The 234,563-nt window shown below is 37.6% G+C and overlaps 2 protein-coding genes across 6 annotated transcripts; both read left to right on the top strand.

Moving 5' to 3' along the window:
* The first annotated feature begins 412 nt into the window (after nt 1-412).
* ADGB (androglobin) lies at nt 413-120,840 on the top strand. Of its 2 annotated transcripts, XM_080585377.1 has the most exons (35): nt 413-641; nt 15,862-15,997; nt 17,637-17,729; nt 25,788-25,859; nt 26,427-26,615; nt 27,098-27,237; nt 29,578-29,664; nt 31,232-31,434; nt 33,680-33,808; nt 41,551-41,645; nt 44,693-44,867; nt 45,684-45,774; nt 49,670-49,814; nt 55,284-55,314; nt 63,156-63,324; nt 65,373-65,436; nt 67,093-67,192; nt 68,258-68,399; nt 70,699-70,813; nt 73,303-73,470; nt 75,552-75,690; nt 80,594-80,788; nt 84,024-84,117; nt 86,226-86,360; nt 86,522-86,675; nt 93,652-93,839; nt 94,835-95,019; nt 100,658-100,857; nt 102,023-102,134; nt 110,375-110,562; nt 112,254-112,409; nt 114,614-114,722; nt 116,959-117,067; nt 118,462-118,645; nt 120,383-120,840. In XM_080585377.1, the coding sequence occupies exons 1-35, from the start codon at nt 457-459 to the stop codon at nt 120,572-120,574; spliced, it is 4,869 nt and encodes a 1,622-aa protein (XP_080441503.1). In that variant the 5' UTR covers nt 413-456; the 3' UTR covers nt 120,575-120,840. The 2 variants fall into 2 exon arrangements, with proteins under 2 accessions (XP_080441503.1, XP_080441504.1); XM_080585378.1 differs by lacking the exons at nt 413-641; nt 15,862-15,997; nt 17,637-17,729; ... (1 more) ...; nt 26,427-26,615; nt 27,098-27,237 and adding an exon at nt 28,911-29,049.
* Nucleotides 120,841-152,890: 32,050 nt separating this feature from the next.
* LOC308192335 (uncharacterized protein) lies at nt 152,891-230,434 on the top strand. Of its 4 annotated transcripts, XR_013948730.1 has the most exons (4): nt 152,891-153,192; nt 207,313-207,464; nt 221,176-221,524; nt 226,011-230,434. XR_013948730.1 is itself a non-coding variant. In XM_080585787.1 (3 exons), exons 1-3 carry the CDS (start codon nt 153,115-153,117, stop codon nt 221,285-221,287), a joined length of 342 nt encoding a protein of 113 aa, XP_080441913.1. In that variant the 5' UTR covers nt 152,891-153,114; the 3' UTR covers nt 221,288-221,950. The 4 variants fall into 4 exon arrangements, 1 of the variants encoding a protein (XP_080441913.1); XR_013948731.1 differs by lacking the exons at nt 207,313-207,464; nt 221,176-221,524; nt 226,011-230,434 and adding exons at nt 189,198-189,253; nt 200,897-200,999; XM_080585787.1 differs by lacking the exon at nt 226,011-230,434 and having other exon boundaries at nt 221,176-221,950.
* The last annotated feature ends 4,129 nt before the right edge of the window (nt 230,435-234,563 follow it).

The raw sequence follows: 234,563 nt of genomic DNA on the forward strand, positions 1-234,563 counted from the left end.
TTTCCCTTTCCATTTTTCCTTCCCTTTCCATTTCCCTTTCCTTTCCCCTTTCCTTTCCCTACCATTTCAAATGGGTACTTTTTGCTCTCAGTCTTTGTATGTTCTCCATAAGCTGATTCATGTGATTTGAACATTTATGACAAAATGCACTTTATTTCCCATCTTTATTTTATTATTTTTTTTCTTTTTCTTTTTTTTTTTTTTTTTCAAATTAATGTCTTCAGAAAGTCCCCGGAAGCTACCTCGCAGCTTCAGAAAAGACCGCTCCACCACCGCCGAAGTTCAGCCTTTTCCTTTTTGCCACCCTTTGGGTCGCATCACGGCCTCTATTCCCAGCGGGCTTCCTTTGCTTGCGCCCCCCCCCCCCGCCCCGTGCCTCCCCCGTTTCTCCGCCGCGCGCCCCGCCGCTGGCGGCGGCCGCCGGGACTCCGCCGGTGCGGTCGCCGAGGGGTCGCTATGCCGGGGGTCGGCTGGCCGCAGGGGCCCTGGGCCGCGGGGCGGCGCTGGACCCGCTACCTCCGCGGGTCCAGGTCGCCCGGCAACGCGGTGGACGCGGCGGCAGCCGCCGCGATGGGCTCCAAGGGTGGCAAGAAGAAAGAGGTCGGGAGCCGCAGCAGTTCCGGGCTCCTGGGCCCCAAAGAGTAAGGGCCCGGGGTGGGGGGGAGCCGGGGGGGCTGGGAGGGGAGCGGGGACCCCGCCGACACCGGGGACGGGCGGGCGGTAACGGGCCGGGGGCGTTCTGCCCCGCGGGGACGGGAGGGGGCGCGCCCCGAGCCGCCCCGTGCGCCCCCCGAGAGACCCCGTGCGCCCCCCGGGCCACCCCCGCTGCTCGGATGGGACGGGACCGTGCCGTGGAGGGGGCGCGCAAACTGGAGGGGCGATGGAAGTTTGCTTGCTCGAGAGGATGCTTGGTTGAAAGCAGGGTCAACGGGAAAGGTGGGGGGGGAGGGGGGCGAGTTTTTTGCTGTGGGTTTAGTTTGTTTGTTTGTTTGTTTGTTTTTGTTCTTTGGAGGCTCAGCTTTGTCACTGAGATGCAGAACCGCAGAGTGGTTGTGGTTGGCAGGGACCTCTCGAGGTCACCTACTCCCAAACCCCTGTGCAAGCAGGGACACCCAGAGCAGGCTGCCCAGCACCACGTCCAGGCAGCTTCTGGAGACCCCACAGCCTCTCTGGGCAACTTGTGCCAGCGCTTGGTCACCCACGAAACACAGAAGTGCTCCCTCATGTTCAGAGGAAACCTCCTGTGTCCCAACTTGTGCCCATTGCCTCTTCATGTGGAAGTTGTGCTTTCTTCCTCCTATAGTACTTTTTATGGCCCTGTCAAGTAATGATATCCTGCCAGAAAGATTTTGCATGTCAGAATGTATGTCTTAGGCCTTAAAGAGAGTAGCAGAAATGAGATCACACATGCACATGATAGGTCGTGTTGTGATATGGTTAGGTTTCTACACGTGAGGAGCACTATGCTGGCCACAGCTCAGAGTATGAATCATAGAACCACAGGATGGTTCAGGCTGGAAGGGACCCTGAAGATCATCTTGTTCCAGATGCATTAGGCTTATGGGTACAAAGCATTAGATTTACGTTAAGCAGCAGACAGCAGTGAGTTTTCACTGAAAAGTTTTTTGGGGCTTAAAAAAACTCAGAGTTTTTAATCAGGAGGATAATTTGGGGATCACACGCAGCCATTCATTTTCATCGTCTAGAGGAACTAAGCTAGCTGAAGTTTTCAGGGCAAAACGGCTAATGACCCTTACAGCACATCAATTTCATTTACAGGAAGGGAACATAATTCCCAGTCCCTTGAATGTTTGTTTTATGTTATAACGAATCTCAGGAAATTAAGTGTATATATAATATATATATATATATATAAACATTCTCCCTGTTCATTTCTTAAATATTTCTGTGTAAATAGCATCTCTTGAGATATTTAAAAACTAGTCCCTGTTTGTTAGGTATTTAGTGCAAATTTTCCTCTGTGAAAATGTGTATTTCTCCCTGCAAAGACAAATAACTAAATAGAAAACATTGAATTTCTTTCATTGTTGCTATTTTGATCTATGAATTCTACATTTCTATCTTTTGAGCAACTTTCTCAACCTAAACTATGTAAATATGCGCACATGACACTGTCTGGATTCAGACAAAAAACAAACAAACACTAGTGACACAAAGTATGTGCTCATGCCCTTTTCTTCATTTTCCTGCCATAAATAAAGGTGTTGGTCCTATCACTTACTCCTCTCTTGAAATCAATCTTAAAATGCTCCTTTCTTCTTACTTCATATCCAGTCACCCAGCCTTTGCAACAAAATATTTTGTTTCAAATTTTCATACTTCTGTTTCACATTTCACATCTTGATTCACATTTTATCTTTCCTGTTGCTGTGGTCAGCCAGCATCTCTAGTTCCTCTCTTTTCCTCTCTGATTCCCTTTGCTCAGTAACTTATTTTTTTCTTGTCTTAGCCACAGCCGTGCTGCCCCTCATATTTACTTCAAGCAGTATATCAAAATTTTTCTGACAATATCTAAGCTGTCAGGGACAGCTGAATTTTCTAGCACAGGTAAAGTACTATTTTCCTACTTTGCACTGTATGTAAAATTGATTGGGCTGTCATCCAAAAGATTTTTTTCCCATAATAGACATTTTTACAGTGTAAGATTTTTTTTTTTTGAGATGATAAAGATATGTACTTTTATGTAGTAAAATTGTTCATTCTCTCCCATATCATAGAAAACTTGTAAGAGAATCATTCATATGAAATGAATTATTTGTATCAGAATATCTAGAACAGAATCTTTTTCTTTAGCACGCAATTGCTTTAGGCTTTATTAAATGAGACCACGATGGATAAATAAGATTAGAAAATCATTTTCCCTGTCAAGTTGAGACTAGAGAATATCTAATTACAACTGTTTTGAATGATATTAAGTTTTACTGGAATGCCTCTGGAGTGTGAATAGGAGATATGGTTGCTATATATTTGAAATCTCTTGATGGACCTAAAAGGCAAGAGACATGATGTATCTCCCAATATGCAATTATCATCTAATTGTAAGGGAACAAATGTCCAGTATATGCTAGTGTTAATTCAGTGTTAGCATAGGAATATTTACTCATTTCACTAGGGCTGTTTTACATAAGCAATAGTAGCTTGAGTGTGTCCTAATGGTGGTTTAGTGACAGGTTACTAGACTACAGAAGATATTGTTACAATCACTTGATTGTAATGCTGAATCTTTGTAACCCAGAATATATAAGTTGCATTACTTTTGTTTTCACCAAACCAATAACTTCTATTTAAACTGTAACATGTTTTTTGTGTTTATTTGGTCGCTGTTGTGCCCTTTCCTGCTAGAGTAAGACTCATCAGTAAACTGCTAGATGTTATAGCAGTTCTGATACTGCTTTTCTGATTAACCTGTCCCTGCTATTATTTTTTTTTTTGTCATCCTGAAATATTACTAAGGAATTTTGGATGGATGGATGGATGGATGGATTAAAGGAAGGAAGATAAAGTGGCCGGTTTAGGACAACGCATGTCATGCCAAGTTCAGCAAACTACCTGATAAATCTTCTTGTTCAAGCTGTTGGGAAAAAATTATTTCAGTATCTGTTGAGCTGTAGATAATAAGTGAAATCAAGAAAAGCTAGTGACAGGTTATTCTAAACTTCAGCCTAGATGTTTTGTCTTAAACATTTTACCAGAAAGGTTGCCCATAATTTTCTCATGAAACTGTAGAGCACAGTGCTGTAAAGCACTGGAAAATTAAATCTGAATTCAGCACTTGCTACCTTTTCAGTCGTATTGTTTTGCATGCTCTGTAAGTTGTCGGTGCATTTTGAGTTGCTTACAGGCCATATTCTGTAACAGTGTTTATTTTCAGTAAGAAATTATGGGGAAAACATCTTAGTACTCTGTTCAAAGTTCTGGGTGAAAGTCTGGTTTTGCTGAAATCAGTGAAAGCTGTTGATAGTTGGGAGCTGAACATACTGGGGCTAAAAAATTGCCCTTGAGAACATTTTTGACAACTTGAATAGTCTTTCTTCTTGCTTTTAGCACAAGATAGGGACCCTTATTTTCCAGATTGTTGGGAATTTGTACCCCAAACCCAACAACAAAAAGATATTTTGGCATTCCTAGTCCCTTTGAAAGGTTAAACATTGAAATGTATTTCTTTTTTTTAGTTGTGCTGTAAGCCAGTGGTCTACAAGCTTTTTTGATTGTACACCACTATCAATAAAAATTGTGAGCACACTCCCCCAGTACACTTATATTTATTTATTTGTAAATTATATGCATGCAATACTGAAGCTGTAATATTTTCTTTCTTTTTCTTCCACACCCTACTTTGGAAAGCACTACTATAGACCACAAAGTATCTATGGTGAGAGCGAGCGACCGGGCAGATTCAAATGCTGAACTACAGTCTGTTAAAGTCTACAGGGAGCTTTTTATTTTGATCAGGCTTATGGTCAAAACTTAGAACTGTAGACTGTGATTTATGCAAAATGGAAGCAATGTTTCACTTACAACATTCAGCATTGCTTCTAGAGTGCTTTCCCCTTTGTCATAGGATTTGTGATGTGCATACCAGAATAATAGGAATGCTATTATTAGCAGACAGGTTGACAGATCCATGCTATTTCTTTATTTGGAAATAGATTCTGTATAACAAGGAACATCTGCATCATAGTAAAGTTATTCTGTAGATCTGTATCATTGTTGTCAACAAAAATCATCAGAGTACTGAGTTGATTCTGCAGGAGTCTACCCTGGAACAAAATATTAATACTGCTGCTTCTATTATTTATATTTTTTATTAAAATTGCTGAACACAGTGATAGGAAAAATTTGCTATGTAACCCTATGATTTAGTCTTCACTTTGATTGCCAGTTCTGTGTTGGAGGGATTAATCTATGTTTCCTCATTTAGTGATTTTCTGCTAATAGTAAATTAATGATAGTAATGATTGTGAATATTTTATTAAAGACAGTTTACCAAGTCTTTTTAGTGGGTTGTGGATGTTAGAAGTAAATATTCTTATGTGCATACTATTAGGTTGAAGCTGTGTTCTTTGTATGTATGACAATTACTTAAAAAGATGACAAGGAAATAGCTATTATGTTCATTCTGTTACTGAGCTCGTTCAGTAAATTTGTGTACACCTTCTAGTGTCCAAATTTTGCATACGCCTGTCTATGGGAACTTCAGTAATGTTGCTGTTCATGTACCAGAAAAAAAAAGAAATGGAAGTTTGCAAGCTGCCTTAGAAAATATTGTCCCATTAGTTTAGTATTCCTTGCAATTGCAAAGTAGGTTTTTATCTTTCTCTCTCTCTCTCTCTCTTTTTTTTTTTTTTTCTTTTTTTTGTTTTCTGAACAGAGCTTGCAGTTGCAGGGACAAAATACATTTTGTCTTTTGTGTAATACTGTCTTCTTACTAGTAAATGGTATTTGTTTTCATGTGTCTCCAATGGTTGAAATACTGAATAGAACTATCAGTAGTATAAAAAAGGAAAAAAGGTTAATAGTTTTTAAATATAATTTAAAAACAAATCCTCAGAACAGTCAAGGCTTACCATAAAGAATTACGGTGCTATAATTTTAACAACTATAGGTAAAACTAATGCAGAAGCCCTCTGAGAGTAATGTGTACAAATATCTGGACAATATATTTTGATCACCTTAAAATTATTTTCATAGATTTCTAGTCAGACCAACCTCTTCTCCCCCCCTCCCCCCAAATGCTGACAGTAGTCAGCAGAGTGCGTATGTAATATGGAAAATCAATGGGGATTGTTGGTGGATTATACTGCAGTACTGGAACAGGACTTTGTAAGCATACAGAGAGGGCAGGAAATTTCCTTTGTACTCTCTAAGCCAGACTTCACATAGGTCAATCTGCAGGATGCTCCATTGGGTCTTTCTTCATTACTGCTTTCTAATTAGGTGGCTGTTCCCTTCAGGAGCTATGCAGTTGTTAGAGATGACAGACTGAAGAGCTCAAAAGAACAGCTGTCCTTAAAGCTTTTCTTAATTGCACCATTAGAGGCTACTGAGAATCTGATCTTTTCCAGGTTTCAACAGCTACAGTGAATTGCAGGAATTGATGCTTTTGTCACCGCTGAAGATTCTGGCTAGTAACAATGATAATGAATCGAAATGCTTTGTAAATTAATTTGATGAAACTCTATGCCATTGAGCCCGGTTCTCTGAATTAAACTGAAGTCATCAGCATCTGCCAGCACAAAGAAAAATCTGAATTAGTGTTTGGGTTATTAGGGACAAAAGTGAGGAGTTAATGGTCAGTGCCAAGAGAGGCAAGTGGTGTAGGGATAATTGTAGCATAGGCACAACTTCCCAATGTACAGGGGAAGGTCAGCGTGCTGTCTGAGATCTTATTAGGGAGAGCAGTAGCTAAGAGCAATATTTACTGCTGATGGATCCTTCAGCACCTGCAGAGACAGGCTGGAGCCTGGACTGGCTGGAAGCAATGATTGAAGTTCAGCTGTGTGCCTGATTGCACTGAGTAGCAGGTTGCTGCATTGCTGTTGTGCAGTGGGATGCTGCACCAAAGCCTGGGATTACCTCATGTTTGCTATTAGGATTAAAGGTTGAGACAGTAAGAACAGGAAAAAAAAAAAAAAAAGTGCTCCTTTGCTAATTCATACTTGCACTCCCAGAGACCTAGGGGAAGGAGTCAGCAAGTGTATGATTGCTGTTTTATCTACTTCCAGTGTGTTTCTCAGGTAAATATCCTGAAGGTTTAGATTACAGCAGTGGTTTAGAGAATAGGGTCTGAATAGATGAACTTTTTGATGTTTTTGGGGCCCCACTAGATTGACTGAAGTTTAAGAGTGGGAAACCTCATGTCTTATGGATAACTGCACAGTGGTTGAACTTGAAGCTGCTTTCAGTGTTGTGCTGGATTACTACTGCTGGTTACTGTAAATTGTAATGTGTGCTAAAAATTTACATAGAAAAGGTCTGTGGAAAAGATTGTCTCTGAGCATCATTGTGGCCTTCCTCTGGGCCTGCTCTAACAGCTCCACATCCTTCTTGTGCTGGGTGCCCCAGCCCTGGACACAGAACTCCAGGGGGGGCCTCACAAGGGCAGAGCAGAGAGGCACAATCCCCTCCCTCGACCTGCTGGCCACTCCTCTGTTGATGCAGCCCAGGACACGGTTGGCCTTCTGGGCTGCAAGAGCACACCGCTGGCTTGTGTTGAGCTTTTTGTCCACTAGACCCCTCTGCTGCTCTCAACGAGTTCTTCTCCCAGTCTGTGCTCATGTCTGGGATTACCCCAACATAGGTGCAGCACCTCGCAGCTGGACGTGTTCAACCTCATAAGGTTAATGTGGGCTCACTTCTCAAGCTTGTCCAGGTCCCTTTGGATGACATCCCTTCCTTCTGTTGTATTGACTGCACCACTCTGCTTGGTGTCATCTGCAAACTTGCTGAGGGTGCACTCAATCCCACCGTCTATGTCACTGGTAAAGATTTTAAACAGAGATAAGTGTGGTTTGGTGGGTTCTGATTAAGTTCCACTAGAGGCTTGAAGCAGATTTAAATTTTTGGACAAAAGACATTGAGGGTACTAGTCCAGTTTATCACTGATGCCATACATTTGCAATTTTTGGATTAGCCATATCCATTTTATGGTTAATTCTTCTGTATTTATTGGAAACTGGGCTAGAAAGGGTTTATTGACTGTTTGTGGTACCATTATGACAAGGCACTCCCTGTTCTCTCAAATAATTCAGAAGCAACATAAATCTGTAATGGCCCGGGATTCCAATGCTTCCAGCTGCAGAAACAAAGAGTAGAAATGTCTCTGTAGCTTAAAGCTTAACCAAACAGTGGGCAAAAGATATCATCATGCAATTGCTTACTTTCCCTAGACATAGGAATGTTAGTAAGTAAATACATAATGATTTAGGTTCAATTTGGATGAAATTCCCTGGTTTATGATTTTTCTTGAGAAGCTATTTACTGCATCAACGTGCATCTGCAAATGCTTATTGTTCTAATATTAAATTGTAATCCAACAAAAAATAGAATCATTACTGGAGAGTTTGTGTTGTCTTGCCTGAACATAAAACATCCACTTCTGATTTATTGTCTTTTCTTGTCTATTTACTTTGTACATGACTCATATTTCTGAGGCTGGTGTTTTTGTTAGTCTCAGAAACAAAGTTAAGCAGACCTAGAATTTTCTGTGTAAGCATTTTCTGGCCTAAAAGATGAAGAGCTTGCTTTCAGCACCTGTGCTTCATTGGTTGAAATGTTTCAGTGTACACTCTGTGTAATAAAGCTCCATATAATTTTATCTTTATAGTCAATTAATTAATACTGTTTTTTTTCCTCTTCTGCCTTTAGCTTTTTTGAGTTTCATTCTTTGAGGTGAATGGGTTCTTCCCAAAGTAAATATGGTAAACATATTGTAAGTTTAAAAACATATTATATATTAGCCTACCAGTATGTTGAATTTGTGGTTAACCACATTTCATTCCAGCTAGAAAATTATGCATTCAAATTTTTTTTTTCTTGCTAATTTTAATTAAAAAAATAAACCCCTTAAGAACTCAGCCTATTGTGATCTGTAGCCTTCAAACTTCATGGACTTATGGGCATGAAAAGACTAAGTCATATATCAGTGGCAATATCACGATAAATGCTATACTCCCTGTTGGTCCTGATTTTAGGTTATTCTTTCCCTGTAACTCTAAGCACTGTCAGAAGATCTTGCAGGCAAGCATTGTCCATGAGCCATTAATTGAACTATGCAATCAGATATATGTCTAGACTTCTGTTACAATGAACTGTGCAATAAAGAAAAACAGCTTCCAGCAGGAGAACTATATAGCAATAATAGTGCTGCCAAAAGAAAAAAACAGAAAAAAAAGAATTGTGCTTCAAAACTGGAAAGCATTCCTAAAATAACACGTTAGATACTCTGTTTGCTATGGATTATTCATCTACTTAAACAGAATTGTCTTTAGCTTTTGAGAGCTCTGTGTAACAACACTGAAGAAATGGGGTTTCCTGGTGTTCTTGTCAAGGCACGCTAAGTGCTTTGTAAATGAGTTGACCTAAATCCACAGAAGTACTAAGGTGCTCTGTCATGCAGAGATTTTCAGTTCTTAGTTAATTACCCATGTGCCATACAGAAGGCACAAAAGTATTTTACAGAAGCCAACAAGGAAGAAATGCCAAGGAAAGGAGCAAAGCTCAAGTCATATTAAAACAAAACAAAACAAAACAAAACAAAAACATTGGAGTACCAAACTAGTCTGGAAAGAGGTGCGACAATCTTCCCAGCATTCCTATAGCTGAGTCTAAGGTCAGGTTAATCTTTTCAGCAGGAAACAGTGGGAGAAGCAAACTCAGAATAACTAGTTTCATAATTTCTAGGGTGCTATACAAGTATTTGGAGAAACATGACCTCAGATTGCTTCTTAGAGTCAGGAGCAGTAAAGAAGGATTTAAAAAGAGATACTCAATTTCCTGCCTCAGAGAACAACCAGAACCAGTGGATGCTCTGTGACCAAACTGTTAGTGGTTTTTCACACAGAGCTCTGATGGAAAGGGACTAAGGAACATTTTTCCTTTGTTGTCTTGAGTTTGACAGAGGTATGTGCTATGTGAGATAGTCTGTTCCAGTAACCGTACATCATTATTCTCTCCTGAGTTGCATCTGATGCAAAGGAGTTCTGAAGGCTAAATATTTTGAGTGGTCAGGTGTTTTCCTTTTATTGATATTAAATTTTCTGTGTTTTATGTTAGATACATTATTTTTCTTGTGTCATGAGAACAGATAAATAATTCACTATTGTCTATACTATTCATTATTTTGTACATTTACACTTTGTTATTCCTCCATGCTCTGAACTGTTGCCTGTCACTGAATTTCCAAAGTTTTGGTTACATTGTTAGGGCAGCTGGAACCAATCAATATGTCATGCAAAAGCCATAATATCCTAAGTGGCATTATACTGTTCTCACATACTGGGCATCCTGCTCCTAATGTCTTCTAATATTTGGTTTGCCTTCCTTGACTATACTTGAACAGAGATCCTTATAGATCTATCATAATGACAGGCAGCTCATGACTCTGAAGCGTTATCATTAACAGAATTATATACGCTGTAATCAATTGCTGCTAGTTGGAAGGACAGTGCATTGATCAAACAGAAATTTTATCTGCAAAGTGGATGTAGATGTTGACAGACTACAAGATGCAGCTACAACCTCTTGGTGCCCATGTTAGTCTGTACTCGTTTCACTTGGCCTGTCACCTCCACTGTTTGAAACCAGGTATTTATTTCAGCTGACATCATTCACATCTGCAGCACATTCCAGAGTCAACAACTTTGGAAAAATCAGTCAGAGATCAACTCTCTTGACTGGAATTGTCACCTGAAACAGGCACTCTTCTTACCAGGACTTGCTATGACTCTAACTTGGTCTTGGTATATCATATTTTCATCTCTAAAAGTGAGTATGATAAAGCCATTCTCAGTAAAATACTTTTGTCTCTCTTCATTAAAAATGCTTGTTTAAGAGCTAGATATTACAAGGTTTCTGCTTTGGCAGGCAACTCTTGATTTTAATCTTCAGTGTTCTGCTCTTGGAATGTAAATTTATATATATATATATACATATATATATATATGTATATATTATTGAAGTTTGTATATATTATTGAATGTTTTTAAAAGTTTATCTGACCTCTAGTGTGGGCAGCGTATGAAAGGCTGGCAGATGAATGACTTCCAGGCCATCTAATACCTTTCATTATCAAGTGCATCTTTCAAATATGCTAAATAGGGTTTTTTTGCTTTTTTTTTTTTCATTTTATATAAAAAGTCTTTTGACAGCTCTGTAGAATCAAGAGCAGAAATTCTTTACTGCAGCTAGCTCTTACCACTGAAAATGGCAAGATGAGCTTTTCTAGCCTTGCTCTCACATGCTACAGATTCTTGATTTTTTCTGACATTCAAAGCAGCAGTGTCCACGCTTTTTTGCCCTGAAGCTCACCTGGTTTTGCTTCTTTCTTTGAGCTGTTTACTAATGGTAGTTTATGCAATAAAAAAAATATTATTCTTCTTCCTGGAATGAAAAAAAAAAGGCTAAAACAGTCCAAAATTAATAACACTCTGTATGAACATAACACAAGCTGTGAACTTGAAGGTTGAATGGCACATAAATTCTTCACCAGAAATATGTGAAAACTTTACTTAGTTTTAGCTTTGCTAAGATTTCATCATGATCTGTATGAAATATTCAGTTGCCTTCTCACTGCATTTGTCATCATTTTTATGAATGTATCTTCATCTGTTTTTCTCTAGCATATGGCACAAGTCTTGTACTCTGGCTATTGTGATTTTTATATTCAATTTCTGACTTTTTTTTTTCTGTTAAAATTTGTATATAGAAAAAAAAAGTATAGTTGACATAAATTGATCAAAATACCAAAAGTCTAAATTTTGTTGATAAGAACTGATCCAGACTTTGTAAGAAATTCAGCTGATATTTTAAAATGTTAAAGACCAAAATTTGGACAATATTTATAGGGCAACAAATGGAATTAGGCTGAAAATAAGGACAGCAAACTCAAAAATAAGTTTTAAAAAACATAATGCTTCTACACTAATACTTTCTACCTTTCCACCATGCTTCTTTGAAAAAATCGCAAGGAAACACCTGTACAACTGGAGCAAGAGACTTGGCACATAGCATTTTTCCCCCCTCTATAGCCTGGAAAGCAAACCAAGAATTACCATCTCAACTCCCATTAACATGCAGGCAAATGAAAATAAGAAAAAATCTGGACTTCTCTCTCACAAGGTTGAATGTGAGGCTTCATGAACACTCTCTTAGCAAATGTGCAGAAGTGTTTGAAATAGTCTCATTCTTGGTAAGTTACTTAAGTCTACTTTGTCATCTGACACCTACAAGGATGTTGGCTACATTTAGAAATGAGCATATTACACTTCAAAGTAGTGACACACATTAAAAACTCCTTTAAAAATGACATGCCTATAAAATATAATCACTTGGTATTCATCTTTTCTTTTTAGTATCACTTTAATCTTCTACAGTTTGATCTAGCTTCACACAGAACACTGTGCTTTTTGAGGAAAAAATCCTAGACAAGGCTTACCTCAGCAGACAAAAATGAAGTGATACAAAACCTGTTGTCATAGGTTTTGCAAGCAACTGTCATTACAACTTAGATGCCTTACAATTATTTATTCTGCTCCTTGTACCTGAACTGTGTCCATGCCTTGATTCTCTCCCCCATCCATGAGAGCTCTGAACTTTCAGGCTAGTGTAATTTTTTCTACAAAGTACTTTAAGTCTTGCCCCCCCGTCTGATGTAAGAATAAAGTTACCATAAATAACACATGCATATTTTGGTTTTATTTTGTAATTACTGCTTACTGTATTAATAGTAATAACTGTATTTTCCTTGGTGCTTATTAGATCATCTGATCATGACTAATTCTATTCATTCCTCTTCTGAAGAATGGCACTATGTATGATTAAAAAGAGCAAATCATTTTGCAGTGGAGTTACTGATACTTGGTTAAATGTTCTCATATGCTTTCCAGATCCTTGTGAACTTGGGTGTTGTCATAGTTTCCATGCTAAAGGATGCTACCTTTGAAGAACCATTTCAGTGATTAGACTTTAAAACCACTTATTACCATAATTAAAGTTTTCAGAGTTTTATTATTATTATTATTATTTATTTATTCTTTTTCCTTTGGGTTTTGAAGAGATTAGGAAAAAAGTTCAGTAGCTTTCCTCCCAGGGGACTTTTGGAGGAGAATTTGAACCATCTTTTTGTTCTCTGCCCTTTTTTCTAATTAATTTTTTTACTGAGGCCAGAAATTGTTCTTTCCAGCTGCTCAAGCAATTCAAGGGAAGGGACTCTTATTTTCTTTACCTTTTCCTGGAAAGAGTCCAAAATTCTCATCTCTTTGTGTCTTAACATTAGTTCCCAACTGGGAATATGAGATGTGAGATTCCTCATCTCCATCTCTTCCTTCACATTGTTCTTACTTCTGTACGTATTGAGGAGTTCAGAGCATCCAGAAGAGCGATAAATGATAAAAGGGTAAAAGTTTCAGCTCTGAGTCTCATTCACTGTCCTACCAAGTATTAGTTACCTAAATATCATGTCATGTTACTGAATCATTTATATTAATTATTGGCCATCCCAAGAAGTGAGGTCAAGGTGATATCAGGTATATGGTTAATAGCGTATTTTCTGGGATCTGATTGAAACTATGCTCTACAGTATGATGGTTATTAACATTTCATGAAAATAGTAGACAGTATTTAATGAAAGTTAAAAGATTTGCAGCTTTAACTCTAGGCTAGCAACAGTCTCCAAGAGACAAAATGAAAATGATGAGAATCAAATTGATTTGGTCTTCCTTTGGGGTACTGTTATGATCTAATCTGTGGGTTATTTTTTAATCTTTAGGACATGCTATCAGAAATGTTGGTGACCGTCTACCTTATCACTTAAATGCATCATACTACAGATACAATGGCTGGTTTGTTTAACAGTTTAACAGTTGCTGTTCAGATGCAAATGCTCAGTCTTCTAGTTCTCCAAAACATGCTTTAAGCACACACACACATCAATGCACAACTGAAGTTAGCAGATGCGTAGACAGTAACTGTAGCATGGCTGCTGAGTAGTAATTAAGCCAATCAAAATTTAGGTTCAATTTTGCATCTCAATCCCCAGCTAGAGATCCCAATACTATGTACTATGTCCATCAAGACGTCTGTATTTCTTTCTTAGGATGACAATACAAAGCAGATCTTAACAGACCTGGAAATCTAGGAAGAAGGTTTAATAGGTATAAACCAATGAAGCCTAAGAGCAAATAAAACCTAAACAAGCTTTAGATGCAAAAAGTGTCACCTTTGCTAACTTTCTCTTAAGAAATGACAGCAATCTCTGAAAGAACAACAACAACAACAAAACCCTCAATATATCCATATGCAAATAACTAACCAAAAAACCTGAAGAAGTCATTGATATGGTGGAATCTCTGTTTTTGTTTGTTTGTTTGTTTCTGAACTTCCAAAGTACAGTCATGGAGACAGTGAGAGCTGATGCATTTTTATCTAATGCCAAGCAAGATTATATGTGACATAACTTTTGCAGGGGGAGGTTGGTAAAGAGAGTATTTTTTTCTAATTTTATGCACCAATGTAGAAATGGAAAATATTTGAGGAATGTATGAAATAGGAAGAATGGTGCATTACCAGATTACAAAACAATCAATCAGTCAAACAAACAAAAAATTCTTCTTTAACAGAGGAGAAACAGAATTCTTCTGTTTCGGAGAGGAGAGGAGAGGAGAGGAGAGGAGAGGAGAGGAGAGGAGAGGAGAAGAGAGGAGAGGAGAGGGAAAGGAAAGGAAAGGAAAGGAAAGGAAAGGAAAGGAAAGGAAAGGAAAGGAAAGGAAAGGAAAGGAAAGGAAAGGAAAGGAAAGGAAAGGAAAGGAAAGGAAAGGAAAGGAAAGGAAAGGAAAGGAAAGGAAAGGAAAGGAAAGGAAAGGAAAGGAAAGGAAAGGAAAGGAAAGGAAAGGAAAGGAAAGGAAAGGAAAGGAAAGGAAAGGAAAGGAAAGGAAAGGAAAGGAAAGGAAAGGAAAGGAAAGGAAAGGAAAGGAAAGGAAAGGAAAGGAAAGGAAAGGAAAAAAAGAAGTGTTTGGTATAAGAAAAGAGAAAATTGCAATATCTTTAGCTTTTTATAGCTGATGTACATAATGAAATGGAAGTGTCATGCAAGTGTATTTTTAGGGCTCCAGTTGTACAAAAGTCTCATTATAGTATTGCATTTCTGCTGTAGGATACTGCTAAATAGCAAAGAGAGATTTTGACTTAAGTTCTTTTGATCCAAATAGTTGAAGTAGATGTGCTTTTTCTGCTGTAAGTTTTATTTAAACCCTTTAGTGTTGTGTTTTCCTTTTGTTCTGTTTTCAGTGTCATGTTGCTTCTCAGGTCCCTGCAGCTTCTTCCTTTGTTCTTTTGAGTGGACAACATGTGCAGTTTGTTCCCTGTGGCTGTTGGAGAATATAATTTAGATGTGACCTGTGCATACTTTATCTGCTTTCAAGTTAGGTAGTTAAGGGGAAGGAGCTGCTATATTCTCAATCTAACTAGTTCCGTTTTTCAGCCCTTCGTATGCACTGGAAAAACAATGTGCACAGATACTACAAGTGTTAGCTGGTAGCTATGTACCCTTTGTGTATTAGTCCTGGTGAAAATCACTGCAGTCTCAGCAGACTTTTTTTGCCAGAGCTGTGAATCCAAGAAAGAGTGTAGTGAGTGTGCTAGAGGTGGGAATCCTATTCCCCAAATACATTCTGCCGTATCTCTTTTATCCATAGCAAACTCCTTTGGGTTGGTTAAAGTGAGTGAGACTGCAAAACAAAAACAAAATCACTTAAAAAGTTGAAAGGCTTCTGTTAGATGAGTTGAATTAGGCTATGAAGTCTAAGACTTGTATTGGAAAGGAAGGAGAATGATATGGCTTGAAGCAGTAGAAAAGGAAGAGGGAGGAAACTGTGCCCTAGGATTCTGTTTTTGTGCTTCAGCTGTCCCATTTACTTCTGCAGAATTCCTCATATAAAATATTTGTGTCGGTTTATACCCAATAAAGCCATTTTGCTTATCTTAGTGACAAAAAGTATTGTAATTACTAACACTAGTTTTATTACATTATATTAAAAAAATGAATATTTTATTTGATAAAAGTCTTTCTACTGTGTTAGCATTATATACTGTTCATTTTTATTCATTTCTCTGGTTGTTTCCCAGGACATCTACGTATCAAGTAGGTAATTCAAGATTTCCTATTTGGCCAGAATGGAATGAAGCTGACATCAATGCAGAAAAATGGGATGCTGGAAAAGTTGGAAAAGAGAAAGAAAAATCTGGAAAAAGTCCTATTTCAGTAAGTGTGACACAAATGCATTTTTTTTGTCCCATGTTAGTTTTTGTACCTCTTTAATTTCTCAATAATTCAAAATAATTGTCATTGATAAGAATATAATTTTCCAACTCTATATTTTTATTAAATTTAAATAGTTCCCTACCGAATTAAATGCATAAACTAAATACATTGTGAATTGTTTCACTGTTGCATCTGTTAACATAAATGGGCGCTATTAGCACATTAATGGTTTAAAAAGCCCCAAACCCCCAGATCTATTTCATAACATAATTAAAACTGGGGATTTGGGAAGAAGCCAAACTGTCCTAACAGGCTGGAGCAATCTCTTTGCAGTTTCTGGGGGCAAAAAAGCTTGATGCATCGATCTTTGCAACGTTTTTATGGGGAAAAAATGCAAGTTGATCTCTTTTCTTCTGCATGCCTCAGTTTGTGGACGTGTGAAACGCTGTCTGCAGTTCCAGAGTGCAGAGAACAGTTTGAGGTGATACAGTTATATTGTATAAAGTAAAGCACCTACCATATGCAGAAAAAAAAAAAATCCTCAGTCTTTCCAGCTTTGGAACCATGTTTGAGTCTCATCTGGATTTTTAATTCTTCAAACTGATTTTGCTTCCTTTGTGTACTTAGAATAGTTTGTTGCAGATTGGTATGTTGAAGGAACTTACGCAATGAAGCAAGCAAGAAAAAATGTGGGAAAATACTGTTTGGGGGACTTTGGTTTGGGTTTATATTGCTTGTTTGTTTTTTTTTATGGTTTTGAGGTATATTTTCTTTCACCTTCCTTTAATCAGTTAGTACTTAAAACATCACAGTTTTTCCACCCCAGAAACTCTTTCTCAGTTGGTCTGTAGAAGATCAATAGTACATACTATGGGCTATGAAACACACAGAAAAGGATAATATGCCTAAAACTTATTTAAAAATCCAGACACAAGTAGAATGCACTAACCATGTAAATAATTAGTTTCTCAGTCAATACAAGCAGTATCAGAGCCTCATCCTATACTGTGCTATTACGTAAACAGGTATTGTATATCCTGATGCCTTCTGTTTACACAGAGAAGTATCACTTTAGAAATGGAAATTTGAAAAGTATATGAAGCCCTTCCTTTAACGGGCTAATTCTTGATGCTGTATAATTATATCTCTCTTTGATTTCTATGGCAGTTTTAAATGCTTGGAGTCTGCTTTGTTGGTGTGTAAATATTGCTTTAGGAATTTAATTTCAGTCTTCAATTTAAAAAAAAACAAAACAAAAAACTTGAGAAATAGTGAGTTAGAAAAGTACTTAGAAATAACTTGGTAGGAAAGTGTCTGAATTAAAACCTTATAAAGGTTTTGTGGAAATTTTTCTCAATGGTGGGAAAGACAGGAAACATTTCATATAGACCTGATTAGACAGTGCAGACTACATAGCTGTTCCTGAACAATATAATCAGCTTTTTTTGCTGAATTCTCAGTTTGAACTTCACACTGTTTTAGTTCAGAGTTATAGAAACTATTAGTACCTTTTTATGTTATTCTTACCCTTAAGTGAATTATCATGTGAACAATGAATTATTTTAAATATTGCGAAAGATACAACAGTACAATTAGTTTTAAAAAGTGTTCCTTCTCTGTTTATGCATATTTTATATAGCATGTCTTTGATGATCCTGAAGGAAAAATAGAATTGCCAGCATCCTTAAAAGTGCATTCATGGAAACGGCCACAAGAGTTTTTAACAAATAAGGTAAGAAAAAAGCAAGATCAGAGTGGACCATTGTGCACCCAGGAGATGGTGATCTGTACAGTGGTTAACCTGCATGGGCCCTGGACTCTGCTGCACTGTGTTGCAGGCACAGCATGACTGTAGGACAAGCTCAGCCAGCACATCGAAACAGAGGAGTTGGCGGGCATCTCCCGCTTGATATTGGCCACCTGCATGTTCTTGCCTTTATGTAAAAGGACAGCAAGAAGTTCTAATGTGGATATCCTTTCTGTTTGACTGTAGAAGTGATGAACAGAGCTTGTAAGAAAGTCCTATAACAGCTAAAATGCTATAACAGGTCAATAACACCAAAATGGAGTAACCCGTTCTACAGGGGGGTCTGCACAGTGTGCTGTGCGTGGAGAAGAGGCCTGTTTGCTGCTGCACACCTTCTCAGCATAGAATCATAGAACGGCTTGGGTTGGGAGGGACCTTAAAGATCATCTTAATCACTTCCTTTATAGTGTTAACTCTAATAAATAGAAGGTTAAATGAAACTTTACAGAGTCTGAGTGCACCAGCACCTCCTGGTGCAAGACATCACGGTAGCATACCCTTCCAACTCTGCTCTGCTTTTTTTCCCTCCATGTTCATTTAGAAGACACCTGGTGAGAGAGATGTCTTCCTGTTTTTCTTCGTGTTCCTGTTTTCTCACTTTTAAAAATCAGTGTTATGGCAAATCAAGTTCCCTTTGTTCCAGCTAAGGCATCTTGAGCAGACATATGAAGTAAATATCTATCCTGAAACTATGGACTAGCTTTACCAGAACTACAGTACTTTTTCTCACTCTCCCACCTTAAATATTGCATTTCTCCAGTATGCATTCAGAACATGTCCACATCTTTGACAGTACTTGTCTGGAAGGTAAACATAACATTTTAAAATTGTGCAAAGCTCTTCTTCACTTTCTTTTTAAAATGAATTGCAAAGTAAATAAGCAGCCTACCATTTTAAAGGTTGGAGTGTTCTTCAGTGCTGTTGCTAATCTTAAGTTTTAAACATTTTTTTTCTTTAGATTAAATGCTGAAGTTTTTAAGCACTGTGACCACCATTAAAACTTTTTTTTAGTCTTGTCAGTTTTCCTTTTGTCAGCTTGTCAGTTTTATTTCTTATTAGCTAAACACTAAGCAGCTCCAAGATTCATTTTTAATGGAAGAATGGGAGGAGAAGTCAGGGGAGTAATTGACAAGACCAAAAGATTGGATGAGAAATGCTGCCAACATACATAAACAGAGTAGAGGGATCTGAAAGATGAGGGCAGGAGAGCTGGCAGCCCAGAAAGCCATGGAAACATGTATCTGTATTAAAAATAGCTTTTAGACTATCTTTAGAGCACTGTGAAGAAAGCAATTACTTTCTTTAAGACCTGATTAAAACTTTGGTGCTTGTTGTTTTAGTACAACATATTTTGGATCAAGTAGTTATGATTACTAGGAATATTGTAAGTTATTCAATATTAATGCTAACCTCAAGTGATGAAAAACTATTAAGATGATATATGTTACTGCCTAATCTATAAGTAACTAGAAATAAAGAGTAAACGAGGCTATTTAGTGTGTTAAGGAAAGAATCAAGCTGTAACCACCACTAAGTGATGAGAGGCACAGAGATATTTAGTTTGATAAATTACAATCCTATTACTTCTAAACTGCTTGCGAAAATAAAATGGACTCTGTATGCAAGTGACAGTCATCAAAACTATGTAATGTAGTTAATCATAAAATCATAGAATGGCTCGGGTTGAAAGGGACCTTAAAGGTCATCTAACTCCAAACCCCCTGCCATAGGCAGGGATGCCGCCCACTAGATCAGGTTGGCCAAGGCCCCATCCAACGTGGCCTTGAACACCTCCAGGGATGGGGCATCCACAGCTTCTCTGGGCAACCTGTGCCAGGGCCTCACTACCATTACAGTGAAGAATTTCCTCCTAATGTCTAAAGGTTTAATAAGGTCAGTGATCATACTGACTGATGCTTATATTTCTACTGGTGTTACCAAGACTGAATTCAGACATGAATATCGTTGCTTAAAAAATATCTGTAATTATATTTTGAGTTGAACTCTTGAAAACATGTGTTACTATTAGGAGAAAAAAACAACTAAGATTTGGTAAAGTGGTCCTCTGTCTAATGTTCATCCAGTTCTGATGAGCCAGTCAGCTTGCTATAGAAGAAGCAGAAAACTCAGTCATTATCTCCCCCCTCCCCCCCAACATACACACAAAAGGGGAAGAGTGGGGGCAGAAAGAAATGTATTATTGTCTGTTGGTTTAACGGACTGAAACAACTAATTGGGGGTCAAAAGTCCAGCTCTAAACAAGGAAAAAGAAGGGACAACATAGGACAACTCCTTTTAACAACAGCAAATCGTTGAATTGGTTTAGACATCTTGTTCTAACCCTTGCTCTTTAATTTAAATTGAAGTTCTTCTTGCACACTGCTTTTAGGTAAATTATCCTAAAGATAACTGTGACCACGTAATGAGTGATGACTATGGAAACCTGATATATTTTAATTTCCTGCCTTAATTGCACACAATAATTTCATACTTGGAAACACACCATAAATATCTTGTGATTAATAAATGAAGACAATTTATTTAGTTATTTAGTGTTAAGTATACAAAATGTATGAAGTATTGTTGTGGTTTAACCCGGCTGGCAGCTAAACACCACACAGCCGTTCGCTCACCCTCCCCCCTCCCTCTCTGGGATGGGGGAGAGAAACGGGAAAGTGAAGCCTGTGAGTTGAGATAAAGACAGTTTATTAAGACAGGAAAATAATAATAACAATAATAATAATAATAGTGATAATGGTAATAGTATTAACAATAATAATGTGTAAGAAAACAAGTGATGCACAATGCAATTGCTCACCACCCGCTGACCGATGCCCAGCCTATTCCCGAGCAGCCGGCCCCCCCACCCCGGCCAGCCACCCCTATATATTGTTTAGCATGACGTCAGATGGTATGGAATACCCCTTTGGCCAGTTTGGGTCAGCTGTCCTGGGTCTGTCCCCTCCCAGCTCCTGCTGCACCCCCAGCCTGCTCGCTGGCAGGACAGAGCAAGAAGCCGAAAAGTCCTTGGCCTGGTGTAAACACTGCTCTGCAACAATTAAAACATCAGCATGTTATCAGCGCTCTTCTCATCCTAATCCAAAACATAGCACCCTACCAGCTACTATGAGCTACTTAACTCTGTCCTAACTGGAACCAGGACAGATATCCACCCCTTATTCCATACCATTTATGTCATGCTCAGGTTACACTCTGTCCAATACATTCTAATTAATCACCATTTTCATCTATGATATATAGCAATCATGGTAGTGATGACATACATTATTATATAATAATTAACATACTACAATTCAACTCATGGGCTATTCTCACCCAGTATCAAATCCCCTTGAGGTACACACCGGACCTCCCCATTCTTTTGCATTACCCACCAAGTGCATCCAGGTCCCTGAGCAAAAGCAATTCCACGAATGGGTTTGCCTTTTCCTGAGGCAGGAGTAGCCCAGACTGTTTTACCCAGCATGTTTCTTACGTGCACTACAGGAACTTTATCCCCTTCTACAGTGCGTAACAGGTTTGATTGGGCAGGTCCAGCTCGGTTGGCAGATCCCCTGGTATTGACTAACCAGGTGGCCTTTGCCAAATGTGTATCCCAATTTTTGAATGTCCCAGCACCCATTGCTTTCAGTGTAGTCTTCAACAGTCCATTGTATCGTTCAACTTTTCCAGAGGCTGGTGCATGATAGGGGATGTGATACACCCACTCAATACCATGTTCTTTGGCCCAAGTGTCTATAAGGTTGTTTCGGAAATGAGTCCCGTTGTCTGACTCAATTCTCTCTGGGGTGCCATGTCGCCATAAGACTTGCTTTTCAAGGCCCAGGATAGTGTTCCGGGCGGTGGCATGGGGCACAGGATATGTTTCCAGCCATCCGGTGGTTGCTTCCACCATTGTAAGTACGTGGCGCTTGCCGTTGCGGGTTTGAGGGAGTGTGATGTAATCAATCTGCCAGGCCTCTCCATATTTATATTTCAGCCATCGTCCTCCATACCAAAGAGGTTTTGACCGTTTGGCTTGCTTGATTGCAGCACATGTTTCACAGTCATGAATAACCTGTGCTATAGTGTCCATGGTCAGGTCCACCCCTCGATCACGAGCCCATCTGTAGGTTGCATCTCTACCTTGATGGCCTGAGGTGTCATGGGCCCATCGGGCTATAAATAATTCACCTTTATGTTGCCAGTCCAGGTCCACCTGAGCCACTTCAATCTTAGCAGCCTGATCCACCTGCTGGTTGTTTTGGTGTTCTTCAGTAGCCCGATTCTTGGGCACATGAGCATCTACATGGCGTACCTTTACAACCAGGTTCTCTACCCGGGCAGCAATATCTTGCCACAATGCCGCAGCCCAGATGGGCTTGCCCCTGCGCTGCCAGTTGTTCTGCTTCCATTGCTGTAACCACCCCCACAGGGCATTTGCTACCATCCATGAATCAGTATAGAGATAGAGAACTGGCCACTTTTCTCGTTCAGCAATATCTAAAGCCAGCTGAATGGCTTTTACTTCTGCAAACTGACTCGATTCACCTTCTCCCTCAGCAGCTTCTGCAACTCGTCGTGTAGGACTCCATACAGCAGCTTTCCATCTCCGATGCTTTCCCACAATACGACAGGACCCGTCAGTGAACAAGGCATATTTCTTCTCATTTTCCGGTAGCTTGTTGTACAGGGGGGCTTCTTCAGCACGAACCACCTCCTCCTCTGGTGATATCCCAAAGTATTTGCCTTCTGGCCAGTCCATAATCACCTCCAAGATTCCTGGGCGACTGGGGTTTCCTATTCGAGCCCGCTGAGTAATCAGTGCAACCCACTTGCTCCATGTAGCATCAGTTGCATGATGCGTAGAGGGGACCCTTCCTTTGAACATCCAGCCTAGTACCGGCAGTCGGGGTGCCAGGAGGAGCTGCGCTTCAGTACCGACCACTTCCGAAGCAGATCGAACTCCTTCATATGCTGCCAATATCTCCTTTTCAGTTGGAGTATAGCGGGCTTCAGATCCTCTGTATCCCCGACTCCAAAACCCCAGGGGTCGACCTCGAGTTTCCCCAGGTTCTTTCTGCCAGAGGCTCCAGGTGGGACCATTCTCTCCGGCTGCGGTGTAGAGCACATTCTTTACATCTGGTCCTGTTCGGACTGGCCCGAGGGCTACTGCATGAACTATTTCCTGCTTAATTTGTTCAAAGGCTTGTCGTTGCTCAGGGCCCCATTCAAAAGCATTCTTCTTACGGGTTACTTGGTAGAGCGGGTTTACAATCAGACTGTAATTTGGAATATGCATTCTCCAAAACCCCACGACACCTAGGAAAGTTTGTGTTTCTTTTTTGCTAGTTGGTGGAGACATAGCTGTTATTTTGTTGATCACATCCATTGGGATTTGACGGCGTCCATCTTGCCATTTTATTCCTAAAAACTGGATCTCTCGTGCAGGTCCTTTAACTTTATTCTGTTTTATGGCAAAACCGGCCTTCAGAAGGATTTGGACTATTTTCTTCCCTTTCTCGAAAACTTCTTCTGCAGTGTCACCCCACACAATGATGTCATCGATGTACTGCAGGTGTTCAGGAGCTTCCCCCTGCTCCAGCGCAGACTGGATCAGTCCATGGCAAATGGTAGGGCTGTGTTTCCACCCCTGGGGCAGCCGATTCCAAGTATATTGGACTCCCCTCCAAGTGAAAGCAAACTGTGGCCTGCACTGTGCTGCTAGAGGGATGGAGAAAAATGCATTAGCGATATCAATTGTGGCATACCACTTGGCTGCCTTTGATTCCAGTTCATACTGGAGTTCTAGCATGTCCGGCACTGCAGCACTCAGTGGTGGCGTGACTTCGTTCAGGCCACGATAGTCCACTGTTAGTCTCCACTCACCATTAGACTTTCGCACTGGCCATAACAATCTTAAACCAGGGCCCGGAAAGGATAAACAGTGCAACAGGGAGCACATACAGAAAGTAACGCACCATAAAACTCAATTTGGAATACAGGTACAGCAGACTGGAGATTAAGGCAATCAACATCGTGACTAGCAACTATTAAGCAGGTCCAATACTTATACCAATTTTAGTTTAACACATTCTGGTCAGATTTGTCGATATCTCAACCCTTCGGGCCCCACGTTGGGCGCCAAAAAGACTGTTGTGGTTTAACCCGGCTGGCAGCTAAACACCACACAGCCGTTCGCTCACCCTCCCCCCTCCCTCTCTGGGATGGGGGAGAGAAACGGGAAAGTGAAGCCTGTGAGTTGAGATAAAGACAGTTTATTAAGACAGGAAAATAATAATAACAATAATAATAATAATAGTGATAATGGTAATAGTATTAACAATAATAATGTGTAAGAAAACAAGTGATGCACAATGCAATTGCTCACCACCCGCTGACCGATGCCCAGCCTATTCCCGAGCAGCCGGCCCCCCCACCCCGGCCAGCCACCCCTATATATTGTTTAGCATGACGTCAGATGGTATGGAATACCCCTTTGGCCAGTTTGGGTCAGCTGTCCTGGGTCTGTCCCCTCCCAGCTCCTGCTGCACCCCCAGCCTGCTCGCTGGCAGGACAGAGCAAGAAGCCGAAAAGTCCTTGGCCTGGTGTAAACACTGCTCTGCAACAATTAAAACATCAGCATGTTATCAGCGCTCTTCTCATCCTAATCCAAAACATAGCACCCTACCAGCTACTATGAGCTACTTAACTCTGTCCTAACTGGAACCAGGACAAGTATAAAATTTTTCATTAACCATTTTCTTTATAATGTCTTGACAGTAGAGAAAAGAGAAAGTAAATAAAGATCAATAATGTCTGTTTGCAAAGTAAATCATTAAGTTGATAACTTGGGTCTGTGAATTATCTTTCTAAACTCTTGTGAGTCTTTGCAATTAAAGAGCTGGGAGCATAGATGGTCCTTCAGGTTGTTCTTTTATAGAACTTAAGCATATTTCAAAAATATATTGCATTTTGTATGTTTAAAATACATTTGAAAATTATTTTTAATGACTTTTAATAACATTGACATGAAAATAATTATGTTGCACTTTCTCCTTGATAATATATTTGAAATCATTCTGTTAAATATGAATGCAAATTTTTCTTATGGAGTTCCTTTATCATAGAATGTAAGACCAGAAAAGGGTGTTAAATTATGTAGTCTAGGCTATTGCATGTCACAGGGAGTTAAGATTCATCCTTGTATTGCTCTAATGAACTAATGAATTTGGTTAGCCTAAAATATTTCCATTCTCAAATTGCTAAACTATTGTGTGTCGCAGGCACAGAGAGTAATGGATAAAGCGGCACAGGAAATTGAGTGAGTTGTGATCCTAGGCCAAATGCATTCTGTAGGGGAATCAGAAAAGAAAGATGCCAGACACCTGTCAGCCTGGCTAGAGGGAAAATCCTTTTGGAACTTTAATCTAATTAATTCGAGCCTGCACCTATAAAGAAAAGTAATCTTAGACAAATTTGTTTTCTACTCTTTGATGGTACTGTATTGCCCATTGCAGTATCAAAGTTGGACAAACTTTTAGCATTCAGTAAGACATTATGAAAACAAGCAAACCATATTTCTAAACGATCCTTTGAACCCTGGTGGAGGGCCAAGGAAATCACAACATATGAAACAATGTTATGATCACTATTTAAGTGCAGAACTGCTAATACTATGAAAAATTTGAGGAAATCTCAATTTATATAGTTACGTATTTATTTCATTTGGTATTTTCTAAATCTTCTGGTAAGAATAATGATTCCTTTGAATTCTGAACATCTGTATTTTGACACTTTTAAGAAATACCAAGTCAGGTAAAAGATTTGTAAACTGACAACCTTGAGTTTGCAAATATCTAACAAATGCTTACAAAACATCTAGTTTTTGTAGGTCACTACCATTAAATACTACTCTTCATTTCATTTTTTTTTTTCCTGATAATTTATCTGTGGACTTTTAACTAATTTACTTTCTCCTAGATTCCTGTGGTGGTCAAAAATGAAAACTCATGTGATCTTTTTTTAGGAAATGAACATTTATTTTGTAGTGAGGTAGGTAGAAATGCGCAAATGTCTGTTTCTTTATTTATTTCTTCTTCTCATCTCTTTTTAATCTTTGCTGTCCACAGAACCACCAATTTATTTTAGTTCAAGTTTGTTGTGTAAAAAGTTATCCTTATTCTTGTTCATATAAACCACTGTAAGAAAGCCTGGTAATACTTTTAGAACTGTAGCATACATCTATAACCTGTATATTAGAAAAGGACACACTCTGAAGCATTATTAGTTAAAACTTGTATTTCACGTGTTAAAAATTTGTTATAATTTGAAATCACATGTACCCATTTTTCTTTGGTAAATAATGAACAGCATAATTTCTATTGTGTTTTTACCTATTTTCAGCAAGTTTTTTTTATTGTAGATAGATATGATTTTAAGAAAAATTGTGCTGGTGATTTTTTTTTCCTTTTCTTTTGAATGAACCATAGCTTTTATGTCACTCCTTCCTTTAAAACAGGAGCTATTTTATTCTTTCATCATTGTAATATAACTTGATTTTATTTTCTTAGAAGATGTAAGTAAACATTTTTTTTTTTACATAGTTCTGTTTGTTTTCAGATGATGAGATGGATTATAAGTGAAATTTGTGCAGTCTGGAGGATGTATAATGGAAAGGACTTAACTAATGGAACATCCATGGTATTTTGGAAACCGTGGGAACATATTTATGCCTTATGTAAAGCTACTAAGGGACACATGCCTCTATACAATAGCTATGGCAAATACATAGTGAAACTTTATTGGATGGTGAGTATTTACCTTCAGCAATCTAAAATTTTGTGCAGCTAGCGTGCCAAATTTTAATGGTTAGGAGAAGTATTTATAATTATTGAAAAGACATACAAACAAAATTGTGTTGACAAATTGTTGATGCATGTTAATGAAAATTCATTCTACAGTGTATGTGATTTTTGTACAGCATAGAACCTAATAAAACACAGTTGTCATTTGATAAGACAAAATTATTTTTGCTGATTAAGTAGAATAGCTGCAATTAGATTAATCTCTGAAAAAAAAAAGAATAAAATGATATGACTACTGTTTCAGTGTTTCTTAGATATTATATGAATACTTGTTTTAAAGCTATCTGTAATGTAAATCAAAGTGCAGTAGAATTGGATTATTGGGAAAACATACAAAGTACTCTTACATATGTGTTCCATTGCCAGCCCACAAAATCCTTTTTTTTTTTTTTTTATTCTTTTTTTTTTTCTCCCCTTCCACCATAGGGGTGCTGGAGAAAGATCACTGTGGATGATACTATGCCTTTCAATGAAGAAGATAATTTGTTACTACCAGCTACAACCTGTCAAATTGAACTTTGGCCAATGTTGCTGTCCAAAGCTATCATTAAGCTGGCAAATACTAGGTATGTTTAGTTATCTCACTTTGAGTTTATTTTGTGAAGTCATGTGGAATTTGAAAAAAGAAATGTTTTAGTATATGTGGAAAATGTATTTTGCTAAAAGTTTTATAATGAGAAATATACACTTTTAGGAATGCTGACACAGTAAATCAGTAAAACAAGGGCCTCTGTGGATAAGGAAGGCAGAATTTTTCCTTTTTAAATGTGTCTGTGTATTCATGCACCTAAAACTTTTTTTTGGAAAAAAAAAAAAAAGTTACCTCCCTATCTGCTTTATTTCTTTGCCATTATTCCCAAAGGCTTCTTCACTTGTGGTTTTCTGCCAAATGGCAATATCCAAGACATTTTAACAAAGTAGTGCTTCAAATGGTATGGACGGTTAATACATTGCATATTTATAAGAAATACAGTAGAAACAAAATATGTTTTTGATACATCCAGCTACTAGTTAACTTTAGAATTAAAATAAGTTGCTAGAAAATGCCTTTACAAATTGGAAGAGAACAGAATATAATGGAGTCTGATCCAAGAGGACTGAAGATGGTAATCTTTAGTGTCCTTGATGGTTGTCCTATTGGGACTGTCACATAAATTCAAAGTGAAAGAGATAAAGGACTGCAGAGACAGAATATTTGCCCCCCTCCGGGACAAGCAAAAGGGGATCCTGTTTTCAAAGACAGGAAAGAAAATCTCATTTCCCCAGTTGAAGAGGAGCCGCAATGCATTCTGATGGGCTTTCTGCTCCAGCTCACCTTTAAAAGAGAATAGACTCACAGTGGAAACAGAATGTAGAAGAGGAAAGAGGCACTCAAGGTCATTGTTATAAGACAGGAAAATATGCTTTGGAAAAATAAAGGTGTTTAGAAGTACTTCAGTGTAATTTAAAATTCTTAAAATTATACTCTTTTTAATTCAACATGATCCTTACAAATATTAATACTTTTGACTAGAATAAAGAGGGAAAGCAGTGGAGTGATGTTTTTCATCATGAAGTACTGTATAAATTACAGTCTTTATTTTTGTGCATTTTTATGAAGAGTATGTTTAGAGGGCTAGGTCTTGTGTATTATACCTTATGTTTAAGATTTATCAGACCCCTAAGTGTTATAGGAGTTCAATTACTTACTGTGTGTACCAGGTTATTTTCTGTTCTTTGCTAGGTATTTCTTTTGGTTAGGTATATTTTTAATACATTAATGTTACATAATCTTTCAAATGACAAAATGTACAAGTTCAAATGTGAGACACATAAGAGCTTTTATTTTAAATGGTAACAAAAGTAAACATTATAGATATGACTATATGATATAGTTATATATATATATATATATATATATATATAAAGCTTGCAGAATGTTTTGCAGCATTTATTAGAAAAGCAACATATTATTTAGAGATGCTTGACCTAAAAGAAATAAAGCTTTTAAAATGCAGTATGGAAAATAGAGTATTATAAGCTACTTCTGACACTTTTGCCTTTAGTGCTGCTGTTGTGGGCAGTGTGGTGATCCACTTGCAAAAAAGTGACCTGGAAATTGGCCCATGGTACAACCAATTGGCAATTAGGGCCACAGGTTCCTATGAGATGAGCAACGACCACCAGGTGTTTAAATGATTAAACTTCAGAAAAGAATTCAAATAATGAGCTGGATAGTCAAGCCTTCCTGTTCTGGTTATATCAACAGTCACTTTTGTCAAAAGAGTGATCTGAAGTGTTTCCACGTTGACCAGGGAGTTGCATATAGCTGCCTGTAAGCTCTGTTTGCAGGAGAGTGTTTGAAATCCAACATTTCTCCAGAGCACAAGAATGACCAGGTGCTTGCACTTTTAGCCTTGGTCCTCTCAGGATCTTCTTACAGAATTGTTTCCAGAGAGTAGGAAACTATATCCATTTGAGAGAGTTGACTGTGGTACACTGGAAATACAGCCAACTGTTAATAATAATCTGGGAGTCGGAGCAGCTCTTCAGGGAAGGGAAGTTCTAGATTCAAATCCCTCATGGGTCTGGTGGGATTTCAAACCCACATCTCCAACCCTGCAAAAAGAGATTCTACTGCATACAAGTATACCTAGTATGCTTGCTAACCATACTGAAACTGCTTTTGTACAAGTGGGAATGCTAATATGATGGGCATGATGCAAAGGCACAGCAGCAAACTTGAATTTTTAGGCTAGTAGTCAGCTATGGATTGGAAAACTAAAATTGCCATTAAAAACTTGTTTTTCAGCAGTCTTATTTTCTGTTTGGGCCTTGTACTGCTTCTGCAGAAAGCAATATAGACTACAGAATTCGGAGAGCTGGTTATATTATATTTCTGTGTAATGGTTGTTTTTGTCTTACAGTATACATGAAAATGGAAAAAGAGAGCTGGAGGAATTTACAGTTCTACATGCACTGACTGGATGGATACCAGAAGTTATTCCTCTCCAGTAAGTTCATCTATTAAACATTTTGCATAATGTTAAATATTTACTTCTGTAAAGCATTATGTAAAATAAAGCTGAGCCATACAAGTCCTTCAGCATCAGTTTTGCGGAATGTAAGGTTTTAATTCTAGAACTTGCCTTCAAGAAAAGCAATTTTTTTTGTGTTTTTATTTGTAGGTCATGCAGTTGATTGTAAAGCTATTTATCATGTTAGGCTGCTGATGATTGTTCTTCAAATTAATTTATTTTGAATTAATATTGAACCCTGTGGTGAAATCAGGGTTAGAGAAGTCTGTTTTGTTCTAGAATACAGATATAAAATGTCTGGCAGTAATACTAATAACTGTATGTATATTAGTATGATTAGTATTATTATATTAGAATGTACTATAGAAAATACATTACATGAATTTGGAAGTAATCAACTTCAGCTGGTGAGGTGTTTTCACATTTTAAATTGGAACAGTTGTTATGCTTTTATTCCTCCAAATAAAATTCCAACCTATAATATTTTTTCTTGTTTCCTATGTGTTAAGTCCATTCCATTGTTTAAAAATTATATATATATATTTTTTTTTCTACTTGACATTATTTTTGTTGAATGAATGACTGAGGTACACATTCTAAATATATATATTTTTTTTTTTAATGGCACTTTTTTGCTTTTTGATGAACACGCTAATGAATAAATAGATACAAACTTGATTTATATATAATTTATTCAGGTTTAATTGTTTATTTATAACAGCATTTCAATATTAAATAAGTTCATTCATGCTTTATTTTAGCTCTTATTTCCACAATCATAATTTTATGTCCCAAGTTATGCTTGCAACTTAAGTTTTTGATATATTTGGGTCTTACAGTAGTGTGTCTGTAGCCCATGGACTTAGAAATCTCAGCAACCCTAATTTTGTTTATTTATGTAGTTCATTTTTAGAATAGCAGCAACAAAAAACAGTATCAACAAATCTGGCAGTTATTGCAAAATTTAACTTGCTTGCACTAAGAAATGTGAGTGCCACAGAATCTTTGGAATAGAGATATAAAGATGACTTTAGCTTGCTGTACAATTAATAATTTTATTGTAAAAAGAATGTTTCATGCAATTGGCTTGCATTAAACTTATTCATGTCTATGAATGATTCATTCAGTTTTAGATTATTTCAGGAATCCCTGACTTTCTGTGAAGAAACAGCACAGCAGCAACTGTCAAGTCCTATGAAAACTCTGTTGTAGCTGGTGGAATCAGGGGCAGAGGCATAGAACTCCTGGCGTTGAAACAGCTAGGGAAATCCTGTTTGAAACTACCTTCAAGAAGAGATTTTTAGTGTACAGAGCTAGAATCAATTAATTATACAGGGTAGTTGCAAAGTGGTCGACAAATTTTCCTGCCACAGCTTTTATCTACAAAGTCAAGCAAGTGTTTTATTTACTAAAATAACCCAGTCACTTTTCCAGAGAGTTGGACAGTCAGTTGTATTATAGCGTTGTCTAAATGAAGATCACACGTTCTTATCTTATTACAAATATCATTATCATTGATATGTACATGTGTTTGTTTTTTAAGGCCTGGATACTTGAACAAAGTCTGGGACTTTTTGAAAGAGATTTTGCCAGAATTCAAGTTGACAAATGAGGAAACTTCAGAACTTGATAATCCTCGGACAGATACAAAATGTAAAGAGATGAAAGTGTCAGAGTTAAAAAATGAAGTTTCATCTTTGAATAAACAGCCAGATAAACCTGGGAAAGCAGAGAAATTTGGCAAAGGTCTGTAGTTGTAGGTAGTGTTATCTTTGTAGGTCAAGCATAAGTAAAGTTAGCATAACCTCTGCCTTCGAATTCATCTATCTTTATTATACCTCATGCAAGTCTGCAGGTTTCTTGCTTCACTGTGTATTTTGCAATGCTATAAAATCAAAGAAATTTTATTTTAACTGTGGACCTCATTAGAAGCAGTATTAGACTCTTCTTTCATGAAAACCAGGCTTCATTTTCTGGCAGCGAGTTCTTCAGCTCTGTTAGTCATTCCTCTGAAGAGTGGTTCCCTGCAGAGGGATAACAATGAGAGAGTTTAGATTGCCCAAAGGCAAATGGGTCGGCACTGTTCTGACCATCCAGAAAGTATACAACTCATAACGGATGTTACCAAGAGTGATTACCTCTAGAGTGTACTGACAAGTACGTAGTATGTCTGTCTGCAATTTTATTTGCAGTAACTTTTCTGTTTATGCTACTAGGTATTAATTTTCTTCAAGAACTGCTAATCTTATTTACATTTAAATGAAGAAAGCTAAGCTTAGAAACATATTCGTTCCAGTATATTATTCTGCAATGTTTATATTTGAGTCTTAGTTTTCTTAGCTGCTGTTTTAAACTTGGAGGCATGGATGCAATTTCACAACACTTTTAATGTAATTGGAAGGTACAAATCATAGAACCACAAAATCATAGAATATCCCAAGTTGGAAGGGACCCACAAAGATCATCGAGTCCAACTCCTGGCTCCACACAGGACCACCCTAAAATCAAACCCTATGTCTGAGAGCATTGTCCAAACACTTCTTGACTCCAGCTGGCTTGGTGCTGTGACAAATTTCCTGGGCAGCCTGTCCCAGTGCCTGACCGACCTTTGGGTGCAGAACCTTTTTCTAACACCCAGCCTGACCCTCCCCTGTCCCAGCTCTACGTCGTTCCCTTGGGTCCTGTCGCTGTCCCCAGAGAGCAGAGATCAGAGCCTGCCCCTCCAGCCCCTTGTGAAGAATCATACACTGAAATTTCTTTTTCTTCACTGACTTTGAAAACAAAATAAAAATGCATTCCTCAACTTTGAAGCTCAAATAATAATCCTAATGTCAAAAGTGTTATAAAAATGTTTGAAGAGACTTAGCTGAGCGACTAGTCAGGGACTCACAGGCACTCTTTCTATCATCTTATGACTTGCTCACCAGTGTAGAAGATACTTCAGAATTAGGAATGGACATGCACAAGGGTACAGCCACTGGAAACAGCACTGTTACTCATCCAACAGGGTTCTGTAATTTATTCCCAGAAAATGGTGTAAATTTAATTCTGCCTAAGCTTTAGGATTTGTTAGTAACTGAAACAACTAAGAATCAGGGAAGCATGGTATTACAGTGAAGTTCTATAATCTTCCAACTCTGAGGCTCCAAGTTGTGTTCTGAAGCTCCACTAAATTTTTTTTTTTTTTTTGGTTATAAATGTATTTTTCTGTAATGTAAGTTTTAAGGCTGGAGAGAAGGTTCTGGCTCTGGAAGATGTTTTTTCTTCCATGTGATTTTGTAAGTGATGCTGACAGTATCCTCTTTTATATTGCTCTATGCTTCCAATAAAATTTTGTTTTCTATCACAAAAAAAACTTGCTAATATTCCTTCCTAAAACTTGTATTTTCTTTCCTGGTTATGTTTTTTTTTTTTTTCCTTTTAATTATTCAATTTATTTATTTATTTATTTATTTATTGCCTAGAACAATTTAATATCTGAGGAAAAAAAAAGTGATAGAAGGGGTTTCTTTTTTAATAAAAAAATAAAAATAAAAGCTTTTATTGAAATGGTTCTTGCTCCCATATGTCGTAGCAGCAAATGTTGCTGCTGGGAACTTAGGACAAGTCTGTTAGATTGTTTTGGAAACTACTGATACATGGGATCAGGGATGTGAAGAAAATATTTGACACAGTGCCAGGACTTCAGGAATTCCAAACAATATAGTGGGGAAGTGAGAGTTGTGCACTAACTGGAAGGTGTAATTGAAGCCTTCCTTGCAGTTTCAATAAGTCTACATTTAAATCTTAAGAAAGTCTTTTTTTTTCTTTTTTTTTCTTTCTAACTGAATGACATATCTCTTTATCATACATCAATTCCTCTTCAGTTTTGAATAGTTTTTTTTTTTTTAATTTAACTAAAATGTTATTAAAGCATTTACACAGTATTAGACTTTAAGACTGAAAAATTTTATCAGAAAAAAAAAAATCTCATCTTTGTTTTACTTAACAGATAAAGCAGAACAGAAAGAAACTGGGAAGAAGAAAAACAAAGATGGAGAAAAGGAAAAAAACAAGTCAGCAATTCAGTCTTCACAAATGCTGGCAGAAGTCCAAGGTTCTCCTCAAGCCTTAGCTGAGAGTAAGTGCTATTAAAGCTTAAAAACCAAATGGAAGATATATGTAAATAAAAGGCTTTTTTTTTTTTTCTTCATTCTCTAACTTACTTGGGGAAAGAGTAAATATGCTTATTAAATAAAAAAAAAAAAAGTGATTCTTTACAGGCTGTATTAAATACTGAAGTCCTTCCAACATATTAAAATCCTATAAATTATATTAAGAATAATATTGCAGTAATTTGTATTTGATGTTGAAATATAAAGCAAATCTACATTGAACATTTGGAAGTTGCTGGCCAGTCATGTAGGACCAAGATTTGTTCTAGATGTAAATAGTATATTTTTATTAAAAATAATAATAATAATATTCTTCTGTAGTAACTTATTTGCAATATCTACTTTATTCAGTATATTGAAATTGGAAGAAGGAGGAATGTTCCTTGTTGAAGAGCAGGGTGGCCAGAAATAGTCATTTGAATTTCCTGCATGACTTATTTGTTTAATAAATTTGTTTCCTTTTTCCTGGAAATATATTTTGATTGATGGATTTTTTTTTTATATCAATACATCTGTGATAGCTTAAAAATTGAGAAAGTTCTTGCTTTGTGCATTCAAATTTAAATATTTTTAACAAAATATAGTTTAGACAAACCACAGGTAAATTTTAATTTGTCAATAAGAAGTGTCATGTTTATCTACATAAAATATAAAATTCTTCATAAATCATAGAATCATAGAATATCCTGAGTTGGAAGGGACCCATAAGGTTCATCAAGTCCAACTCCTGGCACCGCACAGGTCTGCCCAAAGGTTTAGACCATGTGACTAAGTGCACAGTCGAATCTCTTCTTAAATTCAGACAGGCTTGGTGCAGTGACTACTTCACTGGGGAGCCTGTTCCAGTGTGCAACCACCCTTTCGGTGAAGAACCTCTTCCTGATGTCTAGCCTAAACTTCCTGTGCCTCAGCTTGACACCATTCCCATGGGTCCTGTCACTGGTGATAATGGAGAATAGGTCACCTGCCTCTCCACTCCCCCTCACGAGGAAGTTGTAGACTGTGATGAGGTCCCCCCTCAGCCTCCTCTTCTCCAGGCTGAACAGGCCAAGTGACCTGAGCCGCTCCTCATATATCTTCCCCTCTAGGCCCTTCACCATCTTCGTCGCCCTCCTCTGGACACTCTCCAACAGTTTAATGTCCTTTTTGTACTGTGGTGCCCAGAACTGCACACAGTACTCCAGGTGAGGCCGCGCCAGCGCAGAGTAGAGCAGGACAATCACTTCCCTCGACTGACTAGCAATGCTGTGCTTGATGCATACCAGGATACGGTTGGCCCTCCTGGCTGCCAGGGCACACTGCTGGCTCATATTCAACTTGCTGTCAACCATAACCCCCAGATCTCTCTCTGCGGGCCTGCTCTCCAGCATCTCGTTGCCCAGTCTGTACGTATAGCCAGGGTTGCCCCATCCCAGGTGTAGGACCTGGCACTTGCTTTTGTTAAACTTCTTGTGGTTGGTGATCGCCCAGCTCTCCAATCTGTCCAGATCTCTCTGCAAGGCTTTTCCACCCTCATCCGAGTCCACAACTCCTCCAAGTTTGGTGTCGTTGGCAAATTTGCTCAAAACACCTTCTAGTCCTACATCCAAATCATTTATAAAAACATTGAAGAGGACTGGCCCTAAAATGGAGCCTTGAGGGACCCCACTAGTGACCATCCGCCAGCCAGATGTGGCCCTATTTACCACAACCCTTTGAGCCCTGCCCGTGAGAATTGCTCACCCATCGCATGATGTTTTTGTTTAGCTGTATGCTGGACATTTTGTCCAGTAGGATCCTGTGGGAAACCGCGTCAAAAGCTTTGCTGAAGTCCAAAAAGATCACATCAGCTGGTTTCCCATGATCGACTAGATGGATGATTTTATCATAAAAAGAAATCAAATTTGTTAGGCAGGACCTACCCCTCATGAACCCATGTTGGCTGGGACCAATGACTGCATTGTCCCCCAGGTGCGCTTCAATAACTTCAAGGATCATCCTCTCCATAATTTTACCAGGCACTGACGTGAGACTGACAGGCCTGTAACTGCTAGGGTCTTCTTTCTTACCCGTCTTGAAAATTGGCAGAACATTTGCCAGCTTCCAGTCCAATGGGACCTCTCCAGATTCCCAAGATCGCTGAAAAATAATTGAGAGAGGTCCCGCGATTACGGCAGCCAGCTCTTTAAGCACCCTGGGATGAATCCCGTCTGGACCCATGGACTTGTATGGATCCAGGTGGAGCAGCAATTCCCACACATGTTCAGGGTCAGTTGGGAGTTTGTCATTTCCACTGTCATGGTCCTCCAGCTCAGGGTACCCTGGGTCCCGAAGCCCATCATCAGTGTTGAAGACAGAGGCAAAGAAGGCATTAAACGTCTCTGTTTTGCCTGTGTCATTGTCTGTGAAGAGACCCTCTCCATCTAGTAGCGGACCTATGTTTTCTTTGTTTCTCCGTTTTCTGTACATTAAATGTACATTATGTACATTAAATGTACATTAAGCTGATTTTTGTCATTGTTTATATCTGTAAATATATAGCATATCCATACAGCTAGCAGAAGGAAACATATTTATTAACTGGAATATTATCTAGTTGAAAATCAGCAGGTGAGTGTCAGTGGAACAACTTTCTTTAAGGTTATAACTACAAAGTAAAAATGTATAAAAAGAATGAAAATCAGTTTCTTATTATGTGAATCAGTTTCTTGCTTCCTGATTTAAATCCCAGTTAAAATTGTTCATTTAAATCATTTTCACTTGTATCAATCCAATGTTATTTTTCATCAATGAGTATGTACCTTATTCATTTGAATTCCTACATTATATACTAGTAAAGGAGTTAAAGGGAAATTCTGAAATTAATTACCAACAATTAATAAGTTTGCAAACAAAACTTGGACTAAAGCCTTTTTTTAAATTGTAGTTGTTGTGGAATAGTAGATTAGGCATTTCACTCATCCATGTTGTGGGAAAATAAAACAAAGGAGAAGCAGAAGTAACGAATTCTGGAAATTGTACCAAATCTGTGAAAGGGCATCAAAAATTATCATATTTTGTATTTACATATGAGGAAACCACATGACATTTTGGTCTTTCTTCTGCCATTTAAAGCACAATGTATTCTGTTTTCTTAAAGACCCTTAGTGACGTGCAAAGAAGTTATTTAGACAGATTACTAGCTTGGGGCTAAAATGTGGCAGATCAAAGAACTCTTTTATCCTAGATCTCTTTCATAAACAGAAGATGAAATGCATGCATTCTAAAGCCATGAAATATTCTTAACCTTTATTAACCTATGTTAAAGTTAGCAAAATGTTATTTTCCTGAATGAAGTTGTTTAATCAACATCAATGGGATTAAGAGATGGGTAACATAACTTTATTAAAACTTTTGAATCCTGTCAACTTTCACGTATCTTTTAAAAGCAGTATTATTATTTTTTTTCAGACATTACCAAAGCAAAAAAAAAAAAAAAGTATCAGAAAAGAGTTCTGGAAAAGAATCAAAAGTATATACTTCACTACTGAACTTACTAAGAATTTGAATAGAATTATATGTGCAGATTGTAAAGTCAGAAGGCTTAAAATAGGGATAAAACTTGAGATTAAGACTGAAAAAAAAAAAAGGCAAAATGTAATTTGAAATAGTACAGGACTGAATTATAGTCCCTATGAGGTTGTAGCCACAAGAGAAAAAAACTTGTAGGCCATATGAAACAGATAGCCTGCAAAGAGTGGCACAGGACAGTAGAACTATTTTTGTGCATGAAGTAACATCTGTAACTAAGTCTAGGCTTAAAGTCAAGACTCTAGAGGCAACAGCTACAAAATGTTTCTGAATTGTTCTTGTAAATCAGTGTCTTTACTCAATGCAGCAGGCCTTTTAATTATTATTTTATTTTATTTCATTTTTTTTAAGGTCAGTGTCTTGAACAGTACTTAATTTCCAGCACCATAAACGTGCTCATTTCCCATGTACAAGTTTTCACTGTACATAATGAGTATGAGGACTTTAAAGGAATTGTTTTTTGTTTGTTTTTTCCTGTGAAATATTGGAATTATTTCTCAAAAAGCATTGGCACACCAGTTGCTTCTAAGCGTTTAGAAACTTCTCTTACAGGCTTATGATTTAGCAGGGGTTATAATATGGTGGTGGGTTGACACCATCTGGCAGCAAAGTGCCCACCCATTTGCTCACTCACTGTCCACTAGCAGGATAGGAGGAGAGGATCAGAAGAGCAAAAGCAAGAAAAAAACTCATGGGTCGAGGTAAAGATACTTTTCAATAACTTTTAATACATGGAAAAAATAATTAAGGAGAGAAAAAAGCAAGTGATGGAAAAGCAATCACTCACCACACACAGCCTGATACCAAGCCAGGCTCTGAGCAACAGCTACTTTAGGAAAACACCATCCCCTGTTATTGCAGTGTGTGACATTGTACGGGATGGAATATCTCCTTCATCTATTTGGGTCAGCTCTCTGACTTATGTCACCTTCCAGATTCTTTCCCACATCCAGCTTTTTCTCTGGGGCAGCAGAGTGAGAAGGACTTGACGAAAGCACTGTTCTGTGGCAGCTAAAACACTGGTGTGTTATCAACATGTTTTTGTTGCAAATCTGAAGCACAGCACCATATGGGTGGTTCTGAAGAAAATCAGCTCCATCCCTGCTAGACATACTACAAATATACAAATACAATTCTGAAGCACCTGTGCACTCAAACCAATGCCTTCTGCATCTTTCCAAATACTATATGCATTGGAGGAAGCATAGTGCCTACTTTTTTTTCTCTATTTATCCTGTTCTGTGCAACCAGAAGAATAACCAATCCTCCACCTGATCAGTCAGGGCTCTTCCTGCGAGCAACCAGCTCTTTGGTCCTGTGGCCAGCCAGTCCCTGGGATGCTTTTGCAGGCAATTCATTTCTCCACTCATCAGCCTCTTCTTCTATGAACAATTTCTACTTTCATACCTGGGGAGTCCATTCATTCCATAAAGAGGTTTTGTGATGGTAAGGTGTGAGCTATGTAGGCCTCTTGCTCCTATAATGAGCCACCACTCCAATTTCTATTTCTGTTTCTAGACTAATGATTTTTCTAATGATTTTGGAACTGCTGGAAAAGGAATACTATTCTACTTTAAAAGGCACTGGCCAGGTATTTGGGAATTTGTTCTACAAACTAGCTCTTTGTGTCTGCTGTCTCATTGTGCCTTGATATTAGTTCTGTGATTAGAGATAATATTTTCTGTGTCACTTTCTATGTCACAGAAGTGCTGGGAGATTATAATAATGTTTAAAAAATGTTAGTTATACAAGTAAACCCACAATGTTAATCATCAGAGTAAATGAGATCCATACCGCACATTAAAATATCCATAAAGTTTTTTTGCGTTTCCCTTTTGCCGGTTCAAAAGAGTTTTTACTTATAAGTGGGGACCAGAGCCTAATATTTTGTTCTGTTTTTTCAAATGCATGCCATCATTCTGAAATATTTATGTAATATTTGAATTATGAAAAACACCTATATCACCTTTCTGAAGGCTAAAGAAGAACTCTCCAATAGGCAAAGTTAATTCATGCCCAACTCAGCAGCAGGGGTTAGTGTATGAGCTGCACACCTCAACAGAAAGATATTGAAAGCCAACCAAACTGTTTTGGAAAGTTAAAACTCAGCATCAGCTCCTGAATGATACAAAAAAATATTTAAGAGAAATCTAGGGATATAGCGAGAAAATTATTTGCAAGTCTTCAAAACCTATGTTTTTGTTTGTTTGTTTGTTTTTTATAAAAACAAGAATGATTATAAAGCATAACAATATTCATTCTTGGCATTTCTTTTTAACTGACTGGATGTGTATGTTACGTGGATTGATTCCATTGATACTCTCCCTTTTTCCAGGGACTGAAATATTTGTTCAGATGGTGTAGCAATCACCCTCTGTAAATGAATTTGCAATGCTGCAGATGTAAAATATAAGCACCTACAACGATTCAGAAATCTTTAACAACACAATGCAAAATCTTTAAATCTACACTGGTGGATATAAATAATAGGCTTTGCTGAACATAACTTTTTGTTGTACTATATGTTATGACATTTTTCATCTGATAGTGTAATTTTATCAAGGCTATCAGTTTGAAATAGATTCTCCAGATGATGAATACCTGGTATTCATGAAATACCTGTGTGTGAGAAATGCTTCTCATGTGCAATGAGATTGATATGGCTTGTGGCATATACTGTTCGGTAATGTGTGGTACATCATAGATACTACTGCTGTTTTTTTAACAGATCAGATATGTCAGTAAGGACAGAGACTCAACCTAGATTATATTCTTGCTTTTGAATAAATTGAAACCTACAGCTAACACAAGCTGTGGTTAATACAGTTATCGAAAGCATACAGAGAGAAATACTAAGAATCCAGTAGAAAGTAATCGTAACTTACCATAAGCTTATGTTTTATTGAGAAGGTGAATTCCTAAAAGAATATTCAAGATGCAGATATGTCTTACTACTTCAAGAAAAAGACATTGCGTACCTTCATACCTTGTAAATAAATGGATTTTTAAAAGCCTGATAAACTATGTTTTTGAGACACTTGCCTAACTTTTGTTTTCCTTTCTTCTTATTTCCATTTTCTGTTTTTTCATTTTATTTTCCTTTGTATTTCCATTTCACAGATAATGTCTATTTTTAATGCAACTTCCAGTTGAATACTCAGTAAACATAGGTAAAAATAGGAAGTAATTATCCTATGTTTGAGGTGGAACTGAAACGAACAAAGACAAAACATTCTGATGAAAGAAAAATGTCACAACCATGCTACTGAAATCCTGTCTGCACATGCTTACTTAGATGTTTAAAGAAAAATGCAGAGATGCTTCTTCCTGAGCTGACTTTTAGGTCAAACCACAGACCCATATTTCTAATATTGTATTTTTTAGACTTTTAATTTTCCTTTGGCATTTGTGTACTGTCTGTCAGCCAAACAGCTTTGGATTCTCTAACTTTCAGGATTTACCAATGGCTTCTTTCACAGATGAGATTGAACAGTTGCTTAGTGCAAGGGATTTCTAGGGGTAATGAAGTGTGGGGAGTCACCCCTGCACACTTTCTGAAGCAGCTATTGTTACCTCATTTTTTCCATCTCCTTGACAGAGTTAGGAGCAGCAACCCTGGTTTTTGACCACTGTTTCTCAAACTACCTATTTCAGTCTTTATACCCATTGGTAGAAGTAGTGAGTGCTCTGACTTTTCATCATTTTGCCAGCAAAACCATTTTTTGCTTTCACTTTTGAGAAGCCTTTAGCTAGTACTTGCCAATCGGTATGCTTTCACTTCAGCTGTCTAGATGTGTACTGGGACCTTCATGCTAGTATCTAGTATTTTTAAAACTTGAAGAAAAATAAAAGAACAAGTGCAAGAGCTACTTCTGCATTTCTAAGTTGTAGCTGTTGTTATTCATTTGTGTGAAAACAGTAAAATATGTAAAAGTTGTTGATAATCTAAATACACAAGGACTAAAACAATGTACTTTTTACATCCATGGCTCCTCTTCTGAATACTTTACAATAAGCTCTTGTTTTGAATGGAATAAGAGTCAGACAAAGAAAAGAATAATAGAAGCAAGCCAGAGAAAGTGAATAGTTTAGGGGAAGGAACCACAATGTTTGTTTATGGCTTACCCTGTTCCAAGACCTGTTAATGTTTTCTACCTAGGTTCTTCCGTACGAACCCAGCCAGATATGGCAGTATATGCTGGCTTTATTCCGTTACATTTGTTTGAAGCGGAGGTGTTTTCATTAGATCAAATGGTAAGATTCTGTACTCTCAGGAAAATAATGAATTATATTTTGTATTATCTGAATGTTTATTTTTGTAACAACTACATTGTAAATAATAATAATAATAGTGTAGTAAAACAATCACCAGGTAATGATTATCAGTTAAATTGGTATTTCAGTCCTAGATTATGGACATGCTTTTTCCTACCATAACCATGCTCAATTTTTAGTTTTACTTCACTTTCCTCTGGATTTCAAGTGCTGATGTCTCTGAGTAACAAGGCATGGATGAGAAAATGCATCATGATGAGACACTTCTGAATGGAAAGAATAATTATTTTAAGGATTACTTGAAAAACATGAATTTTAGTTGTTTTTTTTTTTTTCAGGCCACAAATAATTATCTCATATACATTTTTTGTTATGATGTTCTGTATGAAATAGTATGTTTATATTCATTTTTATCAGTGGTGTTGAAAGTGGTGGAAGCAGCTGGAGAAAGTTTAGCACTTCAAGAAGCTGGAGTAAAAGCAATGCTTAAATTTCCACTTAGCTACTCATAATCTGCGGAAAACTATTTTAAATACCAAAGTGGGCTTTCTTGAGATAATTATTAGCTAAATTTATTTTAGCTAATAATCTAATCTAATCACGTTCTAATCATATTTTACATAAGTAGAATATTAAAGTGTAATCTTCTTTCTCAGAAAACCAGCAAGCTTCACAGGATGAGGACAAGAAATTTCAAAAAAATAGTTTGCATGTGTTATGCTTTAATACTCTGAATGTCTCCTTCTCCTTCTCCTTCTCCTTCTCCTTCTCCTTCTCCTTCTCCTTCTCCTTCTCCTTCTCCTTCTCCTTCTCCTTCTCCTTCTCCTTCTCCTTCTCCTTCTCCTTCTCCTTCTCCTTCTCCTTCTCCTTCTCCTTCTCCTTCTCCTTCTCCTTCTCCTTCTCCTTCTCCTTCTCCTTCTCCTTCTCCTTCTCCTTCTCCTTCTCCTTCTCCTTCTCCTTCTCCTTCTCCTTCTCCTTCTCCTTCTCCTTCTCCTTCTCCTTCTCCTTCTCCTTCTCCTTCTCCTTCTCCTTCTCCTTCTCCTTCTCCTTCTCCTCCTCCTCCTCCTCCTCCTCCTCCTCCTTCTCCTTCTCCTTCTCCTTCTCCTTCTCCTTCTCCTTCTCCTTCTCCTTCTCCTTCTCCTTCTCCTTCTCCTTCTCCTTCTCCTTCTCCTTCTCCTTCTCCTTCTCCTTCTCCTTCTCCTTCTCCTTCTCCTTCTCCTCAGTGCAGCTCATTTTGTGTTATTTCGAAGATTACGTTGTTCTCTGTGATTTTAATTTATTTTAATTCAAGGTCTCAGACAATACTGTCTCTTTTCTAGTAGGAAGTAATATTAGTCATCCAAAAACAAATTGAACACAGTGACACAGGGGCTACATCCTTCCTGACACCTAAGGCCTTGAGTCTCAGACTTGGCCACAGTCTGTTAGGATGCAGAGATTACAGAAAAAGAGGCATGACAGACCACATACGATGAGGCAGGTGAATCTATATGTCTAAACCAGCAAAGACTGATAGGAAAATGGAAGCTGACAGAAATTAAATATTGAAGTGTAGTGGATTTCTTGTGGGCCCTAGTTTAAAAAAAAAAAAAAAAAAAAAAAGAAGCCCATTTTCAAGCTTTCTTTGGGGGTCTGGTAAGCACTACATCAATGGAAATAATTATAATTTGGAGAATGGAGTAATTGTTTGGGATAAGAGTTGATCCCCAAACTCAGTAGAAGGTTTGTCATTGATTGTACTTGTGCCAGAATTTTCCTCCAGATTTTTTTCTGTTTCCATTTTAGCTGTGTCTTTTAGTGTGTATGTCCTTGGATTTATGTAGTAAATGTAATTGTCTTAAGTTTGTTCAAACAAGATGGAAAAAAAATCAATAGTTTCTGTTATGCAGCTGTGCTTCCTGCTCAGCACCTGATGAATTCTCCTTTACAGCACCTAACTGGCCCTCTTCAAAATCCATCCAATCTCAGATGGTTTAGCTTGCATTTTTAAGTTATTAGAATGTGTGCGTAACCAGTCACCGCTCCTGTAAAATATCTTTATAAATTCAGAGATCATATGAGGCCAATATATTACTTATGTACCTTAAAGAATTTAATTTGATCCTCTCCCTTTAAATAACTCTGACAATCACAACCACAGTCTTCTCTGCACTGCTTGCAATTATGCCACCTTGGGACCATTTGATGATGAAGAGGTACAATCAGAATCTGAGCTGATGAAAGGGTTAAAGAAATATGTTATAGGCAATTTATCTAGCAGTGGAAAGAAGGTGTATTTTTAAAAACAAAGTAAGGATGTACAAATCTTGAAACAGAACATTCAGCAGAGAAAAAATAACAGACTTACATATGAGACCATTATTGTTTTAATGGGAAGAGCACCACTCAATGTCCGCGTCTAAAATTGCTCTTAAGTCCTTTGCTAAGGGCTTTGGTATATATGGGTCAACTGTAGTGCCTTCAATGTGTTGTCTAATTAGCCATAACATAGAAAGCTTAACTTTAATGATGTTGTTGAAAGTGTTAAGAAGATTAAGAAGATATCAGAAGTTATCTAAAACACCAGTTACTTTTAGAATTCCACTAATTTATAAATTTAGCATGAAGGACTATTATTTCAAAAAAGAAAAAAAAAAAGTACTTTTAAATATGTTTATTTGAAGCAAAATTTTGTCAGTGTTGTTTCCTTACTTGTACACGTTGCTTCACTTACGTTTTTTGTAACACCCAAAGAATATGGTTGTACAAATATGTTTAAAGAAGTGATCAATCTTTACTGAAAATTAAAATATAGGTAGACACTTCTAAGTATTCAATTATGCTTTTTATGGTGAATATTGATCCTATATAGAATGCTTTTGGATAATGTTGTCAGGTGAACTGTTCTCGCTTCTTTTGTTATCTAAACCATTAGATGCTTCTGTGTGCATACTGTTTTTTTTTTGTTTGTTTTTTGTTTTTTTAAAGAAAGGGGCAGTGAGAAAGGAGAGCTGTGCCCAGTCAGATTGTCTTTTCATGTTTCATAGGCTGGTTCTTCAGAGAATCTGAGGCAATATGGGCTTTTGCAAGTATATAGCCATCCTGTCCTGGTTACTAGAACAAGGTCCTGCCCTCTGGTAGCACCACCACAGCCACCACCAGTTCCTCGCTGGAAACGTTTCCGTCAGAAAAAGGAAACTGTTGTGACATCTGAACCTCAAGGTTTGTCTACTCAAACCTCTGAAATAAATTTGTAATTACATTTTAATCATTATAAATGTTCTCAAGCACATACTTATCATCTGTTAGTATAATTTCAGTAGAACTGCATTATGGATTACTTTTTCTCTCTCTCTTTTCTCTCTCTCTCTTTTTTTTTTCAATTTCTGTAATACTTTGCTTTAGCTCTATTACTCTATTATTTCTTAAACACCTTGAGAAATGTCTTAATGTGTTGCTAAAAAATACTTTACTGTATTGGAGAAAATTCAGAGGGAGTAACATTAGAGCAGTGCAGAAGCTCTGAGGCAGAGCCATGAAAGCTTCTAAACACCTTTTGAACATTTAAAGTATCTGACTAGCCCTTCTGCAATTATTCACAGTTTTAAGAGCAAACTTATTCTGGGCCTAGTCTAGACTGCATAATGAAATTAAGTATATAACATGAGATAGCTTGAATATGAAAGATTTACAGGCATGCTAGCAAAATATACTGGCATAGAAAACAGGAAATCATCAAAGGTAGAATTGTAGAATTGCCACAGTTCTGAGCTATTTTGTATTACTTTACATATAGGTTAAATACACTTTTAATACCTTGCAAGCTAAGAGTCAGAGAGTTATGCATTTAATTTGCTCATGATACATCACTTAAAGCCACCCCAGTTGTTCTCTTTTATTCAAGTGCATATCATGGTGTTTGGAGATTCTTTCCTGAAGTCTTTGTATAATTATTTAGAGATGAGTAATCCCCTGTGGAAATCATCTGTCAATTAAGTATTAAATATTTTTTATGAATATATATTTATTTTTTTCCAGAGCCTGTGATAAAGAAACCTGAACAATACATCGAGATTGCTAGCCCATTTTTGAACTACAAATTGAATCCTATCACAATACCAAAAGACGTGTAAGTATGCAGTATAGTTTCAGCAGTAACATCCATTTTTTTAGTCATTTTCACTATAAAAACACAATGGTTTATACTTATTTGGGTCACAGGAAAAAACTGTTTAGTTCATGTAGTCTAAAGCACATCAGGATCAAAGCACTCTATTGATGTCACATAATAATTTGGCAATCAGCGAACTGTACATTTAGGATCAATATCAGCATTACAATAGACAAGCCACTTACAAAATGTTAATAAACTCAAAAAAAAAAAAATCTGAAGCCTTTCCTGCAACTAGTCCCAAAACTTCTAATAACACACAGAGACATACACGTGCTCTTATATGCACCTTCCTGGCATCACAGATTACAAGCACACCCCCTCCTGTGGGAGTGCAGGGTTCCCTATGTGCACACACCTCAGGTTGGGGTTCACCTCTGTGCGCACAGCTCCTTTAGGAGTTGGGGTGCTCTAGGCTTTGTATGCTGCTCCTTACAATCTGCTAATCTACATGCTGGTGAGAAAGGCTACTCTGTTGGTCCCTGTTGGTCACACCCTGTACTGACAATCCCCTAGCTGGATGCACAAAGCTGAGTGCATTCGACATCCATGGGCAGCGAGCTGTCTGGCCTAGGCACAGGTTGTCATGCCAGTGGGGTAGCTACAGGCATTGACAAACCAGAGTTTGTCTGTTGCTGTTTCCAGTTCAAGGTCTCTCCCCTCTATTGCACATTTTCATCATCCTTTTGTCTTTTCAAGCTGTCTTCTCATGTTTCAAAAGTTTTCCTGAATATAATTCCCCATTTTTTATTTTATTTTATTTTATTTTATTTTATTTTATTTTATTTTATTTATTTTATTTTATTTTATTTTATTTTATTATTTTATTTTATTTTATTTATTTCATTTCATTTCATTATTTTTTAACTCTGGCTGATTCACATCTTTCTCTTTAACAAGAACAGTTTGGGGCAAGCCCCTCTCAGAGAGTTTTGTTTGGTCCCATTACATGATCTGTAATACACACATTTATTCTCCATCATTGCTCAATGACCTGTGTTAATTTCATCTGATTTATGTCACAGAAGAATATATTGTCATTTACCTTTTTCTACAATGTTGTCTTTTTTGTGTGAAAATTTCATATCTCTTTTCTCCTGCTTTCTTGGAGGTTACTTTTTAGACACAAATCATTGAAAATTATATTTCTGAATATTAATGAGCATTTAAAAAGCCTGATGAAACGGTGACAGTTTTCATCTGGCCTTGCAACAAATTATATAGAATAATTTCATAACATTAGCAACTCCCCATGCAAAATTTGGGTGTATTTTTTCTAATTCTATTTTTTTGTTGTAAAGTTCATAATCTGCATATGCCAAAGATAGCCAGTGTAACGCCTAACTGTGAACAGTTACTTAATGTTAATCTCTTGCTCATTTCTGGCTCCATTATTACATCATACATATGATTGTCTCTGAAAAATAATTGGCCTTGTTGACTCAGTCGTATCCAATTATCAGAGGAAACTGATGTGGCTGAATCTCTCTCTTCAGTTTTTACTTCTTCCATAATTCAGGAAGAATATATGGGGAACTTCCATCTTGCTAAAGTAGAGTATAAAATTTGGCATAAAATTATATGGAGAAAAAAAAATCTAATCCCCATTTTCTTTTGTTTCTTCATATGAGATGTATCAGCCAGGTAGTAGATCGGGTATCTTTAATGAAAGTATGATTATACATTGAAAAATACCCATCAAAATCTAATTTATTACTTAATTCAGAGATTTTATGTTAACCTCAAAATATTTTGTAATATTCTGTAATTAGGGGGCCAAAAAAAGTAAAATATTTAATAGGTCACTTTCACCACAAATAGGAATATTCTTTAGCATCTTTAAAGTTTTGCCTAAAACTACAGATATTTTTTAATTTCTTGCACATAACAAGGAAATTATTGAATGGCATGTCAGTACTTTTATTGACTTCACATAATTGGAACAATTACTGCTATTTTTTTACTATAGTTGTTACAAGCAGCCTGAAAGTGTAGCTGAATCTGTTCATGCTCAAAACACAACTTTTTATAAACATCCTGTATTAAAGACAGTATGGAAGTTGTATAATCCTTTGAAAACCAGGGTCTTTAAACAAGGAGTCTTAGAGAAGAAGTTTCAGAAATTGATGTGTGCACGACTTCTAGTCAATATTCAATGTTAACACTTTCTTGCTGACAGGAAAAGAACAATTTCCATTAAGGTTATAAGGTCCTTTTTTTTTTTTTTTTTCCTTTGACTCACTGCTTAATGTTATGATATGAGCATTCATTAGGCAACTGCTAAAATTATTAGCAGTTAATCCCTCTTTTATAATCTCTCTTTTATTCTGACTGAACTCCTGACAAAGGACACACTGAATGTATGACATACTAAGTGAGTACAAAAAGGTTTATGTTATTTTGATATTTTTCTTGAGCCTGAGCCCAATTTGTATATTGCTGGGAACCTATGTATATTTAAGGTGTATGCAACTTTTTTTAAATGCATCTCTAAGTAAGCAGAATAAACTGCATATTTGACAGGTACTGCGTTTTGATCACAGCGATTGGTTGGGCTGATAATAAGCCAGTAAAATATTTTTGGAAGAACAGCATTCGTACATGGAAAAAAAGCCCTTGGATTATTTTGGAATACTCGGGGAAAGTCATTGTTTTACTGATTTATTTGCTTTTTCCTGATTAAAATACGGTAAATTACTTGTTTTCAAATTGTAGGATTAGAAACACGTAAAAATGCTTAAAGCAATATGCATAAATACATTATTGAAAGAATGATAGAATAATAATTAAGCATAATTTTATTTATTTTATTTATTTTTGTGTTAACATACATTACATTACAAACATATTTGTATGTTATTTTATATATTTCTTTTCATATTTAATAGATTCCTTCATGGTCAACCTACCCCATTTTGTCAAGAATGGTTTATTTAATGTTCTAAGTTTCCATGAGAATTGGCTAATTTAGTTTCCTGTGAGAATTTAATTAACAGGTAGAAAAGAATATATAGCAAGAGTTAACATTTTGTTAAAGTAATATAGCTGCCTAAATAAGGTGAAGGACTTAGATAAACAACTGGGACTGAAATTGTTTTTAATGTCTTGCTTTTATTCTAATAAAATTTTTTTGAAGGTCTCAAGGGAAAGATAATTGTGACAAGTTACTGCTAAAGATCTTGATGTTTCATTATATCAGTCCTTAAGAAAAGAGTTAGGTAACACATGCTTACATTTTTCTCTGTTCTTTATTGCTGCCATAACACAATTACTCACATCTAATTGTCATGTTTGCAGCATTGTTTTGATCTCATTCTCCTAGTTTGCTTGACAAAGAAAGAATTGTTTGTATGTCTGTATTTCATTCTTCTGCCTTCACTGAAGTCAGAGGCAGAGCTTCCGTCTACCACAGCAAGAGTTGGCCTTACTTAATTATCATGTGTTTTATCTGTCTGGTACATTTGTAGACTGATTTTTGAGGGGAAAAAAACACTATTCTGACACACACAAATATATATATGTGTGTGTGTGTATATATATATATATATTTTTTCCTGTCTATGGGCCATAGAAATTTATTCACTTCTGGTATTACCATCTAGTTTTCCTCAACTGGCTTGGGTTTTGTATTTTAAGATTAGTTAGTTAGTCAAGCATAGATATATGTGTGGTGCCAAGCCACTAATTATAAGGTATATATGTGTATGTACTTTCTGTGCTACTCTGTTGTCAAAATAAAGGAGGTGCAAATTATTTTGACAGAATTCTGTTAAAATTCTGTTAAAAATAGTAGTTATGAAGACCAAGAGCAAATATGTGTATTAAAGTGTTTGAGTTTTCTTCTATTATTTAGCTGCTTCCCACAGTCTACCATCAAAAAAGGATTTCATTCACTGACCCATCTCCCTTCTGTCACTGAACATGCTGAAAATGTAAATGACAGTAATGTGGATATGAATCAAAGTGAGAGACACTCAAATGCAGAAGATTATTCTCAGGTAATAATTTTTTTTTGACCTAATTTTATATTGCAAAGGATAGTCAAAGATGAAATAGAAAATACTTGATTCTTAAATATAGGTTTTATAGCATATATTTTTTTTTAGCTTAGTAAGCTATCTGCCCCTTCCCCCAATATTTAAGCGAATTCACTGTTCATTCCACTTTATAGCTACATTGATGTATGGGAAACCTTTACTAACATTTTTCATTTTAAACTTACATTTATGCTTTTTTTTCTGTTGTTGTTTGTTTTTTTCTTTCTTTAGATTATCAAAGTAATATTGCTAACACTATAAATTCATGCAAATGAGGATTTCTCAGGGCTTGTTCAGGTTGCCTCTAAATTCCTCCAAACAGATTCACTAGGGATAGCACACTGAGCGCAGTTTGCCAAGCTGGCCAAGGAAACGCCTCCACAAAAGGAAATGGTGATCACTAGAGATTACTAGGTAGATGTTGCCACTGTAGTTTTCCATGATAAATAAGGTTAATCTTACCCCAGATCAGTAAAATATTACTAGGATGACTTCTGGCAGATCTAACCACTGTTTGTTGTTGTTGTCATTTAAAAAAAAAAAAAAAAAAAAAAAAAGGATTGTACCTTGTTCTTTATATACAGCCAAAGTCTGCTTTTAGATATGGCTCTAAAAGAACACTACTTGTAGTATTTAAACCTTATATTTTGAATGGAGAAAGGAGACTTACAAAAAGAGACTTTCTGGAAACTACACTATTTCATGCAAAATATTTTGTACAGGAAAATTATTTGCAGCATAGAGAAATAGAAACAGAAACATTCAAGTGATTGAACAAACAGAGCTCCACAGATGTCATTTTATTAGCACAACACCTACAAAAGAATCCAAATTGTCAGTGCCATTATCTCTTCAATTTCATACTTAGTTCAGCAAACACCACTCATAAGAGCATGTGATAGCTTTTCTGTCTTTGACTTTCTGAAAATTGAGAGAGAAATCAGCCTAACATATATACAAATGCCTTTCTTAAAATCTTAAAATCTGGATCCAACTCAGTAAACCAACTATATCTGGGCTAAGATGGGGAAGAAGCACTCCCAACTTCTAAATGTTTACTACAGTTCTCCCCTTCACATTCATTATCTGTCCCAAGTAAAGAATAAGTGCCTCTTCTATAGTTGTTTTTTTTTTTTTAACTTTCAATATGATTACATTATAAAAAATAATTTAAGAGTCTCTATAAAATATATTTATCCATAGTGCTGCATAAAGGAAAAACAGCATCAAAGTGCTGATCCTTACAATCTTTTGATAAAGATGATCCAATTTTAAAATTTCTACAGTACCTTTCTGGGACAAATTGATAAATACACATGGGGATAATATTAGCTTCCAGTTCTAGAAAGTTTTCAGAATTTTAGTTTTTTTCTTTCGTTTTTATTCCCTATCCACCTTTGTGGATAAAACAAAATAGAAAAACAACAACAACAAAAAAAGGCCCTCATACATAATTTGCAGAGTATGCATTGCAGTTTTCTGCAACAGTAATTTTGGCAAGCTCTTTTGAGAAAAAGATTATCCTGGAACAGTGTTTCCTTGCAGCTCACTCATTCAGAATCCTACTTAAATATTGTTCATTGAGATTAATTATTTAATACGAGTTATCTCCAAATTCATTAGAAATAAATATTTTTACCTTCTCTTTGAGGAAATGTTGAACACTAACAAAGCAATAAAAGCCTAGTCCAAATACATTTTACATCAGAATTTGCAATGGCTACTAAATAATTTAATGGACATGCCTGATTGCTATACCCAGAAATCCTAAGCAGAACACTCTGACTTTTTTTCATGGCTTCCTCAGTATAAAGCTCTCTGGCAATGCTATTTACTAGAACAGAACTATTAGAATTGCCACTCTTTTCCACTAATTTAAACACAGTACACTTGTTCTTTGATGTTCATACTTTATTTTTCAGTGTCATCCCTATGTATACAAGCTCCAACTTTTGCTTCACAACTGATGTCAGTCTATTTAGTTAGCTTGTTCAGTTTTGTGCTTTTTTCGTGTTACCAATAAACTTCCCAGTTCTTTTTTCCCAAACTTTTTTGTCTCCTCATTCTGATCCTTCTTAGCACATACTTCTTTAAGGTCTATTAGGCTCAGTGAATTGGTGTTGAGTTACAGGATGGCTAGGTAGAAACAAAAAAATCAATTTTCTTTAAGAATGTTTGGAAATTAATTTCAGTCTGCACAAAATGAAAATTCACATTTCAGGAAAAATAAAGTATACATGGGATGTTACACACCTGAATTAGAAGAGGGACTTGAACACTCAGTTTGAACATTTGTGGTATAGCAAATCTTCCTGACAGGCCCATAAATATCTACTTGCTTATAAAGATTGGGGACAGTTCCAATATCAGAGATTGAAGAAAATAATACTGCATATTAGTAATTCAGTATGTTTAAGCCATTTCTGTACCTCAGTCTGTGCACATCTATCAACTTTGCAGTTGTTCTTACATTTGTACCACTGCCTTCTTTCGAAAGTCATCTCTGTTACCTTCTTCCACAACACAGCTAAAAATAGACTAACACATTTAAAGAAAACAGTAACTTAGGAACAGGCAAAAAAAATAAATATGTGTCCAAGTGACTATATTTTTAAACCGATTTAGTGATTTTGTTGGCTCTCAGGCCAACATCAAACCTAAAAATGTAACACAGGGCAAGATCTTAAGAAATATTTTCTTTTTTTTTTTTTAGTCTTAAAAATGATGTTTTTGAAGCTTTATTGATTCACCTGCAATTATATCCAAATAACTTATTTTTGGAAGAAGATTATTTCCAGAAAAAATGGTTTGAAAGGTTTTTTTATATGTCATTTCTAAAATAGAAAAAGATAGTGGTTTTATAAAAATATCAGATAGCTTTTAAAACATTTTGTTTTGTGCATTTGAGTAAAATAACAACGTATCTAATGTTAGGAGGTTAAACAATGCAAATTAATCTTTGAAATGAACAAGATAGATATAAATCTATGAATTACAATTATTTTTACAATTGTGTGTGAACAATTATAAAACCTAAAAGATGACTAATTAGATTTTTAAGTTAACTGGCAAATTTGCCCCACATTTTGCATTTAGATTTCCTATTGATACGAACAATAAGTAACTAAACTCTCCCTGAATCTCTGTACATCCTTTCATATTTCACAGCAGGATCCAAGTCTTTCTTTAAATTCCTTCTTTATCAGATACTGTGGCAGAGCAGATTTGGCCCTTCAGATAATGTGTACTCATTAAGAAAGAAAAATGACTTTTTCTCCTTCTATGCCAGTATTTTAGATGCTATAGCTGAGGCTATAGCATACGAGCATGAGAACTTCCTTAACAATCCCAGTCATCTCAGTACCACTGAGATTTAGGTAGAATACATCCCATACCATTACAGAAGCAGGCACCTTATGTCTACACTATGTCTGTACTCCAGAAAAGGAAGTTGACCCTGTGACTCCTACAGGAAACTTGGCAATTCTGGAACTATGCAGGTTGTAGACTACCGTGCAGAATAAAAGACAGCTGTATGCACAGGTACTTCTGAAGTCACAGTGTAAAGAGGATATATAGCCCATGTATAATTAGACGTTTTTAGACCCAAATGTTGAGTTGTGAATGCACTGTGACAGGTGATCACAGCTTGTCTTCTGTTTTGTACAGTTGTACGTACAGAAATTTGTACACAGGCCCTTAGATGCAAAATCCTATTGTCTCCTCTTCATTTGCTTTAGAAAAGCTAGAAATGCATCTAAAAAGGACATGTAAGATGTAATATATTTCAATTACCAGATTGTTCAACAGTTAAAAATTTCAACAATCTATGTATTTTACTCTTAATTGCTGTTTATGTTAGATCTCTTTTGAGCTTTGACTCCTGAACATTCTTTAAAAATATATGTCAGATTTAAAGTAAAGTTTAGAATCTGTACTGTGCAAAAATAGGCCTTTCAAGTTCTCTTAATAAAGAAAATACTGCAGTTACATTGTACATGCTAAATTATTTTGTACTATTTTGGAACAGAGACTCTTAAATCTGTAGTCTATTCACTCAGCTCATTCCTTTAATTAGTTCAGAGAAAATAAAGCACCTAGAATTTTGACAGTGGTGAGATTCCAGAGCTTATTCTGGGACTGTGGAGGTGCTGTAAAATGCTGCAGGAAGAATTTTATTGCAGCTAGGAATTAAAGTTGAAAGCCCTGTCTTTCCTCTAAGGATGCATTCACAGGTTCCTGCATATTGTGTGGGCAAGGTAAGTCTGTAATGGGAGAATCAAGGCACACCTGAAGCTACTGCACAATGACAATGTGCAAAGTTTAGGTATAAGGTATAATTGTAACCTACCATCCAGTCTAACTTACTCAGACTCCCTGAATTTTGTCAGCCTGCCCTCGAACTACCCTTCTAGATTTTATTGAAAAAAGCATAAAAGCAACTCCAAGTCAGTCCAGCTGCCACAATCCCTTTTTGAAATGCAGAACAGGAAATCACTGCGTGTGTCCAGATGTTGGTCAGCTCAGTGCTATCGACATCAACATCAACACCTATGTCCCTTGTAAAAATGGGTATATATCAGGAGTTTGGGCAGGGGGAAGGTAACACTTTGTGTTAAAGGGAGAGGTGGAAAGAAAAGAAGCTTGCAAAGTTGTTTGCAATAGTGTTATTAGGCTTCAGTGTTTACAAAGGTAAAGCGAGTGCAGTTAACCCATTAATAGTGTAGTGGAAAATGGAGTTTCCAAAAGGCTGGCTAACTGGATTTTAACTTTAATGCACATGGATATTACATTCATGTTAGTCCAGCTCCTTGAGCTTGAAAATGGGTTGACCGGAACAAAGTTGTTTGTCAAAAAAAAAAAAAAAAGAGAGCGCGAGAAAAAGAAGAAAAAAAAAAGAAAAACAAAAACAGCAGGCAACTTTGTATTGTGCAGCTGATACAAAACTGAAGATGCTGTAACAATCAGGCATGCTGTCTCCATTGACAGTTGTGTACACTTGTGCAGCAAGAAACATTTGTTAGAAAAAGGAGCTCTCTATATACTCTCCAAGAATGGAAAATTAGAATAGAATAGAATCAGGTCTAGAATAGAACTAATTAGTTCTTAGAATAGAACTTATAGTCAAAGAAAAGTGGTAACAGAGAACATTTTTAATAGTATAGGAGTAGGCAAATAGAACATCTTTTATCTGAAACTCCAGATCACATGTACTTCCCTAGAAAAACATTCCCTCTCCCTACTTCTCCCTTTTCCTCTCCCTCTCCCTTTCCTTCTTTTTCCTTCTCCCTCTCCTCTCCTCTCCTTCAGAGATAACTTACTAGCTTGTTTATTACAGCTCAGGGAGGACTGCCCAAAAAGCTAAAAAAAAAAAAAACAAAAAACATTTGCCCAAAAAACATTTTAAACATTTTTTTTTCTTTCATATAGGATCAGCATAATGCAGAGACAGCAACTGAAAGTAAGTATGTTTGAAATTTATATTCAGACTTCTGCCAGTCTCATATCATTTGGCTTTGGTGTTAACCCTCATGTTAAGAATATGAACCATCTTATGTTTTTATGGGTGTTGGTTTTACAGAGAAAGACTTCAAAGAATGGGTATAATTGCATAGAGTGAAATCTTCAGGTTGGTATTTTAAAAAATCCCTGACTTGCAAGAATATTTTGAAAAAAATACACTTTACACACTGCAAAGTTATTCTGCAGTAAAATATACTGGATTTTGTACACAGAGCTGTTTTTCTGATCACTGTTTTATATTTCTACTGAACTGTACTTCTTTTTTTTTTTTTTCTTTTTTCCCTGAAATAAAAGAAAAGGATAAGAAAAAAGGACAACTTCCATTTTAATAAATGCTATGGTTTTAGATTAGTGTTTGAAGAGTGTGCAGATGGAAAATACTGAGTCATTTTTCAAAATAAGTAGCTTTTTTTAAGCGAACATTTTAGCAGTGTTGTCGGGAGAAGTTATGTTCCTTCTTTGTCAGTGAAGTGACCAGATAAGCTTCATGTACAACAAACCTTTTCAAAACTTTCTGATAGGGTTCTTCCTTCTACCAGAGTCCTGAAAGTGAATCCCAGAGCAGAATAACATGTGAAATGTGAATAAGCTTCATGCTTTACTTACAGTAGGATTCATACATGTGATACTAATACTTATTTTGTTTTCAGCAATTTATTCCCCGTTGAAGCCTGTCCAATTCACCTTTGCTTTTGAACCATTTCTGAATGTTGATTCTCATGGGGGAAAAAGACATAGTGTTTTAAAAATGTTCGATTTTGTTCTCTGTAAAATAATGTGATCCCTTCTTCCAATAATTGAGAAATGTGATAAATAACCTCTTAGTTATTAAAGGATGTACACAGTTTTGTAGCTTCTACAGTAATTAAACACAGTAATTTCATGCAACATGAATGTTCATGCCTTTTTAAACTTTACTCATTTTCTGGAAAATTGTGCAACCAATCAACCAGCTCTAGTAACTCCAAAATAGGATACAAAATAAGCTTATAAAGAAAGAAAACCAAACAAAAAAACACTGGGCCATACTTAAAGTATAATGAAGACTGAAAATACATTTATGATTTTTAAATATCTTGAAGCGAATGTGAGTCATTCCTGCAAAACCAATACTAATAAATATGTTTTACTAATAAATAGCTTTTAATCAGTATGTTCAGTACAGGAAAAAGACATAATTTTTATATTATACTTTTAAGAACTGTAAATGATTTCAAGTACTGTAGTGCTTGAATATCTTTTCTTTTGACTTCTATATGGTATTTTTATTAATATCTTTCCAGTAAATAGAACCAAAATCTCACTGTATCAAAATTCTATAAGTTAATGAGCTGGAAATATAATTCTCCAGCTATTGTCTCACAGCTTTGTACCTCTTTTAGTTCTATTCCAAAATCCAATAGAAAAGTAGTAGTTTGCAGTAGATGTCTCCTTAAAGCCTGACATGAATATGTTGGGATGTTGGATTATTTTTGTAGCTGTCACTATTAATTGATTCTGAAGTTAGTGCATCTCAGTAGCCAGATAGCTGTCTTTTCTGCTTATTCAAAATCTACTCAAGAATGGTAGAAATTGGTGCTAGAGTAATAACATGATAAAGTTTTTAACAGTTATCATTCAAAATTTGTAAAAATCAGACTGTTGGCTGTTAAAGTGGATAAAATCCTAAAAAGTGAGGTATCTTCATCAACGCTCAACAACATATCCTGAATGAGCGAGACACTCCTTAAATGTTTCAAAAGTAAGAAACTGAAACTGAAAGAACAAGAAAATGCAGGGTTATCTCAAAAAAAAATATCTTTTTAATTCCATTGGGGAAGAAATTCCTTCAGTCTTTATAACAATCTTTGCATGCTGCATTCTGAAAAACTCTTCTTGTAGCCAAAATAGCCAGAAGAGAGAAAGCTGATGGCTTAGGTAAGCTGGAGATGACTCCCATTCTTGCTCTTCTTTTGTATAAATCAATCAACTTTGCATCTATCAACTACTGGAAGAACTTTTTGCTTTGTTGTGAATTTGTATCAGCAAATATCATGAGAAGAGGTGAGAAATCTGTATGATACCTATACTGCTATGTTGTGTATGTCCACAAAATATCACATGATAGTCTTGTGTTTTGTTTTATAACAAATTTTCACATTGTGCTACAGGGAGCTGTGGACAGCTTCCTCCATGAGGTTCATGCTGTCATAGCATAACAGAGGAAAATGTGGAGGTGGACATGTTTACATCCTCTGACCTATAATACTAATAATTCACATTACTACTGTAACAAAATCCTCTGTGCTGAGGTTAGGGTTTTTCTCACAGTCTCCAGGTGATCTCAACTTGTGTGTTGTCATTTCTCTATGTAAAATCCATTTATTACATCTTTATGTAGTTAACAATCATTACTGGATTCAAAGACTGGAGCTCTATGCTCATATTAGGTGGTATGATTGCTTATCTTTAAATAATACACTTCCTTTTAAAGTCTTAATTATTAACAAACCCCATTTCAAAAATTCATTTTAAAATAAAAAAATATTGGGAAAGAAGGCTTACTAATAAATCTTGGTTTAATGCTTTGCACTGTGTCATGCACTGTAGGTTGTGAGGGTTACTTCCTATTATTCCAAAATGATTCACTGAGACTTTCAATTCCACATAATGTCTGAGAACATGAATCATGAACCAAGACTGAGAGAAACAGAGAAATCTTATTTAAAATATTTTATTTATCAGTATAGGATTTTTAATGCACATTTTATCATTCCTAAAAATTTCTCAAAGTGTACGAAGTATGTGAATGAGGATTCAATAAGTTTATGTCTTCAGAGCTTGGTTACAGGTCATCAGACAGCTGAATACATGGACAGTCTGATGTCAGGAAAGTTCCTTCTCTTCACTTACAGCAGATTTGACAAGCATTCCTATTGAGGGCAGTGCTATTTTACAAGCAAATTTAAACATATAAATGAATCCTTTTCTTGCTCTTCACTACCATTTTTTTTTTAGGAAACTTTGTCCTCTTATATTTGTTATAAAATAAAACAAAATAGGTTCAATATTCACAAAAAACTTCTTAGCCTCATCAAGTCCATTGAAAACTTGTACTGTCGAGGTTCACCAAATCCAATGCAATTTTTCTTTTTGTAAAAATGTGGTGCATCATTGTCTTTCTCTAGAATGTCCTGAGTAGAAAATCATAGCTTTACAAATCTCCCAGGAAAACAACAATGTCCTAAAACATATAATTACACTTAATTGTGCTCTGTAATAAAATTAATGTTCACAAATTTACACTTGCTCTGTCTGCTCTGTTTTTACCATAAAGCAGCTATATACAAGATTAAGTGCTTTCCTATGATTCCTAATTGCTGTTGGTGCAGATGTTGGTAAATGTTGGTCAATCTGATGTAACTCATTCATGGTATCACATTATTCTCATGATTATATGTTATCTCACAGAAATCTTGCTGTTCCAGTATGTTTACCCAGAAACCTGATGACACTAAAATACAGTCTAGAAATGACAAGATCAGAAGGTGAAATTTCAAATAAGCATGCTGGAATTATTCAGTGTGATGTTATTGTTATACATATGGGATATATTGAAGTAGTACACTTCAGATGTAGAATATTTTCTAGATATTTTCTCTGATTGTGTGGAGAATCTTTAAATTTTCCATAAAAGTGGCTAGAATTTGATGTTCTATTGAAGTTGATAGCTGGAGTTACTTTCAGCTTTGCAGTATTATATAATGCTTTTTTCATAATGAAAATGTAATTTGGTTTAAGGCAGCTCAGATTTGATATTTCAATTTCTTTGCACGCATGAAGGGGAATAATGCACATTGTCCCAGCAGAGTTTTTCATTAATAGTCGGGTCCTTTCAAACTTGGCCTTCTGTGATTTTGTGAGAATCTATGGCAAAGCAAAAAAAAAAAAAAAAAAAAAAAAAAAATTTTTAGTTGAAAGAATATCAGTATTTGTTTCCTCATATTATTTTCATGATCATTGTAAAAAACCCTCTACTCACATTTCTTTATGGTTGGAATGCATTTGCAATTTATGTACTTCTACATTGCTTTCTGTGTTTTGTTGTAGACCTCTGTGTATTGTTGTTACTTTCAGCATGTTTAACTAGTGTTCTCTCTCATTTTACAATCATCAGCAAAATAGCTTATTGTGCAAAATAATAGCTAAAATGGTGTAATAGATACACATGTTCTGTTCATGATGGTAGAGTAATATTTTTGGTTATTTTTTTTTCAGACCTCTGTACTATTCTATCTATACATATCTACATACATCTAGGTCACTATCGAACACATGGCCTTAATAATTTAAAATACACATGGTAATTTAGAGTATTTACAAGACAAGAAGTGCAATGACTTTTTGCCACATTTTGTGTCTGTACAATATAAAATACTTTCAGAGGATTACTTACCATATAATTTTCCCCATATAGGAATACAAGGAGCAGAGATGAACATAACTCTTCAGCTATCAGCACAGCACTGTAGGAAATTCATTCTTTTGCTGTCGTATTTATTTAACTCAAATAGTTCTTTTCATTACCCTTTGTACAACAAACTGATGAGTTTGCCCCCACACCACTTTGTGCTGCTGAATAGCATGGTTTTAGAATAGAAATTGCTCAGTACTCATAATTCAATTGTATTGCAGACTGTCCACCACTGAAAGGGGCTGACTATCCTCCTTTCCCCAATCTTATATCCTTTCCTTGCATCAGAACCAGTGATCACATGGGTCTTTGAGGACCCTTTGAAATTTCTGCTTTAAATGGGAAATTTCCATTTTTGTACATCTATTCCCATAAACCAGCTTGTCTGTCACTTTTTACAAAAAATGAAGCAGGAGAATATTTTTCAGTTTTGAAAAATTTTGAACACTTTCTTTACAGGGTAGTGTTATCTTGCCCTTTTCCATGTATTTGGCTAGCAGTCCATTTAATTCATAATTTGTGTGTTCTTCTAAAGAGCTAGTTCATGACTACAAATAGCCAGATAAAAAGTATCCAGATACTGAATGTGTCAGCAGCCAAAATGTAGTCAGTTTGATGAGGGAGCTTGATTTACATTTAAGCATCTCAGTAAAAAGCCAGAGCTTGAAAAATAATGAGCACTTATCAAAACCAATGACAGCTTTTGATGTTAACTGTCTTAGAAATGTCTTCTCGCTTTCTTAAGAACTTTACTCTTTCTAATAATTCTGGGATTGTCATGCAGTACAATTTTTTCTTACCGTAAAAATAGGGATTCGTGTAATAAACTCTGCTAATCTGTGTTTGTATGCTGCTCTTTCTTTTTTTTCCTTTTTAGATTTATTATTTGAGTTTTTATGTTGCTTTACTCTTAATTGTTCATCTGCTTTTATTTGTTGTCTTTTGTTGTTGTTGTTGCAGTGGATGTTTTAGTATTACTTCTATACTTGAGTGTTTTAACTTACTCATCAAGTTACTTTTTTTCCTCTTGGTCTTGATTGCAGCATTAATCTTTGTTGTTTGAGTTCTAGGTAGTATCAAGTTCTTGAATTTCAATGTGCTCTGCCTTTTTCTAAAGATCTTTGCCATGTTTAACTTTATAATATGCTTACATTATATCCCTGTGTATTTGATTAGTATTTGCATTTGTTCAAGGAATAAATTATATGATAATTATGGGCAATTATTTTCTGAAATTATCTTCCATATGTCAGTCTTAAAATACTAATTTATACTGAGCAGCTCTTAAGATTTGCTTCAAATTTATTTATAGTTTTATTTCATAAATTATATCTCCACTATAACACCCAGTGTTAGCAGTTTCTCATAGCTGGCAGTGTCACTTCTTGCATACAAGGTATGTAAGCAGCTTGTTTTATTTTTTTCTTATATTTCTTTATGGAGCCAGGAAGCTCTGAACAGAATATTCTTTAGAGCACATGGATAAAAAAGGATAAAATATGACATTTTGATGTCATATGACATTTTTCTAGTGGGGAAAATTCAGCCATTTTGTTGACACTGCTTTTGCTTTCCTTTAGTTGTACTGGGAGGGCTAAGGTTTCCTGTGGTCCCAGTCTGCATACATAATCAACAGAAAGGTTTATGTATTGACTTTTAAATAATGTGGAACATATCTTCTCTTTGAAGGCAGCAGAGATCTATTGACCCAATTGATTCTGAACAGGGTCTATTGATAGTATTCTAGCATTGGTGTTCAAAATGAAGAGAAACATTGAGCTGCAGGAAGATGACAATGGCATAAGACATAGTTCAGCTCTGGTGACCCTTTCTGTGATAGGCAGATTTGTAAGCCACTGTGGTTATTTCACTAGAGGCCTGAAAGCCGTATTAACTTATATCTAAGAAAAAGCCTAGGTTTCCCAGCTTTCAAGAAGTTTTTCCATACTGTAAGGGAGAGAAAAAGGTCTTTGGCACATTTCATACAATCATAGAATCATCTAGGTTGGAAAAGACCTTCAATATCATCAAGTCCAACCATCAAGCTGACCTACCAAGTCCCATCACTAAACCATGTCCCTTAGTGTCGTGTTCACACATCTCTTAAATACCTTCAGGAATGGGGACTTCACTGCTTCCATGGGCAGCCTGTTCCAATGCTTCACCACCCTCTCTGAGAAGAAACTCTTCCTAATATCCAATCTGAATCCCCCCCCCGGCACAACTTGTGGCTGTTTCCTTGTATCCTATCACTTGTCACCTAAGAGACTGACACCTTCTTCGCTGCAACCTCCTTTGAGGTAGTCATAGAGAACGATGAGGTCTGCCCTCAACCTCCACTTCTCAAGACTGAATCTCAAGTCCCTCAGTCACTCCTCAGAAATCTTATTTTCTGACATCTCCTTACATTACACTACTTATCATTCTTGAAAAACAGTTGCAAAAATAATTTAGAGCCATCTATATCCGGTAAACTCATTATTCAGCAGATCGCTATATGTTTCACTGATCATGAAATATTACAAAGCATATTTAAATATAAATTATGCATTTTTCTAATTAGCTTTCTCATTTGTAAAAACATGTTTGGATATTACCTCATGTTTTTCCTTAGGAAACATTCTGATTTAATAGCTGTTAATGTTTGAACTGTTCTATTAATCTCAGCTATTCTGAGCTCTCCTCAAAACTTCTTTTTGGAGAAGACTAAACATCTCCTACAACAATTTAGATGAATCTCACAGAGTAAAGGCAGAGAAAGGTGATATTTCAATGCAAATTAAAATGTTATTAAATGATTACAAAATGTTTCTACATGACAATTCTGTGTTAATATTTTGGTATGCATATGACAATAGTTCCGATTTTTCTACAAGAAAATAAATGTAATATTGTTCAAATTAACTTCTGTTAACAAGTAGTTAGACAGACTTGTGTGTGTAGTATCAAAGGAGCACTACCTAAGTACCAGCAGCAAAACTAGGTCTTTATGTCCTCACTGTCATATATTTTTTGTCTTCTGGGGGTGATAAAAAATTATGTCATACTGCCACACCAGATTTTCACTGAACAGAAGCTTTGGACAAATTGTTGTATATTTCTTACATGCGCACTTCAGATGGAGGTAACAAGAACCCATACAGAATTGTTTCAGTCATCTTTTCAACTTTTTAGTTTAGTGGTTTTTTTGTTGTTGTTTTTTAAACTCTTAAGATGTGTGGAAAATACCCTGATAATTTTAGGATAATTTTTCAAAATAAATATAATTTTACTTTGATGTACATATTATTAGTGTATTGAATCTGTGTGTCTTCTTATCTCTGCAGAAGAATTGCATGAAAATATTAGTTCTGATGCAAAACAAATGTCAGAAACAGCTGCTACTGATATGAACAGCCAGAGAGAGGATAAATCAAAGGAAGAAATCAAGTCAGAAATTACTTCTGTTTCCAAGGAAACCTGGATTAGCTTTGAAGACTTCTGTGTTTGTTTCCAGTAAGAAACAGAGGTTTTGTGTTGTATTCCTTAAAATGTATGGTATAATAATGATAAAATGTGAAATGTGACTATATAAAACCTGTTTCTTCTCAACAGATCTTTTATGTATAACTATCCTTCCTTTCAGGGTAGTCCCAAGGCTTCAGATTTACTGTCCCTATTGGCAGTGAATCTGTAGGTGCAGCCCCAGGCTGTCTTGGGTGTGCCCTCCAGAGTACTGCAGAGAACACAGCCATTGGCTTCATGAAGTGTATTACACACTGTATGTAATGTGGATAGAACATGGTAGGTCATGGATCACATAGCAATTCGGGTGCTCTCATCTGACACATCAGCCACTGGTTGGCCCCAGTCTGTGAACGTTACAATTCTATAGCAATAAAAATTGTTGAAATCTTCCATATTTGAAAGGGAAAAAATTCTCAATATCACATTTTTACTCACACTTAGCACTTGGCATTATGCATGTGTAGCATATAAAGCATAGACGAGACGGATCAAGATGAGTGCAACATTTATGTTGCACATCAGCCCTTAGGTAAGATTTTGTTTTCCCACTACTTCAGAACTTACTGCAGAAAAGAAACTTTGTATTCTCCCACCAATTTTAAAATTTCTTCTTTTAAAAATTGTGTAGTTTACTTAATATTTATACATATATATCAGACCTGATCTGTATATTAAAAATAAACACCCTTTTCTGATGTTCTTTAAAATCATTCCGCTATTTGTAATTGTCACGTTACTTGCATGCTGTCTTTGCTGTCATTTTTCCTTTCTGCCTTCCCCTGGTCCCCACCTTCCCTTCTGGGGTATCCCTTTAACTTCTGTCTTCTGTATTTAAGGAGCCTGGAAAAATACAGCTCCTTTGGACAACCTCACATTGCTGACGGGAGTAATTTTCTCAGAGAAAGCTCACACTTTCTTTTTTTTTTTTCTCATTTTAGTTTGTAATTGGGATTTTTTTGTGTGAAGCTTTTGTTTTCATAGAGTGTAAAATATGGACTCTTAAACTTGTTAGCCAAATGTTAAAATAGTGTTGACATTTTGTAGACTACAGCAATATTAAGAAATACCAAGCATTTGTCAGTTTCTTAAATTCCTGTCCTAAGTGCATTTGAGTTATTAATTTGAGTTATTATTTTTACAGTGAACTGGTAAAGCGTTTTTTACCAAAAGCATCTCAATTCACCTTTGAAGAATTTATCACTTGAAGAATTTAGGTGCCTAACTTTTTAATTTTTACTGGTCACTTCTGTTGGAAGCATTTCCTTATCTGACTAGTCTATATCTCCGATACCATCAAAACAAGATGAATGTTCAGAGTTTGTATCACCTTTGGGAAATCAGAAAAACTCTGGTCATTGTAGGAATTGATATGTCAGCAAAAAATCTGAGTAATCAAAAAAAAAAAAATAAATATCTGAGTAAAAAAAAAATCTGAGTAATCAAAACATTTATTTTATGTAAGACATTGGACTTCACATTCAATGTCATCCATCCTAAATTAACACTGAAGCCAAAATATTGTCCTTGGTTAAATCAAGGTCAGAATATATATTTTTTTTTTAATCAGGAATTGTGATAAAGTTTCTGAAAGTAAGCAGTCACCAGATAATTGAAAGAGGTATGAATAAACTTTACAAAAGAGTTCTACCTTACTGTGAAATACTTCATAGAAAACTTCATTACAGTAATTTTTAGGCATGGAAATTATTAAGTAATATTAGCTTATTACAATTCATAGATTACAGATTAATAGGACAAATTAGTGGCTTGACCTCCAGTGGACAGCACTTTATAAGTACAGCAAAAGTATAAATTAATATCAGCTGCTTTCTCCAGAGGTGAATTGTACTGACCCTTTATGAAGCAAAAAATACTGAATCATTTATGAGAAATAGCTGTGAGTGATTTATGGAAGATTATAATGCATTTACTAAGAAAAATTAGTATCTTATGCAATGAAAAATCATCTACCTGAAATATGTCATTTATACTAAAATTATTTTCCCCCTTTTTGTTTTGTGTTGTTTTCTTCCTAGGAACCTGTATGTATTCCATAAGCCACACACATATGCTTATAATTACCAGAAGACAGATTTTAAGGTATATGACTATATTGAGTTTGTATGTACTTTTAAAATTTTTTGTCAAAACTTTACATAATTCGATAGTACATATTTCCTAAATTTCATTGGTACACCAAATAGAACTGCTATTACTGAAAAAATAATAACACCTTAGAATTATTACAGTCAATATAATGATGTTTGCTAGAAAATACCCAGAAGTGATTCATTGTGTTTAAGACAAGGGGAAAAAATGTTGTGGATTGCCATTGCAGAATAATTCAAAACATATTGAATAAGTAAATCATAAAAGTTGGTAGTGAGAGTATATTTTAGAGTGAAACACATCTCCATCCATTCATCTTGAATGAAATCTACTTCATAGCAATTTAGAGACTTTTCTAAATTAATTTCAATAATGATTCAGCTTCAGAATCCCCTCTTCAGTTCTCATTCATCTTCACCTGTCACCTAGTACCCAAATCAGGGGTCTGTTCAGCTTAACCCTCCATTTTCTCTTTACATACTAAGTCCTATGATCAGGTTCTGATGCAGAACTAACCCTCAGTTACACTGAAATAATGATAGCTTTTTAAACCTGCCATTAGTTCTTATTATCAGAATGCTATTCAACATGTCTGAATATCCTGTTCCAGCTCTAGTTGCATGCTGTAACTGTAGTGTAATTACATAGTACTTTGTTAAGTATAAACTCCAGGTATGAATTTAATATAAAATTCTGTACTGAGAAAGTTAACTACATGGATTGTGCTTCATAATTGTAGTGCCTCTACACCTCTCTGTATTTATAATCAAATCATAACAAATTTTATCAAAAATTACACGATATAATTCCACAAGCCGTAATCAAATGCAGACTATATAACCTTCTGTGCTGTTGTGCTAAAAACGTATCTAATCACCCTTTGCTATAACATCATTCTATTTTTTACATTGATAAGCATGAGATGTTAACACTATTAGGCAAATTCTGTATCAGCATTATAAAAACACTTTTATATTATGCTACAAAGCTAACAGGAATTGTATTCCAGGATCAAACACCAAAAATGTATTGATATGTCTTCAGGAAAAAGCTGACATATTAAAAGAGTTCTGAAGCAAAGAAGCTTATTCACCTTCAGATTTTGAAGAATATCTAGGAACAGCAGAGTCATTCTACTGTTTTTGATATTTGAACAAGAATTATGTATTAAAGTTGAGAATGAAAAATGCTGCCTCCATACATAATGAGGCAGAATCAGTTATGTTTACCAATTAAAAGAGCCTTTATTTATTATAAGCTACTGTGTCTAACTAGAGTCCGGAAGTTGCAACACAAAGCAAACATTTTGTTCTTCTGTTAAATGCTGTTTGTCAAGGGGAACTACTGAAGTACTACATATAAAGAAAATCATGTAAAAGTAGATGAATTCTCATTCAAGAAACTTTTACATTTTCTTTTATCTCCTAACTGAACAATATGGTTTATACATGCAGCATGAGGCTCTGGGCTCGAATGATATCTGCTATTTGGAGGAAATAAGGACGACTAATTTCTTCTTTTTCATACTGTATCTATGGTCATAATATCAAAAATCTAATGCTTTTTATAAGTCTGAGCAGGCAATATTCAACAAAAATGAGAGAGAGTAAAAAATGAGAGATATTAAAATGTCTTTTTTCTATACAGTCTACTGACGATCGAGTCCTCTATTATTTACTTGTGGACAGTCTGAAATCCACTGAAATACTGGTTAGTTTCTCTGCATTAGTACGCTGGGACATTGGAGGTAAGGCCAATGCAGAAAAGTGTATGTTAATGTTTAATATGTTTATGCAGTTGAGTTTAGCTATGGAGTATTTTGGCATAGTTTAGCATTAAATAGTAAAGTTGATTCTTGGTAATACACTAAAAGTCCAAGGAATGTTTTCTTGTTACTTCATATTGAAAATGAATATTTTCTTGAAAGGATCCCTTTACTGTATATTATGTTTTGATGCATGCTTTTCATCAATATCTTTCTGATATGGATTTCTTTGTGTTTCTTAGTCTTTTTTTTTTTTTTTAATCTACATAATTTTCGTTCTTGAAAGCCACTTTATGCCTGAGCTGATAAAAATGCAGTAAAGTTAGTAATATGACTAGAGATGAATTTTGAATTGATTTTTAAACCAATGCACAGTAAGCTCATTTAAAGGTGTATTATTTCAAAATCCAAAAGTTTGGATGGTTTAAATAAAAATTGTTTGAATTCTATTGGAATCATAGAATAGCATACAGTAAAGCTAATGAATATTATGACGATCAGCTTAAGTTAAAAAGACATTTGAACATCAGGTATAGACATAATTTTAGTGCTTCAGGAGTACAGCAGCTAGAACCAAAAGAAATCTTAAAACCAAACCAAAACAACAACAACAAAAACAATACCAAAACCTAATCAACCTGTTAAAATAACTAAACTATAGTATGAATATAAGCTTTGTATATGTGTTCACTTTCTTTGCAAGATAACAGAATATGCATTCTAAAACTTTTAAGAAGTTTTAGAGCATCTTTAAGTGACTTGGAAGATATCAAATTTACACATTCTTTCAATGCCTTGTTTTAGCTGTGGTTTTCTGGTAAATAGTACAAATTAGCCATATTCTGTATCACCTGAGTATTTTTAATGGCTACGTCTTTTCTGTTCATTATCAAAGCCTATATACAGATCTCAATGACTGTAAGGTAGATATATATTCACATAAATGTTTACATAATTATTCACATAATTTTTACTGTTATTCCTTCCCCTTAATTGTGTTTTGTTTGTTTGTTTGGTGTTTCTGTTTGGTTTTCTCTCTTATCATAGCTACTAAACAAGAAGCTTCTAGTACTTCAAAGGCAATGCTGATGGTTGAATATTTCTCTTGGAAATGTGCAACTCCTGGGGAGCATGTGCTGAAGATGCATACATATGCAACCAAAGCTACTGTGTTAAATCTTCCTGTTGGGTATGTATGAGCCTTCATTTCTGAAAGCTTCTTTATGCTTAGGGATTGAGATGATTTTTTACTTTATATAGTAACTAAGGTTTTATTTTCTAAAACGTAAGTTTTTGAAATATCAAACTGTTTGATAGCTAAGATTTGGTAAGACTACAAAATTGCTAGGAATTTAAAAAAATTAACCAAGCCCTTATAAAGATTTTGAACTTTTTGATCTTGTTTAAGAGTACTTAGCAAGACAAATCATGTTTGTTAGTTTATACGTTTTAATACAAAAATATTATGAACTAGAATACAAATTTTACTTAACATTATTTCTAACTAGAATGATTTTGAGATATTTCTCAAAATGCCAACAAAAATAAAAAGATTAGGAATTTTAGTGGAACTATGAAAGAATAATGCAGGAGGTTCATAGCTTTTTTTGAAATAGGATTTATGAACCATGAAAGGAGAAATTCTGATGGCATCCAAGAAGCCTTGCATAGCTTATCTCACATTCTAAAGTTGTTCCAAAACTGTATTACTAGTGCTTAATGTAATAATGTGCTTAATGTAATATCTTCATATGTAACTCCATATATGTAGTGTAGAGCATTGCCTGATTATTAAAATAAATAGATAAAAGGCAAAAGCCTTTGATATTTGTTAGTTTCTGAAAATGTTTTCAGTGAAAGAAGATGACATCACTGTATCTTGCCTTAAGCAGGAGGTTGCTGACTAATTCATTGAGGCCTTTTACATTTCCAAAAATAGAAACACACCAGTTTTATCTCAAAAAGATGACACAAACTGTATTTGAAAAGTAATGATCTGAATTTTCAGCTTGCTTTTTTTTCTGTTCTCCTAAGATAATTTATCTTTCTTAAAATATAAATCAGTATCATGCTGCATACTTAGAGTACAACAAAATGTACTTTAGAGAATTGAGTATATATCAAATATGTGTCATATATTTTAAATCCCTTAAAACAACAAACAAATAAATACGCATAGAGAAAAAACCACACAACACTAGCATGTTGATATTAAAATTAGATCTTTAATATAGCTCTCTAATTGTCTGGATTTGGATTAATATCGAAAAGATACTATTCTGATTGTAGGTTAGTTCTTTGGCACGTGCATTTCCTAAGCATAGTTTCCAAATTTGCATACCCCTGTCCTCTGCGAAGCCAAAATAAATTCTTCTTCTTGCACCTGCAAACTTCAAAGCTACTAGAGATACAGGCAATTCTAAAAGTTAAGCATCCCACTTTTGAATCTCTCTCCTCTATTCAGGCTTTCAGTAAGCCTTAATTTACAGCAGGTGTGGGAAACAAATGGGTTTATTGACTGCTGCCCCCTTTTCATTCTAAATGAGAAATGACTTGCTCAGCCTGGAAGGCAGTTTCTTCCCTCTGCCTCTTGGTTGCCAGGGGACACCTCACATTTCACTCCAAACAAGATACGGTTAAAAAAAATCTTTTGGGATGTGGTTAGCAATATAACTCTCCTTTCTTATTCTCACTGCTCTATCTCTGTTTAAAACAAAGTTGCAGCTTTTACAAACCTACTGAGCTAAATGCTATTCTGACAATGATATAAGACCATGAAACTTCGCTATTTAATGGCAATAGATTTCCCAAGTATTTCAGAGGGACTGTAGGAAATTACTCACTGGAGAGAGGAGCTTGAGACCCCAGTGTTGTATAACCATAGTTGGGAATATTTTGACTTATGATTGGAACCTGTTGTAGAGTATGGTGAGCTAAACAAGAATAAGATGGGCATATGCCAATAACACATACTGAATTTCTGTTGTTTGCCACCTGAGTAGATAACAGTTGGATGGTTTGGCCCACAGTTGCTACACATAGCCACCAATCTGAAAGGTTCATCTACCAAGCGTCTGTTAAATTTTTCTGTTTTTTACCGCTGCAAACATGGAAATTATGGTCTAATTTATTTTTATGACCTGAACATTTATCTTCCTATCAAAGTTTTCTAAAGCAAATGTGTTTTTAAGTGTAGCTACCTGACTGAAGGATTTTGGGTATATCCACCTGAAATATTGAAATCATGTATTTTGATATAGAAAAGAGAGTAAAATCTAATAAATAAACAAATAAAATAGTGACTTTTCTGATTTTACCTACAGCGTATACCTGGAAGTTCTTGCAAAGCAAGAAATTAGGAATTCAGGATTTGAAGAGCTAGAAAAATCTAGGAAAGGATTTCACTTTTGCCAAATGTTTGTATGAAAAGAAAAATCTAAGATTTACTATGACTTTAAAACAAAACTTTTTTTTTTTCTTTAATGTAGGCGACACATACTGCTGTTCACAGTAAGTTCTCCCATAGGATACCATATTCATCTCTGTAGCATGGTGCCATGTGTTTTTGGAGAAGAGGATGCTGTGATTCCAAGTCTAGAAAAGGTATGCATAGCAAGAACCAGTCAAACATCATGCTAAAGCTGTTTCTGACTGCTATTTAGTTTTAAAGTGAAGTACTGTTGGATCTTCATTTAGTTATTATGTTTCAGTATGAAATGGATGAATAGATAGAAGAAATATATTTTATAACAAGTACCAAGTTGGATTTTGCAACAGTTGTCTTGTATAAATGTGGAAGTAAGCATCAGATAGTATAGTAGTTCACAGAGAACAGCAGTGTGGAATGGAATACTCAAAATACTCTTGCTGAAATACATATGTCAGAGATTGTGTATAAGTTCTCTGTTGGAGGCATGTGGTAAAATACATGTACAAATATAATTCCATATTCAAACGTACCTGTCTAGTAAAAATAAATTGTCACATCAATAACATTTGTTTTGTCCCATGAGATCACATATTACTCACTGAGTCGCAGAGTAGCTTTTATCCCTAAAATAAACAATTGATTCAAACAATTTTTCATTACTGAGATAAGAGGCCACGGGGAGTAATCACTACTGCTTTTGGTCTTTGTTGCATACATTCCAGACAGATATCACTGACATTTATATTTTCAAGATTTCTTTGGCAAGTGCTATGCCCAAATACTTGGCATGGACAGATGGGGAGGGAGTGTAGCTTCTAGATCTCAGTAGTGCAGTAAAATAAAATTAAAAGATGAGTATAACAACAAATTTATATAGCAATGTAGATCCTCCTGGGCAAGCTCTGGAAGTGTGGGATCGATGAGTGGACAGTGGGGTGGACTGGGAACTGGCTGGATGGCAGAGCTCAGAGGTTTGTGCTCAATGGTGCTGAGTCTAGTTGGAGGCCTGTGGCTAGTGGTGTCCCCCAGCGGTCAGTACTGGGTCCAGAGCTATTCAACTTATTCATCAATGATCTGGATGAAGGGACACAATGCACCCTCAGCAAATTTGCTGATTATACAAAGCTTGGCGGAATGGCCGACATACCGGAAGACTGTGTGGCCATTCAGAGGGACCTGGACAGGCTAGAGAGTTGGGTGGAGAGGAACCTCGTGAGGTTCAACAAGGGCAAGTGCAGCATGCTGCACCTGGGGAGGAATGTCCCCCGGCACCAATACAGGTTGAGGGCTGACCTGCTGGAGAGCAGCTCTGCAGAAAGGGACATGGGGGTTGTGGTGGACAACAAGTTAACCATGAGCCAGCAGTGTGCCCTTGTGGCCAAGAAGGCCAATGTGATCCTAGCCTGAATCAGGAGGAGTGTGGACATCAGGTCGAGAGAGGTGATCCTCCCCCTCTACTTAGCCCTGGTGAGGCCACACCTGGAGTATTGTGTCCAGTTCTGGGCTCCCCAGTACAAGACAGACATAGAACTTCTAGAGATGGACCAACGTAGAGCCACGAAGATGATTAAGGGATTGGAGCATCTGTCTTATGAGGAAAGACTAGGCGAGTTGGGCCTACTTAGCCTAGAGAAGAGGAGACTGAGAGGGGAACTTATCGACCTCTACAAATAGCTGAGGGGACAATGTAAAGAGGATGGGGCCAAACTTTTCTCAGTGGTGACCAGTGATAGGACAAGGGTTAATGGGTATAAATTGAACCACAGGATGTTTCATCGCCATATGAGGAAGAACTTCTTTACAGTTCGGGTGACAGAGCACTGGAACAGGCTGCCCAGAGAGTTTGTAAGGTCTCCTTCTTTGTAGATATTCAAAATCTGCCTGGATGCAATTCTGTGTAACATGCTCTAGGTGAGACCCTGCTTGAGCAGAGGGGTTGGACTAGATGATCTCTGGAGGTCCCTTCTAACCTCAAACGTTCTGTGATGCTGTGAATCAGGGTCCTAATAATTGGACATTAAAACAGCTTAGGTAAATTTACAATGTTTATTGCAGCAAAGAGGTTTAAATGTGAGAAGCTGTGGCATTAAAAAATGACTTTTGGCTAGACTATACCCTTTACTTCAGAGTATCATTAGCAGGAAAGTGTCCACATTTTTGCACAGAAATCCTGATGAAGATTAATGATGACTTAGGCAGCATGTATTTGGACTTTTATTCAGGAAGACACAAATACTCATCTATACCCTTTTATAATATAAAAGATGCTGTGCATTTCAGATGACAGCAGTTATCTTAACACCGCAGTAGAAAGTTTATATATGCATCTTATTTTTGAATAAATGTTCTAGAACTAAAGATATAGGAAAAATAAAATCCGTAATAGATATGCATTATGCTACCTGTTATAATGTTGTAATATTTTCATTTCAATAGCTAAAGTCAGTAAAATTTTGCATGTTTTGAATTTTGATTAAATTTAAATTTTGAATACATAATTGATTTTGTTTATAAAATTAACAACAATCAGTTGATTTAAGAAAAAATTAATACTTCAGCACAGGAAAAAAGTCCTTGTATACTATCACAGCCTACAAATGAAACAAAAGAAAATCTTAGAACAATCTTGCTAACAATGGTTGGTTTTCTGCTCTTTCCCCAGGAGAGCTTCAGATTTATAGAACAAGCTACAGCTATCCTGAAAGCTATTGGTAATGTGATAAATAATTTCAGCAATAAGCCTGAACTTTCTGAAGCCTTGAAGGAGCTGAAACTAGCTCACTGTCCTCCTGGTCTCCATGGTACTGGAATGGCTGAAGAACACTTCAAGGTGAACAAACAATTTTAATGAACATGTATCTAAAGGCTACAGAAGTCAGATAACGGCTTAACATTGTTGTCTACTTCAAACCAATGACTATACTTTTAAAAAGGACATCACAACAGTTTCAAATGTGGCATTCATTATTAAGTGAATGCATAAATGAAACTTGCAATGGTGTACCATAATTATCTTCTCTTAGTATGAACACATTTTAATATGTGCGCTACGTGCTCTAAATTTTAGCCTCTGGTTTTGTCAGTTTCATTAAGCACTTTTTGGGGCACGAAACATCAGCAATTTAATTTTATGACTTAAGTTTAGATTTAAAAAACACTACCTGAAATGGAAAAAAAAAAATCCAACATGATTCATTTCTGTGCCTAATATTGATGGTACAGGAAAACATTGATACAACATATGTTCCTGTAGACAGCAATGAATTTTTGTTTCAGGCATGCCATTTCCAAGTTTATTTTGTGTTGTTTTGAAACTGCCACATTCTTATTTCACTTTTATGCTGTGTATGTGTGATGAATTCAATGGTCTTTGTATACATGATAAAAAAGTTACACTTTCTGTGTAGACCTCTGTACTGTAACTTTTCATTATTATGAAGAGTGCAACAAAAACATGATATAAGAAAGTATGGTCATTTTAATGTCTATGTAAACGTTGACAGTACTGATAGAGCTTTTTTTTTGTTTACAGTCAATGCTTTATATATTCCAGTTTCACTTTCATCAAAGTACTGGAAAGTTCACACAGTTCAGATTGTTTATTTTAGAAGACTGAGTAGAAGAAAGGGCACCATATTCTTAAAATCGATTATATTAAAACAATAGAGCACCTAAGTCTTTTTTTTCATGTAAAGGCTTGATACCAGGCTCAAAATCAGCAAAACAGGAGAACTATAAGCGGTTCCAGGTGCATCTCTTATGAAAGAGCCAATTTTCATGCCAAGTCCAACATGGACTCTCTGCATTTGGACTTGCATTTGGACAATGCATTGCTTTGGACTCTCTCCCAAGTCCAAAAAGTCCCCTCTGAAAAAGAAAATACAAATTTTAAATGTATTTTCTACTATGAAATGTGTAAAACTTAGGGACCTGAAGAAAAATTCAGGAGGCATCTCTCTTCTCCCCTCACAAAACCAGTATATATATTTGTAAAGGAATAAGAAAAACAAACAAACAAAAATAAAATAGAATAAATGAGAGGCACTGAATTAGCCAACAGTGATTCATGAATGAAAATATGGAAATAATCTATCTTTAATATAGACAATGAAAAATGATTCTGAATATAAACATGTATTAAAGTAATTTCTCTCTTCACCAGTGTTAATTTTTTCAAAGGAAGTTTTTATTAATATTACTATACATAACTGGAGATAAAATGTTTCCAGAAAGCAGAACAATTTGGAAATAAGGTCAATGAAAGAGAAAAATTATCAGATAAATATTTTTCCATTGAGTTATTACCCTGTTCTTTAGTTCAAATTGTGAGACAGGCTCTGAAAAACACACTTTAAAATATCTGATCTAGCTAGGGATGGAAAAAGCGACTACATTTCTGCTTGTTAAAGAGCATCAAGGTGTTGAGAATGAAAACATCACTTTAGTCCTATAAATAAGACACTAAGTTTTCCCCTTTCATCCATCAGTATATTCTTACTTTTAATAGTGGTACCATCGATTAATTCAGTATGCCCATTTAGTTGCTTGTCTCTGTTCTAATAAGAATGTCATTTGTCATGATGGCAATTGTGTGTTCTTACATCCTCTGGTCTGAGACAATCAGCTCACTTTACATAGACTGATAAACTATTTTGGGATGATAAAAACATGCTTTACATTCTGTCCTGTATTTAACAAGTCAGATACGAAACAGGTTTTCTCTTGATTGCTGGCATGAAGCACTGTAGTTCCACAGTGAAGACTAATTTTCAGTTACTGTATGAGAGGAACTTAAACATGTAATGAAAAATAAAATTAAACAGTTTTTGCAACTTTAATGAGGAACAATATAAATCAGCTTTTAAAAATGAATAATTCTCTGATAAATGTTTTTCTTCTTTTTGATTTTAGGTTTTCAATAGTGCATTTTGGTATTTGATTAAATATGTGTTGGGCAAGAAGGTTCCTTACAGATATAAATTTGCCTTCAGGTCCTTCACTTTGGATTTTAAAGATACTGAGATTTTTGAGGATGACAGTGTGTCTTCAGGTACTGGACCAGTATTGTTAATCACTTCAAACATATCTGCCATTCTTATTTTGGAGGGAATTAACTCTTCACTAATCTTGTGTTTTCTCTCCTGGTTCATTAAGAATGAGAAATGGTTTGTTTCCTATGAGATGCCCAAGATTTCTGACAGATCTGATAATAGAACTAATCCTTGTCTTTGTTCCAGAAAGTATGTTTATGTTTTATTAATTTATAAAATCGCTCTTTGTCTTCTTTGAATTGCATTTGTCAGTATTAATGAGCACTTACAGATACTTTATTTTACCTGGTATACTGCAGTTCATGGATCTCTTTCAAATTATCATCTGAAATGAATTCAAATAGCTACAGTGTACATGAAATGAGAACAAGGGAAGGCTCAAGTTACTACCTTTACTGCAAGTTCTATTTCTTGGTGGTGGATTGATTACCAGCTCTCCCTCCCCCTTTCCACCCCCCCCCCCCCTTTTTTTTTTTTGAAGCCTATTAGTTGCCAAATCATTGTGTTTGCTGGCTAGTATTCTGGCTAGTCACACGTGTAGTGTGGGAACTAGCTACAGCACTGTCCACCTCATCTCCAGTCTGTGATTAGGGTATGTTAGCTATCTGAAGGTACTGTGGGAGGGATCATGATATTATAGGGAATGTGACAGGAAGTTTGGTGACACTGAATGGGGCAATAACGTGTGCAGGCTTTGCTGGTTCCCCTTCCCAGAATAATTCTCTCATTGCAGGTTCTTTTCCTCATTTTATATGCAGGCTGGAGGCATAAGGAGTTAGAATTAAGTTCACCTGGCAGCCAGATACATGGCTCTTTTCCATTTCCATAGACTTGTTTTACTATCTGTGTAACTTTTTAATCTATTAATATTTATTTTATTAATGTAAGCTTTATGTTTATGGCTTCATAACAAGACAAAAAGAATTAATCTGAAAAATTGGCATGAAGATGCATTTTCACCATTTAAAGATCATTCTTTCAGGGTTACTTATCTTCCCCTTCTGCAGTTATGAACTTACAATATGAAGTCTTTGCTCTTGGTCAACAAAAAAATGATATTACTTTCCTTTCATTAGTCAATTTATTTTGGAAAGTCGGTATAAAAAAACTTCATTAAAATTTACATGAATATATTTACTGACAAAATAATGTAATAAATTTTGAGAAAGCACCTATATTTGTCTCTGTTGTTGCTTTAATGGGGATTTTCCTCCAAATCTCTCTTCTGAAGGTTATTGTTTTTGATATACAAAAGATGAAGAGTCGGACAGAATGACTGCATAACTCAATGTGTTTTTCAGACTTATATTCTAAGACAAGAGTAAAAGTTATAAGGGCCCGTCTGTTGACATTTGTAACAATACTTGAAGTCAACACCTGTCACATTTTTCAAGATGATTGTGCAACTAATTTCTGTATTCCAAAAAAAAATCCAATATTAAGTACTTGTCAACAATAAACAAGAAGGTATTTTTACATTAGATTTGAATAATCAACACAGCTAGAATATATGAAGTTTTCATATAGCAAAGACGTCATACATGTTACTGAATTATAAGGTATAGTGTGGCAGATTATTTTTGTTTGTTTGTTTTGATTCTCCACCTAAATCACAAAAAGTGGAAGAAATATATGGCAAAGAAAATTTTTATTTCAGTTTGCTTTCCTACAGTGTAAAATTTATCTTTTTAATTTTGTTGCTTTTCCAGACCTAAATCACAAGAGGTTGGAAAGTGAATTGTTTCACTTTGCCTTTATTTACCTTTGGATGTATATATTTTGCCCTGCTTGATAAAGATTGCATTAGAGTAAGTGCATGCTTTTGTTCAGGTTCCATCCCAGAATGCTAAAGTAATGGAGACAGCTACATTTGAAAAAGCATAAAGCAAGCCAAATGGTGGGGGAAAAAATAGGTAGATAGTAGGAAAGCACAAGTGACAAATGCATTATAGGAATGCCTAGAAGGACCTGGTTTATCTGGCCTGCAACAACACTGCTGCATTGTCAGGTTAGTTGCACAGATCGTATAACAACTTGAATTATAATCCTTTGAAAACTAACAGTTATCACTGTAAAGTACCGTAATAGATGAGTAAAATCTTTTTGTTGTCTGTGTCTGAGGGTAGATCTATGCAAGTCTGAACTTTAAATGCCACCTCCATTTTGTATTAGCATATTCATTTTGCACAGTGTGCTAAATACACCGCAAGACTTGCCCAGGGCAAGGTATGTCACAATGTACTGCAGTTAGTAGCCCTTTCTGGCAAAGTTTCTGAGAAGTCACCCTGAAAACAACTTAGTGACATTGATCTGTCTGCCAAATACCATCCACCCCTATGGAACAGCTAGCACAGGAGCCACAGGAGATGTGAAAGTCCATGCAGTATGACAAAAAGATAGAAGGTTCTGAAGCTGATTGCTTCTCCATGTCATGGCTGTTCTATGGTTTTCTGGAGAGAGAGAGTAGATAAGAGACTGCAGAATTTCAGGGAATCATGAGATATTGAATTTACGGAGGTGTGTGATGCTTCTTAGAAAAGAAAGCCTATCAGGATGACGTTACATGGGACAAGGTGAGACGGTCTTAACAGTTCAATGCTGCTTGGCTGCTCTCTGTTGCACGCTCCCTCTGCTTACTCTTTACTGGTTTTCTTGGACTCTGTAATGAGCCAACCCAGTTCACTAACTCAGTCTCTGGCACTGATTTCTAAGTCTAGAGCCTTGGTCACTTGACAATCATTTAGGCACAATTCAAAGGTTACATTTCTTTCTTGTGGATAAATTCCAGCTATAAAGTTGTAGAGTACCTTTTGAGTGCAGTTCTGTAAGAATCTTCTGGTCTAAAACTTTATCTTGTCTAGAAGTCAAGCTGTTAGCTATAAGGTTATCTGTGTAAACCATTTTTGAGAAATCCTATACCGGCCCTGTTCTCTCCTGGAACAAGCTTTTCTTTCTTGAAATAGTGGTTAAGAGGGTGATCACACAGTTATGTGGTGGGACTGAAGGGATAACTGTAGACATTTGTTTCCTCTTCCACTCTGTTTGGATTCGAACTTGAGTTCCAATACAGGGGAGGGAAGGTTTGCCACTAATTGACTGAATATGTAAAGTGTCTCTCTAGTACTATATGCAAAATGGACCTAATCAATAAAAGCATTATATTGCATTGCCTACAGTATCCACACTATCCACACTATCAGGAGAAAATTGCAACTGATTTCACTGTTGAAGTTTTGTTAGGCTGCTTGGAGAACTTCAGTTTTATTAATAGCAGTGTATCTTGTAATTAACAAATAAAACAGGTCAGAAATTCCTGATGAATCAGTTTAATTGTAATGTCAAATGCTGATCATTTGAAGCATCCCCTAGTGAATATTTTTTGATTTAAAGCATTTCACAATACCACACATCTCTGTTTAAAAGACAAAATACTGAGAAATGTGAAGTCAAAACAAAGCTTATAGATCAGAATATTTAATTTTGTCTAGCATTACTTTGACTCATGTTACAAATCAAAATATTTTTGTTCTTATGAAAATGTATTTGAAAAATAAATAAAAAAATACATATTTAAGAACATGTAATTTTACAAAACATTCAGTGTTTCACAATCAGTGTTTCCAGTTTTCACCCTGATTTGGTGTAACTTTTGACAGTTCACATGAATAAGTAGTAAGGTTTTGTCATTTCTGTGCACGACTGCATCCAAGTTACCGTATTTGTATATTTAGAAACAACTCAACATTTAATTGACTGTATGCCCATGTATTCTTTAGCCTCACAGATTAGACCAGATGACCTCCAATGGTCCCCTCCAGTCTATATTATTCTGTGCTTATAAGCTTCTATCTTATAAAGGTGGCTGTACCGTGAATCTTGTTGAGTTCTGATCTGTTCTCTGTTGAAGTGGTGTTGTGTAACACCACTACACAGAGTGTTTCAGAACCACTAGATATTAAAAAAGCTTTCTGGGTTTTGGAAATAAGACAATAATGAGGATTGATGGTTGGAAGCAATCAATCTTATCAATGTTTGATACAAGAGATTAGATTGAAATGTGTGATCTTCTAGTTGATGACAGCATTATCTTTTCTTAAGCTAGTGTGTCCCACATTTCAAGCAGCGCTCTCTCCTCCTTTTTGTTTGTTGGTATTTCATTTCGGAGCACAGTTTCCTTCCCCTCTCTCTGTCTCACCCTCCTCACTGTACATTGTTGCAGTTCCAAACTGGCCTCCTGGCACTGCTTCCTTGTAGTGCTGCTCCCCATACCCTTTCCCTAAATCCTGATACTGATGGCTTCAAGGATGCTAATTCTAGGTAAGGATTCCTTCAGAGAGTTCATTAGTAATTTTTCAGATCCTACTGATTTCTGTTCCACTCAAAAACTCCTTGATAACAGAAAGTCGAGTCAGATAAATGAGCTTCCACTTTATCATAGATCCTACCCTTAATCTACAGCTCCTTAGCAAAGGCTGAATATAATATTTTGAATAATGTTAATGTTTAAATTATTACTTCATAAAATGATCAGATTGAGAGATAGAATCACTTAAAATGTTACGAGGCTCTTAAGCTATATGGAGATTTAGGCTTTGATGCATCAAATTCTATTGGCTTATGTTTGGAAGGTTATTTTGAAATTATATTAAAAGATTTGTTTTTTAAAAATACACTGAAATAGCTGTCTGTAAAAAGAAGTAAGGACTTGATGATTTGGTATTTGGCAGTAGCATAGTAGCTGCATGCTAACTTTATAATTACACAGTATGTGGTGTCTATTTTTATCATTATAGGAGGAAAATTTTAGGAGACACATTTTTGTCATATATGGAAGTCATGCATAAACCACTGTGTTTCTCTAATATAGCTCTCAAATCATTTGTTTATTTTTTCACTTCATAGCAAGCAGCTACAGGACTTCCAGCTTTAACGATGTTGCTCATTCTCTCACCCTTACTTCGGAGAGTTCTGAGGTTAATTCCCTTGGTAGCTGGCAGAAAAGAATTCCCACTTTTGAAGAAGAAGCAGCGGCTCTTAAACTCCAAGCCATTTGGAGGGGGGCTTATGTGAGGAAAGTACTGAACAGCAGAAAACCAGGTGTGTCCTTTAAAAGTAGCTTTTTAAAAAAAAATATTTCATGCTTCATCTTGTTCAAATATTTAAAGATTTGGTTCCTAATTATACCTGGTTAAAGTGAACCAAAATGCAGTAGAACATTATAGTTCAATGAATAATCTCATATAAATCTATGAAGTGTTCAACCTAGCCACTTAGCACATATGATTCTAAAAAGTAATGTAAGACAACTGCCATTGATTTCCATAAATATTAAAGCAGAATCTACATTAAGATAGTTTTAGCTTAGAGCTGGGTTAAATGTTTATTTTCTACAAAAGCAAGTAAAGGTTTTAAATATGTATGTGTCCTTCTTTTACATCATTGCAACAAGTAGGTTTGTCTGTGTTTTTCTAAACTATATTTTAACACTGTCATGTTGATTTGTGATGAGACATACAGTAGAAATTACAGGAAAATGTGTATGGACACCTGTGATGACAGAATCCTAAGGAAATTAATAAAGTAATACATTTGGAGAGTTTCTCAGTCTGTACATTCATGTGTATTTGTGTTTTATTTTCTTGGTCTTTTTTTGTTTGTTTGTTTTGTTTTGTTTTTTATTTTAATGTGTATAGCAAATAACAATTTGAACTTAGGCTTTAAGAAACCTAAATGTCATTGGCAGAGTTTAGTATTTCCAATGATTTTAAACTGGTTTAAAGAAATGTTCTGATAAAGGTAGTAGGAAAAGGTGGTGTGAGTGTACAAGTGAAAAAGTGAGAAAAGGTGATCGGAGATGGGGAGAGAGAAAGATCTTAAACAACAAATCCAACTAAGCTTTGGCCTAAAATCCTTTCTTTGTGTGCTTCTGAGGATCATTATGGTTTGTTTTTCATAGATTTGAATTCAGAGCACACTTAGGGGAGGCAGAAAAGCTCTCTTCAAGAGGACCTCCACAAACCATGACCATTTCAGCTCAGAGAACATAAAGAAAAACTCTTATTAATCATGTATCATGTATAATTCTATAAAAGCTGGCATAACCATTTCAAACAGCATTATGATATTGATGAAGTATTTGGAGCATTCATAGTCTAGCCAATCTAAATTTAGTCTTTCTACGGTCATAACTCTGTATTTTCATTCTATTTGAAGCCAGAGATCATCATTAAAAAACCTAGTCAGATACCCAGTTTATGACAGGCTGTTACAGTTCTGCTGGAAACTCTTTTGTGAGTCACATTACCTACATTTCAGTGTCCTGTGGGCAATGTGTAGGAGAGACTGATAGTGAATAAATACAATTCCTCTCCCAACAAGTCCATACAAGCACCTGAGGAATGTAATGGATAATCAGCAGAACACAGCATCAAAGGCTGATCCTGTGTTCAAAAGATGTTATGCTGATGCTATGCTTCATTCTTAGGTATGTAAATAGAGGTATCTTACATAGCAGTTGAAGACTTGTGTTACATTTCTTAGCCAGCAATTCTATCATCTTAGTTGGACTACTGTGTCCAGCTGCAGTGTCTGCAATCCAAGAAGAAAGATAGGTGACCGGATCTGGGTAGAGTTGTAAGGATCATGATTAAAGAAGGGTCTTGTACTTGTATACTGTTAGTTTTGAATTTGACAAAATGGAAGATTAAGAATTACATCATTATAATCTGTAAGTATCCACATGAGAAAAGGAATTTGATAGCAAACAGGTCTTTAGTCTGAGATCTGAAGGGTTAATGAGGTCTTTAGTCTGAGATTCAAAGATTACAAGTTGAATCCAGACACATTCAAACTAGAAAAAGAGGTACTTGTTTTAAAAAGTATAAGGTATTTACCGGAATAAAACAAGAGTTGTATTGGGTTTTCATCACTGAAAATTGTAAAATCAAAAATACACATCCAATTCAAAAAAGGCTTAATTCTTTACATGTGATGAAACAGCATTTAACATGTTAACCAGGCAGTTATATGGAAAGTCAGATCACAAAGATACCTTCTAGCCTTACAGTATATGAATGTCTGAGGATCTTGACAAAGAAAACTGCTCTGTTTTGAGATACATGGTCACCTTTTACTAAGTCATCCCCGTCTGCTAGAAATTCCTTCCTGACCTAGCATCATTGCTAGGGTTCTCTCTCTTGTATATTTACCTGCACCTGTTGATCTACTCGAGTTATCTTCCAAACTTTCAACTCCTCATCAGTAAATCTAGTGCCAGCTTTCTCCCAGATTATCACCTGCACCCAGTCTTACTTAAGCTTTTCCACCAAGTAGTCTAGTGTCCTCTTAATTTATAAAAAAGTGCCATTTGTAAATTAGGAGTTCTTGTAAGCTTTCACTTGTATTAACTCCTACAAATCCCAGAGCCTGGAATCTGCTCTTTTGATGATTCAGATTCTAGAGTTTTATCTTTTTAACTATATATGAGTACCTCAACTCCTTTCTTTAATTTTCCATAATGTCTTAGCTTCCCCTGATTAACCTCTACACTGCTACTTTTAATTGAGGTATTTTCTTTACAGTGCTTTGCTGTTTGGCCTTTTTTTTTTTTTTTTTTTTTGTCATACTATTCTTCTCTTTTTTGCCACTATCTATTTTTTTTTCTCCCTTACTTGTCATTGTGGTAAAGTGTAACTTTTTCCCCATCTTCTTACTGTTTTGTTTATTTTTTCATTAATTGTTTATGCAATAAAGGAGGATTTCACATAACTTTAGTCTTAGAAAGTTAAATGTTAGAGGTCTAAAACAGTTGCCTAGTCTTCATCTTCATTCTCCAGATGGAAGTAGACATCCTCAGATGGAAAGACAGGCTGTCATCTGGGAGGTATCAGGCATGGGTGGGGTGAATTATCCCCTAGAGCTGTTTGATTCTCTTCTTTTTAGCTTCACAGATTGCCTAGGTACCTGCCTCTTAGTATTATAATTGCTACTGAGAGCTAAACAGTGTGTTCTCTGAGGACAGAAATCATCTCATATCAATGCAACATGTTATGGTGAAGGTCTGTAAATCAGAAAATATTAGTCACATCATTTTTGATGTTGTAGGAGTACTAAAAGTACAAAGGTGATGATAAAGAAGTTTTCCTCTATCAAAGGAAAAAGTAGTTATCAGCTCTGTGAAACCTCTGTAAAATTCCAAATAAGGTTCTAATGATATGTAAGAAAATTAATTTGTGCAAGTAAGGTTTTTCATGAGTATTTGGCAGGTGTATATTAAAAACAATAAAAATGTAGGTGCTACATACATTTTTCTAACTTATTTCATTATTTCTAGGTACTAAAGAAAACACTATTGTCAAAGAAACCTTGCAAAAATTGTGGACTGCAATTGAGTTAAATTTTGAACAGTGTGCTGTAATACTGTTAAGGTAATGAAGTTATCAATTCAACTATTTTATTGGTGCCAGTTCCATAGAATTGCCATAAATTGCTGTTTCACAAAATAAATGTACTAAACTTTGTTGAAAAGGATGAGATGCTTTCCATGAAGACATGCTCTGCTTTATTCTGTGTGCTTTATTTACTTGAATAAAACTATATCACTTCTAATCACTAGGTAAGGATGTTACTAGAGGGTTTTTTTCCTACAGCTTGAACTAGAATATTATCTGTATTCTTCTGTACTTTTTTTTTTTTTAATATCCAGTAGGCTGTTTCATATGTATAAATCTGATGCTGATTCTTTGATTAAACATCTATCCAGATGATTTAAAGAAACCTTTTGATTCATGCTTCTGATTCATTTTAAGGAATCATGACTGACATTAGAAAGGCTAATTCTAGCATAATTTATATCACTGGGGGCTCTGTTTGCAGCACTTGCTTGAAAGAAAGTGTTTGTGTTCCCTGATATTTAATAACAGCTTTTGCAAAGATAGCTGCAGTAATTTCAACAGTGTTTCTTAAATCATTTTCAAGCATGACTGCCTTTGGGGATCATGTATTTTTACAAAGTCCTTAAAAATTATCTCTGCAAGTGTTCACACGACCAATCCAGCAGTAGACCAGCTCTGCTAAGGTTGAGGAGTGAAAACTAGCAATAATTACTGGCGGTGGATACAAATCCTCACTCCATATAACCCAGCAATTTGAGGAACACTCACATGGGGGTATATCTTTTTAAAACATATGGGACTGATTCTCAGGCATCATCTCAGGGGATGTATTTGACTGTTAAAATCATGTTACTATGATTTTATTATTATTATTTTTTGAAATACATATATATAAACAACTGATCTGAACAACTGAATTTAATATAATAATCTAGCACCTTGGCCAGTAAAGTTACATGCAGGAATTTCAGGAGTTCAGTGTTAGGGTAAAAGTTTTCCCCATACTCGAACCCCAGACATACCACAGGGCAGAAGCAGTACCATTTTACAATACAAACAACTGGTCTAAAATGTCCTAAACTAGATTAAGCTAGAGTTACCATCTGTTTGTCATTATACATCTCACATTCTTGGTGAGAAGCTCACTATATTTGTCCATACTGTAATTTTCAAGGAGTTCACAAATCTGGGGCTGTCCAAGCGTGGTGTTTATCAGTAGCAGAAGGAACCTTTGCAAAACTTTGTGGACTAAGATTTCAAAGCATCCTGCTTTAAACTACTTCTGGCAATATTTGGATCCAGTCTGTGGCTCATCTTAATTAAATGTCAAGGTTGACTGTTATCATTGCTAAAAGCATGGTTGTGAGGATAGTTTGTGTAATTTTAATTGCTGTCTAGGGATAACAAAACATCAAAGTACCATTGTCCAGGTTTGGCTGATAATATTTTAGCAATTGAAAGAGTTGGACATGTTTTGGGAACATTAACTTTTGATATTACAAATGATAAATAGAACTTCGTGGTGTCAGTTAGGTGCCGGTCAGGTTGGCTCTAATTTCATAGAACTTAATAACATCTAAAAGATTATTGGCCTAAAGAATAACTTTTGAAGTTACTCTTTTAGGTTCCTTCCTATATGTAAGGAACAATTTTAATCACATTTAAATTTGTTTGGTTTTATTTTTATTGCTGTCTTGTTCCCCACCCAAAAAAAAAAAACCACCAGAAAGATGTTTATTTTTTAATCTCCTAATGATGCTACAGCTTTAAGATGACAGCTTAATATAAAGAAATGGAAGTTATACTTACGGATATATATGTATTTTTAATAAAAACAAAAAAATGTACACACAGATAGACTGATAGATAGACTGATAGATACAAATATTTGTATGTAAGTATCAGCCATTACAGGCTATTAGTTCTTGAACCTAAAGAGCACATTTTCTACCTGATTTGTTACATTTTTAGTGTGAATAACTAACAGAGAAGATAGTAGTAGTAGTAAAACCTTTAATAACCACATTTATATTTACGGTCAGATGCAAACCAGTGTTGCTTATGATTAGTATAAGTCAAAGTCAAGATATATGTCCCCTCCTCATTAGATTTAAATGTTTATCTCTTTTTCTGCTTTCCAGAGAGATGTTTAAAAAAAACTGTAAGTCAGTTGAAAAGTTTCCTTGCTATGAAGATGAGTGGTGTAAGGTCTCTTTTGCTGACTATGCTGTAACATATGCTGATCAGCCACCAAATATTTGGTTTGTGATTTTTAGGTGAGTTTCATACAGCCTTATATGATTCTTATGAGGAAATAATGTTGATACATTGTGTTTTTCCTAATCTGTTTTAAAAACATAAACATGTTTTTAAAACATGTTACATAAATCACTTAATTTGTGAAAATATTTTGAATGTAATTTTTATTTTATTTTAGGGAAATATTTATTGTTCCAGAAGATATGCTTATAGTGCCAAAGATGTATACCACTATCCCTTCCTGTAGACTTCATGTAGTTGATAATGACACTCTGGAGGAAATGCCACATGTCTTTTTCAAAGTGACACCTCAGGTTTATCCCAAAAATAAGGTAAATGTGAAGAGTGGTGACGGAAAGTATTTTAATAATGATTGCCTGAATTCTGTAGATATTTTCAGCTAAATTGTAACGTTCTGCTTAGAAGTACACCCATATTTACTAGCAAGTTTAAACAGACTGTCAATGACCTTCTTCCATGCTAAATTTAATGTGGAAAGAATAGTCTTAATTTTCTTTGGTTATTTTTGATCAATTCTAAAGGGGGGCTATCACCCAATTTCCCTGAGCTGTGCTAATCAAGAGCAACTTGGCTGCTGTTGCTGATGCTGTTCACCTGCCAGGATAACCTTGAAGACTCAAGGACCAAACTAAGAATGTGGCACAAATAGCCTTTTATAAGGCATGCTTGCAATTATTAAATTACATGCTTCTTCAGGTGCTAATGATAACTGTAGTGCTGATGCCAAATACAGCTTTAGATGTGCTCCCTCTCAAAGTCTCTAAGAATCATTAGAGTAATTTGCTTCTGGAAATAAATAAATAAATGTAGTTAAATAAGTATCACACTTTCCCCTCCTCCTGCCTTTTTGTCTTTAGGCTAATGACAATTTGCTCAGTCTTGCAAGGTATGTTTCCTACGCTCTTGATTACTTTCTCCTCTGGACTCTTCCCAGTTGTTCTCATTGTTTCTTGTTTATGATGTACAACTCTGAGCACAAAAAGCTTTGCACCAAGGATTTACTGAAGGCCATACAAATGATGAGCAAGAAATGATTAGTTTACATGTCTTGTGGGTGGGCTTACTTCGCCTTATAAATCTGGCTGCGATGCTTTCCCTTTTTTTGCAACGGCATTTTTGACTCATACTGCTGTAGCCCTAGGTGCTTTTTTGAAGAACTGAATCTTGTAGTTTATTGTTCTTGACTAAATATGTTGTATTTCACTATTGATTTTAATGCCTTTTTTTTTTTTTTGACTGTTTCCCTGGTTTAAAATAACTTTGGATTCTTATTTTGTCTTCCTAAGGAGACAAAATCCTTACAAGTTACAATCCAAGTTACAATCCTTACATAAGTTACAATCCTTAGCTTCATGTTATCAGTTAATTAAACATATATTTTCCCTTCCACCATCCACATTACTAACAGAAGTATTGAATGAAAACAGTTCTAGGTGTAGATCTTTGAAATCTCACTGACTGCGACCTTCTTTTCCAAACTGGGTCATGAATATGTGCTTTTTGGAAGTGGTTATCCAACATCCACTCTAGTTTCCTCATTACGACAGCATTTCTGTAGAATTATAAGAATGATCAGAGAAACAGTGTCAGGTGTCTTACTCAAGGCAAGATATATGATGTCTATCATTTCTCCTTCATTCCTGTCATGTGCTTTCCTATACAAGGAAACTTGATTGGTATATGACTTTTTTGCTATTAATAATCTTTTTACTTTGTTGAGGGGGTTGCAAGTGGTTCATTTCATTATTTATTTCATAATATTTCCAGCCATTAAATCTATGCTGTCTGATAGTTTTCTAGGCAACTTTGTCCATTTTAAAAAAGTAACATCATAGTTCTGTAGTCCTCAAGTACATTACCTTTCCCCCATCAGTTATGAAACATAAATAAAAACCCCTGCGATTGTTTTATTCTGTTATTTAATCGTCATTCAGTTCATAAGTTCATCAGGCCTAAAAATAAAATTAATATAATCATTTACCACTTATTTCCCTATTCTAGCCTGCCTCTAACCTCTTTAATGTTACCTCTACTGTTAACTATGTTAGCCACACTATCCATGGCTTATCTTTTTAGGGAAGAGAAGTTCATGTTTTGGCCTTCTCAGTCTCATCTGTCAATAGCAAGGAACTGATGTTAGTCTAACACCATAGAAGTATTTTTCTTATCCTTTTGCAACCCATACTTGCACGTACTTTCACCTCTGCCCCCAAAAGAATGAACTTATTTTATATAGTGTTTGTAGTGAGAGCTGGCTGAACGTGACAGGTAAGGACTGCTACTGCTAGAGGAATATGCAGGGCTGTAGACAAGCTCTTCAAGTTCTCAGAGCTAATTTGGGATCTTCAGCGGTAGGGTGTGTATTCTACTGGGAAACAAAGTTCAGTTTGGAATCCGACAGTGACAAGTGGCAGGATGCAAAAAGAAGTCTCGGTGTTGAACACTACTTAATGCCTTTCAAGAAAGTGATGAGCTGTGGAAAGAACTATCACAAATTTTATTATTTCTTTCAGATCTCATCTCAGCATTTATCCTATTTAGCATGCCACAGCTGTCTCTTTCTGTCTTGTAAGACATATTTTCCACTTCCCCAATTTTACTATTTGTTTTTCTCAAGTGTCCTCCCATTTCATGTGCTTTTCTTTAATAAAGATGTCCAGAATTGAGCACTGTATTCCAAATAAGATCTTACCAATACTATGCAGTACTATGGTTTAAATACTGGAAATGCTCATTTTCCTATGCCCTACCCTCACATGATACTTTCTATAATCCTTTTTTATTTTTTTTTTCCCATGGACACAGCACATAATAACCTCAGCGATTCTGTCATTAACTAAATTAAATGGCTTATTTTTTTTCTCCTATTCTTCCTTGTTGAAGTCCTCTCCACTTAATAATTAGAGAAGATATTTTAGTTATTATTCTTTCAGCTCATGACTTTAAATTTTACAAAATTAAGTGTGGTTAATATCAGTAAAGAGGGATTTTGATTTAACAATATTAAAACAGTATTGTACATATATGCTGTATTTTTTGTACTTGTTTTTATTACATTTCTTAATCACTGCTACTGAATTTCTCATTTTGACAAGGCATTATGTGATTGTCATAAAACACAGAATAAAGTGGTATTATTTTAATCTGTTACCTTTCTTTCTAACAGTATTTGGTAAAAAAAAATAATCAACAGTGTCATACATCAAGCAAGAAATTATACAGCATGCCTGAATTCCTAAATGTCAATATTAATATAGTTCTTTTTTTTTTTTTAATAAACCTACCAGTTAGTTGTTCTGCTTCAAAACTATGAATCAGCAGCTAACAACAGAGTGAAATAGATATTTTATCAGCAGATATTATTCTGCTGCAGAGTCATTCCTGGAATACATTCAATCACTGAAATGAAACTCTGAAATGAACTTTATGATACGAAGAATAAAATCTGCAGACTAGCAATAACGTCTGTCTTCTTTCTGCAGATATTACAATCTAGATATAAACTAGCTACCCGCTTCACATTATTTAGATTTTATTTATTTATTTTTGTATTACATTTTCTTCTTCCACAGTCATTTTTTCTCAACTGCTTGATACAGGTTTGTCTTTTTTTTTTCTTCCCCCCACTGTCTTTTTTTTATAAACAAATTTTCTGAACAGATCATAAAAAATGATAGAGATGAGCATTTTTCAATCTTCAGCTGAGCAACAAAGATAAGATGTTAAGAAATCATTACTGACAACATATTTAATTTAGAAAACAGAAGTCTAATTGAGGGCACTGATCAGTTGTTTGTCTTGACTAGCTGTTGAAGGACATAAGGAAATCACCTTTCTTAATTGAAAAATAAATTTAGGTGATATTAAAAAAAAAAAAGAACCTTTCTGATTCACAGGTATAGTGAAATGAAACAAGAAACCTAATTATGGAATAAAGTCTCTTGGAGATTTTTAAGAATGAAGCATAAATCAGATAGGAGTTATCTGGGTATATTAGTTCACATTCTCAGTAGTGACTAATGATTACTTGGTGTTCCTACAAGCTGCAAAATTCAGTTATTTTGCTTTCTTATTGCTTACGTTATTCAGTGCCTACTCCATTTTTTTTAAATCTCAGTTCTAAATTTTCTGCATACTTATGGCAAACATGAAGATTATGGAACCTCAACTTTATAAATATGAATTTTAAAAAAATTGTTTTTTTTTTCATGTACATCATGCTGTCAGACAGCACTTGAATATCTGGCTATATCCCTCAGAGTTTCACTTGTTTAGAATGGTGAAGATTTTTAACTTTGTGCTTAATTACATATTTAAATGTGTGAGTTCTTCTGAATCATAGTTTTGAATGGTTGATATTACCGAGTAGTGATAAAAGGTTGTAAAGTGACTTACAGTTCACACAAATTAAAATAATGAATCATTTCTTTTACATTCATTCTAAAAAATTCAAAAGCCTTGAAATTGTAACCCTTTATTATTTGATAGTCCTGAAAACACAGGCCTACTTAAGAATTTTTCAAGATTTTTTTTGTTTGTTTGTTTGTTTTTACTGGAAAGTATTGATTTCTTCCAACGGAAATTTAGCAGAAGAACAAAAGGAGAGTGAGAACCTTTCAAAGAAATTTCACTTGGGCCGCTTCTTGGGTGGGACATGAAATTTTAGTGTTTGAAATAACAAGTTAGTATAACTAGTTCAGAGAATTTGAAGAAGGGACTTAAAAGAGTTCCCTGGCTACATTGCCATTGACCATTTGACTTATTATACCCCTTTTTCTTGTCCTTGCTGTTTAAGTGGTAACACTCATTTTGTTTGTTTATTTTTTTTTAATTTTTTCTTTTTTTTTTTTTTAATACAAAATAAAATCAAATTCTGAGACCTTATAAATTACATTCTGTTTCTCCATATTCCTCTTCTCAGGATTCATAAAGACTAGGTAAATTTGCATCAGGTCCATTAATCATGTGTTGAATTTTTTATTATTTTTTGCTTATAATGCTAAAAATGCTTTTATATTAAACCAGCATTTTCATAAAAATAAGATTAATAACCTGACACTTAATGTCTTACTTGAAATAAAATTATTAAAAATGAGAACAATATTAAATTAACCTTAGATTGAACCTGATCTCTATATTTCCATGCAGCAAATTCTATTCACCTTTACTTTCACACTACCTCCAGCAGGAAAAATGTCTGGTTTATCAGTGAAATAAGTTATTTTCATGTTTACATTCTATGTTTATCTATGCTTTCATATATGTGAGGTCTGCTAGCTTTTGCTAAATGTCTTGTGCATGAATTACCAAAATAGCTGTTTTCTCATCTTCAGTTATGGTCACCCTTGGAGCTAAAAACATCTACAGTCTTAAAATTGCTGTGCAGTTTTCAAATGGATCAACACTTTAGAGCACACTTCTTTCTTACATTTGGCATGCAAGCAAAAACAAACAGGTTAGCCTTTTGAAGTAATCTCTTAGCAAAACCATGGGGAATATTTTATCTCTGGTATATTCTTTAGAAATTCTTTTTTTTCTACAGAATGTGAAATTTCATATTCTTCTCAACATACCATTAAAAAGAGAATGCATCAACTTTTCAAGTCACATAAGAGTCATGTATTAATGGGGTAATGCTTTTTTTTTTTTTTTTTTTCTGGAAAGAATTCAATTCCTGCATCTTAGTGTTGATAGAAAGTCGCAGTCACAGTCTCTTTTCCTCTTCTCCAAAATAGCTTTTCCTTTCTTCCTGGTCTTATTCCACCCCATCTGAGAGGGGGAATATCTTATACCTTGTAATTCTTCTTATGGTTAATATTCTGAAGTAAATAGAGGTGCCAGTCAGTTTGAAATTGACAAGCTCGTGTGAAATATTCTTCCTTATCAATAGCCTCTCAGAAGTGATATGTGCCAATCTGAGATGAAAGCAGCCCTCTTTATTGATGATTAGAAAAGGAGTGATGATATCAATGCCAAGTGCTGAGAATTTGCAGTTGGGAAATAAGTCATTAAGGGTAGAATTTCAAAAGTCTTCAACTGATATTTCACTTTATTCCTTTTGAGTTTGATAGTTGTTTCTCACTGACTACAGTGAGAATTGATTTAGGCAGCAGTAGCAAACTACTTTTTGAAGTAGTTAGTTCAGAAGTGAAAAAACTATATGGGTATTGTTCTTTGGAGCAGTCTCAAATGATTTGAGTCATTTGGCATAGTTCTAATGAAAAGGAAAAACAGGAACAACAAAAAGAGTCCTAATAGTTTAAACAGTTCAAGACAGCTGGAAAACATAAACAACTGAAGAGCCAGGACGTTATATGAGAACCTTTCATAGCAGCAGGGAAAGAAACAAGAAATCTAAGTCAAATAGTTTGAAGAATGCTCTTATCAATAGTACAATCTCAGCTTTTTTTTTTTTTTCTCTTTTCATTCAAAATGTATAGATGATATTGATTAATAGTTTCAAAATTAAGTTTGCCAAACTTATTGATGCTGGATTGGAATCTTTTATTCTGTTTTTTATTTTTTAAATTATAGTATTTCTACTTAAAATATTTATCATTTATGTCTAATTAAGGATGCTGTGATTTATGTTGTGTATTATAAGAAATAATTACCGCTGTAAAAATGTAAATAATTAGTTTAAAATTCCTACCTATAACGTCAGTGAAGACTTCTATGCTTGTGTTGTTCACAAGAATCTGTACTTCATCATTTATTTATGTATCTCTAACGCAGTTTTACAGTCTACGTTTGTCTTTCAATACTTACTCTTTTTCTCCTTCCACAGGTACACTAGCAAACTGAGTTTTGCTCTCTTAGGGCAACCAGAAAGTTTTCCAAGGATTTTTACTTTATTTTGCACTAACACTATGCATTGTCTTGTCTTATGGCAACAACTTTGTATGATAATTACCTTAATGCAAACTGTCCTTAAAGCCTAGTTTCTGGAGAATATCTTTGAGGAGTGAAACTCTGCGACATTTCCCCAGCAATAGAAGAGTGTAGGTCTGGTATGGTTTGTTCTGTTGTTGGTTGTGTCCCTCCCCAAAAATAAGACCAAGTTTGAAGTTAGATGAGATTGTAATTGACTTGTTTTATAACTTTTTGCCAAATGTAAATTCCCGTAATAAGAGATGTTTAGTTAGACTATAATAAAGCAATAAGATTCTTGCTTATGAAGCACATCTTATTACTCTAATAAGCCTAACACAAGTGATGTGTTCCATGTAGTCATAGACTGCATTTTCATTAGTGTAATAAGTAAAATGACTTGTTTTCCCTCTTCAGAAAGGATACACATTTATGGCTGAAGCACGTAGTGGTGACCTGCCTGTGGCAGCTGGAAGATGGAGGCTCCGGCTAATCGGTTCTCATAGTCCACTCCCGTTCCTCTCTCGTGAGGCTGTAAATAACATCTTTTCTACTAAAGAAATTAAGGAATATTACATACCCAATGAAAAACATGTAATGTTCAGGTAAATATTGAGAGAAGAATGATTAAATTCTGCCTTTTACATGGACTATCCGTGACAGAAAAGTATGTTCTTTCCTCATTCTTGGAATGGGAAGGTGTTAAAACAAGCCTCTCAATTTTATGGTCCATCAACACTCAATACCAGGTTTAACAGATCATAAATGGAAGTGTTTTCTGAAATATTGCAACTGATTAATGAAGAACGGGTATGAAGTACAGAGACTGTAGTTCCAAGATTGTAGTAACAGTATTCTGCATTTCTCTAGGCTCAATCTTGAAATCTTATCCATATATCATTTACTGAAATTGCATGTTACTTTTGGGAATTGAACATGCATTAATATTGAGGTTTTGCAAGTGGGGAGGAGGCATAAAGTTTGGTATATTTTTCAGCTTGTCAGACAAAGCTAGAAATAAAATTCAGAAACACAACACTGTTTTCTGATTCATCTGATAAATTTCCATCTTGCAGTGCTGGTAGAAGAGTTTCTACACATTTTACAAGAGCATGTAGATTGCTTTAAGAGAACATCATATTAAATCAGAGCATTATTATTTAATTTTTCTTAATCTTTTTTTTTTTTCATTAATTAGAGGGTTGTTTGTTGTTTGTTTCTTTGTGTTTTTATTCTTTTGCTGGGTTACTTTTTAATTGAAACAGTTCCCTCATCTGCCTAACCATATTTTTCAATAAATTCTAGTACAGTAGGAGGGAGAATGTGTATCTGGACATTTTATAAGGTAGTGTAAAAAACAAATGGCAAGACCACCCCTTTTTTTGCAGCCATCCACGCTTATATTGATCATGGATTCACTGCACTAAACTAGAGTACAGGAAGTTTAGCCTATCAGATTGCAGGAAAACAGTTAGCTACAAGTTCAGTTTTAAATGTTTGTCTTCAGCACAGAACAACGTTCAGGTACTTTTCAAAAAAAAAAGATCTGGGATTGTTGGTCATAGTGCTGTGTTTTTGTTTTTTTTTCTCTTTTCTTTAGGTATTCAGTAAAAGTCACAGCATCACATATTACCACAGTGCAAGTACAAACCTCTGAATCAGATGTGTTCTTTAAACTACAAGTCCTAGATAATGAGGAAGAAATTGTGAGTGTCACTGGAAAGGGCCATGCGGTCATTCCTGCTTTTAATTTCTTGAGTAGTGAAACACATTTGAGTTCCAATGGTGAGTATTGTATTCAGTATTTGACAGTTTTATTCACTATGGCATGTATATTCTTACAGTAACTTTAGATAACCACAGAAAATAGAATTTTCCACCACTTTTTCATAAAATCCCTAGTGGCTTTGTGATTGAGTGAAATCAGCTGTGTTCTTGAGCAATGAGTAGGAATCCTTGTCCCTCAGCAATGAGGAGAGATACCAAAACAATGGATTGAAATAAGATGTCCATCCTTATTTTATTCTTCTGGGGGTTGGCCTTATTTTGTAACTAAGTAGAGTTGACTGAATAATTGAAGTAGTTTCTCAGTTCTGAAAATTTCATGCATATGCTTTCCTTGTCCTTGAGAACTGAAATATACTTTCTTTTCAAGATCTTGCCTTTGTTTGATCTGAAAGTTCAATGTTTTGTTTTTGTTAAGAAACTGATGCCCAAGTTACAGTGCATGGTGGAATATTCATAGATTATACTGAACCCTATCATTTGAGTGCACCATCTTGAGCATCACTCCTTTTAGCAGAATCACACATATTATTGGCTTCTTATCCACCATATAAGTCAGAGTACAAGCAAAAAGACTCTTGAATAAATGAGATTTTCTTAAGGATAAATACTGTCTGATTTTGACTCTGCCTCTACAGCAGCTACATAACAATCATCATGGAAATGGAAGTCACTGAAGGAAAAACTACTTGCCCAAGACTTTCAAATTTATTAAATGTTCATATTGTCAACTCTTTATGACAGCAAGTGAGATATTGAGGAAGTTATCCCTTACAAGAGCATATGAATTTAAACAAAATTTATTTTAGCCCAAATTTATTTGAAATAAACACCCACCACTCCACTCATTTTTTTGCCTGAAAATTTGAATCTGCGAAGTTTATTCACTAAAGGTGTATTTTCTTTTTTCTTTTTTTTTTTTTAATATATATTTTTAAGTTAAATTTTATTGCTGTTCATTATATTGCAGTCTTGTCAACTTGGCTCTTGTTCATGGTGAGAACTGGTCTGTGTTCAAAGGTCATCTTTCGTAAATATGTTAATATCCACGTATTTGCTCAAATGCTTTGGAACTAGTGATTGTACCTAACATAAATCCAGAGGGCATTAATTAAAACTGACTCTGTGCCATCCAGCAAACTAACATTGTGAATATATAGTCTGTGTCCAAAGCTGGCAGCATATAAATACCTGGGGTAGGGGACAGGGAGAGAAAGAAAATAAAGCTAGGCTCTTCTCAGTGATGCCCATTCACAAGACAAGAGGCAGCGGGCACAAACTGAAATATAGAAATGGAAAAGTAAGCATTTTAAAAGTTTTTATTTTGTTTTTACTCTTAGAGCAGTCAAAGATTGGAACAGGTTGCTCAGAGATATTTTGGAGTCTCCATCTTGGACATAATCCAACCACAACTGGAAGTGGCTGTGAGCAACCTGTCCCAACTGACCCTGCTTTGAGAAGGAGATTTGAAATGGATTGTTTCCAGAGGTTTCTTCCAGTCTCTGTCATGCACTGGTCCTGTGATAGGGGCAAAGTCTCATGTGTTGTATTTTTTTTTTCCTTCCCTTTTTTCTTCGTGATGCAAAATTAATCCAGTATTCTTGGATATTATGTACAACTGAGCAGGTACTCATTTCCAACCAGACTGAATAAAGACAACCTTCAGTTTGAGATTATAGTAACGCTTTGTTTTCATCCCTATGATGGAGCAAGACAACTTCCTGCATGCTCTAGAGAGCATAGTTAGCTTATCTAGGCGTCCTATTTAATGCTTCAATTCCAGGCTTTCAGAAGTTTAAGTTTTGCCAAACTCAGTGTTCAAGAGCTATGATCAGATAATAGCTGTTTGTTACTGGCATTTTTATTATTTGATAACATTAGGGCTGGGGTATTCAAGAAGGTAGAAAAGAAACTGTAATGAAAGGTTTTGTCATCTAAAATTATGTTCAGCCAGTTGATTGACATTTGAGTTCTAAGCAGTGATTAATTTTTCTGTTCAGAAGCAATAAATACAACTTAATGAGGTACGTGATTCTTAGGTGTATTTTCTACAATTGTCCCTGCAATACTTAGGTCATTTTTAATGTAAATGATGCATGTTCTACATGTTTCTGCTACATTTATTATATCTAGCAGATTTGAGATCAGCTACTGTTGTGACATCTTATTTTTTTGCCTAATCTTCATTTGTTTCAGTTTTATATGCACTTCGCTTATTAAGACATTTCAATTTTACTAGTAATATTGTGTAATATTTTGAATTTTCCACTACATCTATAGTTTTCATTTTGAAAATGTGTATTCTTCATAAGCGTTACAAATTCACTTAAATAAAGCAATTGTTTATAAGCAATCAAGTCAGCTACTGTACTCTCCATGTACACCACTACGCATCAGTGTTGTAAGATTAAATTCTTAAGTTCTTTTATGAAGAATTTTAAACAATGAATCTTCTGTAAATCAATCAGTTTCTGCCTGTTTGAGCATATTCAGATCCTAAGGCAAAGACAAATTGTACAGATACTGGATTATTGCTTTGCTAAAGCCCAAAATAGCATTGTATTTCATGTGTTCATCTTCACTATTTTGAACTGTGTAGTTTTGCAACTTGATGCTTTGGAAAAAATATTTTATCTAAATTTCCAATGCTGCATAGGAAAATTAATTAATTTCTTCATGTTTATGAAACATGCATCTTGCTATTTCCATTAAAGCAAAATTAAATACTACAGAGAATATGCTCTTAAAATGTAATTCATCAGATGACAAAGTATTGAAAGGAAGTCATGGAGAAACCATCATGATACTGTGACTAAATTACCATGGTAATCAACGGTTGCTTTTGATTACTGTTTTTGGATGTGGGAATGGATTAGTAAATTTAACATTAAACTGGTGAAAATAGAAGTAGGAAAGGTACAGGATAGCTGAGATTAGGACCAACACTGCAAATACTTGAAATAAATTGCCAGGTTACCTTCAGTAACATGAAGAAAAAATTTCCTTCAGGAAACCAGCTTGTTGACAAAGATCGTAGTCTGAAGACTGGAATACTACCAGGAGGCACTGTTAGGAGAAAGAGAAGAGAAATGGGTTCCAGCTGATGTGGGAAGGGAGAGGATGGAGCAGAATAACTAATGGGGACATTTTGTCTTTGCCACTGCAAGCAGGGGACATAGACGGGAGGAACTTTTCAAAATATCCTCAGAAATCATACACACACACTAGGCTTTTATTTCAGCACATAAGACTAAGAGATATCAGTTACAGTAACATGCTTGAAAATAGGAGTGTTGTCATTTCAGGTTCATATTCAGAAGTGGAGCCACTGAATTCTAACTGGAAAAAAGTAGTAATGAAATTTTTTTTATGAATTGTATGTTTGTATGTTTTTATAATGTATTTGAAAGTGAAATGAATATTATGATACCATTTAAGTGTGATTATGCAGAGATGCATCGTTTGGAAGGGGAAACTGTGAGGCAGGGACTATTTGCTGATTTTTATTATTATTTTTACAATACTGGACCATGTGCTTTAACATTGAAGTTCTCTTCCAAAATATAGGCATTCTATATATCACAAACTCCACCTTTTGTGAAAATGTCCCAAATCTTTCAGAGAATCAAAACAAAAAGATTATGAAATATACACAGTATAACAAGTGTGACAGCATCACATTACCCAACCTGCGGACTGTGTAGGTGCAATTTATGGCATTGTAAAAGCATGTTTCTTTGCTGTTGTCAGAAGTTTTGGGAAATTATGTCCTGTACAATAACAATATTGTAACCTCCATACATACTGATGAGAAATTCAGGTAGGGACTTGTACAATGGACATACAATACAAGATTCATACTATTGGTATCCACTTGTTCTCTTAAAAAAAAAAAAGAGAGAGAAAAGAAAAAAAAAGTTTTTCCAGAAGGCACTGCCGAATCAAGGTAGGTATGAATTCCTTCTAGTCAGAACTTTGTTTACGAAAACCGAGATGAACAGATAGGCATGCAAGAGGAAAAGTAATTTGGTGTAACAGCACCACCTGGTGACAATGGCTAGAAGTGTTATTTTGCTTGTGTATGCTTTTCGGGGAATTTTACGGCCAGCGTGTGGTCTCATGTAGGATTACATCATTCTAAACTGAGTTATCGTCATGGTCGGATCATCGTCTTGGCAAACTATTACAGAATTATTGAATGCTTATGCTATTCAGGTTTAGGAGAGTGAGAAGAGGAGAACATTGAGGCATTCCTGAAAGCTAATTACAGCCTAGAAGGGTATCACCTCCCTTGAATCCCATTTACCATAACAGCTAGAGGTAGGCTTCTCCAGAGGACAGCTGCAGAGCTCCTAAAACCTAGAAACCACTCACTGCAGAGGAGCTCATCTCTGCTGACTACAAGAGTACATTTATTTGGCTTCACTACTTTAAAGCTACCTTTTGGTAAATTCTTTGCGCTATTGCTTGGTGACAGAGCTCAAGCAGACATTGAAGATCATTCCTTATTAGAACTTTTATACAAATATTGTGAATGGTAACCTCAAGGCAAGTTATCCAATTGGAAAAAGTCTGTATGCAGAATTATTCTTCCATTTGCAGTCTGAATTGTTTCTTTACAGTAGAAAAGAGTACTTTCTCTGAGATCTTTCTCTGAGATTATACATTTGAAAACACAGGCTAAAGTTATGGGAGGATAAAACAAAAACAAACATGAGAGTATATATAACAATGAGATTTCTCTGTATATGTCTCAGAGACTTTTCAGAATGTCAGATTGAGTATTAAGCTAGTGTTATTCATTTTCACCTGCATTCAGAATTCCTAGGGTTATATTTTTCTTCTATCTGTCACAAGAGGTGGGTACAAGTTTCACATAAATCCCACAGTAGTCTTGACTTCTTTAGCCTGAGAAATAATTACCTACTCTTGCACGCTTCCCTTTTGAAAGATTTTCCTTTTGTGTGAATGTGCACAGGTTTAAATTTTCTGGACTAATACTTCTATTATAGCCTTGATTTAGCACATTCCTGGTTTCACAGTTTTTCCACATTAATACCTCCTGTAAGAGATCAGGGTATAACTTTATAAAAGATAGATCACAAATAGTTCTATACCTCTTTTCAAGACTGGCTTTGTTTGAGCTGTCATCTATGACCTTTGTGTCAGTTTGAAGTAAGAGACTTCTGTAAGGATAGCAGTTGCCAGAACTGTGGCAAATGCATCTCTCCCCTCGTTCTGCAAATGCACACAATTTATTAAATTAGGTTAAGTGGGTGTCCATTATATAGAGTACGAGGCTATCCATATTATGTAATATATAGCACAGCGCTGTGATGGTTAGTGTTGGAGAGGAGTATGGATTTTGCAGGGAAACAAATTATAAGCTTTTTTATAAAAAGTAACAACAGTTATACAGTCTTTCAAATTTCTTACTATGAAGAGGTTTGAGAGTTGTATGCAGAATGAAATCAGGATAATAAGCATAACTTTAATTGGAACCTTATGATCACAATGCAGCATGAGAAAATTGACTATAGTAGTAATTCTTTTGTATAGTTTCTGGGGGCATCTGTTTACCTTATATTAATAGTTCATAGAATTTCTGGAAACTAACACATTTTTAATCATCTTGCAGGAAGTAAAACCCAGATTATTCAAAGCATTACAAAGAAGGATTCAGAAACTGGAGGATTAAAAAAAAAAGGTCATATTTCAACTCCAAAGGGTACCAAAGCTTCTTCCAAGCCGGGACCTTTAAAAGAAGGTTTATTTACATTAGAAGAAGAATCTCTCCTCTTGGAAAACTTTGAAAATAATCATGGAAGTCCACAACAAGTAAGAGATTTCAAATTACTGGAATTTAGTGGGGAATTCAGTGAAGAGGTATTGATAATTCTTTTAGTGCACGTGGAGATCTGATATCCTGAGGCATGAATGAGGAAACCAAAATTAAGATTGTTGTTAGATTCTGAGTGAGGCTGTAGAGAAAGGATAATATACCTATATGAATAACCAACTAACAAGGGGTCATTTTTGTTTTCAAATCAAGGAGGCAGATGTGTTTAGTCCTCAGGCATTCTTCACATACCAAGTTAAATTCAAATATAACGTGGCTTGCAGCTAAGAGACAAAAAATACCAGTAACAAGTTAAACTTCTGATTCTTCAATGCGACTTTTCTTTGACATGTAATGTAAGAAAAGGCCAACTTTATTAATTCTGCTAGAGAAGCACCAGTTGCCAGTCAGCTGAATGCTTTAGTAACACACACACCTGCTTCTTCAGCCTAGAATTGCTTAGAGGGATGTCAAAATTGTGAATTTCTCTTAACTTCACCTAGTATTAGTTGCTTTTCTTAGAAAATAATATTTTGTTCCTCAAGCACTGCTTGTTTCTCTATTTCCATGCGTTTCTCTACGGTTTCTTTCCTGATAATTGAGTTCAATTGCAACAGAATATTCTAAGAAAAGAAAAAAATCATTGATAAATAATTTCCAGTATTGTTTCTTCGACTCCATACTGGCTTTAAAAGTTGAAAAACAATTTTTAAAAAAGTATTGAGATCATATACTGTTCAGTGTAAATAATATTTCAGACAACCCACTGACCCTGCCATCTCCACCTCACTTTGTGACATTATTGAATGCTGGTATTAGTGCTCAAAGCTCTGTAGTAGGCCTTAAAATGAAAGACAGAATTCTTTGTTTTAGCACATAGCATACACAGGAAAATAACATGGAAGACTTAATGGAATGTAGCTCCTTATTGTATAGCCCAATTTAGTTTCAGTTCATTAAACACATGAGTAATTGTTTAATTTCACAGGAGTTAAAATAAAATCTTTGGAATTAACACTAATTTTTTAAGCTTCTTGTGAATACCGTAATGTGCAAGCTTGTAAATTAATCATGTGTTTCATTTGCTGAGTTCAATGGCTGCTACTTTACTTTCTGTAGTTGTTATGTCCTCAGCATGTTAACATATTGCATTTTCTTTCACAGTCTCACAAGTATATCATACAGGCATTGGTGTTATATAATAGTTGGCCACTTACAGAGAGTCAGTTGCAGTTTGTTCAGACACTGAAAGAAATGGAGAAAAATGAAATCAAAGGTACGTCACCCTTAATACATATTTAGTCAGATGTTTTATGTTACTGATTTTTTTTAATGTATATTGCTAAAAGCCAAGACCATATGATATATCTTTTATTCACTGTTTGAGTGAAATAATTAAGCATTAATCTCTTTGCTCTGAGGCTTATAGAACTGGAGTTTAGCTGTGTGATTCCATACCTTCAATTCAAAAATAATAGAGAAATCAGAGGTTACTCTGCAAAACTTAGCTGAACTTCTTAGGGCTCAACTTTAGGTAGGGTTCTAGAACAGTTGCCAAAGCATGTCTGAGAGACCAATGAAGTTGCACAATGTCCTGACAAACTAAATCCAAATATAGAAGTTTCTACCGAAAGTGGAGATGCATGCCTGCTAATAATTTAAGAAAAAGCACTAACAGGAAGGGACAAAAGGCCTGTTTTCAGGATATGTATTACTTCTATACTGCCAGGGGAAGAATTCAGGCAGGAGACAAGACTGGGACAGGTACCAAGAATATGCTTTGTATTCTAGCCAGGAGGGGGATGGAGAAATTGCATAAATATTCCACAACCTACCCCCCCACCCCCCACCACCCCCTTTTCTTTTTAAGGGACATAGAAAACAACACATATTAAAAGTAGTTAGAATATTAGTAAGTATCTTAGAAATTATACAAATGTCTCATATTTTCTTCTTTTACCACTGATGCTGAACATTTTAAACCCTAAATATTGTAAATGAGAATACATCTTGCTGGATCCAGCAGCTGGACTGAGGCTGCTGTAGCTCCCTGTCGCCAGGTCCAACCAGTAGGGAGGCTGAAGTTGTATTCCCAGCAGGCATGTGCACACAGAACATATGGAAACTACATATATAGATATATATACACATGGCCAACCATACAGATCATGGACAGGTGCTCAGAGTGCTCGTGAACACAGGCAGCACCAATGGCCTCATCCTGCTCCCTTCTCTGTCCAGACAGAATGGAAGTCTAGTGAGACTATACATGTATAAGGTGGATCTTTCCAGCACTTGGGCTTATACACCTAGTCTGGTCCCTGGATCCCAGCCTCTCCAGCTGCTGACATCTGAAAATACGTACCCTTGAGGCTGCAGCTGTACACCAGTTGCTGGTACAGACTGTAGTGTGCACACACATGCAGCTGGCCAGGACATCCCAGGTTCCAGTAGCTGTGCTTTCTCTCGTGGAGATGCACAGGCTCTCCTGCATCCAGAACTGGCCCTTAGAGACCCGTGCACTCCCTTGCTCCCAGCCCAGTTAGTCTCACTGGTCCAGCTTGATCATATCTAGCAATTACATGCTTGCTTGCACACCAGCACTCTCTCTAGTTGCTGCACTGCAGACAGATGGGCCCTCTGACCCATGGTCTGGCTCCAGTTACACCCCCATCTGTACACGTGTACATGGAATCAACTCAGGAAAGAGTTAGAAAGGAATTCAGTAAGAAGATAGGACAGACTGCACAGCTCAGGCACAAAGCACATTTGGACAAGTATGCTGAACAACAAACTATTGACATGCAGCTGTTAATTTTTAACCTCTTCCTCTATTTTCCCACTCTTGTTCCTCCCCAAATCACCTAAATCCATCCCTTTATCCAATTTTGGTTCTTCCCTTAAATATCCCATGATAAATCCTGTAGGATACCAAACTGCTTTTTTCCCCACATCCTGTAATGCGTCCAACCCCTAGGCTGCAACCACCTGAAATGGGAAAGGTGATCTGGATAGCTGCTCCGCATGTCTCATTGTCATGGGTTCCATGCCTGGACAGCTCTTGGGGGAGCCTGGACAGGGTGTTCCTCAGAAATCCTGAATTTGGGGCTGATGGCTTCTAGGATAGATTCGGGATTTGCTCAGCAAGGTATTTTTTGGGCTCCCCCTCCTGCCACTCTCTCCGAGCTGTTTTGTGGGTGTGCAGATGAGCTTTTATCAGACAATCTAACCCTATATAGATGCACTTACTGGTTAGAGAAGCTACAAATGAAATGGGATGTTACAGATTTTTATTTATTTTTTTCTTTAAAGTGTGAATGTGTCAGTCCATTTACTTATGAATATCTCTTATAGTTTGAGGTAGTCTAATATCAAAGCATAATTTATTAGGCATTCTTACAAACAAAAAGCCTAAAGCTACCACAGATTTCAGTTTATCAACAGTAATATTTGTGAAAACTTGCTCTCAAAAATGCTGTTTAGAGGTTTCTTTTGTCACCAGGTTCCTAGTATCTTTTTACCTCCATTATAGTCTTAATTCTGGAGCTACTACTTGAATCTTTTGTTAGAGGGAATATTTCTTTTGGTTTCTGATATTCTTCTGCCTCCACCCCACATTCTCACAGGCACCAAGGAAATGCATTGCACTTCCTTGTTGTATTTCTTTTAGAAGAGTTCATGTTAGTCCCACCTGTTGTAATCTAGTAATCTGTCACTCTGAATGAAGATCACCATGCAGTCTACAAGACATAGAAGTTCCCTAGAACAGTGAAATTTCAATTTTTGTTTAGGTCATAGATGAATAAAATCCATGCTGCATATATGCAGTACTTCTGGGCTCAATGCTAGCTATTTATACTGCTAGCTGATGTGTAGAATATATTTGGTGGAAGAACTAAACTGTGAGATGAAGTTTCATCATCGAGTAGAGTCTGAAGGCGTCTTTCTGCTAAGATGTTAGAGTAATGCTTGCAGAGTAATATTGACCTTATAATACGTTGTAAGAAAGCACAAGATTTATATTGTCTAATACAGCCAAACAAGGTACCATCTGAATGCTAACTGCATCAGCATGTACGTAAAATTCTACTAAATGACCAAAATGAAAATCTGTTATTTTGATTTTCTAGTTGCTTTGTTGACAACTGTTTCAAATTGAAGATGCATTGCATTTGTTTATAAATCACATTAACTGTCTCAATATCTGTAGAATGCATCTCCCACTATAATATCTTTAGGTCAACCTGTGCTTGTAAACTCTTGCATTCAATTTCAGTTTAGACAGTAGTAGATTTATTATTCGTTAGTCACCACAGCTGACAGAGTATCAGTTTCATAACTTGTAAATTCAGAGTTTATGCCTCCGAAATGTGGATTGATATCTGACTTTTTGATGTGGAAAGTTTATATCTGCTTGAGTTGAAAATGGGACATATTACACTGTATCATGAACACAATAATACTTAAGAGGTTATGCCTTACAGATGGATGCACAGACAGCTATTTTCGTTGTTATTTCACCCTCTTAGTTTGTTGCATTCCTCACAAAATTGCATCCTCTTGCATTGTGTTAAGCTTCTGACTTGGCTACAGCTTGTTTTTAACATACCAACCATGCTTCTGGTGCCTATCCTTTCCTACAACTGCCACCATAGTTTGTAAAACTGTGGGTCAAAGGAGGTCACAATCTCTGATTTTTTTTTTTGCTAGTTTTCAGCTGATACTACTGAAACTTGTCATTAACTTGAATAGTCTCATATTCAATTCCTGGTGGCAGTACTCCAGTCATAACTTCCCTTCTCCATTTTAGCTGATACCTTAGCTCATTTATAGTCAACCAGAGTCAAGTCACAGTCAGCGTTAATGAGAATTTTCTATTCGGATTCTTTTTAAATAGAGATTTCTGTGTCCTCCAATAACTGGTGCCTTTCAAAGTAACCAAAATCTATTTCACAGTTCAGATTAACTGTGTGTTTCTGTTTATATAAGAATACCAATTGATTGTGTTCTCATGGAATAAAAACTAGATTGCCCAAGCCACCAACAGTTTAAAAAAACAACACATACCAACAATTCCTGTATTTACTACTTAGCATTTATTTTATGTTCCCCTATTAACAGCAATATTTAACTAGAGAGCTTAGAATAGGTAGGTATTTTGTAGTAAACAATATTTAATCTCTGAATATTTTTCTGATGGTGAACCAGTTTTCAAATTAAAGCAATTTGAAAACTGAGATTTACCATCTCAGGTTGCCAGCACCACTTGTCAAACACACAATTCATATAATAGCAATGTTGGTGCTTAGCCAAAAAGGCATCCTCTCACCATATGATTTTTAAGAAAGCTGCAGTGAGCCAGGTGGAAAATTCCTGCAACAAATCACAATTTCAGGTACCACTTTTTCATGTAAGGCAACAGTGCCATCTGGAGTTAGTTTTGTATTAAAGCTCATTTATCACTGCAAAGAGTATTTCTGCTTTGTATCACCATTTACCAGTTTTTTAAACTAGTCTCCATTTAGAAGACTCATACTACTCATTGGTATTAAATGTTTGTTAGGAACATTTTTGAAGAAAGTAAGTTTTCCAGCATACAGGTGTTGTGATGATTTTTTATTTTGTCTTTGTTGTTTGTTATCCTTTTCTTTCTTCATAATACTTAATACTGAAGTTTGACAATATTTGCAAGTAGAACTGTTAGCAAAAGCTATTTCATGACTAATATATAGTCATATTTATTATATATAACATCTTATAAAATGTTTTATTAAATAACGCTTTGGACAAGTGAAACAATAAAAAAGTATTAGCCAGGATAACCCAAGTAAACAGAAATGAGAAAGTGCCAAAAATATATATTGATTTTTATCTATATCTCTTCCTACTCCCTGGGATCTGTTAATGGTGCAAGACTTCTGTGGAAAAATTCTAAAACATAAAAGTCTGGATTCTTATGCAAAAGGGGAAAAACTAGAAGGGAATCTTGCAACTGCCAATACCATTTAAAGTTGTTTGTGTGAGCAAAATTGTTTTAAGATTTGTTTTTTATATTTGATTTTCAACCACTTTTCTGGGGAGGGGGAAGGTCCGGGGGGTGTTAGATTTTACTTTTGTTGCAGTAAGAGCAGATGTTTTATTGTGCAACTGTAGCAACCCAAAGTTGAATCATCAGTGTGGGCTGAATACTGACTGCTACACATATTTCAGATATTGCCCAAGTTAACTCATCAGTTTCAGCTGTCAACTAGAGAAGTCTGTCTATCAAGCTAACATAGTAGGGTAAGATTGATTGCCCAAACCAGGTAGTAGAGGTAGGTTTGAAAAGGCAGGAAAGGCAATATCCTTTGGAATATTACCTTTTTTTTCCTCCAGAGCAGCGAAAGTTTCTTGCACTTGTTCTGTCTTCCCGCAGGAGAACTTGCTGTCTCATTCTGGGGCAGAATTTTGTGAGAATTTTAGCAGGATGTTCCTTTCTTTCTTTATCTCTTTCCCTTCTTGCCTGTCCATAGTAAGTGATCACTTCCCTGGTGTTTGATGAAGCAGGTGAAAAAAAATAGACCACTGAGAATACATGATGGTGCTACAGTTTTAAGACCTGTAGTCAACTAAGCCATGCTTTAACCTCCCCATACTACTGCAACTGTATTGCTGGTTTGCTTCTGTTCTGGTGCAGCTTTACTGCAACTTAAGTGTCTGGATGAGCCCAACTTTAAAAGATCCTTGACATTGCTATCTGTCCAGAATCCTGTTCGGGGTCCAGTCAGAGAAAGGAAAAGCAACAGCTGAGATTCTCCATCGTTCTCCAGCTAAACCTAAAAGTCTTTCATGGGACAAGTAACAGTCCTTTCTGTTAACTACTATATGATCCCACTAAATTCTTACAGCATGTGTGAGCATGATATGTTCTCAAGGAAAACTTATGAAGAATCTTTTTTATTCTACTTATGAACAAGATACGTTCTCTGTCATTTTAATTTTGCAAATCGAGAGTAGCTGCTTACCATTCCTAAAAAGAAAGTATTTGTATCTCAATCAGAAGTTATGAGTTTCAGACAGGAATCCTTTGGTGTAATTATTTAGCTTGTCATAGACAGGACTTAGACTGGATGGTCACTATGGTCTCTTCTGGCATTAGATTAAATGAATCTCTGACAAATAATTGTAAAGTTCTAGAGAAGCTAATTTCAAAAGTTACTACCAGCTGTTCGTCATCACTGTCAATTGGTGTGATGCCCAAACTTTCCTGTGCACCATACATATACAATAACTGCCACTGAGAGTTTTTGATGATTGGTGCATCTGTTGTCAGATGAAATTCAGCCATGGCCTTTTGCTTTCTGTATTCTCTCTCTGCCTTTCTACTTATTGCGTCCCAGTGCAAAGCATTTGCCTAGTTTTGACCTTGGGGAAAGCCCCAAGGAGCCACTCACATTCTTCCTTACAGCCTGAGTGGACTGCAAGCTGTATTGCCCAACTGCAGTCAGTGCCCACTCCAGGAATTTCTGGAGGATGATCCCCAAATCAGTAAAATCTGCTGAGGGAACATGGACAACACAGTCTACTGGTAGCTAGCTGTGAGAGCTCAGCTGAATCCTGTCCTAAGACCCCACACTAGGAATTAAAACAGGATCGCTCATTTTAGCCTTGTTTTTTATATGCTCACATGTGATATACATTGAGAAGTTAGTAATTAAGTCCAGAGCATCAAAATATTAAATTTCAGAGTTGTAAAATCTTTATGGAAGCCAAAGCTTGTGTTATCCAATGCCATAGATAGTTTTTGTCTGATATGATTTAGCTAATGACACTGAATGTCTCTTGGTGTTTGCATAAACAATAAATAACTTATCTTTAAAAATTAATAATTCACTGAATAATGCATGTGCACTAGTCTGATTTATGGTGCTAATATGTTATGATAATGTGAAATTAAGTGGAAAGATGCTTCTGTAATGATATAACTTCAAATAACATCATCACTATTTTATATTTGCATTTCATCTGGAGTTTTAGTAGCTTCAATATTTGTAGAGATTGCTTTAACTTTTGCTTTCCTTTTTTAATGTATATTTTGTTTGCATTGAATCAATTTATGCCTAGCGCTTTGGTTCCATTGTTCATTATTGCAGTAGCACGAGGAGAACAGAATGTGATTTATACATAAACACGTATAATATATGATGTAATATACATATATATAATATTATACATGATTTAATATACATATATATAATATATATATTTGTAGTTACTACATGTATGTTATAAATATGCTTGTATACATTTCAAATTTACATTTTATATTTCCATATAAACTCAGCCACGGCATTGCAGATCTGATCCAATGCTCATTAAAGCCAGTGGAATATCTTAGTGGACTTTGGAGCAAATCAAGCAGCACTTTGATTTGCCCTCCATGGAAAGAGATTAGAAAAGCACAGCATTAAGTGAATGGTGCCTTGTTATTATTTTCAGACTCTAAAACAGTTACTCATTTCCTCTTTTTCGAAGAGAAATTGCCTGTTTGACTGAACTGATCAAATCTAGGTTTTCAGCCGTTGTTTTAATGTTTCAAGCACTATGAATGTGGGGTAAGACAGAGATTTCAGACACTGATCTTTAATCTTATAGTGTTGTGGATCCAGTCCAGCTGTTTCAGTTGACTTGTTCCAATGCTATTAAATCTGTATTCTGTTGCAGAATTCATTTATCCTTTTTTATTTTTAAACAAGAATGTGGCATGCAAAAAGTCTTGTTAATAGCTCCCACTAGCTAAGACAGTGCAGAATGAAAGTGTCACAAATGTCATTTCTCAGCATCTTCATTTCAAACACAGGTCATACAGTGAGCACATACTTGTGAAGATTAAATAATGAATCCCAAAATTTATCTGATTATTCTCAAAATTATCATTTTAATTTTCCCAAGTATGCATCATCTCAAATATGTTTCTTCGCTTCAAGTTTCTTATGTTTTGGGGTGGGGTTTGATTGTTCATTTGTCTGTTTTGTTTGTATGTGTGCTTCTTCTCTTCCACTCTTTCAGGTTTACAGGGATATGAGGTAGTGAGAAGGTTGGCTTTGACTACTTTGAGCTTCTCACCTACCAGGTGCATTGCACTGACAGAGTTTGTATGAGACTATATAAAATAACTAAGAATCAGATTGTTATACTGTAGACTGCAGTCTCCTTTTTGGACTGACCCATTGACAAGGCAGCAGTGCAGGGACTCTGTTAAAATGACCATTAAGTGCCATTTAGAACAAATAAGGCTGTCAGAATACTACCACCTTGTAAGTCTATTCTTAAAAGTTGTTTTGTCCCCAGTTCTTATTCCAATAATTAATGTTAGTATAGTACTTAACAGTGTCAACTAATTATTTGGCTTTTATTTGTCTTTCCTCTTGCTGTTCTGTTCTGTTATTCCATCTTGTATGTTATATGGGGAAAATACATTTATGGATGACAATGGTATCCTTCAATTCACTGTGCATCGTAACTACATGTGAACAGAATATGGTGAAAAACATGAGGAGTGCAGTTTTTTCCCAGCGCTCAATAATCTTGAAGGACAAAGGTCTGCAAGTGTTCCTAAATCAACCAGAAAATCAAAAGAGAAAACAACTGAGAAGACAGAAAAGGACAAGTCCAATAAAGAAAGGGGATCACTTATGTCTCTTGTATTTCAACCTGAATATCAGGTGAGAACAAATTTAAGAATTTGGATTTGTTGAAAGTGTAATATTTATGCAAAGTATTTTCAGCTCTGTTGATCAGAATTACTAGCACTTTTAGGGTATCCCTTGTGTTTCTCTGTGCCCTGCTTTGCCAACTTCTTACTTTACACCTGAGAATGATTGAATTGCGTGTGTAAATGACAGGTATCCTGCATTTAGAGATGTGATGTGCTCATTTCTTTATGTGCAACACCAGCACTGACAGTTTCTTTTGGACATCTAGTTTCTGTCTCTACTGAAGGTTTATTAAATTCCATTAATTTGTCATCTTGATTTCGAATTAGAATCACTTGTACTGGTTTTCATGGGGCCCTCAGGGAGATAAAATAGGTCTTTCCCTTAGGTTAGTTCCTCTTTTACACGTTACAATTGTTATTAGCTTATAGGTATACAGTGGCAGAAAAATCACTTACCTGCTTGCAAATTCTTCTCATCTATGGTAGGATAGTTTGAATGTGTTGTGGTTGACCAACCTGTATGCATGCTTTAAAAGTAGTAATTGACTTTATTGATTACAAACAGATTAATATAAAGTGAAGAAGAAACTGGCAGGTCTTCCTTTAATAGCATTGCCTTTGCTGTTTTTTGTTCATTTGTTTGTTTTTGGCTGCCTCATGGGTGGTATTTCTGTGGGAGACCATCTCCATAAATTTTTTTTGTGAAGAAATTTCTACTGGATTGTTTTGTTGACTAAAGTTATTGCACAGCAAGCTTCCTTATAACTCATATCCACACCTCATCATACTGAGTTTAGGAGCAGTGCCTTAACCCTTCTTCCAGAGCAGTCAGAGTGCCTGCATTTGAGACAGTTAGCCACATAAATGTATTGCAGCTTCAGGTTGTGTCAGATTTCTGCCTTCAGCTCCAATGTTGGGGTATGCTACAGGTGCTGGGATGATAACTTTTGGGAGCTCTTCAGTCTGTCACAAAAATAGATGCAGGTTTCAAGAGGAGACTGCCTGCTGATTAAGAAGATGTCTGCCTTTAGTCTCGAAGAAAAGCTGAGCTCCTATCTCTACTTCTGAATCTTGGGCTTCAAGCTTCTTGAGATGGTACACTTTTGAGAAATATGTGCAGCACAGTATTTTATTTATTAGTCAGACAGCAGAATAGACTTTGAGCAGAATAGCCCTTTGAGCACTACTTGCATCCTATGGTATGGTATGGAGAAGCTTTCATTAAAGTAGTTTAGAGAATTTGGAACGTGATTAGAAAGAATCTGATGCCAAAGGAAATAGAGCAAGATATATTTCTAAAGAAAAATCCAGGTTAAAAATTAATAAGACTTCTTGGGAAAAAAAAAAAAAGGATGTGGAAAGAAGGAAAGGAAAGTAGGGAAGGAAAGAAGGAAAAAAGCTTGACAGGGAGATAATTACATGAAAAAATGTTCAGACAGACTGTTGAGAAGAACTGGGAATGTAGAGCATGCTAGATAGGGGTTGGGCAAGGCATACAAACTACCTTAGAGGGGCTTGTTGCAAAGCAATTTTTCTTTCCTTTGGCAGCAGTTTGTTTAGTTTGCAAGTCAAAGTCTATCAATGTGTAATGTATACCAGCTGTGAAAATTACAAAGGTACAGAAATATAGCTTCATCCTAATAGTGGTAATAGATGTATATTGATAAATATATTATGTTTACGGTACTTCACTTTCAGCAAGCTGCTTTAAACAAACCGTACTGGACTTTACGTCTAGTTAGTGAGCAGAGAGAGGCAGAAGTTCTGGAGGTGAAGAAAGACACTCAGCGAGCAGATGAGATCAAAGCCATGAAACAAGCATGGGAGTCTGCAGAGCCAGGAAGAGCTGTCAAGGTAATCAGAGAGCAATCCTTGTGGTAATGTGTCTTCACAACTCGCAAAAGCTGTTGTGACGGCTGAGCGGTTACCAAAACTGAGACACAAGTTCTTGACTCTCCTCTTCACCACTTGGTGGAAGACGGGAAATTTTTTCACAGCCTAAAGTATCAAAAGTGCTGGTGTGCATGACTTCTGGGCAGGAATCTATATCATCTACTTTAGGCTTGAGATCACTGAGACTTTAGTTTCCATTTTACTGAACAGAGAAAAGATTTTCCTTAGAACACTTGCTACCTCTACACAACTGCAAAGCTGCCACTTGCGGCAAGCTGAATGTTTAGCATGAACAGATTCTAGTGAGAAATACATTGCTATAAACATGCCAGGAAGATTCCTGTTGAAGAACTGGCACCTGGCCATATCATCAATCTAATTGTCTCCTACAGCCAGGATTCCCAAATTCCTTCTGGGTTGCAGGTACCCATGAGCCTGTACATGCCACTGTGTATTAATTCACCATTTTGGAGAAGCAATACTAATTCAGATGTATCAAATGCAGCTGGGCTCTTTTAACACAACAGTGTTAAAGGTACATCTCAGAAGCGAAACCTCGTTCATGGGTCTTCCCAGTTATGCTGGCAGATTTTCTCATTTCTTTTCCGTGTATGCAAAGCTCATAAAATTTTCTGACACCATTTTATTAAATTCTGATCTAAGGAGAGATGCATTTCTTTGTGGTTTTGATTGGTTGTGCTGGGACTGAAAATGTAAGCACTGCATCCTAAAGATTAACTGGAAATGACTCCACTTTGATGTGGCCACTTTGATGTACCCACTTTGATAGACTCTTCAGAATGCCGTTCTATCACCATTGCCTTTTTTTACTCTGAAAATCAACTGAATTACAGCTAAAGGCTTCCATTTTAAAAGCTCCTTAGGTCTATGGCAATTTTCTAAATCAGCTGTGATTATGAAAATTACATGCAGTAGTAAATGTACATAATACAGTGAAAAAAGGTTTAACTTGGGTGTCTGCTATTCTAAGTAGCTTCTCTTCATTCTTCTTCATCACCTGTCCCCAGCATCTCTTATTTCAGGAGTCACATGCCTGTTGACCCAGGGAATTAGACGCCTGACTCCAGGCTGATATTTGGCTCCTCTGTTCATTCTGGCAATCTGCGCTCTTAAGAGAAAGCCCAATGAGCCCAAGTCACCTTCTGAAAAGACAAGCAGAAGTGGTGATGCCTGTATTTAGCATCAAAGATAATTTAGCCTGAGAGGGTTTGCCCTCATAGATCCCATTCCTCAGGATGAAGCTCAAATCACCAAGGCTACAGGAGCTCCTAGGATGAAGTACTAGCTCCCTAAAGAGATGCAGTGAGAGGGGTTCTGACCATGAGTTCAGCTATGAGGAAACAGACCCTGTTTTCAGGGGCTGATTTTCTTTTTAAATCCAAAGAGTATTTGAAGCTGCCTGGAGGTCAGGGGTTTTCCAGTAGTTCACTGCATCTTTAGTGTACATACTCCATGTCTCAGGACTCATTTAATAGGAATCCTAGCATCTTTTCTGTTTCCTGACCCAGGCAGAGTTGTATACTACATTACTGACAGCATAATTTTCTTATTTGGGATATATACTAAATGTAAACAGTATGCACTGAGAAGAGTCAAACCCTTCAAAGTGTGCTGCCTACTTTCCATTTTGCTGAGCTACCATCTCACTAAGGTTTACTTAGAGGTTCTTATTCATATACTCAAGACACGCTTGCTTTAAATTTAAGATAAACTTTAAATACTAGTTTCAATTTATTTCCCCTCTATGCAACACGTTAAAACTAAACAAATAAAGGTTCAAGAACATTACTAGAAAAAAAAAAAAAAGGATGTTTAATGTTGACAGTTTATTATTTCAGAAAAAAAAATCTTCTGCAATGATGGTTTGAATATGACTCTAACATAAAGCATAGTCCTCATATTTATATATTTTTTTCCACCAAGTGCCTCACTTATGCTATTCGTGTTGTCTGAGGAGATGTTTTCATGGATCAAACCAGTGAAATATACTCACCAGTAATAATAAATTGGCATCATATCTCACCATGTGCTGGATTCAAAGATTTACTGTCCTATTGATTGCTTATAGATTCCTACTTTGAAAATTCTTTGGGTTTTAAAGTATGTAATAGAGGTCTTATCTGGATTAAAACTTTGTTCTCTAGGCTTTTCAGGAACGCATGAAGTTTATTAATAAGCATGCTGCAAGAGATTCAGAGGAGTCTGTAGCTGAAGCTGACGTTGCCAGTTTAACACCCAGATCAGAAGAAAGAGGTAAGGGTATAACTTTCTGTCAGGCATGTCATCTTTATTTTTGAGCATTGTAATTTTAAGATATAAAGGGATATTAATCACTTGAAAGAAAAAAATGTCTAAAAATTAATGTGGTGTAAAACACCACAATACAGGTTTTTCTGCTATGGGTTTCCAAATGTAGCCTGTACATAGCACAACCAGTGTTTTAATGTACAATGTGAAATTAAATAGTAGGATTTAAAGCATTCTGCATAGGTTATTGAGTTCCCTAAAACATATTTAATGTAAGTAAATGGAGAGAACAGCCCCTTTAAAGGAGTCCAAATGCACAGTGGCATGCTTAGTCTCTATCTTCTCTGTCCCCTCTGTTTTAATTGTTGTATTGCTCCAGCTGCAGACTAGTCCTACCATGCTAGAATTCCAACACTAAACAAAGCTGGCGTTTTTGGAAGTTCAGTGGAAAATACCTACTCCCTCAATTCCAAGTTTGGTCCCAGAGCTCATAAGTATAGATATATTTTTTTAAATGTTTAGCAGCTGAAATTGCATATCACTAAGACACTACTACTTCTAACGTGCATTTTCTCTGTGTTAATGTTCATGGACAATGCTCTGGAAGTGAGGTGTCAAAAAGTGCATAAAACACATACAGAGCAGCACCAGCTTCCCAGAGACTTGCACAAGAGATGTCTAATTTTTCTTAGTGGTGACAATTTCTATGGGGTCTTCCTCTGTATTCCCCAGTAATTATTGGATGCTGATGAAAATCTGAGCTAGATGCAAGGCTGCAAGGTTTTTTTTTGTTGTTTTTGGTTTTGTTTTTTTTTTCTCTCCTGAGAATAATGAGACCTGAGATCAGGTCATCAGAATAATAAAGAATAATAATACTCAGTTTGCTTATGACAATATCTGGCCATGGATATTTGCATGGAACTAGAATTTGTGACTAGTATGTAACCTGTAAAGATTAGTGTTTAGTCAGTCAGGTAACTAATCCTCCCGGGAATGTTTCAGAACTTACAGCAGAAGTAGTCTTCACCTTATGCTATTGACAAATACATCATTATTTACTTTTTGCATTCCAGAAGAACTAGAAAAAAATATTATTATTTTTTTAACTTATTGGGTAAGAACTTCAAAATTAACAGCTGTCTACCAGGTTCTTTGTTCTAAACTAAGCATTTGGAGTGCAATGTAATGTCTCATGAATTAGAGAGGTGATAACCCAGTGACTTTAAGTTGTGATGGTTCAGTTCCCTAGCGTGCGGGAAAAGTCAATAATGTTCTTGAACATTTCTGTAATATTCCGTGTATTAATTAGAATTTTTAGGCTCTAGAGAATAATTTTCTGATGGGCAGTGTCTGAAGTACTTCCAAATTTTGTGTCACTTTCCTGCACCAACAGAGAAGGCTGGTATATTTGTCTATGTAAATATAGAGGTTTACTTTATTTTTTTTTAATGCTCAGAAACCTCTTTCCTATTGTTGGTGAGAAAATTTTAGTAATATCTTTAAATGTTTCAATTAATTAATGCAATAAATAGGTTAATAAGAGAGCTTTTATGGAAACAAACTACCACAGTCATCATTAAATCTCATCAAACTTCATGGGCTTTTCCACCACAGCCAGATGAACTGAAAGAAGTAAGTGCTGAAATAATCACAAAACAGCTCAGCACAGTGACATTATTAATATCATATGTATCCCTGTCTTGTGAAAATGCTACATTAAAGCATAACACATATACTATCCATGTGGTTAAAAACATTCTAAGACTGCATTCTTACTATTTTAAATTGTCATGCGACCTTTTTTCTTGAGATTGTTATTTTCTAAGCAAAACATATGCCCAAAAGTGAATATATTTTTTTAAATTATAGCCAAGACTGAGCAATCAGATTTTTATAGATTTTTTGTTTGTTTATGAAAGAAAGTGATTCCTTGCTTATTAAAATTTATTCTCTAGGCATTTTAAATTGGTTATTCTTGTTTATATTTACACTCCTTCATGAATCATTTTGATTTAGCTAAAATACATGTACAAATTTCACTCTAGTATTTTTTTAGCATCTTTGATTCTATCATAAGTATCAGAAGTAAAAATGCAGAAATATTGTATCATCTCCAACCCGTATTCTCTATTAATAATTCATTTTGCTGAGCCAAGAGAGGGGAGGGAAAAAAAGCGATATTACAATTTAGATGGACCTGCCTACCATAACTGAACAACTGTTTTAATCTGTTTTGCTGTAGGTTCTTTTTCTCTTACCTCAGAAAAGAGAAAATCACAAGCAGCTATTGACCCAAGTTTACCAATGCAGCAGAAAAAATGGAAGCCTCCAGACCTTAGTCCTTACATGAGGTAAACTACAGCAAGAAAAATTTGCCAGTGAAACACAAAAATGAAAGACTAAGGGGTTTTGTATATATAGGAATTAGTAAATGCAATAACATTGTTTAAGCACTTATATCTCATCCATATTTTTATGCCATATAATAGATGTGAATTTAGACTTAGTCCTTCATATCACTGATGTAAGCTACAATTCTGTCACATACTTGTTAAAGTTGTTGTGACAATCCTGGATCATGTTTAATCTGTCCTTCACGTCGCATGCGCAGAATCATGTAGTAGTAAATGTAGAGTGTAAATGGTATCTTGATGGTTTTCCACTTTGATTTTCCTGGCATGGATGTTTTTTAAAATCAGAAAATCAGTGCTTTCCTACATCCTAATATAATTTTTGTCTTTTTTTTTTTTTAATGTGTTGCATGTCAAAGGAGTAGAATTACTGCATTGCGTGTAATGAAAATGTGACATAAAAATCTGAAGGAAATTCATATGCATCCAAATATGTTTATTTCAGTGATCATCTTGAAAGAAATGCATATGAAGTTTGTCATGATATGGTGCTAGGCTCAGTATGTTTAACAAATGTGGTGTAGTTAATGATAATAGTTAATAACTGAAATAATTATATGCTTTATTCAAAATAATTATTTTCATTATTGCATGTGTCAATATGAACCTGTCTGTCTAATATGCATGCACTTGCATGTTGGCTATGCTGCAGCCAGAATCAAGTTCAAACACAAGTCCACCAGTGTTCATTGTGGCATTTATGCAACTGGTTGATTTGCAAAAGATCTTAGACCACATGCTTATTGCCCAAATTCAATTTTAAATTGAAAGGGAAACTGGTATTATATTGAAATGAACAATATTAAAACAATAGAAAGTATGGGAAAATATCTTCCATAGGCTTGAGTTATGGAACGATTTCATTTTTCTTTAGTTCCTTGACTTTTACACTCATCATTTAAGTCAAGTAAGAAAAATATATTATCCACTTAGCTGCCATTATGCCAATGGGGGGGAGGGGGACAGGAACGACACAAACAAACAAAAAAATGTTTCAGCGCTGAATTATAATACCAAAAACTTCTAAAAAAACTAAGATATTTCTTGCAAATTAAAAATGTGTAACATGTAGAAATTTTTCATATGCTCGAAGATGAGCATGATTTTACCAATATTTTAAAATAGCCACTCAAGTATAAGACCTTGCCTCACCAATGCACTTCCTTACTGGTGTTAAGTATAAGAAGGGGAAAGGTGACTCCTTAACCATATCTAACTGTACAATGGTTACTTTACATTATGTAAGCCAAAGATATACATATAGGTATTATGAAAAATATACAGCACCCCAAACTGTATTTGAAATGAGATAAATATATTTGTTTTTCCTTCAGAAAAACAATGTCTGAATCTATGCTAAGAAACGAGTCTATCATTCAACAGCGAGAGATACATAAACTGGAAAAAATCAACCATTTTAGAGAACTTCGAGAGCTGGTTTTGGAGCAAAGAGAAAAAGAGCAAAACGCTAGAGCTTTATTGAAGCAAAATATACTTGAAATGTATGAGAAGCTACAGGTAGGTTTTCAAGTTTACGTTTCTGTAACTGTTACTCTGATATCCACCATTAGCATGAATATCCTGATCAACAATTCTCAAAACTTTTGTATTCCATATCAGTAATTAGAATTAGTGTACAAGTTTGAAATTTCACTTGGGCAAAGATTAAAACTAAAGTCCATAGGAAAACAAACAAACAAAACAAACAGTACTACACAACATCATGAATATTCTTAATATATTCTTGTTATAGTTCTTTGCAAAAACAATTTTAGGACTATCACCATAACAGTATAGTTTAAAGTGAGAAGAAATTGAACATTTGATATATATGACCAGATGTACATTACATAAAGCATCTCTGTTTGTTTATTTTTTAATGTTTTGCGGTTGTATTTGGAGGTTTTGCAAAGTAATAAAGAAAAAGATAATTCATGTAGGAGTGAGTTGCTCCTAATATGTCCTACAGCAAAGATAGAGAACACAGACTTCCTGGAATATACATGATGTCAAAAAATAACTGGAATTGTTAATCCTTAAAGAAACATAGCTACAAATAATAAATCTGGTATCACTAGTGAAGGTTCCAGTGCTAGGATTAACTCAACCGATACATCACACGTGAAATTGGTACAAATATCCTAACATAATTGGCTTAACTTTTGATTGTCAACAGGAACAAAATGTACCTTTGGTTGTCTACAGAAACAAAATGTGTTGTCACACAGTGGTGATACAGTAACCATTAACAATCAGCTGGTGACTGCTCAGAGTTCTTAAAAGTAGCTAAGAGACAGTAAAATTAATTTTAGATTAAACCAACTGTTTAATAGAAATAACTTGAAAACACCTTCTTAACCAAGTACCCAGCCAGCTTTGTTTATATTACTTAACCATAAGCCTGCAAGGAGCCATAGTCCTCTACCAGTGACTGATTGATCCCTAATCCCTAATAACAATGTGTCCACATTTTCAGATGTTGCTATGATTTTGGATGCCTAACATACATTATTAAGGAAAACTTTTCTAGAGTAGTTCGTCTGCTCTTTCAAGGAGGCATGTACATTTAAGATGTTCCACAGTAGTAATCTGAGTTACTTGCAAATATGCATATTGTGCTGATTAGTAATTTTACAGTTTTTTCATCTGTAGACCACAGAGAACTATATAAAGGTCTCCATGTATCCCCATTTTCCAGGATGGAAACATAACGGGAAAAAGTTTTTAGAAGTGTCCAAGTCCCACTTGGTCTAAATCTCATTGAAGGCCAATGTGATTTAGGCTCCTTGAGTTTCTTCTGAAAATGACACATGAGCTCCTAAACCATTTCAGTACTTCTGAAAACAAGGTTTTAAGTTTTTTTGTTAAGTGGAGTACGAAAAATAGGTGTGGTTTGTTTGTTTTTATTTGTTTTGTTTTTGACTTATTTAATGCAACAAAGCCAGTAAGTAACAGAAGCAGGACTAGACCCAGCTGTGTAACAAGTTTTTTGCCCTATCTTCTTCCCACGCAATTAGCTTATTAAACAAGCAGTTAAAAAAAAAATCATGAATTTTCTCTTTTTTTCTTCATGGTGAAAAGGTTGATATATAGCTGTGTCCCTGTGACAAATCAATAGCAATACAAGTCTGGGCAACAAGAAAAGGAGAGAGGCCCTACCTGTACTAATATAGTCAGAAAGTGAAATATAACTAAAAGGATGCAGTTGCTTGTGATGAAATGCAGATTCATGTGTTGCTGTCTGGTTTTGGCTAGGCATCCTTAGATGAAACACGAGGCCAAGTTCACAGCATTCGGGAAGCATACAGAAGCAAGCTGCTAGAGGCTGAACGCAGAAAACGTGATGAGCTGGCAGCTCAAGAAGCAATCCTGCAAACAGAGCAAGAGAAGAAAAGCCCAGATGCACGCAAAAAAAAGCAAGGAAAAGGATTAGGAAAAAGAAAGTAGTTGATAGTACTACTGAATTGTACTTAACTCTTTGGGAAATAAAATCTATACGCAAAGATGAAAGACTAGTTGCTATTTTCCAGTGTATGTGTCAAGTATGTCATATTTTATCTCTCTGACTGCTGCTATCAAAAAATTGATTTAGTATTCTTCTTTTTATTAAAGTGTTTGGTATTTTGCTTGTCACAAATGGTACTCAGAACTATTAAATTTTATACTTTTTACTGGAAATACATTTTGCAATAAAAAATCATACTGCATTCAGAGTTTTCTCCCCAAATCATGCTTTCATCTTGTTTTTTCAAACAATCAAAATGGAGCTAGTCAAGAATGAGCCAGAGTTGGAACAGTGAATGTAACCTATCAGTCTTGAAGTCATTTAACTTTGCAGAAACATGAGCTCCTTAAGTCGATGACAACTTGTGAGTTTATAATAATTAAGTAGTGGCATACCACATATCTCTTATGCAGGCATTGGAAGGCTTCCCAAAGCCTGGTTTAGTAGACACTCACAAGCTATCTGTGTACTGTAGTATTTTTTCCCTTTCACATCTGGCATCATTCTCAGAAGTGGTTTTGAATCTCACAGTAGCTCTCTGTAGTAGCTCATGGCACAGACAAGGCCTGTTGAATGCTCCCTTAAATCTTATTACTCTCTTTATCTTTCCTTAACTATATTTTTCGCATGGTGGCTTTGGACAAAGTCATTACAATAAACCATCAGCTGGAACTTAAAAATGTTTCTTAAGGGTAGAAACTGTGTGTGTGTGAAATGACATTCACAGGCTTTCTGCATAAAGTGCAAAATATTTCCCTTCAGCTCTTGCTTTGATTGGTGTAGAATTCCTAATTTTTTTAATACTGTTATCAAATACAAAAAAATACATATTTTCATACTCACTAGCTAGCACTCTGTAATAAGAGAGAATGGTCAAAACTTTTACAATGGAAAAAACTCCGTCTAGACCAGATGGAGCTGTTATAAATGGCTTAAAGAACTTTCTGTATGTAGTCACACACCGAAGTCTAGGAAGTTTGACTGCCTACATGTTGTATATATACAATATGTCCATTTCATTATCTAGGTACATGGGAAACTGAGAATCACCTATTTAATGCAAATCACAAGAAATGTTATCCTTTGTGTCCCATCCATTGATACTGGATATCCATTGCATTTTAAACTAGCCTTTCTTCTGCATCTTAATGATGTACCAGATGTTCATCTTCTACTGGTTCTGCTCACCTCTGTTTTATCAGTACCTTACTGCCTGTCTTGAACTTGACTCATTCCTCTATCAGTCTGTGATGTTTGTTCTTTGTACATCGTCACACCTACACACCTGCTGTGATGCCTCTGCCTCCATTCAGCCCCCTTCCTCCCATACAACATAAACTAAACTCACTGGACTGAGTTTTTGTGTTGGCTAATAAGGAGTTGACAACGGAGTCCTAAAATTGCACTGATGATTTTTATTTCAAAGAGCAGGAGCTAGCTTTTGCTTTGACCTATACATGCCGCAAATAAAAAGCCTGTCAGTCTTGTGCTATAATTGCTCTGACTTTGTCCTCTCTATTTTGGAATATGGGCTATACTGCTTTATAATATTCCATCTTGTTTCCATGGCAATAGCACGTGTTGGTTGTCTTCTTATGTGAATCTCTAATGAGCTTCTGTAGAGGAAGATCAAGCTGAAGTTCTGTTCTTGATGTCACTGCAAGTGCTATAATGACATTCTGTTGTAAAAATGAATCCAACACCAGAAGCCAGCATAATCGACATCTAAATGTCAAAAATTGCAGCTAATAACCTGCATGATCACATTAGTTATAAACTGACTGAAACTTAGACACAGTGTACTCAGATCTACAACATCGAGTCTAGTTCTGATGTTATGCACAATGCTTAAGCTTCATAATTGCCTCATTTTAAGAAATTCTGTGGCATAGTCAGAATCTGCTGTGTCTTTAGTGGCTCTTTTGTCAATTCAACAATGCCGGTATGATGAGGGAGTTATTGTCATACTATTTAATCGCGTATACTTTGGAGTATGTACTGTTTTAAGAGAATCACAGCAGCCATGTTATTAAATACTTCTGCACATTCCAGAAAGCCAAAATATCCACTTACGTTGTAATGGAGCCTGATAGTCAAAAGGCTTTGTTTGGTTTGTGCCGAAGAATTCAAAAACATTAGACCCAGAAATGAATGAAATTTCTAAAACCTCAGTTTTACATCAACACTACAACTCTTTACATTATGTACTACATTGCAGGCTAAGTTAGTGGGTAGAGATGAACAAAATCTACAATAAAATGTGCCTGTATTTCAAAGAAGTCATTGTTAGTAACTTAAGGAGCTATCATGTTTAGTACTTTACTCTAAAAAAAACAAATAAGTAAAAGTACCAGTTGTGTTTAAAATGATATGATTTTTGCCTCCAGTTTTTTAGACCAAGTTGCCCCAAAGTCAAGCCATGTATGTTCACATGGATAAAACACTTTTGTCCTTCTGCCCTTTAGGAGTAAGACAGCTTTTAAGCATCACAATTTTGTGAAATTGTTGTGGTTTAATCCGGCCGGCAGCTAAACACCACACAGCCATTCGCTCACCCTCCCCCCTTCCTCTCTGGGATGGGAGAGAGAAATGGAAAAGTGAAGCCTGTGAGTTGAGATAAAGACAGTTTATTAAGACAGGAAAATAACAACAAAAACAACGACAATAATAATAATAATGATAATAGTACTACTAATAATGTGTACAAAACAAGTGATGCACAATGCAATTGCTCACCACCCGCTGACCGATGCACAGCCTATCCCCGAGCAGCCAGACCCCTCACCCCGGATAGCCACCCCTATAGGTTGTTTAGCATGACATCAGATGGTATGGAATACCCCTTTGGCCAGTTTGGGTCAGCTGTCCTGGGTCTGTCCCCTCCCAGCTCTTGCTGCACCCCTAGCCTGCCCGCTGGCAGGACAGAGCGAGAAGCCGAAAAGTCCTTGGCCTGGTGTAAACACTGCTCTGCAACAATTAAAACATCAGCATGTTATCAGCGCTTTTCTCATCCTAATCCAAAACATAGCACCCTACCAGCTATTAGGAGGAAAATTAACTCTGTCCTAACTGAAACCAGGACATATATCTAACCATCCTTTATATCAAAGGAACTTATTGCCTATATTCAGTACAAGAAATTGCTCAAATCCTATTTTTACAGATTGCTCCTGTAAGAAATATATCATATTGCATCAAGCATTTGTATTTTCGCTAGGTTTCCTGTAATAAAAGCTCTGGAATTGGTCCTGTTTATACTCAGCTTGGACATTCATGGCTGGATTCAGTAAAGGCATAAGGATAAGTTTTAAACTACTTTCTTATTCAGTAAAGGACTTCAGCAAAAGACTGGAACATGAGGTCAAGCCCTTTACAGAACAGAATAGATAGGAGAAGCATTTCTGAATCAAGACACAATTGTGTGATCTTTTATGACAGTATTTTTGGAAGCGCAGTGGAGGAATGGCTGCATGAAAACATACTTTACCAGGTACCTGGTGTTTTCAAGTCACAGAGTAGAGGGTTTGGGAACGTTTTTTTTTTCCTTTGTTTGTTTGGTTTTGTATGTTCGTTTGTTTCTTGTTAGCAGTTTCATTCTAACATGACTTATAGAAAACAATCCCCAAGAAATTTGCAGTTTGTCACTTACGCAACCTCTAATTTTTGTACATGGAAGACTCTGTATATGAAGAACAGCCTGGATATCTATGTTGATCTCTAAATGTTGCAGTTTAGTTGTCTTGTGACTTGGAGATCTACGTGTTTCTCCCCTGAAATGCCAGATTTTATTTTTGAAGAAAAATATGGCAACACCCATCTCTGTACATGGCTTCAGTGCCTCCAGCTCATGAACCAAACACAAAGCTAGTTCTAATCTCTGTGTTTAAAATGAAGTCAGGCAGGCTCTCAGTACCTGGTCTTTGCTGAGGATGTGCACAAGGAGAAGCAGTTCCAGGAGTCAGTGCAATGGCATGTGAGAGTTGAGTCTGGTTCCCTTCCTGTGGATCAGCTATGCAGATCAAGAGACAGTTTAGAGCAGTTCTGGAAATATTTTGCAGTTATACTTGGTGATGTGCTGTAATTTTGAATCAGCGATTCTTTAGAGCAGGGAGACACATTTAGGGACCTCTTTAGGGATTTGTTTTATTTTTGTAGAGGTAAAACAAAAACAATTTTTTTTTGCTGTACTGGTTCCTGACACCCATTTCTCTTGCTCATGGTGCATAGACTGTTATACAGAGGAAAATGTTTAGATATTCTGATCAGAGAAAGTTTTATAAAGTTTCAGAGGCATTTACAAAGTGATGTAGGAACCTGAGAAAGAAATAAAGTCCTTGACTGATAATTCAGAATAATGAAGGTTAACTCCCTAATGAGTTAATCACAGTAATAATTCTTTCTAGCTGTGTTCTGCTAGGCTTTATCTGTTTCCACTGCTTGATCCTTTACTTTTGACCAGCTATTAGTAATGAGAAAGGATCTTTTCCATTAAATACATATCTATAAAGTTACTTTTTTAACGCAAGTAGCTTCATTAATCTTCAAATGACTTGTCCCATCTGCTTTGCTTTAATTTGGCTGGCATTTACACAGTGAGTTACAGACCAAAAACCAGACCATGCCCGTTCCAGGATGCCTCGCTGCTGAGACAAGCAATGTGCTGTGAAATGAGGCTCAGTTCTAAGCTGCCAGTCTGCTCACCCCAGCAATGTGCAATTTACCCGCTATGTAAGGTCTCATTTTAATTCAAGGAAGAGATACAGCATTTATGCACATGCACAGCATTTCCTCTCCAAAAGGCAAGAAAAGTGTCTACATACTTTGTCTGGCAGAAAACATAAGAGAACAGCTTTGCATAATCACACAGCATTTTGCAGAATGAGAGAAATCTCACTTTCAGAGCTCTTCTTTCCTCTCATTCATTTCCTGAATCAGCCCTAATAAATTTACTTTCCAGGTAATGTTTCAGTGACTTAAATTTTCTTGCAGAAAAACAAGATGCTATCAAGATGCTATGAGTACCTATCTCAGAAGAGAACAAAGTCAGGAAAGAAGTAGGAAATCAGAAAAAGAGAAAAGACAGTCTGCGTGGTCTGTAGTGAGACAATAGCATAAGGAAAAGGTGCTTTGAAGATGTTGCTAGCTGAAATAACAGAAAAGAGAGGTTTGTGTGTGTATGGTTCAGGTAAGTCTTAGCACCTCAGACTTCTGTGATAGTATGATTAGGGATGATGGTTCAGGAATTAGCAAGTTCATCGGAGATTGAGCTAAAGAACAGAGACAACTGTAGCCAGGACATGTTGCTTCGTGTCAGGCACACTCCTCTCTGAAACCTTGGGTGCATCTGCCCAGTACCTGCAGCCCTCCCTAAGGTCAAGCACCAAAATGCTTCCTCTTCTGCGGACACACAAGAGGTGTCTGCCTTGCACATGGTAGCCCCAGTGGTTGCAGCACAAGCCATGAAAAGCCACTGCCATGCTTCTGTCCCCTCAGCAAGGGTCTCTGTAGGTATGTGCCCCACTCAGCTGGACATCACAGACATCTTGGCTGGCTCCCCTTGAACTGGGGCCACCATGCAATACTCATGAGACCAGACACAGAGAAGTGCAAGGGAAAGCCACACTGTGTCAGAGCCAGCTAGCTGCAAAACCGGAACATGGGAGGAGAAGAGAGCAGCTGCATGTCCAGCGATGTTGGTAAGGTTTAACTTACTAGTAAGTCAGATTAATGAAGTGTCTTGCTAAAAAAGACCATTGTTTTGTGACGTGGAGTGTCCTAGATCTAATTTCTTTTCCAGGTAATCTGGATATCTTACAGGTGGCAAAAATACCCACCGATGATATCAGCTACAGGCAGGGTGCAGAGGCAGTCAAAGCAATCTGCTGTGGCATGAATAGGACTAAGCAGAACAACTTTACACATAGAGAAAGAAGCTGCCTAAAGGGACCCAAACGGGCAATATAAATCAATTCTTCCTCTTCCCCACTCTGCCCAAGCTAGAAATCACAACTCAATTCCACCCCTTCAACTTTAAGTCAATAAAGGTCTCTATCTCTTTTTTTTTTCCTTTTTTTTTTTTTTTTCTTCCTTGTTTTCACTACAGCTAAATCTTGAATTAGTTCTGGAGACAGTTGTGGGCAGAAGCTAGGACCATAGATCTAGAGAGGCAAGAATGACTAAAGCTGCTCTGCTTCCAGCCATCTGGGTAGACAAGGGGATGAAAACTTTTATACCACATGGTTTTACACATCTGTTAAAAATATGACTCTTGGGAACCGAAAAAAGATGAGACCAGAAATTAGTCTCAAATGCCTGAAGCAATACTTATGCTTTTTTCTCTTCTACTACAGAAACGTATCATGAGGGGATGTGAGTTTCAACTAATGAAGGAATCAGATGCTGCTTCCACTGAACTTATCCTTACTCTTGATTCTAGTACGTCACAGCATTTTCACTTGCTTTTCTACTGTGCCATTACAAAAGGTGTGTTTCCCAAAAAAACATTACTCATGCTTGTTTGAGTGTCTTTCACCTAAACTACTGTTAGCAGTTTCAAAGACTTTATTGGTATCTTAGCTTCTTGAGTATTTTGCTTTCTCCCCCATATGTATTACAGTCTTAACACATTGCAGCTGCTACGTTGCAGATGGAAACTGTTTTGATAATTGATGCTCTGAAATACCATTTATGCATAGACTATGCATAAAATCAAGTGCTGTTTAGGCTATTTGTCTATATCCATATCTGCTTTCTCTTAAAGTCTCTGATTTATTCACCACAAAACAAAAAATTGAAAATTGAGAAACCTGGTTAAAGTGGAAAAAAAAAATTTACTTCCCTGTCATATCATTTACAAATGGGATGCAGAGAAAGGCAAGCCAAGACGTACTCTATTTCCTGTCTTTTCACTGACCTTAGCAAAAACTAGAGGTCTATTATTTTCTCCCATGTATCTACCAGCATATGTGTTGAACGTATCATCCATATAATTTAACACACAGCCAGCACTGATACAAGAGTGCTGATGTTGCAAATCAGGCATTAGACATTTTGTGTGGTTGAGTCCCTGCTTGGTGGAATGCAGCTGGAGTTTTGATGGAGACCAGGATTTTACCAGCAGGATGCACTAGGGTAGGGCACTCTGAGATATCACCCTTGGTGGTCTGTTTAAATACATTGCCTTCAGATACAACAGGACCCCGAGCCTCCTTGTTCTATCCTTTTTAGGGGGTTCCACTGGTTTCATTGCTGCTTTATTATTATTATTATTATTATTATTATTATTATTGTTGTTGTTGTTGTTGTTGTTGTTGTTGTTGTTGTTGTTGTCACCCTGATGCGGCGGTGTGTCTAGATGAGGAAGTAATATGGATGAAGTGTAAATGACTTCAAAGAGCAACCTACAGAACTGTTGTTCCTTGATCACTTTCTGGCAGTGATAGTACAGATAGTAGAGGCAATGCATAGCTGGCCAACTGAGTGTGGATGCTGAGTCATTCAGCCACTTTTAAAAATTCATAATGATGATTATTGCCTGGAGGAAATTTCTAAAATGAGACACTTGAACTGTGCCAACGCCAACAGGTAATATACACTGTGAATAAAGTAATTAAGAGAGTGTTTGCCTTACTAAATGATTTGTAGATTTTTGTGCAGTCCTGATGCTGCTGTTTTCGTGCATAAAATCTAAAACGTATCTACTAAAACAAAATATGACAGCTTTACAGTCATTCTGAGGAGTGGAACGCCTTCCACCCGAACAAATTGTTTCCTAGCCTCATAAAAACCCAGTCCAGGCAAACACACGGGAGCACTCGATTCTTCTTTGCCAAACTGAAGACCTCTTTGCCAAAAGTTTGGGGTTGCCCAGGATCCCAGGACAGGTGCACTAGTCCCTCCTGCCAGGGACGTTGTTCCCAAAGCCCCTTATGCCTGAGGAGTGCTGCTGCTGCTATCTGTGCTTCCATGCAGGGACAGGGACAGGGACAATGACAGGGACAGGGGCAGGGACAAGGACAGGGGCAGGCACAGGGACAGAGGACAGGGACATGGGAGGCAGGGCGGCGATGCAGGGCGTGCAAGGCTCCGGCGGCAGCAGTTGCGGCAGCAGCTCAGCAGAGGGAGACGGTCCCGTGCTGCCAGAGGGAAACGCTGGGTTTCTGCTCGAGCCCGGCTCCATTCTGAGTCTTTTCGCAGTGTTTTGCTTACCCCGCAGAGGAATCTGTAGACGGTTTTGAGCAGTGCTGGAAATAAAGTGAAAAATGGTGACTGGAAGGCACCGGTCTGCAAAATAACAAAAGGTCTGTCTTCCACCTAGGCCCTTCAAATCTGCACCCTGCCTCGCCGTATTCTGCTTTTGAAGGAGAATCTGTCTGTGTGAACTGGAGGGATTTTGTTTGGCTTTCAACTCCTCTGACCATTCAAAGACCAAATATGTAACTGCTCCACAATAAATCCCAAATGCAGCTCATCCACCCAGTAGATGAATCTTCACTGTTACAAACCCCCATGAAATGCTGTGTCTAGTGTTTATTCCCTCGAGCCTTTGAGTCCTAGAAGATTTTTTCCACTTTTTGTTTTTGGTGCTTGTCCTCAGGCTGGATAACGGCTCAGCTGACCTTCCTCCTCCAGCAAGGCTGACAGAGGTACAGAGTATTGATCTCGGTGCACTACAAGAGGTGCAGCTGAAATACCAATACTCACTCACCTTGTGCGGTGTAGTGCACTAAACTTCTAAAAGTACAAGTGCTTGTTCAGGAGGCTGATAGATTAAATCCTTAAAAATACCTGCTGTCCATTGTGCCTCCTGGCATTCATTGTGCTGTAGCTGTGACTTGTTTTATTGACTCATTATAAGGATATAATGCACTGGGGACTCAGGAACTTGCAAAGGGAAGTATCTGCTGTCCCATAAATTGCCCCTCTAATTCTGTAACACATTACGGTTTAAAGACAGGTCATAACATTCCCAATCAGTTACCAAAAGGTAGGTCTCTAACTAAAAATGATTTTATTTTTTGAGGAGCTGAGGAACCTGCTTCAAATTGGGACACTGAAAATCAGGCCACTTTGAATCAACTACTGGTAGGCAGCAAGGGTCAGTTTTCTCCTCTTCAAGTAAGTATACTTGCATGGACTGAGTAGTTAGCTGTACAAGTTGAATTGTACGAGGGGCCATGTCCTCACTCATGTGTTATGCATTGTTAGCACAGTTCCTGGCTTGGCTTTGGCCCAGGCTAATGAGTGCTATGTCATGGCATCCTGACATGATTAAGGTGTTGGTATGGGCCAGGGGCAGTGCCCAGTAGGCCATTTGGTTACAACTACCTAAGGGGAAGGGAGTTGACTGGGATGGATGTAAGCCATGCCGTGCCATTGGGTTCAGACATTCTGGGCATTAATGTAGACGCAGTCCCTAATTATATAAGTTTTCAGCATTTTGACACCCACCCGTTCACAAGGTGTAAAAGTCATTCCCCTTTCCCACGAAGTTTCAAAAGAAATTACAAACAAAGGGCAAGTGTTGACCAACAGCTGCTAAAACTAAAAAAGCTGATGGCTGAGCAAAGAAAGGAGTAGAGAAAGGTTACCTAAGCCTCAGAGAATCAAAGGATTGCATCCTTCCCTTAGATCTCAGAGTTCAGGGAATTAGCATTCTTCCACAAGGGAAGGACAAGTAATGCCTTGTACTTCTCTGTGGTAGATGACTCTGAAGAAAATTCCCTGATACACATTTCACTGTGTGGTATGGATTGTTGTTGCTGGGAAAGATAGTATTTTTGTTTGATTGATTTTTTGTTTGTTTTTCTGGAATACTGTTTGGTTACAAAACTCTCTTAACTTCATTAAACTTAATTTGAAAGAAATATCATTTTTTATTTGGATATAGACTTTTGTGCTGCTTAGGTTTTTGAATGACCTTTTCCTTCCACTTATGAATCTGATACATTTTAGTATGCTATTTTCTTTCAGCATTTTTTTTTTTTGACTTGCAGCATTGAGAGCTACAGTAGACCTCTTAAATTTGTTTTAAGTTTTGTTTATTACTTATTTTTCAAATGTCATCCTGCAACAAAGGTCTGCATCAGCCTATCACTTCTCAGGGACAAGAAGATGGAGAACCTTCAGATGGGGAACAGTCCGTGCAGTCTTCTGCCTACAATAAACTTTTCTTCCCCAGTATGTGGGCAACAAGACAGAATATCACAGAGATTAAAAAACAGATTGAAGTTCTCATTGTGTTTAAGCTGCAGTATATATTAGGATATGGCATTTGTTTAATGATGAGTCTTATGGCTGAGGTGTTAAAAAAGAATTAGTCTAGGGAATTTAGCCACCAGACAGCTATTGATATTAACAGAAGCAGCCTGATTGACTTTGAAAGTCTCCAATTATAATTTTCAGTATAATTATGATCATGCTTCTCTGTAGAACACTACTGAGCCTCCACTTTTGACTCACACCGGATTCCCACTGAAGTCAGCAGGAGCTGTGCTTGGGCACTCATGGGCAGTACTTCTTGTCCAAAAGTAAACAAACTGTTCCTGTAAATTGGCTCCCTAATATGGACTAGTTTCCCCTTCGTATGGTAATAGTGCTAATCAAACACACAGCATTTGCTTTGTTCTATTGCCACAGAAACAAAGTTAAGCCTAGGGGACTGGTACCCTGGAGTTTTTCAGTCTTGTCCAGCACTGTGGAAGTCTTAACTAGACTTTTCAGTATGGCAGAGCCAGGGACTAGCCCGAATCTCCTGAGTCTCCATCTGGTAATTCACTATCAAGCATACCCTTCTTGCTTATAAATCTTCTCCTTATTAGTTTTTGGACAGACAAGTAAAATATCATTAATTGATTTAATCATCATGATTAAAAGGAGGTAAGTAGATTTACTGCAAGCCATGTAAACACTCAGGTATATTGTGGAAAGCTTACACAGGAAAAATCTATCTTCATCTCCTTACCCACGGCATTATATACTCAGGAAAACTCTATGTATTGATTGTGGGTGAAGTTGTTAATTGCCTGGCCAGCACTGCAGGCTTGCATATTGAGGAGACAAGTTTGGGAAGGAGCTTTCAATTTCTGCAGAAAAAGAGGAAACAAAGACCATAAGCCAGAGAAAACCTGAAACAGCAGAATTCATGAGACCGTCATTATTCATTTTAAGATGCACAATGTGAGAGGAAGATCTTCACATTAGGAAGTTTCTGTAAAGGTTAGCTTGCTGACAAATTGCACCCATTATCTCTATAATCTGTTGCTAAGCTGTTAGAAACATAAATCTCTCTTCTTGCAAGCAGATCTGTGGAAGTGCAATCCAGGGGGATTCTGTATGGCCCGAACAGCCTGTTCAGATCGATGGGAGGTGAGGGGCTAGGGCTGCCATCTTGGGCTATGCTTGAATGTGTTATTCTCCTGTTTCTATGATTCTGGGAGAATTGGTCTCTGCACCCTTTTGTTTTCTCAGTATTTGTCAGGGCATCAATGAGCACATACATCCACACTGATCAGAAAGTCAGAAGGATGTGGCCTTTTCTTCAAGGGCAGCTTTAAACAATATGATTACAACTGTCCTTAAGCATCATGGGGACTTATAAATAAGATGGGGAGAAACTCTTTGCTCAATCAGATATTGACAGGATGAGGGGAAATGGTTTTAAACTAAAAGGGGTGAGATTTAGATTCAAGGTTAGGAGGAAATTCTTCACTCAGAGGGTGGTGAGGCACTGGAACAGGTTGCCCAGAGACGTTGTGGATGTCCCCTCCCTGCAGGTGTTCGAGCCAGGTTAGATGAAGCCCTGAGAAACCTGATCCAGTGGGTGGTGTTCCTGCCTACGGCAGGGGGGTTGGAAATAGATGATCTGTGATGTCCCTTCCAACCCAAGCCATTCTATGATTCTATGATCTACACCTTCATGTATCCTTTGAAGTTTGCTGCCACAGTGAGTGTTGTTTTAATCTGAACCTATATCACCATTTGAATCCCAGGGTCTGTTTTAACTGACTACTCTGTCAAAAATCAGCAGTATCAAATACAGTATCAAATACAAAGTCAAGCTCTGAAGCAGAATGGAGATCATTGTTCAAAATGTTTTCCAATTCAGTGGTGGCTACAGTGTGTTACCCTATGGTATTTGAGCACTTATATATAGGAACAGTTTTTGTCTCTTGAGAGTGCTGGGTAGCAAGGAGTTGTTCTATCTTTGCAGTCCAAAATTTGGGCATTAACATTAATACTACAGAAGCATTGTGGCCTTCTGAAAGTGATGTTAGATGAGAGGCACAACATGACCATGGTTTCACAGTGAGTCAAGGGTCTTGCAGGACATGGGTGCTGGCACACCGTACTTTGACCACCAAATCCCTAACTTTTCTCACTAATCCATAGCTGTAAGCCACAGCTCAAGAAGAGAAACCCTCTCACTGAATGCACATTACCCTTCTTCTCTTAGGAGGGAAACCTCCTGCAATTCGAAGTCAAAATCATCCTTTTATCTCGCCTTACTTTTGCAAGATAAATAGTGGGGCTTCTTAATGTTCAACAACTTCCATTACATCAGGCAGTGACCATGTCTGAGTGGCGAACTGGGGACTCCCCACCTGGAGAGGAGGCTCTGGGTTAACCTCAGACTTCAACATTTCTGCTACCTGCAGCCAGTGGTGGGGGTGGGATCCTTTCCTAGAGCCACAAGTGTCATCTAGTGGTGAAACAAACCCACTCAATCACACCCCAAGGGCCACCATCTGCCCACTGATTTCTGCACTGAGCATTGGGTGACACATTGTTTTTCTGCTGTGCTCTAACAACCTCATGCAGAATACATGTAGTAACACTTATTTTAGCTTTTGTCCTTGTGGGATTTATTTTACGCAGGCTGATGGAAAATAATATGAGCCAACCACAGTTAAGCAAGCAGCAGATGCTAATGGCTCTCTGCCTAAGGTTTTTCTGTATTCAATGAGATACAAAAGGGTATGTCTGGCTGGGTACAATAACCGTTGGCATCAGCCTTGCTCCCCAGGAATTAAGTGAGAATTTTACAGGATAAAGTGCTGTTTAAAGCTTTATTTAGTTGTTATATTGTATAATTTTATAGCATCCATTGCAGGAATGGACATTCAAGCTTTTAGAAAAGATTCTCTTTTGCCTTCTTTCATACACAAGTTCAGATTCACTAGTGAAGCAGAGCATAAACATAATTGTTCTTTTTTAATCAGTCAAATACAAAAAAAAAAAAAAAAAAAAAAAAGGAACACCACCTCACCAGGACTATAACTAGCAGAGGAACACACAGGGAAAGGTAGCTCAGCAGGGAGGACAAATACTGGCTGGTTATGTAAAATTTTCCTGATTTGACTTTACAGAAGTTCATCACAGCAATTTCAATGCAGTGAGCCCATCTCAAGGTGTTGTGCTGATTTTGGGACAAAAAGCAGTCTGTGAATACCCACAGGTCATAACACTGTAAACTCTCTCATGTAGCTGGCTTCCACTTGAGTGTACAACGTGCATAATTTCAAGTGCAGAATAGGAAACCTGCCCTTGCTTTAGCACAAAGTTGAACTTCCCATATTTTCAGTGGATGCCAAAACCTGAGGCTTAAGGGAGATCCCAAGTGCTCAAATCAGGAGAGTTGAGTAGAGGCCAGGAGATGGAGGAAGGAGAGCTACATGGCTGCAGCGCCCTGTTCGCACCATGGAACAGGTCACATAGCTCACAGGGCTGCCTCCAGCCCTGTGAGCTATGGCAATGCTAATGCTGCTTAATTCACTTGGAGTACTGTGTTCAGGTCTGGAGCCCCCACCACAAGAAGAATGTTGTTAGAGTAGGTCCAAAGAAGGGCCACAAAGATGATCAAGGGGCTGGAGCACCTCTCCTATGAAGAAAGGCTGAAAGAGCTGGGGATGTTCAGCCTAGAGAAGCCTAGGGAAGGCTCCAGGGTAACCTCATTGCAACCTTTCAGTACTTGAAGAGGATTTATAAAAAGGATGGAGAGCAACTCTTTACTCAATCAGATATTGACAGGATGAGGGGGAATGGTTTTAAACTAAAAGAGGGGAGATTTATATTCAAGGTTAGGAGGAAATTCTTCACTTAGAGGGTGGTGAGGCACTGGAACAGGTTGCCCAGAGACATTGTAAATGCCCCATCCATGGAGGTGTTCAAGGCCAGGTTAGATGAGGCCCTGAGTGACCTGATCTAGCGGGTGGTGTCCCTGCCTATGACAGGGGGGTTGGAACTAGATGATCTGTGAGGTCCCAGCCAACCTGAGCCAATCTATGATTCTGTGATTGATTCTATACTAACAGCATCCGCTACCACAGTGGAAAAGGTGCATGAAACTGGGAGCCTGGACTCCCTAATCATCACATTCATGCTCCTGAACTGTGGTACTTTCTCTGCATGCCACCACCAACCCTAGATTTGCTCTGACACACGGTCAGGTTTATCTGCAGTACAGGGCACGCGACCTGCTGGTGGGGCTTCTGAGCTAGCAGAAGTATACTATGACCCTGGTGGCTTGTTGTTTTTGCTGCTGACCCCGAAGCTGCTGTGGTCACAGGGCCCATGCAGTGAAGATTTGACGATCCTGTTGAAACCCTTCCGTGGAGACAAAATAAGGGCATGCTTCATCTTGTTTCAGATGGCATTTCAACTCCCAAAGCCACGTGGCATTTTCTGCTAGGGCAGCCTGATGCACTTACGCCACACATGCCTCTTTATCCTAGCGGTGTGTGTGAGGGGGGAAAAACAACAATAAAAAAGCCTTGAATCCCTTTGCAAAGCTGCCAGCTGGCTGTGTAGCAGAGTGAACAGGGCAAGGCTCAGAGCAGCCAGGTAGCCAGGAGCTGCTTGGTGAGGGGAGGGCAAAGTAATGCACATATCTTCCCTTGTGCCTGAGGGAAATGGAGAGAGCAACAAGGAGCTGTGGTCTCTTGCTGTGTGCCAGCCCAGCAGCCTCCCTCCCTTGCTGCCATAAAGCTGACCCCGCCAGGCTGGCGCTCACTCCCTTGTTTGCTAGCCTGTCTGCGTCAGCAGTAATACAGGGAGCTCAGCTGCTCATCATCCCAACTGATAACGTCTCAGGAGGAATTAGGCGAGGCAAGCTGGTTGGAGGGAGAGAGAGGGTTTTGAGGGAGAGTAATCACAGGCACAGTGATGGGAAATAAATGAGATCAGGAAAAAAAAAAAAGAAACTCAAACAGGCTATTCTCAGGCTAGAATGGAGCGTATTTTTAGGAAGATGAGGCAGTTGCAATGCCAGCAGGCAGGAGTAGCAGGTCTCCTATGGACTTTGGCACAAGGCTACTGCGAGCTAGTAGCCAGCCACAAGGCAGCTGGCATTTAGCTGTGCTGCAGGAAAGCTAAAGGGGTAGGCTGAGGGGCTGGGTTAGCCTAAGGGGCTGGGTTAGCCCCTTGTCCATAAATGAGAAATGGCAAGAGGCAGGAGTTGCTGGAGGATCTGCATGGGCACTGTGTGGGCTTTCCTTTGAGCCAAATCAGAAAGCTCTGCTTGTCACAGGTGCTTGGTCACACACTGTCCATCTGGGATTTGAAGCAGTTCTTCACAATGAGGACACTGCTAATGAGGGCATGACAACCCATAGATCGTCTGGCTGTAACCAGGGGTCCTGGCAATGTGAGGAGCATTATTCACCGTACAGCAGCCCCTGGTACTTCCCTCATCAGCAGAGTGAGCAAACAGAGCACTACATCAAAAGAAAGCATACATTTAATCAGGTCCTGTGGTGCTGTAAAACTCAAATGTAATTTGAATATTTTTATCCACTTCAGTGTTTTGCCCACTGCCAGCACCAGCGACATTATTCTCCTTCTCTCAGTTGTTCCCCAGCAGAACATGTCTCTTTGCGTTGAAATTCAGTAAAGATTGGGCAAACACTGTGGCAAGGTCAAGGATGTTTTGCAAAATCTTTATCTGTGTAGCCTAAATGGACCTGGCAACAGAACAGATTGCACTCTCTACCCACGGAAAAAGATTAAATAACTCATCCACATCAGTTACGCTATTTGTACATGGGAGCAGAATCAGGTTGGTTGTCCGTCTACAAATGCTGTGCTGACCTCCAGATACATGGCACGCCTCCACAGTCACCATGCCTGGACTGTCCAGTGGTCTGCACCACATATCAGCTTGGCTCTGCCAAATGCCACAAAGTGACCCCTGCAGGAAAGTCGCCAGCCCAGAGAGCCAGCCCTGGGCTGACCACCGGGCTGCAACCAGAACTGTCAGTTCAGAAAGCTGCCAGTCATGGAAACAGGGAAGGAACAAGTATGACAGTGCAGAATGATCTTTTCTTGTTTTATAAGAGTGCTGTGTCATGTCTGCAAATTGAGAACAAAACACTGTAGCAGTTTATGCTTTGTTTTGTTTTTTGGACATGCATTTTCTTTATCTCCAAATTTTCTGCAAGGATCATCAGGAAATGATTATTTGTCAATCCAAAAAATTGCTCTTTTTCCTCTCTCTCTCTCTCTCTCTGTCTCATTTTTATTTTTTTAGTTAACTGGCCACCAGCAGAGGAAGCACCATTAGACTGATGCTGAAAGCAAAGGTTTTTGTTTAATTTCAGAGTGACTGATGGAGAACTGTCAAGGGAAAGGTGCCTGCTGTCTGCATATCAGTCCCTGAAAAGCAAGCCTGAAAAAGGGGATACCCTGTTGATTGAATTTTTAGCCAGTGGCTATGTTTGAATATTCAACTGCTGTCATGGCATAGCCTCCTTTGAAACAAATTATTTTGCTTGACATCATACTGCCCAGTCAAATTGCATTTCATATTCTTATACAGAAATTATCCCATACTGTGCTTTTACCCCTAGAACATGCTCCAAGCAGGCAGGCAGCCTTAGCTAATAAGCCCAAGAGGAAAAGCCTAGCTTAGAAAAGTTAAAAAAACCTCTGAAGGACTGTTCTTTTTGGCAGAAAACACTTCATGGCCTCTAAGGGAATATTATAAGCTATCACCTGTCGGCTAGCTCATAAATTATCAAGCTAGAAGAAGTCTGATTATACCTCCATTTATAAGAATATTTAAAATAAAATTCATCACCAAGGTTTGCAATTTGTTGCTTGGTCTTCTATAAATGACTGTGCACTGCAAAGCCTTTAAGAAGGCAGAATACTTCTTTGGGTATCAAACAGGGTTTGGGAAATGCAAATATTCGTGAGAGAAATGAAAAGAAAGTTGTGTTCATTAGCAACATCCTTTGCACTAGCACCAGCCTTAATGCCTGCTTTCAACCTCCAGCTGGGGGGTGTTTCTGCTGCCTCTGGGGCTGGGAGCAGGGGACTTCCACCCAGGTACCAACACAACCATCTTGCCTTAATAGCAAGAATCTCTCATATTATACAGGGAGATCTACAGATAGTCGTGTCAGCTTAGCATTATAGTAACCTCTGGGTTGTTGTCCTTGACTCTGATTTTTGTTTGGGAAATTCAAAAGATGGTCTTTCAGCTGATCTTCACTTCATTACCACAGCTGTGGGAAATTCACTCTGGGGAATCTTGAAACACATCTCACCACCATCTAGATTTAGCCTGTGCTCTCATTCTGTCCAATTGAAGAGCTTTTTGTTGCATGGTGTGTGCAGATCTAGCACAGCTTTTAATGCAATTGGAGAGAAGCTTCCCATTGTTCAGGTGTTCTCTGCAAGAGCTACAAACACATTTCTTCTTTCATTTCATCTGTTTTTGTTTTGTTTTGTTTTTTGTTTGTTTGTTTTTCCCCACAGGGTTTTGCTAGTTACAGTTGCAATAACTGGATTCAAATACAGAGACCTGGCAGTAAAACCCCTTGTTTTCAGTCAGACCCCACAGGGTTATCCATGCACCCAATTCCGCATATAAATTAACCACTAAAACTATTGGCAGAGGAAGAAGATGAGGTACAGGCTGAAAGTCTGATGAACAGGCTTTTCAGGATGGGTGTGAGATGAGACAAGCAGCAGCTGGCACAACACCCACAGGGACTGAAGCTGTGGTATGCTACCATCCCAGCAGCTGGGGATGGTAGCAGACCTGCCTCTTTCTAAGAAAACAAGACCTCTTGAAATCTTTAAAAGTCCCAAGGTGCAAATGATCTTAAAACCAGTCCATTGCATCTCTGTTTGCTACCTGTGGTCCCAGGTCTCATCCATGGCCATTTGCAGACCAGTAAGTGAGCTAAGGAATTGCCCACCGACCTTGCTCGGTACTGTTTATTCTTGCTTTATAACACCAGCCAGAGGTCAAAAAAATCAGAGCCTGAGATGACTGGGACCAGCCTGTATACATCTGTCTATATCTTTGCATATTTCTATATGCACATACATAGACAGAATAACTTGCACAAGGCATGCAAGGTTCAAGACTAAGGGGTAAAAAGTGTTATCCACATTTCATAGATGGGGTGCTGAAGGAACAGGAGATGACATGGTTCCCAGATTATATTCAGCATCTGTGATAGTACTGGAAGATCAGCCTAAACCTTCAGGGTTAACTAGAAAACTATCCCTCCTTCTTGTAAGAAGGAAAGAAGGAGGCTAATAGCAATAAATGGGATTGTACCTACAGTAGAGTACTTCTAATATTAAAATAACCTCAATTCCCTCTCTGAGATAGTCTCCCTGCCTTTTCTTAATTTTGCATTCAGTAGTCTAAAGCAGAAACTGTAACAATTATTTTTTGATTTATTTTTTTTATTTTATTATTTTTTTTCAGCAAAACCTGCAATAAATCAGACTCGGGAGCTCTGAAGTTTGTAAATTCCAAACCCTAGTCAGCTCCAGGCATTTATACATGACGCATACATTCATCAGTGCTCACTGCTGTTATTTCTCTGCCAATCACCTTACCCAATGTGAAGATGTGTCACAACACTGAGCAAACATGGAAACAGCCACTTTAATCAACCATATTTTCCCCATCTGGTAACTTTCCTTTAACATGGTAGTCCAGCTTTCACACAGATTTTATAGAGAGAAAGTTTACAAGCAATAAAAATTAACAGACATTATATACGCAACAAACAAATCAACAAAACCCCCCTATAGTGTGTGCCTGAGTGGATCTAATTCAAACTGTGACTAAACTGAGGTTGCTTTTCCATGAGATATTTTGCCTGGGGATGTGCAGTATGCAAAGAGAATGTGATTCATCTCAGTGAGAGCCAGACCAAGGGTGACAGAAAGAAGTTTGGGCTACAAGCAGGCAAAAGCAACCATGACAGAAAAGGAAAGCCACGCAGAATTGTTTTCCACATGCCAGGGTGCCCATTGCCCTCAGAGAAATAACTTTGCAGAGGAATGAGATCCTTCCCTTCACTGGTGCCTACAAAGAACTTCACCGGCTTCCTTCATTGTTACCTCTCCCTCTCCATAATGAAAAAAAAAAAAAAAATGTGGTTAAAAGCTGGGACAGGTGATGTTTCCGAGCAGTCTCTACTCTGCCTCCAATAATACAGCAGTGAGAACTCCTCCATGGACCCTGGAAGGACTTTTTTTTTTTTTTGGAGGATTTATTTTCCAGTAGAACAGGCAGACTCTGTGGGGACAGGGAGCAGGTGCCTTGCTGGTGGTAATCCTTTCAGTTGTCTGGTCCATGTGTTATTAACGCACTTCCGTCATTTCTACTGCCATAGATTAGGAGTATTAATGGCAACAGAACAACGAATATTTGTGCAAACAGAACCTGACATCTTGTATTTGTCATGCCACCAAATAGTATGTTTTCACATTATAAAGCACGTATGTGGTGGATGGATTCAGGCTGTGATCATTCCTGTGTTTGAAAGACATTTTAAAGTCTAGTCATTGTTGCATCTCATTCAACTACTGCAAGGAGGTATCTGGCATCAAAAGGTGATGTAGCAACTCTGCCTGTGTGTTTTTTTCCAACCTTCCCTTTCCCCTTCCCTTCTTTTCCATCAGCTGCCTCACCTCAGTCAAATTTGGCAAAGGACTTAAGGGATAATATCTCAGAGATATTAAACTCCTATAGTTTCTGCCAAAGTCAGACGTGGAGGAAAGAGACCCTACCAGTGCCTGCACTGAGGGAGAGACAGGACTCTACCATTGCCTCACAGCCCTGAGGCAGCCACTCACTGGCCAGTTGTTACATATCCTGCTCCCAATTGCTTCAGTTATTTCCTGCTTTCTGTCTGATCAAGAGGCGAAACACAGGTGAAGCAGTGGGATGGGATCAGGCTATGTGGGGCAGCAGGATGGAAGGGGATGCAGGAGGGCCAGAGAGGGATTGCAGGGATGCTGGGTGCAGGGGAAAGAACTCTGGAGCAGGGGTGGAAGTGGAGATGGGAACTGGAAGCACTGCAGATAGGATGGAGGATGTTGCAATGAATGTGAGTGCAGGGCCCCCAGTGTTAGTGAAAGGAAGAGGGAATCCAGAGAAGAGAAGTCTATCTATGATATTAACTCATCTTTTCATTTTTCTATGCAGGATTTAGAATGAATTAAAATTAATGAATCAAATGAGATGTTTCACAACTCATATTTCCTATAAATGATCTCTAAGGAATGAAATGTAAGTACATTTTAAGAGAAGCAAGGGAGAAAAGGGGAGAAACCTGAATCTCAAAACCAAGGAAAGACAACAATCTACAGTTAAAATGTTATTTCTAATTCTTTATTCAACTGCTTAACAATTTCTTTTGATAAAATGCACTTGACTACTTGGCATAATTTATTTTGTTTATAACAATGAAAAGTGATCTTAAACTCAGGTAAGAGATGCTTTGTGCTCTGTGGTGATTCCGTAAGTGGACTTAGAATGGTTACTATCCAGCTTGTGCTTAGGACTTGGCAAGAACAGGGGAGTATTTTTTCCTCTTAGCTGTATGGGCAGTTTTGAGAACTAAAGATAATCTGACGCTAAGTTAGAAGAGAGGAATGTCTTACAGGCAGATGCAAACAGCTATATCTGAGCAAGAAAGAAGGGGGAAAATATATATGACCCTGGGAAATACTTGTGTTCCATGATGGGAATATTGGGAAGACATACAAAGCTAGAATTGTCATGGTAAGGGCATTCAGGGGTTATGTGAAATCAATCCATGGACACCTCTTTTCCTAGTTTCATACTGGTGGAAACACTTGTTCCAGCAAAGTTTGCTGGCATGGTGACTGCTCTGTTTAGTTGTATAGTGCCAAGAGGGTCTTTGTTTCCCCAAATGAACTAATGGAACATAGGAGGAAACAACTGAAATAAATTCTTAACTGAGGAGTCTTCCTGGTATCTGCTTAGATTTTAATTCATTGTACTGAACTATATACAATATTGCTAAATGCAGAAATAGATCAAAAACTTTAACTGAAATCCCTTCATCTCTATTGTTCTCTGAAGACCAGTATGTAATGCATGTGTGATCCAATACAAATTTCAGCAATATATAAATTTAATTGCCAGTTACACTAGGATCTGAACCTTCTTTTCATCATAATACATTTCAGCATTAAACTTTGTCCCCCTAGACCTGCCCAGCTAAGATGTTGGATGAGTAACACTCCTTAAACAGCTATTCCAAACAGCTTCTGCAATTCCAAATGCACATTCAAAATATCAAAACACCTCAGAATGGCTTTCTCCTGTGTTTTTTGTTGGTGCTGGTTCAGAGGCAGCAGAAGCAGTTGTGACATGTCTAATCTGGACTGAGGAAACCACAGCATTTTTGCAGCTCAGGCAAGTGCCAGGAAGTTGTCTTATATTCTGTTTTGGCATTAGCTCCCAAACTCTCCCGTTCACTTTTCTGATATAATTTTGCTTTAAAACAGTCTCACAAACAACAGGCTTCCTGAGAACTGATAAAGATTTTGTTGCTCTTTTGACTGTGCTGTACTGTTCCAGCTCTGCTTATCAGCACAAACTGGCTCGCCTTCATTAACTGTTAACCTTTCCTAAGATAACAAGGGAAGACTGCAATTTTCCTGATGAAAAAGATTTGTGAGATCTACCAAGGCCTTGACTTTTTCTTTCTCTAAACCCATTTTCCTTTCTTTACCTGGCAATTGCTGGATGCTGGGGAGGGACATTTTGGGCTGATGAGTACCCCACCCAGCATGAGGACCTGAGGTTATCAATTCACACAGGGCCTCAGCTTCTTCTAGAGATTAATTGGCTGAGTATGAATAGTGAGGGTAATTGTCACATAAATAGCCAGCTCTACAGTATATAACCGAACTATTTATCCTGAGATCTTTTAATTAACTTAATTAAGAGTGGAAGATGAATAAACACCTAAGCATCTAGGTGCCAGTAAAATCATTATGTTTTACTTATGATAATACCAGTTCTCTTTGAAATCCCTACCTACATTTTTGACTCTGGCAAAAAATCTGCAAAGAATTTACAGTTTCTCCCTTGACTTCAGCCCTCTGCCTGACCTCAGAGCAGCAGCTGATGTGAGTCCAGAGCTGCCTGTCTGCAAAGTCCTCTCCTGTAGGATGTGGTTTCAAGCTCTATCTCTCTAGTTCACAAAACTCCTGAGACACCCTGTATCTGGGTGTCGGAAATAGTCTGTCTGCAGCTCTGAGCCAATGCAAAGGATAAAACTGAAATTCAAGTTTGATCTTGCAGATGCTCTGACTGAGTTTTGGACCACGCCTGAATACCTGCATTGTGCAGAAGAGGTCTCTAGCCTCGTTTTCTGTGGAGATGGGGCCTGGGTGCCCACAGGTTGAGCAGTGATTCTGCCCATCACCTTTTCATTGTCCAGCCAATTTCATCCAAATTTTTTGGAAAGGTGGAGCTCTCAAAACTTATAGTTTACCTATGATTTTTAAAGCCATCAGCCAGGGAAAGAGGCATTTGTACTGCTACTGAAGGTACTGCCTACTGAGAGCCTGGGTGAGGGAAGACAGATTTTGTTTTCTTATGCTTTTGTTCATTCTACTCATAAGCCAATTATATAAGAATGAAGACAGTAAGTCACAGTAACTTTTCATCTCCCGTTCTAATGCACACCAAATACCCATCCTTCACAGGGCTGTCACTCTGAAGTCAAACCCTACAGCTGTGCCATCTCGCTTTGAAGCATGGGCTGAAAATGAATGTCCTCTGGAGGTTTCTCTGAAAGAGGGTACTCACTGCTGCCACTACATTTTCCCGTTGCATCCAAGTGGCCTTGGGCTCTATTCTCTTCCCTATGAAGGGCAGCAGCATTGCCTGTGCCTTTGCTCAACTCCCCTGTTTCCTGAGTCCTTATCTGGACAAAGAGTCCCTGGCTCTTCCCCTTTTTTTTCAGGAACTGCTATGAAAATTCGTTCAGAGTCAGCCACATGTGCAAGTCTTCCTGTGGTTTTAGCAATGACAGCAGTGGGGCAACATTTAATTTGTTGCTTCTAGCTCTTAACCTCAAAGGAAAAAGGTGGTAACTGTTAATTGCATCACAGCATGCGTGTGCCAGCGAGCACAGCAGTTTCCTCTGACTCTTGGTGTCTGGAGGACAGCAAACCTAACCAAATACAGACCCAAAACACCACATGTACCAACCTAAGCCCAAACCACATTGCAAAATGTCCGAGTTTTATAGTTCCTGAGGATTCAGAGACATTATACTCTGTTGCACGAGATCATTAACCATCCATACAGAGCTCCTGAAACTAATGCATAGATATAAAAGACTGCAGGAATGCTGACATATATCCACTGCTGAAGGCAATTACACACTGACAACAGTTATGGGGAGATTTTTCTAAAAAAAAGCTTGAGGCTGTCCAGATTAGGCATGTTGCAAGAAAAAGGTTGCAAAAATAAACAAACAAATAAATAAATAAAAATCTGATTTTGAGACCTTGCTCTTTTATTTAAAAGTTATGCTAGGACTTGGGGGTTGTTTATTTGGAGGCTTGGTCTTTTCTGTTATCTAGCACTGGCTGTAGGGCACACAGGAGGGTGTTACAAGGGCATGCGTTATTCTATGAGAGAAAGATTTTGTGTGAAGGGTTTCAGTAGATGGGCTCCTGGGTGAATTCTGCATGGCTACAAATGCTCACTGTTGCTTCTGCCTCAGGCTTGACCATTATCCTGTCTCCTCTTCGCTCCTCCCTTCCCCTCCCTGCCCATCCTTTGCCAAGTCTAAAGCTGTCCCTGTCAGAGGTAAGATCTGTAAAGGTCTGTGTTGCTTTAAAGCAGCTTGTAGGGAAGCTGTGAGGATGGAAATACAATGAACATTGGACATACTCCAATTAACCTGAGGAAAATTACCATCGGGAATGCAGAGTATTCCCCTGGAAAAGATGTTTAAATGGTTGATTTTGTGTTTGTCCATGAGGCTTTTATCAGAATACATCACAGCCTTGGGCAAAGCTTGTGAGGACTGTTCTTGAATAGGCTTCCATCAGAGAAGGAGGGGTGGGAAACCAGCTCGGATGCTGAGAGGCAGTCTGTTGCATTTAGGAAATAATACAGCAAGTAGCCATACAAGAGAGCAAAAGAAATGGAAAAAAAAAAAAAAAAAAACCAGGGCTTCCTGTTTAGTGGCTCAGAAGCTTAGGGGCACTTCAGCCAGCAGAACCCAGCAAATCCATACTGATGAGTCCTTAATGATCTCACACCAGTGAAAGCTTTATTATACCAGAACAATCAAATCATATTTCCAAGCATAGTGACAGAATTTGGTAAGTCATTTAGATGAAGCTACAATGTGATAATCTGAGTTGGACAGGCAACAGACAATAAGGTGCAACTGTGCAGCTTCTCTTCTGTTCATGATTTTTTTAATTAGTAATTTCAAAAACCTCTCCTGTGTGATTTTGAGAAGTCCCTATCAAATAACATTGCAGGGCAGTGTGTGGCATTTTGCTGGGCTGTCTTTCCTGCCTTAGGGCTTAAGATACTTGTGTTTAAATTGTGTCTTCCCCTTCCCCCTCACCCCTTTTCAACCTAGAGATAATTTGTTCCCACACCTCAGTTTGTGTGAACAGATGCCTCCATCTCTGAGCTCACAATTGCTGGCTGGGAAGTGATTCAGCTACTAAACAGTTATAAGTGAGCAGGGGAATAATCACTGGGTATTGCTGACATCTGAAGAAATAATCTTGTGTTCACGACTTCGCTAGCAAATGAAAAGGGACAAAAATAGAGGCCCAAGCTGCCTCAGAGTAGGGCTGCCTCAGAAGTCATGTGCAGCGAGGAGTCAGTGAGCAGCACTATTGGTACTCCTCACTGCAGACAACTTCTGATGCAGCCCCACTCTAAGGGTAAGCCCTTCTGCACATGGCACTGGAACTAAACAGCCAGCCAACATCCCTGCATGCACAGTGCTGCTGACTTTCAGTGCAGTGAAAACAACAGGGCCAGACTGGTATATATGGACATTGCCTCCATGTTTTCTCCCCATGGTCGCACAGTCTCCCGCCTTGCCCCATAGTTCCCACCTGGGATGTCTGACTTCTAAATAAGCAGCACCATGGATGGTCACTACCATGGCAAATGGATGGAGGCACCAAGGATGAGAGACGGTGGTGGGATGTGGTTCCCTGTACATGGGGGAGATGTTGTAAAACCCTGATTGCTGTCAGCAATGCAGCCAAGCTCTGCTGTAGAGGATGCCATGAGGAAACTAGAACCAGCAATCAAAAAATCACAAATTCATGGATGGTAATGAGCCAACAAGACAGTTGAAAACATTCTTGACTTACTTTATGTTTTTTAAAAAATCTCCAGGACAAACAGTTCATTTTTATAATCTTAAATGGATTTTGTGCATGCAGTAAACATATTGGATTCAGTTTTAAGTGTTGAGAAGTTCCTAGTTTGAGTAGTTTCTTAGTCAAATTAGCTGAAATAGTTTTTCACATTTTTTTAATCTATGTAGATGTGGTCTCTTCTTTTTTGATTAAGCTGTGTTCAGTTTTATAAATAGAGATTTGGGGATTAAAATCTTACACTGGTATTAGAGTAGAAGAATGTCAGTTTTCTGATTTTTTCTGTGTTGCATAATCTGAAGTGCAAAAGGATGAATTCAGTGAACAGCCAAAAATAAAACAAAAACTTGTGCCAGAACAATAGCACCTCTGCAGCACATAGTCTGCTGCCTTGTCTTGTGTATTTCCTCTCCTGCAATACTTTGTTGAAAAAAGTAGACAACTCCAGTTAATAGTACTGGGACTTAACTCACAATTTGTGGTCCTCCCAGGCTGATAAACCTAAATTACATAGTCAGTCATCAAAATAAGGATCATAAACAAAGACTGTAGATTTAGCTCCAAATTCCTCTGTCTCCATGATGAGCAAAAAATATAAATGTGTGATGCGACCGGAACACCATATCCACATCTGACCCTCTTAATGTCCCTAAACCATGTGCATATGGTGCACATATGGTGACCACAGCTGTGGAAGGAGATTCCAACGTCTTCTCCTGAGTGAGACAGAAGTGAATATTGGCAAGGAAAGAGACATGGACACGTCTTATCACTATGGGCAGGCAGGTGGACCACTGTAAAATTTACCATAGAAACAAATTTTTGAAGAGTAAAGGTTGCAAATGTTTTGGTTCAGACGTTGCTGAGGAAGACTCTGTCATGTTTAAATTAGCACTGAAGCTGCTTGATTTAAAGACGCCTTTAAGCAGGAAGGAGTTTTCTGTGAGGAATTAAGAGGCCAGTTAAATTAAAAAGTATGCAAATCTGTCTTTCATCCTATCAAATTATATTTAAAAAAATGATAATTATGAATGAGAGGAATTATATGTTCCATTACAGAAATGAAGATGTTGAGATAGACTCTTCTGATAAAAACTGGAACTAGGAAGCTAGGAAGACAATTATAGACAAGCTGTGGAAAATGGGTCCCTGCTGGTATGGTTATCCCACAGGAGAAAATTCCTTTGTCTAGATAGTAGTTGTGATGATGGTGGGAAAACAAAACAAAGGTGTAATTAAAGACCACAGTTGGACAAGGTTGTCCAGACAGTTGAAAGCCAACAGACTAATCTGGATGAAGTGTATTCATTTTACCTGGAGAAGATAATGGTGATCTTCAAAGTAGTCAGTTTACCTAATGACCTTGTCTACAAAAAAGAGTCAGTGCAAAAGAGGTAGGATCAATTTTCAGATTAAAATACTTCAACATAGTTGTCTAAATGTAAACTGGATCTCTAAATTCAAATTGTGGTCAATGGAAAGATAGCAAATTCAGGATATGGAGCCTGAAAAACTATTCAGCTGACCAAATGCAGCTGTTTATTTTAAGATGAGCTGAAATATCTTTCTAGACTGTTCATGTCGCTACATCAAATTGTCTTAACCTGGATCTAAATCAAATCCCAAATTGACAAAATAAAGAAAGAAGTTGTAAGAAAAAGGAAAAGAGAAAGTCAAGAGAGAGAGGAAGGTAAAAAGAGAGAGGAATAGTTGAGCTCATAATTTTTGTAATGACTCACAAAACCCTTTAGAGAGAATCCAAAACAATCACCTGTACTCTGAATCTGCAGGCACTGTTGTGGAACACTGAATCCCTGTGAAACATACATTATGACTTTCTGCACCAGAAGTGATGTCCCATCCCTTCTCCTTGAGGTAGGGCAGAAGACAAGTGCCTCCATACCAACTGACAGTCCTTAGAAGTCTCTGGGTACCTGGGCATCCTCTGGGCCATACACTGACCTGTACTGTGTTAGTTTCCATGTGAATTCACCAAACATAGCTAGAAAAGCTACACACACACTCCTAGTTGGTCCCAGGGTCACTTATGAATAATACAGGGCAGAGTGATATACATTTACTGTGTCAGTCCAAGCAGGACTTTATTGACTTTTGGGTATGTAGCATTCCCTGCATTCCTGGGAGGAACTCTGTAAAAATTTTCCTGGAGCTCTCATGGACCAGGTGAGGTGCCCTGTCATAGTTCCTAGAGTGGCCAGTATCCATCATACAGTTATCTGGGCAGAACTGGATCCTACCCACTACTTCCTGCTGAACAGACCTCATTACCCAGTGACCCTCAATACACACTCCAGAATTATATTTATGGTCTTTCCCAGACCTCTAAATGATTTTGTGGACTGGCAGTCCAGCCTGGATCTTCCAAGTTCCAATATGGAAGACATCTTGAGCAGCATGTTTGTCCCAGACCATCATCATAAGGGTATTAAACTTGAAGTTTGCGCCAGGCTGGGAAATACTGTGGATGTGCTAGAGAACAGGATTAGAAATCAAAAATTAATCTGAAAAATTGATGAAGACCCCCCCTTTGCAATGACACGAGATACGGAAGAGCAAGGTCAGCCAAGGCAGAAATATGGGAATATGTATGAACTTCATGAGTACCAGCTGCTCAGGGACAAATTCTGCTAGTAATTTGAGAGGGTGACAAACCGACCAAGAGTCAGAGATGTCACACTGAAAATTTAGTGGCATATTTCTCACTGGAGTATACTTATTGGAGCACAGCCTGAGAGACACATGAAGTAACCCTTGGCTAGGTTGGCAGTGGATGTTCAAGAAGATTTACTTAGGATTAACTGATCTTCTCTCAGCAATGAAATTCTCTCTCTTCTCCTATTTCAAAGAGCAAGCCAGATGAGGAGAAAAATGATAAATAGATATGTATTCTCTGCACAACAAATTGTGCAGAAAAAGAAAGTCAAGACAGTTATTTCCTTATTTACCATCAAACTGTTTATGACAGTTTGAGCTACCTCCTAAGGTCCCGTTTCCACTTTGGAAGGAAAAGCATACAGCCTCCTTTCACGTTACCAGATGGAAGCATCAATACACACATATGAACATTGGCCCTGTGTCAGTTTTGCCCTACACCCCTTGGAAGGAACTGCAAAACTCTCATTGCTCATTGACTCAGGTGGATCAGATCCAGAAAAAGAAGATATGACATAAACCTTTTCCAACATATTTGCAAGCTGAAGTGTATTGCTACATAGGCAAAGGCTCTCTTCAATGGGATTATTAATTTCAGTCTTCTCTTATTGAATTATTTCATATAAACACTCTAACAAGCTCTCAGTAAGGACTCTAAAACCTCTGCCAAAGCCTTCACTGAAATCCCTCCTTGGCAGCCATACCTCTCAGAAATTTGTTTGCAATTAACCTTCCCACAATCACCCCTAGCCACCAGCATGGCCTCATAATCAGAACATGGCAGTACCACACAAAGCATAACAGCATACAGGCCCAAAACTACACCTAATCTTAAGGCAGATTTTTTATGCAGTTTCTGTTCTATATTTTCTGCACTTTTTGTCTCAGCCTTTTAATTTACATATGCTTGTCCCATCCAAGCTTTGTCATATTAACACAGTAAAGATTAGACAACTAAATTTGCCTTGTTTGCATTTTCTGCCAGTTTGGGTCTAGCAAACTTGGTATGATGATATGATAATATTTTAGAAATGTAATAGAATTATACAGTGATGTCAGCCCCACAGCAAAGGTCTCTATAGTGTGCGATCTGTAGATGCTACTCAGCCATCTGGGGTGGCAGGAAAGGAACATCTGAAGAAGAAGCAAATTGCATCTTCTGTTTGCAGCCAGCCCACATCAGCCTAGCAATAGCAGGCTGTAAGGCAAATTCTTCTGAACTGCTAAGAGATATGTGATATAGCATCGTTTAAGTGAGGATTTGAGTTGACTCAGCAGGTTTTGAAACTATGCTGCTTCCCAACACCACGATCCTTTTTATGCCTTCTCTTTTTCTTCAGGGTTCATCCTTAAAATGTTTTGATGAAACTAGTTGTGGCAAAAAGAACAGTAGACAAAAATCTTTCTCCTGGCAAGAACAAGGATAATGCATATATGGAAGTAATATTCCTTATTTGAAAAGGAAAGATCCATAAAGAAAATTTTGATCGAAAATTAACTGATTGCTATCTTAAAAAGAAAAAGAAAAAAAAAAAAAGAAAAGGAAAAGGAAAAGGGAAAGGGAAAGGGAAAGGGAAAGGGAAAAGGAAAGGGAAAGGGAAAGGGAAAGGGAAAGGGAAAGGGAAAGGGAAAGGGAAAGGGAAAGGGAAAGGGAAAGGGAAAGGGAAAGGGAAAGGGAAAGGGAAAGGGAAAGGGAAAGGGAAAGGGAAAGGGAAAGGGAAAGGGAAAGGGAAAGGGAAAGGGAAAGGGAAAGGGAAAGGGAAAGGGAAAGGGAAAGGGAAAGGGAAAGGGAAAGGGAAAGGGAAAGGGAAAGGGAAAAGAAAAAGAAAAAGAAAAAGAAAAAGAAAAAGAAAAAGAAAAAGAAAAAGAAAAAGAAAAAGAAAAAGAAAAAGAAAAAGAAAAAGAAAAAGAAAAAGAAAAAGAAAAAGAAAAAGAAAAAGAAAAAGAAAAAGAAAAAGAAAAAGAAAAAGAAAAAGAAAAAGAAAAAGAAAAAGAAGAAGAAAAAGAAAAAGAAGAAGAAAAAGAAGAAGAAAAAGAAGAAGAAAAAGAAGAAGAAAAAGAAAAAAAAAAGAAAAAGAAAAAGAAAAAGAAAAAGAAAAAGAAAAAGAAAAAGAAAAAGAACATAAATCTAGGATTTTTTTTTCCACTTTTCCTAGAATTGACAGCTTATCTTCCAAATAGCTGAGTGCAGACTGGGTTGAACTACTCAAAACTGCTGGTTTGAGTTTATGAATCCCAAGGGTTCTGTTCTCATCTGGAAAGGTAGGATCTCAATTAATCAGGCTCACGTAGAGAGATGGTAAACTGGGGAGAGCTATACAAAGTTTTCTGATGCATTGTGCACTGATGTAAAAGTTTTCAAATATTCTATGGCTGTCAGAGCAATGTTTAATAAAAGATTCTGCTCTCTCTCAGGTCCTTAGGAAAACAGTTGAGGATTTCTTGACTTCAGAAGTCATACTGGAAAAGTATTTTTACTCCAGAATCCTATAAGAAAACTTAAAAAAGAGAGAGAGAGAGAGAGAGCAGCTGTTTTCTGCAGAAAGATATTGGATTTGGGAAAAATTTATTGCTTAATTATCTATTATGGAACCCTCCCAATATGGTTATAGCGGGAGTCAGCAGATGGCACTGTTACTCATAGTGATAAAACTTCTTTTTACAGCTGTGCAAAGCTTGATACCACTTTGAATAAATTTTGTGTTGCTGCTCATTTTCTAGTGAAAAGTCCTTGGCCAAAAACTAGGCATTGGCTCCCTGCCATATTTATCAAACCAAAGAAAATGCTCAAGACAGATCTGGCCTTAGGGAACTGGACAAATTCCTGAGAAAAGGGATTGTTTCCATGCCATCTGAGCACCTCTGCTGGAAAATAAGGAGTAAAAAAATGAGTAATTTTTAAGTGAATAGTCACAAACTTTTTGACTTCTCCTCAGCTGGAAGTTTGATGCTTACAAGGATATTGGTGTTGGCCATATGGAGTTGATCTTGGAGCCTATGAGCACTAATGGAGAGGCTAGATGGACACTACAGGACCAAATGTGTACAAGGAAACATAAGCCATGCAAAACAATGAGGTGATTCAGTTCTAGTAGAAATAAAATAAAATAAAATAAAATAAAATAAAATAAAATAAAATAAAATAAAATAAAATAAAATAAAATAAAATAAAAATACTTGGTTATCAAGACACAGAAACAGGGTGAAGAAGGTAGTAGAGGCAAAGCTGTAGAACTTTAGAGGACAGAGAGAAGGACTTGGAAGCAGGAGCTTCCAACTAGCTGGAAACTGGTGGAAGCACTTGAAAGAACGAGGTACACGTGGAATGTTGTTGGGACAGCAAGATGAGAGAAATAATAAGTGCTGCAACAGGTACAGCAGAAGGGCATGGAAGTGTGTCTAGAAGAGGCTATCAAGGGAAGGCCAGAGTACTCAGTTGTGGTTATTCATTTCTCAAGAAGATGCACCATCTCTTAGAAAACTGCTGGTCCAGTCTGAAGCACTTACCTCACTGATACCATGGACCAAAAGAAAAAGCACACAACGCCCAGTCATTTTCTCAATAACTATGTCCCTTTTTTTTTTTTTTTTCTCCTAAGAGGCTCGCAAAACCTCTGCTAACAAATTCTACTTGTCAATATTTTGTTGGTGTTTCTGGCTTCTCTTATTACAACTGAGACATCAGTCACTTCAGTCTACCTCTTAATGATCAGAAGGCGCACAGACACAGATGCATACACCCTTTTTGTCTCAGAATGACTGTTATGTTATTAAGGTGAAAAGGATCTTGCCATTTGACAGAGGCTGCATAAATCATCAACAGAGCCTATGCCTGGTGAAGAAAAAAGCTGGTTTCTAGGAATTTTCACTAGGATGTTCCCAATTGTCTTGAATTCTCTTTAACACATACAGATTCATGGAGATCCAGGTTTCACTGGAGGCAATTTGAAATTCAGCCTGGGCTGAGGTCTGATAGGCACCCCCAGCTCCTCACACCTGTGAGCCACAGCTGAGCCACATGGAGCAGAGCTGGGGGTGGGGGGTGAGCTAACAGGGCTCGTTCTTCCTCTCTTTGCATTTAAAAATATCTGTCTTGCACTGTTTCTGCTTCTGTCAGTTATTGTCAGCATCCTATCCAGAAGATATAATGTATAGTCTCTATGCCCTGTGGAATTTTGGAGAGTGCATGCTTTCATCAGAGTCTTCACAAAGTGCTCACAACCGGGTAAGTTTATAGGCAATTAAGAAACACAGAACTCTAAAAATAACAGTCTATTTATAACTTATTGTGTTGTTACCATAGTGGTCACAGTTTTCTCTAGTTTGCAAGATCCATTGTAGGTTGTTTCATGTTTAAAAAAACAAACAAACAAAACAAAAAACTAAAGGGCTGCTATAATGGTTGAGTTAGTTAATGTTATGCTTTAGGCTCTTGGTTTTCTTAGATTCTGCAACCAAATTGTTCATCAGCTATGAAATTTATTAAATCAAAAGGACAAAAAAGGGCCTTTGAAAATGCAGAAGGAGCATGGGCTATATTCTCAGTTTGCTCACATAAATAAATAAATCCGTTGCTTGCTTGTTATCTCTACTAGATTTATCTGAGATATTCGATATTTGCTCCATCGTTGATTAGGGTAGGTCTGGACAATAATGGAAACTTGTAATGCAAATGGAGATGAAATATACAAAAGTGAAGAAAAAAATTGTTATATAATAGGCTTCTATTTTTATTTGTGGGTGTGTACCCCAAACTATTATTTTCTTATATTCTCTTCTCTGTAAAGTTTTGTTTAATTAATAACTCAATGAGGAAAAAACAAACAACAACAAACCTTATGTCCAAGGTATTAAAAAGTGGGAACAAGATATTAGAGAGATCCCTATTTACAGACTACTAAATTATACGAGATGTATTGCTGCGTAACATACTGAACATATGTTCAATAAGAGCTGCAAGGTTGAAGACCTGCTAAAATCATTTGGAAACAAGTCACTTGCATGGCTTCCCTTACATGCCTTTAGGCAATTACATATTTAAACTCTCAGCATCTCTATCTTCTCTTTCAATGAACAAAGAGCTGCAAAATTCTTTTCAAAAATCCTATGCTCTATGACCATTTTTGAGTTTGTCTTCCTACTTAATTTTGGGAGGTTCAGTGTTCTTGTTGAAATAAATACAGACTTCCTGTGTGTAAAGGAAGAGGCCGCAATCTGGAATAGGGAGGGTAGGTGCAGAACAAAACAAACAATATATTAAAAAAAAAAATTAAGTGAAGTACAAATATAGATGATGATTCTTCTGGATTCATTTGGATGAGAATTGCAAGGTAATAATATTTAAATCTTTCAGCTTTTATGTTTTGGAATAGATTAAAAAAATAAGGCATGACGCTATTGTGTAGCAGACGTTTGATATCTCCTGCAGTACTGTGAATTTGGAAACTGGGTAGTCTGTACCATTCTTTTTGTTTTCAGACGTGATTATTTCTTCTCCTGCCTTATGGGCACTTCATTGGTAGCATCCAACCCAATCAATTATTTGGCCTTTTGGCATAGCTGCCAGCTTATGGAGCAATAACTAAGGGAGAATATCTGCATCCAGAACTAGGGAATGACTCTATTAGTTAAATGAGAGGGGAGGAAAAAAGCAGTAAATTGTTTTCCACCAACTCATTTCTGGATTGTTACTCACTGGGCATAAAGATCTGGGACAACTTACCAGATAGGCTTTGACTGGATGTGTTTCAGATATCTCTGGGCTGATGTGAATGGTTCATGGTCAAAGCTAGCTTCCAGTTTAAAAGGGAGTCTAAATTATCTTGCTTTCTCCTCCCTCCCCACTTTTAAAGAAGATGACAATATGTGTAAGAATGATTATGTAAGAATTCAAGAAAAGGTTTTTGGATGTAGAAGGATAAAAATGAAAACCCACTTCTTCAGCTGCAGAGGCTATCTCTACACCAAGGACCACCAGAGCATTCTTAATGAGGAGGTTTATCAGGGCCCATGCTTTTGAATTTGATTTTGCTGTTCTCTGTGTGTTCCTGGATAGCATATTATAGCAGGCTGGAACTGAGCAGCACTACATACTGCCAAGACTATTGTTGTCTCTTAGTGGAGCAGTCCTTTCTGGCAGGGCCCTCAGACACCACAAAGCCAAAGGACACTGTTCCCTGTGTGAAGTGTGGAGGTCCAGGTCTATGGTGTGTGGAAGTCAGAAGAATAGCAAACCTCAGGGGTCTCCAGTGATAATTTTCATCAAGACTCTGCTGGCAGAGGGACCTGCTTAAACACTGGTAGCCCTTTTACAGGCTTTACGTGGAATTCATCTACTTCTGTCAACACCTCTGATGGGAATTTCAAATAAAAATATTTTTTGGAACCAGGCAAAGTAGAAGGTTATGTTCTCCAGAGAGATGATGAGAGGGACAGCCTTCCTGGAGTTTTTTCTGAAGAACCTTTCCCAAATCTCTGAGGTATTCTCCAAATTTAGGATAAAAGCAAAGGAATTTATTCCTTTTCCTGTTGTTCTGTGATTCTGTCTCTTCCTTTCCTGAGAAAGGTTTCTTCACAGTCATTCTTTCTTGAACAGCCTTGTATCATCACATTTTTTGCAAACCTCAGCCTAAGGACATGTGATCCTGAATCACTTCTCTTCTGAAATGCCAGAGCATTGTTTTGAGATGAGCCTTGGCTTGTGGTGGTTTTTGCAGGAGAGGTAAGCAGAGGGGAGCTGTCATGGGCAATGTTTTGTTGCAGAACTTGGTTAGTCTGTCTGTCTGCATAATTTCAAAACTGCTGATTCATTTCCAGACTTCAAAACTAGTGACTCTAAACATGGCCTTTTTCTAACTTTGGGAGCATTTTGTCATGGTATGTAGACAAATGACATGTTAATGTAAAGCATCAGGCTTAAACTAGACTTAATCTGATTTGCTGTGTGGAAGACAAAACAAGCAAATTCCTTCAAGGCGGTTCCTCAGATTAAGCCATTAGCTCTAGTCACAGCTTCTCTCTGTTGCTGCCAAAATATGAGCAGTGGTCAGAAAATTTTATGCTTCAGCAGGGAGAGCGTAACAGCTAATGAGCAATACCTGACCCATTCCTCTGCAATTCCAACAAGTGCACAAAGGCAGCTGTGAGAAAGCACTCTCCAAGTTCCCTCCTTTTCCATTAATTCTTTTGAGTTGGGGACATGTGCAGAATTCAGTGAGGCAGAAATATTGTCAGTTTTCCCTCTCCATCTTTTCCCTCTGGGGCAGCTAGTTAATGGGGGGGAGGGCGGAAATCAAGCCTGTGAGTCATGCAGGGAAAGTTTGCTACAGGCCATGCAGTTGGATGTCCTAATTGAGAAAGGCTGGGTGCATTGCTAGTGAAACAATCTCTCATCATTGTTTTTTGCATACAGTAGTATAGCATTGTGTAGCCACGTAAGAGGTTGCAGTACAGAAGCTCTGTCTCTGCAGCCAGCTTAAAAAATTGATGTGGGATGTACTAAAAGCATGGGATGGGCAAGTTACCTGAGCTGTGAATGTCTGAACTCGTTAGTTCGTGCCCACATGTGTGGGGCTTGCTTGCATGAAAGCAGGCCCAAATCAGAATGAAAGAATCCTTAAGAGATATGTCCCTTTGCTTTTGGTTTGAGTTTCACTTCACTCTGGGGGGGGGGGGGGGGAGTATAGGGACTCATTTGGTTCCTTCAGAATGTGAAAAATATGTGAGCTGCAACTCTGTCTCTACACACTTTAAATTACAGAAAGTAAAAAGTCTTGAAGAATCAAATCTTAGTTATTTGTAGGTAAGCTTCTGGATGGATGCATGAATCACTTGCTCTAAACAGCTAAATATCTGATTAACAGCTGCACTTTGGAGCGGAGGAAAAAAAGTAATTAACATCTTGTAGAGTCCTTTTATATACATGTTGTTAAATGTGTATATTAGCTGCCAGTGAAGCAAATACTTGCAGCTAAACCAGTTAAAAGTGATAAATCTGCCTTTGGAAAATAATTAAGGTCATTTAATTTGAGACAGACTAAGATTGAACTCAGCTCCAGGTATCAAATTTCACTTTCCTATGCTTTCAGATTGTGGTAATTTAATATTCCGGGATGTACATGATCTACTAGTCAAGAAAAACTATACCTGTTATTGAGATTGATATCTAAGATGTTACTGTAGGATGCAGGTCATGATCTGAAAACAAAATTAATTTTTGAACTGAAGAGTTCCTTATCTTTTTCTCTTCCACAACCACCCACATTTAAAAGGATGGAAAAATAGACAGGAAAGGTGGAGAGGATGAAACTTTGAACTTACTGTTTTGGAGACAGTATCCCTGCCAGATGACTCAGAATTCAATCTGCTGCTCACTTGGCATTGCAAACTGGAAGTCAAGTATTAACTTCAGTGATGTGAAAGAGGAGACAATACTGGACTGAAATGCATTGCCCAAAAATGAGGTAGACCTGTTCATAGAATCAAAGAATTATAAAAGGGTTTGGGTGAGAAAGGACCTTAAAGACCATCCAGATCCAACATCCCTGCCATGGGCAGGGACACTTTCCACTAGACCAGGTTGCTCAAAGCCCCATCCAACCTGGCCTTGAACATTTCCAGGGATGGGACATCCACAGCTTGTCTGGGCAACATGTTCCTGTGCCTCATTACCTTCCTGGTAAAAAAAAAAAAAAAAAAAAAATTCCTCCTTATATCTAATCTAAACCTTCCATCCTTTAGTTTAAAGCCATTACCCCTTGTCCTATCACTACGGCCTCTGACAAAGAGTCCCTGTTTTCTTGTAGGCCCCCTTTAGGTATTAGAAGGCCACTATTAGGTCTCACTGGAGCCTTTTTTCTCCAGGCTGAACAACCCCAGCTTTCTCAGCCTGTCTTCATAGGAGAAGTGCTCCAGGTGGGGCCTCACAAGAGCAGAGTAGAGGGGGGCAATCACCTCCCTCCACCTGCTGGCCATGATTCTTTTGATGAAGCCCAGGATGTGGCTGGCTTTCTGGGCTGCAAATGCATGCTGCTCTCTTGTGCTGAACTTATCAATCAACACCCACAAGGCCTCAGAGCTGCTCTCAATCTATTCTCCACCCAACCTATATTTGTGCTTGGAATTGCCCTGACCCAGGATTGCCAGGACCTTGCACTTGGCCTTGTTGAATTTCATGATGTTTGCATGGGCCCACCTCTCAAGCTTGCCTGGGTTCCTCTGGATGACATCCCTTCCCTCTGGTGTGTTGACTGCACCACACAGCTTGGTGTCATCAGCAAACTTGCTGAGGGTGCACTCAATTCCACTATCCATGTTGCCAACAAAGATGTTAAATAGTGTTGGTCCCCCTACTGAACCCCAGGGAATACTACTCATCACTAATCTCCACTTTAACATTGAGCTGTTAACCACAACTCTTTGAGTGCAACCATCCAACCAATTCCTTACCCATCAAGTAGTCCATCCATCAAATCCATGTCTATCCATCTAATCCATGTCTATTTAGAAACAATTTTAGTAGCACCCACCAACCATCGCCACTGCCATCTCATGATCTTTCTGGGCATTCCTCCAAAAGATTCTTCCTGTAATACAGAACTGGAGCAAGAAAGAGAAGACATACGTTGTTGTTGTCTAAAATTTGTAATAATGAAAATTAGCTTGAATGGTCTGCTGGCCATCTTCCATAGCCAGTGGTTAAATACTTCGTGCTCTAGCAAAGTTATCTGTGAACTTAAGAGTGATGGCTGGACAGCATGATGATGCCCTGAGAGAAAAAAGATATTTTGACAGTATTTCACGTGAAATTCGTGTGAATTAACTAGGGAAACATGGTCCTTAGGAAACTGGGTTGGATGAAAAATTGATTATCTCCAGTTAAGCTGCTCTCTGGATGTGGTTATCAATGTTTCAGCTTCAAAATAAGAGGAGATAGCAAGTTGGATTCTTCATATGAGAGGTCATTGTGTGGTGGTAGTGCTTTTGTTAAAGAATGAAAGAATAATCTGATCTCTGGCCTTCAAAAATACAGCTTAAAGCTTTGAGTTCACTAGGCATTTCCGCTCATTAAGCTTAAACTGGAACAAGAGAGCTAGAGATCAGGTGCTAGGAAAAAGTCTAAAAATAAAGATGAGCTATTGTCTTAGACTGGGGAATCTGTGGAGGTCTTTAAGAACAGGTTGGACAAACAGCTATCAGAAATGGCAATACTGAAGCTGGACCTGGGCATATGCTATGTGACTTCCTAAATTCTTTTCCAACCTTCTTGTTGAATAGTGCAGTAAATTATGCATGAAGATGATATTCAAAAAAAAAAAAAAAAAACAGGTAACACTTTGTGGAAAAGTTAATTTCTAGATGGTCAAACCAGAAGTGAGGTCTTTTTTCCTAAGAAATTGGAAAATACTGAATTGATAATAATGTACTGAGTAATTCTTTCCACTGCACCATCAAATTACATGCTTGCATCTGTCAGCCATATGCCATTCCAGTCTTTCCTGTCTTGATTTCATTAATAGCCCTGGGCCAAACCCGGCAGAATTCCTGTTTGTGTAGGCAGGTGACCCATCTCATTAATATCTTCTTGCTTTCTGTTTTAGTGAGTATAACCCTAATAGTGTGGCATTTCAAAAATCACATGCTTCATTAATGCACACAGCTTAGAGCTCCTGGGTGGCAGAAATAAAAATGCACTGTTTATTTTCCATCCCCTGCCTCTTGCACCTTACAGGGACCCTGTTTGTTCTGTGTTCTCCCCATGTTGCTTGTTCTGTACCATGTCCCACACAGCAGGGCTGCAGATCCTAGGAGGAGCTGCTGTAATACTGACAATGATCTTGGCTGACATGAATATGAACGCTGTGCTTAGTCTGAAAATAATTATTCTAGTGAATTGATCTTCTACTGAAGTGATGGCCTGACCTCTCCACACTGAGTTATTCCCTTAGAAAACTCTGTGGGACACATGCAGGAGGCTGTTTTTGTAAGCCTGGATGACAGTTCAGGGATATGCAAGGTAATTGTTCTCTGGCAGAAGGAAAATCTCAGTGGGACAGATATGCTAATAAACCTTTGGCTCCTTAATGAAAAGGCACCTAAATGTGTGCTGCTGTGCCCAGAAACCTTTGGGAAGATAAAGCCAAGGCTGTCTAGTGCAGTTAAGCAACATGGGCAGGAGTGCAGTTTTGGGATAGGGGTACAGTTTTTGGGATCTATGATTATCACACACTTCATCACCTTGCCAAGAAGACACTGTAATGGGGTTAATTCTTAAACTTCCTCCCAAGCGTTTCACAAGCTTTGTTCTGTGTCCCATGAGTGTGAACTAGTAATCCTCAGGGTCCTTGTGCAAGCCCTTGTGATTTAGGTGGGCAAATGGAGCACTTACCCCACTGGTGCTCCACAGCTGTGAACCACAGAGAGGGGACAGGTTAGGAATAAGGTGGTTTTTTTTAAGTACTTGGCAAGTGCGGGGGAGAGGTAACAAGGACAGAAATTGAGACGTATAAGAAGCAAAGCAATACACTGCTGCAAAAATTATACAAGGAGGCTTTGCGTTTGCAATATTATTCAGAGGTTTTAAGTCTTGTACCAAAGGTACTTTCTCCACAGGTGGAAGAAAAGGATTTGGATCTAGCTGAACCTCATTCATCAGAGGATGGCAAGACAATGGCTTTTCCCCTCCTACTCTTTATTTCTAAATTCTGTTTACTGAAAGGACTGTTTTTTCCAAAATTGATTTCCCTGACCTGTCTTAATGTTCAGCATAGTTCTGTGTTTTTATAGTCTTTTCGCATTAGCTTTACTGTAAAGTTGATATGATAGAATGACTTCCATGCCAGAATCTCTCAACATATTTTATTTAAAACAAAACAAAAAAAAAATCTCTCAAAAGAAAAAGGATGCTCAATCATTTTAAGACTCATTTATCTGATATGGAGGTGAGTTATTTTTCTTTAGGGGTATTTTTAGAAGAGACTTAGTCTTTACTGGTACTCAAAGCAAATTTTCCTATGCTTTCTGAATCCTCAGTTCCATCACTGACATTTTTTTTCCCTGCACCAAGCCTCGTTAAGAGGGATTTACAACCCTTTCCCAGAACAGACTAGATAGGATAGAATAGTTCATTTGGAAGGGAATTTCAAAGATTGAGTCCAACTGCCTGATCACTTCAGGGCTAAACAAAAGTTAAAGAATATTATTGAGGGAATTGTCAAACATCTCTAGAATACTGACAGGCATAGGTTATCAGCCACCTCTCTAGGATGCCTGTTTCAGAGTTTGACCACCCTCATGGTAAAACATTTTTTCCTAATGCTCCTTCTGAACCTCTTCCTATCTCAATCTGTATACATGTAGACTAATTTTTATTTGGGCATCTTTAAGCTCTGAGAGGAAAAGGTATTACCTTTTCTATGTAGATCTCAGCTTTGTTCTTATTTAATACTTTGTTCGTTTTTATCCAGGATCGTTTTTCTAAGAAGAAAATGTCTTCAAACTTAAGTTTGTTACAAAAGTCTATGTAAAAAAAGCTTAATAAATGTCACTTCCCTTTAAATTAAATCTCCCAGCTATTGTTTACTACTCAAAAAATAAAGCTTCCACAGGTAAATACGTAGGTTCATAGGCTAACAACAGAGCTAACAAATTTTGAAAGTTGACTTAACGTGGTCAATTCCATTTGAATTGGTTTCATTTCAGGATTTCCACTTAATATAATTAAACTGGTGATATATATATATATTTAATTTTTACTTATATTTGCTTTAGCTTTAAGAAGCTAAAGCATAATCTTTTGGCTTTTTTTGTTCCTTAAACTCATCAACAAAGGAGTTTTTTCTATCCAAGCACAGTGGAAGCAGGAGAGAGTGAAGACTACCCTTAGACTAGTCAGACTTTCTCTGGGGTGGGAAGAGAGAGGGCCAAAGTGAATGTTTCCTCTTCATTCAAGAAGGAGGGGGAAAAAAGTAATCCAAGGTGTATTTATGCATATACATAGTGATACCTCTAGCAACATGAGAATTCCTTGGGACTTCCTGCCCACAAGGTCGAGAAGTGATTGTAAGATGCAATCTTGCCACGATCCCCTCAAATTCAAGTCATGGACCACCAGCTGTCTCTAAGTGCTCTTCTGTGTTGGTGGAATGAGGGAGAGAACAGACAAACTCAGAGCAGATTTCTCATGGCAGTGGTAGAATTGACTGAAGTGAGGTCTTGGCTACATATAAGGTTATAGTTTTTATCAAGTGGCATGTGTGAGAATAGGGTAAATTACTTTTACTCAGACTAGTGCAACTTGAAGTGACTATAGCTTTACAATTTAGGAGTGAAACAGTAATTGATACTATTTCTGAACTAGCTAAAAAAGCATGGATTTTCTTCATGGTTTGGCTGGAATATTTGTATTCAAGTGGTATGTAACAGGACCTTTCATCATGTACATCACTTGAGAACTACAAAAATGCTCAATGCTCTGAATGGCCTCATGCTCACAAGATGAAAATCTTAATTGTGTTATTCCTAATAGCAGAAAGCAGGAGAGCTAGAAAAAAAATGTTAAACTGGACTAGTGTCGAGTTAATCTCTAAGAGGCTTCAATAGATGCAGATTAAATATTGCTGACATAAGGGAAAGATTTCTAGGGTCCTCTAATAAGTTGAGGGAAAATTGTAGGGACCTCTCACAGTCTAGGATGGGCTGTTTTTTTAAGTAGTGACTAAGTTTTATTGGGATTACACTTATCAGTATATCTGGAATCAAACTATTTCTGTACTTCGTCTGTTTAATGTGATGTGCGTATGCATTGTTCTTTCTTTTATTCACCTGGATTAGCTTGGGATGAACCATTTTGACTCCCTTTGATCCATTTTTTGGAAGTTCATCTATTTTTGCTTCATTGCACATTAAGTAGTGGAGATATTAAATAGCATAAAGACTTCAGTCTCTGTCATACTTGGGATTTCAATATGATGAAGTTTGCAGTCAAAGCAACTGGAAAATATAAAATATAGACAAACACACCTTTCCTCATCCAGAGTTTTTCACTGGCTTCAGAGAAATCACTTATTTCATGCATGGGTTTTCTAGAGGATTTGGAGGGAAGAAGGCAGGGATACTAGACAGCTCTTTTATATCAACAGATCATGTAATGTTCATCTACAACAACAGGAAATGTGTTTCAGAATGTTGCTCGTTTCTCTATACTACATACTAGTGATAAACCATTCACAGCTGTGTAGCTATCTTCTTGGATGGCAGCTGTACACCCAGTTTTTCACTGCAAGTGAAAACCTTGAATGTATAACATGTCTGTTATGCAGCACATAGGTTTCAGAAAAGTCTGTTGCCATTCTGGAGGCTGACAGAAAAAAGGAAGCCAGAAACCTATTCAGTGGAAAAGGCAAGTAAGCTGCGCATAGTTTATAAGTCATTTTAGAGTTCTGCTATACATGCTACCTCAAATACAAAGGACAATATGAAATTGAGAACATTGTTCATAAAATGGTATTGATTCTAGAAACATACCTCCCTAATATCTCATGTCTGCAAATAGTGGAATATTCCTAAAAACGATCAGTTTTTCTAGCTTTTGTACTGGTAACATGAAGGGGACAAAGCTGGCTTTGTTTCATATATTCTGTACTTTTCCTACACTGCGCGGGCTGCAGATGACATGGCAATGGGGAAAAAGGCTGATTACAGGGCCTGAAATAAAGCAATACATGAGTGATGGGCTGCTTCCCTCAGATCAACGGAGAGGAAAGAGCAAAGGGTTTGATCAACAGAGCTCACCAGGATATTAAAGCAGGAAGGCAAGATTATATATAATGGTATGGGAAATCCAACAGTAACCTGGCATTTGAGTGTACAGACTTTTAGCAATGAAAGAATAAAGATGTTCTTTCCTCTGACTTTTCTTTGGTGGAAAAGTCCTGTGTTTTCCCTTGATTTCAAAACAACAAGCCCATGTTCAAACTGGCCTGGCAATGGTCCCTGGAATATTTTAGATTTAGAGGCATATCTATGAGTTCTTGATACAGCACTAACTGGTAGGACAATGCTAACAACTACAAAGACCATCACATTCCCATGTGCAGGAACAATCCCAAATGTTATTTAATTAGTGAGATAGACAGCACCAGTATTTTCTTTGAGACCCTTTGCTGCATGTTCCTGGAGAGCTGCAGTGAAATGACAGAAGCTATGCTGATATTTAGCTACTAAAATCTGATAGCTTATTGCCAGGAGAAAAACACAGTGAAACAATTATCTTTGATTTCACAAGATCTTTCTCTTAAAACCTCTTCATCTGTTACGTGCATGCTTTTGTAGAGATGGTATTCAAATACATGATACCTACTTCCTGAAAAGCTGTCACTTGTAAACAGTGTCCATATTTATCCTGAAATCCAGATAAGCAGTTCTTGGGCCATAGTTTGTATATATCATAATTTGTCTAGAAGTGAGGTGTTATAACTCTTCAACTTAATATAACAATAGAAGATAGACTGCACAGTCAGACTAAGGATACATTGATTTCACTATTCTAGCTACTACAGTGGCCACTGATAGATGCATGTGTAAAAATGAAAACACCACAAGCATAGGTAGCCCCCAATATTCTCCCAGTTTACAGCTATTACTGGCATATGAAATGTTGCATAATGAATTATATCCTCTTGTCTTCTAAACCTGGTTTCAAATGGCTTTTTTTTTAATTGGCAAAGAGGGCAAACAAGCCATCCTTTTTCAACCTGTTCAATGAGCCTTATGATTTTGTAGACCTCTACCATATTACTATATTCCTATTTGGTCACTCTTCTGAGTGAGCCATCTGATCCTCTACTTTGCTCTTTCCTTCCCATCTCTGAATCTGTTCCAGACTCACAAGAGAGATGAGGAGACTGAGCCACACATAACATTGACAATCCAAATGAACCATGGCATAATGATGGGCTCATTTTTTTTCCTGTTTGTCACCTAATAGTGCTTAAGCTTTAAGTTTTTCAACTTTGTAAATTATTGAGCTGGTGTTTTCATGGAGTTTTTTATTATATTTATATAGTTATATGTTGTTTCTAGTTCTGTTATAGTCCCAAGATACCACTTCTGAGTGGTAATATTCTGCTCAGTGGTAAGGGCCATTATTTATATGTGAATCTGGGATGGCATTTTATTCTTTTGTGTATCCTTAATAGTCATCTGCAGTGAATTTCCCATGTTTCCTTATTGTCCAGCAGCTCTCTGATCCTGCTGTTTTTCTGTTGGCTCTCATCCTTAATAACTTCGTATTTACTAAAGAAACAGACTTTCTCATTGCATTGTTCAGGCTTTCTCAGGTCCTTCATCAGAATGAGAACCAGCATTAGTCTGGGTCAAACCAGTGGCCAGAAAGACCTAACCTCTTTAAGCTTCCGTTTCTGCTTCCTTCAAATGATTATTTATTGTTCCCACCTTCATTTTTTAATGTTGTTGGTGCTTGTCTTCTCCCATTTAATAAGGTAGCTTTTTGCAAAATCCAAGTAGGATTCAAAATCACTCTTATCCATACAGTTCCTTGCCCTCTTCAAAATACAGGTTTGTAAGGCATGGCTTGTCTTAAAAGCCTTGTTGACTCCCTAAGTTGACCATTCAGGTGCTTATTAATTCTGTTTTTTATTCAAGTTGCCACTAACTTACCTGCTATAAATATCAGGTTGAGAGGCCTGCAGTTCCTTTGAAAACATTCTTTAAAATTTGTCACATTTGTCATCTTCAGGTATCAATGCTATGAGAGCACACTATCCTTAGTAATTCAGTTATTTCATCCTTGAGTTCCTGTAGAGCTCCTGAGTTAATACCATCTGGTCTTGGCAATTTAAGTTCATTTTTGCCAATTTGTTCCATAATCTACAGTTCTACAGTCGCTACAATTTCAGGTAGATACTCTGGGTCCCTCACTTAATAAAAAATATATATATTTTTTTTGATATGGGAATCTTCTCAGCTTCTCCCAAGAGTGAACAGCAATGCAAAGAATAATGTATATTCTCTTCATAGATTTCTGCTTTTATATTATAATCAATTGACTTGTTATAATCTTCAAGAGGCTTTCTGTTCCTGATGTACTTCCAAGTAGATTTATTACTGATACATTTTACCAATTGTGGCTCAAAAATTATTTTCATCTACTTCACTGTATTTAGGTTTTGATCTTCCAGGAGCTCATGATTCTTTCTACTCTTCTCATTCGGACACATTGTTAACACGCCACACCACTGAACTACTTTTGCTCTTTTTCTCAAGGGTTTCTCAGTAGATGGAATATATTGAACCCATGCTTTCAACACAGTGGTTTTATATAACATTCATTGCATGGATGTAATTCTCTTAGCTCATACTTGTCTTTAATGAACTCTTTTTCAATTTTAAGTAGACTATTGGCTTTTTGCAACTAATTTTTCTGCTGGGACAAATTTTTCAGCTCTGAGTGATCAGCTGAGAGGTTGTTGGCTTTTTACTTTGAAGCTTCTTCTAGATGTAAGAAATAGTTATATACTTAGGTCTTTTGTGCACTCATTGAATACTGAAATGTGTGTGTATATATACATATATATGTTAATTGTTTCCTGAATCACATGTCAGCACAGAGGATGAATTGGCCAATTCTGGGTCATTTTTATGACCTCATGCAATAAATGAGTTCCTGATGAGCTTCCTCCATAACCTTTTGATGTTTTCCTTCAAGTGTCTCCCATTGGGTGGCAATGACTGCAAAGAACATTTCAGACAGCTCATAGTTGCTAAGCACCAAGCAGGCATTCAGTAAAAAGGAAAAGATAAGTGTGAGAATTTAAAAATACACAAGAAATTATTCTAATGCCTAACTGCATCATTTGCTTTGAAGTTGTGTTTTTTTGTTATTCCTAAACAGGCAATTAGGGAAAGCAGTGGTCTAACCTGAACTTTTCTTCTTCTGGTTGTTTGTGGTATGTTTCAGAGCTCATCTTTAGGCATATCTTAACATAAAGCTAAGGCCACTCAGTGAGACTTCCTGCTTATATTAAGTATTTTATCTGTTACTAAGAAACACAGGCACTATTATCTGCTAGTACCAGCTCTCTGTATATCGGCATCCTGAAATACTCCCATCCACTTGAAACAATATATTCTGTGTAGTTATATATTTAAGTATGATTAAAACACCAGAAGAATTACATCTGAGTTTTTAAGAGTAAATTTTTAAGCTAGGAGTCCAGACGATCCACAGGTACGCTCCTGTGAAAGATAGCAAAAATCCCTGGTAATGTGATGAGTAAAGGAAGATGTACCCACATTTTTTTGTTCTGATTCTGTTGAAACAATATTAGGAATGTCAAAACACAGTTTTGATAAGGTTTAGGAATTTTAGTTCAACTTTATCTAGAAAGCTTTCTTCATACTCAAAACTAGAATTTCTGTCATTGAACATTTGAACCAGTTTTTACTGCTGTGTCGTACTGTGTCATGACCAGGATAGTAGGCAGAGTGTCACACGAAGGACAACCACTGCAGGCACCCCTCTGAGAACAGTGCCAAACCCAGGCAAATATGTCTGAGTCTCTCCAGCTACTATTGTCATCTGAGAGGAGGAAATACGATTGTTCCCTGTAAATAAGTCTTGACATAATATGACCAGCACTTCCATGTACATATGCTATATTATATAACACAGCATGTAGGCATTTGTAGAAAACTATGCAATCCATATTTTAGTTTCATTTTCCTCTCCCTGATCAGATGTCAATTTACAAGGATTTTCTGAAGTTTTTCAGTGGTGGTTGAGTCAGTACCTACCACTTCTTCTGTGCTATGATTCTAATATCACCATAAATGTTGCTGGAAGGAATATTTTTTCAGAGATTGTTTAATTTCACATATGTCATAATGGCTTGCAGCTGTTGATGAGAACATATGATGGTATTTTCAGCCACATGAATGACTTCTCTAGAAGTTAAACTTGCCTGCTCATTTATAAGATGCACTACATATGGTGATATAGGATTTATTTTGACTAAGCTTTGTTCTTCAAAACTAGTCTAAGTAGTAGATTCACAGAGGAAAATAATTCTAATGCTCAATTCCTCCCATATGCTGAGGATGCCTCCATTTGGATGTAACAGGTTTTCTGCAGAGCAGGCTTTGTTTCTTCCATTGGTTATATGTCCAGTCTATAGATGGCTTGAAGATGGTTGTATAAAAACAGGGGTGTAGTTGAAGGATTCAGCAGTCCTCTGACAGGATTAGATTATGCAAGTACACCAAGAGACTTGTGTATGTCAGTTAAGTCATGCTGTTTACCGAAGTTATACCACCTTTTTACTTTTGATCTGTGTAAAATCAATGTTACCCACTGCTCTCAAAGTATAATTCATAAAAGACTTCCTTACAAGCTGCGTCTTGTTCTGTCATCCTTATCTATAGTCAAGCAATTATTATTTGCCAAATATAAAATACCTATCCATGTCAATATATGTGGCTGCTTTAAATGCCTCATGTCTCAGCTTTGCTGATGTATGACCAGACCATTTTTCTCTTCATAAAATGCTGAACTGCTTGTGGATGAAGGTTCTGCTCTCCAAATGAACGGCTTTTATAATATTTTGAGCTGAGGTCTGAGCATTTATCTACTAGGATTAATAGAAAAATTGTCTCCTTTACAAGGCAAAGGGACAGGAAGCATTCAGAGGCTGTGATGCTGAGGGAAAATCATGGGAGATGTGCCAAACCTTGTATAAATTGAAAGGATCTATCAATGGGGACTGATGAATTACATACATGGCTAGAAGCTGCCTCTAAGGAAAAGATGTCAAATACTTTATTACCCTCTTAGAGGCATTCTAGCAGTGGAAAAAAAATTAAATTCATCTCTACCTCTCCTGTCTCTATGTAAGCTTCCCATATAGAAATACCTTTTGGTCTTGAATTAAGGTGTGATATTAGATCCTGATTATTTGCTTCTACAACGATACTTCTGTTAACCCCTCCTCTCTCTAGTCCTCAAGTTATTTAGTGGTGAAATTGCTTTATGAATGTCTTCAAAGGTAAAATACAACAAACTTGATGATTGGAAGGAGGTGAGGCAGAACACTCTTGTGAAACACTCTTGTCACTAACACCTAGTTGCACAGAAAGATGGAAACCCATACAGCATCTTCCCTGCAGGGATCATAGATCTCAAAATTATTCCTGCTTCCCCCTTGACATGTCACTAATAGTTCTTTTAAGAATAACTGGGAACACCTGAAAGATTAAGGAAGTCTTCTTTCTCCAACAATTAAAATAGAACAGCTCCCACAGCACTGGCTGGCTCTGGGGTTTATCACTCTTTGCAGCCCAAAGTGTTAACACATGTGAGCAGTCATTAGCAGGAAATGTACTTTTCTTCTTTCCATTTCAGTAATCCTGGCTCTGGAAGAAATGATAGTTTGCAAGTGGTTCTGTTGGGTAGGAGCTGATCGGTTTGCACTGGCAATAAGTGTTTGTTTTTTTTTTAAAAAAAAAGCATGGGCCAGTGTCTGTAGTCCCTTCTGTATAGAGTCATCTCAATGTTGAGGCAAAATAACTGGAGGTACCTCAAGAACAGAAAGACAAGTGTAGAATGGTGTGAGTTAAGTTACTGCGCAGTAGATGATATCATTTCATACGCAAGTACTGTCTGCAAGGCATGTCTAGCTAGTAGGAATATTTTTTTTTGCTAAGTCTCTCTTAATTACAAAGAAATTGCTGAGAAATTATTTCTACTGAGTTTCTGAAAGAGGCATTTTCAGTTGCAAGTGGTAATTATGAAACATAATTATACTTAATTTAATTTACATGTAAATTGCATTTTGGTTGCGACTCAAGTCACTCTTGCAAGATTATTACTAAGTGGGAAGAATGAGTCAGACCTAAAAAGAGAGCAGACTTTATGAACTGACAATAAAATTCTAAATTATATTTCAAATTTTCAATTTTAACTAAATAATTGGTGTCACAAGTGCAAGACAGTTGAGAAGACAGAAAAAGGGTTGTAATACAGACCTTTAATTTTCTATGCACAGCTCGATATATTTGATATGAACAAAATCTGGCTTATTTAGCCACTTTTCACAAGTTCATTCCTGTCAAATTCAGAGGGCCCTGCTTGAAAAAGGTGAACACGATTTGGCTGGTCCAAGTGGAGACAGTATACAGCTAATTAAGTTCACAGAACACCCACTCACAACACAACTTTTACATCAGCATTTAAGAACACATTAGATTTAATATGCATGCTGGAGATGCAACCTGAAAGTAATGAGGGGGGAGGGAAAATGTGCTTTTATGATTTCAGGCTCCTTCTTGATCACTCTAATGAAACAGAAAAGAGCCAGCCTTCTGGATTTATCATCTAATTTCCCTCCCAACTGTAAGGAAAATACACCCCCCTCAGCCAGGTACTTTTTTTTTTGCCAGATGTCATTTAAATTAGTAATTAGGACAGCATCTTTGCTCTTCCTGCCTGCAGTTACCTCTTGAAGCTGCTGGTATACAAGTTTTTCCCATGTTTTTCTCCATTAGGTGATCACTTGCACCAGATCTTATATATAACATTGCTGTGCTGGAAGTGAGGCCAATTGCTGTGGTGATGCATTGGCATTATATGTCAGTACAGTAAAATCTGGCATCGTGGTGTAGCCTATGAGGCAGGTTTTGGTGCGGCTTCAGCCTGGCCTAGGAAAACAGCCCCAAAACTGTTCACTTGACAGCAAAAATAAATCATTTAAAGAAATTCATGGGGGGAAAAATATCATGTTGATGAACAAATTGCAGTTTCTTCCAGAGCACTTTGAGGTTGGCTCGTTTATACTATCCTATTCATCTTTACACAATACAAGTGAGGAAGGCAGTATGCACACAGTCTTAGTAAAGAGGGGAATTTTTTGGTGGCATATTAACTGTTAACCGTATTGGTTAAAATTCCTATTTTGGTGAAATATAAATACAGAATACATATCTATGTTACTGTGTAAGAATAAGAGCTGAATTTCTTTCAGTGTTACTTCTGGCTAACAGGTAATGCAAGAACTCTGTTTTTTGATGTGCTTTTTAAATTACATACCACTTAAATTTGTCATAAACTTGTTTTCAGCTAATTGTTTCTAAAGAAATAAAAATGGAAATATACATTCTTGTTTTCATTCAAAAAAAAATGGGAAAAGCTGAGAGGAATTACAGCATTTTAGAGTAGAGATCTACAAAGGTGCTTTCATGGCTCAAGATTTTTGCCTGGATGGTTCAGTATGTGCAGCATCAGATTTCATTCAATTGGCTAGCACTCACTTGTCAATTAACAGGAGAGATAGCATTCAACTCTTCTCAGATTTGAGCCTTACAGATCCTGTGTTGCTACATTAAAAATGCTTTTCCTAATTGTAAGCAATCTGGGAGTGTTGTGGTTTAACCTGGCCAGCAGCTAAACACCACACAGCTGTTCACTCACCCTCCCCCCTTCCTCTCTGGGATGGGGGAGAGAAATGGGAAAGTGAAGCCTGTGTGTTGAGATAAAGACAGTTTATTAAGACAATAATAATAATATTAGTTTATTAAGAGTATTATTATTAAGTTTAATAATAATAAATATAGTTTATTAAGACAATAGTAATAATAGTACTACTAATAATAATGTGTACAAAACAAGTGATGCACAATGGAATTGCTCACCACCCGCTGACCGATGCCCAGCCTATCCCCAAGCAGCCGGCCCCCCACCCCGGCCAGCCACCCCTATATATTGTTTAGCATGACACCAGATGGTATGGAATACCCCTTTGGCCAGTTTGGGTCAGCTGTCCTGGGTCTGTCCCCTCCCAGCTCCTGCTGCACCCCCAGCCTGCCCGCTGGCAGGACAGAGTGAGAAGCCGAAAAGTCCTTGGCCTGGTGTAAACACTGCTCTGCAACAATTAAAACATCAGCATGTTATCAGCGCTCTTCTCATCCTAATCCAAAACATAGCACCCTACCAGCTACTAGGAGGAAAATTAACTCTGTCCTAACTGAAACCGGGACAGCGAGGTTCAGCACAACTTCAGACTCTGTATTTGTCAGCATGGTGAAGATGACTGTTTTTTCATTGCAAGGCATTTGAGTTGCACTTAATATTCCACTTTCTCTTAGGCATTGCGACTTGAACTGACATTTTATCACAAATGCCATAAGATACATTTATTCATCCAAAGGCAAGCTGAAGTTGTTGGTTGACCTTGTCTTGGCTAGTTTAGGTCAAAAGGTAGACAGCTTGTGAAATCCTGACCCAGATGAAGTTAATGGTTGTTTTCCTATTGAAGGTGAGAGCCAACATTTTCCTTCACCAGCTTTCTCTGTCTGTCTAAGGAACAGGGTACAAGTGAGCCTTTTGAGATATATCATCTACTGGTAATAATATAATCAGCCCAACAGCCAATACTAAAAATTTTGCTATTAAACTGGCTCAAATCATATTTGGGTAAAAACATCAAGAAGAGTTGTGGGTTCCTTATTTGTTCTTGGGGTCCTCCCCAATAGTTTCATAGAAAAAATCTAATTCCTCTCTAATTTTACTTCAGTTGGTACATTTACACTTACTGGTCTTCATTTTTCAGTATGTTCACTTTTTTAAGCCCTTTGGAGATGGAGTTGGAATACTTGTATAGCTTTGGTAGTCCTAAGTGGCATTAAATTGAAGCAGTGGCAAATAATCCACAGTTGTTTGCAGAGCTGTCTTAAAAATGCAGTGTTTGTTCTCCTCTGTTCATCAAAAAATTTCACAGTTAGTCCTTCAGCCCAAAAAGGAAAGGGGACTGGAAAAGCTTCTGCTATCAGCAGGTGCTATGCAGGGCAATTAAATGTCTGCTTCTCTTGCACAGGTAGAAGTGTTTATTTAGGACAGAGCTGATCCTGAGTGCCCTTTTGTCCAACGGTGATTGTGTCCACTGGCATCAGACTCGTGCAGGATGTAGCTGTGCACTTCTGCACAAGCGTGTCTTGCTTCCTTCTTTGGAAGCCCCAGAACAAAGCCAGGCCTCTTGAATTACAGCCACTAGAGAGTTATTTCGTTTTCTCTGTACTGCATGACACATCCATTTGGTGTCTTTGTTCAATGCAATATAATAATAATTCTGGAAAATACCATGTTTCTGAAAGCCAGTGTTGTCACAACTGGACAAACTGAAATCCATTTATTGTTTTTTGGAGAGATTTGTTTAAAGCTAAACAACTATTTTTGCAGTCATTAAGGAAGCGTGTGAAGAGTGTTCCTTGTTCATCTCACAATTTTACAGAGAAGATATTGATATATAAAAACTTTTCTTTGATATATATTTTTTGATATATAAAAACATTTCCAGAACACTTGTGGTTTTCTTCCTTTAAAGTACCTTATTCTCTTTCCACCTTTCTTTAAAATAGAAGAAAAATGCTCAAATAATATGATACATATAATCATGCAATTGCCTGTGTAGTTTTGGATTATATGTGTTGTAACTGATATTATACATACAATACCACATGAATGGCATTATTATATTACTGTCACATTTATTCTTCCTTAAACTCCTTTGCTGTTTATGAAGTTCTTTGTGATCTACTTGGGAAAAAAAAAATCATTCTAAGGCTATGTGCATCAATATTGATACAAGGCCAGCTAAGCAAACATGCAAATAAGCTCTAAGAATAGAGCAAGAACGTTAGAGTTTTAAGCAGATATATTGCAAGTACTCAAATAACTATAAATTTTCTATATACAAGTTTGACTTTCTCCAGCAGCAGAGGAATTTTGTCATGTTCCTAGGTGTGTGTTCATTGTACTAATATACTTTCTGTTGGAGTGAAATTCACAGCAGAATTTGAAAACTGCTTAGCAAAACCTGATCACAATCTCACTTCCCACTTACTACTATTAAGGTGTGCTGGTAGTAAACTCTCCAAGTATGAGCTGGATAGCAGCTTCAGTTTTACAGGCTTAAGTAGCTGATATAACTTCAGAGCAGCTGTATATTCAGGACTCAACAGCTTCTCTTTTCATGATCTTTTTCTGACTCTGAAAAGTATGTTATCTTGAGAGCTGGGTGCTATCATGCTCTAGGCTTATGCTTTTTTTAGGGTTTATGGTGATATTTTTGTTGCAGTTATCACTGTAGTGAGACGCCCAGAAATGAACTTTGTGCAAATATACAAGGTCTTGTTACCCTTGTGCACTGCTTTTATCTTAGATTTTATGGTTTCTGTAATAATAATAATAAAAGATAAGCAGGGCATAACTTCATTTTGTTTAAAGGATTGGTACCAATTTTCTGTTAGTTTCAGCATGTGGTATAAATGTACTGCTCTATGTATCAGCAGCAAAAATGAAAGTGTGGTAGGACTCTGTATACCCTTCAGTTGGGGAGGGGTTAAAGGAGGAATCCAAACTTATAAAAATGGTTTTGTTTGAACCCACCTGTAGACCACCTGTAAAGCTTGGATGTTATTGTGTTAAAAACAACAATAAAAATGTTGAGCATTTTTGAAAGAAAAGCCTTCTTACTTCTCACCAGCTGTGCATAGTACAATGTCTGTCTTGTGCATTAGAGCTATCATAAAACATGATGAAATTAAACCAAGGAAATTTCTAGCCACACCCCAGAAGTGTGGAGGAGAAAAGACTGTCACACTCCATCACTTAAAAAGAAGTTGGAACTAATGTATGTTAATGCTGAAGGAGCTGGCTAACGTGCATGGCAAATTAGTTTCCTACAGACAGCTACATAAAGGCAAATTATAAACTGAAACCAATATACAATCCCTAACAAATACTGAGGTGGATAGGAACAGGCAGTCAACTGAGAACACAGCAAGCTGCTAATGATATACTTCAAATGAATGATTCACACACCAAACCTTTTGCTGTAATCTCACTCGTACAGTGCAAGTCTCTTGGGGGGGGGGGGGAAATGTTTCATATCGTTTGACATCTCAGTATAATCAAAACCCCAGATCCAGGTGAATGTGCTACTGAATTGCAAATCATTCTTAACCCTTTCCTAAAAATGTCTATTCACATGTCTATTAATATCAGCTTTGCTGTCCTTGTTCTGCTGCTTGAGCTCTGCTGCCAGGCCACAGAAAAACTCAAAAGCTCAGTTCAAGTCAAATGTGATCATAAATCGCAGTGATAACAGGATTTCTGTGAAACTTGCAACAATAGGATTAGAAGGAAAGTCTGAATTTGATACATGGTGCTGAGAGGTAAAATTATGGAAGTTCTTAAGCTTCAAATGAGGCGTGGGGTCAGATTTTCAGTCATGGTGCTGTGTGAAAATGAAAGTATTTGCTTACTGGGATTTTCAACAGCAAGAAGTTGGGCTTTGTAATTCTATCACTTACTATCACTGTCGTGGTTTATTTTGAATGTGTTGATGATCATTGTGTCTGTATGTGAAACAAAAATACTTTTCTCAGTTCTAGATGAAAAGGAGCTGGTTCAGCATGTTTTAGTTTTCAACATGCTACGTGAAATTAAGCAGAAACTTCTCTTACTTTTAATTCTAATTTTTAACATTGTTCTGACTAGAAACTTATGACTGAGCTTGAACACTTCTGATTTATTCTTCATTGACTTGTATAACTGAAGGATTACCCAGCCCACGAGGCAGATAGGGTTCACAGAATCACAGAATCTTCTAGGTTGGAAGAGACCTCTAAGATCATCTAGTCCAACCTCTGCCCTAACACTAACAAGACCTCCACTAAACCATATCACTAAGGGCTACATCTAAACGTCTTTTAAAGACCTCCAGGGATGGTGACTCAACCACCTCCCTGGGCAGTCCATTCCAATGCCTAACAGCCCTTTCAGTAAAGAAGTTCTTCCTAACATCCAACCTAAAACTCCCCTGTCGCAACTTTAGCCCATTCCCCCTCGTCCTGTCACCAGGCACGTGGGAGAACAGACCAACCCCCACCTCTCTACAGCCTCCTTTAAGGTACCTGTAGAGTGTGATAAGGTCACCCCTGAGCCTCCTCTTCTCCAGGCTGAACAACCCCAGCTCCCTCAGCCGCTCCTTTTAAGACTTGTTCTCCAGACTCCTCACCAGCTTCGTTGCCCTTCTCTGGACTCTCTCGAGCACCTCCATGTCCCTCTTGTAGCGAGGGGCCCAAAACTGAACACAGTACTCGAGGTGCAGCCTCACCAGAAGGCAAGACCAGAAGGTTGGTTCTGAGGCACCCAACACCAGTGTTAGTTACTCTGTTTAGATTAAACTAATGACAACTTAGTAAAGTGTATCTGTCAAATTTATTTATTCAAAATGTTTGCCTTGCACTGGGTTAGAGATGGAAAAAGTACACTATTCATTGTTAGTTTTGTTGAGATGTCTGCTTTTTTTCCTGATTTCAGTTTTTCCCCTTTTTCTCTGAACAACCACATGTAATGATCTTTCACTCTTTAATTTTCTCAGCACTAGTGAAAATGCCTTTCAACATTTTTAGGGAGTTGTAAAAGACTGTTTTCTAGATGTTTTTTTCACCCGACTTTCAAGTTGTGGTGTGTACTATGTAAATGGGGGGAAAAAAGAAGACAAGATCTCATACTGAAAACTAAAGTCTTCCCCATTATTTTCAACCTGTTCCACCATTTCAGGAGTGCTTTAGGTTCTTGCCATCTTACTCTAATATTGGTTCTCTCCCTATCTCTTAATCACCAAATACATATATATTTTTCCTCTATGGGATTCCTGGGGAAACTTGACCTTTTTGCCTTGTAGCCCCACAGAGTAGCAGTGTTTTTTGGCTCTGAAACCTTTGCATTTTCTGACCCAAAATGCATAACCTGACATATCTAGGGTACTTACACGCAACCATGAAAAAGCTGACAGAGGAGAGGCCATGTTCTTTGAGACAAACTGCTGCTCTGACACTAGATATTCCTTTTCTAGGAATATCTGCAGTTCCTGCAACCTTTCACTAAGATTCAATCTCACCCTGTCATGGTATGTCTTCAGAAATTCAAGCCCATCCCTTAGAGGGCTAAAGGTCATTAAGCTATACCAATGCTTCTTCAAAATCCTGTAGGCCCTAGAGATATCAGCATTGACTTGCACTTTTAAATTGAGGAAGCAAAACTGAATTTTGCTTCCAAGAGGATGAGGGACATGGACTAGGCCACTGCTGCTGTTGGAAGAGGGTTGGGGAGGTAGGGGAGAAGAGATTGAGGGTCACATTTGCTTTTTTTAAAAGAAAGCTTGTTAAGAAACAGACTAAACTTCTTGTTAATTGAGTTCACCAGACTGTTTCCCTTAGCAGCTGTGAAACACTTTGAAACCTGAAGTAGTTCATGGGATATTCATTGCAGGGAGTCCCTGAGATAGGCAGAACTAGTGAACTTTAGATCCTTAATTGTGGTTGAAGCACTTGTTGTGGAAGGTGTATATATCTGTTTGCTAAAGCTTCACTCTCCTCCCAAGCTTGTGGTGTAGCCACACCTGGTGTCAGCTGTCTGAGCTTGCAAGCCTACTTTCAATTTCTACAGTTGTTAGTATATAAAACTCATCTGTTAAGGATCCTCAGTCTTACTAAGAATTCAGGTTTATCCTATTAGGAAATCAAGAGCTTTTCCTCACTGATCTTTAAAAGATAACTTAGTCAAGCTCATCTATTTTTATGTATTCTGCTCAGTGGTAATACAAATTATAACTGGTTGTGTTCTGAAGATGTTTTTTTTGTCAGCTGATCTACCATGGCAGCATATTGGCACATCTTTATCAGTGCATCTTGTTCATAAGAATCTAAGATTTTTCTTTTTATCTAACACTCACTGAGAAAGCTCTAAAAGCTGAGTGTAACCAGTATTAGTAGTGGCTTTAGGGTGCTATATTTACTTTCATTTTCAGGAACCTGAGTGAATAGCTTTGAAGAGGTATGAGCTGCTCCATTCATCACTGTGCCCTGTCATGGTATTTTAAATGCCAGTTTCCTAATGTGCTGCTTCTGTTGGTGTATAGAAAAGGCCCAGCAGAAAAAATCTCCATCCTACTGCAGAAGATGGCTGACTGTAGCAATGTTATGGAAATGATTTTCCTACCATCAAAGAGGGCAGTGAATATCCCACACTTAGAAACAACTAGGTCTTTCTCCTCTCCCATTATTTCTAGTTGGTATATGTCCCTCAAAGCAGAAGTTTTTGTTGTCTGTCCCAAAATGAATGAGTAGTCTATGTGGAATGACATTTACTCATACAATTTCTATTACTTCAGTCTGCAGAGTCATCTATTTCTTCCAATACAGTTGTCTAAACCTATTACATCTCTGTAATGCCTTCCAACCTCATAGGGTCAGCAAACTTCATGGCCATGCTCCAAATACTAACAAGAACATTATGTAAGTTGAGACCAAAAGACTAATTGCTGAGGAGCTGCCTTTTTTTCTTTCCTTCCAGCTTGATATTCCCTTCCAACCTGCCCTCTTCTTTAGCAGATTCTTACAGCTTACAATTCTCATAGGTTTTCCCTATCTTCTCGATTTTAATTAATAACTTCTTATGTGGTAGCAATTTAAATAATTTTCTGATGTTCAGATAGATTAGATCAGCCATGTATTTCCCTGTGTGAAAACTAATTATCTCACCAGAGAAAGAAATCAGTCTAGTCTGATCAAACACTGGTGAATTCACATTGTCTTGTCCTATTTGCTCTTTTATTCTGTCTGTAATGATTCTCTTCTTTAAAATTGTTTTTGTAATAGCAAAGCCAAACAAATGGCTCCATTGCTACAAACATAATTTATGGTACATTTATTAGACAAAGGTGTTGTTTGCTGTTCTCCAGTCAGAAAACACTACTGATCCCTACCTCTTATTTAAACGTGCCAGATTGGCTGTTTTTTTCAAAACTCTGGGTAGTGAATTGTCCCATGTTTTCTTTCTAAATGCATCAATTTCCTTGAGTACTTTAGCTGTACTTTGCTTGTGGGTACCTCATCTCTGTGCATTGACTAATAGTACCCTATTCCTGCTTTTTCCTCAATGCAAATCTGAACAAAAATATTAGTGGTTTGGGACCATAGTTGGAATGCCTTCACTCTAAACAGCCATCTGCAGCATGTTGGATGTGCACTGTAAGGGCTTAGGAAATCCACTACACCCTGTAGGCACCTAGTGAGCAGAAGGGAGGACTCCCAACAGGTGGGTTTAAATAGCGCGTCTCTCTGGGGAGATTCCTGGAGGAAACTAAATTCTGAGAATGCCTTTATAGGTGGAGGAGGTTCACTTTCTTGACTTCGCAGACTGAAACTAACCTGAAATCTCACATTGGCTGCTCTTTTTACCCTGTTTTATGAGAATGTTCCTGGCAAACTTTGCATGGGTTTGTAGGCAGCAAGAGCTCACGTGTCCTTGGCCCTAAATAGGAAGGACAGAGGGTTTAAAAAAAAAATAGTCTTGCTTTGAAGAGAAAAACCACTTGAGGACAGATGCTGTGTCAGTTTGGGAGTGTGCCATTCTGTTTTCATGCCAGTCTCAATGAGAGACAGTAGGTGTGTCTCTGCCACTAAAAATAAGTCTGCAGTTCACTCTTTCCACAATTGCATAAGTACAAGCAGAAGCTGGAAGCTGTTCCAGTATATAAGCAGTAGAGACTATCTTTTCTAGTACTTTCAAGACCCACTCATGCAAGCTGATCCACGCGTTAATCCAGAGTTCTGGGCAGAAGAGTGCTATACTTCAGTGTGAAGCCAGAGATGAGTATCGTGCAGTACCCAGAGAAGCTGTGAAAACCTACTTCAGTTTGAATAATCAGACATAAATTGAGCTTTCAGCCTACCCATGATCTACTTAAAATGGTACATAAAAGGTAAAAGTCGCTCTTATTTTTTGCCCAATGTCTTGGGAGAGAAAGGTATTGGGAGAGAGCAATCTCTCTGGCACCCTACAGGGAGAGCAAGATTGAGCTCCTTTCTCATCAGGACGAGCACTAGCAGATGGTGCTTACTTTCATGGTACTCCAAGTGCAAGAAAAAGATGGGCAGGCTCCTATTGCAAACCTTTATTCTGTAGAAACAAAAAGATTCAGTGAAGTAATATTATATACAAGACTGTAAGTACAGATTGTACTCTTGATGTTCTGTGCACCTTGCCTGAAGAGAGACCCATGTTGCAATTGTTTAACAACTTTACTGCAATACTACAATGTAGTTTGGGATGGGCAGTGAAGACGGACTGCCTTAAAATGAATTAGGAAGCAGGCTGGAAAATCATTAGCAACAAAGATATTATTTTGTTCAAAGTGGTAGAGGGTAGCACCTTACATCCATGAAAAGTACTGTGAGATAGCTTTAAAAGGCTACAGTTCTGAATAAACTCGTTTCATATGAGGAGTTTTGACTGTTCTTATTAAAAGTAGATCCTATTTTATTTCTATCTTAACCTGTGTCTAGAAGATGAGAAGAAGTAGAGACCATGCATATTCTTCCATGAATGGACATCAAAATAACTCAGTATTTTTCACTACATGCAGAGTCTCACCCATCACCTTCAAAAAAATAAAAATGCTAAACACTCCAAAAGCAGTTTAGCAACCTTTGAGGCCTGAAGAACACAAAATGAGTTATTTTTAGTATCAAGTTAAAAATCAAGATTTAGAAAAGACACAGAATAACAAATGCTAGCAAAGTGACCTTTTTGTCAGCAGTTATGAGAGCTTACTCTGCTTGACTGAGCAGACTGGACAGACAGGGTACTTCTTTACTGTAGAAAATTAGACTGAGAATTCAATGGAAGTGGTAAAAGGCTGCATTCCTGCACAAAGATGCATGAGAACAAATTCCCAAACTAATAAGGGATTAGTGACATTAAATTGCTAGGAGCTTTCTGAAATTGGAGAAAAAATGTTTAGTGGCCTTAAACTGACTGCAAATTCCTAGGCCAAATTTAATTGTGATAGTTTGTCCTTCTTCTGTAAGGATTAAATGCAGCAGTATTTACCAAGCCAGAAAATCTTGGATATTTTATTTGACTGAATACAAAATAATCTGCAAGAAGTAATACTTTTGGAGTAAATGTATGACTTGTCACAGCAATTATATACACATACAAGTACAAAGCATGAGAGGTAAGCAGGATGCATACTGATAGTCTGATTTGTCCAGAAGTTTGTTCCTGTAAAGACAGCTACTTCACTGTTAGTTGTAACTCAGTCTTGTAGCATTCAACATCTAAAATATCTTGACTCTCCCATCTGATATATTTACTCACTTTTTCTTCTAATATTCTCTTTGTGGCCTTAGGCAGAGAAATATAATGTTATTTTAAGCTGTCATCAGTAATTCTGTTGAATTGTGAGCCAGTAAGGTAGAAATGCTCTGTGGAGATGCACAGAAAATATTTTTTCCATTGTGTTATGAGATGGTCACTTGAATTATTCCAATTCACAGAACCTTAGAAGGGACCATGCTGACATTAGGACTCTTCCATGTACTACAGTAGCTCTAAAAGAATTGTAGCTATCAGCTTTCAGGAAGTGCTGGACATTTTATTCCAAACTTTGGTTGCATGGTTCAAATTCAAAAACTTACATCAAAGCTCAGCCATGCTCACCAGTTCTCAGCCATAAGCCATAGTTGTTCCTGGAAGTGTATTGCAAAACATCCAGCCAAAGGTCATTGAAATTTAGCCCAGTCCTATCATAAAACTGGATGTCTGTGAATCATAGCTGACTTATGGAGCTGTGTTGGGACTGTCAAGCAGACTCTAGGGAGCTTTTGAGTTGCAATGTTTTCTCTAAGTGTAACTGACCATGTGCTGCAAGTAACTCTAAAAATGAATCACAAAATGTTCTCCCAAATATGTTAATGGAACCTACCTCAAAAGATACCATGAGTCCAAGTCCATGATACCAAGTCTCATGAGAGACTTGAGATTTGTACCAAGCAGTCCCACTTGGGCACACACATGGAGTGGGATTTGCAAGCCCTCAGCAAGTACAGATGGCAGCACAGTGTCATTTGTGGTGAACTGCTTTACTCACTGAGCCTGTTTGAGCATCAGCTGGAAAAGCTGCAGGTGCTTCTTACTTAAAGGCAGTTTTTCACAGTTGTGGAGACATAAACCATCTGTCATGACTTTTTCAGGGAAATTATGGCTGGATCTGTTTCCTTAGCTTTCAGTAACCCAGATCACATGTGTGAAGTTGGTGAGTGTGTACAGGGGCCACATAACACTGTGTCTATAGTTCTAGGAGTTGCATTTCCTGACTATGCAAATCAATTGATGAATGCTTGTAAGAAGTAACATTTGTGATTTTTTTTAAAAAGCATATTAGTACATGTTAGTTATGAAGCTAGGCAGTTTAAAAGAGGCATGTCATTTTTCTCTGCTGTTTGTGAGTTGATCAGTGTCACTGGAATGTCTATATCCCTGGCATTAAAATGACATCTCTTTTATCTCCTTCTATTTGTATCTGCGTAAAGCACATTGGATACAGCTCCACATTCAGACCAAAAGACTGATACTGGGGCTGCATTATAAAACATTTTCATAAATATTAAGTTTCATAAAATGGATTATTCCCCTCAACAATATTAGGCTTTCAAAAGAGTTTAGAAACCTTCTTTTTTCATTCAGTGCAAAACAGAAATATGGCTTTGTTTTTAAAAGTGAAAAAATAATTGGCCTATATTTTGCTTACCTTTATTTCCAAAAGTTGACAAAGGTAGTGAGCTCTAGAAACGGTAAGAGCTCGTGCTGTAACTGGTTTTAAACTTCTTATGGTGGTCCTCTTTGCATATGTTTTGAAGCTCAAATTAACACTGACAAAAACAGTCATACATTGACACAGAGCGAGTTGTATTTTTAAGGAGGAAGAACAAGTCCTGTACTTGATTACTGACAAGTTATGGAATGTTGTCTGAGTTAAACCAACAACAACAAAAAAGGCAACTACCTTTATTCCTTCACCAAGACATGATCTACCTAAAATGACAAGGAAGCCATGAAGTTTATGCAGTGTCTGTTGGTAGCAAAAGAAGGGAGATGATCAAGAGTTCCTAGTGAATCAAAGTAAGTTGAATTCTAGTTTAGCAGTAGTCCAGAAATGACTTTAATTTGCTTGCATGGTCTGCAAGGTCATACTTCAGCTTGATCTAAGGCTGCATAAACATTGTCTGATCTTTGCTTATGAAGTGGAATATAATCACATCTCTCTTTTTATGACTGGAGTTAACAAATGGGTATAATACGTTTAAAGGGTCTTGGATGTGTGTATAAACACTTGCCAACTTAACTCAAAATTATGTAAGTTTAGATTCAGGCTTTTCATTCGTGTATTGCTTTTTTGTTCTTCTGGTTCAGCAAAACTCACATTTTCAGAAGAACAATAATGTCTCCCCCTTATAAATACCACATTTTCTTGAAAATGTCATTGGTGTTCATCTTAGGATTGGTGAGCTGCTTATATAATTAAAACATAGTGCAGTAAGGGAGATCATCTGCATTACCAACAACATCTGCACTCTCCAGGTACCTTCAGGCTGCAGAACTGAACCAAGCACAGGTGAGGATAGTCTGTCTTGCAATATCAGTTCTTTCTGATAGGCTGGGAAAAAGATATATTGCAGAGCTGCGTTCTCTCAATAGCAGCCTAGGTTAGGGAAACCAGGCTCCCAGTAGTTGGAAGAAAAAATTTCCTTTTAAAGGATGAATCATACCTCCAGTGTATTGCTGGTGAGTTCCCTCTTTCAAGGAGGCACAGTCCATGTACAGAGTATGAGCTGATTACATGCATAAATAAGGTATGGTGTATCTAAAGCCAAACAAAATGAATCAGGACTTCTACAGCATTACAAGAAGTCATATTTGGGAACAAGAAATATCAAAAGTTAAAGAATAATAAATATGAGATGCCTGATTGAGTCACATCCTATGCTTTGTTTTTTTTCCATCTAGCTTAATTGTACTATGCCATGAATTTGAGCTCATGCTGTGAAAAGGGAAATACCTCGGGGGCTGTTGTTATTGGTATAGAAAATTTCGCATTTATTTTTAATAGCTTTGCATTCAAATGAAGATCTTAATGGAAACTGTAAGTCTTCTGATTTGAAAACTTTTTTCAAATTTCATTAAAACCCTGCCATCCAGCAAAGTCAGATTTTGTTTGCTTTTGTTTTGATTTTCCAGCCAGTTTTAATAAGTGAAAATTAGGCATTTAATTAGCAAAAGATTTTTTTTTAATTAGGCTAATTGTTTTCTATAGCTCTTCTCCCCTATCCCAAGAACTCCTGTGATCATGTATTGCTACTTCTCACTTAAGAGAGACTAGCACACCCTTGAAGGGAACAGCAGGTTTTAAAAGCAAAGATAATGCTGAAATTAATAATCTGCAGGCTGTCACACACCTTTGACCTCCTCCATTTTCATGGAGTCCCAAATTCCTCTCACGCAAGTGAAGTCTCTTGTAAACAGCCACATTATTTCATTTAGTGGCTTTCTAACAAAATATGTTTTCTGTTTCTGGTTTAGGTGTGGTGTGTTTCTTGTGAGTGTGTGATTGATTCACTTGAAATGAAACTTTCCCAAGGTCAGAGAGAACAGGATGCATGAAAGAGCAGAGGAACACAGTTCTTACTATGACACACTTCATAAGATAAATATATATATATATATTTAACAAATCAAAACTACACAATTCCTACTACTACTAAATAGGACAGTCCAAGAATAAAACCAAGATCCATTACTAATTAAGGCAACGAATGAGGAAGAACAAAGATAAAATTCTGGTCAAGGAGATAAATTTGATCTAATTATCAGTCCTGAGTGTATATGAAGATGCAGTGTGTGGGTAAAACCTGTTGGCAGCTTGAGGCTGGGATGCAAATAACCCGCAATTCTGCTTTGCCAGCCCGCATCTCATCATTAGACACTTTCTGCTTAAAAATGGAGCAATTCCTATTCATCAAAGAGAATGCTGTTATATTCTGTGCTTCAGAGTACATATTATTTTTGATACCTTGATGAGGTCTCTTTCTTTGTGAGTACTCCAAATATTTTTTTCAAAAAAAAATGTATGCTACAAAGATGGGTTTATTACCAGAGAAAGGCTTTCAGATTATTTTCTATTTCAAACAAAAGGGGAAACGTTTCATATTTAGAATTGACTGTCTGTTCTCTAGCAAACTTTCTGGACGTATCTGCTCAGAGAAAATTAAAGTAGATTCAGCACGGATATACATGTCTATATATTTGAACACTTGGATAATGTGAGCTGGAACAGAGTGGTTACTCTTCCACCATGCGGGTTACATAACAGATATCAATATAAATCAGTCAATGCAGCATACAACCAGTGGCAGGTCAAAAACATAGCATCTTTTGAAAAGACTGGATTTCCTAATAAGGATTTTCTCATCCTTGAAAGAAGCATATTCCATGAGATAAATTGCAGCCTCTTCTCAGCAAAAATTCTATTGTTATTGTTGAATTGTCTCTTTCAGTCCAGGAACATCCCAGCTCTGACTCACTTTCAGTTCAGCTTCAATGCTCGAAAACATAGTCTTTGATCTCTTAGAAGGATATGCTTCCCAGATAACAAGAGCATCTGAATAAAACTTGGAGAAGAGATGCCTTTCATCCTGGGTGCTGGTATTTCACCCGGTCCTTCACAGAAGGTGATTTTTATTTTTTTTTCTGATGCTGGACTGCCAGCCATGACTCCCAGTCTAACTCTCTACCTTGCATCTGACACAAGTATAAACAAGACAGATAATGCTTCTTAAGGTTATCTAAACTGCAATAATCCTTTCCAATCCCATAATGACTTGTGGTTTTCACAAGATTAACTCATTTCCTATTGACTTTGCTTCTTGCTCTGGTTTTGGTGGGAAAATTTCACTTGGCTTTGGCTTGGCTTAAGTCTTTAAGTGCTCTCTTAAAAAAAGAAAAGACATCCTGCTCAAACAGATACCCCATCTTCCTTCCTACCACCACCTGGAGATGTGTGTGATGCTCAGTAAGGAAGAACATGTGACCTCCTGTCCCTACAGCCTCAAGCAAGGGGGTTTAAGGGCTGCCACAGTGATGCTGGCAGCATTGAGATGGCCAGAGGAGGAGGATGGTGGCATGGGCACCCCAACATGTGCTGATGTGCAGCTCTGCAAGGGGCCCTGTTGACCCAGGAGGTGAGCAGAGCCCTTCCCAGTAGTGCAGGCAGGGAAAATGGCTAGACCATGCCTCTGGGGCAGTGCAGCCAAGCACATCCCCTGGCAAGGAGTTGGCCAGCTCCATGCTGTCTCAAGCTGCTTGCTTACAACAAGGTTGCTTGTGTAAAAGGAGGAACTGCTGCACTCTCTGCTACCCTGGTGCTAACAGGCAGGGGTGGCCTTGTGTCCTCTGTCTTCCTCAATGTCCTGCTGGCACTTGCAGGAGGGCTTAAGGATGGCAAGTACCCAGCAAAGGCTTATCAGTGTTTGTCTCACAATATTAGTAAGGGGAGAAGTTTTCTGCTGTCTCATGTTCATACGTCACACCCTATCTTCAGAAAACAAATAAGAGGAGGGATTGTGATGATGTTGAGGGGAAAACCAGAGACATAATGAGGTCTGAATTAGGGATGAGTCTGGGAAGAGGCATGGGCTTCCTCTAAGTCACCTTTGCTGTGTACTATTCCATCCTATTTTTGGCATGCTCCAGCTTCAAATGTTTCCTGTGACTTCTAAAATTCTCCTGATGCAGTTATTTCTGCTATTTCTAGGCTGCCAGCCCTCTGCCCTGCAGAGATGACCCTTCAGAAACTAGGCTTTCTCCATGCAGTCACCAGCCATAGGCTATCCTGGCAGTAGTGCAGGGTGCCGGTAAGCTGGTTGGTGGTAGGGGATGCGCTGCATTCCCAGTCCTTCTGCCTTTGCATACATGTAGCCAGTGCAGTAAAGAGGAAGCCTGCTTCGTGTCTTGATGCAAAGGCAGCACAGGATGCCAAATGAGCAAGCCTAGGCATCAGCAGCAATAAAGTGCCTATGAAAGGAATACAACAAGAGTTGCTGATTCCACAGAGCTATCTGTCAGAAAGTCTATTTGTGTAACCCTGTAAAACAAGCACATGATGCAGTCTTCTATTTGGCACTTCTTACAGTGAAAACTTCATCCCTGTAACTAGGGTGTTTTTTTTGGTGCTGTGTTGCTGTAATGCTGCAGATACTCAGTGCTAGTGTCTAGTGAAGATATGGCATGGCAGGGACACGTTCACAGAGAAGGCAGGACAGAAAGGAGCAGTGCCATGGAAAAGCAAGCTGGCTAGTCACATTATCTGTGTACAGCAAGCTGAGGAAACGAATTTGGTGGAAGCATAATTCTCCTCACAGTTTATATTTGCTCCAGCTGATTGTTCTCCTGCCAAAATCTTTGTTCATCCTGTGCAGTCATAGCTGTATCTTCAGTGCTGGACCATGCTGCAGAGTTCTGATGTTGGGAGTGATACAGGGAAGGTGGGACCTGGACACAATGACAAACAAGACCTCTGCTCCTGTAGCTTCTTTACAGCGTGCTACAGACAACATGCGAGCACAGGTCCCGTGCTGAAGAGCTTAAAGTTATAGATACAGAAAGCAAAAGTAGGAGAGGAACAACAGAATTTGTATCAGATGATAATATAAATGAAAGGGAGCTCTGTCAAACAAGTACAGGACTGAGATCTTAATGTAAACAAGTTTCAAGCTTTCAAAATATATTTAGAGGTTTTCTAGGTACCTAACTTCTCAAGAAGTGTTGAGTATCTACAACACAGAAAAACAACCTTCCTTAATGTGGCGAGACACAAAATGCAGAATTGGAAGCATCCAAAACCTCTGGTTTCTTTCATGAAGTTCCAGTTATATACAAAGATACAGACTAAAATATGTTTCTGAAAAATTACCATCACTGTTTTTAAACAGTTCTCAGTGCAAGGCATTGGGTTTGGTGGTGTTTTTGTACACCACTAGCATCCTGTGTCATGCTGGCTTCAGAAATGGAAGAAGACCATGGTAACCTGGAGCAAGTTGGACCACAGCACTTCACACCAGCTTGAACTGTTAAAGTCTTACTGGAATCTTCCTATAAAATAAGAGAAGGAGGTTAGATGTCAGCCCCCAGACTAACAGACAGTTGTGTATGCGGCTCGAATGGTGAAAGGAAGGTTGACTGCATGGCTGATATGGATGCTAGCTGTAGAGCAGGAATCGACATCCATAAGATAGTAAAAAAAAAAAAAAAAAAAAAAAAATAACCAAGGACTAAAGGTTAAAAAATATACACAAGCAAAAGAAGTGTGTAAATAAAATACAGCCCACTCTAACCAGAGTTAGCGTAGGTGCTAACCAGGCAAGTAGATAGCCAGTGGGTAACCCAGCGTAACTCCATGACTATTGTGAGAATTGAGCTTCCTCTTCTGTGACTGTAAAGGACCTGGGCTGATTCTTTTGCACTGGAGTAAGATGCGAGAAGGGACCAGCAAACAGTAAGGAGCAACCATCCTTACTAGTGAGGATAGCCCACATGTGAGCATGGTAGGTAGGGCCTTATAGCCATACCTACTTCTGGCTCTGGTCTCCTTTCAGAAGATGCTCGGCATTGAGGTAGCCACCACAGCCGTAGGACATGCCCTAAAGTTTGTGTGTATACAGAGTCTGTGGGACTGTGTGTGTGCAGTGGAGCAGAAGACTTTCCCCCAAGTAAAGCACAGTGAGTTACATGCAGACTTGAATGCAGTTCTATGTGTATGGCAACCATTCTGGAGAGTTAACATAATTCCAGAGAGTTAATATCCTGGGCTCCTCCAAGCATGGTGGTATAGACAATATCTATACTAGTTATTTCCTTTTTCAGAATTCCTGTGGCCTTTGCAAACAGTTTTTGAAATTCTGGGTTTTTAAGACAGACGTAACTGAGCCCAAACTAACCTTGCTAACATGCTCAGTCTCAAATGGAAAGGTTAAAACTGTATCCTGGAAAAAGCCCTGCCTTAAGCCTGCCCTTCGTCCTGTATCTCATTTCTTTCTCCAAAAGCTGCAGTTCTAGTCCTTTTTTGTTGTTGGAGTAAAAACTAATGAATTTACCTTTATACTCTGCTTTTCTTTCCGCACTCTTGTGGCTATTAGAGAAACCAAAGCTCCCTGAAAGAAGAGAAACATAAGTAGTTTTGAAAAGACCTACTGAAGGTTTAAAATTCAGCATTTACCTGTTTAGGTAATTGTGGAAATTTACTGTTTAATTTACAGAGAGAACTCACGGTAAAACTGTAGCTGCGGAGTGCCTCTTACAGAATGCTTTTAAGGTAACAGCTTGTCTTTTTCCTTCCTTCACAAAGAGAAGCCACACAAAACACTTAAAAATTGGCTTCCAAGTTGTATGGTATTTTTCACTAGGCATTCAATGCTTTTGAAAGGCCATGGTAGAGTATTGTTGCTGGATGTACCAATCACTGCAAGCTCAGTGTTTTAAAGTAGCTTACATTCTCTGTATGCTCTAAAATTTTTGCTCAAATGCTTTTGACATTTTGCAATATTGCACTGGCTACAAATACCTGAGAAGGTTAGAATTGTCATGCCTTCTTTCTACTGCAGAGCAGACAATTTAAGACACAAAGGATGATGACAGTTTTTTTGTTTGGAAAATACCTGTATAGAAAACAAGTCACAGAGTTTACCCTGAACAGAATGGATTAAAAGACATGCAGGATTGCTCAGAAATGCTGCTTGAAAGATAGTGATAACAGACTAATTAAAAAAGCAGTAAAGCATTACAGGATTATGTACTCTAAAGCTAAAAAAAAAATGATATATCTTTACCAAAAAAAAAGAAAGGGAGAATGAAAAACACACTTCCTGTAGAGGAGGAGGAGGCTCTTACTTATAGTAACCAAATCCAGTTTTTACATTGTTCTTTTCGTTTTGCCGTATAGATATGCTTGTTAATAAAAAAATAAAGAAATAAAAAAATAATAAAATAAAAAATAAAATAATAAAAAAAAAACACCAGACGTTCCCGATTCTTAATTCTTAGCCTAGGTAAACATTACTCCTGATGTTGACTCTTCCTCAAATGGACTATTGGCAACATGTAGTCCAGACCATTAATTATCCTCCATCACCAATTCCCCACACTCTTCCCACCTTCTCTACATCATGGTATGTACAAATACAGTGTCCTGAATTCCCACTTAAATACATCATCCTTAAGTTCTGGGAAAATTAGAGTTCTTACCAGAAGGTAGATGTGCACTATAAAAGTGGAAAATGGGACTTTAGTATTTGTTTTAGAAACAGTTGTGAAGTTAAATATGTACAACCCACAGAATGTTGGCTGGTGCTTGAGTTGGTGAGTTTTTTGAAGAACTGGTGATAGCTGATTCTTTGCAAAAGGAAAATGAGTCTGTATTCTTGCCATGACCGAACCATTTCAATGTTGTCTTCTTAATTGCTGTCTATTGAAATGAGAAAATGATATATTAGGTGTCATTTCACTGTCCAAGGTTTTCTATCCTCATTTTCCTCTATGATTCTGGTTGTTCCGGCTCCTTCCTATTCAAAATTGAATTATTTCCTCTGTTTATGACCTGTGTTTTCCAATATCCCTACTATTTCTTTGGTATTATGGTATTATTTTCATAAGGAGTCCAGATCCAAAATCAAGTTTTGTTAGAAATAAAGAATCTTTGCTTGATATTAGATTTCTTTGAGAAACTCACCTATGAAAAACTCTAGCAATAACTTTAAATCTTTAATATTTTTCTCTTTTTGTCAGGGTCATAAACATTGCAAAGAAAGATTGCCACTCAAAATGTAAATCCATGAACATTTCTCTTATAAGTTAGAAGAGCTTAAGGAAATGGAGAAAAAGTCTCTTTTCAAAAAGAAAGGAAAATTATAAAATTTGTCAAAAGAAAAATCACATTGTACAAAATACATTTTTTTTACTTAAAATAGATGAATCAGAAGGCCTTCTGCAAATGCAAATTTTAAAGTAGACACATAATTTCTCACTAAACTGATATTTCATATGGATGAGTGGCTGGCAATGTAAGAGAGAGATACTGTTCCACTGACCCCTCATACCTAAGGGAGTTATTTACAAAAATGCAAACCAGTGTTTTCTACTTGAAGTGAGTGGCTATAAGTTAGTGACAGGTTCTCAGCAATAGGAAATGTAGGTTTTCCCTTGGTAGTTTGAATTCGGACTATCAGGATGCTGGGTAAGAGAAGTCACTGAGAGGGAAGTGAGAGTATATTTCTTAGTTGTGTTGCCAGAACACAACTGACCCTGCCACAAAACACCCCTGTTAGTCTATGCCCAACCAGAAACTTTCCCCATGAAAACTTTGGCTTTACTGCCCTTGCTAGCAGAGGATAAATAAATCATGCTTTCTAGGGATCATGCACTTTAAGATTTGGTTTTAGGTCAAATATATGATTGTATACAATTGGTAATTTGTACTGTACCAGAAAGTACCAACAGAAATAATATTCCTAAAATTCCAACACTAAATGGAATTCTACACACTTAGAAACACTAAATGTGCATATAGATTTATTAAAAGAGTGGAGAAAAACCTGCTTGCCAGCTAGCCATTTCTTGGCTCTCTTCATCATGTTGCAAAGGCAGAGAAAAGAAGATTCCCATTCTACATGTGAAGTTACGATGAAGTCCCTCAACAGTGCCAAAGCCAGCAAATCTCCCAGCTGTGTTTTTGCTGGCTTGTACAGTGGGGGCAGAAACCAGAACACACAGGAAGGAAAGTGTTGGGAGTCCTTCACAGGAGGGCTTTCCTTTCCAGGTTTGCATTCCTTTCTAACTCACAGAGCTTGTTACATAGATGTAGTTGAGATAAAAATACTTCAAAATGACTGGAAAAACAGGCCCCTTGCCTACAGCTATTTTGCATGCCTTCCTTGGATGCAGTTACAACAATGTAAAGCTCTGTTCTTAGCCATTTCAGATAGTGCAACACTTTCCATAATGCATTTGCTCAGTGTGGTCTGCCACTGTACCGTTTTTACTAGTAGTTCATTTTTACTTTGCAAAGTTCAAGAGGAAGCTTGGATCTGAGATTCTGGTTCAGGTGCACCGTCAGAAAGGAAGTCAGAAGATTTTGAATGTGAGAGCAGTCCAACCAGCTATGGAAGTGCTGGCTGCTCAGCAATTACTACTTGTCCTTTCCATATGCTTTGAGTTTCATCCAAATAATGAAAAGGCAAAAGAGGTTATTTGTTATGTGCCATACAAATATATGTCTGGTTGCAGGTTGTGTTCTCATTAAACCTTATTCATTTACCTAAGGCTGTGTGCTGTGGGCTTATAGCAGAAATTGGGGAATGAAGGAAAAAACAAAACCCAAATCAAACAAAACACACACACAAAATATGTTCCTCAAGTCTTGGTTCCTTTCCTTTTTATTACCATTCACCAGGACTTTATGATAGGACTGAAGAGGTGACATCACTCCCTAAGATAAATTAATTTAGATGCTCACCAGAAAGCTGTCAGTCTTTGCCAAGGAAAAGAAAGGACTGCAAGAGTGGGAAGGCCACCACCTGCACAATGAGGTGTCTAGTGCCAGCTGGGCCCAGGGCTTAAAAAGGGAGAAGAGGAGAGGATGGTCACTGTGCTGTATGCATAGCTGTCTTTGTTGTTTTCCTAGCTACAGATGGGACATGCACAGCCTTTGGAAGTTGTTGAGACTGTTAGAAAAGAAGAAAGGTGGGGGTCTAGAAGCATGTGGCTGGGATTTGTCTTGAGTACAATTTGTAGTGTCTAAAAATACACAGTGCACTGAATCACATCAGTCCTGTCTTCACTGTGTCTATTTTAGAGAGTTGGAGGGTTTAACGTTGCTAAAAGATCAAAGAAAGAGTTACTTGCTAATGCTTAACTTTCATCAGTTTGCTATCCATCACTTTTACCTCCTGGTCTGGAGAATTTAAGAGCATGATGATGTGTAGGAAATATCATGCTCTTCTTTTCTTTGTATAACCCCATTCAGTCACTAGGAATATGGTATCAGCTGGAGACTGCTACTGTCACATCTTCAGTTCAGACACAGGCTGCTGCAGAGATGTGTTCTCCCACAGAGTATTTACTTTTAGCTTCTTTTGTTGTTCCCTTTTATGCAAAATAGGTATTTTTGAATGTAAATACAAGATTAGGGCTTGTATATGGGAAATGTGATTAGTGAGTGTGCGCCTACAAGCATGCATATTATTTTCATTAATCAGTGGTGACAGTCATTTTGTTTTCATGATTTCTGGCAATCCATTTGCTCTACTCTGAGAAAATGGTTTCTAAAGAATTTGCTGGAAAACAGAATTTTGCAAGAATACACTGGAAAAACTCATTCTTTCAACTAGCTAAATGCTGTCATTGACAGTTATCCTCATATTATATGCAAACCATGTGTGAAAACACAACAAAGCCCCCCCTCTCCACTTTTGTCTGGTGCTGTCTCATGGAACTAGACTGTACATATTTCAGGAGGATACAAAAGAGGATTTTTTTTAATATGCTCTAAATGATCCCTAAAGCAGGTTTCTGACTTTTGTCACAAAAAAAAAAAAAAAGGGATTTGTGTGTCATCTAATAATAAATAAATAAGTGATATTTCAACTAATCCAGGTGCTTTTACCTAACCTATCACCATTTCTAACTAAGACTGTTTTCCTGCTAGGGAGATATCTCTGACTTTATGGCCACGTCATTTGGCTATTAGCCTAAATAAGCATACATATGACTGATGTGTGAATGGTAGATTTCTTGTTGATGAAAACCAGGTGTTTCACAGTATTGCTTTAGCGTCTACTCTTGGTAATATTAATCATACCAAAAAAAAAAAAAGGCAGGGGATGAGGGGAGAGAATTTGTATTTTCCAGCTCTAACCATCAAAAAGTTAAGGGACTTTTTCTGGTCATTCATCTAGGTACTTTTCATAAACCATAAAGGCACTTCTTAAGAATATTTTGTTTAGTCTTATCTCTTCCCATCAGCTAAGGAGATACTTATGTGACAATAACAGATATCTAACTTGAACATGGCTAACTGTAAACAAAGTATTTCCTTCTCATTGTGAATGACCCAGCTCTGTCCTCAAATAGTCAATTATCCATCTGGGCTGCAGCCTTTTATTCAGTTTGCTGCCCAGCTGGGCCAGTCATATAAGGCTAGACATACAAAAGGACTCACCTTCTGGGTTGCCATGACTCCAGTTCACAGACTGAAAGCACAGTTTTGAATCAGATGCTTGAATGGCAACAGCCTTGAACCTCCTCTCCTCCCTGGGGAAGCTGTCGTTTTACTGGGATGTTTCCAATAGCTTGAGCATTGAGTTTGTAAATGGGAAATGCTTCAGACACAAGTATGCATTCTTAAATTTTACCCTTCTACTGAGTAACACATGGCTTCACTTGATATAGGACTCCAGATGTTAGCCTACTTAGCCTAGTGATCTGAAGTACCAAATCACTTCACAGAGCTGGGGCCCTGAAAGGCTCAGAAGGCATAACTCCTTTTTTAATTTAAAATAACCATTCTTGAGAGAGCCCTGCTAGTATAAACTAACCTCAGCTAAGCATGTATTTGATGACAATAAATGAATAAAAAGTATTAACGGGTCTTAGAGAGGGGACCAGATTCAAATTACCACATTGAGACCCTGAGAGATTAGATGTGTTCTTGTTACCCAGTGATTTCACATCTATATAATGGAAGAGCACATTCAAGAGGCAGAATGGGTGTACTATATAGGCTGTAACCTGGTAGTTCTCAAAGAGCTAAGCAGAAAGATTGAGGAAGACCACCAAAACTCTAGGACTCCAAACTGTTACATCTCATGAACTTGTTCCTTGAACTCTTTGGGGCCCTATTTCTTATCTATCAAATTGGACATAGTAACATCAAAGTATTAGGAGAATGAATTCTTAAGGTCACAAATTTTAAGATACTGTGGCAGAGAAAGCCCCATAAGAACTCAAGAAATATAAAAAAAGAAGCCTCAAGCCCTCACTTCACCCAGTCTCAGAACTGTTTTATGGTATTAGGTATATCATTTATGACAGTTTTTGAATGACTTTTCTGTTACAAGGGCAGAATATTAATTCTCATCTGAAGAGTATTTTGGCATCACACACACATTGAGGCTCTCTTGCACTTTAGATGAAGAACAATAAAAGTGATTTGAGACAATATATATATTAAAAAAAAAAGAAAGAAACCAATTTTCTATTATTTGTTCTTTAAAGTATTATTCTGTTCTTCAAGTTCAGTCCTCATTCTACTTGTAATACACTTAGAGAGTTTAAGAGAGAGGAATGATATTCTTTGGTATTTTATCACATCCTGAGAGTACTGGTCAGTCTATTTTCTTCTTTAAGTATATTTATCTTATACTATTCCACACGGACACCATGCCACAAGAACAGCTATTTCACTGAGGTCATATGTTTCAATCTATTCCCCTTTTTATTTTGTAACCTTGTACCAGATGTCAACGGTGACTACCAGAGTTAGTTTTCCAAGTGGTCTTACTTTAAATCTTCCCTGTCCAAAAATGTGTCTATTCTTATGGTTTAGGGACTCAAGCTGTGACCTTCCCATTTGCTTTCCAGGTATTTTTCAACTTTTCAAGATCACAGGAGAGTCTTTTGGAAGATCAAATGGCAAACAACTTTAATTGGAAAATATAAAATAGCCCTGTACATAAAAGTGAACAAAACCCGTTGCATCAGCAGAGTGGCCCATAGTCCCAGTCTTAATAACTGCTTGGCTTGTTGAGGGTCAAAACTCTGGCCATAAAACATTCCTCATGCAACTACAGCTTCCCTCGTGATATCTGTTAGGCTCAGTCACATTGGCTGGTTGCCCTCCCAAGTACACACACCCCTTCAGCCCAACACAGCCCAGGTGCCAAGCATCCACACAGCCTTGCCACAGACAAGCTGCTCTTATCAAGTTAGGCTGACCCAGCCACATTAGTCTGTTCTTGTCAAGGTTACCAGTACAAGGGAGCTGAATAAAAAAACTTTTCAAGCCTCCTCTCTTTCAGAGACAGCCCTGTTATTGAGTGGAATTTTTCTACAACAGGAGCCCAAATTTATCTGTCCTTTAATATAAAAGCACGTCACTGCAAAGTTTCTCAGCAACACTAGTAATTCAAATGAGAATTTCTCTCAAGAACCAGCTATAAAGCAGTGTGTGTTTTTTAAATGACTTCATGGCAAGTGCTCTGGTTATACGTATAACAGCTGCACCTCACTGGATAGCTGTCCTTAGCCTCTGCCTTTTTAATTCCTTCCACTATTAATGAGTTTCCCTCATGTTCCCAGTGCAGATACAAAGAGAACAATTCCAAGTCCACTGGTAAGCCATATGTTCAGATGTAAATACCACAATATCCACCATGATTCTGTCCTTCCTTCCTGTAGTCAGGACCAAATACACCTTTGATGTAATTGTATCATGTAATTCCATAAGAAATTACTTTCAGATAATTTCCAGTGGACAGCCAGCAATGGCAGTTTTAACTGATGCTGACTTCCAGAGCTGTCCCTGGTGTTTTTAGGAGAGAGGTTGGAAAGAAAAGCTTTGGGTTTTCATTAGGATGTTTCCGATGAGTATTTTCCCTTCTGAGTAGAAAATAACTTCAAAATGTACCAAAATACGACATAAAACTGTATGCAATCTCTTTTATTGGATCAAATAAAAATTGGAAGGCTAGCTTCCAACACTGTTGGAAAACTGTAAAAGACTGGGGATATGATTTAGTTGATAATGTTATTGAGCTTCTCTGACAAAGGTACACCCATAGATAACTTTTATTATTATACTTTTACATCTTTTTCTTTTCAGAACTAGTTTGTGGGACAGCTCTCTTTATCAAGTAATCAATGTTAGCTTATGAATTACAGGATTCCTTGAAATTTCCCTGAATAAATTAAAAGGCCTCATACATCATCCTCTGCCTTTCGCTTTCTCATACTTGCATTGCTTCACCTATGGAAAAGTAGATACCTCCACTGTCAGTGTGGGACTGTATCACAGTAAGGGACACCGGGGTTGGCCTGTGGGCCAGGAGTTAGCCCAGCTAGGCACAGCTGTGCAGGAACAACTAGTTACCAACTGGGGACTTCAAGACCTTTACTATGGCTAATGGAGGAGATTTACAAATCTTATAGTTCTCCTGGCAAAGCAAAAGAAATCACCATCAAGCAAATAACACAGGTAACAACAAACTGGTAGGTATAAAGAAAACAAAATACAGCCTCATCCCCTTTCAAATAGCAGCAACAACCTCTACAAGGAATGTCCTCTGGGGATTTAATATCTGCTAGAGGTTAATGAGCCACAGCGCTGTGCGGGACATTAACTCCTCCCAGCTGGTTATCAGTTCCCCAGGAAATGTTCCACACCTCAATCATTATTGTCCAATTACACCCACATTGCTGAGTCCTGCAGCCTGACTGCAACATTACATTTCTAACAGCTGTGTTTGGTCAGTCACTAACTAAAAGGCTGCATCCCAGTTTAAAATTCAGCAGAGGCAGAAGGCTGGGAGATCTGGCTGATGAGCAGCTGCGGTCAGTCCTGCATCTTACTGACTATGTAGCAGAGCAGAGTCTATTGACAGCAGATTCAAGAGGAGAGGAAAGAAAGCAATAGCAATGCTGGCTCCTTGGCTTAACCATGGGTGATGGTCAGGACTGTGGAAATCAAAAGCCTCCAAGCATCGGCCCTGCAGAACTCCATAGCTTAAGTCACCGCTTCCCATGCAGAGGTGTTCAGAAACCTGATCAGTGCATTGCATAGTCAAACCTAGTTTCCCATTTTGTTTTTGGAAAGCCTCATCTTTCACGCTTCCTATAAATAGACACTGTGGAAACTGTAGTGTGAATCTACTATCAAAATGTTTCCTTTTGATACTGTGAAGCCTTTTTCATAAAGTGAAATCACTAAGTCCCTTTAGTGTCAGAATACTACCTATACATATTATGTGTATGTGATAGCTCATGTAATATTTAAATGCACGGTAAATCAAAGTGGTAAAATTGAGATTAATTGTTTTCATAGCATTGAATTGGATTGAGAAGGTTCAATTTTTAGAATGTGAAGAGTCCAAACGAATCAATGCTGTCTTCTTTTTGTGAAATGTGTCAATTTTAATAGAATTGTCTCTTTAGTGGAAACATTATTCTGTCAGAAATTTTCCAACCAGTTATATACCCAGAAGCGACTGGTGAAAATGCCAGCACTGGCTTTGAAGGCTGTCCTGTTAGCCGGGGGCAGCCTGGCTAGCAAGCCAGCCAACAGCCTCCTCTGCCTACATGGAGTTGCTGCTGCCGCCTCCACGTGAGGGTGCCAGCAGGTTCCCTCTGCCAGCTCCTTTCCGACCATGATCCTAGTTGCAGTCTCCTCAGCTTTTCTCCTATTCTGACACTTTCCAGATATGTATCATCTCCTATAGTATCACATACCAAACCATCAGTACTCCTTTTTCAGGCAGATGAGCACAGTAAACTATGACCCCAAGGGGTTCACAACCCCACTTAGTTTCTCACCTCCTAAAAGGCAACTAGGGAGGCACTTTCCAGGCCCTGGGGTTATTTTTCATCTGCAATTTATGTGAAGGTGATTTGGCAATATTTTGCTTTATTCCATGTATTAAGTGGAATTACATGAATGAAATGAATACACATTTAACATCTGGAAAAAAAATAATCCTGTGGTTTCAAGGAGTTGCAAGCACATTGGACACTAATAATACAGAGTTTGCAAAGGAGATGGCTATTTGTTGGCTTTAAGGGATGAACTTAAAAACAAAATCCCAGGTAGTCCCAATAATACCATGAAATTTTAAATCAGTTTTCATCCACAAAGAGCTATATATGCAAGCATAGTAAATAACAACAAATACAAATATGAAAGTGTCACTTGTTTTCATATGTAAAATTGTGGGTAAGGCTTGGATGTCCATGGGAACTCCCAAAAAATCTTAAACTGGTTCAGGGAACAAATGTGGATTTTTTTTTTATTTTTATTTTTTATCTTAGTTGGTGCTTGCAAATGAAGGCACAGTATCTATATCTTTTATACCTATGAAATTCTGGCCAGCAAGGTGTGTGTATTAGCTGGATTTAGCCAGAAAAATAGAGGTATCTGGGCTGTGAGAAGTCTATTGTACAAGGTATATTTTTTTAAGTGTAATTTAAACAAGGTGTCTGTTCACACCTGTAGCATTGTATCTTTGGTCCAGCTGTAATAGTGATTTGTAAACTCTAGAAGATAGCATTAATGCAAAATTGGAAAAAAAAAAAAAAAAAAAAGAAAAAAAGGAAAAGATTTAATATAAAAGCAGCATGTTAACTACAATATCTACAGAGTGAATTTCAGACAGAATCAAAATAGATTTTGTTCTTCCATTCTCATGTATTACATAGAGGATATAGTTACAGCATAACGCAAATAAAGTAGGTAGTCTATTGCTCCATACCAAACCCTATAAACCTAAAGTTAACTTGTACTCCTAATCTTGTGCTCGGGTCATATGAAATAATCTTTAAGAATAAAGGAAGGTATTTAGAAGATGTGAAGATGAGTGATGCTCTGTGGGAACCTTGCCGTGTTGCACAGGGACCCTGTTACTGCCCTCCTGGAGGGACACCAGGAACGTGTGTGGAGGTTATACCCATCTGGGCAGCTGAACTCAAACAAAACCACTCTCTCACCCCCCTTCCCCTCAAAGGGAAAGAGGGAGAAAATATGATGGAAAAGGCTTAGGGATGGAGATTAGGTCAGGGAGATCACACAACAATTATTGTCATGGGAAAAACAGACTCAGGGAAATTAATGTAATTTATTGCCTATCACTAACAGTGAGCAGTGAGAAACTAAAAGAAAAATAGACCACCTTCCCCCCAACCACCCTCTTCTACATTCTCACCCCGAGTGGCGCAGGGGAACAGGGAATGGGGACTGTAATTGGTCCCTAGCACTTTGTCTCTGCTGCTCCTTCACGGTCCCTCTCTGCCCCTGCTCCCCGTGGGGTCCCTCCCACGGGATGCCGTCCTGCCCGAACTGAGCCTGCGGGGGCTGCCCACAGGCAGCAGCTCTTCAAGCACTGCTCCCACATGGCTCCGTACCACGGGGTCCATCCATCCCCCAGGAGCAAACTGCTCCAGTACGGGTCCCCCACGGGCGGCAGCTCCCCCCAGACCCCCTGCTCCTGCGTGGGCTCCTCTCCACGGGCTGCAGCTCCGGCCCGGGGCCTGCTCCTGCGGGGGCTCTCCATGGGCCGCAGCCTCCTCCAGGCCACATCCACCTGCTCCACCGGGGGCTCCTCCACCCACGGGCTGCAGCGTGGAGATCTGCTCCGTGTGGGACCCATGGGCTGCAGGGGGACAGCCTGCTCCACCAGGGGCCTCTCCACAGGCCGCAGGGGAACTGCTGCTGCGTGCCTGGAGCACCTCCTGCCCTCCTTCTGTTCTGGCCTTGGGGTCTGAAGGGCTGTTCCTCATTCCATGCTCTCCCAGATGCTGTTGCACAGCAGTGTTTTTTTTCTTAACTGCGTTCTCCCAGAGGCCCAACCAGCGTTGCTCACTGACTCGGCTCTGGCCAGCTGCAGGTCCCTTTTGGAGCTGGCAGAAACTGCTCCTCATCTGACATGGGGCAGTTCCTGGACTCTTTTAACAGAGGCCACCCCTGCGATCTCCTGCTACCAAAACCTTTCCATGTAAACCCAGTGCACCTAGCCACAGGCAAAACGTTGTGGTGATAGCAATGCCAGTGCCATGATGTGTGCACGGTACTTGCCAGGAAGAGGAGAAATCAGGACACTGTTCAGACAGCTTCTGCTGTACACATCCCAGAGGCTAAACACCTCTACCTTGCTGTTAGGAGATGCTGTTTCTGCCCACTCCTTTTGTTTTCTTTTTCCAGCATTTGCCCTGAAGCAACCTTGCAGTTTTCTGTCCCTACTCTTGTCTTTGAGGTCGAGCTTGACTGCCTATAAGGTATCAGACCAGAAGGGAACTCAGGGCATGCCTCAGCTCCAGGTACTTACCCAGCAGATCTCTGCATCCTGCACTGTGTTCATTACTATTCTGTTAGCAGTTCACTTTTTCTGTGATTATCTCAAGTATATTTTACAAGAGCTACGGTTACATCTTTGCAAAACTAGGAATACTGCTCTTAATGTTGGTAAGTCTTTCCTTCCTGCACAATATATGTACCCCAAAGGACAATCTCCAAGTCTTTAAACCTTCTTCAGTGAGAAAAGGGGAAGGAGGATTATTAAGATTCTCTTCTAATGTCAGTGCCTTCTGGCCAATTTTGTTGCTTTCATTTCATTCCTTGCCACTGATCCTTTAATAGAATTTATGGTTGTCCATTTTGCATTCACCTTTCTTAGAGGGTCACAGATGTATCCATGCAGAATGATTACTGTTGTATGGCCAGAGGAAGTAAATGCCCCAGGAAAAGAGCTCCAGGAAAAAATGAAGGAGAAATTCTCTGGGGAAAATAAATAAATAAATAAATAAATAAATAGCTGCTGTAGAAAAGACCCAAAAGAGACAGAGTAGCTTTTCTGTTTGCATACATCATGGCAGCAATTTTACAGTTAGTCTCACCATGGCCAGTGTTATTCTTAGTAAAAACACAGCTTCACAGAAGAATGAAAGTTTCATGGAGGAGAAGATGTATTTGTCAGCATGCTGGCAGAAAGTAATCCTCTATTTACTTGTGAGAATCACATCTTCTTATACCAGAAGAAATAATATACAGACACTGAAAGTGCCATGCATACAGTGAGGCAACAAAACACATCCTTTCCTGGCAATATCTTTCAAAAAAATGCCAAAATTATACTTACACTTCACTTTGTCATTGTTACTCATTTACAAGACACTTCACTGATGCTGTCTTATCACGAGAACTTATTAAATGTTATTATACAGGATTGGTTTTGTACATCACATGGTACCATCTTTGATATGTAATTTCAGTGGTCCCTCCTCACCTGGGGTGATGCTCCTGTTTCTATCTTGAGGTGCCCTGTGTGCAGTGCTAGTCTAAACTGTGTGAGTGTGAAAGCCAGCACATCACCAGCTCTAACCAGGTGAGCCAATAAAACATTGCTGACAAGACGCTGTGCCCTGAAGTTACATTCTGCAAAGAGATTATGTATTGTCTGCAATGCCATCTGCAAAAAATAAAAAAAAAAAATAAAAATAAAAAAGCAGACCAGTGAAGAAACACAGAAATGGAGAGGATCCTACCAGTTTTACTTATTTTATTTTATTTTATTTTGTTTATTTTTATATATGATTCAGAATATGGCCTTGAATAATTTCATTCAAATAGGCTGAATAAGATTTCCAACATTTTCAGAACTTCAGACCTTCATAATGGAAGATATCACAGTAATTAATTACTCAAGAAAACCAGTGCTGCAAAACTGTCTTACTCAACAGAAAAGTACCTCTTATCTGATCTCTGTTATCTTTTGGCATTGTTTTGTGCTGACAGACCAACTTCAGTGTGACACCAGGAATGTTATATACATTGTGGTTATAACCACAAAACAGCTTACTGTCAAAGCGCATAGAAGTTTAAACAGTTTTTCTTCTTTTAAAGAATTATGTAAAAAAAAAAAAAAAAAAAAAAAAAAAAAAAACTAAGTAAACTACTCTTGAAACCATAGTTCTGTGAAATAAAATCTACTTTTTTTCTCCTTCCAACCTTAGGTCCTGTGTATCTCTTCAGTTGTTCATACCTGAGACTAGAATTAAAGATGCCAGTACAGCCACCGAAAGATGCTAGGCACTCAGAACCAGTTTCAATTGGAGTTGACCACTGAAGTACAAGGGTAGCCTACAAAATGCACAATGTTCAATGTTCTCTGATGGTCACAAGGGATCCTAAAACATTGTCAGTAAAGATAAGGGATACACTTTAAAAAATACCCACTGTATCTTAGGTAAGACTACTGATGTGAAACATCTAGCCTCCTCAGAAGAAAGAATTATAAAAAATCCTGCAAATATTTGTCCTCATATTTTTTTTTTATTATTTTATTTTTTTATAGCTGAAGAACTTGAACACCCACATGTGGTAGTACTTAAAGTGAGGGAAACAGAACCTTTTGAATTTTTTCAAGCTACTTTCACAATCAGCAGAGGGCTGTGAAGCGAAAGGTTGACATATGGGTCACTTTTGCTGGCATACTTACTAGATCACAAGCAGCTGCCACAAAATTTGTTTCAAGGACATAGAAATCATTGGGTTACATTAAGAGGGCTGCACACGTCTTAATCTGCAAAACTGTATACCTAAGTTTGAAAGTGGTCTGCTTCACTAACTAGAAAATACACAGAACAAAAACACCTTTGTAGGTCTTTCAGAAGAATTGATTTGCCAACTGTTAGATATTTTGATTCCTTTCTTCTTTGATAACATAATAGTTGGAACAAAACTGGAATGTCTAAAATATTCACAAATGTAAACTTCCTTCAGAAAAACAGAAGCTGCTTTTCAGACTTAAGAAATTTTTCCTTAAAAATAGCTTATATCCTTCATTGTCTTTAAATTTTCTGCCTGTTCAGATGGTGGATTTACTGTGGCAATTGCAGTCATTCATGGCAGAAGTGTCCACATAAGGTTTGCACTGCTTCTTTTGTTTGTATTTGCATGGATCATGTAGACAGCATCCAATCTGCTTATGGTAAGGAAAGAGGTTGGTACGACTTGTATGTATGTCTTGCATAATGACTCTTCTCCAATGGCATATTTTTACTGCCTAAAAAGTTATTACTAACATTCTCATTTGTAAAACCAGCCCAATGATAGGAACGGGAGCTGAGCTATCCTGTGATACATGGATTAGAGGTGGCTATACTTTGACTGATGGTCCTTATTACTGCAATGGACACAACTTGCTTTGCACTTGAGCTTATGTTTGCTGAGCTGACAAAAGTTGGTGAGAGACAATAAAGATAAAAGCTTAATTAACTTTTGTAAAGAAATTAAAAAATAAACCTTCCTGAAAAATATAAAATATATGGCTTTTGTAAAGACAACTTCAGTTATTAAGTTTATCCATGGAATAGATTTTTTTTCTCTCTCTCAAAGCATAGACACTCCAGGAGAGAAGATTGTTAATGACAGATTAATTTTTTCCTGCTGCTTGTTCTTCATATACACCTCAGTCTGTAACGCTGCAGTCATTTGCTGGGGAGGTTGTGATGGTGCCATGGAGAGTAATGACTGCAGTTGACAAATCAGGCATGGAACAGATGAACTGCGGCAATATTCTTGTTTATATCACTTCAACTCACTTGCAGTCTTGAAACTGGGCACATAGCTAGTTTGTGTAATTTCTTCTGCTTACCTTGGTTAACTTAAATTACTCTGTATTTCATCATGCCTTAATGTTGGCCTGGATCTCTGACTCTCTTCATAGATGTCCTGCCACCTCAGCCACAAAGCAGAGGTCCTCATCTTTCCCCTAGCCTATTTTTTTCACTGCAGAAACCACCCCATCTTCCTTGTCAGTCTGTTCTTTACAGTGGTTCTCTCCTTGATTCAAAAGCTGCGTCAGAGCTACAGCTTTCCCCTTATTCCCTGCATAACCATCCATAAATTGGCTACCTCTCCTCTCCACTCTTGCAGACAAATTTCTTATTTGCCTGCTACAACCAGAAGACTGCTGCAACGATCCTTTTTTTCTGGCTTGTCAGTACTGTCTTGAGGAGGGCAGAGAGGTTGCATTCACTGGTAGAAAGAACTATTCATCTAAAGAAAAATTATCACAGCACTACTTGTCACTTCAGCTATGATCCACTACAAAACCTTTCTCTCCCTTTCTGTGCTGCAAAATACCTGCCTAGACTGTCACCTCCTGTCTGCCGTTGACCCCTTCCATGGCTTTGCCAATAATATCAGGCTCCTTGTGTTTTCCTCTCATGTAGAAGAGGCCTCCAAATGTTGCCCTCCTTCAAAACTGTCTCTTGTCTTAATGTTGACAAAAAGCTTACGCTTGTTAAAATTCAAGCAGCAGACAGGCTGGGGTTACTTTTTTCAGGCTGACTAGTATTGAGTCATTGTTATCTCTCTGTTCACCCTCCTCAGCAGACATTTTCCACTACTTATCTTACATTTGGGTTTTAAATTCCTATATAAAGCATGTACTCTGCCTTGTAGGAAGAGGCCCACGTGCTGAATTAGTTTCTGACAGCCGCCTCAATACAATCGCAGAAATGATATATTACTACATAATTTCTGTAGAGTGAGACCTGCGCTTGTAGGCTTGTCAGTCTAATTGGCACCTTTGACAGCAACTATAATTTGCGTTAAAATAGCTGACACAGAACAAATTCCTCATATTATATTAAAATATCTAGCAAACACAGACATGAAGGCTCTGCTATAGCTTAGAAAGTCATAGAAAAGCCATTGACAAAGCAATCCTTCATGGTGTTTGGCATGTGCACCATTACACACCATGAGCGTGGTATGTGTTTGGGATGGGGGGAAGCTGGGGGCTGCATAGGTGCCCTTGAGGCAGCAGCTCTGCATTGAGGAGTGTTTCTAGTCAGAAAGAGAAGAGCAAATGAAGAAACTATAGGTGGGAGATGGTTGTCTTTCAAAAAAAACCTGTTTCATAAATGAAAAGCAGCCTTTCTTTCATGGCCTAATGAAGCCTGTAAGACTGGTTGGAGGAGCATTGGTCCCTCACTTAGATGGTGCCTTGAACAGGCCCAGCTCCTTTCAGGGTGAGGGAACTGCCAAGACAGGAGACTCTCAGGATCATTGTCTCTTGAGCACACAGACAAGCCATGGCTGAGGTTCCCCAGCAGACCCCTGCTCCATTCCTCAGGCTTTCATGCAACGTATCTGACAGAGAAGCAACAGATCTGACAGAGAGGCTGCATTTGGGTGAAGTGCATTGGTCTGAGATTCCATGTAGGTGTTGCGACATGGGCACAGCTCACCCAGGGTACTGCTGCTGAGGCCTGCTGATGGACTGCCCTCTGAGCAGAGGTGGGCTAGACAGAGAGATACAAGCTATACAATGCCTTTGAACTGACTGCTTTCTAATGCTCCATGAAGCACTGATAGCTTCAGAAATATATTTTAAAAATGAAGTTTTTTTTAATGACAATGAGTAAACTCAAAGCCGAGCAAAAGTTTGCCATTTTGGAAGGAGAAAGCATATGTACATCTATGCAAGAAGCATTTTCTTTTAAAAACAAATGAACAACAACAAAAAACACCATAAACTATAAGATGGTATAATAGAAATGAGCTCTATAACATGCTGATATAAACTCAATTTACTACTAGTATTCGCATGCTATTTAGCATGAATGTGTTGGGTTTTTTCATTTTCTGATAGTGTGAAGAAGCCATCTTATATACATCCTACCAATCCAGTGTCGTCATTTCCCCTCAACCACCCCTTTAAGTCAGATAAAACAGTATAACCAACTCTGCCTCATTCAGCTCATCTGCATTGTCCTCCTCTTGTAATTTCACTAATATTTAATGTTCTCCCTATAAATATACTGATTTAATTTGACTTTCATCACACTCAGCATCCCTTCTCAATCAACTGTACAGCCACCTCACCAGAAATCTTTAGTTCAGACATGGCCTGGGTCCCTGCTGCTCTGCAACCATTCATTTTTGCATACATCAGGCCAGATTTACCATTCCTTTGCTTTGGTGTAATTCAGTTATGCTTAATTGAGTTACCCATGACATCCTTCAGGGACAGAGAAGAGACCTGGCTGATCATCTTTGTTTTGTCAACTGTAATTCTCAGTTGCAGTTTTTTTAAGCTATCATCTCCAATTTACTGCCCATTTCAGAGAGGGTTTGGCAAAGATCAATTTGAATGGCAAGTAATACATTATCAGGTTATTAGACCAGACCCTGTGCAAACACCAGCCCCCATTGACCTGGACACTGCTCATACACCCATGAGAGCCTCTGTACTGAAGGGCCTCCAGTTAAAATAGAAAAGATGTTGGCTGGCGGGGAGGAGCGTTACCATACTAAAGATGTGGAGCTGAGGAAATGCTGATTTTCCTCGGCTTACACGGAACAAAACTGAACTGATACCATTAAGGTTTGATACAACACATCCACCTTGTTACGATCTCCTTCTTCCCCTCCACACGCACATTTTAAAAAATGTATTTCTCCTCCGTTCCTTCCAGTCTTTCTTTACCAGCTAAACAGGGTTAGAGCTGATTAGTTTATTACCTGGCACAAGGCTCACTGTACCCACTGAACTCAGCAAGACCACCCTATACCTTACACAACATGAGACTTATGACTTTTATTTCCAGGAAATTCAGTGCTGTGAAAATGGTCTCTCTAAGAATCTTTCTGAAGAATTGCTCAAGCTTTTGTGGACAGTTCATGTAACATCTGAGGACTTCGTATTTCCTGAGAACTATATGAATGCTACCAGAGAAGCAACATGGGACAGACAAAAGTGGTTAGTATTTTGGCTTTTATAGATTTCAGAACAAAATTATTGAACAGATGTAGCAAATATGGATTTTCATGTATGCTTACCCTGAGAAATGAAAACAGATGATATATTTTTTTATTTTTTTATGAAGACAATATAGAAAACAAGACTTGTCAGAACACAATTACTTCAGTCTGACAGCCCCCTTTTGGAAGGCACCATTAATTCTCCATCACATGGCTCAGTATTTCAGAAGATTATTTTGTGTATCTGTACATATATAGAGATTAGCTAATGTTCTTGTATCTTATATAATCAATATTATCTATATAATGCAAGCTAGTAAAAGGCTACCTAATAGTTTATCGCATTACCATTATTCATTGTGTTTCATTGGTATGTTCACTTTATTTTATTAGTAGTTTATAGTAAAAGCTTTGAGTGCACTGTGCTTTTTGAAAGGAAAGATTAAACTGCTTACTAGTCTAGGATAAACAGATGTAAAAGAGAGGCAACGATAAAAGCACATAGCCTTTTTGTAAGCAGCTGGAAGTGTTATCAGGATGAAAGATTCAGGCTAAATAAATATGTTATTTTAAATGAGAGCTGAAAAATAATCCTCCAAAAACTGAGTCCTAAATTTGTCAAAATATACATCTAACCAAATGTCCTACCAATCATATAAGCATTTTAAAACAAAGTGACTATACCAGAGTTTCTTAGGCCTGCATTTCCCTGGTATGCTCTGATAAAATGTCAAAAATAAATCTAATGGGAAACACCGTTAAAAATGGCAAATTTCGATTTTCTTACATTCACGATTTTTTTTTCCTGGGGAGTGCTGTGATCTCTTCCACTCCTGTGCTGCCAACATTTATAGATACATTTAACTTTCTTCCACTGAATAGCTGCATGAAAATCTCTAGAACTGATCCCAGTTTTACAGTTACCTATGGACATGAGAGCTTGCAGGACCAGCAGTGTACTTTATCCTTCCACTCTTAAACTACTGCCAAAAAAATTTAAATTTCTACCTTTAGCAGTGCTCTTCTAGTTCCTTGAAGCATCTTGCCATTTTGCAAGTCTACAAACAGAAGAACAGTCTGTGGTTTCAGAGCTGTGTTTCCTTAAGTATCACATTTCAGAGCCCCTGTTAAGTTTATAATAATGCATAATCAAAGCCGAAAATTATTTTCCTCCTCTAAATTTGTCTCTGTGGAATTCTAGACCTCAGTATTCCTTGCCAAGTTTTATTTAATAAAATATGAAAAGGATTTTTTTTTTCTTTGACTAGGAAAATAAGCCTTTTCCATTGCTCCATTTCAAAAATATATTAAAGAACAAAACCTGTTTTGTGAAGTGAGAAACTGACTAGACTCAGATGGTGATATACTTAGCAAATCACTGCTCCTGAAAATTAGTACTATTTTATGTTTTTTTTTCACTCATTTCTATAAACAAAAATCATGTCATGCCAACAAATGCTGCCCAAGGAGTCTTTTTTTTTTTTTTCACTTGATGTTTATGATGATTTCAATTAAGGCCTAAGAGGAAATACTATATATAAAATATATAGTATTATTTTATGTGGAACACTCTATATGAAGTATTTTGATTTATTAGTTATCTCTTGAGTGGTTGTAACTTCAAAGATTTACAAGAAAAAAAAAAAGTATTTTTTAATGTGAGTGTATGAGGTATTGAATGCCGCTTTATCTAATTTTAAAGAATATAACAGCAAAAATCAGAATATTTATATTATTGGAGTTATTTCACCTGTATGAAAATGGGATTGTTTAAGAGAGAAATTTGTGTTGTTTGGTGTGGTTTTTTTTCGTTTGTTTGTTTTTATTTATTTGTTTGTTTGTTTTTCAAAATTTTTCCTGGTCTTTTTCCTGTCTCAGTATAGTTGCCAGAATCTGTCATTCTTTGACCCTTGCACTTGCAAAGCCTCAAATATTTGAGGTAGCCTTTTTTTATGAATGACTCAAGAGGGAATATGACCTGGTAACTTTTAAGACCTGATAAGGAAACTGCAGCTTATATGATAGTACAGATGTACTGTATGTAGTGGGAGTCCCTAATATGAATCTATTCATGTACTTTGACTTGGATGTTATTAACACTAAATATATTTTAAATATGTATTACTATGTATGTTCTCATGTATGTTCTGGTAGGATTAGCAGTGTGCAGCTAAGATACATGTTGTCATGACACATTTTTAGTTTAGGCAGAGATACTGATTAATGTCTATTCATAAGAAGACAGTTATTTTATATAAGACTCTAACCATGAAAAAATGTAAGATGTTAATATAATTAGTGTGACAACACTGACATGAAATCTGTCTAACATCAGCTATATGGCACCAAAACAATTAAATCTGTGCATAATTATTTCTGGAACACGTCTTCCTAGGAAGTGTGCTCCTCAAAGAAAAGATAATCAATCCTTTGTCTTTAGCCTGCACTACACTGAATAAAATTTACACTAAAGAAGACAGAATAAGACAAAGCAGGTAACAAAAATCCATGTTAACACAATAGGTCATGATGTACAATTACTAGTTCTTGCATTAACATGTAAATGTTTGAGGTTTTTTTCAGTATGGCCACATTGGACATTGAGATCTCCCTGCACACCATCCCTAGGCTTGCATTCTCTGTATCATTGAGCAAGCTGCTTGATCTCCTTCTGTAAGACTGTGTATATCCATCCCAGCACTTGTTCTCATTTGTTATAAAAATTCTGATCTCTGACCAGCTACAATGCCAGCTTCTGCTTCTCTTGTTAACCTTCAAGCACAGCGTCTTTGTGTTTCTCCTAGGCATCCTTCACATGTTAAAAGAAAGTCCTGATACTAGTCACAGCTGCCTCGTTATTTTTCTTCACCATCTTCCTTATAACTTTCCTTTTCTCTCATGCATGTAAGCTTTTAACAAGAGCATATTCAGAGCATATGTTGATCAATAAAACAATTCATTTACTCTTTTATTTGTCTGCTCCCTTAGCCTAAGCTTTCTGAGAGGCAAAGGATGTCCTTTGGGGCCTATTACATTTGCCAGGGACAATAAGTGCTTATCCATGATTAAGGCATATAAGGGTTATAATATTCTGAGTAGAAGCTTGTATTCCCTACCGGTAGATCACTATTTATAAAACTGATGAACAGGATTTTGGAAGCTTGAATTAGGAAGTAATGTGTTTCATGCTAAAGCCTTAAGGAAGTGACATGATTGACTTTTGTGCTGGGATTTCCTATGGTACATTTCTATCTTATATGCCCAAGGAAGCCCTCCTCCACACTGGACTCCAGTTTGTCTTCTTCTGTAAAAAATGCCAGCTGCTTCAGGGAAAGATTAGAAAAATTCTGTAGAGGAAAACTGTGTAAAACATACTGTTAGAAACTTTCTTTAATCCTATCAGGTCATCACTGGCTTGTATCCTCAACCATGAAGGTCTAAAAGTATAAGTATTCAGTTTCTCAAAGGAAAACAATCCTTCCTGTAAATTATTGTATTAATGACTATAATTCTGGCTTTGGAGATTTTAGAGGGAAAGAAAAAAAAAAAACTAGTTTTGTTATACATTTTCTCATTTTCCCCCATCTCCTCTCATTAGGAAAAAGCAAAGAACAGAAACGGCAAGTGACTTTGGAACAGAGATTAGGAAATAAACTGAACATTAATTACCAAAAAAGTAGTAGAAGTAATAGCAAGAAGACAGTGATAGTAACCTGGATAAACTCAGTAAGTGGAAGATAAAACTGTGCTCATGACATGAATAGTTGTTGCTAGTCCCTGCAAAGAAGGGGAAAATTACCCAAGGCAATGATGGCTTAGATGCTCTTGTAAAAATAAAGATTTAGCTTTTTTTCTGTAAATGAATGGAATGCTACAGGGAGAACCATGATGCAAAAGCCAGAGATGTATAGTAATAAAAAGAAATGGCTACATGAATGAACTCTGTGGAGTTCTCTAGGAAACAAAGAGACTGCTATGTCTGGTCTAAGGGATGACATGAAAGATATCAGCAAAAGTGGAGACATTCTTGAAAGAGAAGAGTATAAAGAAATGGCAGTCAAAAGACAGGTTTGCTATGGAAAAAAAAAAAAGTTCTAAGTCAAATGTAAAAACCTACATTTAGAGACAGTATTACTAGAATACAGGTAAGTTACATCTCTGAATCCACTCAGTATACTATTAATTAATAGAAACGAGAGACAGATGACAACATTGACTGCAAATTTACTCCCTGAAGTGCTCAAACAAGAATAAGTGTATAGAACGTATTTGCATAGAACAAAACAAAGGCAAATAATTGAAAACCAAAGAAATCTATAAGGCTACTTCTCTTAAAAATACTTTCAGTAGTTCTCCACAACTTTCTTGTGTCAATAACCATCTTCACACATATTTTATTTCAGGTTTTCATAACATGAAGTTTCTGACCTTGCTTGACTAATGTATGCATGTAACCTAGTGATGTATAATGTTGTTATATGAAGGGTTATGCCATTAAGATAAGATGAGCTTAGGGACTTCCTGGGCTAGAGGCCCTATCTTCAATTACACTATATAATCTGATAACCTGCTATCAAAAAGAGGTAATAAAACCCTTTCACACTGAAATAAATTACTGTGGCCAGTTTTATTTATTGTCTAGATGATTGTAATAGCACCACATTTTGCTTTTGAGATTCCTGACACTGTAAGAAGGTATCTAGAGTTACAATATCTGACTCTAGACTGCCTGCTTACTCATCACAGCAAACTCTGGCACTGAACTCACCTCAGGAAAACACAGTGTCTCTGTTCAGGGAAATGCAAGACTTCAGACATGCTGTTACTTGCATTTTTTTATATTACATAATAGTTGAAATTAAGAAAAGGTTTTTGAGCTCTCATTTTGAGAAGCAATACCTAGACTCTATCTGAATCCTGAAACTACTGGTCATGGAGACACGATAAACTCCCACTTGAAGGAATATGAGTACTCTCATTGATATGTCATACCATGGTAGTTTGTGAATGCCTAGTCAAGAAATAGGTCCCTGGATCTTCTGGATATCTTCCAAATACAGAAGGAAGGGGTACACCAAGAATGACTAGGGCCACCTAAATGCCAGCAACTTTTTATAATCAAGCATATTAATGTACAGCCAGACTTTCTTATCCCAGGTTGGCCAAAACATCAGTGTTTGTAACCCATGTAGGTACTGTCATCACCTTCCACTACCACTGAAAGGCCTCACCATGTGTTTGTGTTGGGCACCGGAATGGAGGAAATTGCGAGCAAGAAATTTGTATGTGACTGAGGTGTTACTCAAAAATAAGGTATCCTCAGCAAATAGTTCCTGAAACATGCTTAAAGGCACTGTGCTAATAAGGGAAATATTAATATGATTTATACTTCTAGCATGCTGTCTCGGAAGATAATTTAATCAAGTATCCAAACGCTGTTCTGTTAAGATAAATGCATGTTTACACTGGGGTAGCTTAACAAATTTGATTTGATAATTTACATTAATGTTGCTGCTTATTGACAGTTTAGCTAATGCTTCTTGCATCTTCTGCACAGTTGTTTGACAACATTGCTTTGTGACTTTCCTGAGCTGTCAAACACACTGAATCTACATCTCCACATGAGCATGCATGAATGGTTCAGTAGCTTCTGTGTACATGAAAGCCAGAATGATGAAACACAGAAATACAGTTAAAGGCAGAGATAACCAAACCCAATTACTCTACATAGTTTGCACTCTGTTGACTCTGGTAATTTTGATTGTTTTCAATCACAAACAAGACAAAGGTCAAAATGAACGTGAATCATACTGTGTCATGTGGCTCTTGCAGACTTACAAACAAGTTTGTCAGCATTTCTGGCATAGAGCAGCTGCATGATGTTTTATGTCTAAAAGCTCATTAGTTTTTTCTTTGCTCTACAAAAATAGAAATCTGTGCACGCTTTGAAATAGGATGCTCTGAACTGAAATTGTACATCAGACTCAGCTTTTCTCGAAATGCCTGCCTCGGGAAAGGCCATTAGCATATTTATACTGATCCATTTTTATTATAGAACAAGGAAGTAGGTTAGTTACAGTGAAAATGGATCTATTCCTCATAGCAAGAATCAGTCTGATGGTTTATTTGTAAATATAAAGTAACAGAAGGTATTGAGTGAGGATACATAGAAGTATCCAAGCTAGGAACAAAGGCTTCTTTTATTTCATACACCACTGTCGTCACTTTTAAATGTACTATATATCTCCACTAACTACACCAAGGATTTTCTTTTCAGCAACTCAATTTATAAGAAATAACAAAGTGAATGAATGAGATAGATAAAAAAAAAGATAGGTCAATTATGCTAGCTAAAATGAAATTGCTATTAGAAATTGCTTAACAGGAAAATCTCCCTGTTTCTTTAACTTTCTGTATTTGCACATTACAGAAATAAGCATTCCAGTAGTTGACACATGTGAGGACTTGTCATATATCACAATTTGTAAGCACTAGTTTTCTTGGTGGTTGTTTTGTTGTCGTTGTTGTTGTTGTTCGTGTGTGTGTGTGTTTTCTTCTTTGACATTAATTGTACACAATATAGTAAGAATAATTAAAAGCTAAAGGAATGCTCTTCTAAAACGTTTCATTTGGGTTACAAATATTTCTTAGGCCTGATTTTTTAAAAATCTATATGCATGAATGGCACAATGATACGGGATCCTGAATGATGAAACACTGGAAAGTCCCCCAAGAAAAGGCCAAAAGAGGGCTCACTTTCTGGCTCTCTCATGACAGAAGCAGGATGGCCTGCAGGCAGGGCAATGCAATATTTTAAATGGTCATTAATGAGCAGGAATGGACACAGCCATGCTGGCCAAAGGATGTCCTTATTCAGAAGTTTTTTAAGCTGCTGAAATAACTTGCAAATAGACTGGCAAACTGTAAGCCAGTGGTGACCCACTTTTGACTACCAGACTATAGCTACACAGACTTTCACAGCTGGCAAGATGGGGGAGGATTTTTTTTTTTTCCCCAAAACACCAAAAATGACATCAGGTATCAGGGCCCAGATGTTGCCAAGATACCTGCTTTACAGCGCTGAGATTTTCAACATGCAGAATTAAAGGATAACAATTTCTGTGCCTATCTCCTTGGACACCAGGAGGAAATGTTTTAATTTAGCCTAGGCAGACTTCGGAATTGATTGATTTGACTTAATTGCCATGCTGCTTCTGTGAAAAGTCCCCTCAGGGTGCAGGTAGGAAGTGGCTGCAATATGCATTTTCAGTGTGTGATATCTGTGCAGTGTCCATTACATCCACCTTAGAGCCTCAAAAACTTTAATGCAGTTACTTTCTAACTGTGTTGTGAGGACAAGGTAACATTGCTGCGCTTATTTATTAGTGAAGACTCTGAGATAACAGATCAGAAGTGCATATTTAGATACTTAATTCTTACTAACCCCATCTGAAAAATATAAAATCAGTAGGGTAGAGGCACCTTTATACCCCTCAAGATTTTGTTTTAACAGTTTGTCTAGGGTTACCATAGGGGCTTATGGTATCAGGTGAAATGGACCTGCACTGTGTGCTCTAATTACAAATCCAGACTTTCTCCCTATTGTTTATTTCCTGTATCTCAGTATTCTTCTCCTTATAGAGTATTTAGTGTCAGGAGAGGGGATGAGTTTATTTACTGACTGTAAAGTCTACAACACCTAGCCTGAGAGAATTTATGAAAAGCTTTTATTAACCTAACTGTGTAAGTGCATCCTTACCATTCGGTTTGGGAGATATGTGTCCTAGCATGTGCATGTGTTACTTTACCTCTATTCATTTCAAAACCTATGAACTGGAATGAAACTAACCTTGTGTTTGAATGAGTCTTTAGTGCAGAAACATAGCTCACTACAGGGAGAAACTCTTTTTTTTTTTTTTTTTTTTTGCGTATGCAAAACCTACTGTTAATGGGCTTGGCCTTAAGGCATCGAGAGCTCCACAAAGGTTTATTCACATTGGACTGCTGTGTAAAGGGTTCTGGCAGATGAATGGGAATGTTGCAAAGGATACTTTAGTAGATTCTGGCTACTAGATTTCTGTTTCAGCTTCTGATTTGCCTCTAATGTAGCTCACATCCTTTCTTTTGCTTTCAGTGTGGCTCATGAGGCTGTTCAGAAGTGAATAATTTTGTTATTGCTGTGATTGTTTTTCACTTGGACTGCTCATGACCTTATCCAAAGGCTGCAAAATTCATCAGTATTGTTCAATGAACCTTCACTGGTAGAAGTTGGAATGGCATCTTCCCTTTTGTTCATTGTATGTTGTCCTGGGCACACCTGAACAACTTTCTTCTGCTCTGCCAGCCATTTTAATATTTACTTTTTTGTAAGAACAATTGACTACTAGGACAACAACAGCTTTCAGTGCAAGGAAAGGCTCTTTTTGTATTTGGAAGCAACAATGGTTTTCTTTTCTCACCCATAAATTTCCAGATGAGTTCAGTCTGCATTGTGCAGCTCCTTACTATGCTGAAGTTCAGTAATGTTCAGCCCCTAGGCCTTTGACAGATCTTCATAAAGATAAAGCCAACTGTAAAATCTGGATCTCTGTGCAAACTTCCTCAAAACTGGAGCCATGCAGTTCTGAGGTTTTGGTTTGCATGACACAATTCTGAATATTGACATTTGGCTGTGTCAAGAAACACAGCCCAGAGCTTTCCTCTCCACCTGTTTGTACAAAGCTGCCAAGCAGAAAAAATTAAATGCTTATATTACCAAATGGGAAAACCTGTTAAAACTCCTGAGCTGTCGATTTCTATAGTTATTTTTTTTTCACTTGATCCTCTAAAAATGTTGGTAGTGTCTGTTATCAAAGTTAGATATCTGCTCCCAGGCATTAAGAACAGTAAATTCCACCAAATCTGGCTTCTCTTTCAGGATGCAATCGTACAGAATGGCAGGAGCTGGAAGGCTCCTCTGGAGATCATCTAGTCCTGCCATTGCAGCTCTGTAGTGGGGTCATCTTTGGCTATAGAAAGGTCCTGACAGCATAGATAAAGGGTTTCTGTACAACTGTAACACTGTTGTTGCATGGACCAAAAACCTGTGGACAGGGCTTACTTACTTACCATAACTGCATAGCCCTTGAAGATTTGTTCAGAGCCAGTTCTGCCATGTCTGAAACTGTGGGGCAGGCTGCACCTCTCTTGTTTGTCTAATTTCAGGCCAGAACATCTATTTTACTCTCCAGCAAAAGAATGCCACACAGGAGAATAATGTGATATTAACTGGAAATATAAGGAAGGGGAAGGAGGGTGGTGTCTCCAGCTTCGAACCCAATTACAGTCAGCAGCAGGGAAATTCTCTGCACATCTCTTGCTCTTTCTCTGGAGCAGCTCAGGGTGACATGGACCTCCTGCCCACTCTCCCCTGTCCCTGCTCTGATCATAAATTTAACAGCAGACAGACAAGTAGGCGAACAAAGTGATCAAACACCTCCCAGTGTGTGCCAAACAGTCAGCACAGCTGCATGTTTGTTGCTAGACTGCTTCCTCTGCAGAGAAAATCAAATGCCATTTGTTTGATTCTGACTGGGCTGATATTTCACATCTTGCTTTTGACTCGGTTTGATCTTCAATCTGTTGACTGCATTTCCCTCCACAGTAATGAGGGAGCCAGCTGAGGAGCCACAAAACATGCAAGAGCTGAGGGAAGGAAGAACACAACCCAAAGTTCATCCTAACAGCAATTTAATGGGGCCTCCAGGGACCTGCAGTTGAAGTGGCTGGGGGATTTCTCACAGTGAAAGGTCTTATTTCCCTTGAAGAAATTGTGTTATATAGCATTAAGAGAGCTACAGAAATTTACGGCTTAGCCTGCTCAGTCATTGCTTCATAGATGTTCATGCACTGAGCACCAAATCATGGTGCAAATCATGGGCCTTGTGACTGAGAAATAGAATTTGGCACAGTTCGTCATTTGAAAAACCCTTTTCTGAAAGGCAAAAAAAATCAAATCTTTGCCACTGCTTTCTAAGAGGCAGTGTTTCTGTTTCAAGTGGCCCAGGTCTTTTTTTTTTTTTTTTTTCCAAATACTGCTTCCATTAACCATGCCCACTCAAACACCTTCTCTCCCCCTTCAGAAGTGAATCTACGTACTGCCTATAGCATGCTACAGTTTGTCTCAGAAATGTTAAATTCAGTGTCTCAGTTCTCAAGATTAGATGGCACAAGGCCAGTGTAAATTCATTCCTGAAGTGTATTCCTTTCTGGCTTAAAAAATAGCAAATTCTGTTAAAAAATATCATAAGGAGTGGTGAAACATTTGGAAGCAGGAGAGCCTGTGAAGAGGCAGCACTGCCCTCTGTATGACTTTCATATACCACAGTGGAAATGTGTCATATTCCAAAACTAATTTTCTATTAGGGATTAGAGAAAGAAAGAAATGGGTGGAGAATTTGGAAGGAATCAGCTAAAGATTATGTTGTTGTGATGAGAAGGAAGTCCTGGAAATGAGTTCTGTTACTGTTTGAAAGGAAGGACCTGCAGGGGCAAGTGAGAGAAAGCTCTTCCAAGGAACAGGTTTTGGAGATCATTGGGAGCATTTTGCAGACTGCATGGTAGCACATTGAGAAGGGAAAATGTCTTAACTGAAAGTAAAAAAAATGTGGCCCAGAAAACAAATCAGCTGCTCCTGCTGTACCCCCATCCCCTCACCATTGCCACCAGTATCCTGCAAGCTACCCAGTCCTGCCCTTTTCACCAGACTTTTGCAAATCCTAGGTCCAAACAGAATTTGGCTTACTTTTCTTCTGCAAGGCTCTGACACATATTTCATTCTTTTATTTCCAGCCACTTTCTAGATCTAGATTTAATTTCAGAGCTACTTATCCATTCAGCCTTAGCTCTCTGTCTTCTGTCCATAAATCAACATTGATCTCCATCTTCCTATTATTCTTTTAATTAATGCTTATTCACTGAGCAGTGTATTGAGAAAAGTTGTACAAAAGACTGCTGCTGCATGGCAAATGAAGCTGGGGGGCAGTGGTGGGAAGGGTTGCAAGCAAGTAGGAGGATGCTGCCTTCTTTTTCCTTTGTTGTATTTCGTATATCTCATGTTTGCTACAAAAGACAGTTGTGTTGAAGCCAGTCTTAAAGGAAAGGAAAGAAACAGAAATAGACAAATATCATCCCTAAGTAACTGCATGGCCAGAGCAACACAGAGAAAATACGCTTATTCATCCAGGATGCTTTAGCTACAGGCTGTTTCCAGCAGTCCCTTTCCTTCTGGATGCACAGCTTTGATGCTGTCTGCAAGGAGCGCCTGGAGAAAAAGTTGTTTATGTTGGGTTAGAAGAGAAGGGAGATAAGAGAAAAGGGGGGGGGGGGGGGGGGGGGGAGGAAGCTCAAGCTCCTCTCTCCTCTGTAGCTGCTTCGGTCTCTTCTCTGAGCTCACAGTCACCATTTCCTAACTTGCTGCCCCCTGAAACATTTTTGTTCATGATGTTTGTCATCCATGCAGCAGTTGCCTTTCTCTTCTTAGCTGCCACCCACAGCTTCAGGAGAAGTATCCCACAGGACACTGTTGCCCACGTAGCCTCAGCTTGCAAACCAGCATACTCCTCCAGGATGGCTTCTACCTTTCTGCTTTAACCCTAAAACCCAACACTGTCAGTGCAGACCAGGGCCTTGGTCAGTGGAACATGAGGCTCTCAGGCATGGGCAACAGTGTGCATTTTAATATTGTCACGTGCAAAGTTATCCAGCTGGAGACAAAAAATGAAAGACATGCTTACAAGAAAGAGGCCCCATGAAGCAGTGACTCTGAAAAGGACTAAGGACACTGATGAGTAACTGGACATGAGATCTCAGCATACACATATAGCCAATATAGTTCTGGGGATAATAAAAGGAGGCTATTGAGGAGTTCTGTTGATGTTCTGTTTCCACCACATTCATCATTTGCATGGCCACTGCCAGCTACTTTGTCCAAATTTGGTGTAACAAATCAAACACTGCACAGATAAATTGTAGAGAGATCAGAGTAATGAGGATCATGTGGAAAGAACTCCCAGAGAGGAAGAATGAAGGAACACAATATATTCGGCTTGCTAAGATAAACAGTGACTTGGTCACAGTCTGTAAGTACGTGAGTGAAGAACAGAAAGGCAGTAATAAGGTCTCTGTAGTCTAACGGACAAATGAATAAAATCCTGAGCGGGTGATGAATCCAGATAAGTTCCTGAACCATCATGATCAAAGTCCAAATTTTAGTACGGAAGATAATTAAATGTTAAAACAAAATTTTATATATTGTAATGGATCTTCTAAAACTGGAAAATTTTTAGTAATTTTCAGACCTTTTTCTAATAATGGCTTTAGTGCAAGCAGAAGTTAATTCAGCCCCTAGCTTGTGTTACCGAGGAGGTCAATACCAATTTTAACTTTAGGATTAGTGAACGTGTTTTCATCCTGTAGTCCCAGGAGTATGCTCGTACAATCTGGACTTCAGAGACCAAGACTCCACCTCTCTACCCTAAAACTCTCTGACCACACAGGGAGATGCTCTCTGGTGGAGTCTGAGCCATATTATCAGGTGATCTGGGGAAGGATGAAACGTTACTCAGAAAATCAAATTTTCCTCGAAACCTCCGGAGGAGAAAAGACGGTGAGAGCTATTTAAGGCTGTTCTGCTGCCACATGTCACACGTTGTGACGCACTCTGTCAGTGCAGTTACACAACACTGCCACCTCCTCAGACATAGCCGCATTTCCACGCAGGGCCTGCACCCCCCCTGCACCCCCAGACCCTCATCACACCAAACGTGAAGTTATAAAACTGTGCTGATATGTATCAAACTACCAATTCTGAAGCAAGAATGCTTTCATCTCTTCCTAAGGACTTCTTGTGTCTCCTCTGCCAAGTAAAATCGTTGTTATGATCTAAATACTACTGCTCTTTCCTTTTTATTAGTTATTTACCAGCATTTAATTTAGTGTTCTATAGCAGTGTTAAAGGATGCTGGCATTGCATGTGTGAGAATGAGTCCCACAGTCTCTCCCCCTCCGGACACAGTGCGGGTAGACAAGCTGCAGTCAGTGTTGGAGGCAGCCATTCAGCAGCCTGCACTCACCAGCAGCACAGGTGAAGCCCTGGGTCTGTTCGAGCAATGGGGGTGCTGGGGAACCCTGAAACACTGCTTTGTAATACTGTTTTGGTCCATACAAAAAATCATCAAAAATTAAATTTTAACTATGATAGCTAGCAGAAACTGGAAAAACAAAAAGCATGAAAGTAACTTAATATGACCATTTTGCCTCTTCTTTCTTTTTTTTTTTTTTTCACTGAATTAAGCACACTAGGCTTAAAATATATACTGCTGCAAATACGCTTTCTTTTTTAAAAAAATGTTTCCAGGCTTTAGAGATAAGCATGTGTTTACATAATAAGCTGCTGGCATGAAATATGTATATACCAAGTAAAGGAACCAGTAATCTCAGCCAATGCTTTCCAGAACAGGGCTGTGCCTTTAAGTTTTATGGATGTTCCAATTTTTTTTTCCCATTAAACTATAATATTACAACACGGGTGTCTGCTTTTGAATGAATGTTGAGGGGAGAGGAGGCAGGGAAGATCAACTATTTCTGACCTTGGAACTGAAGGAAAATATCCTTCTGTACTATCAACCATCTAGTTAAGAAACTTGGACAACCCTGTGTTTCTTTTACAGGGGAGCCAACTCAGGAGCAAAGGAGCCATCCCTTGGGGAAACTCTGCTCAAAGTTAAAGGCCTTTCAAAACATGCATGTTCAATGGAAACTTCTTTGAAGATTCCAGTTTAACAACCTCCGTCTGTCACATTGAGAATAATCCAGTTCAGGACTCTGGGGCTAAGGGAAATGCCTGCACTTGCTCTTTTTTTTTTTATCATGAGAGACTCGGGCCTGAGTCATGGGAATACAGGAGCCATGGAATACAAGGAGCTGGGAGCAGCAGCCTCTGCTTTCCTGACTAGGTACTTTGGAGAAAATAAAATGTGACCCGACCCAAGTGCAGAGGAAGGGAGAGCTAAACAAAAGGTAAGTTTATAAGTGGCAGGATCAAAGATGGACTGGGTTGAGGCTGACATTAACTGTGAGGACTGAGTTAATGTTCCACAAGTGACACTAGTAATAATGTCAAGTTTGCAAATTTACCATTCTCTGGAGGAAGAGAAAACAGTGAATTTGAGAATTTTAATCAGAACAGAAGAATCAAATATTCTTGAAAAACATATTTTTCTGATGTAGATTTTTTATGTTTTTGCCTTCACAAACCAAGCAGAGAGGCCAACACCACTATTATTTTGATAACCCCAATCCACGAATGTCTTCCAAGATAAACCCTGTTTCTTCTTAAAACAGGTTCACAGAAAAATATCTCTTCTTTCTCCTTTACAAATACAAACCCAGCAAGCTTTTCCAGAGCCAAAGATCAGATGCAATACTCAGATCTGTGCCCTCTGGGATCAGCCGTGTTTTCAGAAGCTGCTAAGAGCTTTCCACCCTTCCAAGCTGGCAGGAGCCCAAAGCACACAGGAACCAGTGGGAAGTTCCCAGATTAAAACTTCTGTTAGGCTGAGTGCAATACAGTGGTACTTTCCTTCAAATGCATTTTGTTACTCTTGCTTTGCATCTTCCTTCCAGCCCATTTGCCAGGTGGACATTTGCATTAAGATATATGGTTATATCTGGTCTTGCCTTTATAAGGCCAACAGGTAATTGGCAGTGTTGAGGGATTATAGGAAGATGGAAGCACTCACCAGAAGCCAACATGAATTGAGCCTCAAGCCACTGAAGGTAAAGTGATACTTCATCATTCCTTGAGTTCATATTTTTCACCTTATCCTTGGAAGTACTGACATTTTAATAACCTTGCAGAATGGCAGAAACACAGACTTTCTGGCTGTCTGCTATGATGTTCAGTAGCACTGTGGTCAGGCAGTAGACTTCCTGAAAACAATTCCAAATTATGGATGTCCTGTTCTCCTGTAAGAAATGTAAGCTTTCAATAAGAAAAGACAAAAAAAAAAAAAAAAAAAGAAGAAAAAAAAAAGGTCACAACTATTCATATGGCTTCGTTACACTGCTTAAAAAGCACCTATATGGTAATGACCTTTGGCACATTTCAAATAGGCTCAGACCATGGGAAACTCACGGTATGAGCAATACGTCATATATCATTTTGGAAATATTGCTCTCCAATAATCTTTGCATGGTAAGTGCAGGTAAACCAGAGTGGCCATACAAGCCAAATCAGTCATTCACACAAATTTGGAGATGGCTCTTATACAGATAGTAAGTAGATTTGGTCGAATGGTATTTGCTGAGTCACAGAGCAGTTATGCCACAATTTGTTTTGGCATTTATGATATTTGCAAACCAGTTCAATAATTTCTTATTTATTGGTTGCGAAAACATCCTTTACATATTACCAGCAAACAAATGGCAAACTGCATGAATGGCTAAATACTAAGTGCTTGCATACAGTAGGTGTGGTTGGCAGCCAAGGTCCACCACAACTGCTCTCTCACTCCCCCTCCTCAAAGGGAAAGGGAGAGAAAATGCAATGAAAAGGCGTCAAGGGTGGAGACAAGGACAGGGAGATCACTAAACAATTATCGTCACAGGCAAAGCAGACTCAGCATAGGGAGATTAATAAAATTTATTGCCTATTACTAACAAGCAAGAGAAGTAAGAAACAAAGAAAAACTAAAAACACCTTCCCTCCACCCACCCTCTTCTACCTCTTCCCCCCAAGCTGTGCAGGGGAATGGAGAATGGGAGCTGTGGTCAGTCCCTAATGCTTTGTCTCCGCCGCTCCTCCACAGTCAGTCTGTGCCCCTGCTCCCCGTGGGGTCCCTCCCACGGGATGCCGTCCTGCCCGAACTGAGCCTGCGGGGGCTGCCCACAGGCAGCAGCTCTTCAAGCACTGCTCCCACACGGCTCCGTACCACGGGGTCCATCCCCCAGGAGCAAACTGCTCCAGCACGGGTCCCCCACGGGCGGCAGCTCCCCCCAGACCCCCTGCTCCTGCGTGGGCTCCTCTCCACGGGCGGCAGCTCCGGCCCGGGGCCTGCTCCTGCGGGGGCTCTCCATGGGCCGCAGCCTCCTCCAGGCCACATCCACCTGCTCCACCGGGGGCTCCTCCACGGGCTGCAGCGTGGAGATCTGCTCCCTGTGGGACCCATGGGCTGCAGGGGGACAGCCTGCTCCACCAGGGGCCTCTCCACAGGCCGCAGGGGAACTGCTGCTGTGTGCCTGGAGCACCTCCTGCCCTCCTGCTGCCCTGACCTGGGGGTCTGCAGGGCTTGTTTTCACTCCTCTCTCCCAGCTGCTGTTGTGCAGCAGTTCTTTTTTTCCTTTTCTTAAATCTGCTTTCACAGAGGTACAACCAGCATCACTTAACCGGCTTGGCTCTGGCCAGCAGTGGGTCCCTTTGGAGCCAGCTGAAACTGGCCCTTATCTAACATGGGGCAGCTATTGGACTCTTCTCACAGAGGCCACCCCTGCAGCCCCCTCTACCAAAATCTTGCCATGTAAACCCACCACCATAGACAAGTTTGCGTTTGGAGAGCCAAGCTATTTGTTATTTAAAAATTCTGTCTCTGTCTATTGGAGGCTCTCTATCAATCTGAAAAATAAAATATTTGAAGATACATGTGTTTTATGTAGAAGGTATATTCTGACATAATTTGAAAATGATTCAATTCAGTAGCTAGTTCAGAGGTCAGCTGAACAAGAGTTGAATCAGGCAAGACTTTTAAAGATGTTTCCTACGTGTTTCTGACCGATTCAAATATTGCTTGCTTTCCCAGAACATTTTTTTTTCAGTTTTCTCCTATTTAGGATAATGATTTTATGGATCTAGGGGTTTGTTCAAATAGCCCTGTACATGTTATTAGTGTGAGCAAGCAGACTGGGCTCTCTGTGACTCTAGAAACAATGAAAAGAAAGGCCTACTTGATACAAAGAAAGAAGTGACAGGTGAGCTTGTGGGAGAGCCTGTGTCAATGACATCCACCTACTACCATTTCACTTCTCTTAATTTTCTTAAGCTTTAAATTCCAAGGTCACTTGAAGAATTGAGTAAGAAGGGAAAGTTGTAGGCTATGTCTATCTGTGGGTAACTATATTAACCCAGAAGTGTGCACCTCCCTGGTCTGGTCCTCTGTTCCAGGTATCAAGATTTTCTTGATGGAGATCCAGGAAAATGCAATTCTTCTACATATTCTGTACTCAGGCTTTCCAATCTGTACTTTCTGACCTGTATTGAGAACAGAAAAAGTACTGAGGTGGTAAACTAGAGCCCAAGAGGAAGATAACACCTCATCGGCCATAAGAATATAGCAGCTAAAGGAGCTGGGATCCTGATGGCAATACAAGTGCATAAACTAAAAAAAAAATGAAGCATCCAACCAGCTGATAATTAAGAGGCAATTTTTAAATTGCATGTGATAGCAGCACAAACCAGTAAGGAGATAATCTTCTATGTTTAAATAGTTGCTTAGTCTTTGAAGCAGTCCTTGTGTTAACTGAGATAACGAGCCAAAAAGTGTATTCCTACCGTGTCAGAGTAAGGTGTGAGTTCTTCATTTAGATTAACATCACAGGGGCCCAAGCATGTCATGTCCAACCTCCCTCTTCATGGCCAGGAATGAAGGAAAAACACTCAAGCTCTGCTTGTTTGTCATAGAGGGTCAGGAAAGTCTCAGATCTTGCACTCTATCTCCATCTTTCACTTTATCTTCATAGTGATGAAATAAAGAAGGGAGAAAGTAGAAGTTTGTGTCAATGTGAGGGCAAGCAGAAAGGTGGAGAGGACTGCTAAAACACATTCTGGCTGAACTTCTTAGCAGGCAAAAGGCAGCCTTCAAACCTTCCCTCATCATCACCAAAGCAGAAAATTGCTGCAAATAGCTAAAGTGTAACTTATCCAGGAAACACATCCTGTCCCCTTTTGGGAATATGACGTATCCTTAACGTCAAGCACTGCAAAACACAAAAATGCAGTGTGGCTCTCTGCAGACATTACACATATGTATGCAAATCCATACTGCTATACTTGGCAATACAAGCATACATTAAAAATAATAATAAAAAAAAATTTTTACAAGCAAATTTAGTCTAGCAAATCTGCAACTGGATTTAAAAATAAAAAACGTGGCTACTCAAACACACTGAATGGAAAGGTCCTGGAGGGGTGTTATGTTCACCTGCAGTTTGCATTACAGAAAACTCCACAAAACTCTGTAACTCAGGAAATAAATGAGAGTTCAATTCTCTTGTTGCTAGGTGCTGATCTTTTAATTATTTTTATTTTTTATTTTTGAATATTTTAAAATTTTCATTGGGGTTTCAAGCTGTGTTGAGAGCATACCTATGCTACATCTCTGTCAGCTGGTAATCTCCTAAACCTCATTAAGCAAGAGGTTGGAAAGTCCTTTTCCAGAAGACAAATGACCCAGAGACAACTCCTGCTCCAAACTGCCCTGGAAATGATCTTTTCTCTTCTTTAACTGTACAGAAAGCTGAGAAAGACTGTCTGGCCATTCAGCTAAGTGGTTCCTCATATTGGGAATATGGAGAAGGATGCAAATGACAGCAGATGATGGGAGAAGAATCAAGTTTGCTTATTCTGAAGGAAGAAAACTTACAAACCAATTAAATCAGGGTTTCTTTTTTTTCCCCACTGTTCAAGTTTCTATTCCACACCATCAACTTAGAAGCAACACAAGGAATTACTGACTACAATGATACAACAAATTCTGTAAGTACATCCTTAACTTTAACTATATAATTGTGTACTCTAATAGGACTACTTGCATACATAAGAATGTACTTTATAGTTTGCTAGATCAAGGCCTGTATTAATCATGAATTATGAAACAATCAGACTCACTTATTGGAGGTTAGGTTAGGTCTTGATATAGTTTTGCTCTGTTCAACCTTATTTTTTCCACAGCACTGCTTGCTATACCTGTTTAATACTGTGATGTGAATTAAATCTACATAATTACCTATAGTGGGATTTGTTTATCAAGCTCTCCAGATTCAATGATTTTCCCACTTGGTAGGCAAGTCTCTTTTGCTTTTGATCAAACATGGCTAAACTTATAATGACTTCCAAGACTTTACTCTGAAGTGGTAAGGACAGGTGCCTTATCAGAGTGCTCAGAAATGGCACTTCTTTTATGCAGTTAATTCTACAACTTTGTTACGGATGTAGTTTCTTTCTCCCCTGGAAAATCTGCATTTACTTAAAATCTGTGGCGCAGCTGGGTAGGGCTCTTTCATCAAATTAAAATGATTTGCCCTCAGAGAATTTATGTAAATCTTTGAAAATTAATTTCAAAATTTTGGAGAAGCCATGCTGTTCTCATAGAACATATTAAAAAACAAACAAACAAAACCACCACCTCTAAAACCACATAAAACAACACACACAATATGCGTTAAAATAATCTATTCCTTTCTATGTCCAAATCCTTGGCTTGTGCAAATTGGCACAACTTCCTAGTCTTCAGAATTTAACAGTTTATCCCAGCCTGCTTTTTCAAAATCTGAATGTCTTGAGCCATATATTTAATTTTATTATATCTTGAAAAAGTAATTAGCATGCCCCAATCCCCAAACAAGTGGATTGCTAGAAAAAAAAATGTAGAGAAGAGTTGCCAGTTGTTGGGCTAGGTTAGTCAAAACATAATTAATGTGGTGTTTCATGGCACATCGAGTAGAGCATTCGTAAAACCAACAGAGCAGGTCTTTTGATTTATATAGGAGGAAGGAAAATGTGTTATGGAAATAATGCAGATCAGGAAATAAAATTATCTGCACCATTCAGCTCTGCCAATGCATCATTTTCAAAGGTCAGAAGCCTTATTTAATAGGAATTTTCTCCTGAGCCTCATTTCTCTCGTGATTTTTTCTATTTACTATTCCCAGATTTTCTTTTTCTAAATGGACCTCCTTACAGTTATTTCACCCTCCATTGAGCTATATTTGCAGATCTTCCTAGACATCTATACTTCTTTCTTGCTTTGCTTTTCCTTCATATTTTTCTATATTTCTACTTATTTCCATGTTTCTCTTTTCCTTTCTTTCAATCTATATCTCCCAAAACAATAAACAGGAAAACTACTGCAAAGACACATTTTCATCAATGAGAAATTATTGCCTCTGGTCAAAAGTGTTCTATAAATAATCACATAAGTAAGCCTGGCTGGATGTACCATCCAAGAAACAATCTTTTGGTGGTAGCACATCTTATATGTACAAATGTAGGTGAGATTTTTATTTTATGAAAGAACAACTAACATTCCTAGATGCAAGTAATAAATTTATCCATGATTATTAGTGTCATATTAAACATACGATAATTTCTTGTGATTCCCAACTTAATTCCTTTCCTTTTTAGCTTACCAATCAAACCAAAGATTTTATAGGAAGAATTTACTTCTATTTAGCCAAATTTCTATCATGATCACTGAACCTGGAGCTTGCGAACAGAACATGTTCTTAGCAGAAAGGATCATTTTGAAGTTCTTTGTAGTCATTTCCAGGAGATCAGACTTAATTTATTTATATTTTTTTTTAATCAGCATCCTTATTACTCTTTTCGGAGGAAAATTATATAACCTGCTTTTTGAGAACCCTCTTTTTCCAAGAAACAAAGGTCATCTCTTTTCTACAGCCAAAACTTCAGCTAGAGATTGCAAGGTTGTAAAATCATCAGCGACCCTTTCTCAATTTAGTGCTCTATCTATGTTATATGGACTCAGAGTCCATTAAGCACATTGTCAATTAAAACATGCTATGGTTGATGAGATGTCTTCATTAAAATATCTATCATTAAGTGCTTGTAATTTTAGAAAAATGTTCTTCTGTGCTGACTTGTATCTGCTCCCCCCGAGCAGTGCAGGGGAACGCGGGCTGCAGTCAGTCTATGATGCTTTGTCTCCGCCGCTCCCTCATGGTCACTCTCTGCCCCTGCTCCCCGTGGGGTCCCTCCCACGGGATGCCGTCCTGCCCGAACTGAGCCTGTGGGGGCTGCCCACAGGCAGCAGCTCTTCAGGAACTGCTCCCACATGGCTCCGTACCACGGGGTCCATCCATCCCCCAGGAGCAAACTGCTCCAGCACGGGTCCCCCACGGGCGGCAGCTCCCCCCAGACCCCCTGCTCCTGCGTGGGCTCCTCTCCACGGGCGGCAGCTCCGGCCCGGGGCCTGCTCCTGCGGGGGCTCTCCATGGGCCGCAGCCTCCTCCAGGCCACATCCACCTGCTCCACCGGGGGCTCCTCCACGGGCTGCAGCGTGGAGATCTGCTCCATGTGGGACCCATGGGCTGCAGGGGGACAGCCTGCTCCACCAGGGGCCTCTCCACAGGCCGCAGGGGAACTGCTGCTGCGTGCCTGGAGCACCTCCTGCCCTCCTTCTGTTCTGGCCTTGGGGGCTGCAGGGCTGGTTCTCACTCCTCGCTCTCCCAGATGCTGTTGCACAGCAGTTTTTTTTTTCCCCTCTCTCAAATCTGCTCTCACAGAGGCGCAAACAACATCTCTTACTGGCTTGGCTCTGGCCAGCAGTGGGTCCCTTTGGAGCCAGCTGAAACTGACCTTTATCTAACGTGGGGCAGCTTCTGGACTCTTCCTCACATAGGCCACCCCTGCAGCCTCCCACTTACCAGAACCTTGCCACGTAAACCCAACACAGATGATAGCATGCTTTATCTTACTGCCTCTCCTGTACAGCATTTGTCAGAGGGAAATGAGAGAATTTGGAGTTAACTTGTCAACATGAAATCTTTAATCATTGTTTATTAACAGTAAAATAATAATTTCCCATAATTCCCACTTTGATTTAGAGATTACCTGATTTAGTTTGATACTGTGATATGCATTATTAGGAATTTTTGTCTCTGTGTGCTCCCAAGAGTAGCATCTAAGAATCTTTTCTCGTTGGCGAATAAAAGTTGGCCCATTTTCTAACAGAGACAAGTAGATGGTAGCGCTAATTACCAAGTTGTATCACATATTTCTGCAAGCAAAAGTCATGGACTGCTTGCACTTCTCGAACTGCCACCACATAATATCTGTAACTATATTTCACTTCACACTTACTTGCACAGATAATTAACAATAAATTAAATATTTTCCCTAAATTACCTTCATACTTATAGCTACCCAGCAATAACAAACCTACCCTTTTTCAGAGTGAGAATCTTGCTGAGATGCAAGCATAAATGGGAAGGTTCCCATAAAAATCAATTGCATTTTGCACAGAAAGGCATATTTGCAATGAAAGATTGAGACCTAGTAATTTGTCAGGACCTATAAAGGTTTGTTGTTAGTTTGTTTATTTTTTGTTTGTTTGTTTATTTTTCTGTTTTCAGTTGGTTGGTTGGTTGGTTGGTTTTTGTTTGTTCATTTGTTTGCTTGCTTGGTATGTTTTTTTAGGTTTGGGAAAATATTTAGTTTTATTTTCCATATGACAGTGTCATAAATGTGAACTTCATCACATCTGTAATGATGCAGTCTTATTTGGAGAGTCTCCCACTTCCAGAATGAACCAATTAAAGATAAACTGAGTATATTGCAGTAATCTGTTCTTGTTTGTATAGAATTTTGTCTAATGTCAGAACAATAATGAAACCTGAAATAAAAAGGATCAAATTAAAAATTCATAAAGCAGCTGTGCATTTTTAAATTAGATCAGAGGAGTTTTGAAATTCCAGTGAATGCTCACATCCAGTTTTCATGTGGGACCAGGTTTTGGTTCACCTCTGTAAATCCAATGGTGTTAGCAACCCTACAACCGTATCTCTTTAAGTGATGACAGAATCATACTAAAGATTAATGGGCATGCTTTGTACGCAGGATTAATCTTCCAGGAGTTGACATACAACAGAAAGTAATTAAAAGAACAATATTCCCCCATAAAGGCTTCTTATTGACATATAAACCACCACCTGAAATATGAAGCCTGAAAAACTATGCCTGTATACTAAGTCTTCATTCATTGCAACATCTTAATCTATAGCCATTTGATTTTCTTAAGGATGTATAGCACAGAATGATATGTAAGTCTTAAGACTAAGCTGATTACAATAGACATAAATCAGCTGTTTTCAAACATGTCCATATAAAGTTGAAGCTTTCGTTTGGTGTAATTGTGAACTAAGAAATTGGAATAAGTGGTCTACGATATTGAGATAAGAATATAATACTTTAGAGATTGTCCTGAGATGACCTAGTACATATGTGAAGCCATCACACCTTGTTTTATCCTTATAGAGAATATTTACCTAATGGAAACACCTATAAGCAAAAAAAAATTATGTTTGATATTCTTTTTTTTTTTTTTTACCTCTTTTTTCCTGTTGTAATTTTCTATACCAAAGTTCTCTTGTATCATTTTGAAATTTTCTGCTCCCCTTCCCAGTTATTCTTCTACTTCCAGAAATGCTTAAGTAAAGGAATAAAACCTTCATGCACTGAGTCGCTAAGCAATTAAAGTCCCTGTGGATAGAAACCAATTGCTTAGTTTTCTTCCTGCAGTTGTGGATGAGAGTTTTGGAAGGTGTTCGTTTATGAGAGACACAGTGCTGAACATTAAATAACTATCTAAAAATATAGGGGGAAGAAGCAAAGGTCATTCAAGCAAATTATTAATACTTTATTTTGATTTAAATGAAGGAAGTAATCCCACCATCTGTCACATAAACATTCCTTTACTGAAGTAAGAGACACAATGACTCAGAGAGGCAAAATAATTCCTTTATTATTAGACAGTCATTTGTACTTAAAAATAAATAAGAAATAAATAGCAGTGCCACTATATAATGTGCTTGTGTCTGCAAAGAAGAGAAATTGTGAGGTGGGAAGAAGTGAATACATTATTATAGAAAAAAATGTTATAAGAAAAGAGAACAAATCAACCAATCTTTTTTTTTTCACAGAAAATGGTTGCACCTAAAAAAAAGAAAAACACAGAAACTTATCAAAGTTCCGTTATAAGACTCCTTTTGCTTCAGCATGTTTTCAACAATATGCTATTAATCAATGAAAATCATTATGCATTTAAAATGAAAGACACGTTAAAATATATTCAAAATGATATTGAAAATGGTATAGAAAATATATTAACATCATCCTATATTCAAATATTCAAATCCCTGCAAATCCACTTGCAATTTTTTTTTAATAAAGCACAGCAAAAGTAGATACTCTCCATAGTTCTACAGAGGCCAGAAACTTAGCAAAAATATTTTTCTGATAAAACAATATTTAAAGCGTCTCATTGAGCATGTTAGACTGAAATTGATGTGAGTCAATATTTTTTATTTTCTGTTAATTAGTCTTGAAATATCGCTTTCAAATCATTACAAGTTGTCAGGTTTACTTCAGATAAGTGTTGGTAAGTTTAATTTTCTTTAACTGCTAATATGAACAGATATCTCCCATCAAACCCTGCATAGCAATATGTTGGCATTTTCCTATATTCTTCCATGCTCAAAAATGTGTTCATGCTAAAAATGTGTACACATCTTGCTACAGAGAGCTAACCCCTCCAACAATGACTTTCTTATAAATACGCTTACACTTCGTTCTGCTTTACATACTTATGTCCTATACACATCTTAACCATTTTGCATGCTGCTAAAAATGCCTTAATCTTACTGGCTATAGAAATTAATGACTTCAAATCACAGCAAACTGAAGTGAGCACTAATCACAAATTATGTTTTCATATTATTAGCACAACTTGACTTTGCTGATGACTCATTAAAATCCCAGATATCAAAACATTTCTGTTACCGAGTTTATATATTCTGACCAAAATTTTCATATCTTATGCTCTATTTTCCTTATCAACTCTAGCTTCTTTTGAATTAAGTTAATTTACTTATACCAAGCTACCTGTTAAACTGAAATTTTAGTTATGTGCTTTGTTGCAAGTCAAACACCTCAATAAGTTCAGTAGAAGTAAAAGCAATACAATCTACATATAATCTTAAATGGCATGGCTTTATACATAAGCTGTAGTTCTCTGAGTCTGGAATAATTTTCCTGGGATGACTCAAAATAGCTTACTCTGGTGGTTTCTGTACTTCAGCTGACAGAATTTTGTGTGAGATACACCTCTGATATGCTTCAGTATCACCAAGCCCATGTTCCTACATGATAGCCAGCATTACTGGAAGACTTATCTGTGTACACCTTTGGTAAATAGAAAGAATTAATTGCAGGTAACAGTACTGCTTCTTGGGTTCCTGGAATATTTAGAAGCAGTGCAGAAGTCCTGTTCTATTTTCCATTTTGGGGGTGATTTTATTTCTCTTAATCATTGTTCAGATATTTGCAAATAAATAATATTTTTTAAAAAATATTATTTAAAAAAATAAATTTAAAATTAAAAAAAAAAATCTTTGTTTTCCTTTTTTTTTTTTTTAACCCAAAATTCAAAATGATTGCCCTTGGATTTTTTTATTATTATTATTATTGTTATTTCAATGAACATTTTCAGTGAAGGACAAATTATTTTTGTTGAAAGCCATTTTCCATTTTTGCAGATTTGATTTTTTTTTGTCATCTCCAGCTGAAAATGCACAGAAATGCTCCCTCAGCCCCTGGCTGTTTAGCATATTAGCCATAAAAGCATCACAGCATGGTATGTTATGAACATAGTGAAAAAAAACATTGCTTTGACCAAGTGCAGAGTCCTGCTTTCAAAAGCCTATAACTCAAGCAAATCAAAACAATTTTTCACTCAATTTCAGCTTTTAACATCTCTACTTTACAGTTGTACAGATGTTCAAAATAACACCGGGGTGTTTTTTATAATGAGAAATGTCTGTCTATTTTCCCACGCTCACATTCTGAAATGAATCTCTGATCAAACATTTTAAAAATTCTTTTTGGGTAGGGACCAAGCAAAGGGATACTCAAGCCAAAATCTGTGCACTTTTTTTTTTTTTTCCCCAAGTTTGAGAATAACTGCGTAAAAAGGGAAATCATTATGCTACCTCAACCAAGGCTTTAGTTGGCGGTATAATCAAATAACAGTCCAGTATAATACAGTGAGATTGCCTAACGTTATGTGCTCACTTGAAAAAGAAGGCAGATGTACGGCTCAAAGTATGGTTGTAATTCAGGGTTAAGAGTTACTAAATTCTTTGTCAAGGAGAGCCCATGTTGTGGGCATCTGCACAAAACATCCCCAAAGTTGTAGTACCTGCCTACACTTCACTGCAGGCATTGAATTATAATGCATAAAAACACAAATTTTCTACTTCAGTACTTGTGAAAACCATTAACAACAACAAAAATAATTTGATGCCTATCCAGTAGTGTTTCATTTTCAAATAGATATTTGAAAGAGTTAAAGGGAAGATGAATGTTGGGAAAGGTTGATGGAGGAATTGTACTGATACAGTGGTGCTAAACTTCCTTGAATTAGGAGTGTTTATGCCAGTATTTTCTTTACATCACATTTATAAATCACCTGAAATAAAGTCTGCATCAAAGTCCAGCAATTAAAAAAAAAAAAAAAAAAGAAGCAATATTAAAAATTTCCAGATGAATTTCCATCCAGAGAGCACAAATATATTTATCAACAGACCCACACAGTAGTGTTGCTGTCTTACACCCATATTATTCGTGGACCCACACTTATTCTGAAGTGCTGAGAACTTTTCACTGAAGAAGGGTAGAAGGGTTGATGTTCCAGATTGTAAGAAAACAGACTCAAAAAAAAAAAAAAATGGTAACAACAAAATCCTAGTAGATGAGACTTGTATGTTTTCAGATGATGATATTTTGAACAGTTCTAGTCTCCCCGTCATGCTACACTGCCAGGTAGCACTCAGAGACTGTATCGTGCCCAAATGGTGAGTAATGGAATATTTATGCTCTAAATTCAGACTATGTTTAGGTTGGTATGTGGTGAGCTTGCTGAATTTTGCTTCCTGTGGCGTCAAAACCTATGTCTAGTTTTACCAACATTACTTTGAGTTTTTCCTGCTCACTGTGAATATTCCCATAGAGAAGAACTTTGTTTGGAATCAATTAAGGCTGAGTAAGTAT

This window comes from Anser brachyrhynchus (genome assembly GCF_964034855.1).
Source record: "Anser brachyrhynchus genome assembly, chromosome: 3".
In the NCBI taxonomy this organism is placed as follows: domain Eukaryota; kingdom Metazoa; phylum Chordata; class Aves; order Anseriformes; family Anatidae; genus Anser; species Anser brachyrhynchus.

What these genes read in the sequence shown, in the direction of transcription:
- ADGB (XM_080585377.1), top strand. Translation starts at nt 457, where the DNA reads ATGCCGGGGGTCGGCTGGCCGCAGGGGCCCTGGGCCGCGGGGCGGCGC. An exon ending in TAGTGAAACTTTATTGGATG is followed by an intron (nt 26,616 to 27,097) that starts GTGAGTATTTAC and finishes CTTCCACCATAG; the next exon opens with GGGTGCTGGAGAAAGATCAC. An exon ending in TGGCTGAAGAACACTTCAAG is followed by an intron (nt 73,471 to 75,551) that starts GTGAACAAACAA and finishes TTTTGATTTTAG; the next exon opens with GTTTTCAATAGTGCATTTTG.
- LOC308192335 (XM_080585787.1), top strand. Translation starts at nt 153,115, where the DNA reads ATGTATAGTCTCTATGCCCTGTGGAATTTTGGAGAGTGCATGCTTTCA. An exon ending in CACAAAGTGCTCACAACCGG is followed by an intron (nt 153,193 to 207,312) that starts GTAAGTTTATAG and finishes TTTTATTTCCAG; the next exon opens with GAAATTCAGTGCTGTGAAAA. An exon ending in ACATGGGACAGACAAAAGTG is followed by an intron (nt 207,465 to 221,175) that starts GTTAGTATTTTG and finishes TTTCTTTTACAG; the next exon opens with GGGAGCCAACTCAGGAGCAA.